General features: G+C 42.7%; 2 protein-coding genes across 3 annotated transcripts; both read right to left on the bottom strand.

Moving 5' to 3' along the window:
• Positions 1–116,163: 116,163 nt before the first annotated feature.
• fam110b (family with sequence similarity 110 member B) lies at positions 116,164–255,083 on the bottom strand. 2 transcript variants are annotated; one of them, XM_078217076.1, is made up of 3 exons: positions 254,913–255,083; positions 191,477–191,563; positions 116,164–118,415 (listed from the first exon to the last, which is right to left on the bottom strand). In XM_078217076.1, the coding sequence occupies exon 3, from the start codon at positions 118,109–118,111 to the stop codon at positions 116,999–117,001; it is 1,113 nt and encodes a 370-aa protein (XP_078073202.1). In that variant the 5' UTR covers positions 118,112–118,415; positions 191,477–191,563; positions 254,913–255,083; the 3' UTR covers positions 116,164–116,998. The 2 variants fall into 2 exon arrangements, with proteins under 2 accessions (XP_078073202.1, XP_078073203.1); XM_078217077.1 differs by lacking the exon at positions 254,913–255,083 and having other exon boundaries at positions 191,477–191,573.
• Positions 128,545–129,011, bottom strand: LOC144496107 (large ribosomal subunit protein eL36-like). The gene is made up of 2 exons (XM_078217075.1): positions 128,746–129,011; positions 128,545–128,575 (listed from the first exon to the last, which is right to left on the bottom strand). Exons 1-2 carry the CDS (start codon positions 129,009–129,011, stop codon positions 128,545–128,547), a joined length of 297 nt encoding a protein of 98 aa, XP_078073201.1.
• Positions 255,084–288,358: the final 33,275 nt, after the last annotated feature.

Here is a 288,358-nt window from a genome sequence, read left to right as displayed (position 1 = left end):
GGGGGACGACTTAGCAGGGGTAAGCCATGGTGTACAGGTCACTGGCTCAGAGTCTGTCCTTGTGGCTCAGAAGGGAAGGGGGGAGAGGAGTAGAGGATTAGTCATTGGGGACTCCATAGTTAAAGGGACGGATAGAAGATTCTGCGGGAACGAGAGAGACTCGCGGTTGGTGTGTTGCCTCCCAGGTGCCAGAGTCCATGATGTCTCGGATCGTGTTTTCGAAATCCTTAAGAGGGAGGGGGACCAGCCCCAAGTTGAGGTTCACATAGGCACTCAAGACATCGGTAGGAAAAGGGATGGGGATGTAAGGCAGAAATTCAGGGAGTTAGGGTGGAAGCTTAGGGCTAGAACGAACAAAGTTGTTATCTCAGGTTTGTTACCCGTGCCACGTGATAGTGAGGAGAGGAATAGGGAGAGAGAGCAGTTGAACACGTGGTTACAGGGATGGTGCAGAAGGGAGGGTTTCAGATACATGGGGCTCTTTCTGGGGTAGGTGGGACCTCTACAAACAGGATGGTCTGCACCTGAACCAGAGGGGTACCAATATCTTGGGGGGGAAATTTGCTAATGCTCTTCGGGAGGGTTTAAACTAATTCAGTAGGGGGGTGGGTACCTGAATTGTAGCTCCAGTGTACAGGAGGTTGAGAGTAGTGAGGTTATGGATGAGGTTTCAGGGTCGCAGGAGTGTACTGGCAGGCAGGAAGGTGGCTTGAAGTGTGTATACTTCAACGCCAGGAGCATCCGGAATAAGGTGGGTGAGCTTGCAGCATGGGTTGGTACCTGGGATTTCGATGTTGTGGCCATCTCGGAGACATGGATAGAGCAGAGACAGGAATGGCTGTTGCAGGTTCCGGGGTTTAGATGTTTCCGTAAGTGCAGGGAAGGTGGTAAAAGAGGGGGAGGTGTGGCATTGTTAGTCAAGGACAGTATTACGGTGGCAGAAAGGACATTTGATGAGGACTCGTCTACTGAGGTAGTTTGGGCTGAGGTTAGAAACAGGAAAGGAGAGGTCACCCTGTTGGGAGTTTTTTATAGACCTCCGAAAAGTTCCAGAGATGTAGAGGAAAAGATTGCAAAGATGATTTTGGATAGGAGCGAAAGTAACAGGGTAGTTGTTATGGGGGACTTTAACTTTACAAATATTGACTGGGAAAGCTATAGTTCGAGTACTTTAGAGGGGTCAGTTTTTGTCCAATGTGTGCAGGAAGGCTTCCTGACACAGTATGTAGATAGACCAACAAGAGGCGAGGCCACATTGGATTTGGTACTCGGTAATGAATCAGGCCAGGTGTTAGATTTGGAGGTAGGTGAGCACTTTGGTGACAGTGACTACAATTCGATTACGTTTAGCTTAGCAATGGAAAGGGATAGATATATACCAAAGGGCAAGAGTTATAGCTGGGGAAAGGAAATTATGATGCGATTAGGCGAGATTTAGGTGGCATAGGTTGGGGAAGGAAACTGCAGGGAATGGGCACAATTGTAATGTGGAACTTGTTCAAGGAACAGCTACTACGCTTCCTCGATAAATATGTACCTGTCAGGCAGGGAGGAAGCAGTCGTGTGAGGGAACCGTGGTTTATTAAGGAGGTTGAATCTCTTGTGAAGAGGAAGAAGGAGACTTATGTTAAGATGAGACATGAAGGCTCAGTTAGGGCACTTGAGAGTTACAAGTTAGCTAGGAAGGACCTAAAGAAAGAGTTAAGAAGAGCCAGGAGGGGACATGAGAAGTCTTTGGCAGGTCGGATCAAGGAAAACCCTAAAGCTTTCTATAGGTATGTCAGGAGTAAAAGAATGACTAGGGTAAGATTAGGGACAGTCAAGGACAGTAGTGGGAAGTTGTGTGTGGAGTCTCAAGAGGTAGGAGAGGCACTAAATGAATATTTTTCGTCAGTATGCACACAGGAGAGGGACAGTGTTGTCGAGGGGAGTACTGAGATGCAGGCTGTTGGACTGGATGGGATTAAGGTTCATAAGGAGGAGGTGTTAGCAATTCTGGAAAGGGTAAAAATAGATAGGTCCCCTGGGCCGGATGGGATTTATCCTAGGATTCTCTGGGAGGCTAGAGAAGAGATTGCAGAGCCTTTGGCTTTGATCCTTATGTCATCATTGTCTACAGGAATAGTGCCAGAAGACTGGAGGATAGCAAATGATAGGGACAACCCTGGTAACTATAGACCGGTGAGCCTTACTTCTGTTGTGGGCAAAGTTTTGGAAAGGATTATAAGAGATAGGATTTATAATCACCTAGAAAGGAATAATTTGATTAGGGATAGTCAGCACGGTTTTGTGAAGGGTAGGTCGTGCCTCACAAACCTTATTGAGTTCTTTGAGAAGGTGACCAAAGAGGTGGATGAGGGTAAAGCGGTTGATGTGGTGTATATGGATTTCAGCAAAGCGTTTGAATATTCGTTCCCCATGGTAAGCTTTTGCAGAAAATACGGACATGTGGGATTGAGGGTGATTTGGTGGTTTGGATCAGGAATTGGCTAGCTGTAAGAAAACAGAGGGTGGTGGTTGATGGGAAATATTCATCCTGGAGTTCAGTTACTAGTGGTGTACCGCAAGGATCTGTTTTGGGGCCACTGCTGTTTGTCATTTTTATCAATGACCTGGATGAAGGCGTAGAAGGATGGGTTAGTAAATTTGCGGATGTCACTAAAGTCGGTGGAGTTGTAGACAGTGCGGAGGGAAGTGGCGGGTTACAGAGGGACATAGATAAGCTGCAGAGCTGGGCTGAGGTGGCAAATGGAGTTTAATGCGGAAAAGTGTGAGGTGATTCACTTTGGAAGGAGTAACAGGAATACAGAGTACTGGGCTAATGGTAAGATACTTGATAGTGTGGATGAACAGAGGGATCTGGGTGTCCATGTGCATAGACCTCTGAAAGTTGGCACCCAGGTTGATAGGGTTGTTAAGAAGGCGTACGGTGTGTTAGCTTTTATTGGTAGAGGGACTGAGTTTCGGAGCCAGGAGGTCATGCTGCAACTGTACAAAACTCTGGTGCGGCCACATTTGGAGTATTGCGTACAGTTCTGGTCGCCGCATTATAGGAAAGATGTGGAAGTGTTGGAAAGGGTGCAGAGGAGATTTACCAGGATGTTGCCTGGTATGGTGGGAAAATCGTATGAGGAAAGGCTGAGGGACTTGAGGTTGTTTTCGTTAGAGAGAAGAAGGTTAAGAGGTGACTTAATAGAGGCATACAAGATAATCAGAGGATTAGATAAGGTGGATAGTGAGAGCCTTTTTCCTCGGATGGCTAACACGAGGGGACATAGCTTTAAATTGAGGGGTGAGAGATATAGGACAGGTGTTACAGGTAGGTTCTTTACTCAGAGAGTAGTAAGGGCGTGGAATGCCCTGCCTGCAGCAATGGTGGACTCGTCAACGTTGAGAGCATTCAAATGGTTATTGGATAAACATATGGATGATATTGGAATAGTATAGATTAGAGGGGCTTTAGATTGGTTTCACTGGTCGGCGCAACATCGAGGGCCGAAGGGCCTGTACTGCGCTGTAATGTTCTATGTTCTAGGAAGGGACAGAAAATTGGCTGCACCAACCAAGATGCCAACAATCATATCTTTAAGTATTGCAAAATTCCTGCTGACAGTTTTAGGCAACTGTCTACATTGGGTCTGGATCAGAAGAGACCCAGGTTCAGAACTGTGCCAATTTTCTGCCATATCATCCGTAGCCCTCACACAGTATTGGATCGGCCTCCAATTTGTCCCTATTTTCTTCCAGACCTAATGCACTGCTGACTTATGGGGATGGTGACATGGAGAGGCAAATATGGAAAATTCAGAAAATTACATGGTAAAGTTAAATAGCTCTTGCTGTTAGAAAGATTACTCAAAGATAAGAATACTATGTTTAAAAAGGAAAATTCCAAGTTATGAGCTTTATAAGTTGTGACCATTTTTGTTTTCCTCTGTGTTTCTGTAATTTTAACTTTCAATAAATGGATGTAATAAAAACTGAAATGATATCTAGTGTTGTGATGCTTTATTGCTTTTTGAAGATGTGAGGAATGCTCTGCAGGGGAAACAGATTCAATAGTTAAAATAATTTAAATGAAGATTTTCTGCTCATTTAACCAGAAATGTATTCCATTTTCAGAGCCAGTGAATGTACTCTCAACCGAGGTGAAAACATATTTCTGAGAGCAATCTAAAACACAGACGCTGAATAGAATGGCAGAAAAATGTTATAAACATAACAAATCCCCAACGGGACCTTCTTCCTTCATGTCGCTAGTGCTGGGAAATCCAATGAAAGCTTCAGTGACTTCTGATAATCTTTGTTTGATTTGCTTGATTGTGCTGCTATTGCCCTAGAATGTCACTGGGAGTTTATGTAGCTTAAGACTGCATTATCTGCAAGAAGAGTAAAATTAAAAATGCAAGAAACAGATCAAAATTCAGCTCACTTTCAGCGAGCAGTCAACCACCAGATCAAACACCACTTTCAAAGTGTGTGTGTACTGACAATTGAGAGAGCACTCAGTTTCATCAAGCATTTATAAGTTCCCTGAGAGAAATATATTTTCTCTGCCTGAAAATGGGTTACTGAGGAAAGGTACTTAGAGGGACCCATGATCTATTCATTGCTTCTCAACTATTTGGTGCATCAGAGAACTACTGATTATAAATATGACAGGGACGTAGATCCAAAGCCAAATTCACCATCACCACAAGGAAAATGTTGTTATTAAATAGCAAACAGCGTGTTTTCCTTGTGGTCTGAGCCTTTGCAAAATACATAAAGTACACCATCTGGTGAGGAAAGCTAATCGTTTTCAATAATTTTCAGCAAACTGTTATTCTTTCATATCGCTGATTTCCTCCCATTGTGAAGTGTTGAGATGTAATAACAAAAACACAGTAAGAAAACTTACTTTAACTCTTTGTTAATATTTGGAATATATCTGTTGATGTTACTTGGTTAGAAACAATTACACATCTCTCATATAAAAATAAAGTGATAATGGTAATATTATCCAGCTACTATTGCCATTAACTTTCAAACTTAGGGGAAGCTGACATCCAAGTCTCAGTAGGGTGCATTATCTAAAGCAGTGTGCATGTTTTTGTTGGTGACGATCTTGTCGTCATTTATAACTTGACTCTTTCTCTTTCCTCGACTCTCATCTATCTCCATTGTCAGACTTGATCCTCTTGGTGAATCTGAAACATTGCTCCTGTTGTTGGACTTCATCTGATCAAATTCAGCTTAATAGGATCAAGTTTACAAAGTCTGTGCTGCTATCAGTGTATATTGGAAATTCGGCTTTGCCATGATTTTCAAACCAAATTTACCAAATGTGCTATTGGTTGGATAGGATCCTACCAGTGGTATAAACTAGTAAAATTGATTCCATGAAGAAGTCTATGACACTTTATGTTATAGCACAGGATATGTGCGACAAAATTTAATTGTGAGAAGATGCTTTAAAATATTTGTTTGGGCAACTTATTTGATATTGTCTGCTTCCAGTATTGGAAGATATATGTCATGTATTGCCAGAAATTGACTTAGATGTAATGGCTCATCAAAACATGCACACACACACATACACACACACACACCACATAGTCAATTTGTCAACTCGTCCAGCAACAACACTTATGGTCTGTGCTGCCACATGAAGGTTGGCCATTTAAGAAAAGCGTAAGTTGGATTTTGCATTCAAACCTTACTGCATGAATAACAAGAAGATTGCAAATTTATAAAGTTTCAAAATGCTTAATTAATGCCATTCATATATGAAAGAATCATGATAATCTTAAATCGTTAAGATGTGTAATTGCTATAAGAATCTAACACTAGATGGCAGCCAAGAACCAAATAACATCCACATATCATTGCTGAACGAAGTAGGAATCTGACTGGAAACATGCTTCATAACCTGAGGCCAAATGCACTTCCAATCTATTTGTGAAATTGAAAACAGTTCATCAAAATGAAGTGATGTGAATCAGATCAGTTTCTCTCTTAATCGCCTACTAACTTTTGTATGAAACTTTCGTTTCTTGGTGTGTTTATAACAATAAGGAGATGCAGATGTTGTATTGTTGCATTTTCTTCGATATGTCCATTCCCTGATTCAGAAAAACTCTGCAAGAATATAGGCCGTGAAATTGGGAAGAATCCAGCGCAGATTGCAGTCCCCAAGCTAGCAGCCTGAAATGCTCCTGGGTATATAGGGGTGGGTAGGGTTGTCTGATCCTGTTCTGGGGTGGAAGGGCTGGGAAAGGGAAGGAAGTGTCTGACCAAAAACAATTTAATGGTGGTGGGTGGAGTAGGGCCTGAGAAATCTTGTAGAAGATGGTGGAAGAAGGCCAAGGTTAAATATGCAAATTGTTGGTTGCCTGTTCCCGAAACCGTTCTGTCTCTGTTAAACTTGCAAGTGGGTGTTGATATTTTGAGGGTTAAAAATGAGTTTGTGTTGCACCAATTGAATGCAGTGCCACATGGACAATGTAGTTTCCCTGGGGACAAACAGTGCCATGGCTATAAACTGTGCAACCGTAGTATTTTTCAATGATATCAATAACAAACACTACACAGATAACAGAACATAGCACTGTCTGTCCATAAGTATAAAAGTAAATTACTGTGGATGCTGGAATCTGAAACAAAAGCAGAAAATGCTGGAAAATCTTAGCAGGCATGACAGCCATGGTGGAGGGAGAATTGAGCTAACGCTTTGCGTTTGGTTGATCCTTCATCAGAGCTCTGACAAAGGGTCAACTGCCTGTCCATGTTGTTATGACTGCTTGACTTTATAAGATGGTTGTATTTAAAGGTTCTCTTTTAATTTAAGATAAAACAGAATGCCTGGAATGGAAGAATGGTATGAAGATGTGCTGTACTCTGCCTAGGGCTGAGCCCACATGATCTGGTTGCTATGGGACAAACAGGCTCAGGTGAAAAATTATTCAAACTCAGGTGTGAACTTTTAACATCTGAAGACAAAAGAAAAGGCAACCCTCTGCTGCAGACTCACAGACTTTCAGAGTCAGTCAGACCAAAGGATCTGGGGAAAGTTGATTAACAAAAGGTGCTGCAATGCCAAATAGAAGTTTTGGTTAATCAGGCAAAGAGCTGTTAAGGCAGCAACCCATGTTTGAGAAAACAAGGGTTGTGTAAAGTTAGAGACCACGGAATCACCAGACAGAATCTTACAACAGGGAATCCATTTGATTATGCTCAGAGTGAAGAGGACCTGGTTTAAAAGGACACTGAAAATTTCATTTTAATAAAGCAGGGAGAAGGGATTCTGTAAATGCCGGAATAATTGGACTTTAAACTTAGGACAACATGTCGATGGAGAGTGCAGTATAATGTATAGACTGGTGTAAACCTCATTTGCATCCCAATTATGGGAAGCAGATGAAGGCCTGACCACCTACACCCCCCCCATTCTCCGCGGTGGCAGTGGGAAAACACGCTAGCACAAATCATTTGGAACAATGAGGTGTGCAGATGTCAGGACTCATCAGAACAATGCCTGGGGCTGCCTCCAAAGTTTGAGATGCAGCAATCATGGACCCCAGGACACGACAACGGTGGGTGAGCGGAACATCTACGGGTGGATCTTCTAGATTTAGTGTCCTGGAGAGGGTCCATCTTCCATCCTCAGTGTTCCTGATGATCCATCTTCTTTCTCAGGAGGTCCATCTTCTGGCCTCATATTGCTCCCAGAGATCCACTTTAACTTTCAGGAGGTCCACCTTCTTCAATAGTGGGCTAGTGATGTTGGGCATCTTTTCAATATGACACCTGCATGGATTGGTTGACTACACACCATCACACCTGCCTCATCACAGAATATGGTGCAAAATACCCAGTTGCATAAATAATGAGGTTGGTCCCATAAGATTTTGTGTGCTTTCCCATTGGCAGTGGGAAATACTCCACATTCTTGCACCCACCTTGGGACTTTTAACATAAAACATCCCATGGAACTTTACAAGTGTTATCAAACAAAATTTGATACTGAACCACACGAGGAGATAGGAAACTGTACATCTGGAGTACTGTGAGAAGTCTTGGTCTCCTTATTTAAGGAAAAATATTATTTCATTGGAGGCAGTTCAGAGGAGGTTCACTAGGATGATCCCCAGTATGGAGGGATTGTCTTATGAGGAAAGGTTAAACAGGTTGGGACTCTACTCACTGGAATTTAGAAAAATGAGAGATGATCTCATTGAAACATACAGAATTCTTAAGAGGTTTTACAGGGTAAATGTTGGGAGGATGTTTCCCCTCATGGGTGAGTCTATGAACAGAGGATATTGTATCAGAATAAAGGGTCATCAATTTAAGACTGAGAAGAGGGGTAATTTCTTCTGTCAGAGGGTTGTGAGTTTTTGGAACTGTGGGGCAGAGTCCTTGTGTATACTTAAGGCTGAGATGGATTTTTGATCAGTAAAGATACAGGATAGGAGCAGGTAAGTGGATGTGAGGAATGTTGGATCAGCCATGATCCTATTGAATGGTGGAGCAGGCTCGAGGAGCCAAATGGCCTACTCCTGTTCCTATTCCTTATGGTCTTATGGAGACCAGATGGCCAAAAGTTTGGTCAAAGAATTAAGTATTTAGGGGGATCTTAAAGGAGCAAAGAAAGGTAGAGAGGCGGTGAGGTTTAGGGAGGTATTCCAGAGCTTAGGGCCTTTCTGGCTGGAGGCACAGGCATCAATGGTGAAATGCTAAATATTGAGAATGTTCAAGAGGTGAAAACTGATGGAGCACAGAGATCTCAGGGTACTGTGAGGCTTGGAGAGATTACAGAGATAGGGAGGCATGAAGAAATTTGTAAACAATGATGAAAAATTTGAAGTTGAGATCTTGCTTAACGTGGAGCTATTGTCGGCCAATACCTTGGGGGAACATAGTGTGCATTGGGATATGGACAGCAGAATTTTGAATGGCCTCAGATTTGCACAGAGTAGAATTAGGAGGCTGGCCAGGAGATTGTTAGAATAGTCAAGACCAGAGGTAACAAGGGTATGGGTGAGGGTTTCAGTAGCAGCTGAGTTGAGAAAGGAGCAGAGTCAGAGATGGCAATTTAGTGATGGAGTGGCTATGTAGTTCTCAAGGTCAAATATAATACTAAGATTGTGATCAGTCTGGCTTAGACTTAAACAGTTGCCAGAGAGAGGGATGGAGTTGGTGGCTAGGGAGTGGAGTTTGTGAAGGAGACCGAAGACTATTGACTTGAAAGTAAACCTTTCAGTATTAGACCCGTAAAAGACTGGGCAGAAAGCGGTTGAGAAATATACATAATGCAAGCAGGCTTCAGTATAGAGGAAGAGCAAAAACAAGGTTGATTTTACCTGTCAGTGGCAGAGGAAAGTTCTGGATTGGCCGTACATGTTATAGCCCACCTGGTTCCCTTTTCCATTGACATTTAAACTCCAGTTGGGCATCTCTCTGCCAACAATGGCACACCACAAGTGAGGGAATGTTTGGCTCTCCAGGAGATTCCTCCCTTTATGCTTTTGAAAGGACTCCACAGAACTCACAACAGCTACGTGCACGAGGATTCCCTAGTTGGAGTGGCTCAATGGAAGCTGATGGTTTTAATACAATTTTATCTTCAACCCTAGAAGACATTTGGTGATGAAGTGGAAATGGTCGAGCGCTTCAAGTTTTTAGGAGTCCAGGTCACCAACAATCTGTCTTGATTCCCCCCGACACAATAGTTAAGAAAGTCCAGCAAAGCCTCTGCTATCTAAGGAAATTCGGCATGTCCGCCACAACTCTCACTAATTTTTAGAGATGAACCATAGAAAGCATTCTTTCTGATTGTATCACAGCTTGGTATAGCTCTGTTCTGACCAAGACCGCAAGGAACTACAAAGGGTTGTGAACATAGCCCAGTCCATCATGCAAACCAGCCTTCCATCCATTGACTCCATCTACACTTCCCGCTGCCTCGGCAAAGCAGCCAGCATAATCAAGGACTCCATGCACCGTGGACATACTCTCTTCCACCTTCTTCCGTCAGAAAAAAGATACAAAAGTCTGAGATCTTATACCAACTGACTCAAGAACAGCTTCTTCCCTTCTGCCATCAAACTTTTGAATGGACCTACTTTATATTGAGTTGATTTTTCTCTACACCCCAGCTATGACTGGAACACTGTATTCTGTATCCTCTCCTTTCCTTCTCCCCTATGTACTCAAAGAACGGTTTTTTTTTGTATAGCGCACAGAAACAATACTTTTCACTGTATGCTGTTACATGTGACAATAAATTAAATAAAATCGAATCAAAACACTTCACTGTCAGGAACCTCTGCAGGCTGTTCAGCTTCTCAATGACATAGTGGGGTGGACTTGCTGGTGAGTCCTTATAGGTGCAGATGGCTTATCCTCCCCATGTAAATAACAGCATCTGCAGCCTTCCATTTGAATAGATATGTAGCCTCATAGACCTCATGTGAGGACAGAGCAGGTCTAGGATATTTTCAGCCCAAATAAAACTGTTCATGCGTTTCACTCATGTTGCAAGTGATTTTCCTCTTTGACTAAAGTTGTGGCATAATATTTATAATTTAGTGTTTACTCTCAGGCATCTTTCTCTGGTCTAATTCTTTGTTTCTTGTTCTTTTCTACCACCTATGTTTCTCTGCAGCCATTGTTGGCCTTTACTTCCTCTCTAAACTTTTCTATCATCTCACTCCATCTCCCTCGTTTGTAGCTAATGCCACATGCCTCAGCAGTTGCCGCTCATATATTGACCTGGTTTGTGTGGTCTAGGAGTGAAGGAATGATGCTTGCTGTTCATCACATTTGCAACAGCCCAAAAAATTTCCACTCGCTTTTCGAGGGCCACCCTGTGGTTCCTAAAGATAATTCCCAGTGCAGCACCGTGTCTCTGGGATCGGAGGTATGTGTGAGCAGGGCAAGTGATAGTGTGGTTCTTCAACCAAATGGATTGAAGATTCCTCACCAAGATTTACTAAATTGGATGTCTTTTTTTAAATTGACATAGAATACAGCATCATTAGATCTTTAAAATGTTTGATGTCGAAGCAACTAGGAGAAAGAGATTACAGGGTGCCAAAGCAAAATTAACTAGCTTCAAGTGAGAGTAGAGGTTAGAATAATTATTTCACTCAAAGTAAGTTAGAAAGACATTCAGTAAAATAAAACATTAATGCTATGTCACTTAAATCCTTCAAAAGGGAGATGGGTAAATATTTGACTCAGAACATTATTTTAAAGTTTATTTATTACTCACAAGTAAAGCTTACATTAACATTGCAATGGAGTTACTGTGAAATTCCCCCAGTCACCTCAGTCCGGCGCCTGTTCGGGTCAATGCACCTAACCTGCACGTCTATCAGAATGTGTGAGGAAACCGGAGGAAACCCACGCAGACATGGGGAGAACGTGCAAACTCCACACAGACTGTGATCCAAGACAGGAATTGAACCCCGGGTTCCTGGCGCTGTGAAGCAGCAGTGCTAACCGCTGTGCTGATTATAAGACAACATATCGACAGAGATGGCCCTGCTTCTCCAATATGCAAATTGCATTAGCTTACCATCAGTCCTCTGGCAGTAAACCTTTTCCTAACACATTGTGAAATAAGTATGTGTAATAATGTACTTTGGCTATCTGTTCCCTAGGTAACCACAAACTGCATGGACCCAGTCCAACTGGACCAAGGTTTTTATTCTCTGAGTTTGATTAGTTTATTCAATACTTCCTTTTTTAATATTAAATGAACTTATCTCATTACTCAGCTCATCATTCAACATTGTGTCTCGCTGTTCTATCAGTCTGGTAAATACTGAAGCAAATATTTATTTAATATTTCTGACATCTCTCTTTCATTACCTGTGGCACTTTCCTGTCTATCACATAATGGCCCTTTTCCCATCCTTGCCTTCCATTTTTTAATTAATGTACCAGTAAATAATCCAGTAGCTACATGGTTATCATTAATGATAATAGTTTTTTAGTCCAGACTTTTTGTTTAATTAACTAAATTTTTAAAAATACTTTTCCAATTCAATCAAATCAAGTCCAATTCAGAGTCTCAACAAGTTGAGACGTTTCCGATCCAGGCTGACGAGACAGGGTATGCAATCCTCGACCCTGTCTTGGGCCTGATCTACATGAGCTAAGCTGATTGGAGTAGGCAGACGTCTCCGCCCCCCCAGGCTTGATCTCATTTGCATCTTAGCCAAAAGGCCGAGATACCGCTTTTAAAAATTGCTTCATATGAAGCATATGAAGCTTAAATGCAACCCAATGGCCATTACCAAGTGCAGCATCTGCAGACCACACTTGATCTTAAGATTTACAGCTACCATGGTTGTGTTTGGACTCATGTCTGACTATCGTTCATTCATGCTCCAGTAACTAGCCACACAACTCCTATCAGACATTATGGGGGCGATTCTCCCAAAAAAATTCTAAGGGGATGATTTTACCATTTTCTTCCTAAGTGCTGGGCGGACTTGAAACTGGAAGAGTTTCAGATCCATCTTTTGGGCGTATTTTCAGGCCCCCCCATAGGCACTCTGCCTGCAAAAATATCAGTAATTTGCTCGCTGCAGAAGCTTGTGGGCAGGGCTTAACGCGCCCAAACCCTGCAGAGGGAGGTAGTGTGCATGTGCCAGCCTCTGATGCTGTACATGCGCATTAGCAGCCCTCCCCCCTGCAATCAAGGGGGCCTGCGGCCCAAGATACAGACTCCGCCGACCCCCCCCACCGCCCAGACTGATCGTGGACCCCTCTCCCCCACCGATCATGGACCTGCTGCCATCCCCCACCAATCGCTATAGAGTGGCAGCAGGCCCCCTCTCCCTCCTTCCTCACCCACCGATCCCTGCAGAGTGGCAGCGGGCCCCCTCTCCCCATTAGCCCCTCCCCCATTAGCCCCGGCTCCACGAGCCTTATCCCAACTAGCCCCTCCCCATTAGCCCCACCCAACACTGCCCCCAATGCCCAGCAGGCATTGCCCAGGTGCCAGACTGCTATTGCCCAGGTGCAGGGTGGCACTGCCAGTCTGGCACTGCCCAAGAGGCACCACCCCCTTTCCCTCGGCCTCCCCTGGGGTGCCCAATGGCCTCTGGTTCCACCAGCGAGGCCAAATCGACTGCTCCCCGTTCATGGGGAGGATGTCTATTCCTCTCCGGTGAGAATCTTTCTCGGCGAGGTCATAAAAGGGGGTTGAGTCCGGATGGTTGAGGGCCGGGCTTGCTAAGCAGATGTTAAATAAACATTAAAATAAATTTAAATACATTAACCTGCCTCTCACCCATCTGCTTAGAGAGAGACTGACCGCACTGGAAATCTGGTGCTTGTAAATCATGCTAAGCACTTTACACCCCACTTTAACGCTGCATCTCACCCAGAAATGGCCACAACGTGACGGCAAAATCACCCCCTAAGTGTGGAATTCGCAGGAGAACTGACATAATTCACGCTGGTTTTTTCAGTGGGAGTTCAGAGTAAAATCTCCCACATTCTGTGCGATGCCGAGGTCACCAGCGTGAATATTATTAGATTTCAGGTGGAGGGCCTATTTCTGCTGTTAAGCTGAAATCAGCGGACCTCTGCGCATGCGCAGTGGCCCCAACTGTCAGCCTCCTGTTTGCTGGCTAGCTCGATCGTTGGCCAGCCCGGGACCCCCGCAGTGCTGCCCCTCCAAACTCCCATGGCCTGATCGTGCCCCCCCACCTGAGCAATGCAGGGGTCACCAACATGAATATCATTAAATTTCAGGGGAGGGGCCTATTCACACTGGAGGGACTGAAATCAGTGGGCCTCTGCGCATGCGCAGTGACCTTGAACTGTCAACCACTGTTTTGCTGGCCAGCTTGGGACCCCCACACTGCTGACCCCCAGCCCCTCCACAGCCCGATCATGGCCTCTGCCCATTCGCAGGCCAGCCGCCCACCCACCCGCCCCTGGCAGACCGCCCGCCCCAATCGCTGGCCTCCCTCCAGCCCCCATCGATCCCCATGCAGAGTAGCAGCAGGACCCCCCCCAATCATCAGCAGCAGGCCCCGCCCCCTAAGCCCCACCCACCAATAGGCCCCGCCACCATGGCACTCCCCCATCCCTGGTGGGCAGTGCCATGGTGCCACCTGGGACGGGCACTTTGCCCCTTGGGCAGTGCCAGGGGCACAGGCTGGCACTGCCAGGGTGCCCAAGCCCGAGGGCACCCCCACCACCTGACCCCCTTGGGGGCTCCATTTGTCCCCCCCTTCACTCCAACGGGGTCAGGCCGCAAGCTCCCCTGAAGTGGGGAGCTAATGTATTCCTCACTGGAGTGAAACACTCTGGCAAGTGGGAGATGCTAGAGAGGCTGGAGAATTAAGTCTCAGGCCCGCTAACAGCACTTAAATGGTACGTAAAATAATAAAGCTAGCCCCACTTCCCAGCCGATTTCCAACGCTGCTCAGATGTCGCCGGAAATTCGGGCCTGGGAGACGCAAGCGCGGCACGAATGCTTGTGGGAATCTCGCAAATTAGTCGACATTCGATTCTCCCAGCCCGCTGCACTAAAAAATTAGCGCAGCAGGATGGGAGAACCGCCCCCTATGTGCAGCAAGAGGGAGAGAAAGTAACAGAGGCATGCAGGATAAGGTTACATTAATGGAGAACTACCACTAGATGGTATCCTTCCACCTAAAACCACAGAAATCAACCCAGCCTCAATTATGTCTCAGAGGAAGTTCACTTAAGCAGAATAAGGACACTTAGACAGAACTCTACCTCGCACTACAAACTGCAAAACAAATTCAAAAACACACAAAAACAATCAACAGGCTTATTTTCGACTTTGTATCACAAAGTGATTTTACTGTACACAAACTTCTTATTATCAGTGTGTCACCCCGGTGTCTCTCTCTCTCCTGTTTTTAGACCTAGCATTGTGTTCAACTAATGCCTAAGATTCAGAGGTGCAGAGACTCTTGGCTGCGGTGTCATTGTGAGCCTCTGATACAAAGGTGGGCTCCCGGCTTCCAACCTTAAACATATTGTCCCTCCTGTTCTGTATCTCCATTGTAAGGCCATGCAACATGCTATGGGAATTTCTCGAATCCTCGTTGTCTGCTTGGCAGCTTTCCCATTTTTAATCAGAAGCAACTGTTCTGTCCTGTTATTGAACTAGGTCCTTGTTTCTTCTCTAGTTATTTTTTAGTTTCCACCTGCCATCCTCTTGACATGCTGCCCTTCTTCCCATTCCCTCCTTTTTCTCTGTATCCAGCTCCCCCCCGCCCCCAACCTTTATCCAGGGTATTTTTCAGACCCTGCTTTTTGTGACCATTCATTACCCCTTACATCCAAACCCTGGTTTTTGTTCATCTTTCCATTTTCCCGTCCTTGACGAGAAACTCAATTCCAACTTGGTTACAACAACACCATAGCATCATTAGAATCTTAGGCCCCAAGTATATTTAGTATATAAGGTGACCATTATCTTGTTATCAAACATGTCTATATGGGAGAAGTATTTATACATCAGATAAATTATGCTGTTAGAGGTGGCATTCTACATTTATACATAGGCTGTATCCATCTAAATTGGGAAATGAATAAATACTAGCTTGCCTGTCACTATCACTGTTGTGTTCTTTGATTTGACTTTCTTGGTTATGGTGGACTTGAGTTTATCCATCAACAGACATAGGAGATGTTGGTTGGCAGTCTTCCATTTCATGAATTGTAACTATACAATCGAACAGAGTATGAAAGAAGAGGTAATGGGAGCTTGTCAAAAAGGTATGATGATATTCAGGGGTGATTTTAACCTACATGTAGATTGGATAAATCAGATGGGCAAAGGTAGTGTAGCTGAGGAGTTCATTGAGTGCTTTCAGGATAGTTTCTTAGAACAATACATTCTGGAGCCAACCAGAGGTCAGGCTATGTTAGACCTGGTATTGTGCAATGAGATAGGATTAATTGACAATGTCATAGTGATGGCACTCCTCGGTAGCAGCGATCATAATATGATTGTATTTTACATTCATTTTGGGGGAGAAAATAGTGTTTGGAACTCTCCAGTTACTCATGCCAGCGGGATCTTTTGGTCCTACTGACAGCGCACCCCCACCGTGAGTTTGCTGTCAGCATGGGGTGAAGTCAATGGGAAATCCCATGGATAGCAGCGGGACCAGAAGAACAGCGCGCTGCCTCCTGCGGCAAAAAACATGCTGCAGGGAGGCCAAAGAATCCCCGCAGTGTGTTCCAGACTAGTATTTTAAACTTAAATAAGGCATATTATAATGCATGAAAGCGGAGTTAGCTGGCAAATGTACTTAAGGGATAGCTCAATCGAGATTCAGTGGCAGACAGTTAAAGGGATATTTCAGAATACACAGAATAGAACATTCTAATGAGAAAGAAAAATTCCAAGGGAAGGCCTGTCATCCTTAGTTAACTAAGTTTAAGTTTTAAGTTTATTAGTGTCACAAGTAGGCTTACATTAACACAGCAATGAAGTTACTGTGAAAATCCCCTCGTCGCCACACTCCAGCACCTGTTCAGTACACTGAGGGAGAATTTAGTATGGTCAATGCACCTAACCAGCACAGACTGTGGGAGGAAATCAGAGCACCCAGAGAAAACCCACACAGACACGGGGAGAACAGACACAGGCAGATTCCGCAGTCAGTGACCCGAGCTAGGAATCAAACCTGGGCCCGCTGTGAGGCAGCAATGCTAACCAAGTTACAGACAGTATTAAACTTAAAGAAAAAAACATATATTTGTGCAAAGATAGGTGGCAGGCCAGAAAATTGTAAAGATTATAAAGAACACCAAAGAATGACAAAGAGATTGATAAGGAGGGAAAAAAAACTGGAGTATGAGAGAAAACTAGTTGGTAATATAAAGATGGATAGTAAGAGTTTCTATGGGTATTTAAGTAAGAAGAGGGTTAACAAAGTGAGCATCGGTCCTTTAGAAAGTGCATCTGGGGAATTGATAATGGAAAGCAAGGCTATGGCAGAAGAATTAAACAGGTATTTTGTGTATATAGAGGACATTCCCAGAAATAATTGTAAATCAGGAAATAGAAAGGAGCGAGGCAACTCAGCAAAATTACAATCACCAGGGAAGTGGTACTGAGCAAATTGTTGGGGCTGCGGGCTGACAAATCCCTAGATCTGTATGGACTTCACCCTAACTGTGAATTCTTGTGGTTGTAGGTAACATGTCATTAAACTGGAAAGGGTGCAAAAAAGATTTACAAGGATGTTACTGGGACTGGAAGGTTTGAAGAGGCTGGGTAGACTGGGACCTTTTCTCTGGAGCATAGGAGGATGAGGGGTGACCTTATAGAAGTTTATAAAATCATGAGGGGCATAGATAAGGTGAACAGCAAAGGTCTTTTCCCCAGGGTAGGGGAGTCCAGAACCCGACGGCATAAGTTTAAGGTGAGAGGGGAAAGATTTAAAAGGGACCTGAGGATAATGCTTTTGTGGAATGAGCTGCCAGAGGAGGTGGTATATGGGATACAATTACAACATTTAAAAGACATTTGGACAGGTACATGGATGGATAAGGTTTAGTAGAGAGATATTGTCCAAACACAGGCAAATGAGACTAGTTCAGTTTAGGAAACCTGGTCAGCATGGACGAGTTGGGCTGAAGGGCCTGTTTCTGTACTGTGTAACTCTATGACTCTAATGCCTTGAAAGAAGTGGCCAATAAGATTGCTGATGCATTGGTTTTGGTTTTCCAAAATTCCCTAGATTTGGGGAAGGTTCCATTAGATTGCAAGATAGCAAATATAACTCCTTTATTTAAAAAGGGAAGGATACAGAAAGCAGGAAACTACAAGCCAGTTAGCCTAACATTTGTCATAGGGAAAATGCTAGAAGTCATTATTAAAAATGTTATAGCAGGACACTTGGAAAATTCAAGGCAATCAGGCAGAGTTAACACGTTTTTTTGAAAGGGAAATCATGTTTAACCAATTTATTGAAGTTGTTTGAGATGTCACATGTGATGTGGATAAAGGAGAGCCTTTGGATGTACTGTACTTTGATTTCCAGAAGACATTTGATAAGGTATCAGTTAGCAGTCACTCTTAAGCACTCCACCCCAACCCCGGCATTTGGAATGAAAATCAGACAATCCGGGTCACTTTCTCGTGAGTGAGATTTGCAGAGTTGGGCACTCTTCTGACTGCGCTCCCGATATGTGAAGGAAAATCTGCCCATGGTCTTTGAGTTTATGGCTGTCATCCTTCAAGTAAATATGGCTGATCCAGCAGAGACTTTGTCTGGCCAGTGCTGCTGTTGAACCTCAAAGCATACAAACTAAAGTTAAACAAAATTCTAAACTATATAGCTTCAGGCATGCAGGAATCAGTACCTTGTGTATGATGTAAACTGCGTTTTCACTGTCAGTATATTTTCTCTTTTGCTTCACCCTTTCATCTCCTTCTCCCCAATGGGCTGACCTGTGCAGTGATATAGCTACTTTGGTTCTTAGCCACTGTCAGGTAATCAGGTTTACACATTGGACAGGGGAGAGATGTAAAGGCAGACAATCTTAAATCACCTATTTTACACTGTCACAAAATGTTACAATTTCCCCATTGTGTCAGCTTAGACGTGGGTGTTGGCAGGCTTTGCATCTATGTGAGGCATTATTTAAGAGCCTGATCCTGCTGTTAGGTAATAAATATTTATTTACTATATTCCAGCAAGATCACTGGGTAACAATCAGGAATAGGACCTCTGATCTTTTCCTTCTCTGATCTAAGGGTGCCAAGATCAAATCTAATGCTTTGACTGCTATCCCAGTTGACGTTGGCTTATTTCATTGATCAGAATGGAAGAGGAAGGAATAAATGGAGGGAGGGTAGAATGAAGGAAGGAATTGCTTTCTAACTCAGAGGCAGACGTGATATAACTAATTCGAGTTGACACTTACAAGGCTTATTTATTCACTGCCTTTACCAGTCGAGTCACTGGGGAAGTTCTCAGTACATTTCCAAGAGAGCTCAGGAAAGTAAGTGAACCGCACCACAATGGGAAGGAAGGTGGGTCACATCTGGGTCACTGACAGACTGGAAATGTTTGGACAGATTTCTTCTAAGGAGGATAGAAACTTGATAGTCAGTGTAAGGGCAACTACATACTCCTTGTATAGTTATATAACACCAGTGGGACTAATGCCAAAGACTGTAACAATAGTATGCCATTCTTCACTAGTTCAAGTTACTCACACATATTGCACAAAACAATTTTAAACTATTTATAATGCTCTGTTTTAATGGCAGTGTATTGAAATAAAGCAGTATTAGTGTCTGTTTGCAAATGTCATTTTTTTTCATACAATGAATCAGCAATAAAATTAAAACGTTTGGCTGGAAACAGGATCCTGTCAGATTAGAGAATTGAATCATTGCCATTACATTGCAGGCCCAGTCCAGCCGACTCATAAGTAGCATACAATAAGAATCTGGCTGACACAGATTCCTTTGCGCTACTACATTAGGGCCGGATTCTCTAACCTCGCCCGCGGCTGGGTTTCTCCAGTCCCGCTGTTGTGAATGGAGATTTGGCTGAGTGTCAAATTCCCCGTTCTCACCGACAGCAGTGGCGGGATGTACAAGGCCAGAGAATTCCAGCCCTAGATCTGTGCACAAAGCCTGGTACTCCATTCTAACCATCTATTTAAAGCTTACATCAATCACACTTGTCCTATACCCCGTTCATCACACAAAAAATGTCTTGGTGGTCTGCAGACAGCAACAGGCTCATCTTCATGCAAAGAGGAGAAGTGGATAAATACGAAAGCGTTCCTTGATTCTAAATTAGTCTCCTTGCAAAACATAGATCGGTACTAATCTTATTGTCAGCAGGAACATGTGTGATCCTTGAATTAATGTAGAATTTTCTAATGCAGCTGAGCACATTGTCCAATACCCAGGGGTTTAATTACACAGCTGAAATTTGAAACTCCATACAACTGGCTAATTTAAAAAAGCCTGCAGCATTCTATGAACCAATACTTTGGTCTTCGTGGTTGTGTATATATTAGTACAATTTCATGTACAATAACCAAGAGGTAATTTGAATAGGTCTACTGATAGCTCTGCAGAAGCACTGCTTGAGGAGGTGTGACAGGCACCCAGACACTTTTCACCTTGATAACCTGTGCTGTATAGACCAAGGTGAAATTGCTCACCAGTGAAAACAGAGGAAAGTAGAAACATAGAATAATACAGCAGAGGAGGCTGTTATGCCCATCATGCTTCTGCTAGCCTTTTCCTCTCAGCTCTGTGTTTTTTTTATCCCAGTCAAATACTTAACTAATTCCTTTCTGAAAGTTTTGGAAGTTGAATCTGCTTCCATCATTCTTTCAGGCAGTGCATTCCAAATCATATCAAGCCACTATGTTACAAAAAAAAGCTTCCTCATGTCACCTCTAACACCTTTGCCAATTACCTTAACTCTGTGTCCTCTAGCTATCAACTCTTTTCCAATTGGAATTCTCTGCTTGAAGGTGAACAACCCCGGTTTCTTTAGTGTCTCACCATAATTCAAGTTCCTCATTCCAAGCATTACCCCATTAATCCTTTCAGCAACCTCTCTGGATGCTTCAGTGTGGTGCCCAAAACACAATACCCTAGCAGAGGCCCAATTAGTGTTTTATAAAGTTTTAGTATTTCTTCCTTGCTTTTGTACTTTATGCCTTCATTGATAAAGCCAAGGATCCTATGTGCTTCTTGGACAGCCTCCTCAACTTGTCCTGCTAATTTCATAAGATTTGTACTGTAGGGCACTCACTTCCTGGATCCCCTTTAAAGTTTTACCATTCAATTGCCTCTTCTCACTCTTCCTAACAAAATATATAGTTTCACGCTTCCCTGAAATAAATTTTACTTTCCATGGCCAGAATTGTACCACCCTGCCCACCACAGGAATCGGACAATGGGAAGGTCTGTTGACCTCGGGTGGGATTTTACAGTTTTGGGACAAGCAAGGCTGCAAATTTCTGCTCCATGTGTCTAGCATTTTCACCAGTCTAGTCTATGACTGCCTGATGTCCACTACAAATGTCTACATTGTTTACTACAGGCTGAGTTATACGAGATCCAACTCCCATGGCTAAAGGTGGAGGAGGATGTATATTGTTGGGATAAAAACTTGGGGGAAAAGTAGAGTAAAGGGTTAACATCAGGACCATCTGATACTGATGACACTATGATGCAATATCACATGACTAAGTGACAGTTGTTGTAAACAGAAGTATAATCTCATGTAGAGCACTGATAGATGCATATAGATCTGTAAATAAACAATAGTGTTTTTTTTACAACTAACTGTCAATGGGTAACATTCTTAAGATAACAAGCGTACCCTAAAGAAACCCCATGTAGACCCCAAACCCAAGATGAAACATGGTCTTACAGACCGCCAAGACTCAGAAAAATTCCAAGAGAAGACTGCAGACCAGATTGACATGTAAACCCTTGGTAAAAGAAAAGGAAGAAACAACATTGAAGACTCACCTGAGAACGGAACATCATGGGTACTGCAGATGCAGGCAGACACACAGACCCAAAGTCCAGACACCAATGAGTACAGATCACAATCCACAAGTCGAACTACTGAGGCAGAAACAGATCCAAAGCATAGGGTAACCGCAGTGCCTACATCGCCAATAAGAGGTGGCAAAAATCTGTTGAATCCAAGGTTTAGTTTGTAAATGACCTGTAGAGACGAGCAGAGAACTGCGACTATGAGATCCTCACAAATGAATTAATACATGATCATATAATAGTTTGGATCGGTTATGAAACCCTTTCAGACCGTTTGCAAATGAGGGAAGATTTATCTCTAACAAAGCCAATGTAAATAATGCGACAGACAAAGTTTAGGAAGCAAAACATAGTAGTTGTTGCTGAGGAAAGTGATGTCCTTTGGAAAAAGAATGAGTGGAGCCATTCAACGTGTTGGACAAAATGAGGAAGTGCAGTCAAGTAAAAGCCCAGGAAATTTGGAAAAAATGTGTCAACTGCCATCTTGAGATGTTCTCAATGTAGCAGGAACCGTGGGAAGAATGCTCAGCAGGGGGAGCAGAGTGCTACAACTGGGAAAAATTAGGACACTTTAAATATGCCTGCAGATTCAAAGTCCTTATAGCTCAAGAGAAAAAAAAATAACAACAAAACCAAGTAAAATCCAAGAAGTGGAAGAGCCACAGAGAAAAACAAATAGCCTTCTTAGCAGAAGTTAAAGAAACAAAGCAATTATTGGAGAATTAAATTGTATGTTGTTGGTCTCCCAACAGAATTCAAGATAGATACTGACATAAGTGTTTCAGTATTACCTGATGAAATTTAATCAAGCACGGTTTTCCTTTGTGTTGGTTCTCTGACCACCTGGTGCTGACCCACTCTGCTAGGTACATCCTTCAGGTCTAGGTCCAGCTCTTTAAAAACTGCAAAAGAGATCCTAAAATTAAGCAGGATATATAAAACTGTAAATGACGGAATATGGGAACAGGCATTCCAATATTGGGGTCATCAACATTGACTCCAGAACTCATGAAGCCTCATGGCATCAGTTCAAACGTGACCAGAAAGTCAGTGGTGCCACTGTTAGTAACAATCATTGAAGATCCTGGTCCAGAATATGTTCTGTGCCCTGGCTACTGTCAGTGCTTCTTGCTGTTTGGGAGGTCAGTAAATGGTAATCAGCAGAAGATTTTCTGGTTCTGTTTGAACTGATGCCATGAGGCTTCATGAGTTCTGGAGTCAATGTTGATGACGCCAATATTGGAATGCCTGTTCCCATATTCTGTCATTTGCAGTTTTATATATTCTGCTTGATTTTAGGATCTCTTTTGCAGTTTTTAAATTGCACCAAGGGTAGGTAGAGGCTTTTATTCATCATTCTCATTGACACCATGCTGTGTCAGACATGAATATAAAGAATAAGCTACTGAAGCAGAGAATTTAGAAAAGCTGGTTGTGCGCTATCACATAGCATATAAAGACAGAGGGCAGCCTCTATCTCAGTAAACTCTCACTGAGACCCAACAGTCAGCTATCTTGCTTGTGGCAGTCAAAGGGATAGATAGCATACCAGATTAGGAACTGGAGTGTGTAAAAGGTATGCTACTACCAAGAGGAAGTACCAAAGTAAAACAGTGCAGAAGAAATTCCATCAATCCCTGTGCCTGAATGGGTAGTCCTGAGCTGGACCGGATATTGGGCCTTAGGCCACATTTCAACGACACCAACAAGCTGTGGCTACCTACATCTTCAGACAGCTCACCAGTAAATAAGTTTACAGTGCTTAAAAGGCAGGACATTGTGAGTGGGGGCCTGGGAGAGAAGGGTGAGTTGGGAGGAAGTATTAATGCAATGGAGAGATGTGAGGGGGCGAGTGGGGGTCAAGATCACGATCGTGGGTCAAGTTCACGATCGTGGTGGGGGGATGACGAGATGGCATGCTGCCTGTAGTTTGAATTCCAAGCCAAGATGAGCAATCATACTTAGATAGAGGTGGCCTGCAACAATCCCTTTAAGCTGCATGTTGACCTGATTTTCTTGAACGCAGTGGCTGGAATTCGCCAGTCTCATATGCCCCACTACCACTGCCAGTGAAACGAGAGAATTCAGCCAGTTCAGAAAGGGCTGCGTTTAGAATTTTGGTAGGGGTCCTCAAACAGCAGGAGGAATTTCCTAAGAGTATCTTTTGTTCCACTGCCATAATTTTGGTGGAAGCTTGCCACATATTTTAATACATTTTTCATAGAACCCCTACAGTGCAGAAGGAGGCCATTTAGCCCATTGAGCCTGCTCTGACAACAATCCCACCCAGACCTTATCCTCAAAACCCCATGTCTTTATCCCACTAACCCCCGTGACACTATGGGGTAATCCACCTAACCCACACATCTTTGGACTGTAGGAGGAAACCGGAGCACCCGGAGGAAACCCATGCAGACAGGGGGAGAACATGCCAACTCCACACAGTTACCCAAGGCTGAAATTGAACACGGGCCCCTGGCGGTGTGAGGTAGCAGTGCAAACTATTGAATCTATTGTTCTGCCACCATGCCGTCCTGTAAGGTACTCCTTGAGTAAAGTCAAGTATCCACTTTAACTTTGTTGCTGAGATAAATATGTGCAATTACATGCCAATTTTGAAGAGAATACCCATGTATCTTTCTAAGCTGTGAAAGTCCCTGGCTACACTTCATTCACTGTATTAACCAAAAGGCTCTGTATTTATGCATGCTTTAGTGTACTATGCAATTATGCATCAGGCAATTTGGCAGCAAATCATAGGACACGTAAGGGGAAATATTTGACTTGTTGCCAAAATGAGCGGCAAGTTGCAGAACAATAGATGCTCATGCTGGTTAATGTCTGCTTGAGGCTTGAACCAAATTTGGCAATGTGCCTTCTTTGAATCACAATGGCACGTAGGTGTCAAATAGGTCTCACCATTTGATATCAGGGAAAAGGTCAGGACTAGCAGTGGACTGCACTGTTTTTGTAGAGTCAGGAGGAACGTTCATGCTTCCTCTGAAAATGTAACTTTGATAATGTTTTGTGACCATTTTTTTGAGCAGTGTTCAGTGGTTTTTTTTTAAAGGACCATAGATTAGAATGCTCAACACCTTGTACAACTAGGTAGAGCTTACCTTTGTTAAGCTCTGTCCATTTGCACCTGAACTTTAGTTTGGTGTCCTACAACTGGCATAGGTTGCACAGTTTATCAACCTTCACGTCTGCTGTCGGCATGCAGGCTGCTCTGAAGGTGGACTTTGGTTGTTATTAGCTGAGGAACTTAGAATCATAAAATCCCTACAGTGCAGAAGGACCATCAAGCCTGCACCGACAACAATCCCACCCAGGCCTTATCCCCATAACCCCACATATTTACCCTGCTAATTCCCCTGACAGTAAGGGGAAATTTAGCATGGCTAATTAACCTAACCAGCACATCTTTGGATTGTGGGAGGAAACTGTAACACCCGGAGGAAAGCTATGCAGACACAGAGAGAATGTACAAACTCCACGCAGACAGTGACTTGAGGCTGGAATTGAACCTGGGTCCCTGGTGCTGTGAGGCAGTAGTGCCAACCATCTTTAATAAGCAACTTGTGGCTGCCCAAAATGGACAACCTTAAATTGAATATATTACCCTGCTGTTCATTTTTATCATCTAATACTATAAAGATTACTAAATACGCTTTATAATTCACTCTTATAAGGATTTACCACAGAGATCTTTGCCTTCCTAGAAGCTTTATTTCTGCCGAGGGCAAATGGCTAAATATCTGGTGGAAAGTACTTGAATTGTTAAATGACTCCTAATTCATTTTTAGCCCAAAGCAATCGAACACAGACATCAGCAAATGGCACAGTTGTTTTCAATGTAGCATCTCACGTTGCACAAGTAATTCAGTATTTAAGCATATTTTGAAAGAAATGTAGGAATACACTTAAGGCTCTGATGAATTTGAGATTTTTTGTGTTCCAGAGCAATGCATATTTTTTTTCAACAGAAACATTGCTGTATACAACCATTTTAAGACAAGCGTTCTACTAGTTTCGATTCTATTATCCATTTTGTGTTTTCAGGTCAATTATACTGCATGACTGCCTGCCCTACATTCTGGGTCAGTGAGGAAGATCTGGTTGTTATTGCACATGAATGATTTCATATATCTGGTGGTTTATTCTGCCAAGCAGTTACAGTATGGGTTATATGGAGGGAATTTTCTCTTCCACATACTGCTTCCAGTTCCATTATATTAATTTAATATTGCCAGGGAAATATTTCCATCTTATGTCCAATAGTTATTTGCCTTTGTTTACTTCCTTATTGTCCTGTCATCATGTTTGTGCTAAAAGCATTTTCTAGTATATTCCTGTTTTGGGAATATCAAGACTATATTAGAGATGCTGTTTCTTTTACACATTATACCATTCTGAAATCTAGCATGTCTTGTTGGAACTTGTGAAGAGTTCAAAGTAAGAATGCCATTCTTCCACATGTTAAAAATGTGTGGGTTAGGTTATTTGGCCATGCTAAATTGATCCTAGTATCAGGGGGATTGGCAGGGTAAATATGTGGAGTTACGGGAATAGGAACTGGGTGGGATTGTGGTTGGTGCAGACCCGATGGGCCAAATGGCCTCCTTCTGCACTGTAGGGATTTTATGATTATATTGGTGTACAGTACAGAAACAGGCCATTCAGCCCCATCAGCTGGTGGAAGAAGGCATCCAGTGTCTCTCTGTTTCTCTCTCTCCAGTGGACTTTTGTAAGTCCAATGAGTGGAGCCTCGGAGATTTGGACCAACATTCAATGGACAAAGTCGCATAGGTGTTAAAAGCTGCAAATCCAGCATCGTGTGCCCCCCAACTGTTCACATTATATATTAATGATTTGGAAGAGGGAACTAAATGTAAGCCTGCTATTCAAAAAGGGAGGTAGAGAGAAAAAAGGGAACAATAGACTAGTGAGCCCTACTCTACAAGTTACATCTCAAGATTCATCTAGCATGATTGCCCCTTTGTAAATCCATGCTGACTTTGTCTGATTATACCACTACTTTCCAAATGTCGAGTTATGAAATCCTTGATAATGGACTCTAGCAACTTCCCCAGTACTGACGTTAGGCTCACTGGTCTATTGTTCCCTGTTTTCTTTCTACCTCCTTTTTTGAATAGCGGGCTTACATTAGCTACCCTCCAATCTGTAGGAACCAGTCCACAGTCCAAAGAATTTTGGAAAATAACCACCAATGGATCTACTATTTCCAGGACCACTTCCTTAAGTACTCTGGGATGAAGATTATCAGGTCCGAGAGATTTGTTCACCTTCAATCCCATCAATTTCCCCAAAACCAAATAGTGAAAACTCCACCTCGGGATGGTCCCGAATCACCAATCTTCCAGTTTACAGCTGAACGTGCTAACCAATTGCGCCACGGACACTGATTACACATATACTGCCACCACCAAGGGGAACCAGTGGATGTGGTTTATTTAGACTTTCAGAAGGCTTTCAACAAAGTGTCACATAACAAACTATTATGTAAATTAAAGCACATGGAATTGCAGGTAATGCCTTGAGACAGATAGAAAGCTGGTTAGCAGATAGGAAGCAAGGAGTTGGCATAAATGGGTCTTTTTCTGATTGGTAGGCAGTGACTAGTGGGGTACCGCAGAGATCCATGCTAGGACCCCAACTGTTCACGTATATTAATGATTTGGAAGAGGGGACTGAATGTATTATCTCCAAATTTGCAGATAATACAAAGTTGGGTGGGAGGGTGAGCTGTGAGGAGGATGCAGAGATGCTTCAGTGTGATTTTGACAGGCTGTGTGTGTGGGCATCTGCATGGCAGATGCAGTATAATGTGGATAAACGCGAAGTTATCCAATTTGGTAGCAATAATATGAAGACAGATTATTACTTGAATGGGTGTAAATTGAGGGAGGTGGATACTCAGCGAGCCCATGGTGTCCTTGTGCATCAGTCGCTGAAAGTAAGCGTGCAGGTACAGCAGGCATTACAGAAGGCAAATGATATGTTGGCCTTCATGGTGAGAGGATGACATTATAGGAATAGGGATGTGTTACTGTAATTTTATAGGGCATTGGTGAAGCCACACCTGGAATATTGTGTGCAGTTTTGGTGTACTTATTGGGGAAGGATGTCCTTGCTATAGAGGGAGTACAACAAAGGTTTACCAGTCTGATTCCTGGGATGGCAGATCTATCATATGAGGAGAGACTAAATTGGTTCGGATTATATTCACTGGAGATTAGAAGAGCGAGAGGGGATCTCATAGAAACTTATAAAATTCAAACAGGGTTAGACAGGGTAGATTCAAAAAGAATGTTCCCGATGGTGGGAGAGTCCAGAACTAGGGGTCATAGTTTGATGATAAGGGGAAACCTTTTAGAACTGAGGTGAGGAGAAATTTCTTCAACCAGAGAGTGGTGAATGTATGGAATTCACCACCACAAAAAGCTGTCGGATTTCAAGAAGAAATTAGATATAGCTCTTGGGGCTAAAAGGATCAAGGGGTATGGAGGAAAGGGGGGGATCAGGATATTGAATTTGATGATCAGCCATGATCAAAATGAATGACACAGCAGCCTCGAAGGGCCAAATGGCCTATTCCTGCTTCTAGCTTCTATGGCCGGAATTTTACCACCACGCCTGCCCTGGAACCGGGGCAGGCGCTGCTCGCAGAACAGAGTTCTCTGTTGGCCTTGGGCGGGATTTTACGAGCTTCGCCCGAATAAGGTTGTAAAATACCTGCCTATGTTTCTGTGTTAAGGTGCTGGATGGAGTGCTGATTGAGCAGACTCTTTTGTTCTGGGTTTCTTGAGCATTGTTGGAGCTGCACTTATCCTGGCAAGTGGAGAATATTCAATTGCATTTCTGGCTTGTGCCTTGTAGATGGTGGACGGGCTTTGAGGTGTCATGAGGTGAGTTATTTGCTATAGAATTCCCAGCTTCTGAGCTGCTCTTGTAACCTCAGTATTTATACAGATAGTCCAGTTCAGTTTCTGGTCAATAGTAACCCCCAGGATGTTGAATATGGGGAATTCAGTAATAATATTGTTGAATATCAAGGAGAGGCTGTTAGATTTTCTCTTGTTGGAGATTGTCATTGAATGGCACTTATTGTGTCTTTCATTATCTCAGGATGTTCCAAAGCACTTTACACCCAATTGAATACTTTTCAAGTGTCGTTATTGTTGTAATGTAGCAAAAAAAGCAGTCAATTTTTAATTAAAAAACAGCAGTGATTAGACTTCAAAAAGCACTTAATTGGCTGAAAAGCATTTTAGAGTGTCGAGTGATGATGAAAGGACCGATATAAATATGACTGTTTGTTCAGTTTGCCCACAGCAAGATCCCGCAAAAAGGAACAAGATGATGGCCAGGAAATCTTCTTTAATGATGTTAGCTTAGTGATCTAGTGTTGCCAAGGATACTGGGGAGAATTCACCAGTAAAGTCGTACCATGGGATAAACCATTGAGAGCAACAAGTCTTTAGTTTAATGCCTCACCCTAAAGACACTGGTTGGTTTTTAATCTCTTCTCTACCACCAGGTTTCAGATTCTAGAAAATTGAAGATTAATCTGTTGTACACTCCTGTGATCAAATGAGAATAAAGCTTTAAATAATGTCATATTACATTCTTTGACCATTTTCATTTATTAGTTCTAAAAATGTTAGAGATAGGGGAAAGGCTGCTTGACTGGGCATGATAATTGGTGATGGGAAGTCATGTGCTCATATTGAATGGCTTATATTTTTTAGAAATTAACTTCTGGTTTTAGGAATTAAAACATCTACAATTGAAGTTTTAACTGCAGCTAAATGGGGTCATCTGACTGAGAAACTGATAAGCATTTCTGATGTAAATTTGACTCAAACAAGCCTGGACTGATTACACTTAAAAGCTAACCTATGTTTGTCATGTCATGAGTTGCTAGTGAAAAGAACGATGAATGACCCACCTCTACACTTGTAGTAGAGCCAGGGAGTCTGGAGGGAGGGCAATTGCACCCAACAGATGTAACTTATTCATATGGGTTACATTATCAAAGAGTTGTGCTGAAGATAAAACATTTTGGGTCCGATTTTACCATTGCGTCACGCCCGTTTTCGGGCGTGAACACATGGTAAAGTCGGGCGTGAGGCCAGTAAAGCGATCCGCGCCCACGTCCGTGCAGATGCCCACTTTACCAAGGCCCAAAAATGGCCGTGATTCGATTCGCACCTGAAACGGGTGCAATGACGATTTAAATGCATTTGCATGCATTTAAATTGAATTAATGAACTGCCCGCCCCATTTTATCAGCAGTTCCCCATTTACCATCGCGTTCGCGCGTCCACATTCGGCGCAAAACAGACATGCTCGAAAAAAGGTCTGTTTCGGGCGCTCCAGCTGCTGAAGAGAGCTTCCAACGGCTCTCTGACTCAGATCAGTGATGGTGGGGGGAGGAGGAGGCGGGTCAGATGTATCTCTGGCGGACGGGGGGAGGGGGGGGGGGCGGGGGGGGAGGGAAGACAGATCGCTCTCTGGTTGGGGGAGGGGAGACAGGCCTGATCATTCTCCGGTGGGGGGGAGGGAGGAGGAGGTGGATCAGATCGTTGTCTGGTGAGGAGGGGGGGGCGGGGGGAGGTGGGTCAGATCATTCTCTGGTGAGGGGAGGGGGCGGGAGAGGGGAGGCCCGATCATTTTCTGGTGGGGTTGGGAGGTGGGTCAGATGTATCTCTGGTGGATGGGGGTGAGGGAGGAGGGAGGCCCGATCATTCTCTGGAGTGGGGGGGGGGGGCAGCCCGAACTTTCTCTGGGGGGGACAGTGGGGGAGGCCCAATCAATCTCTAGGGTGGCGGGGAAGTCTGAACTTTCTCTGGTGAGGGGGGGGGGGTGGAGAAGCCCGATCACTCTCTGGGGGTGGGGGGAAGGCCCGATCATTCTCTGGGGGGACCCTGATCATTCTTTGGGGAGGGGGTTGGGGGGACAGGGGGGTCCGCTGCCACTCTGCGGGCGATCGGTCTGGGTAGCCGAGCTGGGTGGGTGGATAAGGGGGACAGTTATGTTGTGGGGGTGAGGCAATATCTGTGGGGACCATCGCTCCCGGGCCAGATTATTGGCTTTTTGCGGCCTGGGAGCGATGTGACAGTGGCGCGATTTTCAATTTTTTTTGTCTAACTGCGGATGCGCAGTTCAGAGCTCCGATCATTTCAGGTGCACTAAGCCCCGCCCACAGCACGATTCAGACCCACGATTCTTTTTTCAGGCTAAGTGCATATCGGGGCAACTGAAAGCAGATTTCCAAGTCGAATCTGAATTGCGCCCAGATTCAGCACTTAGAATGAAAATGGTAAAATCGGGCCCTTCGTTTGTACTTTTGTTCAAATTATCCAAAAATATGCAATGTTACTACAGAAACAGTGATTCAGCGTGGTGCCTTGGTTACAGGTTCTTTTGTTTCATGTGGTTTGCTGACATAGGCAAGGAGTACAGTTCGGGTTTCATGATAGAAAAGCAGTTGGAAGATTTGCTCAAGCTTGCAGTGGAACAAATCTGCAGTGATCCTCACAGACACTTGTGGCAGAAAACAGTTAGCTGTGAAAGAGCTGTATAGAAGCTATAAGAGTAGGCTAAGAAACAGCAGTCTATGTCCAAAGCCATAATGAGAAACTGAAGAGGCCTCATTCATGGGGTCTTTAAAGAAAATTGGAAGATTGCTTAGTCAAAAGCTAATGGAAGGATCTCTATGAAATTTGCACCTCAAGGAATGGATGAAATATTAAAAAGAATTAAAATAGATGGCAAAAGACACTGGCATACCTTTGGTTTAGTCCTGGAAAAGTGAATGAACCTTCAAAATTTCATAAGGTAAGAGAACTCTTGGGGGATGTAAAAAGAGGGACTGAGGTTATAGCTTAAGTCTCTATAAGCTCTAATGTTGTTAATAGTGCTGATTTGCTTTGTCTGGAGAGCATGCAAGGAACAATACTTTTCACTGTATACATGTGACAATAATAAATCAGATCTTTTTAAAAATTCTTTTTGATACACAATGAAGTGTATTTCTGCTTAAAAATTGAAATTTTGTGGTGTAGTTCGGTTAATTGCTTGTGTGTTTGGATTTCTTCTTTTATCATTAACACTGCCTATCAGGATCATAACAGCTGAAAACTCTAGGAATACATCCAACCACAGTTGGCAATCCTATAATGAGGCCTGGCTGCTGCCACTGCTGGACAAGCCAACCATTCATTATGTTGTATTCTGACCTGGATCTTAAACAAGGCTCCCATCTACACTGCATTGTATTGTTCCCTATGTGTAAATGCCTCATATAAATGACTGCTGCTGTTCTTAATGTGTCATCTCTCAGGTGCTCCCGTCTCTGAAGATTTTATGCAACAAAGGCATATTGAGAGATTGTTACATGTACAGAGGAAGTAATCTCTGAATGTGCGGTAAACTTCAGCTAATGCAGAACATTTGGGGCGAGGAAAAGAGCAGAACGATATTATTTTTCCAGGTTCAGAGCGGGGCTTTGGCTGAGTGGTTTCAGCTTTAAACAGAGTGAGCTGGAATGTCATTAATCACGGGAAGAGGAAGTTTCCCACAAAATAAAAGCATACTTGGCAGATTTGTGACTACCATATGTGATTAGCAAAAGGTTTGTGTCCTGGAGAAATTAGTTGTAAGTATCCAAACATCTGTGTTTTTGCAGATGCCATTTTGACAGGTTTATTCAGTTAGGTTTAACAGGAACCAGGTCCATCAGTTTTGCAACATGTCTTTGTAATAAAATTTTTTGGCGCTTGTGAAAATGAACTGATTAATCTGAGTTAGCATGGATCAGCGTTATGACAGAAGTTAACTCGAATGATTGACTGAGTGATGTGATATATTAATATCCTAACTTGCAACTTCAGAGGGAGCTTGAGTTCAGCTGTGAGCTGGCATTTCTCCACAGAATGAAACTATTCTGACACAGCTCTGTCAATGAAATGGAGCCGACGGTGGCAGGCAAATATGATGGGATTGATTTCAACTGCTACTACATAGCTGGAATGGGGTGGTAGTGCTCTGAAAGTTGCAGTGATTTAGGGTGGGATTTTCTTGGATTCTGGAAAATTGCAGTGATTTTATGTGGGAACCAGAGGATCCTTCCAGCGGGAACAGCCGGAAAATCCCGTCCATATTTTATGTCCCAATTACACTCATCCTGCCCATCAGCGTTTTCGTTGGGAGCTCTGAATGGACTGCAAGGTTCAGTTGGGAGCCAATTTTAGTGATGCTACTTAGGGCTGTATGACATATTAGGAGTCAAGTATAATTTTGAAGTACCAATAGGCAGAGTATGCTACACATTGGTACCAGGCACTGAATAACCCAAGCAACAGTCCTTAAAAGGACTGCTGTAGGTCACTTCAGGAAAAGTTAAGTTTTTTGTTTTTCTAAATCAGTACGAATGAATTTCTTGGCCCCACAAAAAACTTTTGGCCACTTGCTGGTCTATCTACAACTCATCACCTGAAGTAGCCTCACTCCCACTGAGGATGTTTCCAGCTTGGCTTGGTGTCAGAATGTCTACCTTCCCCCGTGACAAGCTTCTCAACAGCAGCAGAACATTAGTTGCCTGCTCCCTGGGCAGTGTTGACACATGGCCCAGCTCAGCCTGGTCTCCACAAACACTTGCATCAAGGACTTCAGGAGTTGAGAACAAATCACCCAGGATTCATGCTTCCTATTATCTCTTCTTAAAAGTGTCAGAACAAGAGGCAGAAGGATACACATTGCCTGCCATTGGTAGAGTTGGAGGTTAGGGCGAGGTGAAAGGGAAGGGCATGAAGAGCAGAAATAACTAAAAATAGTTCTAATGGGCTAATTTGCACTGCCTGTGACCTTTTGAGAATGTCTCTGACCTTAAAGCTCAGGCAGAAAACCTCAGCCTGATACGCAGGACTTACCTGGATACTTACCCTGGAAAATACTGTGGACTCAAGGGTTAGCTCCAATAAAAGCTACTGAGCATGTGTGTAAGGAGCTCAGTCACAGTGATGTCTTTCACTGAAAGGACATATGTGTGAAGCATCTCAGAGATTAGCTCCAACTATTTCTTGGCCTTTTTAACCTTTGTAAACAACATACAAATAAATGTTTTTGAACAAAAGATTATTGTCTTCAGCAAGATCTTTCTACAGTAAGAAGCCAATGAATCTTGAAATAAAAACAAGATAAGAAAAGGTGGCAACTTTGAGTACACCCTCAAAGAAATCATAGAAAACTTTGTGAGAAGCCTCAACTGAAACCCAGCAACAGTGCAGCTCTGTGGGTGAAGAACTTTGAGGCCAACTCAGCAACCATACCGAGCTAGCAAATAATGAGTGCAGTCCAGTGGCTGACAAGCAGCATGGGAGAAGACAATCTCGAATCAAGGTTAGAAATGGCTACTGCTATGTTCCTACTAGACTCATTTCAAAATATAGAGAGTTTTCAGACAGGCTGAGCAATGGTAACATTGGCAAAGACATTTTACCTGATGCTGCAGCGTTGTAGATCCTGCGATCAAAGAGAACAAAGAACAAGTCAGCACTTTGTTATACGCTGTTGGGAGCATAACAGATGATGCACTGGCCAGATGGGGTGAATGGAGAGATGGCCTCTTGAGAGGATGTCATCAGAGCTTTTGAATTATTCTTTGGTCTTCGTTAAAATATTGTCATTGAGGGGTGAAATTTAATCAACACAGTCAAAAACAGGGTGAAGGGATTGACTCATTCATCAATGAATTGTACTGCTTAGCTGAAAACTGAAACAATGGAGCACCAAAAGATGACCTGATCAGAGATAGAATAATGATTGATGTTTTAGCTGAGAATCTCTGATTTATAATCTGGGGAAGATTTAAATTTAAGTAAAGTTGCATAACTGGCCAGACAGGCTGAAGAGCAGAGGCAGAACAAAGTTTTTGTTAGCCCAATGATGTTGTTCAATTTGTGGATTTTAAAACTGAAAGTACAGCAAGGCAGCAACTAGGGAAACACCCTGAAAAGGTGCCAACCACCATTTTCCAATGTCCTCACTGTGACAGGAAGAAGGTCCACAGGTAGGATGAATGTCACACCAGAATTGTGCAATGGCAGTGGTGTGTCAAGAAAGGCCATTTTACAATCATAGAAATCATAGAAACCCTACAGTGCAGAAGGAGGCCATTCGGCCCATCGAGTCTGCACCGACCACAATCCCACCCAGGCCCTACCCCCACATATTTTACCCACTAACCCCTCTAACCTACGCATCCCAGGACTCTAAGGGGCAATTTTTTTTTAACCTGGCCAATCAACCTAACCCGCACATCTTTGGACTGTGGGAGGAAACTGGAGCACCCGGAGGAAACCCACGCAGACACGAGGAGAATGTGCAAACTCCACACAGACAGTGACCCGAGCCGGGAATCGAACCCGGGACCCTGGAGCTGTGAAGCAGCAGTGCTAACCACTGTGCTACCGTGCCGCCCAGTTGTCTACTGTTGTCTACTGTTGCAGGTAATCTCTGTTTACCAGACAAAAGGAGAAATCTGTTGAAGGAACGTCCATTGAAGAAATTTAACCCCTCGACAGCCAGCAAAACACCTTCCAAGGAGAAATAAAGTAAAGTAAAAGCCAGTATTGAACTGCTGACATTGACCAAATGGTACTCCGATTGAATTCAAGCTGGACAAAAGAGCTGGTGTCTCAGTGTTACCTGACAAAACTCTTAACATGAACCAACTGTCCTCAGTTCAGTTCAGAAGTCCATGAGGATACAAACTAACTGTCAAAAGTCAGCTTGAATAACACTAAAGTATAAAGTTAGAGACATTTCTGACACATACATTTTCAAGAATCAAGAGTGCTCTTTGCTGAGCAGAAAGGCCTGAATAGCTCTGAACCTCCACATAAAAGTCAATGAAATCAAAGTACAATAAGAAAAAAACGGCATTGACGAAGTCAAAACTAAGAATCATCAAGCAAATTCAGTCAGCAAATAGGAATCTGAAGACTTTCCTCAAAACACGAAGAAGAGGAAGAGTCAAAAAGGTGATCAGCCTCAGAAAAATGAAGGCAAAGCGGAGAATGTCAGAGATTCCAGATTCAAACCAGAAGCAGCTGCACAAAAAACAGAAAAAAAAGAAATGGATTACTCTGAGCAACACAATAAGGGAAAGTGCAGGAAGCTAAATCTCAGAAAGCTGAAACTGAACTTGTTGCAAAAAAAATCCAAGAGAACAGATGTTACTCCATCTGGTGGAGTTCGGGCAAAAATTCTACAGCATGAACGGTGAAGAAAATGATGGAGAGAAACAGAAAAAAAGGGAAGGAAGCGCGACGCATAGAGCTATAGTAAAAGCTATACAAGAAGCACTTGTAAGATTGAACAAAAAGGAAGAAACCTACCGGCCAAGCCAAGCCTGTATTTTTAAACAGATACATGGGACTCACAGCCTTCCAGCTCCTGAAGGATGAGTGAGGGTTTGGATCAGAGATCAGACCCAAGGAAGTACCGTAATTGAGAAGCTAAAGCAACCGAGATTTATCTGGCCAAGGCAGTCAAGCATTCTTTCAAAGGAACAGAGCTGCCCTAATTTCAATTGATGGAAAACCATCACTGCTGCGACAGTGAGTAAATTTAAGGAGGAGTTAGACAGATTTTAAATTGGTAATAGGTTGAAGGGTTATGGGGAGAAGGCAGGAAAATGGGGATGAAGAGCATATCAGCCATGATCGAATGGCGGAGCAGACCCAATGGGCCGAACCGGCCCAATTCTGCTCTTATATATTATGAAACTAGGAGTGACGACTCTCAGGAACCAACCTTGGAGCAAACAAAGTCCCAACTACCTCAGGAGAAGCTCTGCACTCACTCAGAGACTGGTGAACCCACTAATGGGACTCCCTTTTGAAAGAAGAAACTTTGAGGGGAGATGTAGGAGGAGGTGTATATAATCATATGGGGATAAAGATTCGGCTGGAGGAAAGATGGGGGATATACAGTAAAGGGTTAACTCTAATGACAGCTACTGAGCATGTGCATGAGCAGTTATTGTCACAGTCATGAAGAGGAGATGAGTGTGAAGCATCTCAGAGAGTGGCTCCAGCTATGTCTTGGCCTTTGTAAGTGGTTAGCATGCAAATAAATGTATTTGAACAAAAGACAATTGCCTCCAGCAAGATCTCTTCCAGAGTAAGTAGCCAACAATTTCCGAGAGAAACCCACAATAACAGAAATGCATGGTCTAACCCAGAGATTAGTCAACATAACTCGACTGACATACAACAGATCCCACCCCGTCACTCCACCACCTTACTATCCCCCTCACCCACTCATTCATTACCTCATTCACTTACTGATAGACTTGGACCTTTAAAAATCTACCTGAATACAGCAGCTACTGTCGTGAAAAGGGGCACGGGTTCTCCCTTTTTGTGTCTCTCCTTGTGCGTGACACTCTTTTGCTGGAGAGGCTGTGCCGACCCTTCGATACTTCTGCCAGTGTCGGAAGGTATGTCTGTGAAGTGACAAGAGATTCGGGTCGCATAAAACATTGTTCAGCATCGATGTGCTCAGCATGAACCCTGACTGGGAGATTTGGGCCAGTGTGTAGGAGAAAGTATGTTGCTTTCGAGCTAAATTATTTTAACCAGCTGGTGCTGAGGAAGAACTGATAGAGTCGCACACTTCACAGTATCATAATAGAAAGTTAAAATGAGTTTGATCACATAAGTTCATGAGAATTAAAATAAATGAACTGATTTAACATGACTTGTCACTAAGATTGCATCCATTCATCAGTTACCTCCATTACGCCTTCCCCCTTTCCCTAGCCTACTGGACCAAACTTCCTCTGAAGCTACTTCTTGGCATAACCCTGAACTCACAATTTTCTCCAGTTTCTCTGCCAAACGTTGGCCCCAGGGTGGGTGTGGAGATGTTGACTGAGATGACCCAGCTCCAGCAAGGTGGCCCGGAGGTGGGAAAGGATTGGACTGCTAACCTAATGTCCTCACATCTAAACTTCTTTCCAGTCCCACAGTTCTACAGGCTGCAGGGAATACAGTGAAGCGATAGTGCAATGTGTTTGATGTGTTAACTCCCACACTCAGAAGAAGTGGAAGTGGGGGTAGAGAGGACACCAGCTGCACTGATTTTTGTCAACAAACTTGGACACATTCTCTCAGTTCCCCCAAACACTGACTGTCAGTGTAAAACACAGACAGTAATAGTATTGAAGTACTAATGCATGCTTCAGTGTCAGTAAGTACATGCTTCAGTGGGATTGATAATATGCTCAACATTGAGTGGTGCTGGTGATTGCTCTGTATAGGAAGGTACCTAAGCAATAACTGAACTTTACTGCATTACATAATGTGAAGTCCACTCACGAGACTATTTTTCAGGCACCCAGTGCAAGCCATGCCCAAACTAAACAAGGGTGCTGTGCCAGCACTAAATTTGACTCTTAGAATAAACAACTTCATTGGCCTGTATTTATCGAGTCCTGACTTGGTATTCATTCTGACATGAAACCTACCCCCAGAGGGTTGTAGTAATAGTGAATCCAAAGTCAGTCATTCCAGCAGCAATTACACGGGGGTTTGCACTAATATGTGTCAGTCGCCTTTGTTGCATAATTTTACAAGCATGAGTTCTGCTCTAACAGTTGGTAATGTAAAAGCTTCCCCTGATGTAAAGGACTATCATAAAACTCCTGGTAGACTCGGTGAATGTCATGCGGCTTTCATCACAGTCTGATGTCTTTGTTCAAATGACAAGACTGGAAAATAAGTATGTGGCCAGCTTTTCTGTTGTCATGGTGCACAGATGCTTGTGTGGAGATGGTGGCACTGATCGCCATTCTTTGTAGGTGTCTATTAGTCTCATTAGGCAGGTTTAAATTAAATGTAAATCTCTTCATCCAGGCAATTTTTATGATCATTCTAAATAAGGAAAACAGTGATGTGGCAGCAGTCTGAGTTAGACAGTTGCCTTTATTGTGATGATACCTAGAGTGACGATGCATTAGACTCACATTAATGTTATAGTATATATAGGGTCTTAATTTAGCTGAGTTTTGTTAATATTTTTGTTTTTGTTTGAAAGGCCCATAGTTCATGCAAACACACATTACGGATTAAAACAAATTACAAAATCTAATCTTCTTTACGGAATTTATCCTATAATGCAGCATTGTGCTGTGGTTATTTTTGGTTTAGCTTACAATTGTTAATTAGCTAAAAAAAATTAAGTGACTAGGACTTTGATTCATATTTTATCATAGAATCCCTACAGTACAGAAGGAGGCCATTTGGCCCATCGAGCCTGCACCGACCACAATCCTACCCAGGCCCTATTCTCATAACCTCACATATTTATCCTGCTAATCTCCCTGACATTAGGGTCAATTTAGCATGGCCAATCAACCTAACCTACACATCTTTGGACTGTGGGAGAAAACTGGAGCACCCGGAGGAAACCCACGCAGACATGGGGAGAATGTGCAAACTCCACACAGACAGTAACCCGAGGCCGGAATTGAACCTGGGCCCCTGGCTCTGTGAGGTAGCAGTGCTAACCACTGTGCCACTGTACCTGATGGTCCCTATTTAGTAGTCAGTATTGATGACTCCCACAGTGATCAAGCCTTGATCTCCTTTTTATATTTGTTTAGCACTAAGCAGAGCACTAAGTTGCAAGGATTTAAACATTTATAGCAGATATTGTGGTGAACCATAGATGGTTACCACTATGGGTACTTGTACATATGTTACTCTTGTTACTGTTGGGGTTAGGGTTTGGGTGTTCCACCTGTTATTATTGTTTATGTGGTACACTCCGTTCGGCTCCGCCTTCTTACAGGGGTATAAAGGTCACTGCTACTTCCTAGCAGTTTTTAGTCTGGGATAATATTGTTAAGTAGTGTGCTCCTATTTGTCGTGAATAAAAGCCTTTATTCCCGGGTACGTCCTAGCCTCCTGTGTGAATCAATCGCGCATCAATTTTATTCACAACAAAATACTGAAAATTTTGTTCGAAACAAAAATGGAGCAGATGCTAAAGCCTGATCGGCTAACCTTGGATCCGCATGCCACTGGGGCGTCGAATACTTTCGACCATTGGTTGAAGTGCTTCGAGGATTACGTTGAGGCCTCGACAGCAGTCCAGTCCGACACCGACAGATTGTGGGTCCTCCACGCCAGGGTGAGCGACACTGTGTATGCAACAATTCGCGATTCCCAAAATTATAAAGATGCCATCGAATTACTCAAGAAGCTGTATAATAAACAGTCGAACGAAATTCATGCTCGTCACCTATTAGCCACTCGATGGCGGCAGCCCGGCGAAACTACGGGACAGTACCTGCGCGAACCTCAACAGCTAGCCAGAGCCTGCAACTGCAAGGAGGTGTCGGCTACTCAATACACCAACGACCTTATTCGGGACGCGTTCGTGGCGGGAATCGGCTCATCCTATATTCGCCTGCGGCTGCTAGGGCAGGGTAACCTGGACCTGGCTAAGACAGTAGAATTGGCCGATGTAATGGAAACGGCCTCCAGAAGTCTCGAAACCTACCCCACCGACCACGTGGGAACAGCGTGGCAAGCACAGCCGCTGCCTCAACTGTACTCGGCGGCTCCTCGGAACTGCGCGATAATGCTCCCAACTTCAGACCTGACGGCTGCGGCAGCTCCTGGAGGCCCACGGTGCTATTTCTGCGGTTTGGCGAAGCATCCTTGCCAAAGATGTCCGGCCAGGACGGTGTTTTGCTCCGCCTGTGGAAAGAAAGGGCACTATGCAAAGGTGTGCCGAGCAAAGACCCCTTCCAAGATCAGCAGTGCTGCGTGCGACTCCCCAGGATCCATCTCCTCGTCTCCGGCCTCGTCGATGTCTTCAGCCACGTGCGATCCACGGGCGCCGCCATTTCCTATGATGACGACGCAAGCCACGGCTAAGTGGTTAGCCGTTTTCAACATCATCGACCGCGTGCGATTCATGGGCGCAGCCACTTTGGTCGACACTGGCCGCAGAAGACCAGCAGGGGTCCTCGTCGTCGGCTATCTCAACTGCCTGCAGTTACGCTCGGGATCCAACAGTGGCGTCAATCATCCTGGACCAGGCCAAGCCTCACAGACTCGACAAGTCCATGATGGACATAGAGGTAAACGGGCGCCTGGCGCATTGCCTGTTTGACAGCGGGAGCACGGAGAGCTTCATCCATCCGGATACAGTAAAACGGTGCGCTCTCCGTGTGCAAACTGTCAGGCAGACAATCTCCATGGCGTCGAGGTCCCGATCTGTCCTTATTCTTGGGAGCTGTGTGGTAACCTTAATGATGCGGGGCACAGTCTACGAGAACTTCAGGCTCCTCGTGTTACCGCACCTTTGCGCTCCGGTACTCCTGGGGCTAGACTTTATGGTCCACCTGAAGAGTGTGACCCTGCAGTACGATGGGCCACTCCCTCCACTTTCAGTGGGAGAACTGCAGCCTCCAAATTGTCCAGCGTGCTCCACATGCGGCCTCTCAACACTCAAAATTACCCCGCCTTCCCTATTCAAAAATCTCGTGCCAGGCTGCAAGCCCATCGCGACTAAGAGCAGGCGTTACAGCGCTGAGGATCGGATCTTTATTAGATCTGAGGTTCAGCGGCTCCTCAGGGAAGGGGTCATTCAACCTAGCACTAGCCCATGGAGAGCACAAGTCGTGGTGGTCAAGACTGGAGACAAGCCCCGGATGGTCATAGACTATAGTCAGACCATTAATAGGTACACGCAGCTGGACGCGTACCCTCTCCCGCGCATATCTGACATGGTCAACCAGATTGCGCAGTACCGGGTGTTCTCCACCATCGACTTGAAGTCAGCCTACCACCAGCTCCCCATTTGCCCAGAGGACCGCAAATACACGGCCTTTGAGGCGGATGGCCGTCTCTACCACTTTTTAAGAGTCCCTTTCGGCGTCACTAATGGGGTCTCGGTCTTCCAGCGTGAGATGGACCGAATGGTGGACCTGGACAACGTCACTATCTGCGGCCATGACCAGCAGGACCACGACGCCAACCTCCAGAGGTTCTTACGCACTGCGTCTCTCCTGAACCTGACCTATAACAAGGAGAAGTGCGTATTCAGCAAACACCGCCTAGCAATCCTCGGATACGTGGTGGAAAAGGGGGTCATCTGCCCCGATCCAGACCGTATGTATCCCCTCCTTGAACTTCCCCTACCCACTAGCATCAAAGCACTGAGAAGATGCTTAGGCTTCTTCTCGTACTATGCACAGTGGGTCCCCAATTACGCGGACAAAGCCCGTCCGCTTATAAAATCTACCTCTTTTCCCCTGACAGCAGAGGCTCGCCTAGCCTTTGCAGGGATAAAAGCCGACATCGCGAAAGCCACGATGCACGCTGTCGATGAGTCCATCCCTTTTCAAGTGGAGAGTGATGCATCTGATTTTGCCCTGGCCGCCACACTTAACCAGGCGGGCAGGCCCGTCGCCTTTTTCTCTCGCACCCTCCAAGGCCCTGAAATTCGGCACTCCTCTGTGGAGAAAGAGGCTCAGGCCATTGTGGAGGCCATACGGCATTGGCGCCATTATTTGGCTGGCAAACGGTTTACCCTGCTCATGGACCAGAGGTCCGTGGCCTTTATGTTCAACAACACGTTAAAGGGAAAAATTAAGAATGATAAAATCTTGAGGTGGAGAATCGAACTCTCCACCTACAACTATGATATCATGTACCGTCCGGGGAAGCTCAATGAGCCCTCAGATGCCCTGTCGCGTGGAACATGTGCCAGTGTGCAGGAGGACAGGCTACAGGCCCTCCACAATGATCTCTGCCATCCGGGGATCACTCGGTTTTTCTATTTTGTAAAGGCTCGGGATCTGCCCTATTCCATAGAGGATGTCAGGTCGATAACTCGAAGCTGCCAGGTTTGTGCAGAGTGCAAGCCGCACTTCTACCGGCCTGACAGGGCACACCTCATTAAGGCCACTCTCCCTTTTGAACGACTGAGTGTCGACTTCAAGGGGCCCCTTCCTTCGACAGATCGGAACATGTATTTCCTCAACATGGTTGACAAATACTCCCGATTCCCCTTTGCCATCCCCTGTTCTGACATGTCCTCTGCCACGGTCATCAAAGCCCTGCGGAGTCTTTTTACCCTGTTCGGCTACCCCAGTTATATCCACAGTGATAGGGGTTCGTCGTTTATGAGCGACGACTTGAGGCAATACCTGCTCTCTAAGGGAATTGCCTCAAGTAGGACTACAAGTTACAACCCCAGGGATAACGGACAGGTCGAGAGAGAAAACGCTACAGTCTGGAAGGCTGTTTTACTGGCACTAAGATCTAGGGGTCTTCCAGTCACCCATTGGCAAGAGGTACTTTCTGATGCGCTCCATTCGATCCGGTCCCTCCTGTGTACGGCAACCAACACTACCCCACATGAGCAGATGTTTACCTTCCCTAGGACGTCTTCCTCTGGGACCTCACTGCCGTCTTGGTTGATGTACTCAGGACCTGTCCTCCTGCGGCAGCATGTTAGGGCCCGCAAGTCCGACCCTTTGGTTGAACAGGTCCATCTCCTCCACGCCAACCCTCAATATGCCTATGTGGCATATCCTGACGGGCGAGAGGACGCGGTCTCTATCAGAGATCTGGCGCCTGCAGGGGACCTGGAAACCCCCGTCACTCCCGCACCCCTGCTTAAGATTCCTTTGCCCATTCTCTCCCCTCCTGACACGGCGCGGGCAGCATCGGGACCTCCACTTAATCCTCTTACTCCCGTGTGCAGCTTGCCTGAGTCCAGGAAATTGTCACCATCTCGAGGTCGACAGGCGGGAGAGGAACTGGAGGAGTCAGTGGACACCACCTCGGAGAGAGGGTCATCACCACGGTCACCAGAACCGGCACTGGAGCCAGTGCTGCGGAGGTCGCAGAGACGGTGCGGACCTCTGATACGGCTGAACTTGTGAACATGTGGACAGTTCGCATTGTCTCCTTACCCCACCGGCTTTTGTTTTTAAAGGAGGGGTGAATGTGGTGAACCATAGATGGTTACCACTATGGGTACTTGTACATATGTTACTCTTGTTACTGTTGAGGTTAGGGTTTGGGTGTTCCACCTGTTATTATTGTTTATGTGGTACACTCCGTTCGGCTCCGCCTTCTTACAGGAGTATAAAGGTCACTGCTACTTCCTAGTAGCCCTTAGTCTGGGATAGTATTGTTAAGTAGTGTGCTCCTATCTTGTTGTGAATAAAAGCCTTTATTCCCGGGTACGTCCTAGCCTCCCGTGTGAATCAATCGCGCATCAGATATTTTAAAAAGTATATATATTCTATTTACGTTTTCCCCTTTGCTCCTGCAATACATTCTGCACCAGTTCCTGCCGGAGGAGATTGGTTGTTGACTTGTTCCCAAGGCTCTATCAGTACTTTTTCTAGCCATATATATATAAAAGAAGAATTTATGTTGAGTATCATTTGAGTCTTTCTCATCAGTGAATTGTTTTGTAAAAGTTTTTCCTGGCTTCTGCCCACGATCAAGGACTTGGTGTGTGGCATCTTAGTCACCCCTCCGGACCATTTCACACAAATTATTTACAACCATTCTATTCAATCTTGAGCCAGGCTGAAATTAGCCTCATCAAAGAGACAGTCCATCTACTTCCATAACATCCCCGTCTCTGCTCTTACCTCACCTCATGTCCTGCTCAAACCCTCATTCTTGCTTTTAACACCTGCATTCTGAAATGTTCCGATACTATCTTGGCTAATCTCTCATCTTCCACCTACTCTAACCTTCAGCCCTGCCTCTCATTTTGCACTAAGTCTCTCTTGCCAATAAATCTTGGCATTGTAAACTTACCCCAGTTCATTAATGCCTCAAATTTAAAATGATCATCCTTCTGTTTGAATCCATTCCTTGTCTTGCCATCTCCTAGCTCTCACCTCCTACAGCCCTGCACATCTGAACTCTCTATTCCTTTGATTCTGGTATCCCATCTGTTTTGACTCCACCAGTGGTGGTCATGCCTTCACAGTCTTTTAGACCCTGTCACTCCCTAAATCCTCTGCCACTCCAACTCCTTCTCCTTTATAACCATGCTTAACACTCACATCATTGATCCAGCTTCTTGTCTCAATCCTAATCTCTCTTTTCTGTTAGGTATCATTTGTTTTAATTAGAGAGAGAACTGCTTGCATTTATATAGCATCTTTAATGGACTGAAACATCCTGAGATGTTTCCCAAGATTGTTATCAAATGTAACTTGATGTCACGCCACATAAGAAGCTGTAGTAAGTAGTCTCACAACACCAGGTTAAAGTCCAACAGGTTTATTTGGTAGCACGAGCTTTCAGAGTGTTGTCTCTTCACCAGGCAAGTGAAGAGTTCATTCACAAACAGGGCATATATAGACACAAACTCAATTACAAGATAATAGTTGGAATGTGAGTCTTAACAGGTAATCAAGTCTTTACAGGTGCAGACAATGTGAGCGGACAGAGGGTTAAGCACAGGTTAAAGAGGTGTGAATTGTCTCCAGCCAGGACAGTTAGTGAGATTTTGCAAGCCCACGCGAGTCATGGGGGTTACAAATAGTGTGACATGAACCCAAGATCCCGGCTGAGACCGTCCTCATGTGCGGAACTTGACCTTCAACTGACGCTATACACTAGATACATTGATGACATTTTCTCCCTTTGGACCTATGGTGAACAATCACTGAAACAACGACATTATGACATCAACAAGTTCCATTCCACCATCAGACTCACCATGGACTACTCTCCAGAATCGGTTGCATTCTTGGACACACGCATCTCCATCAAGGACAGTCACCTCAGCACTTCACTGTACCGCAAGCCCACGGATAACCTCACGATGCTCCACTTCTCCAGCTTCCACCCTAAACACATTGAAGAGGCCATCCCCTATGGACAAGCCCTCCGTATACACAGGATCTGCTCAGATGAGGAGGATCGCAACAGACACCTCCAGATGCGGAAAGACGCCCTTGTAAGAACAGGATATGGCACTCAACTCATCTGAGCGACAGTTCCGATGTGCCACAGCAAAAAACCGCACTGACCTCCTCAGAAGACAAACACAGGACACGGCAGACAGAGTACCCTTCGTCGTCCAGTACTTCCCCAGAGCGGAGGAGCTGTGACATCTTCTCCGGAGCCTTCAATATGTCATTGATGAAGACGAACATCTCACCAAAGCCATCCCCACACCTCCATTACTTGCCTTCAAACAACCGCACAACCTCAAACAGACTATTGTACGCAGCGGTACGCAGGCGAGTCACCTGATGAAGGAGCAGCGCTCTGAAAGCTTGTGGCTTGTGCTACCAAATAAACCTGTTGGACTTTAAACTGGTGTTGTGAGACTTCTTACTGTATCTGAGTTTTGACATTGGCTCTTCAGTAAAATTTGGCAGCCAAATGCTATATCAACAATAGAACAAATTCCTTCATCGCGGTTTCGAAATTTTGGGGCTGAATTTTCTAACCTTGCCAACTGGCAGGATATTCCTTTTGGGTGGTGGGATTTGTTTCACTGAGGTTAGAAAATCCTGGTTTTGGTTTCCAATCTTCTCCCCTGCTCTTCATATAAATAACAGTCTACGCTGAGTTTTGATACCATGGGTACGAGCCATCAAATGTTTCAGATGAAGACTCATCTTTTGGGGAGGCTGCCCAGCAAACCCTGTCAAATTTGCCAACCGTATTCCGAGGAGGAAAGTCTCCAATATGTATCCAATTGTGGGGCCTGGCCTCAATCAGAAAAATGCGGGCCAGCTAAAAGCCACCCCTATGCCCTTGCTTCCAATGCCCCTCATCCCTATCCCTCACCAATGACTTTCTCTTTGCAACTCATCATCCCACCCATACTCACCTCTATCTAGTGATTCACCACTGATCCCTCCTGTAAGCTGGAGTGTAATGTCCACAGTGGTGGTGCTGCCGGTACTCAAGGGCAGGATTTCCACCCTACTGGAGGCTTAACCAAATAAGACCAGATTGCTGTCCAAGTAAGTCCCTGCTTACCTTGTAATTGTGTTGGGCCTTCTGGAGTGAAGTAGAGGGGTTTCCCACCAGTTCTCCAACTGATTAGCAAGACCTCTGTCACAGTCATTGAATTCCACCAAATGCCCTCATATAGGTATTTTTCACAAGTTGTCACTGTGTAATGTTCAAAAACTCAGAACTTGGCTCATTTTCTTCCTCACTCAAGGCCAAATAATTTGTTCAAACACAGGGATGAATCTGGCAATATCTTGGCTTATATGGCTCAGATCCACAAAACATGGTGTTTTTATCAGTTCAATCATTTCATTTGTATTTCCCATATGAAACTATGATGTAAATTTTAATGCCATATCTGGATACTAGTGGACTAGAAGATGTTAGAAGTGAGTGCTTTGTTAGGCTGAGAGGGAAAGTGAAAGAAATGTTAATGGAGAAACGTGAATTAGAATCACTACACAAGCGTACTACTGCAATAAGAAAGAAAACAAGAGGTGAAAGGGTTCAGGAAGGTGAATTGTAGATTGATATATAATTAAGTTTGTAAAAAATTTTACTTGTTTACTTGTTGATGCCTAATTACACAATTTTCATCCATTATCCACTAGTTAGGCATTCATTTTCCAAAGTCTTTGCAAACTATAATTCAATCAGTTGAAAAAAAAACTTCTTTGTAAGCACATTGCAGAATTACCGACAATGCAACTTACAGCAGAGAGGTAGGGGAAATTCATCTCGTTGGCATCTCCCACTGGTATTAATTAATTCGAACAGGGTGAAGTTCATCACAATTTGACATTAACTTAGTTATTTCCAGGGTCAAAAGTGATTGATCACGTTCTTTCATAAGACTGGGGGTAGATAAGAAAAGACACAGCTAAACCCAATGTCAGATCTGCACATCACGGTCAATAAGTGCATTAATAAAATACGATGCTTAAGATGAAGAAGACTTTTCTCAACTTGCTAATGTCAGCAATGTCATGCATTCTGCATTAGCCAGTCAATAATCCTCTCGTATATGTACTGTTTCACAAGTATAGTTATCATTGACCTAAGCACAATAATTAAATAATGATGTTGAACAGAAGACATTATAAAGCTAGACTGTTTTCAGGTTTTTATGAGTAGACTTCAATGAAGCCAATAAACAGAACAGTGATGCTTCGCTATCTTGTTTGTTCTCTAATCAGGAGGAAGCCATCAATATTAAAGTCATTTCACACATCAGTTCGATCATTTTCATAACATCCAATGTTACTTTTGTTGAGAAAACCAATATATTTCAAAATCATTGTTTTCTTCTTATTTCATTCTTAATATAAGCAACTGATGAGAGTGAAGATTGTTCACGGTATCTGAATGTCGAAAATCTGAAAACTAGCTGAAACTAATTTATCTTCAAAAAGCTGGAGAACATTGCAGCCACACTGCTATGAATACACTGCGGTTTCAGTGATTCATTGAGGTGAGATTAAAACTTTGTGCATTCCCTGCATTCGTTTCCTGTTCCCAGGCTCCAGCAGACACATAAAGCTGAGTTTTTAGTGTTGGAAAGCAGAAGGATGGCTGTAACTGGCTTATTGCAGCAGACAAACATTGAATCCAGATGGTTTAACTGATCACCAGGAATCTTTCTCACTGACAGTCCTGGCATTAAACAAACCCAGGGAGAGCAAAAAGTAGCCCCAAGCACATTTTACTTTTGGCCATTGTCAACAGGATATATGCTGAGACAATGATCTGATTCATTGGTGTAGAAGAAAATGTCATTGTCTTTTTGCTTCCTACAAGTAAGCTTAAACTGTCCGATAATTACTTTGGTTTTAATCTTACAACTGCATTCTACTCAGGAAAATACTTCTACAGATTTGAAGCTTTCAGTGGTATTTTGTTACATTGCCAATATGTTCTAGTTTGATTCTCTTTGGGATTGCAAGAGAAATTTCAGCTTTGATTTCTGAGAAGTTTGACCTGCGGTTGTTAAATCCCTCAAGAGATTGAATAAATTCGGCAGTGTACATAATGGGGCAAGTTGTATGGGCCTTTAGAATGAAGAGTCCTTCATGAGCTAAATGGAATTTTCTCATTCTATATATTCTTATAGATCACAAACAAGTCTGGAAATTAATTTAAGCAATGGTATTATATGACTATTTAATTTGTTTTTATCAATTTTGTTTCAATGAGAGCATTTACTGTTTATTTTAAATGGGATTATTACCAATTAATTTGATAGAAACAATTCCCCGGTGTTTTTAGGTAGTACATTGATGTAATGTGAAAATGAATATACAGGGTTCAAAAAGATTCATGTGTGAATTATCGTCTCTCAGTAGATATGGATTAGTAATTGATTCAAAGCTAAAAATGGTTCAAATGTGGATACTTCAGGCTCCATTGGCACTGACTTAAAATAAATAATTATTTCTGGTTAGAAAAAGAGAGTCATAGATGTGTGTAAAACACCAAAGAGAGTGAATATCTGTAGCATCAACAATGCACTCTAATGTCTCTAATATAATAAAACATTCCAAAATGCTCTGTGGTGGCAAACAAAACTGGATACTAAACAAGGTGGGAGAAGAGTTAGTGTCAGCGACTGAAGAAATAATCAAAGAGATTTTGAAAGGTTTTTGCAGAAGGGGAGAGAGGTAACAAGGTGGAGGGATTTAGTGAGAACACTCCAGACTGTTGGGGCCCAAATTTCCCTATGGGATTCAGGACTGCGCCATCTGGCTCAAACGGGAGATAGAAGACTGCACTGTGCGGGAACAGTCATTTGGCAGAAACAGCACAATATGGAGAATGAGCAACTAAAGTTGTGAAACATGAGATACTGGATCTGTTTGCACTGGAGAAAAGAAGCAAAAATATTTGAGGCCTTTAAAATGGTGATGTGTTTTGATTGGATGAATAGGAAAGGATTTGGGGGAAGGGTCGGTGATGAGGAGTCATCAGCCATGACGGGTCAGTAATTTAAAACAGCCAATGAGAGGGAAGGTTAGTGGTGCGTAATGAGAAATTTCTTAATGCAATAAGTTGTTAATGCATGAAATACTACAGCATGGAAGAGTTGAGACAGGGATCATTGCTTCTACAGGAAGGATAAATAAACATTTAAAGCAAATCCTAATACCGAGCAGAAGAATTCAATTAGTTATGCATTGCTTTAGCAAAGATTTGCACAGAAATGCAGGGTCGAATGGCCTTCTCCTATACTGTAAACCTCCATGACCTTTGACGCATAATCAGCAACACAACAGCCTCCTTTAGCCAAACCTTCAAACACATATATTTAAGATGTGTCTAGATATGATATTAATACCAATTACAAGATGCTAAGGTCACATCCAACATTTTCAAGTATAGACTTGTTTCTTAATATACTGTGTTCACTTGGCACAATAGAAGACAGGCATTAACTGTTAAGAAACCATTCTCTTGCTTTCTCAGTAAGTTGATCTGTTGCCATGGCTGCTAGAATAGAAAATGAAAAGGAAAACAAGAGAATCCTTGAGAAGATATAATAGTATGCAGCAAAGGTATGGAAAAGCTCAGATATTTCTTTGTGGGAAAAAAAATTGAATTTGTTCAGCATTTAAGCTGTGTGATGTCTAGATACAAATCACTGGATTTCTAATTTCCATACATGTGGAATGAAAGGGTTTACAAAAAGAAGACAAACTCACGTTAAAGAATTATTAAAGCAGATACAAAAAAAATAATAAAAAGCTTAGATGCTAATGACCCCTTTGAGTGATCTGAAAAATTGCCTATCAGGAACCCTTTTCAGTTGCAAGGAAGCTAAAAGAAAATGAGGACTAAATTGAATAGACCCGTACAAACAGCTGCAAAGATTCATGATTAACCTTGCCATGTCTATGAAATGCAAGCATTCCATCTTCACATTACCTGCTCATTATCATGATTTCTGCGGGCTGCCTGTGTTAACAGAGTTGTCGATTGCCTGCATGCACTAGCAGAGGTCCAATATCATCGCTTGCCTGCAGTACTTTAAGCTAAGGTGTACCCCTTGAGGAGGAGGTGCATTGTGGCTGGAACTAGTGCTGGGGATCCTTTGGAGGTGAATCTGTCCTGGGAGAGAAGAACAGCTGAATGTGGGAGACTGAGAGCACTGAGGTTCTCTGATGCTGTACTGGGGGCCTTGTTGAAAGAGATTGAAAAGAGAGATGTCCTGTATCTCTGGGATGGGCGAGTTTGGGGGAATTGTGGAGGGCGTCCCCAAACATACAGTAAGAAGGCAGTAGGAGATGATAGTCATGAGTTTAGCCCTAAGAATTGAATACAATGCCACAGGAAGTGCAATGATCTTACCTGAGTGGTCAAGGCCAGTGAATGCATCTTCAAGTTATCAACTGCACCATTCGCCTGAACACTGCTGAATTCATCACATTCCAATCATTCACCTACCAGCAATCCCTATCAGTCAGGACTCAAACCTATCATTCAGATCACTCACAGACTTAACAGTGTTGCAAGCTTCACATTCACAGCTTGCAAACACTGCCAGCTATTCAACATAACCTGATTACTTTCGATGACACTCACAAATACACTTAACCCTTTCACTTGTAGGAGAAAATGGCAACAAACAGTGGCAGCTAGAGGCCCATACCTTTCTGGCTCCCCAGCATCAGATTTGGGGGATACACCAAAGGTGTGCTAGGAAATCCCTCTTGGCAGTTTCCAGGTAAGGTTTTAACCGGCAATTCTCCAGAAACGCTAACTTCCCCTGGACAATTGTGCTGCCACAAAGCAATTCAAATCATTAATTTGGGTTAGTTCTGTCAGGGTTAGAATCATAGAATCACAACAGTGTGGAAGGAGGTCATTTGGCCCATCAATCTGCACCGACCACAATCTCACCCAGACCCTATCCCTGTAACCCCAGACCTATTCCCCATAACCCCAAGTATTTACTCTGCTAATCCCCCTAACCTACACATCTTGGGACACTAAAGGGCAATTTAGCATGGCGAATCTACCTGACCTGCACATCTTTGGAGTGTGGGAGGAAACCAGAGCACCCAGAGAAAACCTACGCAGACGCGGGGAGAATGTTCAAACTCCATACAGACAGTGACCGAGGCCGAAGTTGAACCCGGGTCCTTGGCACTGTGAGGCAGCAGAGCTAACCACTGTGACATCAAAGGGATGGGGATTCAAACATCAGGGGAAGGAGGACCGGACATCTGGGGAGATGGGGTAGGTCGGGCTGGATCAGTTCTGAGGTGTGGTCAGGTTAGGTCGGATGCAGGGTCCAGCCTGGCCGTGTTACGGTAATAGTTACTCGGAAAACGTGAGCAGAAATAAAACCTCTACTAACTTCAGTGTACCTAACACCCAGCCTGAGCCCCACATGGGACACACCCCCTCCACATTCCAGGCCTCACAGGGGACGCCCCCGACTGCCCCCACCCCACCCCCCTGCCATCACGGTGTTCCCTATCCCAACCTCCACCCACATGGGATTTCTCCAAACCTCCACCCACATGGGATTTCTCCAAACCCCCCCCCCCCCGCACTTCCTGACCCACTGAAACAACCCCCTGACCTGACCTGACCGAATGGACTAATCCCCCACCCGACCTGTCCCAGTTGGAATCCCCCGGACCTGACACCCCCTCCACCTGACGGCACCTCCAACCCAACCTGACTCCCACCCAGCCTGGCACACATGGATCACCCATCTGACCCAACACGACCCGGCTGGACCCATCTCCTGACCCGACCTGATTTCCCCCCCACTGCCAGCCAGACCCCCCCACCCCAACCTGACCGATGTAAGCTGTTACCTTCTCAACCCGGCCAGCACTCGACCTAACCTGATCACACCCCAGAACTGATCCAGCCCAACCTACCCCACCTCCCCCAGATGTCCGGTCCTCCTCCCCTGATGTTTGAACCTCCACCCCTTTGATGTCTGACCCCTCTTCCCAATGTCCAAACCCCCAACCCCTAATGTCCAAACTCCCCATCCTTCAAATTCTGATCCCCACATCCCCGATGTCCAATCCCCTCACCCCTCCGACGCCCTACCCTGCATCTATCCTGATGTCTGACCACCCCCACCTTCCAAATTCCATACATTTACCTTTGACACTTACCTTCTTCCTGGTCTATTATTTGCACTGGGACATTTAAACTCACCTGCTTCATGGCAGCTAGTGCCCTGAAAAAAGGGATTGTGTCATCCTTCACTCCGTTTCTTTTCGATTCTGATGCTGGACCCCGGGACCCGCTGCACTGCCCAAATTTTACCTGGCCTGAGTCAGGAAGGTCGGGTGAGACAGGCACTGAAACATTTAGCACAGGTAAGTGGGTATGGAGTAGCAGACCGCACTGATTTCTACTCCAAGGAAGTTATGGTCCGAACATATATGTAAGAGGATAGAATATAGCTGGGGTCTGCACATGGTGAACGCAAGGCAAGAACAGGTGCCAGCTTGTCGGTGGGCAAAGGCATGCACAAATTCTACGGCAAGGGACTCAGAAGATGGCGCAATCTGCAGGAGAAGACTGACAAAATGCTTGCTATGCTGGCAGTCCTACCCGAATGTCTGCATTCAATGAAGGAGCAGCGCTCCGAAAGCTAATGGCATTTGCTACCAAATAAACCTGTTGGACTTTAACCTGGTGTTGTTAAAACTCTTACTGTATTTACCCCAGTCCAATGCCGGCATCTCCACTTCAATGTTAAGGAGCATGGAGGAACCTGGCACCAAGTTAACTCTGGACTTTAAGCAGAGTTGTTATCCACTCTTTCCAGCATGGAGGTTGTGGCCAACTCGATTAAAATATATCAACATGGTGCAGTGCCTGATGGGCATTTTCTCAGTTTCCTTTGAAACATGAGCAGCTCACAACAAAAATAAACTGAGTGCTGCTGTGATGGCATGTTAGCAAAAATGACTAAAAGATTAATGAGAGAGAAATTAAGAGTACAAAAGTTTCTGCATGGATTTAAAGAGGAAAAGAGTAGTAAAGTGAGGGTCGGTCCTTTGGAAAGTAGCAATGAAAATTAACAAGAATGGAAAATAAGAAAATGATGGATACACGTAACATCCCAGGACTAGTTGAGCATCAGGAAGTGAAAGGGAGAGATGAACTTAAAACAATTACAATCACTGGGGCAAGGGTACTGAGGAGATTATTAGTTTATTTATTAGTCACAAGTAAGGCTTACATTAACACTGCAATGAAGTTACCGTGAAATTCCCCTAGTCGCCACACGCCGGTGCCTATTCGGGTTAATACACCTAGCCAGCACGTCTTCCAGACTGTGGGAGGAAACCAGAGCACCTGGAGTAAACCCACGCAGACATGGGGAGGATGTGCAAACTCCACACAGACAGTGACCCAAGCTGGGAATCAAACCTGTGTCTCTGGCGCTATGAGGCAGCAGTGCTAACCACTATGCCACCGTATCGCCCAGCTGACAAGTCTTCAGGTCCTGATGGACTTCACCATGGATCTTAAAACAGGTGACTGCTCAGAAAGTAGATGCACAGGTGTTAATTTTCTAAATTTCCCTGGCTTCTAGAAAGGTTCATTCAGAATGGAAAATAACAAATGTGACTCCTCTATTCATGATAGGAGGGAGGTAGAAAGCAGGCGACTTCAGAATGATTAGCTCAATATCTGTCATAGGGAAATTGCTGGAATCTATTATTGAGGAGGTTATAGTAGGGCACTTAGAAAATCCTAATGGAAAAAGAGGAACCTGTGGATGTGATGTATTTAGATTTTCAGAATGCATTTGACAGGCACAATCGTGACTTTTAAGGGGCGTCTTAACAAATACATAAATAGGAGGGAATAGAGGGATACAGTCCCCAGAAGGGTAGGGATTTTAGTTCAGTAGGGCAGCATGGTCGGTGCAGGTTTGGAGGGTCAAAAGGCCACTTCCTGTGCTGAAATTTTCTTTGTTCTTTGTTCTTTGTGCCATGATGCCACATCAAAGGTTGCCACACAAAATAAGATCTTATGGTGTAGGGGATAACATGTAAACAAAATTATTAGTTAGCTAACAGGAAACAGATGGTAGACATTAATGGATTATTTTTGAGTTAGCAAGTGATTACAAGTGGAGAGCCATAGGAATCAGTACTGGAAACTATTTACAATTTATATCAATAACTTGGTTAAAGGGACCAAATGTATGTTAGCTAAACTTGCTGTGCAAAGGGATATAAATAGATTAAGGAATGGACAAAAAATTGGCAGATGGAATATAGAGTAGAATTTTATAGAGTGGACAATTCACTCGCAGGCCTTAGCAGTTCTTCACTGCTGTGAAACTTTAGCTTTCAAGGGGTCTGCTGGCTGGTGCGCAGGCATTGTTTCCTGTGTCCTCCTTGTTGGGCTTGTGGCGATATCACAGCTGAAGGATTGCCGTTCCTGAGTGGCATCTGGAAGTGGGTAAGAGAAGGTGAATCCACAGGGTCAGCACAGAGGGTGGGGTCCTGTAAAATTACATGGATGCAGGGACAGAGTGGGAAGCTCTGGCAAGGGAAGTTTAACAATGACATGAGGGCAGAAGACCCTCACACAGGACAAGTGCAGTCAGAATGAATCCCACCCTCAGGTTGCCATGGGCATTGTCAGGGCATGAGCCGCCTGGAAGGGCAAAGCCATTGGTTATGAAGGCCAGGCTATTAGGGAATAAAGTATGGGTGACTGGCTATTCGAGCTGGGTGGCTCATTTAATTCTCAGCCCATGAGAGCTGGGGGAAAGGGGGAACTATCTAAGGATGAAGGTGAATGTTAATTGCTGTTTTTACATGAATTATGTAGTTGACTCATCAGCTCCCTGACCCTTCCTTGATGAATCGATTGTGTCAATTTAGTCAGTATCGTAACGTATGTTTTTGCCACTGATTGTCGTTCAATAGTTAACACTGGGAGCTGAGCCCTCCAAGGCTAATAGTCTCATCTCCATAACAGAGTGGTGCCATAGATATTGCCCTGAATAAAAATAACTTTCTCTAGTACCAACTCCAACTGAAACAAAGGAACCTTCAGTGAAGCACCAGAGCAGCACAAATCCAGGCCCAGACAAAGTTTCAGAAAGTCAAATGTATGGAACAAGATGGATTCCACAATGGAGCATACAACTCAGGGATATTGCTGTGTCACTCATAATAAATACCCTTATTTTTAGAAAGGGATGCCTCAGCATATAATTATTTTCAAAACAGTTCATATTGACAAATTGCTTCTATTTTGAAAAGCATAGTTGATCCTTTTGATGTCCACATCTATACTTCTTTCAAACAAGTATAATTCCTCATTATTCACATGTCCTCTTTGGATGGGACTGACAGGAAAGTTGAGTCTGGATTCTATCCAGTGACAATGCTGCAGGCTACATTGTATTATGTGCTAGTTGAACAATAAATACCGCGTCAATATTACTAAAGGGCATTATCTTCTATTGTTTCTTAACAGAACAGCAGTTCAAAGATTATCTTTGACCAATAAGGAACATTGTTTTTCTACATCACATGTACCTGTATATGGATTATACACTGTTAACCTGAGAGAGGTTCATTTCCGTGGCAACATTCCTTGCATTCCAGTCTGGGGCATCTTCACAGCTTTTAAAAAATAAGTGCAGATTGTTTTATATGTCACCACCTGAATGGAGGGAAAATTGGTATTTTCTATCAACCATTGGACAAAATAGAGAAACAGGAATAAATGATTTACTCCATCAAACCAGCAAACATTTATTATGTTTAAAATTTGTTCTTGAATTCTGCAGATATGATTGCTTCTTCTAACACAAAGGTACTTGCTCTGTCTCAAGAGTGCCTTTCCGAGATGCACTTCTGATGTCATATTCATACCATCACTAAGACCGCCCACTTCCTATTCCACATTCACTGACAAAGATGTGCAGGTTAGGTTGATTGGCTATGCTAAATTACCCCTTAGGGTAATTAGCAGGGTAAATACGTAGGGTTACGGAGATAGGGCCTGGCTGGGTTTGTTGTCGGTGCAGGCTTGATGGGCCAAATGGCCTCCTTCTGCACTGTAGGGATTCTATGATTCTAGGACTTTGCCACTGTCGTAGCTTATCTGTCGGGGATATCCTAATTGAGTGTCTTTGTTACATTTAAGCTTGACTATTTCAACACGTCCCAGGGCTACTCTTCCACATTTTGTCCTCTGTAAACTTAAGGTCATCCAAGACTCTGCTGCCCATGCCTTAATTCTCAGCAAACCTCATTCCCCTGTCATCCCTGCACTCACTGACTTACATTGGCTCATGGTCAAGCAATGGTGGCACAGTGGTTGGCACTACTGCTTCACAGCGCCTGGGACCTTGGTTTGATTTTGAATTTGGGTAACTGTATGGAGTTTGTACGTTCTCCATGTGTCTGTGTGGGTTTGCTCCGGGTGCTGCAGTTTCCTCACACAGTCCAAAGATATGCAGGTTAGGTGGATCAGGACATGGTGGAGAGGAGGCCTCTTTTTTGCGCTGTAGGGATTCTGTGATTCTATGAGTATATATGATCCGTGTTTTCAAATCCCACCATGGCCTAATCCCACTCTATTTCTATAATCTCCTCCAGCCCCAAAACTCAGATATCTGCGCTCATCTATTTCTGGCTTTTGAGCATCTCTGATTTTGATTGATCGCTCCACATTGCGGTGCTTTCAGCTGCCTCGGCCCTATCCCCCTTACACCTTTCCTCCTCTGAAACTCGCTTTCCTCTTTAAAGAGACTCCTTAAAACCTACCCCTTTGAACAAGCTTTCGGGTCATACAAAGAACAAAGAACAGTACAGCACAGGAAACAGGCCCTTTGGCCCTCCAAGCCTGTGCCGCTCCATGGTGCAACTAGACCAATCGTTTGTATCCCTCCATTCCCAGGCTGCTCATGTGACTATTCAGGTAAGTCTTAAACAATGTCAGTGTGTCTGCCTCCACCACCCTACTTGGCAGCGCATTCCAGGCCTCCACCACCCTCTGTGTAAAAAACATCCCTCTAATATCTGAGTTCTACTTCGTCCCTCTCACCTTGAGCCCGTGACCCCTCGTGATCGTCACTTCTGATCTGGGAAAAAGCTTCCCACCGTTCACCCTATCTATCCCCTTCATAATCTTGTACACCCCTATTAGATCTCCCCTCATTCTCCGTCTTTCCAGGGAGAACAACCCCAGTTTACCCAATCTCTCCTCATAGCTAAGACCCTCCATACCAGGCAACATCCTGGTAAACCTTCTCTGCACTCTCTCTAATGCCTCCACGTCCTTCTGGTGGTGCGGCGACCAGAACTGGACGCAGTACTCCAAATGTGGCCTAACCAGTGTTCTATACAGCTGCATCATCAGACTCCAGCTTTTATACTCTATGCCCCGTCCTTTAAAGGCAAGCATATCATATGCCTTCTTCACCACGTTCTCCACATGCGTTGCCACCTTCCAGGATTTGTGGACTTGCACACCTAGGCCCCTCTGTGTTTCTATACTCTTGATGACTCTGCCATTTATTGTATAACTCCTCCCTACATTATTTCTTCCAAAATGCATCACTTTGCATTTATCCGGATTAAATTCCATCTGCCACCTCTCCGCCCAATTTTCCAGTCTATCTATATCCTGCTGTATTGCCCGACAATGCTCATCGCTATCCGCAAGTCCAGCCATCTTCGTGTCATCCGCAAACTTGCTGATAACACCAGTCATCTGACCTATATCTCCTTTTAGGAGACATGATGGGCCAAATAGCCTCCTTCTGTGCGATAATGACTCTGTGATGTGGCTCAGTGTTATACTTGGTTTATAATGCTCCTGTGAAACATCTTGGGAACTTTATCATGTTAAAGGCAATATATAAATAAAAGTTGTTGTTTATTCAACTGATGCCGAGACACCATAGTCTTGTTTGCGGGGATACTTTTGTTTGTGCTTAGACAATATTTTCTCCTAATACTCCAGTAACATTTCATTGAATTTAATTTTGTTTACTTTTAAAATGCAAATCATCGTGATAGACTAAATGTACTTTGGATTCTATTAATAAATAATATGGTTTGCAAACCTGTATTTGGGATGGAAATGGCTGATTCTCCAATCGCGATGCGCAACTTTTCTGGCGGGAGGTGTATGCGCCGGCCATTTTGCGGGTTCCCCACAGGTTTTACGACCCGCGCGCATCTCCGAACCCGAAGAAAATGGCGCCGCCGGAAACGCGCAGAAAACCGGCGGGAAGTAAGGTAAGTAATTTGAATATGTTTTACATATATTTTAAATGTGTGTTAAATGTGATTATCGGGCCTAACACAGAACTTGCCCGATAGCATCTCCCACTCTGCCAGGAATACTTCATTCTGGCAGGGTTTAGAGTAGCCCCCCACGTTTGGGGAACCAGCGGGGGGGCAATCAGGACCCCCCCAGGGGGTCGGACGGTGAGGGGTGGTGCCCTTGGGCATGGGCATCCTGGCAGTGCCAGCCTGTGCTCCCTGGCACTGCCCAAGGAGCAAAGTGCCCCTGCCCAGGGGGTACCTTGACACTGCCCATTGGGCATCGGGCAGTGCAAAGGGGGTGGGGCCTATTGTGGTCAGGGACGAGGGGGTGATTGGTGGGGATGAGGGGTCCCCCTGCCACTCTGCATTGGGATTGGTCTGGGCTGGAGGGAGGCAGTGATCGGGGCGGGCTGGAGGGGGTGGTCTGCCGGGGGGTCCTGCCTTCCAGGCAGGGGTCTGACCCCAGGAGGGGTCAGCGGTGGGGATTGGACATCAGGGAGTTCTGGGGTGGTGGGGGGGGGGGGGGGGGGGTCAGGTCGGGCCCAGGAATTGTTGTGGGGGCTGCGATCGGGTCTGGGGGGACTGGAGGGGCAGCAATGCAGTGGTCCCAGGCTGGCCAGAAATTGAGCTGTTTGGCAAATGGGGAGACTGACAGATTGGGGCCACTGCGCATGTGCAGAGTTCAGGAGCTGTCAGACTCCGTGTGAATAGGCCCCACCCCCCCAGGTTTTTAATGAGATTCACGATTGGGACCTCTGCATTGCACAGAATGGGGAGATTCAGCTTTGAAGTTGCACTGAAAAAACAGTCGTGATCGAGAACAGTTTTCCCACCAATTCAGCACTTTTGAGAGAATTGCCCGCACAAATTGCTTTGTCGTACTTGGCTTTTAATGATGCTGACCAGTGGCACATGTGGCTGAAAGTCCACGGAGATCCTGAGATGCACTTACCCAGGGACAAAGAACAAAGAAAATTACAGCACAGGAATAGGCTCTTCGGCCCTCCAAACTTGCACCGACCATGCTGCTATTAATCTCCTGCTAATGACCTGACCAACATTTATGGGTTCTCTGGAGTTGTTTAAATTCCAAGCCAGTTATAGGGAAGGCCTCAAAATCATTTTGAAAATAGAATATTCAAGTCTAGGTCTGGGGCTCCAGATGACCCTTTGTGTCAGCTATTTGGCAGTTGAATTTATATTACCAACCTCTGTTGGGTACTCTGAACTTGTGAGTTCCACTTCTGGCCCCCCTCTTCTCTGAGGTCAATAGTCTGGTTGGAATGGACAGAGTCCTCATCCAGGCCTATACTTTAGCCCTTCCAGCACATTCCCATCATTGAGAAAGCTGTAGAGTTTTGGCCCCAAAGACTTATTCTTCTGCTTCAATTTGTAAAGATTTACTGTTACCATATTACAGTGACTTGATTAGTGAGATGGGGCTGTTTTAATTTTTAGACACAGACTCACCTTGCAGTGCAGAAAGGACATTAGAGATACCACCTGCTGACATTCTTGTTGAGGTGCTACGTTACAATTCTGGGCAAAAGCAACACATTTGTGAGTTCCACCTGCTCTTAACACAGGGATCATGAATTGATTATTTTATTTCTTGTATTTTTTTTATTGTGCATTTGGACACTGAACATTTCAAAATATTATTCAGATAACTGTGTTACATATAAAAGAAAAGAAAATTCTGCAGATGTTGGAGGTATGAATTAAAAATCTTAACTACTGGAAATCCACAGCAAGAAAGGTAGCATCAGTGGAGAGAGAAACACCATTAATGTTTCAGGTCAGTTACTTCCGTCAAAACTTATTTTGTTATACTATTGAATTGCGTTATATGTAATTAGAGATACACACATTCCTGAATACAAGGCACTATTACCCATACCTGATTTTGATGACCTCCAATGGACAGTCAGTGTGGTATCAGGTTGAAAATTGCAGGTAGCCACTCGCCACCTTGTTTCCAACTTCTGTAAATGTTATTTTTGTTGGGTCCCTCAAGTGGATGTCCCAGTTGTGCAATTATTATGGGAGGCTATGTTCAATTGCTAATTGTGATCTTATGACTACACAGGACTCTAATGCCATTTTTAGGTGCCAGTGAACAGAGATGCACCATTTACACTAAAAGGTAGTTGGTCAAGTTCCATTTGATCTAGTTTAATGGACCATTGAACAACACTTGGGAAAAGCAAGTGCAAGTTTTGATTTTTTAAAGAGATTTTAAGGTTTTTGAATGCTCCTCCTTGTCCCACGAAACAGGCGACATGGTGGCAAAGTGCTTAGCACTGCTGCCTCATAATGCTAGGGACCCAGATTCAATTCCAGCCTCGGGTGACTGTGTGGAGTTTGCACTGCAAGGTTCTCCCCATGTCTGCATGGGTTTCCTCTGGGTGCTCCCAGTCAAAGGTGTGCAGGTTAGTGGATTGGCCATGTTAAATTGCCCCGTAGTGTCCCAGGATGTGAAGGTTAGAGGAATTATCGGGGTAAATATATGAGATTACAGGGATAGGGTCCGGGTAAAGGTGCTCTGTCAGAGAGTCGGTGCAAACTCAATAGTCCTTCTTCACTGTAGGAATTCTATGATATTCTATGAAATCTTCTGGCCTGTCCCTGAATTTGAAGTTGTCTAGTAGGCTGGCATTGCAGCTCCCTGCGAGTCCTGGTTCACAGTTTGATAGCTGACTAAAAAGCACTGCAAGATCCAAGATGGACCCAAAATTTTATCCTTATACCACTGTGGATTACATGTGAAAATCGAGATTGTTTATGGATGTGAGTGAGGTCCTCACCTCTTGGGGGGATTTCCCAGTCTGTGCCTGATCACACTACATCACCTGGGCTTGATGAATATCAGCTTCTTGGAGCACACACCTGTGAAACAAAAAGCTTCCATTAACTTAGCAATATGTTTTGCATTTTAAAATATACCTCAAGTATATGTTGGAAACTGCAGTGCTATTTGAAACCAATTCTGCTACAAGTAAGCCATTCAAGATACAGATAGTGCACCTTAAACTTGGCAACCTCAAGATCAGGTCTGTGCCAGATTTGGGAACTTGCTGTTTCTGGAAGTCCTTAATTCAGGGAAAATAGGACACTGGAAAACCAAACGATATGATTGCAAAGCACTTTAGGTTAATTGCAATGTCACTACAGATGTTAATTCACTTCACACCCATAGATTTAATAACCCTTTCATGCCTCCCCTATTTCCCTACATCAGTGCACACTGTTTAAAAAAAGAAAAAAATCAATTAAATGGAAATGATGTTAAAAAGACCCTGTAGATAACTAAACGTCAGGCACGCAATGCTGATTTGTAGTCAACACACCACCATGTTGATGCAAAGACTGCCTGACCTGTATCAGGTAGAATTAAGGCTCACTAAACCACTCAAGAGTGGGAAAGAAAATTGTCCTGTTTTTGGGCACAACCAGTTTCGGGGTAGCTGGATCTGGGGTCTTCTACTTGTACTAGAGTGTGCAAAGTGCTATAGGCCTTTCTGACATTTGTAGAGATGACAGTATTCCTGTTTTGTGTAATAATCATTGCCACTGCAGCAATAATTTTCACATTTATCAGATTTGAGTCAGTAGTTGTACTCTGCGGAGAAGAAAATCCAACAGCAACAATATGCTTTACATTGGCCATGTGTTCCTTTTATGAATTCTCTATTCTTCAGAAAGGCCTGTGGGAGACAGCTGCAACTGTGGGACGGCACGCACACCTCAACACTTGGCACCATGTGCATGATATGTAACTGGCACCGACACAAACCCGCACACTAGTAGTCAACAGAAAATGAGTCACTGATGTGCAAGAGAAATGGAAAGCTGTGGTGAGTGAAGAAAAGTTGTCTGTGGCTGTGAAGAGATCCATCATGACTCCTGCGGTATTGTTTCATGATTCATGCATCACTGAAATAAATGATCCATAACACTGGTAGCTTTTATACAGAACCTATAAAATAGGAAAAAAGGCATCCCAAGGCATTTGGGAAACAAACTGGTGAGCAACTCACTGACAGTCAACAAAATCTTTTACTGAGGAAACATAATTTTTATTCTGTTGTATTTCTGCTGTGAACATGCATTATTGTGTGGACCACTGGTTCCCACTCTTTTCCTTTGTGTGCACCACCAGATCATCATCAAAAGCTTTTGTGGACCACAACGTATACAAACGATTTTAAACATCTTTGTTACATAGCCTATGGCTGATGGGAATCAAGCTTATATATCAACTGTTATTAAAAACACAGCTCTTTCTAATAGTTTATGATGCACACTCACAAATACATTACACTGCTCACAGCACCTTTACCTGCAGTAGGCCTAGCAGTGGAAACAGATAATGCTTACCTAATGCAAAGACTGATGTTGTTTTGTAGATGTCAGATTCCAGGGATGCCCGTCTCTTTCAGAGGTCTGGTTCAAAGTTAAGTTTATTCTGATATTTGCTCTTTAATGTGACAAGCCCTGAAAATCCAGTTTCGCAAAGGTAGATTGTAGGCAAAGGCATCATAAACTTTACTGAAACCAAAAGAGAAAACGCTGCAAAATCCCCGCAGGTCTGGCAGCATCTGTAAGGAGAGAAAAGAGCTGATGTTTCGAGTCCAGATGACCCATTGTTGCTTTGACAAAGGGTCGTCTGGACTAGAAACATCAGCTTTTTTCTCTCCTACAGATGCTGCCAAACCTGCTGAGATTTTCCAACGTTTTCACTTTTGGTTTCAGATTCCAGCATCTGCAGTAATTTGCTTTTATAAACTTTCCTGCCTTGTCGGACAGTTCTGGGTTTTCCAAAGCAACTTTAAGCCAAAAATCGGTCAGGTAGTTCTGAGAAAAATCCAGCTTTAAAGCACGGTCACGGGACAGTTCCACATGGCTGTCTTGCTCTCTCGAGGTCAGGCTGGCAAGGATGTCATCAAGGCTTGCAAAGGGATTTTGTATCCAGTTGAACTTGGTGTTGGGAACAGGGAAGTACTTGTGTAGCTGAGTTTTCAGATTTTGCAAGTGCTCTCTGATGTCGCATTTCACACTGTTTGGAAGCTGCAATTTTGCCATGGCCAAAAAATCTGACAGCAAACAAGTCGTAATTTGACTTATCAAATCGTTTGGCCCACATCTCTATTTTCTTGATCATTACTTCTATTTTGTCCTGTATGTGTTGTCACTGATTCTGCAATAAAATCATTGCTTAAGGTTAACTGCAGATTGGGAATCATTGTTTGACTGCCAGGGTTGATGGATTGATGCTGAACTCTGTTGGCTTCTTTCATCACCATCTGCAAACTTTGAACAATGATGAGTCAATTGACCAGATTTAGTTTCTGTTGGAGGTGGAATTTGTTGACCAAAACTCTTGGAAATTGTGGCTCCTGAGGACAGTTCTGGACCTACTTTCAGCTTGGTTTCGATCTTTCAAGCAGATTTTGCCATTCAATCTGTGTCGCTAAGAAATCGAGCAAAGGGTCTGCGTTGGGTGGTTTGTCATAAACTTCATCTGTGTATTTATTTGAGGTGACTTCCTCCAGCTGAAAGTTGGAAAACAATCAGGCATTTAACCCAACATTTCTGTTCCCCTCAGTGATCTCCATTACTGTAGGTACCTCATGCCAATATGCAATCTCCACACTTTGATCAGATGAGTGATCAACAGTGCTGAGCAAGTTGAACTGTGTTGACTCATTGTTTACCTGTATGTGCTCATTGGAGCTAATAGATAGAAAGTCTATCTGCCTCTGAGACTTGGTGGCCACTGATGCATCTTCAACCATGCTTATTCCTTTATTATCAAGTGAGCTTTGCAGCTTTTGTTTCTATTCTCCAACCGTATTGCCAATTTCAGGAACAATTTCTTCAATCAGGTCACATCTCTTTGTAGTTACATCCTCTGTGCTTGCAAGATTCCATCAGCAGCACAACTCAAATCACATAATTGGTTGTCTGGCACTGCAGTGAATCTCTACACACCTCCCATCCATTTATCATTCATCCCCTTTGAATCAGATAGTGTGGTTTCAGTTTATTTGTGTCCTTTAGACTCTGAAAGACAGAAGCAGTGGCGCTAAAGGCCGGCTCAGCGCTGCAGCCAAAGGAACCACCTCCATTGTGAGAACACAACAGCAGGGATGTGTAGTTTCTTCTGCAGAACCAGGTGAGGTGTATGGATAAGCAACATTACGAGATCTGGGCACGATGGCACTGCAGCACTTGTCATGGGAGAGCTCATTCTGGTATCTTTTATAATAATTATTGTATTTCCTAAGTCTGCAGTAGTAGGCCCTTCTATCTGTCCTACTTAATTTCTTCAGAGAGTGAATCTTTGCGACTCTCTCCTTGTCACACAGCACTGAGTACGCTGAATATGTTTGCAATTTTATATTTCACTTCACTTTCGTATCACTTTATGTCTTCAAAAAAGTGTCTGTCTATACGAGATGTGCGTAATTGTATTTTTTTCCCCCACGGATCACCAGTAGAATCCTTGAGGACCTCAGGTTGGGAACCACTGGTGTATAGACATTTTGTTGCAGAGCCTGGTTTTCCACTGAAGTGTCATCAGCCTTGTTATTTCTCCCAGAAGCCACCCTTGTATTCTGTATTTCCCCTCGAGTGGGGAGTGGGTGAGGGAGACTTTCAGGAAGTTTCAGATGGGTGGGTGACATCAATTTGAAGCCAAGGCAATTGCAACTCATTTACAATCCAACAGTCACCTACCCATCCTAATGGAAGGGATGGAAAGAAGCAACTAGTTGGCTGTCAATAGTGGAAAATATCAGCATGTGGATAAGCTGCAGTGGGAATACTTCTGTCTCACTCTCAACAGATGGGGGAGCCTGAGGCAGTGGAGGCCCAGAGTCCATTTGTTGCCTAGTCCTGCTCTTGCTCCACTAAGATAAGATTACAATTTTCTTTTAGAGCCTTTGTTTCTTTCAACCATTTACTAAGAATGGAGACCATGAAAGGTGGCTTGCTCAGTTAGCAGATAAAATGCCATTGTGGCCCTAATAACAGTGTAAGACTTTGATCTGATGTACCAATGAGGTTCATATTTGAGTTAGAGAGCTGGCTCGGTCACCTAAACAAAAGCTCCTGTTAAAGCAGAAACCAAGGTGCAAATAGAGTTAAGTTCACGTGAAGTGTTAGTGGAGCAGATTCCCAGATTTACAGCTGTTTGACCATATTTCCAGTTGACTGTGACTCTTCCACAGATGTCCTGGGTACAGAGAAACTAATATTTCTAATGCATGTTAATACATAGACCCAAGATCTCTCCTTGTTCATCTCCTATTTCTCATCCACATGCTGCCCCTTGATGACTTCATCTGAAAACACAGCTTTAGTTTTCACATGTACACGAATGACACACAGCTTCACCTCACTAGCACATCTCTCGACTCCTGCACTGTTGCTAAACTATCCAGTACTGAAGAAGCAGAAATTTTCTTCAATTTAACATCAGGAAGATTTAGGCCATTGTTCTGGTCCCCCGTTCAAACTCTGCTCCATAGCAAGTGACACCATTCATCTCCCTGGCAACTTTCTGAGGCTGAATCAGATAGTTTGCATGCTTATTGTCATATTTGACCCCCGAGTTGAGCTTCCGCCCGTACACCACGCCATTAAGAGGACTCCTATTTCCACCTCGCAGAATAGAAGTCATAGAATCCCTACAGTACAGAAGGAGGCCATTTGGCCCATTGAATCTGTACTGACCACAATCCCACCCAGGCCCTATTCCTGCAACCCCACACATTTACCCTGCTAATCCCCCAAACACTCGGGTCAATTTAGCATGGCCAATCAACCTAACCTAACATATCTTTGGACTGTGGGAGGAAACCGGAGCACCCGAAGGAAACCCTCGCAGACATGGGGAGAATGTGCAAACTCCACACAGACAGTGACCCAAGGCTGGAATTGAACCTGGGACACTGGCGCTGTGAGGCAGCAGTGCTAACCACTGTGCCACCGTACCACCCATGTATCTCTGTAACATTGCCTGACTCCACTCCTGCCTCAGCTTATCTGTTGCTGAAACTGTCATCCAAGTCTTTGCTGCCTTGAGTTTGACTATTCCAATGTACTCCTTACCTCCCTCATTCTACTATCCTTAAGCTTGAGGTATCTCAAAACTCTGCTACCTGTTTACAATTTACACCTGTTATAATTCAGGTCAGAACTACAAAGTGTTTTATGAAGCTCGCCTCGATCATAGGTTTTACACTTTGAATTTGGCTAGGTAAGCATGATATTTTTCACATCAGGTATGATTCAAATGACCCACTATGGGGCTTTTATCAACAAAGTTTCTTTAAGAATATAGTTAACATGAAGGAAAAAACATTAACAATAACTTTCATCAATTACAAACAAAAAGAAAACAACCTCAATAATGTATAACTCTTAACAAATATATCTAAAATGATCCAATCAAACAAAACTTCCCATAGACAAAAGCCCTTTCCACAGGTTTAACACAGTAAAGACTAATGCTCACGTGATACTGGGACTGAGTCCTTTGGATGAATGCTGGAGTTCTCTTGAGGCACACACAGACAGGCTTGGCGTGAGAACAGCTTCCCAGAACACCAGGGAGAGATTCTGGTTGATCTGATGTACCAATGATGTTCATATCTGAGTTAGAGAGCTTTACTCCAGGAAGGCAAGAAGCCTGGCTTTCAGCTAACCAGCAGAGTTTCCAAAAAAACACTTCTTTTCAGCTTGATGACCCTTCTAAACTAAATTGCTGCCAGCCAAAACAGAAAATGAAACCTTAAATTCACTAGAAAGGAAAAACAATTGTCCAAAACACATGACTTCATCCAAACAATGCAGGTCATAAAAAATCCCAGAGTAAAAATAAACAAGGGTGGCATAGTGGTTAGCACTGCTGCCTCACAGCACCAGGGCCCAGATTCAATTCCAGCCTCGGGTCACTGAATGCGTGGAGTTTGCACTTTCTCCCCGTGTGTGTGTGGGTTTCCTCCGGGTGCTCCGGTTTCCTCCCACAGTCCAAAGATGTACAGGTTAGGTTGATTGGCCATGCTAAATTGACCCTAGTGTCAGGGGGATTAGCAGGGTAAATATGTGGGGTTACGGGAATAGGGCCTGCGTGGGATTGTGGTCAGTACAGGCTTGATGGGCCAAATGGCCTCCTACTGTACTGTAGGGATTCTATGATTCTAAACCCCACTTAAACCACTGAAGGAGCAATAAAAGGACTTGTAGCAGCCAGCCCGGCAGCATGAAACCAAAACTTCTTATAGCTGCAGAGAACATGATTTAACAAAAAACATTTCTTAAAGGTACACTAATGTCACACACTCAGTCCCCATTCACACATCACCTCTGAGTTCGCTGATCTATATTGGCACCCAGTCAAGCAACATCTTGATTTAAAAATTCTCATCCTTGATTTCAAATCCCCTTCCTGGCCTTGCCCAACTCTATCATTATGATCTCCTCCAGTCCCACAACCTCTAAGGAATCTACATACAGCTAATTCTGGCCTTTCGAGCATCCCCAATTTTAAGTGCTCCACCATTAATGGTTGTGTTTACAGCTGCTTAGGACCTAAACTCTGAAATTCCCTCCCTGACCCTTTCCTTCTCTTCCTCTCTTTTCTCTTCTATGATGGTTCTTAAAACGAGTGGCACGGTGGCACAGTGGTTAGCACTGTTGCCTCACAGCACCAGGGACTTGGGTTCAATTCCAGCCTTGGGTCACTGTCTCTGTGGAGTTTGCACGTTCTCCCCGTGTCTGCATGGGTTGCCTCCAGGAGATTGGGTTTTCTCCCACAGTGCAAAGATGTGCGGCTTAGGTGCATTGGCTATGCTAATAAATGGATAAATTGGTCTTTCTGGTGACAGTGCAAAGCTTGCCAATGCTTGTGGAAACCTGTCTTCTCCCTGCATCCCGAAGTGGACACATGAACAACCAATCTTGTGTGTAATCCCCTCCATGGGAAAAGAGGCAGTAGATTGTCAGAGGAAAACACCATTTGTGCCCAGGAAGAATGGCTACAAAGAGCAATTATGCACTTCACAATTTATTGCTTGCCAATTAAGGACAGAGGAAGAAATGACAGCTAACTGTTGTTTCCTCCATCATAATTGGGGTGACTTTCTGGTCTCGCTATGCCTGGCACAGATCGTGCCGAAACCGTAAAATAGCGTGCAGCCTAAAAAATAGTTTTGTGCCAAATGTTTCACAATCATCCTGGTCCCTTTCTATTGGTGCAAACCGGATCAGACCCAGGAAGGACCCAAGGCCGATTAGCATATTTAAAGTAGTATTTAAATATGCAGAGCCCATTCAATGCCAGATTCTCCAAACTCCCGGGATCTTCTGATTCTCAAACATGGCGCGAGGTCTCCACTAACAGAAACCAGGCATGATGGTCATGCTGGGGGTGGGGGCTCCTGGATGATCAGGGACATGGCTGGGCAGTGCCCATCTGGCAGTGCCCAACTGGCACACTGGCAGTATGTCAGGGGCTGTACCAAATGGGCGGGGTTGAGCAGGGGCTATGACAGTGGGGTCGTGAAGGGGTGGCCATGCAGGGAGGGGGTTAATGCAAGGAGTCATGCAGGGGGACCCATTTTGGAGGGCCCCATGCCCCAATGCTGGTGATCCATGTCGGGAAGAGGAGTGGGGAAACATGCCACCAATGAGGGGAGGGTGGTGGGTGTCCCGATGCCCGTGAAATCAGGGCGCCTTTCCAAAATGGCACTCAATCGCTTTGCAGCTGGGCTCATGGCATATTTAGGCCACGCCCCTCCCAGAACTGGTGCGCAACTCACCACTCTTCCAAAATATGGCTGAATGCGGGACGATTGCGCTCCAGTCCATGGCGGTCGGACTGGCGCAGATCACTCCAATTTTCTCACCGTTATGCAACCTAGTCATTTTTTGGGAAATTCGTAGCCAATTCTAAACTCTTCTAAACAATCAGAAGGAACAGTGCACGTGAACATCAGAAATCTTTCACTTGCATCTAAAAGCTAATTGCAATACTAAGAGCTAGATATTTGTCCTGTAGGCACGGGGTTGTAATTTTTAGCCTGCGTGTACCCATTGAGGTGGAAGTAGGTGACATGCAAATTTGATAATTTGGAAATATATTGACATTCCTTCACTGTTGCTGGGTCAAAATCCTAGAACTTCCTCTCTAACAGCATGATGGATGGAACTACACCACAAAGACTGCAGGATTCAGGAAGGCAACTCACTGCCTTCTTTTCACAAGTAATTAGGAAAGGGCAATGAATGCTGGCCTCGTCAGCAACACCCACACACTCAGGAATGAATAAAAAAGAATCAAATCCAATTATCCTAAGCTCACACATTTTTAGGCTTCATTCCTCATTGGCAATGATTCTTTCACCATTTCACAAATGCCGAAAACTTCTCTTTTCTGCAGGTTTCACTTTGTGGATATCATATTTATGTTCCCCTTGAGTTTCCACTCAGCTATATCTTCACACTTAATGCAAAGTAGATGCCAAGCCTGGTCTTGAAGTCACTAGACACTGACAGCTGAGAATGTGTGATGTTCATAATATAATTGATAACCCTAACAGTGCCCCTACCAGCAGCAGAAGTGGAGCATGAGGGTGTTATGACGTTACCCAAACATGACACAGCCTCATATATCAAAAAAATATTTCATCTCACATCTGAAATTCACTGAAACAGAAAAGATCATGGGGCTGATATAGTACAGCACACTACATTGACATTAAAATGTTACAACAAAAACGTACCTTTGTACAAGATTATTGATTTTACAGGCAGGAGCTTGTCGAAGGTGGCAGGGAGGTGCGCAGTCATTCAAACACTGCTGGGAAATTTAAAGTGATGGAACCAACTGAATTTTGTAGATACCAATCTTTCCAATGGCTCACAGGAACAAAAAATGCATCAGGCAAAAAAAAATTGCGGACCCTAAAATATAGTTTGTCAGAACTAGAGAGGTGAATTTGATGAAGGTGGGGGACAAATTGGGCCTCCAGCCCCCATCCTTTCCTGCCCCCATTCTGTTACAAGTGTCAAATCAACCGACTGAAAAAGAAACTGTCCTGTAGCACTAGCACACTGCTGGCAGCCTAGACAAGCACAGTAAGGAGTCTCACAACACCAGGTTAAAGTCCAACAGGTTTATTTGGAATCATAAGCTTTCGAAGTGCTGCTCCTTCCTCAGGTAAAGGAGCAGTGCTCTGAAAGCTCATGATTCCAAATAAACCTTTTGGACTTTAACCCGGTGTTGTGAGACTTCTGAGTGTACCCACCCCTGTCTAATGCCGGCATCTCCACATCATAGACATGTACAGCAATGGATCCCAGACTACAGTAAGTCTTGAGTTTTTAGGGCAGGAAAGAATTGGATGCCCGGAGGGGAGGGATTGGGAAATGGTGAGGTGGGTAGGGGCATGGGTTTTGGTGGTTATGTGGGAAGGCACAAAGCGAGGGGTGTTCTCTTGGGAGTGGTGCCCTCATACCTTCTCCCACCCCCTTAACAAGTTCGATTTTTAAAAGTGGCCGTATTCAGGTCAATTGGCTTTTTGATAAGCTTAATTGCTTGTTAATTATTTTTTGGAGCTGCTGTAAAATCCAACTCAGAATCTGTCAGCAAGTGACAACTAAGGCACATTCCCCAACTCCTGGTTGATGACTGGAGAAATGGGAAGGGTGCTGTCCAGGGTGAGTACGAGATAAGATGCCCTTTTTGGCATGACCCTGAGAAGGAAGGTGTTCCATGGGAGGAGGAGGTGATGGATAAATTCAAAGTTCTGTAAGAATACTTGCAAGAACAAAAAGCAGACATGGGAGTAGATGATGGCAAAATAATTGAAAAGTAAAAGCACTCAACTGAAAGGGCACGGAGAAAGATGAAGCAGAGGATCTCCCTCAAGTCTCGTACCACTTTGTTCAGCTCTTTTCCCCCTTGGTACTCACTGTCCACAGATATCACATACAATTTTTGTAAAATCAACTCCATTTGAAGTTAGCAAACAACCACAATTGTTAGAAACCTAAAACAGGAACTGGATGAGCAAGAAATTTGCAACGATCCATCAGCTTCTGTTGAGAAAACAGGAACATAGGAATTAAGAGCAGATGTAGGCAAATTCAGCCCTTCGAGCCTGCTCCGCCACTCAATCAGATCATGGCTGATCTCTTCCTGGCCTCAGATCCACTCCCTATCTGATCTATGTACCCCCCTTTCCCTTTTTTTATTAGAAATATGTCTAGCTCCTTCTTGAAACCATTCAATAGTTCAGACTCCACCACGCTATTGGGCTGCAAGTTCCACAAATTCACCACCCTATGCGAGAAGTAGTTCCTCCTCATCTCAGTGTTAAATCTACTGCCTCTCAACCTATACCTGTGACTTCTTGTTCTAGATTGTCCCGTAAGTGGAAACATTTGGTCGACATTTGCTTTGTTATTCCCTTTTAAAATTTTATATACCTCGTTAAGATCCCCTCTCATCTTTTAAACTCCAGCGAGTACAAGCTCAAACTGTTTAATCTCTCCTCATACATCAACCCCTTCATCCTCAGAATCAATCTGGTGAACCTCCCCTGAATTGCCTCCAACGCCACCACATCCTTTCTCAAATAAGGAGATCAAAACAAGACACGGTATTCCAGATGTGGTCTCACCACACCCTATACATTTGCAACAATACTTCTCAACCTTTATACTCCAGTCCTTTTGCAATAAATGCCAATTTGCCCTTTTAATTATGTGCTGCACCTGCATATTGACTTTATGTGATTCATGAACATAGACACTCAGATCCCTCTGCCCTGCTGCTGCTTTCTTTTTAGGTAAAATTTATCTTTCTATTTTTTCTGCCAAAATGGATAACCTCTCAGTTATCCACATTAAACTCCATCTGCCAAATTTTGGCCCATTCTCCTAACCTATCTATATCCATCTGTCGAATATTTATATGCTCTTCACTGCCTGCTTTCCTACCTATTTTAGTATCATCCGCAAACAAATCAGTATCTGATATAGACTTTAAGGTTGGGCAAACAGCTTGTTAGATTTTCAGTGATTCAGAGAAAGGCAGCACCTCTCAACAACATGTAAGCACCAATATGTTTATAGATATTCTGATGGTCTCTCCTCAATAGTGAATTTGAGGAGGTAAACTGGGCGGAAGGCCAGTTTTATAGTCCTTCTTGTTTCTTGATCTTATTCCAGATACTTTGGCAGGGTCAGGAACACGGGTCAGCTGCTCCATCTCTGCTGCACTTCTAGCGATGGGACATGCCCAAGAACGTTTGATCCAACTATCATTTAAATTAGCATTGTATCAACTATATCCGTGAAGGTGCAGGTGGAATGTTAAATTTTTATATTAATAGCTTCAACTTTATCAAACTCATTCAAGATATGAACAGATTTCCCATATTGCTCATAACTTATTTCTCATAACATTATTTTGGCCACTGATTTACAGTGACTGTGTAAATTCAATAGCATTTTTATTACTTAATACTAAGGGAAAGTGGAGGGTTTGTGACATTTTGGGTTCATTTCCATGATGAGGAGCACATTCGTATGGAAAGTGTAAGTGGGTGACCTTTTCTATTATGAGCTGGATTTTTATAAGATTGTTGGGTTAGTGGTTTGTGATTTAACCACCAACGTATTCCGAGAATAGCCTACAATGTGACTGGTTGAGCTGTCTCTATTATAGCAGCCGCAACATTCAGGAGAAACCTCTTTTCATCCAAGATTACTCACAAAGAAAGAAGTGTGCTGTTTGTGGACTCTTCTCTACATAGATGAAGGATGAAAACAGAAGTAGATGTAACTGTCTGGAGGTAGTTCTGAATTGCAGTAAATTGAAATACACACCTTCCCCCAATCTCATGATTTGCCGTTGTTGCCACTACTTCCTCATCATGGGTGGTCCTGTTGCCTCATTAGCTTCCTCATGCTGGGGTTTCTTGCTGATCTCTCTTTGAATTACAAAACAGTACAGCATGCAATATAATTGTGCAAACCTTTGGCAATAGACAGCAGTAAGAAGTCTCACAACACCAGGTTAAAGTCCAACAGGTATATTTGGGAAGCAATGGGATTTCCCATTGATTGTTCCCTACACCACTGGGAAACCAGTGGCGGAGGTGCGCTGTCGGAAGGCGGGACAAGAGGATCCCACCAACGTGAACAGCAGCACACTGGCCAAATGCCTCGGGCAGCCCATTTCTCTCAATAGCCATTTTCTCAGTACTAGATGTTGTGAGTTGCATCACTTCCTTATTTTCACACTCCCTGCTGGCCCCATGGATTCCATTTATAATATACCACACTCTTGAGAAGTCTGCCAAATAGCAAATATCTCCTTTCCATTTGGAAACTGATAAATCTAGTCTTCCTTTCCAACAGGGCTTCAGTCACTTCATTGCTTAATGCACAAATGAACTGCCAGATTGCCTTACCTGGCAAACATTCACTGCGGCCTGCCAGTGTCCCATTGCCTAGAAGGTTAGCACTGTAGTGACCTTGATAGAAAAGACAGAGCTGTGTCCCAGTCCGTTAGATTGTCTGCAAGTCAGACTGCATTAGATGGCATAGTTCAGTCACTAATATGCAATGAAAAAGAGGTGCCAAAGACAGACCCTGCCTGAATGGATAGAATTGCGATATCTGCTGCATTTACAGCAAAGTTATGACAGCAGTGGGAAAACTCCAAGGCAATTCCCTGCCTAGATTTTACTGAATCAAATTTCTCGATAACATGACAGCTCTCAAGTTGCGAGTCCAGTGGCATAATCACAAGGCAACTGTGCCGTATATTGTCTCGTACATCAGCACATTTCTGTTCAAGAGAAAAACAAATAGATATCATAAAGCCCTTTGTAGCTTTGCTCTGCTGGTCTAAATCACTCCAAGAATGTTGAAGTCTCAAATGGCTGATATAGCTGTGTCCTATTGCTACATCCTAACAAAAACCCTCCTTCACATTTTGTCTGGGACTATGATTGCAACTCTAAAGGAACAATGCAATTATTGCATTTCTGTTTCAGTGATTATACACTACCAGAGCAATGTGGAGTTTAAAAGACTGATACATCAACTTGGTGGAGGAAATATTACACAGCCATTATTCATTAAGTTTACAATCCTTAGGAAATGATATTTTCAAATGAGAATTCTGGAAGAGTATGGACACATTTCATATTTGCTGGATTAGGGCTGAGAATGTATTTTGTAGTTCTATTGATTAATGTCCTTTATTCCGCTTTAATCAATTCTCTTTTGGTGGGTATGACATGGTCAAAAGCATCAGTTACATTACAGCCAGCAACCACACACACAGGCCCATTTTGCTCAGCCAGTTTTCTGAGCTGGAATCTATTAAATCCATGTGGTTGCAATTTAAAATTGCAGAGTGGCACAATTTATAATGGAGAAAGCTTTCATAGACATTCAAGTTCTCTACAAAGTTGGGAAACACCCATAATCAAACACACACTACCTCCACATATATAAGTGAATTTCAGTTAGGGGGAAGATTCTTGTAAAATTACTTTTGTCAAATATCCAGATCTCTGTGTTTCATTTTATTGGAGTACATCCTACGACTGTAGAAAAAAAGGATACAAGAAAACTGGAAACGTTCATAAATATCACAAAAAAAAATCTGGAAAAAAACCCAAAAGGCATATTTTCTTAAGCACATAGCTCCTGCCTAAGAGAACTCCTCCCCCTGCGGTGATTCCCTCACTCTGAGTCCAGATTGGTCACCCAGGCTCTTAAAGGGACAATCACCACAACAGGAACTCCTGCATTATTCTACCATTGCTGTGACTCAGTGGGTGGACTCTTGTTTCTGAGTCAGAAGATTGTAGGTTTAAGTCCTGCTTCAAAGACTTGAATACAAAAAATTAGGCAGACAATCCAGTGTAGCACTGAGGGCATGCTGCATTGGCAATTGTCTTACTGCAATTATATAAAGCCTTGGTGAGACCTCACCTGGAGTATTGTGTGCAGTTTTGATCCACTTACCTAAGGAAAGGTATACTTACCATTGATAGAGTGCAATGAAAGTTCACTAAATTAATTGCTGGGATGGAGGAATTATCTTATGAGAAGCAATTAAATAGACTGAACTTCTATTTTCTGGAGTTGAGAAGAATGAGAGTGATTCAAACATACAACTTTCTTAAAGGATCAACAAAGTAGATGCAGGATGAATGTTTCCCCTGGCTGGGGTGTCTAGAACCAGAGGACACACTCTCAGAATAAGGGCAGGTCACTTAAGACTGAGATGAAGAGGAATTTCTTCACTCAGTGGGTGATGATTCTTTGGAATTCTCTGCCCCAGAGGGCTGTGAAGGCTCAGTCACTGAGTATGTTCTAGACTGAGGTCAATGTGTTTTTTACATGTTAAAACATCAAGGGATATAGGGATAGTGCAAGAGAATGGTATTGAAGTAAAAGATCAGCCATGATCTCATTGAATGCTGGAATGGTCCAAAGGGCTGAATGGCCTGCTCCTGCTCCTACTTCTTGAGTTCTTATTTTTTACGAGATATTAAATCAAGGTTCCATTTGCCCTCTCAGGTGGATATAGGGGAGATTCTCTGGCCTCCCTGCAGAGTGTTTCTCGCAGTGGGAGGCAGTGCACCATTCACTGGCGGGTTCTTCTGATCCCACCGCTGTCAATGGGATTTCCTATTGATTCTACCCTACACCGTTGTGAACCAATGGCGGAGGTGCGCTGTCGGAAGGTGGGACAAGAGGATCCTGCCAATGTGAACAGCTGGAGAATTCGACAAAGAGTTATCCATGGTGTCCCAACCAATATTTATCCCTCAAGTAACATTACTAAAAGCAGATTATTGGTCATTATCATGTTGCCTGTTCTGGGAGCTTACTGTTGCATTTCCCACATGTACAACAGTAACTACTCATCAAAAATATTTCATTGGTTGTAAAATACTCTTGGATGACCTGAGGTCATGAAAGGCACTATTTATTTGCTAGTTTTTCTATTTTACAAATGACCAGCAACAATCTGCTTTTCATCTGCCATCAATCTGTTATGTAGGAAGTGGAGCCAAACACAAAGCAAAGTTGTTTGTTCAGTAATACAATATTCAAGAGAAAGCACTAAAGAGAATTGAATTAGTTATACTCTAGGTACTAAAAAAGAAAAGAAACATATGGGCTGGAATGCTACGATTTTCCCATCCCACTGCAGAGAATGGAGATTTGGCTGGGCCTTCGCTGCAGTGGGACCGTGGCGTGAATGGCTGATAAGATTGCGCCCATGATATTATGAAATTATAACCAATGAAATAAGGGCCTTTGACAAGAATATAGACTTGATGTAGGCTGCCCTCAGTCAATCCTGTTAGTCATACGCCAAAGACAATGAACCAACGCTTGCAGAAAAGAATGTGCTTGACTACTTTGCCAATCTATTTTGCAAACAACGATTCATCAACAATGATTAACTCCAGGTGAAGTAACCCTGGCAGAGCAGGAACAGCCCTGTGGAAGCATCTGGTCTATACTTCCAAATTTACAACACCATTGTTGGCTGACTCCCCCATTCCTAGACATAAATAAGACTAGGCTGCTACTCAGCTTGCACATTAGATGGTTTTATACATGGAATCAATAGGGTAAATTCCCGTACAAAGGCAAAGTACTATGAATGCTGAAAATATGAAACATAAACTGAAAATACTCACCAGGTCAAGAAGCATCTTTGGATGCCAAGTTAATTACCGTGCCAAGGGGCGGCACAGTAGCACAGTGGTTAGCACTGCTGCTTCACAGCTCCAGGGTCCCGGGTTCGATTCCCGGCTCGGGTCACTGTCTGTGTGGAGTTTGCACATTCTCCTCGTGTTTGCGTGGGTTTCCTCCGGGTGCTCCGGTTTCCTCCCACAGTCCAAAGATGTGCGGGTTAGGTTGATTGGCCAGGTTAAAATTGCCCCTGAGATGCGTAGGTTAGAGGGATTAGCGGGTAAATATGTGGGGGTAGGGCCTGGGTGGGATTGTGGTCGGTGCAGACTCGATGGGCCAAATGGCCTCCTTCTGCACTGTAGGGTTTCTATGATTTCTATGATTCTATAATTGGCAAAATGTAATGCTCCCCACTCCACAGGGGTGAGTTTGGACATTTAACCAGATAGAAGAGTGCAGGTGGGGTGCTATTACTTTTCAATTATTTACAAATATAAAAGCAAGTTGTTCAGCCCAACTAATTATCTTGGTTTTTATTCTTCACATGGGTAATAATTCTACTCCTGTACTATCTGCACTGTTCCATGAGTGGTAACTGATGACAAATCTCCACTTTGGACTTAAAAAGGATAGAACAGAGCATTTCCCATCCGATGACAAAGAACAAAGAAAGAACAAAGAACAATACAGCACAGGAACAGGCCCTTCGGCCCTCCAAGCCTGCGCCGCTCATGTGCCCACTAGACCATTCTTTTGTATCCATCTATTTCCAGTCTGTTCATGTGGCTATCTAGATAAGTCTTAAATGGTCCCAGCGTGTCCGCCTCAATCACCTTGCTTGGTAGTGTATTCCAGGCCCCCACCACCCTCTGTGTAAAATACGTCCCCCTGACATCTGTGTTGAACCTTGCCCCCCTCACCTTGAACCCGTGACCCCTTGTGTTCGTCACCTCCGACCTGGGAAAAAGCTTCCCATTGTTCACCCTATCTATGCCCTTCATAATTTTATACACCTCTATTAGGTCACCCCTCATCCTCCGTCTTTCCAGGGAGAACAACCCCAGTTTACCCAATTTCTCCTCATAGCTAAGACCCTCCATACCAGGCAACATCCTGGTAAACCTTTTCTGTACTCTCTCCAAAGCCTCCACGTCCTTCTGGTAGTGTGGCGACCAGAACTGGACGCAGTATTCCAAATGTGGCCTAACCATCGTTCTATACAGCTGCAACATCATATGCCAACTTTTATATTCTATGCCCCATCCAATAAAGGCAAGCATGCTATATGCCTTTTTCACCACCCTCTCCACCTGTGCTGCCACCTTTAAGGATCTGTGGACTTGTACACCCAGGTCCCTCTGTGTGTCGATACTCCTGATGGTTCTGCCATTTATTGTATAGCTCCCCCTTACATTAGATCTGCCAAAATGCATCACTGCTACCCTCTGTCTTCTATGGCCAAGCCAGTTCTCCACCCATCTAGCTAGCTCACCTTTTATCCCGTGAGATTTAACCTTTTGCACCAGCCTGCCATGAGGGACCTTGTCAAACGCTTTACTAAAATCCATATAGACGACATCCACGGCCCTCCCCTCATCAATCGTTTTTGTCACCTCCTCAAAAAACTCAACCAAATTTGTGAGGCATGACCTCCCTCGTACAAAACCATGCTGTCTATCGCTAATGAGATTATTCAGTTCTAAATGCGCATATATCCTATCTCTAAGAATCTTCTCCAACAACTTCCCTACCACGCACGTCAAGCTCACCAGCCTATAATTACCCAGGTTATCCTTGCTACCCTTCTTAAAGAACGGGACCACATTTGCTATCCTCCAATCCTCTGGGACCTCACCTGTGTCCAGTGAAGAGACATAGATTTCTGTTAGAGGCCCAGCAATTGCATCTCTTGCCTCCCTGAAGAGTCTAGGATAGATGCCATCCAGCCCTGGGGATTTGTCTGTCTTAATGTTTCCTAAAAAACCTAACACTTCCTCCCTTGTAATTGAGATTTTTTCTAACGGGTCAACACATCTCTCTGAGACAATACCAGTCAACATGTCCCTCTCCTTTGTGAATACTGATGCAAAGTATTTGTTTAGGATCTCACCTACTTTCTTTGGTTCTAAGCATAATTCCCCTCCTTTGTCTCTGAGAGGTCCAATTCTTTCCCTAACAACCCTCTTGTTCCTAACGTATGTATAAAATGCCTTAGGATTCTCCTTAATCCTGTCTGCCAAGGACATTTCGTGACCCCTTTTTGCCCTTCTAAGTCCCTGTTTGAGTTTTTTCCTACTTTCTCTGTATTCCTCCAGTGCTCCATCGGTTTTAGCTGCCTGGACCTCATGTATGCCTCTTTTTTCTTTTTGATTAGACCCACAATTTCACAGGTTATCCACGGCTCTCGAATCCTACCTTTCCTATCCTTCCTCTTTACAGCCTGTCCTGCAGTCCTATCAACTGCTCCTTAAAAGACTCCCACATGCCAGATGTGGATTTACCCTCGAACAGCCTCTCCCAATCAACAGTCACCAAATCCTGCCTAATCTAGCTGTAGTTAGCCTTCCCCCAATTCAGTACCTTAGCCATGACCAGGTAGAAGCTCTGGAAGTCCAAAGAAGACTTGCAGGGTCCAGGCGTATAGATCGTTAAATTGTTGTGAGGTACAGAAAATAATCAGAATTGCTAATGGAATGCTGGTATTTATTTCTAGAGGACTAGAATAAAAGTGAGTAGAGGTTATTCTGTACAAAGTCCTGTTTATTACACATGTGGATACAGTCAGCAGTTCCGGGTGACCTCATATTTGCTGGTATTGATATCTGCTTGCTGCTGTTTTGTGAATTCACTCAATCTATTAATATCTCTTTGTAAATTTATGCTTTCATCTACATCTCTTTAAATGCTACCTATTTTTGTGTCATTAACAAACTTGGTATGTGGCTTTCTCTCCCATCATCCAAGTTATTAATAAACAAGGCAAATAATTGAGGACTCAAAACAGATCCTTTCAGGTCAACATGAGTCACATCCTGCCAATTAGAGTACCAATCCATTATCCTTACTCTCTGTCACCTGCCAATTAGCCATGCTCCTCCCCAGGTCAATTGGTCTTGGAGGGAGTGCAGCATGATATAATGCACGATACAAGAACAGTTGATATCTAGAATGCGTGTGACATGCTTTCTGCCTTTATGTGCTAGTTTGCTTCTCATTTTTGGCCACACCGCTTGAGGCTTAGAGTCTTTGCTCAACAAATGGATGGAATATATCCCACCAAGCAAACAAATGAAAAGAAGGCAGATCAGCAAGTTGGAACATCAGGACCTTGCGCAAGGGATTGACAGATGACTGGCAGGTGGTCAACAATGTGGGCAGGACAGCTATGATTGATATGGAGCTTGATAGGCTGAATATTGACATAATTGCCCGACAAGAGATTAAGCTTGCTGAGACTGTATCACTGCAAGAAAAACACCACCCACTCAACTGGCAGGGGGTGAGTAAGGTATAGACTTTGCTGCAAGAAACTCGTACTCTCGATGGTAGAACTCCCAATTCTCTACATCCCCCTTTCAACTCAAACAGGGCCAGTTAATCTTATGTGTATCTAAGCTCTAACATTGTGCTCCAGTACAGCAGTGATAGACACTTTTATGATGAGCTTGTCGCTGCTGTCAGCAGAATCCCCAGTCAGAACACCTTCACCTATTGAAGAATTTCTATATAAGAATGGGTACAGATCATGAAGAATGGCTCTCTTACCTCGGACATCAGGGCCTGGGAAAGATACATTTCTCTATCTGGGACAGAGACTACTTGAGCTTTGCTGCTACTATGAGTTTTGTGAAACTAATCCCTACAAGATGTCCTAGAGACATCCAAGATCAGAGTATTGGCACCAGCCAGATCTGATCATCAGCAGACATGACATTTTGAACAGAATTCTCAGCATACATAGCTACCACAGCTCTGGTCATTCCCTGGTATGGTTGCAGCATAGGGGAGCTTTTTCATTTGGAGCTGAAAGGCCGTCCAAGTATCAACATCAGCTACCCAGCCTACCCATATAAAAACCAACAGGTCCATGACTCAAATGAACAGGTGCTCTCCAGCATTCCCACAAAGAGCGCAGAAGCAAAATAGAAAATACATCGAAACCGTGTTTATAATATCTCACTCTCAATGTATGGGAAGCTGGAGAGAAAAATGCTGACTAGTTTGAGTCTAACATCATTGTAATGAAACCTGTAATTGAAGCCAAGTGGTTCACTTTCATTAATTACAAGAGAGATCTGAACGAGCAGACTCTAAATGCATTAAGAGCTGTTCAAAGTACAGCAGACTGCTTGGCAGTGTGCCAAAGAGTAATGGTTTACTCTTTGATACAACTTTGATAGAATATCCAGAGGTCCTTCAACATAGGATTTGGCAGGGATATGTATGAAGGAATCAAAAATACAACAGGGATGTCAGCAAAAAACAGTTCCATCGAAAACCAGGGAAGGGGAATTCACCGACTGAATAAGCAGTTGGAGATCTGGATGGAACATTAACTTGAATTGTACTCTTGGGAGAACACTGTCACTGAGGAATTTTTATACACCATAGAAAATCTGCCTGCCTGTCTAGACAAAGCTGGATTGTCAATCCACAATGGAGGAGCTTAGCAAAGCTATTGATTCGCTGGCCATGGGCTAAGCTTGAGGCAATGATGCTGAACCCAGCACTCCTACAGACCTGCATGAACTTCTCTGTCTCTGCTGGGAGGAGGAGGCAGTGTTCCAGGAAATGTGTGATACAATGATTGTGACCCTGTACAAGAATAAGGGCAACTGCAGCCTCATCGTGCTGCAATAAAAGGAGGAACTATCGAGGAATCTCGCTGCTGGGCATCATTGGTAAAGTATTTGCCCTTGTTGCCCTTGTCAGACTGCAGACGCTGGTTGAACACATCCACCTCAAATTCCAATGTGGTTTCAAAATTGGAAGATCCACAAATGATCTACTCAGTCCAGCGGCTGCAAGAGGAGTACTGTGAACAAAGGAGACCACCATATATTGCCTTCATTGATCTCACCAACGCTATCAACCATATGAGCAGAGACAATCAATAAAGCTGCTGCAGAAAATTGTCTGCCTCCTGAAGCTTCTCAGTGTGATCTCCTCTTTCCATGACACCAAGATGGGTAAGGTCAGTTATGATGTGGCACCATTGGAACTGGGACACCATTGGAACTCTTTGAGATCTGCAGTGGAGTCAGTATGTTCTGGCACCAACAATCTTTGGAATATTCTTCTCTTTGCTGCTGTCTTCAGGTCATCTAGAGAGGATGTCTACTTATTTACCAGATGTGGCTGAAAGCTGTTCAGCTTTGCTTGCCAGGGATCCAAGCTGAAAGTATGTCAAGTCCTCATCAGAGAGTCACTGTACGTTAAAGACACTGCGCCAGCATACTGAGGAATACCTCAGCAGCAGATGGATAGACACTCGCACATCTGTAAAGAATTTGGTTTAACCATTATCATCGGGAAGACAAATGTTGTCATACTTCCGTCAATAAACATCAACAATGTGGTACTGCTGCTTGTTGATAGCTTCACACCTCTCGACTCTACAATCATTAACAAGCTGTCACTTGATGCTGAAGTCAACACATGCGACGCAGAAGCTGCAGCTGTTATGTCCAATCTGAGTAAGAGAGTGTGGAACAACAGCAACCTAACTGACAATACGAAACTGCAAGTCTATCAACCTGTATCCTCAGTCAATTCCTCTGCAGTTATGGCAGCTGGACAACAGATACTAGGCAGGAGAAAAGGCTGAACAGTTTCCACCTTCATTGTCTCAGACATATCCTCGGCATCTTGTGGCAGGACAAGGCCACCAACAAAGGTCCTGGAGTGTGCTAATTCCATCAGCATGCACTCATTGCTAAGCCAATAGCATTGGCACTGGCTTGGACATGTTATTCAGATGGATGACAGGGTTATGACCACCTGGACATCCATACATCAGCCAGGCAGACGTCTGAAAGGAAATAATGAAGATGGCGGACATTACACTGACAACTAGGACACAGTCACTGACAGCCATAATCTTTTGAGGTTGAATGTTTGGAACGGCATTGGAAGAAGCCAGCAGAAACAAAAGATTCAGCTGGCTGAAAAGAGGGCCCAGAGAAAACACATGCCAATGAATCATACATCTTCTCAATCCACTGTCTTCCTCTGCAGCAAATGTGGTAAAGACTGACCAGAGCTGACCAAAATTTCTGCTGGTTAGAAAGTCTAGGATAAAGGTTTTAAAAATGATGTCAGACCTTTGAGGAATGAAACTAGGAAATACTTCTACAAAAAGAGTGGTAGACATTTAGAAATCTCTTCCACAGAGATAAGATAGATTTTTGTTAACTAAAGATATTAAGGGTTATGGGGCAAAGGCAAGTATGTTGAGTTAGGTCAGTGAGTCATCAGCCATGATCTTATTGCAGGTACAGGCTCAAGAGACTATTCCTGCTTCCATATTCACAACTTTCTGTCCTCAAAGAGCAAGACAATTATGGTCCCACCAGCCTACTTTCAATCAATAGCAAAGTGATGGAAGGTGCCATTGACAGCACAATCAAATGGCACTTACTCAATAATAACCTGTTCACTGATGCTCAGTTTGTGTTCTGCCCTGACCACCCAGCTCCACACCACATTATAACTTTGGTCCAAACATGGACAAGGGATTGAATTCTAGAAGTGACATGAGAGTGACTGCCTTTGACATCAAGGTAGCATTTAACAGAATGTGGCTTCCCCAAAAAGCTCTAGTAAGATTGAAGTTAATAGGAATCAAATAAAAATTCTCTACTGGCTGGAGTCATATCTGGCACAATGGAAGATGGTCATGGTTGTTGGAGACCAATCATCTCAGGGAATTCCTGCATGAGTTCTTCTGGACTGTCTCCTAGGCCTAACCATCTTCTGTTTCATCAATGACCTTCTTTACATTGGAAGATCAGAAGTGGGGATGTTTGCTGAAGGACAGTATTTGGTTAACTCATCAGGTGATGAAGCAATCCATGCCTGCAGGCTTGGATAAATAAGTGATGAATAACATTCACGCTACTCAAGTGTCAGGCAATGATCATCTCCAGTAAGAGAGTACCTAATTACCTCCTCTTGACATTCAACAGTATTACCATCTCTGAGAGTATGAGAAGGGACGGGGAGAGAAGGGGCTGGGGAAAAATAAAGTATGAGAAGAGACCAGAGCAAAGAGAGAATATAAGAAGAAATTAGTAGCTAACATAAAAGGAAATCAATGTCTTCCATAAGCATAAAAATATTGAAAGGATAGCGAGGTGAGGCTGATTCACAACTGAAAAATGGATCTAAAGAGCTGGAAAGTTCTTCCCAATGGGTATAATCCTGTTATGTATAATAATAAAAGAGAATTCTACAAACATTTCATTTCGGTCTTTTCCTTAAAGTCAGAAATTTTAACTGACCTGCCTCAGGGACAAACTCGAAAGCATTAAGTGCTGCTGAATTAACCAACTCATAATCTGAGGATTGTTCTTCTGAAAGATGAGAATGTATATCCACAACCTTCTCCCCCAAAAGAAACTTTCCAGGTGAGAGTTTGTGTCCTTTGGCCATTTTAGCTTTGTAGTCACCTTTTTAAATGAGACACAATATCTCTCAATTCCATCTAAAGTGAATTTTGTTACATCAAAGTTCAGAATGACTCTCGATTCCTTATCTGAACTACTAGACTCTTTTTCATTCTGTAACCTAAGCTTTCCTCTAACTAGTTCATGCTGTCTGATTTCTTTCTCTCTGTGAAACTCATGCTCAAGCTTTTGTATTTCCATTTCTTTAACTCTTTCTTTTTCTGCCTTTTCATTTCCATTTGTGGGGGATAAGGTTAGTAAGTTTGTGGATGACACAAAAGCTTGACCGAATGGTTAACAGTGAGTCTGAGTGTCCTGGGCTACAAGAAGATATAGATGGGATGGTCAAATGGGCAGATAAGTGCAGATGGAATTTAACCCTGAAAAGTCTGAGGTGATACACTTTGGAAGATGTAATTTGACAAAGAAGTATTCAAGGAACAACATGGCACTAGGAGGTTCTGTGAAACAAGGGGACCTTGACATGTTTGTCCCCAGACCTCTAAAGGCGGAAGGGCACATTAGTAGGGTGGTGAAAAAGGTATATGGGACACTTTCTTTTATCAATCAAGGCATAGATTACAAAAGCAAGGAAGTCATGCTGGAGTTCCATAGAACTTTGATGAGGCCACAGCTAAGAATCCTGTGCAGTTCTAGTTGCCACATTATAGGAAAGATGTGATTGCACTGGACGGGGTGCAGAGGAGATTCACCAGGATGCTGCATGGGATGGAACCTTTAACTTATGAAGAGAAGTTGGATTGGCTGGAGTTGTTTTCATTGGACCAGAGAAGACGGAGGAGTGACCTGATCAAGAGTGCAAGATTATGAGGGGCATGGACAGAGTGGATAAGGAGTAGCTGTTCCCCTTAGTTGAAGGTTCAGTCATGAGGGGACAAAGGTTCAAGGTAAGGGGCAGGAGGTTTAGGGTGATGTGAGGAAAATCATTTTTACCCAGAGGGTGGTGACGGTCTGGAATGCACTGCTTGGGAGGAAGATAGAGGCAAGTTGTATCACATCCTTTAAAAAGTGTCTGGATGTGCACTTGGCATGTCATAACACTCAAGGCTTTGGACCAAGTGCTAGTAAATGGGATTAGATGGGAGGTCAGGTATTTTTCACGTGTTGGTGCAGACTCGATGGATTGAAGGGTCTCTTCTGTACTGTATGATTCTATGATTCTATTTCATGAATTGGAATTTTATTTCATTATAAAGTTTGCATAAGTGAGAGTTGTATAGATTGTTTAAAATGTATTTTATTTCATCCCCACATAGCTGCTGAGATCTGCTCCTGGTAGTTACGAGGTGGGTGGCTAGGAAGATGGCATAGGGGCTGTGGGAAAACAAATATTGCAGAGAAGGTCTCAAATGAGCAATTGACAATTTTCATACGTAAATAAAGGGTTTAATATTTATTCACACATGGATCTTGAATCAATTTTGTTTATATTAGACAGCGCTCTACTGGATTGTAACTAATGTGTGCTTCCTGTCTGTTAAACTGGATGCTTAGTCGTCTGTTTAGCATCTGTAAAATGATCACAGCCATCAAAATTCTGGGCCCATGTGTATCAATCTTAACAACAACAGAACAAGGTTTTGTCTGAATGCTATTTGAAGTCTCCTTTCTCTATTGAGACTCAAACTGTCAGCTATCATGAGGCCTTTCTGTGAGTCCCAGTAATGTCTAGGAAAGTCTTTGACACAGTAAACTTTAACCATGTGAATGTTTATACTGTTGCAATGTTTGGATTTTCTTGACTTGACAAGAGGCTCAACAGAAATGTGTTAATGTCACATGCATTAACATCGCTTATTGCCTGGGGTAAGCTGCACAGACTAAAAGCATTACGGGGATGTTTCTACTTGTACTGACTCACAGGTTGATGCTCAGTGCAAAAGTGGTGTGTTTCTGTAAGGCTGAGGCTCAAGAATGAGGGATTTCCACTACATTCAATCGTAGGAAATCCATACCTGTCATTTTGCAATTAAATTCATTAAAACTTGACCTTTTATGATGATGTTGATAATGCACGTGGTCAGGATATCAGTTTGTTTACAGGTCACCAGAGTGTCTTTAGGTTACTTGCTATCAGAAATGGTGTGAGTGCTGAATTATTTTCCTCTCTCCATTGTTCCCATTACTGATCAAACTGCTGTTTGTAAACTCAAAATACAGTGTCCAACATTAGGTGATTCCACGAATGGACAGCATTTACTAAATAATCCTCAGTGTGCTAAGAATTATACTGATGTCCAATTTAAGATTGTCATTTGAACTCATAGTGTGACATATTTGTGCATACAAGTAGCTGTAAAATTATTAATATACAGGGCCTTGTTCTTTGCAGACAGAAAGAACATGTACACACATTGCACCTATTTCAGTTAAACAAAATAGATGACAGTCATTGGCTGGTCCATTCCTCAGGGCAATGCCTTGACCAGTCAGAGTCAAACTGCCTGGTTTAGATTTCGAACAAAGTTTAAAGTTTAAAAGTTTAAAGTTTATTTATCACAAGTAAGGCTCACATTAACACTGCAATGAAGTTACTGTGAAATTCCCATAGTCGCCACACTCCAGCACCTGTTCGGGTCAATGCACCTAACCAGCATGTCTTTCAGATTGTGGGAGGAAACCGGAGCACCTGGAAGAAACCCACATAGACACGGGGAGAATGTGCAAACTCCACACAGACAGTGACCCAAGCTGGGAATCAAACCCAGGTCCCTAGCACTGTGAGACAGCAGTACTAACCGCTGTGCCACCATGTCGCCTCAAGTTTGGCAGTTAACTGTCAGTCACCATCAACTGGTGCATTCTACATGGCATGTTCCTACCAATCAGAGTCCACTTGACAACCTATCAGCACTCTCTTCTCATGTACTTTTTTTCCCCAGTAAATTCAATTTGATTTTGATTTGATTATTGTCACATGTATTAGTATACAGTGAAAAGTATTGTTTCTCGTGCGCTTACAGACAAAGCATACCGTTCATAGAGAAAGAAACAAGAGAGTGCAGAATGTGGTGTTACAGTCATAGCTAGGATGTAGAGAAAGATCAACTTAATGCGAGGTAAGTCCATTCAAAAGTCTGATGGCAGCAGGGAAGACGCTGTTCTTGAGTCGGTTGGTACGTGACTTTTGTATCTTCTTCATGACGGAAAAAGATGGAAGAGAGAATGTCTGGAGTGCGTGGGGTCCTTAATTATGCTGACTGCTTTGCCGCGGCAGCGGGAAGTGTAGATAGAGTCAATGGATGTGAGGCTGGTTTGCGTGATGGACTGGGCTACGTTCACGATCTTTTGTAGTTCCCTGCGGTCTTGGGCAGAGCAGGAGCCATACCAAGCTGTGATACAACCAGAAAGAATGCTTTCTATGGTGCATTTGTAAAAGTACATTGGTATTCTTGCAAATTGTCCTGCTGACTGAAAGACAAAACGTTTCGACAAAATGTTTCTTTATTTTACTATACTCGGTTTGGTCCGACCAAACTACTATTAGTAAACACTCCAGCAGAAATAACTGTAGAATGCCACTTCTTATTATTCTTGCCACTACAAATTTAATAAGAACAGTTAATTAGAAAGAAATGACAATCTTCATGGCCTGCACAGTAATGTTCAGATCCTCCCCCACCTAATGGAGTCTCAGCATTTTGTTTTTCCTCAGACTGCTATTAATCTTGCAGTTCAATCTGTGTAACAAAAAAACAATACATTTTCCTGTTTTATGTCATTTATTTTCAAGTACTCCTAGAAGATTCTCCATGGCATTGCTCAAGGGTAGCTTGGGGTACGGAGCACAATATTCCATATAGGTTACTGTACTGAGCTAATGCTGCCACATTCTTTCTCTTTGAAGTGTTGCAGCTGTCCCTGGAGGGGCTTCTTGCAGCATACGTGGAAAGTGAGTGCACTCTGGAGTAAGCTTCAAATCTAAGTGGCTATATCAGGTCTGAATCCGCTGGTGCTGCCTTGTTCTTTCAACATTATGAATGCTGAGGGAAGTCTTTATTGCTGTAATGGCTTATGTGCATCTTGGTGAAGCTCGTCCATGGAACTCTAACAAGCTTTTGACATTCCTTTTGGATGAGACAGCCAATGATCTGGCAAGTCCGTGCTAACTTTGCTTTCTTACTCTGTTACATTTGGCCTTTCTCTCTATGCTTCTCTGCTCTTTATTCTGTATCTGTTATTTTGTCTTTTTATGTCTCTTTGTTATTATCTTGGTCTTTTTCCTATGTCTCAGTAACTGTCACTCTGTGTTTTCGGCTATGCTGCTTGCAGTATTTCTGTTTTCTTGTCTCCAATAGACCATAGAAATGAAAGAAAATGAGTAGAATAGCAGACAAAGCTGAAGTATTTGCAACCATTTTTAGTCGGAAGTGCCAAGTAGCTTGGCCTCCTCCTGAGATTCCCATCACATATGCCAACGTTTAGCTCATTCTAAGCACTGCAACTAAAATGAAGAAATGTCTGAGTGCACTGAATACAGTTAAAGCTATGGGTCTCAAAAACATCCCAAACGCAGTTCTGAAGACTCTAGAACTAGCTATGCTGCTGGCCAAGCTGTTTCAGTACAACTACAACATCAGCATCTACCTAACAAATTGGAAAATTGCCTAAGTATGTCATGTCCACAAAATGTAGGAAAAATCCAATCCACTCAGCTACAGCATCGTAAGCCTACCCTTAATCATCAGAAAATGATGGAATATATCATCAATGTTTTCACCAATAAATGAAAACAGAAAGTGCTTGGAATACTCAGCAGGTCGGGCAGAAAATGCAGAGAAACAGAGTTAGCAAATAGAAACACTGTATAAATCTGCAAATATTAGTGGCACGTCAGAAGATTGGACACATCTTAAGAACCAGCAATGAATGACCAAAAAGAGGGACAAAGTAAAGTATAATTGAAAGCTCGCTAGTAACATAAAAGCAGATTGTAAGAATATGGGCGAGACGATGGCACAGTGGTTAGCACTGCTACCTCACAGCGCCAGGGACCCGGGTTTGATTCGCGGATTGGGTCATTGTGCAGACTCTGCACAGGCATTCCCCCCGTGTCTGCCTGGGTTTCTTCCAGGTGCTCCGGTTTCCTCCCACAGTCCGAAAGACGTGCTGGTTAGGTTCATTGGATATGCTAAATTCTCCCTCAGTGTACCCGAACAGGTGCCGGAGTGTGGCGACAGTAACTTCATTGCAGTATTAATGTAAGCCTACTGTGACACTAATAAGTAAACTTAAAACTTTCTACAAGTATATAGAACATAGAACATAGAAAGCCACAGCACAAACAGGCCCTTCGGCCCACAAGTTGCGCCGATCACATCCCCACCTCTAGGCCTATCTATAGCCCTCAATCCCATTAAATCCCATGTACTCATCCAGAAGTCTCTTAAAAGACCCCAACGAGTGTGCCTCCACCACCACCGACGTCAGCCGATTCCACTCACCCACCACCCTCTGAGTGAAAAACTTACCCCTGACATCTCCTCTGTACCTACCCCCCAGCACCTTAAACCTGTGTCCTCTCGTAGCAACCATTTCAGCCCTTGGAAATAGCCTCTGGGAGTCTACCCTATCCAGACCTCTCAACATCTTGTAAACCTCTATCAGGTCACCTCTCATCCTTCGTCTCTCCAGGGAGAAGAGACCAAGCTCCCTCAACCTATCCTATAACTAGGAAAATATAGTTAGTTCTCTAGAGAGAATGCCTTGGAAATTGATAATAGAAAACAAGGGAATGGCAGAGATGTTGAACAGGTATTTTATGTCTGTCTTCACTCTAGACAACTTAGAAAATTTCCCAAAGATACCTGAAAGTCGAGAAGGAAAAGGGAGGGAGAAACTGAAAAAAATCCCCATCAACAGGGAAAAGGTTCTGGAAAAACTCTGGGACCTAAAGCCTGATAAGTTCCCGGCCTTCATCCACAGTCTTAAAAGAAGTGGCTGCAGAAATAATGGAGGCACCTTCCAAAATTCATTAGAATCTGGAAGGTTCCTAAAAATGTAACAGCTTTTATCCAGAAAGGAAGGAAACAGAAAATAGGACACTATCGGTCAGTTAGCCTAAAATCTGTCACAAGGAAATTGCTACAATTCATTTATAAGGAGGTTATAGCAGGATAATTAGAAAATCATAATGGGATCCGGGAGAGTCAACGTGGTTTTGTGATAGGGAAATCTTGTTTAACTAATTTATTAGAGTTTTTGAGGAAATGACAAGCAAGGTGGATGAAGAGGAGCCTGTAGATGTGGTGCGCTTGAATTTCCAAAAGGCAGTTGAAAAGGTTACTAACACGATATAAGTACATGGCATATGAGGCAACATATTAACATATATAAAAGATTGGCTAGCCAACAGCAAGCAGAGGGTAGGGATAAATGGGTCATCAAGCTGTAAATAGTGGAGTGTCATATGGATCAGATAGGTTAAGTGAGCGGGCAAATGATTGGCAGAAGAAAAGGGCAGCACGGTGGCACAGTGGTTAGCATTGCTGCCTCACAGTGCCAGGGACCCGGGTTCAATTCTGGTATTGGGTGACTGTCTGTGTGGATTTTGCTAGTTTGGGTTCGTGGTGGGAGATATAGGAAGGATATCAGAGGTAGGTTCTTTACGCAGAGAGTGTTGGGGTGTGGAATGGAATGCCTGCAGTGATAGTGGAGTCAGACACTTTAGGAACATTTAAGCGGTTATTGGATAAGCACATGGAGCACACCAGGATGATAGGGAGTGGGATAGCTTGATCTTGGTTTCAGATAAAGCTCGGCACAACATTGTGGGCCGAAGGGCCTGTTCTGTGCCGTACTGTTCTATGTTCTCCCCGTGTCTGTGTGGGTTTCCTCTGGGCGTTCTGGTATCCACCCATGGTTGAAAGATGTGCAGGTTAGGTGGATTGGCCATGCTGAATTGCCCCTAAGTGTCTTAAGATGTGTAGGTTGGGGGATTAGTGAGATAAATATGTGGGGTTATGGAGTTAGGGCAGGGGGTGGGCCCATATATTTACCCTGCTGGTCCTCCTGACACTAAGGGATAATTTAGCATGGGCAATCAACTCAACCTGCACATTTTTGGAGTGTGGGAGGAAACCGGAGCACCCCAGAGGAAACCCATGCAGATACGGGGAGAATGTGCAAACTCCACGCCGACAGTTACCCTTGGCCAGAATTGAACCCGGGACACTGGCGCTGTGAGGCAGCAATGCGAACCACTGTGCCACCCTTAGAGCTCAGAGGAAGTTTAACCCAGTAGACCAGAGGAAGAGAGGGAAGTGGCAGAGGCAATTGATTGTGAACTGACATTGAGGCCATCCAAAGAAGTTGATGAGCTTGACGCACATTTGTTGAAGCTAAGGATGGAGGTGACCAATTTCAGAAGACAAAAATGCAGTAGAGAAAAGAAGATGGAGTGATCTTTGCATTCTAGGACAAGCCTGGGACAGTGATCAGTTTTGGCAGCCTGGAGCCTGACATCATAGTTTTTAAACAGACAAAAAATTCTGGAAATACTCAGCAGGTCAGGCTACCTGTGTAGAGAAATAGAGTTAAGGGCTGGCTCTTGTGGTCCCGCCAAAGTCAATGGAAATCTGAATGGCTTGCTGCATCTGTGGTGGGGGGGAACCTATCACAGTGGGGCCGGAACATCCCAGCCCCAGTGTTTCAGGAGAGGACCTGAAATGTGAACTCGGCTTCTCTCTCTACTGATGCTGCTTGACCTGCTGATTATTCCCAGCTACTTTTGGTTTTTTTTCCAGACTTCCTGCATCTGCAGTATTTTGCGTTTGGGTTACAATAGTTGTTTATGTTATTCAGCCAGATCTGGAAGGTGTGATGTTAGTGTACCTTTTAAGATATATATATTTAAAATCATGTTCTCTACGGCTCTCAGTGTTGCCGAGTTGTCTGTTGAAGTCCTTTTATTGCTACTTAAATGGGGTTTGTTTATTTTTACTCCGGGGTCTGTTATGACCCTGCATTGTTAGGAGGAAGGTCATGTGTTTTGGACAGTTTTTTCTTTCCTTCCAAGTGAATTTAAGGTGTCATTTTCTGTTTTGGCTGGCAGCAGTTTAGTTTGGAGGGCACATCAAGCTGAAAAGAGATACTTTTCTCTCTCTCCCTGGTTTTGGAAATTCTGCTGGTTAGCTGAAAGCAAAGCTTCTTCCCTTTCTGGAGAAGAAAATCTGCTGTTGGTAGCTTGACCAGCGTCATTCCCTGGTGTTCTGACTTCAAACTGTTCTGGGTGTATCCAGAGGGCCGCTAGCAGTTACAAAGCTGAGAAGTCAGGGTTTCAATTCTCCAACCAAAGGACTTAGTTCCAGTATCACATGAGCATTCGTCTTTGCTGTGTTAAACCTGTGGAAAGGATTTTTGTCAATGGGAAGTTTTTGTTTGATTGGAACATTTTAGATATATTTGTTAAGGGTTATACATTATCTTGGTTGTTTTGTTTTTAATTGATAAAAGTTATTGCTAATTTTCTATCCATACATGTTAACTATATTCTTAAATAAACTTTGTTTGATAAAAGCTCCCTAGCGGCTCATTTGAATCATACCTGAAGTGCTTATCCTAGCCAAATTCAAAGTGTAAAACTTATGATCCAAATGGGCTCCATAAAACACTTAGGAGTTTCTAACCTGAATCATAACAAAGGGAGTGGTGAAATCAGTGATCTGCCATGCCTCTTTGTAGATATTACTAAGCGGAGTGCTGGTCAAGACGTTATAAACATTTTTTGTGAGTTATCATTTTAATTTGCCCAGGGATAATCTAGTGCTGGGAGATGTCTATAAATTTTATTTCCTCTGTTATTCAATTTAGCATCAATGTGATCTAATGCAATGCTGATGAAATGTAAAAGTGATTCCTGTCCCCTGTCAATCTATACCGTTTTTTTCTTCATATGACATGAGGTAGCATTGTTGATACAATGCCTTTCGATCCAAGATCTTTCAAAATGCTGACCTGGAACTTTTGATGCAAGCTTGAACCTGAAAATTCCTAATGTGGCAAATTTCCAATGTTGTCCATGCTTTCACTAAAGAAATGCTCTCATGAGGAACGAAAGCATTTTAGAAAAAAACCCTTTATCCTTTCTTGCACTTCTTAACAGCTGATTCAGACATGCTTGAGAAAAACGACAAAAAAGAAGAGAATTCTAGAGGAATTAAAAACATACTGATGTTTAATTTATGCACAATTGCAGTATCCGGATTCGGAGGTAGGGATTTTATTTTGCTTTGCAAGAATCCCAGAGCATATTAGCTTTGATAACCACAATGTTTCCTCTGCAGCTTGTACGAATCTTGGGAAATTCCTACTTCAGCTTTTCTTGCTAATTAACGAACACCAACCAAAATGCTATCTGTGCATTTATTTTTGATTTTTGTCATATTTGTCCTATTTTTGTTCCCTGTTGTGATTATGCTCTGGATAATAATGGGTGACAGGTGACAAGATAGGAAATAGTTATGTAAACCTTCAATGGCCAAATGCTTCATCAACCCAGGAGGTGTAAAAGATGTCAAATGGTCAGAATGCAAGGACAAAAACATTTCAGCAGAAATCACATGGAGCGCGCAAAAACACAGCTTGCTGTGTGGGAGCAGGAAGATAAAACACATCGCAAGAGGCACAGAAAGCTGAAGTGAGACAAACTAACTTAGCACCAAGACAAACATTTAGTCAGACACTATTCCTGGAATATTTACAGGCCAATTGGTGTCAAAAAGTGGGAAACCAAAGGTCTTGGGAGCTTGCCCTAGTCTAGGTGGAGAAATCATACTTGACTTTTGTAATTGGTCCATTCAGCTGATAGCAAAGCAAAGATTGGGTTAAATAAGGTCTTCAAAGGTATCCAGTCAGAGGTAGTTCGAGACCATCCCGCAGATGTAAGTGTCTTACAAGACGATGAGGCCGACAGAGGCCACATGTGCTGTATTGACTGGTGAAACCAGGGAGTAATCTTATGGAGACAAGGCTTCTGTCCAGTGGGTAATGGTAATGCTACTTTTCAAACATCAGCATGTATCAAGTTCTACTTACACTGAACAAAATGTAGGAACTGTGATCAATAAGGATTATCACTGAATAATTTTGCAACTGCGAAGAGATTAGAGGGTGAATTCAGTCCTGGAACCTCAATGTTGTGACAAGTATGAAGAGGCTAGACATAGTATAGCAAAGCCAGCACAAGCTTAAGTAATCAAGTACAGTAACTTAGATTAGGGAACAGAATAGCCCAATCAAATAGCAATCAATCAAACCATTGAACACTTGCTATGAAGTGCTTTTTTTGGCCTGTGCCCCTGTATACTAAGTTAGCAGACTAGAGAGACTGTAAAATTTAAGGTACAGGATGTTCCACGTCATTTTACATTTGTTCTTGCTTCAGCAAAGGGTGGGACCCTGGAGTGTTGTGATAGGTCACCAGATCAGTTTAAAGGTCAGAGAACTGCAATTCTTGGGGAGTCACTTTTTAGTCAGTCAGTGAGTCAGTTTTAATCCAAGGAAAGTGCCTCAAAGAGAGATGGACAAGGGAAGGGGACAGGGTGATATCTCAAGAAGTTCCAGGTAAGGGACAATGACAAGGAATAGAAACAGGTCCCAGTTAACAGCCACCACATTAGAGAAAGGACCTCAGGAAGCAGACTTTAAATAAAGATGCCCATTGGAGCAAAGGTACCTGTTTGGAGCAGTCGTGTTCTACTTGGCACGACTGAAGATCGGAAATTTGCTTGCAAGCTGATACTTGAGTGTACTGGGGAATCCAGAGAAATTGAATCTCAGAAGGCCGAGATGGGCCATCACTGAAGCTATTCGAGGTGGGGTGAGCTTTGGAGAGAATTCCAAGGCAAGATCTTTGTAGGTGAAGATCAAGAACCCTCATGAGAAAGATGGATTTTCAGCGAGATTGGTTGACTCAGTGTGATTAAGGTCTATGGGGGCTTTGGTCACTTCTGTCACTTATTGTGTAGTGTATTCAAGTTCTGCTTAAGAGTCATCCAGACTTGAAATGTTAGCTTTGTTCTCACTCCACAGATGCTGTCAGGCCTGCTGAGATTTTATTTTTTTTGTTTCAGATTTCAGCATCTGCAGTAATTTGCTTTTATTTTAAGAACAATAGCTAAGATGGCTACACACAAAAAATTGAAACAAGGCTAATTTAAGTATACAATCTAATTCCCTAAACTTTGGGAATATAGATCTCCTGAAACAACATCCCATAGATTTTAACACCATAAGCCAAATCCAGCAATAATTACCACATACAGTCCGTATCCTTCTTTTTCTTGTGGTTCAGAGGAGCTCGCCTGGAGTTTAAAACAGAAGCCTTCTGGCAAAAAGCTTGTTTACGGGAGAGCTTGGCTTCTGACTGGGCATAGCTATGATCTTGGTCGCTAGTCAACTGTTCTCCTCCAGTGCAGAAATAATCCTGCCATTGATCTATTTATTCCTTTTGATTTTGACTCTTCTGAACAACTAGTCTTAGAAGTCATTCTTTTAGCATGTAAGTGTGACATCCATTCTTATTTCCCTTTTAACTCCTACCCTCTGTATCTTTAACTCCTGCAATTCTGCGCCCAATTGCTCTCCGCCTCTTCAGTAAAATCTATTCACCCTGCTACTAGGCTAATCTGCATATCAAAAGCCCTCAGTGATGCAGAATTCTTATCAGTTTCCTTTTATCCAATTCTTTAATCTTATTTTAACCCAACATCTTGACAGCTACATGAATGATTCTACAACCTATCATTAATCACAGTGGGGTGCCTGTCAGTTTACAGTTTGGGGCTACGAATACAAGTTTTTGTAATTAAACATTTGAATTAAACATTTGTTTTTATGAGGGATTAAATAGTTGAAGGAATTAAAATGTAGAAAATGGTTTCTAGAAATGACCACATTTTGAAAAGAGAATGCAGCAGACACTGGAGGTCTGCCCATGGTGGATGCTGAGTGAGTTGGTATGGAGGGTGTAAAGTTTGGTGGGTGGGAGCATAGATTGGCATGGCAGGTATGCAGGATGATGGGGACATGGAGGTAAGAGCAGGATGTATAATGGGGTGAGGGCTTTTTTTTTTTACAGCTGCCATTCTCTCAGCCCACTTTGTCCTCTGGCTGTCCCATGACCAGCTCTCTCACTGTTTCCAGAGGTGGCAGGCCCAACTTCTGTTGACATCCCAACACCTCCTTCCTGCTCCCTAGCTCATATCCCTCCTACCACCCCCAAACCCCTCCCAGAGCCAGTTTTGTGAAGTCAGGACTTTCCTAGACACTGCGCTCGCAACTTCGGAGTAGAAATCTAGGCCCAGGATACCATACAGACTATGATACATACAGACTATGTAGCATAGACATAGATCAGGTGTCACAGTGCCTACCTTAGGTTGTTATCCAGCAGCCTATGAAGGCTGGGGTTTTGCACGTTTGTCATGAAGGGCTCTCTCGAATCTACATTGATCTGTTAAGCCTTTCTCACCTGACAAATGGACTTTAAAATTGTATCCTTGCAAAAGAAAATGAGTAGATTTAATCATTTTAGAACTTTACGATCTTATGTCATCACCATAGCCACCCCAACGCTATTCCTTTTAAGCTATTATACGAGGATTCCAAGGGCCTTCATGTTGACATTCCATCTTCCACAAATTCAAACATGTCCAAAATACTGCGACCTATATTGTGTCTGCCACTAAATTTTACTCATTCATCATCCAACCTCAATGACTCACATTGGTTCCCCATTTCTAAAAGCATTAAGATTAATGTGTCTTTAAAAAACTTCCACAATCTAACCTCATTCTATCTTTGCACCCTTCTTCAACCTTGTAGCCTTTCCAGCGCCCTATAATTATTTAACTTTAGTCTCTTATGCTATCAAGTAAAATATTAACCAATTTAAAAAAAAACTGGTCTCAGATATTTATCCAGAAATCTAATGCCGATTTGAAATAAGGCACTCAATAGACCAGAAAGAAAAAAAAAATGAAAGGATTAAAAGGAAAAGGACAAAAAAGATCAAGAAAATGTTATCCTCAAATTTGCATAACTATCTTTCTGGGTCATAGAGAAACAACTGACAGAAACCAAAGCCTCACTTCTGATGAAGGTTTACAGCTGAATTTTAATATAGCTTTTTCTTTCAGATTTGGCCAACCTGCTGTACATTTATAGAATTTTCTTCTCATTTCGAATGATGATTTTTTTTGTGTATTTGTTTTTCTTCTTTCAAAACTTATTTATTCACATTGGTTTTTCTTGATTTGTTGATTTTTTTTTTCATTTACTGCATCTGCAGTTCTTAAAACTATTTTTGTGTCCATGTGGGCAGGAATGCTACAAGAGGAAAAAAGATACACGAGTTTAATAAGAAATCACAACGTTCTCTTGCTGATTTCTGTCTTAGGTGTGGTTTCTAAACCATTAATTAGGATAATAAGGCAGAACTTAATTGCAAACACATTGGCCCAGAACTTTGCCGGGGAAGTGTTAGCAAGTTCAACACACACGGCATCATTAGTGTGCAAATCATCTAGCAATTTGTGTCAAGGAAGATATACCCCGAGAGTTGTGAATCGCCACAAATTGCTGGATGATTTGCACTGCTCCGCCATTAGAGCTTCATAGGAATGGCAACTTGTCCTCAAACCACCCACAGGTTTTTTAAAAAATGCTGGATTTGTAAAGTAAATATAAATTAAACTCATCATAGAAAGTTATAGCTGGTAATTAACAGCGTAAAGATCTTTTCAATGAAACTTATACTTCTGCAATACCGTCTCCTGCCCACTGGAGTTTAATTTCTACAAGTATGAGAGCCTTGATTTTTCCAATTTAACTTTTTTAAAAAATCTTTTCATTTTTACCCCTCACACAATTCTCTCTAATTTTCCTCCCTCCTGTGACCAATTTGCCTCCAAGTCACTATTTCCTTCTCCGCTTCTTCTTTCTCTGGCCTTAAATCTTATTTCCATTTAGATACAGACTGTTAAGTCTTGCCATTTCCAAACAGAGACATTGCAGTTCTTTATTCCCATGAATGACATTGTTGGAGGCTTTGTAAAAGATTGTAAATCAAGATTCAAAAAACATTGAAAAGATTATAGCCCATGGCCATGCTAAGCTGGCAGTTACCGTCCAAAGTAATTGGCTTGCAATCTCAAAATACATGATGCTACAACTATTTATAGTGCACTATATTAGTACCCATCCAATAATGTTTATAAACTTGTCTATATTAAAACATATGATATGCAAAAACCTCAAAAATTCAGCTTTATAGCAGGATATCTGAAAACCATTAAAGTCACTCGCTGACATATCTAGCAATGAGAACTAAATAATTTTGTATCTTTTCCATTATATCTTATGAGACAACACTCAGTTCTCATAGCATCAACATGATCCCAAATTTACTACAACTAGTAAAAAAGATTTTTCCAACAAGGGAACAGAAATTATGTGGAAAAAAAATCAATATGAGTATTAATATAATGAAATGACTCACAAAAACAGCAGAGAAAACTGATCCATAAGAACAATAGAAGGACTAAAAACAATTGTTATAATTAGATTTCCAATCAAATATAAATGCCAGATAAGGGTGAAAAGTAAAAGTAAGTGTCGAGCAATGCTCAATCTGTGCTCCTCCTCAAAGACAGGTCTCCTCAAGCTTCATCAAAGCCATTTGTTGGTTAACTTTCATTGGGCACGCCATGTGGTTGGGGAAAGAATCATTCCTGAACAAGACTGGGGGTTGAATTCAGTCTCTTTCAATCAAGCAAAACATAGTTTAAGAAGCCCTGCTGAAATTGTTTGTGCCTTTAATTATAGGTTATGAAAATAAATTATTTCAGTTTCAGCCACATTTCCCCTAAATAACAAGTTTTGTAATTTTTTCCTTTTGCCAGCATCTATATTATCATATCCCACTTTATATTGAACTACTTCTGCAAACTGGTGATAAGTAGCTCAAAATCTTGCATTTATATAGACAATGCCATGATCTCCAAAAATGCTTAACAATGAGGTACTTTAAGTGCAGTCACTGTTATGCTGTTGGATTTGCAGTAGCCAATTTGCTTTCAACAAACCTCCCTCAAACAGCAATGAGACAATGGCCAGTCTATCTTTATGATGTTGGTTGACGGATTAATATTAGCTACGGCACCAGGGTGTAACATCTCACTGCCCTTTGAAATAGTCATGATGTGGAGATGCTGGCGTTGGACTGGGGTAAGCACAGTAAGAAGTCTCACAACACCAGGTTAAAGTCCAACAGGTTTATTTGGCAGCACTAGCTTTCGGAGTCTCAAGCTCCTTCTTCAGGTGAGTGAGGACTTGTGTTCACAAACAGGGCATATAAAGACACAAACTCAATTTACAAGATAATGGTTGGAATGCAAGTCTTTACAGGTAATCAAGTCTTAAAGATACAGACCTTGACACACGACAACGCAGAATCGCTGAGCAGCAACTGATATCCAAGTTCCGCACACATGAGGACGGCCTCAACCAGGATCTTGGATTCATGTTACATTATCTGTAACCCCCACGACTTGCAAAATCGCACTAACTGTCCTGGCTGGAGACAATACACATCTCTTTAACCTGTGCTTAACCCTCTCTCCACTCACATTGTCTGTACCTTTAAGACTTGGTTGCCTGTAAAGACTCGCATTCCAACCATTATCTTGTAAATTGAGTTTGTGTCTTTATATGCCCTGTTTGTGAACACAAGTCCTCACTCACCTGAGGAAGGAGCTTTGAGACTCCGAAAGCTAGTGCTGCCAAATAAACCTGTTGGACTTTAACCTGGTGTTGTGAGACTTCTTACTGCGCTTTGAAATAGTGCCATGGAATCTTTTACATCTAGTGAAAGATAACATCTCTAACACAGCTGCACACCATCAGTACTGCACTGAAGTGTCAGCATAGATTTTTTCTTAGGATCCCTGGAGTGGGAATCCTCTGAATCAGAAAACAGTGCTATCATTGAACCACAGCTGATACCTAGTTAGCTTAAAAATTATACTTGTGTTTTGAAAATTGAAGAGGAAATGTAAAAATGTGCAGGTGCTCCTGCTTGGCACTCCTCTTACAGTTTACGATGCATGTTAAACTAAAAGGTCGCAGAAGAAAAAAGTAACCAGAAAGCATTTGGAGCAATCTGTGGAAACTCTGTCCACAATATGTAATGGGGAATATACACTCATGAAGGAGGTAATATTTATCACAGTTAATACTTAGCCAGAATCTTCTGCCCCTGCTAGAGGCAAAGGATGCAACAGGCGGACCTGAGAATTTGATTGGGAATGATACCCAATGCCTTCTAGCCTCCACCAGAAAGAAGTTCTGGGCAGGTGGGCCCATGGTTGACCTTTCAACCCTACCCCCACTGGAGTCCCTTAAGTGACCAATTAATGACCAATTCATGGGCTTCTTCACACCTCCGCTGCAGTCTTATTAGCTTCAGGCTGGCCCACCGACATGTGGCCTGCACCATTGGTAAAACTCTGCAGTCTGCATGCCAACTGGGGGGTGGGGGACTTTTGATCTGCACTAATCTCTGCATGACTGAGGGCATGGAGTGAGGTGTGTGGCTGCTGACAACTACCCCCCACCCTTGCTGCTGACCCCCACTGCTCCCCTCGTGACCCCCACCCCCAACAACACTTACCTTTTTTCTGGGTTGCTCCATGATCCCAGGACACCAGGGGGTGTTGTTCCAGCAGCAGCCATGGTCTCCTCCATGGCAATATTGAGTACCTTCCAAGGTTCTCAGTCTGGAGAAAGGCTGTCCAGTTCACTGACTGCTGGGCAATAGGCATGGCGGTCCTTCCTTCTCAGAGTCAATGCAGGATGTCTTCTGATATATCGTACTATCACAGATAAGAAGAAGAGGTACTTCAAGTGGCATCTTTAATTAGTTTTGAATCAAACGTTTCCTCCACATACTGAATTTAAAACATAACTAGTGGGGTGCCTTCATGGGTCCTTTTCAAATTGGCAGGCAGTAACTAGTGGGGCGCCACAGGGATTGGTGCTGGGACCCCAGCTATTCACAATATATATTAATGATTTGGATGAGGGAACAAAATGTAACATCTCAAAGTTTGCAGATGATATCAAGTTGGGTGGGAGGATGCAGACAAGGATGCAGAGATCCTTCAGCATGATCTGTACAGGTTGGGTGAGTGGGCAAATCAATGGCAGATGCAGTATAATTTGGATAAATATGAGGTTATTCACTTTAGAAGCAAAAACAAGAAGGCAGATTACTACCTGAATGGCTGTAAATGGGGAGAGGGGAGTGTGTAGCAGGACCTGGGTGTCCTTGTGCACCAGTCACTAAAGATAAGCATGCAGGTGCAGCAGGAGGTAAAGAAGGCAAATGATATGTTGGCCTTCATCGCGAGAGGTTTCAAGTACAGGAGCAGGGATGTATTGTTGCAATTATACAGGGCCTTGGTGAGGCCACACCTAGAACTTTTCCTAGCAGTTTTGGTCTCCTTTTCTGAGGAAGAATGTTCTTGCTTTTGAGGGAGTGCAGCGAAGGTTTACCAGGCTGATTCTGGGGATGGCGAGACTGATGTATGAGGAGAGATTGACTCAATTGGGATTATTTTCACTGGAGTTCAGATGAATGAGGGAGGATCTCATAGAGACTTATAGAATTCTAACAGGGCTAGACAGGATAGATGCAGGGAGGATATTCCCAATGGTGGGGGAGTCTAGGACCAGAGGTCACAGTCTGAGGATTCAGGGTAGACCACTTAGGACGGAGGTGAGGAGACATTTCTTTACCCAAAGAGTGGTGAGCCTGTGGTATTCATTACCACAGGAAGTAGTTGATGTCAAAATATTGAATGTATTCAAGAGATGACTGGATATAGCACTTGGGGCAAATGGGATCAAAGCAGAATTAGGTTATTGAGTTGGACAATCAGCCATGATCGTGATGAATAGTGGAGCAGGCCCGAAAGGTCAAATGGCCTCCACCTGTTCCTATCTTCTATGTTTCTAGTTCATCTCCTGTAGAATGTTACAAGGGGAGCTAATATTAAAAGTGGTCTTTAATACAAATAAGCCAAGAGAACAGGGGTAGAATTGGAGCGATACAGGGAAGGGGGAAGGGAAGGAGAGAGGGGCAGGTGCTTGTCAGGTGAGAGAAGACATGAGGAATTTGAAAGGGCAATGATGGAGGCACAAAATGGAAAGAGAGCAGTGAAAAGAGATATGGAAGGGAAGGGAGAAAATTGGAAGGATTGTAGGCAGGTGAAAAGTAATGAAACAGGAGGGAACAAGAGATGAGGAGAAATTGGAAAGTAAGAGAAAGGATAAATGAAGGCTGAAGAGGAAGAAGGAAAGGGAAATAGACAAAGAGGAAGGGGGAAAGCGATTGGGAAAAGGGGTTATGCAAGGCAGAGCGGAGAAGAGGAGAAGGATGCAAAGCAAAGGAGAGCGAAAGCATAGAGTGAGGAAGAGAAGAGAAGAGAAGAGAAGAAGGGGAAAGAGAAAGTAAAGGAAAATGCAAGAGAAGTAGTGACAGCATAGGACAGGGATGAGGAATGGGTCTGGGTAGGAAGTGAATTACAAAGAAAACAAAGGTAAATTGCCTCAGAATGGAGGGCAGTTCATATGGTTTGAAGGATGTGAAATTCTTGAAGGGGGCTTGCTGGAAAGGAGAGTCTTCCCCATCAAGTTCAGAAATCCTTCTCGTGTTTGCTGATGCCGGTGAATAAACAAAGATTATAACTGTTTTACTGTAACTTGTCACAATAGAGAATGAAATGTGGGGTTAGACCTTACAAGTACAATTGCCAAAGCTGTGCGAGATACCAGTGTTGGTTGGTATGATTAACTGGATGTGACATTCTTGACATTGAAAATTTCTATCAGAGCACCACCTACAGGCATAACTGTTACTACTGGCAGTGTAATGGCTTTGCCCCTGGGGCAAGATTACCCTAAAAGCTTTCAATGAAGCACTCACTCTATGTTCCAAGGTTAACCTAAATGAGTGAGAAGAGAAGGTCGATCATACCAAGTCTTGCAATCATTTGGACAGCACGTGCTATAAATAGCTCCATTCTCTAACAGTTATTTGGATACTTTACAAAATAACAATGCTTCCCAATAATTGAAAATCTATACAAGTTATTGCATTATCTAAAACATCAACAAAATAATTTTTTTTAAAAATGTGTAGCTGGTTTTAGATTGATAGAATTCCAAACAGCTTTAGGTGAAAATTATTTCAAAAAAATGAGACAATTTCCTGGAAGTGCAGCCGGAGTCAAATTGATTTGTTTCTTTCCAAGATGCATCAGACAACAGCTAAAGGCATATCTAGGAAACCTACTCTCCAAGTCAAGCGAATCAGTTTAGAGAAATGTTATGTAGTGGCTACAAAGGAGCAGTTTCTTTTCCAGTTGTTCATCACAGTGACACTCTTGACAGATGAAAAATGGTGAATCGCCAAGGTAGTTCACCCCAAAGTACTGATGAAACCATATGTTTACTTCACTCATCCATCATATACAAGTAAACATACTAGTTTCTTTACGTTAACATGAAGCCAAGTAACAAGTCATTATTTGGCCACTGTTGTTTACGTATGATTTCACTTAGAACTGTAAATATCCCACTGAAGAGAAAATGAATGACAAAATGTTTCTAAATACTCCAGTCTCTCCCAACCCCCAGACCCACTCTCCTGACCCCTGTTTACTTAAGAAAAAGAGTGACCACTTAAGGTTCAGGCCATGGAACCACCAGGGTTTGATTCACAATCTGAACGTTTCAATGAAGAGTTCAGGAGGGCATGCCAAAAGCAAGACCAGGCATACCTAAAAAATGAGGTGCAACCTGGTGAAGCTATAACACAGGACTATTTACATGTCAAACAGCAGAAGCAGCATGTGACAGAAAGAACTAAATGATTCCACAACCAATGGATCAGTTCCAAGCTCTGTAGTCCTGCCGCATCCAGTTGCGAGTTGTGGTGGACAATTGAAGAACTGGAGGAGGAGGCTTCACAAATGTCCCCATCCACAATAGGAGAGCCAAGCACATCAGTGCAAAAAATAAGGCTGAAGGATTTGCAACTATTTTAATCTAGAAATGCCAGGAGGAAGATCCATCTTGTCTGCCTCCTGAGGTCCCCAGCGGTATAGATGCCAGTCTTCAGCCAATTTGATTCGCTACATGTGAAAACAGCTAAAGCCATTGGATTCTGCAAAGGCTAAGCGCTCTGGAAATGTTGTGGCAATTGCCCTGAGCCAAGCTATTCCTATACAGCTACAACACTGGCATCTACCTGGCAATGTTGAAAATTTCACAGCTATGTCCTGTGCACAAAAAGCAGGGCAATTCTACCCGATCAATCAGTCCACTCTCTATCATCAGCAAAGACGTGTCGTCGACAATGCAATCATGTAGCACTTGCTTAACAATAACCAGCTCACAGCCACTCAGTTTAGGTTTCGCCAGAGCCAATGAGCTCCTGACCTTATTACAACCTTGGCTTAAACATGGACAAAAGAGCTAAACTCAAGAGGTGAAGAGAGAGTGACTGCTCTTGTTATCAGGGTAGCATTTGACTGAGTATAGCATCAAGGAGTTCCAGCAAATTTAGAATCAATGGAAATCAGGAGGAAACTCTAGTTGGAGTCATACCTGGCACAAAGGAAGATGGTTGTTGTTCTTGGCGGTCTCAATCCCGGGACATCCTTGTAGGAGTTCTTCAAGGTAGTGTCCTAGGCCCAACCATCTTCAGCTGCTTCATCAGTGACCTTCCCTCCGTCAAAAGGTCAAAAGTGGGGATGTTCACGGATGACTGCACAATGTTCAGCACCATTTGGGACTCCTCAAATACTGAAACAGTCCATGCCCAAATGCAGCAAGACCTGGACAATATCCGGGCTTAGGCTGATAAATGGTAAGTAACATTTGTGCCACACAAGTGCTAGACATTGACCATCTCCAACAGAGTAGAGTCTAACAATCACCCCTTGACATTCAATGGCATTACCATCACTGGGTTCCCCACTATCAACATCCTGGGGGTTACCATTGACCAGAAATTGAACTGGTCCTCTTACTCACTAGCTTTGGGAGGAATTCTGGAATTACTGTCTTTGAAGTCCTGCTTTTTAATCTCTTTCCCATCTCCCTAATATCTGCTTTCAAGACCTCATCATTCTTCCCACTCATGGCTTTGGTATTGATGTGACTGAGCACTGCTGGGTATTCATCCTCCCCCATGAGAATGCACTGCAGCCACTCGGTATCATCCTTAACCTTGGCACCAGGGAGGCAACAAATCATCCCAGAGTCACGTCTACAGCCGCAGAAACACCCATGTGTTCCCCTAACTATTGAATCCTCTAGCACTATTTCTCTTCCACTTTCCTTCCTCCGTAAGAGCTGGTGGCTGCATTTGCCAATGTTTCATCTTTAGAGAAAATAAACAAGGACTATGAAGGGTATCATCATCATTTGAGATGATTGTAGAGATATACATTTCCAAAATCACACACTGGCACCATTGGGAGACAGTAGCCAGGGTTTAAATCTCTGCTCCTTCAACATTGAGACACACCTTCCTTTCCAAATTCTGCAAGATTCCAAAGTTTAAACCAATCAATGCTATCTCTCTGCTAACTTCAGCAGTTTCCAGTCCTCCACCCCCTTCACCATTATGTTGTAGGTGAGAGCTATACGCTCTTTGAATCTCACCACCCCAGGGCCGTCCTTCACCTTTGCCTTGCATAATGGTATAACCCCACTGGTTGGCAAACAGCTCCAATACCTCCTCCACCAGAGGGCTGAAAATGGCATGTTTGGTTGACCATCTTCAGTGTGGTCCCGTCTCAAGCACCATATGCCCTTTTCTCCTGCAAATAAAAAGGGACATTAATAAACCGATGTGGAAACATCATACTTTCCAATCCATGCCCAACATGTCTACTGTCAGCATAGAATAATTCTCAATGATCCTTGCTAACTGACAGGTGCTGTTCATAAACCATGCCCCCTCCATACCCCCCAAGAATACCCTGTTACCATGCTAAGTGGCAAGTCTGCTTCATGCTGCCTTGTGCACTTGGCTAGGGCACTAGGCGATCTCACACTTGAGCCCATCAAAACCTCTCACCCTTCCATATAGATCCATTTGCAAAATGTTTACACATTTATCCTGGCAGAATTTAAGAACTCATAGAACCTCTTACCGTACTGCAGCCATGTTCTTTTAGATGACCCCCCCAGACTACCAGTACAACCTCCATTCAGGCTTCTTTGGTCAGGCTGGAAGGTCAGATCTTCCCACCAGCAGGCAGGAGGATGATTCACAGGGAGTCATCATCGAACTGTGGGCCACCCTTGGTTTGGGCCCTTCAGCCTCTGTTGTGAAACAGAATCAAAGGGTAGAGGGAAAATGGGACATGAGTGTTCAAAAGTACTTTTCTCCCTGGCATGGGTCCTGAATAATACATTGAGGAGTGCTTTTATTTCCCCCCCCCCCCCCCCCCCGCCGCCGCCGCCAAAAAGATAGTTTCTTATTTTTATTTTTCTGGCTGGACTTTGAAAAAGCTTGCAACTCTGAAAAGACAATGGAGACTGTCCAGACAGCAACAATATACAGCTTGCACTCGACCAAGTGGAATAGAAAAAGACGACAAACCCCTGGGGAGTGTAAAGGACTCCATCTCCTGTTAGCTTTACATTTTCCTGAAACTTTGCAAATGTTTCAGATGAGACATCAAAATGCAATTACCTGTTCTAATGCAACAACTGCAGCCGACTGCATTATGTTTTATTCACAAAAATAGCATGAGTGGCAATGTTTGTGGACTAGAGATGGATACAAGTAAAACTCACTGCAGAAAAAGAATGTGTTCTGAAAGATATTAGAACTCAAGTGGACAAATTGCCGGAGGTCTGGATGTTATGTAGCCTACATGTCAGAGGAAAGGAAGTCAGAGGAGGTTTGGAGACAATGTTTTGAGAGAAAAACTCGGATATAGTAGCACAATTTTAAATAAAGGGTTCCCCCATTTAAGATGGGTTGTTAATCTTTGGAATTCTTTTCCACAGAGAGCAGTGGAGGCTGGTTCATTGACTATATTCAAGGTTGAGTTAGACAGATTGTTGACGGACAAGGGACTGCTGGGTTATAAAGGGCAGGCAGGAGAGTGGATTTAAGACCACCAAAAGCCATGATCTTATCGAATGATGGAGGGCCCACTCCTGCTCCTGTTTCATTATGTTCTTATGCAGAGGCCCTACAATTAACTTGCAATCTTCTGTAATTATATAAAGTTGACACTAGACAAAAGCGGAGGCAATGCAGGTATATAAAAGGACACAGACATTTAGGAGCTATAAATAGGGTGTGGAGCACATAAGTTAGGTCATAGAATATTATGTGTGTCTAGATTCAGTACGATAATGACAGAAATGCGATATCAGATATTGGAACTATTTTCATTAGAGCAGAGGAAGCTGAGATTAAACAGGGCTTTTTATATTTTAGCAGAACATTTATAGTGTGAATAGGGCAATATTATTTACTCTAGAGAGTCAGTGATGAGAGGTCTTTCAATTTAAAATGAGCACTAAAAGAGGGAGAAGATCAGTGAGCAGATATATCGTTAAGCATTGTTGGAACATGGAATGCTTTTCCACAGGGAGGGATTGAGGCACAGAGCATTGCATTTTTAAAGCCAAATTGAATTAATATTTGAAAGTGGGGAGAATACAAGATGACAATGATAGCCAAGGATAATTGGATTAGTTTTGAACAGTTCTCGAAAAGAACTAGTATAAAGAAAGGTTTACTTGGCACCTTTAGAACCTCAATGTCCTAAAGCATTTTGCAGTTAATGAAGGACTTTTGAGTGTAGTCTCTGTTGTAATATATGTACAGTAAGAAGTCTCACAACACCAAGTTAAAGTCCAACAGGTTTATTTGGGGTAGCACAAGCTTTCGGAGCGCTGCCCCTTCATCAGGTGAGTGAGGAGCTGTGTTCACAAACAGGGCATATATAGATACAGACTCAATTTACAAGATAGTGGTTGGAATGCAAGTCTTTACAGACAATCAAGTCTTAAAGCTACAGACAATGTGAGTGGAGGTAGGGTTAAGCACAGGTTAAAGAGATGTGTATTGTCTCCAGCCAGGACAGTTAGTGAGATTTTGCAAGCCCAGGCAAGTCGTGGGGGTTACAGATAGTGTGACATGAACCCAAGATCCCGGTTGAGGCCGTCCTCATGTGTGCGGAACTTGGCTATCAGTTTTTGCTCGGCGATTCTGCGTTGTCGTGTGTCGTAATATAGTAAACAGGGCAGCCAGTTTCACACATTCAAAGTCCCACAAATAACAATAAGACAATGGGAGGAATGTTACCAATCTCCGGGAGGCAGGATCACGGTGGGGAGGCTGATAAAGAAGTTGGATTGGCTCCCACAGCAATTCCACCATCGGGCACTTTATCAATGGCAGGACCAGCTTCCAGCACACAGGAAACAAAATTAAAGATAGAACTTATCCATCACTGGCCACTGTATCAGGTCATCAGCATTTTGCTGATGGTGTGTCAACCCAGTAGTGGGATGGGAGACCCACGAACTGAATACAGGGCCTCCCAGAGCAGCCTAGTGGCCAGGGGAGGGGGTGAAATATTTCTTCATTCTAAGAGGGGGGTTTGTGAGCAGGAAAAGCAGGCAGTTAGGTCAAGCTTTCCCTCCATCAACCTCTTTTTGATTTTTGTAATGTTTCTTCATGTGGAACAGATTTCAGGGCCTCTGCAGATCTCAGTAGTGGCCACTGCTCCTGGTGGCACTGTTGAGCTGCTGGCCCTCTGATTGGGCTAGTAGATCCAGGGGTGTGGGCAGAGATCCAACACAAGACAGATAACCCTATGACAGCTTATTCATGGGCTGCCACCAGTAAAATTGAGGTAGAAATCCTCTAGCCGTCCTGGAGACTCGGATTCATGCTCAACATCAGTTCCCTGCCTCAGAAATCCTGCCCAATGCTCATATAATCCGTATTACATTTTACAAACGGAGAATCATGCTTGATAAATCTACTGGAATTCTTTAAGGACGTAATTAGTAGAGTTGATGATGGGGAGCCAACGGATGTGTTTTATTTGGACTTTCAGAAAGCTTTCGATGAAGTCCCATATAAGAAATGAGCTTTTAAAGTTAAAGCGATTGGAATTGGGGGCAGTGTATTGCGATGGATAGAAAATTGTTTGGCAGACAGGAAAAAAGTAGGAATAAACGGGACTTTTTCCGAATAGCAGGCAGTAACTAATGGGATCAGTGCTAGGACCCCAGCTTTTCACAAGATATGTCAATGATTCAGATGAAGGAACTAAATATTTCTCCAAATTTGCAGATGACACAAAGCTGGGTGGAAGGGCGAGCTGTGAGGAGGATGCAGAGATGCATCAGTGTGATTTGGACAAGCTAAGTGGGCAAATGCAGCTGAATGTGGATAAATGTTAAGTTATCCACTTTAGTAGCAAAAACAGGAAGGGCAATTATTATCTGAATTACTATAAATCGAGAGAGGGGAATATGCAATGAGACCTGGGGATCTTCATACACCAGTCACTGAAAGTAAGCATGCAGGTGCAGCAAGACTACAGGAGCAAGGGTGTCTTTCTGCAATTATACAGGGCCTTGGTGGGGCCACACCTGGAATAATGTGCGCAGTTTTGGGCTTCTTATGAGGAAGGATGTTTTGCTACAGAGGGAGTATAAAGTTTTACCAGACTGATTACTGGGATGGCAGGACGATGTACAAGGAGAGATTGAGTCAGTTAGGATTATAGTTGCTGCAGTTCAGAAGAATGATGGGGAATTTCATAAAAACCTGTAAGATTCTAACAGGACTAGACAGGGTAGATACAAGAAGGATGCTCCCAATGGGTGGGGGTGTCTAGAAGCAGGGATCATAGTCTGAGGATACGGGGCAGATCCTCTAGGATTGAGATTAGGAGAAATTCTTTCACCCAGAAAATGGTAAGCCTGTAGAATTTACTATCGCAGGAAGAAATTGAGGCCAAAACATTTTGTTCTCAAGAAGGAGTTAGATATAACTCTTGGGGTAAAAGGGATCAAAGGATATAGGAGAGAAGGTGGGAACAGTCGGCTGAGTTGGATGATCAGCCATGATCAAAATGAATGGCGGAACATGCTCAAGAGGCCAAATGGCCTCCTCCTACTTTCTACGTTTCTATCCTCAGTTTAATGTCTCATCAAAAGATGGCACCTCCAACAGTGCCTCAGTGCTGTATTGCTATGTCAACCTACAATCATGGGTTCATGTTTCCAGGATGGGGCTTGAACCAAACTTGACGATTTAAGAGGTGGGTGTACTATCAAATAAGCTGTAATACACAACAGGCTGGATGTTACAGTGTGCTGTGATCCCCAGCTGCCTGGTTAAATAATTGGATCCCTCAGCAATTTAATGCAGGAGCAACATCAATTGATGTATGGTGAGATAGTTTCCCCTGCCATCCCAGTAATCAGTCTGGTAAAACTTTATACTCCCTCTGTAGCAAAACATCCTTCCTCAGATATGATAGCTGCCCCATAGGAAGTCTTAGGAAGTCCCACCTTCAGCCAATTGGATGGCCGGAAGCTTTATAGTCCCAGCAGCCACCAGGCTGGAACTATGGCCGCTGCTGGGATTACAGCATTCATGACAAGGAGGAACCTGGATAGCCTGGGATATCGCCGGGCCTGCCTGGAAGGCCCTGGCGAAGGGGATGGGGACAGTAGGAAGTCTCACAACACCAGGTTAAAGTCCAACAGGTTTATTTGGTAGCACAAGCCACAAGCTTTCAGAGCGCTGCTCCTTCATCAGGTGAATGGGAGTTCTGTTCACAAGGGGATGGGGTCCAGGTTTTGAGAGGCTGGTGGGGGAAGGGTAAAGGATGATCTATGAGGCAGGGGGAGGTACCTCCGACAGACACAGGGGACCCAAAAAGAGTCTTGACACCACACCACACAGCTAAAGCTGCCGGGCTATCCACATGGCGTGGGCCTTACCTGCCGCAGGTAATGCAGCCCCCAAGGCTGACACCTCCAGTGACCCATACAAAATTTGAGATAGGACATGGACAGTTGGGGGGTTAGGGGAGGAGGCACTGTTTTATGAGCTCCACAGCCTTTAAATCTATTGGTGGGGAGGGTAAAATCCAGTCCAATAGGTCAAATGGCCTCTTTACACACTGTAGGAATCTATGGCAAGTGTTAAGCACTTGCATAGGGATAGTGGCAGTTAAAAATACAGCTACATATTCTAGTAAGAGTGGTCACTTTGAAAACCTGCACAGCATTATCACTATTAAATTAAGTGAGAGAAAGAGTTGATCCAGTCCTGTGGAGATTGAAAAATAGTTCAAAAATATTAAAAGATTCTGAAATTCTTCAATTGCACACATCTTGTTACTTTAATACCGTGACAGTTAGATACCAGTTCTGTCTCTGCTATACAGTCACACCAGATGGCCTCCCTTTTTTCCAATTCTCGGAGCCAGGCATGGCTTGTTTTATTTTTGACAATACTCTTACAGTCATTTATCATTGATCCACCAACCTCCATCAGGCTTATAGCACAAATGTTTTTAAATGCTTGACTACATGGTGTTGTTTGCTCTTCTTCAAAGGCAATATTTGATCAGATATTCGCTCCTTGAATATTTCTCTGGAACTTCCCAACAACCTAAAATATGAAAGCCAGCAAACATCAATTGCGAGTTATTTCTTATCACATTTGTCTTCGAAAAGTTATTCCACCACCAAATATGATTACAGTTTACATTAGCAGCATTTTCACTGTCACCCAATCTCATTTTCTGTGTTTCTCCAAGGTGAAAAATTTAAGGTCAGTTATGCAGAGCATCAATTTATTGAACAAGAATAAACAGCTTTTTAAGATAAAGTGCAAGTCATAAAACAAAGGTGCATGACGTCAAGGTTACACATGTCAGAAATAGCGCATGCATTTGGGTATCCGATAACTCCCAGTCAAAGATGTCCATTATTTATACATCAGAACATAAATATCAAGTCTCCCAAGTATAACTGGAGGCAAACTGGAAATTACTGCGTGACTTGCATTTAAACTTGGCACATATTACCTTTCCCAGACACGGGGTAATGAGCCACTTCAGTTAGAAAGCATCAACCAAAATACTCCTGCTGTTTTAATAGATCCTGGTACTAATTTGCAGGACATACTTGTTTCCAGGTCTATTTCTTTATGAGCTGTGAGGTGCAGCCTATTGCCTTTCCCCACTGTGCTTTCAGCCAATCCAAAGGCGGTGCAGAAATTAGACTCGTTTCTGAAAATGCAATTTAAAATAATGAGGCACTTTACAAATCTAAAACTGAAAAGGGAAACAAACAATCTCAGCACAAGGCCATTATACCTGATTAAAGAGAAAAAATTAATACCAATGTGACTGAACAATCATCTCATTTCAGTTGCTTGCAGTAAAAGGAGAACATTTGCCAGCAAGGACAGAACCATGGTAAGGGGGTTAGCTGCTACTTCACTAGAAAATGGAAGTAACTTCTGAAAAATGTGGCAACATCAAATAAAAGACTAACCTTTTTCTCTACATCATCATAACTGTACTAAAATCAGATACTTTCAGCCTAGAGTGCAGAAACATATTATTTTTTTATTATTAAAACTAGTAAAAGAAACACCAAGAGCTTACAATTGTTTAGTCATTAACTTGTGATTCCATAGTTTTTAAAGAGTTGTGTAGCATTAGTTCCAAATTCTCCAAACTCAATTGTGCTTTTAGTACAAGATAATACATAAAGAGGGTGCAATACAAATACAGAAAAATAGTGCACAGGTAAATATCTACTAAGTTTTGGTTGAATTCAGTGTTGAAACATGAAGCGAAAAGTGTTTGAATGCTAATGTGAACATATACAGAGGCCAAAAGGTTACAAGGCCCATCAACCAAAAGAAAAACATTGGCAATCTAATCATACACTCTTACACTGAACAATGGCACAATGAAAACAGAAAATGTACAATGAGTGGCCAGTCAGCAGTTGAAAGAGAAAGTTGGGTTAGCATTTCCGCAGAACTGTTCTCAACTGAAATATTAATGTCCAAATCAAAAATATACGACAGGAATTTGGGTCTTGGGTCAGAGCCCCTAAGTCAGGGTCAAATAGAGATCCTGATCATGCACTGTCTGGGAAATATTCACCTGGCAATAATTTTTCCTGAATTGTGAGTGGGTAGCCAGTTTGCCCCTGATCCCACCTCCAAAAAATAGCTAGGGAGTGGGATAAAAACACAAGTAGGAGAAGCAGGAGTAGACCATCTCACTAATTGAACTTGCTGCACCATTCAATACGACCATGGCTGATGTTGGGCTTCAACTTCATATCTGTTAATTCTGAGACCCCAAATATCTGTCTGATCCAACCACAAATATATTCAGTGTTAGAGGATCCACATTCCTCTGGACTAGCGAATTCCTAAGATTCACAACTCTGAGTGAAAAGATTTCTCCTCATCTCAGTCCTAAATGATTGGCCCTTTATCCAGAAACTGTGTCCCCTTGTTTTAGGTTCCCCGATCAATGGAAACAATCTCTTCACATCCACCATATCAAGTCCCTTCAGAACTTTGTAGGTTTCAAGAAGATCTCCTCTCATTCTTCTAAACTCCTGACAATGTAAGCCCAATTTACTCAGCCTCGCATCATAGGACAAACCCATCATCCCAGGGATCAATTTGTTGAACATTCACTGTACTGCCTCTGATGCCAGTATATCCTTCCTTAAATGTGGAGACCAAAACTACACACACTATTCCGCATATGGTCACACCAAAACCGTGTCCAAATGTAGCAAGATGTCTGTATTCTTGTACTCCAATCCCCTTACTGTAAAGGCCATTTGCCTTCCTAATTGTTGGCTGTAGCATACCAGGTGATGGCACAAATTCTATGTGCCCATCTGCCTCTATATGGGGGCTAAGAATGTGTCCATAATGAATGCTTCACGCGAGACCATTTATCAGTTAGAGAATGTTCAGTCTCTTTCCTTCAACTGTTGCCAAACCACCTTCTGCAAATTTCCTGTAATATTGGTTTTCTCTTCAGATTAGTGGTATTCGCCATTTAATTCATGTTTATACCTTGGACAAGAGTCATGTTGATTCCTTCAGTCTCAGTATGATTCCTATAATCCTGTTTTATAATTTATTGCAGCTTGCATGTAGATTTTAAAATGGTTTATTAGAGTTTAGTTGATTGCAAGTATGGCAAGATGTACATGGGAGATAACCCGCCCCATGGAAAGGATGTGTGAAGCCTATAACCTTTAAGAGTGTAAAGTATATCAAGCTTTTAACCTTCAAGATTGTAAGGTAAGTTATTATTTCCAAAAATACAAATAAAAAACAAAGGGATTATTTCCTATGCTTATACAACCCGAACACGAGGAGCATGGCTTCAAATTGCCATCGAGTCTTTGCTGCAGCTTTGAAGTATTACAGTGCAACACCTTATGGATCCCACTAACAGCTTTAAAAGGGATAGAGCCCAATATAATTCTAGGGTTTGAATACCAAGTAATCAATGTGGAGTGTTGTGAACTAAGGCCATCATTGCACATTGCCTGAAGTGTACTGTCACTTCATGAAACCACAATAAGAGTAGAAACAATAAGAGTCACAATATTGCAAACCTGTTTGAAATGTTCACTTTAAAACCAAAGCAATATTGGCATCATGATTGAAAAAAAAGCTAAAATCAAGAAAGGTGACAAATGGACTGGAAACTATTTATTAGTATAACAGATTCTTCTTTACAGATCTGATAACAGCTTTAAAGTATTTACAAACTCTTACAGCATTTATACAATACAAAAAAAAAAGTTCTGGTTTCCCCTATCAGCTTAGGCACCAGTCATTTAATGAAATGAAGTGCAGCGCTGGAGTATATTAAAAAGCAGCAATGAACAATTTAATGAGATCACCCGCTGTACTTTTCACTTCTCGGCACCACATTACAGCAGACAGTTAGACTGGCAGTTGAAGCAGATTTGGAAGACATGGATTGTCAGAGCTGTACCGTGCTGATGCATTAAACTGGACAGCTTCAGGAGAAACATTATAGACAACTTACTACTATTAGAGGTTACATGGGACTATTGAAGGTTACATGGGCCGTACCATGCGTTGCAAGACCGAGGTGAGCTACACGTGACTGCCGCCGCAATGTTGCAGACAGATGATTTATTTTTTGCCCTGATTACATTTATTATTTCGGCCACAATAAAGGTCATTTGCCCTCACAGATAGTTGTTTCAAAATGTACAATAAAATGTGGACATAGTACCCCGTGCTCTTGTTGATCAATACATATGTATATAGGTATATATCTTAATACAGTTGAAATGTCCATGTCTTCGTGTGTTCTGAAGTATAGGCCAGTTCTGAGTTCAAGTCAATAAGCATGCAATGAGAGAACATACAGCTAGCAACACAGTGGAATTGAGATCTGCAGAAATATCCCAGTAGACTTCACAACTCTTCACAACTAAAAGATTCACAGACAAAAATAAAAATACAAAAAAAAAAGTTGACTCAACCAGAATTGTGTCCCTTCCTTAAACATGAGATATTTTCTGGGATTCCTTAGCTTGTTTGCAACTATATAACCATTTAATCACTCTAGCATTCCTTTCCACTGCTGAAATACCATACGGCACTCGATCATTGGTTTCCTCGTCATCAGTCAGGTCATCATTGCTCCGTCGTGACTGCTCACAGTCTGAACTGATCATGCTCGCGCTGCGAAAGTTCAGGGAGATTATGTCCGAATTTGCCCTCGTGAAATTTTCCATTCCGATGTTTTCGAGTTCTTCAGGATCTAGTCCGCAGTAGTTAAAGAATCGCTCTACATCTGCATTGGCACGAGCATAGCGGTCACTGAGATCAGATTTGGAGCGGTGCAGCGAAGGCCGTCTGCTTGGGTTGGTCGGCAAGTCTGGGGTGGTTTGTGCCGGTGACTTGGGTGCATTACAGGTTGAAATATTAGGTTTGGGTAGAACAGGAGGGGCAGAACTGCTGCTGGGTATTGGTTTTAGAGGCTTCCCTTCAACAACCCTCCTCACATCTGCTGAACTGTGAGAAATGTGCAGGGCTGAATCACTGACTTGGTCTTCAAACAATCGTTTGGTTACGTTCAGGTTGCTTCCCTGCAGACTACTATGGCCTTGATTACTGTACACCTGAATAGATTCTGCAAACGTGCGCCTGTTGATTTCTGTGGAGGCCGGTCTGTGCTGGGGCCAGTTCCGTGCACTGTGTTTGTGTACTGATCCTGAGGTGGAACTTTCTGAGCTATTAATGATATTCTTCAAAATTTCCAGATTCAAGTTCTCTCTTTTTGCAGTGCTGTCTGCCTTATGATTGTTAGATAGCTTTTGTGACGGGGTACCTGCTGCCCGCCTGACTGCTGGACAGACTGGCGGCTTTGCCAGCACAGCTGGTTTTACCGGCTCCTGTTTGGCGTTGATCACTTCTTGACTCTTTACATATTTTGCTTTATCAGCTTCAAGCCGTTCCACTGCACTGAGTCTTTTAGGGTTAGGCTCTGCCTGCCTTCGAAAATAGTCTGGCCCTTTGTTCAGGATGCGGAGAGGAACGGCTGACGTGAAGGTGGTTGCCGAACCAACAGGTTTGACCATGCTATCTGCTTGTAGCATTTCTGTAGGCATGCTCGAAGGCCTGTCCCCAGCAGCCGTCTTGGAATCGGTGTTGAGTAACTCCAAATATACTGTGTTGAATCATGTATATCAAGCAGTCAGAAAAGGGGAAGAGTCTTATGCTGCAAATCTCACCAGCAGGGCCTCATCTCATAGCTCATTAAATACCACTATGTTCTCTTTAAAGCCAGCCTTTGTACAACAGGGCCACGAGACACAAGTCTGTATTAATCTGCTCTGCTGATTCTTTTTTTTAAGCTGACTAAGAGATGTGGGGGACTTGTCTGTTCCTTTATGTTCAACTCCAGGCAGTGATCTGAAACACAGAATAACCAACTATGTGTTAGTATTATCACAGCTAGTCTACAGCAACAAAACAGAAAAAGCGCAGAGTTTGCAGTAGTTGGCTAGTATGGAATGCAGCAAATAATCTCGAGATATGCATATTAAAAACTGCATTATTAATGGTGTGCTATCCTAAATCAAATGCGTCACCAGTGACTTTTAAAAATAACCTCTCTGTCAAACCAGCTAATGTAGCATCAACATTTTATATCAACTCTTAATATTAATAGCTCTTTCTCCTGGAAACTTGGATCCACTCAACCAAGGTGCGGTGACCCTTTGGCAGGGAGAGAGAAAACAAACCAGCTATCCACTTCTTGTCACGGACCAGTGAGGTTTGGTGAAAGTGGTATGTTTCAAGTTCAGATAAGGATAGGGTCAACCTGCTTTAGTTTGTTTTATAGATTTGAATCCTACATGACTATATCACTTCCTGGATTACTGATTCTTTTGTTACTTGGACAGGTAAAGTGGCTACTTAGTTCTTAAGAAGCATGAAAGTGTCATAATTATATCTGTGTCACACTATGGGCCTGATTTTACCATTTTCATTGTAAGTGCTGAATCTGGGCGTAATCCAGATCCGACTGAGAAACCTGTTTTCAGGCGCCCCCATACGCACTCAGCTGTCCCCCTTATCCACACCCATCACTGTCCCGCTTATCCACCCCCCCAACTACCCACACACATCACTGTCCCCCTTATCCACCCCCCCACTACCCACACCCATCACTGTCCCGCTTATCCACCCCCCCAACTACCCACACACATCACTGTCCCCCTTATCCACCCCCCCACTACCCACACACATCACTGTCCCCCTTATCCACCCCCCCACTACCCACACACATCACTGTCCCCCTTATCCACCCCCCCACTACCCACACACATCACTGTCCCCCTTATCCAACCCCCCCGCTACCCACACACATCACTGTCCCCCTTATCCACCCCCCCACTACCCACACACATCACTGTCCCGCTTATCCACCCCCCCCGACTACCCACACACATCACTGTCCGCCTTATCCACCCCCCCACTACCCACACACATCACTGTCCCGCTTATCCACCCCCCCGACTACCCACACACATCACTGTCCCCCTTATCCACCCCCCCACTACCCACACACATCACTGTCCCCCTTATCCAACCCCCCCGCTACCCACACACATCACTGTCCCCCTTATCCACCCCCCCACTACCCACACACATCACTGTCCCCCTTATCCAACCCCCCCGCTACCCACACACATCACTGTCCCCCTTATCCACTCCCCCACTACCCACACACATCACTGTCCCCCTTATCCACCCCCCCACTACCCACACACATCACTGTCCCCCTTATCCACCCCCCCCACTACCCACACACATCACTGTCCCCCTTATCCACCCCCCCACTACCCACACACATCACTGTCCCTCTTATCCACCCCCCCCCTCACTACCCACACACATCACTGTCCCTCTTATCCACCCTCCCCCCCCCACTACCCAGACCGATCGCCACTCCTGCCCCCTCCCCCCCCCCCCCCCCCCACCGATCGCCCGCAGAGTGCCAGCGGACCCCCCCACCAGAGATCCATCTGCTCCCCCCCCCCTCACCAGTGAGCAATCGGGCCTACCCCCTCCCACCCCACCAGAGATACATCTTACCCGCCTCCCTCCTCCCCAGGCAACGATCTGGCCTCACTCCTCCCCCCCAGAGATTGTCTGGCCTCACGTACCCCCCCCCCCCAAACAACGATCTGGCCCCACTTATCCCCCCCACCCCCAGAGAATGGTCTGGCCTCACTCACCTCCCACCTCCCCCCCCAAAGGAACATCTGACCCGCTTCCTCCTCCCTCCCCACCAGACAACGATCAGCCCTCCCCCCCACCACCAGACAACGATCGGCACCCCTCCCACCAGAGATACATCTGACCCGCCTCCCCCCCCCCCACCCACCATCCAACCAGACAACGATCTGGCCTCACTTCCCTCCCCCCAACCAGAGAATGATCTGACCCACCTCCCCCGACCACCGATCTGAGCCAGAGAGCCGTTGGAAGCACTGAACTCGCCTCTTCAGCAGCTGGAGCGCCCGATTCAGACTTTTATTCAGCAGGTCCAGTACGGCGCGGATCCGGATTGGCAAACGCGGTGGTAAAGGGGGAAATGCTGATTAAGTTGGGCGGACAGTTCATTAATTCAATTTAAATACATGCAAATGCTTTTAAATCGCTGTTGCGCCCGTTTTGGGCACGAATCGAATCGCCGCCATTCTCGGGTTTCAGTAAAGTGGCAATCTGCGCGGACGCGGGCGTGGATCGCGTTAATGGCCTCACACCTGACTTTACCACGTTTTCGCGCCCGCAATGGTAAAATCGGGCCCTATATGTGCCAATACAATAAATTGGTCATATAAAAGTGTGCTCAAGTATCAATAAAAATCAGTAATAAAAATGCAAAAAATAACTTTTTTTCTCCAAAATGTACAGAATATATGCATGATTTTATAGTTCAATATTTAATTTGGCACTACAATACTACCACACCTTTTACGCAGGTAAAATTTACACTCCGACCCTTGATATCACCTTGACTAACATGTTTTGTTCTTTTTATTCCTTCTGGAAGTTTGGACATCTCTGGCAAAGCCAGTGTTCATTGTCCATCCTTAACTGCATTTGAAAAGGTGATGGTGAGCTGCCCTCTTTAATTTCCGCAGTCCCCGTGGTCTAAGTACTCCCACAATGCCTTTCAGTGTGGAGTTCTAGGGATGAAGAAACAAACAATTTCCAAGTCAGGATGTGTGTGACTTGAAAGTGGTAGCGCCCCTCTGCGCTTGTTGCCCTTGTCCTTCTGGGTGGCAGATGACGGGTTTGGGACCTGACATCACAGAGAACCTGGCAAGTTGCTACAATGTAGCCATGATGCACTGGTGGTAGAGGGAATGAATGCTTAGGGTGGCAAATATAGTGCCAAACAAATGAACTGGTTGAAACTCTGCAGTGTTCTTAATAATGTGGAGCCAAGGGTCCAGAAAGAATGAGGAACTTAAAGAAATAAATACAAGAAATGGTAAAGGAGAAATTAATAGGACTGAGTAATGACAAAACCCCTGGACTAGATGACCTGTGTCCTAGGGTTTAAAAAAATAATAGCAGCAGAGACAGTAGAGGCATTGATTTTCATTTTCTAAAATTCTTTTGATTCCACAACAGCTCCTAAGGACTGGAAGGTAGTAAACATAACCCTCACTTTTGAGAAAGAGAGAAAACAGGGAACTATAGGTCAGTTAGCCTGACATCAGTGGGCAAAATGCTAGAATCTATTATTAGGGAGATAACAGGATACTTAGAAAATCATAATATAAATAATCACGAGTCAACATGGGATTTATGAAAGGGAAATCATGTTTGACAATGCGTAGAGATTTTTGAGGATGTAACCAGTAGGATGGATATGGGGGAAACCAGGGGAAGTAGCCTATTTGGATTTTCAAAAAGCATTCAATAAGTGTGCCACAGAAGAGGTTATTACACAAAATTAGGAAATGGGAGTGTTACATTAGCATGGACTGAGGAATGGCAATGGACAGAAACAAGAGTGGAAATGAATAAATGGGACATTTTGCAACTATTCGGATGTAACAGGGTGGGTACTATGAGGGGACAGCACTTGAGTGTCAACTATTAACAATCTGTATTAATGATTTAGATGAGGGGACCAAGTGTAACATAATTTGCAACAAACTATAATATAGTTTGCTGGTGATACAAAGTTAGGTGGAAAGTAAACAGTGAGGAAAATGAAAAGAATGCAGAGTGATAGAGGGCAAGAACACAGCAAATGGAATAGTGTGGCAAAATTTGAAGTGATTTACTGTGGTAGGAAAAATAAAAAAACAGAATTTTTGAATGGTGAGAGACTGGGTAGACCTGGGTGTCCTTGTACATGAATCACAGGAAGTTAACATACAGGTACAGCTAGCAAATGGTACACTAATCTTTTGTAATTCAAGTTTGGAGTAAAGAAGTCTTCCTATAATTGTATAGGGCATTGGTCAGGCCACAATTGTGTGCTAATTCAGTTTCCTTACCTGAGGAAGGCTTGATGTACTTGCTGTAAAGGGAGTGCAACAAAAGTTCACTTGACTGCCTCCTGGGATGAGAGAACTATCCAATGAGGGGAAGATTTGAGTAGACTAGGCCTTCATTCCCTGGCATTTAGAAGAATGGGAAGTGATCCAATTGAAGCAAAATAGAGGCTTAACAGAGTGCCAAGAAACTATTCCCCTGACTGGGGAATCTGGGACATGGTCATGTTCTGAGGAAGTGGGTCAGTCATTTACAACAGAGATGAGGAGAAATTTCTTCACTCAAAAGAATTGTGAATCTTTGGGATTCCCTCCCTCCGAGAGCTGTGGATGTTAAGTCATTGACATATTCAATATAGAGACTGACAGAACTTTAGGTATTAATGGAATGAAGGGATATGGGGATTGTACAGGAAAGTGGAGTTGAGGCAATCATCCATAATCTTACAGAATGTTAGAGCAGGTTCTAAGTGCCAAATGGCAGATTCTTCTCTCTGTTTATCATGTGATACTGGAGATGAATCAATATTTACTCCTGACTTCTGCCATGTAGATGGTGTAAAGGCTTTGAGGGGTTAGGGGGAGGGGTTGTTACTTGCAGTAGAGTAATCACCCTAACTTGTTCCTGTGATCACATTTATGTGGTTAAGATTCTGGTCAGTGGTGATCACTTGAATGTGATGGGAGATTTGGTGATGGTAATTTCATTGAATTTCAACAGAAGGTGGCGTAACTCATGTGGAGATGGTCATTGCCTGGCACTTGTATGGAAAGAATATTGCTTGCCACTTATCAGCCCCATTTTAAATGTGGTCCAAACCTTGCTACATGCAGACAGAGATTACTTCATACCCGAGGAGTTGTGAATGGTATTGAGCACTCTGCAATCATCCGTGAATATCCCCATTTCTGATCTTATGTTATCGGGAATGTCAGATAATTGAGTCACACTTTTCACAACTGGATGTGGCAAGACTGCAGGGAATTGATCTGACCAGTTTGCTGTGGGTTTGCTTAGGTCTTAACTGTAGCCTTCCATCACTTAGCATGCATGTATTGCAGCTATACCAATTGACACCTCATTCTTAAGTAAGCTTAGTGCTATTCCCATGTTGCTTCTCTACACTCCTCGTTAAATCATGGTTGAATGGGGTTCTATATCCACAAGGCAGTTTAACAGTGAAGACACCAAGAGCTCAGCATGAGCGTACACTCTACATGATTTGCTTGTGAGCTCCATTCAAATGCTTTACCCATCATATATTAAATTCAGGGATTGAGCAGCAAAATGAAGCTCTGCTCTTCCGCTACAACCCAAATAAATTCCAATGTGCAAGTTTAAAATGATTATTTGAGCTCGCAACATTTCCATAGCGGCAGTGACTGCTGCTCAGCTAACATCCCTGAACAGCTGGTCGAAGCAGCAAGGTGCAAAAATGCCAATCTCTTTAAAGAGCAGCAGCAACAGCAGCGTGCCACTGTCAGCCAAGGGAGTTATTGCTTGATGCGCGATATAACTCACGAGGCTAGAGGTACTCGGGGAAATAAAGGCTTTTATTGACTACAACAATAGAGCTACCATATATAATACACGATCCCAGACTAAAGGGTCCCAGACAGAGCAGTGACCTTTATACCTCTCCCAGGAGGCAGAACCCGACTGGGATGTACCATAAGAACTATATTACAGGTAGAACAGCCCAACCCTAACCCCAACAGTAACATGTTGAACAGCCCAACCCTAACCCCAACAGTAACATATATACAGACTCATAGTACTGGCCAGACCCTGGCTCAGCACTACCTGGTGGGAACCAACAATGGTTCACCACATTGCTCACTTGCTGCAAAACACTGGTTCTGTAAAGGGCCAGGTTCAAACATCTTTCTGAGAAAGTTCCCAAAATTTCCCTTTCATTTTCACAGCACAACACCATATTGTATGCACAAACCCCCAAATAATTGTAACCGTATTATTTTGAAAAAAAAAAATCAATCACCTTGGTGGAATGTATTGAACAAAATGGACTGAAAAAAAATGGGACATAGCATTTCTGGATAAAACAAAATTCATGCATGCTAAATGGCCACCAAAGTGGCACAGTGGTTAGCACTGCTCCCTCACAGTGCCAGGGACCCGGGTTCGATTCCCGGCTTGGGTCACTGTCTATGCAGAGTCTGCATGTTCTCCCGTGTCTGCGTGGGTTTCCTCTGGGTAGTCCGGTTTCCTCCCACAGTCTGAAAGATGTGCTGGTTAGATGCTTTGGCCATGCTAAATTCTCCCTCAGTGTACCCGAACAGGTGCCAGAGTGCGATGACTCGTGGATTTTCACAGTAACTTAATTGCAGTGTTAATGTAAGCCTATTTGTGACACTAATAAATCAATCTCTAACAGACAGTCAGCCCTTTTACCTGACATTTTACAATCAGAATATCCTTTAATTTTTTTCCTGTGTGTTGATGTGTGTCTCATGCCACTTGGCAGTTCTTCTAATAATGTCTAGAATGTTGACTTTTCTGTGCATCTGCATGCCAGAGCTTATGCCTGGGTTGCAATCCAAGTAGTCACAAATCCTAAAATTTGTTGGACAATGATGATGTAGTTGTTTGCATTCAGAACTTGTACGGGGGAAAGTGTTGAATTTGGCAGACACTTAGATGATATTTTCAGCAGTAAACAAGCTGCTACCTGGATGCATCATGTGGATTCCAAAGTGGCTTTTCAAGTAAGGACTCATGAGATTAGTAGGTTCCTGCTATTTTGAATATCCAAGTTATAAAGAAATGCTTCTCATATGCAGTATGTTGGAGATCTCCTCATACCTTAACCTTACATCCATTGGAATTTGTCCTGTTGGCTGATGAAAGCTAAATTTCTTTATTTTATAGGCATGGATAGAAATTTTAAAAAAGCCCAAATGGAGAAAATAGAGGTATCAACAAAAACAGAAATACTGTCAGCAGCCAGATTTCAGTCTACTCCTTCACCCAAAGAGTGGTCAGCCTGTGGAACTCGCTACCACAGAAAGTAGTTGAGGCCAAACATTGTATGTTTTCAAGAAGCAATAGCACATGGGGCAAGATGATCAAAGGATATGGTGGGGTGGGGGGAGGCAGGATCAGGCTATTGGGGTGGCACGGTAGCATAGTGGTTAGCACTGCTGTTTCACAGCTCCAGGGACCTGGGTTCGATTCCCGGCTTGGGTCACTGTCTGTGTGGAGTTTGCACATTCTCCTTGTGTCTGCGTGGGTTTCCTCCCACAGTCCAAAGATGTGCGGGTTAGGTTGATTGGCTATGCTAAAATTGCCCTTAGTGTCCTGAGATGCGTAGCTTACAGGGATTAGTGGGTAAATATGTAGGGATATGGGGGTCGGGCCTGGGTGGGATTGTAGTTGGTGCAGACTCGATGGGCCGAATGGCCTCTTTCTGTGCTGTAGGGTTTCTATGAGTTCAATGATCAGCCATGATTATAATGAATGGCGCAGCAGTCTTGAAGGGGGTGAATGGCCACCTCCTATTTTCTATGTTTTTTATACTGTGACAACACTGCTAAGGCTGTTCTGTCTGGCTACTGCCCTGTCAGCCGAGGGAAGGTGGCACTCACTTAATGCAAATTGTTACTTCTTTAGGTTTAAATATTTTTCTTTGGGAGATTTTCCAAAAACTTATTTTGCAATACAACACATTATTCATGAATATTGCAGAAATATCATTTGTACATGCACATAACTTGTACACATCACAGCATCCCAAATCAGGTGGTTTTCCTTGCTGCTTGTGATGAAATAAGATCCAATGGTGTCCCAAATTTTGAAGCTCTCAGGGAGAAGTTATACTTCAGAGATTGATCATATCAATTGCACTTGAGAGTCTAAGTGAGATAAAAATATATCAAAGAGGGATATGCAGCAGGGACTAACGTGTAGAGAGAGGTGACATATCAATCACGAGCAATTGATTGCTGTTTTAGGTGGTTTGGGGACGGAATGGTAATGATCGTGGGAGCTATTTTTTTTTAGCTGCCTTCAGTTTCTGCTCAAGGTAATGTACTCTGTTTCAGAGTCCAAGTATAGTTTCCACTCACAAAATTAGAGATCTTATTGAGTCCAAATGCTATGACGAATCAAGTTGTCACAACTTGCATACCCGATGCTCTGGAAATAAGCAGAAACTGAAAGGCTAGGTCCCACTTTCAAAAAACATCTCTGATATTTCAAAGGCAACTAGAGATGGGCAATAAATACTGGCCTAGCCAGTGACATCCACAACCCGTATAGGTTGTGGCCAAATCTTGGACTTTATCCATAATTTTTCCCATCCAAGCTTCCATGATGGAAAACATGTGTGTGCTTTTGCCCTTAATAATTTGACAGTGGAAGATTCTCTATTCTCAGTCCAATTATTTTTTTCTCAACATAGCATAAGTAAAGTTATTGGCTTTCGGAAACAAACCAAATTTCAGAACGCAATGTCGTTCTACCAATTGTATTTTAGTCACTTTAAAAACATCTAAGTGAACTTCTCCATGTAGGATTATATATTTTTTTGAGTTATTGGATTTTTGAAACTCTTTGTTGACTGTTTCAAGATTGTGAGTCTGCATGCATGAGAATGTTGGTAGAATTGAACCATGCCAAGTACAAATTGCTGGGCATGTCCCATGAGAACAGGGGGTCCAAACAGTTTATAACTTCTCCCACTTCAGGTGATGCAAATGCATTTTTCTGCTCCAATTTTGAGACAGTTTAGGAGAATCTTCTTAATAATCTCAAATCTCATTCCACTTTAATACTGAGCAACAATCCTTTTAAAGTATTTATTCTCTCTCTAAAGGTGTTAATTCTTTGCTGTTGTCATCTACTTATACAACCATGCTAGACTGTGTTGGCAAGCTGTTCCACCTCAAGTATTTCAGCAAGGTCTGATCTCATCTTCACCAAACACCCACACAGATTTCCTTCTCTTTTTAAGCAGGAGTGCCAAGTAATCGTACAGTCTTTACTGTCACTTCAGTTGGGTTGTGCTAACTGTCATTGTTTGCTGTCAGTAAATCCCCTCCTCGCCACCAATTACTGAAATGTCAAAGCAACATGTATGATGGCAAAGGATCAAAGAGAATTTCATACAAGGCGATGTCTGGGCTACCATTATGAGTACTGGCTGCAGTTTTGGGCTGCAGTTATAGAACTTTTCCAGCTGGCGGGATCTTCTGTTCCTGCGAACAGCAACCCCCTGCCAAGGGTTCCCTGGCAGTGGAGGGTGCAAACAATGGGAAAACCCATTGACAGCCACGGGACCTGAAATTCTGCCCAAGGTATTAAAGCCTTGGTTGGAGGAAATTACAGAAATAGGGAGGGGCAAGGCCAAGGGAGCATTTGAGAATAAGGATGAGAATTTTAAAACTGAGGACAAAGTCACTGAGTGTAGGGTACTAGAAAGCGATGAGAGAAGCTTAGACTTTTTTTTAATGAAAGGGATGTCTGGAATATGGAATGCATTGTCAAACTCCAAACTCCAAGGATCACTTGAGAAGCATTCTGATAAATATTCCAAGACAAGAAAGTTATGGTTTTCTAAGGAGAGAATAGGATCATAGGATTAGCATTGGACAGCTCCAGCAATGAATGACTCAAGCATAATGGGCCAAGAATATTTTTGCTAGTGTAACTTTAAAGAACAGCTTTGCAATTTCCTATTTTCAACTCTATTTCAAGAATTGAGCTTCCATGATTATTACAGCCAAAATCACACTTCTGATAGTAATGGTCACCCTTGTACTAAATATGTTCATCTTTTGGTTAATGACAAAGATCCCTAATAGCTGAAGCAGGTGAAGAATAAGAACCATGACAGTCAAACAAATGATATTAGTATACACTTTTCTTTTGTCAATTTTGAATTGGAATCAGAACATGAAACATGAAAATTTGTTGATTTATACCAGAATATAAATTGTTCCTAAAGAAATGACAAACACATTGCTGCAGAAACTGGACGTTTTGTTAAAGCTTTTCATCTTGCGCTCATCAGGATATTTGCAAGAGTAAAATGCAAGGGAAATCAACAAATTTACACTGTATGAGAAGAGAGTGCTGATTGGTTTGCAAATGGACTCTGAATGGTAGAGTTTTTCTTAAACTTTGAAATAACTTTAATGCTAGCAACTTTATACAGATTAATCTTTCTTTATAGCTGACTTTCAGAATGCTATATTCTTCTCTCTTCCTCTTTGCATGGATGTTAATGCCAACTCTCTTTTTGATGAATTTGAATGCACACTTGTCTTTAGAAACCTTCAATGATTCCATTGCATGTCTTTCATATTGAGCAAAGCCACAGGCCTCAAGGATCAGATCTCTGACAAACGTGGTGTGCTTGTTTAGGTGCCCTCTTCTATGGCACTGCCTTAGGCCAGTTTCTGTCTTGGTTACGGGGTGACCTTTGCGCAGGCCAACTACTAATGGATACCTGATCCCCATTTCCACTTCTTTGTTATGGTGCTGGGAATGGTAGAGTTTCTGCCATGGAGAATGCCCCAGTTGATGGTGACTGACAGTTAACTGCCAAGCATTGTTTGAAATTATAAACCAGGCAGCTTGACTCTGATTGGTCACTGCCCGAAGGAATTAATTAGAGAATGGTTGTCACTAATGTGTATATATGTTACTTTAATCTGCAAAGAACAGGGTCCTGCGTATGAAAATGTGGCTTCTAGTACATGAAAATGTGGCACACTCCAACGCAGAATGAATTTTAACTTGTTGGCAGCATAATTCTTAGCACACTGTTTAGCAAATGTTGTCCAATTGCAGAATATCATCTAATGCTGGACACTGTTTAGTAAGCAGGGGTTGGTTGGGTATGGCTTGCAGCTTGCCCGTTTCACCTGCAGAAGGGATATGGTGTTTGATGTGATCTGCCAGTCTTTGGGATGTACAGCCTGCATACCCAACATTACACTGCACTGAAATTCATATAAGACAATATGTATTTGTGTGAAAGGCAGAATATCTTTTTGGCTTGACGGTTTGCATTCTGTTAGTGTCCAATACCACTTGCGTTGCTACTGCATAGCAGCAGCAGGAAACAGCTAGCTTCACTTGTTGCTCAAAGTTTTGATACATTGCCCTTCCAGGGCAAATTGAGGTAGACTGGGCACTTTTCAGGGCTGAAAGCACTGGCCTTTGGTCCAATTATGAGTTTGCATGATGTGCAGCTCAAAATGATCTGATCAGGGTAGTCATTTTCCCACAGGATGCCTTTGATGTCCTCTATTTCAGCATCCAGCTTACATGGTCAGAAAATGGCTTGGACTAATGTAGGGAGGAGTTATACAATAAATGGCAGAGTCATCAGGAGTATAGAAACACAGAGGGACCTAGGTGTGCAAGTCCACAAATCCTTGAAGGTGGCAACACAGGTGGAGAAGGTGGTGAAGAAGGCATATGGTATGCTTGCCTTTATAGGACGGGGTATAGAGTATAAAAGCTGGAGTCTAATGATGCAGCTGTATAGAACGCTGGTTAGGCCACATTTGGAGTACTGCATCCAGTTCTGGTCGCCGCACTACCAGAAGGACGTGGAGGCGTTAGAGAGAGTGCAGAGAAGGTTTACCAGGATGTTGCCTGGTATGGAGGGTCTTAGCTATGAGGAGAGATTGGGTAGACTGGGGTTGTTCTCCTTGGAAAGACGGAGAATGAGGGGAGATCTAATAGAGGTGTACAAGATTATGAAGGGTATAGATAGGGTGAACAGTGGGAAGCTTTTTCCCAGGTCGGAGGTGACGATCACGAGGGGTCACGGGCTCAAGCTGAGAGGGGCGAAGTATAACTCAGATATCAGAGGGACGTTTTTTACACAGAGGGTGGTGGAGGCCTGGAATGCGCTGCCAAGTAGGGTGGTGGAGGCAGGCACGCTGACATCGTTTAAGACTTACCTGGATAGTCACATGAGCAGCCTGGGAATGGAGGGATACAAACGATTGGTCTAGTTGGACCAAGGAGCGGCACAGGCTTGGAGGGCCGAAGGGCCTGTTTCCTGTGCTGTACTGTTCTTTGTTCTTTGACTCCATTTACAAGATTGCGAATAAGGCCAATCTTACAGCATGTGGAAATGTAAGAATCCCAACATATATATTGACCAGTGAAGGTAGGCCTGCATAGACCATGGTAATAAATGTCCTGGTAGATATCTCAACTAGTACTTATTTTACTGCTGCATATCAAAGGTGAATTTGAGTATAGGATGAAGTCCAGTAAGATACAAGGAAATTATTACAGGCGGCTGCAGATTTAAGTATAGCAAACATATCATCCATGTATCAGAAATATGCAAGGTGTAGGAAGGTTAGGTGTCATTCCACCAGAAACATTTCTCATGGACACCAAAAAATATTTTGCCAGAGCTGGACTTAGAGGGGATCCATGGCAACATCTTGATCAGACTCAAGCTGCCCGATTTAAATTTCAAACAATGCTTGGCAGTTTGTTGTCAGTCACCATCAACTGGTGCATTCTACATTGCAATCCTCTACCAATCAGAGCCCACTTGCCAACCAATCAATACGTTCGTCATGAAGTATAAATGCGTTAATTTCCCTTGCATTGTATTCTTGTGAATGTCCTGATGAGTGCAAGATTAAAAGTTTTGACAGAAGCCTTTTTTCAGCAATACTCAACAATTATTACTACAACAATGTAGTAGATACTCAAACAATAATTCTTAAAGCACTAAAGAACAGCCTACAAAATAAAGTCAAACATTAAAGGAAAAACAACATGTTCGATCGAGAAAACAGAATAAAACTGCTGTTTACAGGAGAAAACATTAAATCTACACAAATCTGTGCAATTCTTTCAAATGGAAGAGGGAAGGTTGGGATTGGAGGACATTGGCTCCCACCACTGAATGAGGCTTGCATAGCAATTATTAATCTTTCATATATTTCTTCAGACCATTCATATTTTTAATGGCACTTCTTTAAAATCAATGCTTAGCAACTTTTCACTCCAAATGCAATTAAATATTATTGCAAGTGTGAATCTGCTGAGTCCTGCGCATGTGCAGTGACAATTTGTGTATAGGTATGGAATTCTGTGGTTTGGCAGCACTGTTGTGCAAATGAAGATGCAACAATATGTAGGTCCTCCTGTGCTGGCTTTGTGCCTGTAGACTAGAAAGGATTTGTGTATGCTGGGGCCTTATTTGTGAAAGGGGTTGCAAACTTGCAAATCAGTCACAGAGAATCTGCTCATTTTTGTTAAGTTTGACCCACTTGCACATCATATTGTTAAAATATAAACAGGATGGGTGGAAGCTTTTGAGTTGAAGCCTCAACCCTCAAAAGACTTAATCATTTGCAATTTCCTCATCTTCTCCCACAGGGAGGCACAGCTCCTCTTCAAGGCATGTTCACCTCTTTCTTTATGGCAAATACACTGAAAAATTGGCTTTTTCCTGCTCGATTTAAAGATCTATCCATTGAAAACAAATGAGTCTTGTTGGAATTTGGGTTCCAAGAGCATTAGGGCTACTCTGTTTAATTTTTAATAAAAGTGAAAATAAATTTTAGGGAAGCATCAGCTGAAACCACCCTTCCCACCTTTCCCGGAAAGGCTTCAACATTTGGATTTATTCCAGCCTTTCATGTTCTTATGGACTTTTCTTCCCGATGCCAGTAAAGGAACATTGGACCTGCAACTTGCTGGACTAACGGAAATGCCAATATCTGGGTAGGTGTGTTGAATTTAGGACAGGGAGCCAGTTATGTCTGTATATGTACACCTATTTTCATTCATCAAAAATTTCTAAAGAGATGGAGGCAAAAATTATTTGGAGAAGCTTATTGTGCCACACGACCCATTGCCACGTTGTAAAGCTGGCCACAAGAGTGCACAGGCAGATGCACTGTTTTGCAGCAATCTGATCGGGAAGAATTCAAATTTTAAATGATGTTTCCCAGCTAACAATCCATTGCAGAGCATTTAATCTGAATTTCACTGGGAATTTGGTCGAATGGGAAAGCAACAGCACTTAAGAATTAAAAAAATATAGAGCCAGTAGTGCGAAACCACATAACGCTGTTCGAAGGCACAATCTCTCCCCTGCCGACTAGTCCTGTCAATGGTGCGCATATTGTACCTAGTAGTCAATGGTGTGCATATTGTACCTAGTACTGTCAACGGTGTGCATATTGTACCTAGTCCTGTCAATGGTGTGCATATTGTACCTAGCACTGTCAATGGTGCGCGTATTGTACCTAGCCCTGTCAATGGTGTGCATATTGTACCTAGTACTGTCAATGGTGTGCATATTGTACCTAGTCCTGTCAATGGCGCGCATATTGTACCGGGTCCTGTCAATGGTGTGCATATTGTACCTAGCACTGTCAGTGGTGTGCATATTGTACCTAGTCCTGTCAATGGTGTGCATATTGTACCTAGTACTGTCAATGGTGTGCATATTGTACCTAGTACTGTCAATGGTGCGCATATTGTACCTAGTACTGTCAATGGTGCGCATATTGTACCTAGTCCTGTCAATGGTGCGCATATTGTACCTAGTACTGTCAATGGTGCGCATATTGTACCTAGTACTGTCAATGGTGTGCATATTGTACCTAGTACTGTCAATGGTGTGTATATTGTACCTAATACTGTCAATGGTGTGCATATTGTACCTAGTACTGTCAATGGTGCACATATTGTACCTAGTACTGTCAATGGTGTGCATATTATACCTAGTACTGTCAATGGTGCGCATATTGTACCTAGTCCTGTCAATGGTGCGCATATAGTACCTAGTCCTGTCAATGGTGTGCATATAGTACCTAGTACTGTCAATGGTGCGCATATTGTACCTAGTACTGTCAATGGTGCGCATATTGTACCTAGTACTGTCAATGGTGCGCATATTGTACCAAGTACTGTCAATGGTGTGCATATTGTACCTAGTCCTGTCAATGGTGTGCATATTGTACCTAGTCCTATAAATGGTGTGCATATTGTACCTAGTCCTGTCAATAGTGTGCATATTGTACCTAGTACTGTCAATGGTGTGCATATAGTACCTAGTACTGTCAATGGTGTGCATATTGTACCTAGTCCTGTCAATGGTGTGCATATTGTACCTAGTCCTATAAATGGTGTGCATATTGTACCTAGTCCTGTCAATAGTGTGCATATTGTACCTAGTACTGTCAATGGTGTGCATATAGTACCTAGTACTGTCAATGGTGTGCATATTGTACCTAGTCCTGTCAATGGTGCGCATATTGTACCTAGTCCTGTCAATGGTGCGCATATTGTACCTAGTACTGTCAATGGTGTGCATATTGTACCTAGTACTGTCAATGGTGTGCATATTGTACCTAGTCCTGTCAATGGTGTGCATATTATAACCTAGCATTGTCAATAGTGTGCATATTGTATCTAATGCTGTCAAGGGTGTGCCTACTGCACCTAGTGCTGCATGTAAATAGTCCTGATCCTGCGATTGAAATCAGATCACAGCTATGGGTGGAGAAAAAATGCACATGTGGAGATCGACTCCAAAAGGCCTCCCTGGAATTTCTGGGCTGCTGTGTTTTCCTACAGTTTAATTTACAAAGTCTGGGCAATTACTTGTTTTCAAATGTCTTGGGTTGTCAGCTTTTTCAGAATCTGTGTCAGCATTTTTCTTCCCCAAAGCTATCGATCAGCTTTTGCTCGTTTACAAGCTTAGCACATATGAAGATAGAGCTATTAAAAGGAAGTGTTCCTGGGTGGATGGCAGGCAATACTGTGCTTAATATACAAACTGAACCACAAATAGTTCAATTTAAAAGAAAAACAATTGTTATCTGGTAATTTGAAGTTACATTAATTAACAGACTAGGTTTTAAAGTTTCAACTATTCAAGTAAAATGGCTTTTCCAACACAAGCATGTAAAATAAATACAACTGTTTGAAGTGGTTCATCCGAGAATGATTATAGCTTTGGCAAGCACTCTGAGGAAATACTTTTACATCAATTGGGTTTTAGACCAGTTGCACTTCAACTACAATGGAGTGGGGTTATCTTTTTTAACTTTACTTTGTGACTAGCATTTTTAAAGATGAAGGATTGTTCATCATTCTGTACATTTCAAGTTACCTTCATTGAAGTTTATAACCTTAGATTTTTTGTACACGGATTGAGTGCTTCACCAGTTTAACGAACAATGTTGCTGTTAAACCAGATATAAAAGTGTACAATAAATACAGAGATAAGTAGTATCACTTAAAGCTTCCACACAGCCTGCCTGGCCAGCTTTCCAGAAATTAAATGTCTCATTTATTGTCACTGCACAGTGTTGAAATGTGCAACTCCCAAGCGCAATTTACCCAACCCTAAACATTTTTCCATGGGTGGATTTCTACAAGGTTTCTTGTTCTCAATGTAGAAACACTGAGCAAATGACCACTTTCAGTACTTTCTGCAGCTTATGGCACATGTGTGAGTACCAATAGAAAATCACCCCAATATTTTTAGAATACATAATACATCTATAACCCTATTGTATTCACAACTTCTTGTGACAATTTGTGTACGCATCTATAGTCAAACCAGAACAAACTAGTTTTCAGTTATTACCTTTGAACTCCACATGCTACCACTACCTTTTCAGTTCTGCAAAGATATCAGAGTTGGGCAACAAAGTGGGATTGTGAATGTCCCTAGCTGAACAAATTTAGATTGACAAATTCTCCAGCAAACCAGGCATTGAGAGGTTTGTTTTTGCTGAGATACAGTTTTAAAATCAGTCTTAATGAAAAGGCCGTTTGTACGCATGGCTGAACTGATCTTCAAGGATGGCTGCATCAACAGATATTATTCAGTGACTTGGAAAGTATAATTGTGAGCAAGATTCTTTTGTTGTGTATGTGCGTGGAAATGAGTTGGGGCCTGGGTAGGATGCTGTGTTCATGCAGACTCGATGGGCCAGCGGAATCTGCACTGTAGGGATTCTATGAAATAGAAAAATTGGAAATACTTTACAGTTTGTTTGCTGCTTATGCTTCCCAGAGGAAATTGTTTCTGAAAAAGGATGTCAGTTTTATTCAGAAGAGTTTTCAAATTTCTTCTGAATGAACAGGATAGAACTCCATCATCAAATGGAGTAGCAGAGCGAACAGTACAAATTGTTAAGTGTGATTTTGCTACGAAAATTCTAGATACAAATTGGAAGCACTGTCAATTGCCATTCAATCACAAACTGGCAAATGTTTTATCATAACACATCTCACATTACCACTGACAAGACACCAGCTAAATTGCTTCTTAGAAGAAAGTCTGGGACAAGGTTTTCATTGTTGTAGCATGGTCAGTAGAAGGGAAACATCAAGGAAGAAAGAAAGAGAATTGTGATATGGGTGGCGTGAAGGAAAGAAGTCCAAAGTTGAAGCAAAAGGTAAGGTGAAAGAATACCATCATAAGTAGCTGAAGTAGTTACCAGGAAGAGTCCTGAAGATATTGGGCCCTATTTTACCATTTTGATTCTAAGTGTTGAGCGGACTTGAAACTGGGAGTGTTCCAGATCCAACTTTTAGACCCGTTCTCCAGCGCCCCCATACACACTCTGCTTACAAGAATATCAGCGAGTCTGAATCGCGCTGCACAAGCCTCTGGGTGGGGCATAACATGTCCGAAACCCTGCAGCTCCTATTGGCACCTCCAACTACACATGCGCAAAAAAAAAGATAGAATGCTGCTCTCCCAGGCCATATAATGCCTCCCCCTGGCTCCCACAGACATTGCCCCACCACCACAACATTATTGACCCGCTTATCCCCACCACACCCCCACCACCCAGACCAATTGCGTGCCTCTCCCCCCACCGATCCAAGGTAGAGTGGCAGCAGACCCCCCATCCCCCCCCCCCCCCCGCCACTGATCACAGGCAGAGTGGCAGCAGATCCCCCTTCCCCCCCACTGATCACAGGCAGTGTGGCAGCAGACCCTTTCACCCTCTCCCCCCCACCAATCTCAAGCATATTGGAAGTGGACCCACCTTCCCCCCCTCAGCCACCGATTTCAAGCAAAGAGCCATAGGACACTTGGCACTTAGCTCCGCACTAACCCTCACTGATGGAACGCCCAAATCGGACTTATATGGAGCATGTCTGTTTCATGCCGATTCCAGATGGGTGAATGCAGTGGTAGAGAGGGAAGTACCAGTAAAGTTGGGCATGCAGCACATTAAGTCAACTTAAATGCATGCAAATGCATTTAAATGGACATCATGCCCATTTTGGGCACGGTACAAATCGTGGCCATTTTCGGGCCTCGGTAAAGGGGGAACCGGCGCGGAGGTGGGTGCAGATCGTGCTACTTGCCACATGCCCGACTTTGCCAAGTTTTCGGGCACACCGCGATGGTAAAATCGGGCCATTGTGTCAGAGTCAGACAGACATGTCTGAAGTGGAAAATTCAATTGAAGGTTAGGAGAAATGTTTCTGTTATAAGACATCTCCCCAGACCCAGACCAAGATGGGTCAAGATCCATTTCCTAGTTATGGAAGCTTAGGCCAAGGAAGGAGATATGTTCCTTCCAGTGGTTCCAGTCTTCTGGAAATCAGTGGCTAAATTGTATTTGTAAATAAGAACAAGTTGCGTGGAATTTGAACTTTTGTATAATATTTTAATCAAGAAGAGAGAAGAATAATGTACCCACTTATGGCCAATTGTGTATGTGTATATATAATCAATAGGAATAAACTAGTTGGGCACTTTGAACTCTATATGCTGTGCATTCTCTTTTTGGTCCTGTAAAGATGTCACACCTAGAAGTTTAAAAATGAAAACTTAAATTAAATGCGGTCTTATAAAACAGAAGGACTTCGAGAAAAAGCTGAAACATTTCTGGATTGTATACGATAAATTACTTTGAAATGCATTGATTCTTTAATATGTTATTGTTGTTGTAGGCAACATAGCAGCTTTTCACTCAGCAAGACCTCACAAACAGCAATGACGTGAACATTTATCCATAGAAATCTATTTAAATTGCTATACAGAAACAGGTCATTGGCCCAACTAGTTTAAAATTAATTTTAGTACTTTTCCTCTACGGATATTAAATAATAAACCTTTGATTTTATTTTACTCTGACCTAAAGAATACCCACAAATTTAAGTGGACTACGTTTTATTTAAATGACCTTGCAAGAATCAATTTGTCTCAACAAGAATGCAATCAATAAAAGAAAAATGTTGGCAACGAAGAGACATCAGGATAGATGAGCAAAAATTTGTTTAAAGAGGTAGGATTTAAGGAGCATCTTAAAGAATGAGGGGAGAAATTGAGAGGTTAAGAGAGGGATCAGGGCCAAGGCAGCTGAAAGCATGACCATCAATGTAGACTGATTAAAGCTGGAGATTTACACAATACCAGAATTGGACAAACACTGAAGTAGGTTACAGAGATAGAAAAGTGGCAAGGTTATAGAATGAGAATTTTAAAATAGAGGCATTGTTGGTTTGGGAGTTAGTACACATGAGCAATCTCAGGAATAACGGCGGAATAAGCCTTGCTGCAAGTTGAAATTGGTGGATAGATGTGTGGAGATGTTGTCAAGATGGCTGAAGATTCTCACACCAACAATGAGGTGCATGGAGGAAGAGATGGACAAAAGGTTAGAGCTGGACAATCATAGGCTGTGGCAGGTGATGATGTATGGCTGGAAGTTGCTTCTGATAAGGCAAGAATGAGAATGGGCAATCTTATGTAGGTGGAAAGGTTATATGGTGTCAGACATTCACTGACAAACCAATTATGATGCCAAAGTTCTACAAGATTAAGATACTTTATAATTCAAGCATTATATATGGTCACAAATTAATGATTTCCTGCCTGAAGTGGAAACAATTCAGATAGTGTTTGTGTTGGTAGATCCACAATACAATTTGTGTATGTTGGAATTCCATTTGGGCTTTTTATGAGGAGGAAATTGGTATGGATGCTATCAATTCATTATGATGAAACTGGGTAACATGAGTAAAAGCTGCAACTTCTTTCTATTTATGCATGGATCTCACTATCACAATTGATTATCTATCTGTAAGTTATGTTCTAAACTGGTATACAGCCAACGAAATACTTTTGAAGTGTATATACCATTGTATTGTGCAACAGTCAATTTGCACATAACAAGGTCCCATAAACAGCGCTTAATAACTGGCCAAATAATTGTTTTTGGTGATGTTGATTAAGGCATGAATATTGTTGAGGACATTTCTGCTCTTCAATGAGTAGTTTTTCAATTAGGGACAGCGCGGTGGCACAGTGGTTAGCACTGCTGCCTCACAGTGCCTGGGATTTGGGTTCGATTCCCAGCTTGGGTCACTGTCTGTGCAGAGTCTGCACGTTCTCCCCATGTCTGCATGGGTTTCCACCGGGTGCTCCGGTTTCCTCCCACACTCTGAAAGACGTGTTGGTTAGGGGGATTGACCATGCAAAATTCTCTCTTCAGTGTACCCGAACAGGCGCTGGAGTGTGGCAACTAGGGGATTTTCACAGTACCTTCGTTACAGTGTTAATGTAATCCTACTTGTGACACTAATAAATAAACTTTAAACTTTATTAGCTGGAATCCCTTCATCACAAAAGAGGGCAGCACAGAAAAAGCCACATTTAAAACGTTTTGCTTGATTTATTTGAATAATTAAAAAGCTTGCTCCATCATTTTTGCATTAGCAAAAATTAAAATGTCACAGTAGCTTACTTTGATGAAATGCCTACAGGCATCTCTAGTCTGTTTTAGCTTGTCATCAGAATTTTAATACATCACTAGCGCAACTTTTTATAATCTGCCAGTTATCTTCTCATTAACGATCCCAATAAGCAGTTACCTTTTGCTCTCCAAACTCAAAGATCTTGCTGCAGAGACACAGATGAAACACCAAGAACTTTACAGACCAGAGACATCTGGAAGAATTATAAATCAGTGAATATTCTCTCATATGTTACGAGGTTTTGTTCTCCCCAACAAAGACTTCTGGAACGTTTTCTTGCTATGAAGCCATTAACTTCAGTACATATTCTTCAAGAACATTTTTTCAAGTGTCAACCTTATTGTGATGGTCGCATTTTCACCTGAGACAGAAGAGGTGGCACAGTGGTTAGCACTGCTGCCCCACAGCACCAGGGATCCGGGTTCAATTCCGGTCTCAGGTCATTGTCTGTGTGGAGTTTGCATGTTCTCCCCATGTCTGCACTAGTTCCTCTGGGTGCTCCGGTTTCCTCCTACAGTCCAAAGATGTGCGGGTTAGGTTGATTAGGGGATTAGCAGGGTAAATACGTGGGGTTATGGGGATAGGGCCTGGGTGGGATTGTGGTCGGTGCAGGCTTGATGGACCGACTGACCTCCTTCTGCACTGTAGGGATTCTATGTTTCTAGGTTTTGGGTTCAAGTCCCACCTCAGAAATTTCAGTACACAATCTATGCTGACACAACAGTGAATTACTCAAGAAGTGCTGCACTTAAGAGGTGTCATTGTTCAGATAAGACATTAAACAAGGTTCAGTCTTCAGCCTCAATGCAAGTAAGACACTAATTGAAGAGCAGAAGTATCCTCAACAGTATTCATGCCTTAATTAACATCACCAAAAACAATTATTTGGCCAGTTATTAAATTGCTGTTTATGGGGCCTTGCAATGTGCAAATTGACCATCGCACATTACAATGGTGTATACACTTCAAAAATATTTCTTTGGTTGTATAGCACTTTGGAAAATAATTTACAGATAGTTTACAGCATTGGGTTGCACTCGTGGTATAGCACTTTGGAACTGAGATTATAGAAGGTGCTAATACAGATGTGAATCCATTCTCTTTTCCTTTGGTCCAACTGAAACCAAACAAAGTAACAGAAGAAACAAAGATTTCCTTTAATCTATGGTAGAATCTCATTAAAGAGTTATTGTATGGATTGACAACTGCCAACAAGGCACCGACAGCCTCAATGCCCTAAATCAGGATATAAACTACAGTCACATGTGGCCCTTAATCTGGAAACAATCCAATCCTACAACTCCCACACAGCTATTTGTGCAGTGGGCTCTTGGCAATTAGCATAATTTCAGATAAGCAATGTTTAAAATACAAGGCTCAAGTCAAAAGGGTCGTCACCTATTTAGCTAGATTGGCAGTGTAAATTCAGCAGTAAAATTTTGCTAATGTTTTAAACAATTATTAAAAAGTGAGTATGGTATTTCCTCTTGGTGATGATTAGAGAACAAGGTTACTGACACTTTATATACAGGTGCCTTATTCTTACAGGAATTCAGTGCCCTTTAGATATGAACTGCAAAATAAAAACAAATTCATCATAATTAGGACATGAGTTTTTTTAAAACATAGCATTCAGGCTGAAAGTGTCATCAGTTTTCACCTTTGAGAATGAGTTATTTGAAATTTGACAGCTGGAATACACAAATTTGGAAAAAAAAAATCAAAAACAAAGCCTGAAAATCACTCAAAAACATGAATAATTCAATGTTGCATTAGGAAATAGGACAAAATTGCTTGTTCTGGTTGATGTAATGGAAAGATCTTGGGTCATTTTTTCTAATCATAGATACAATCAATGCACAAATATATTAACCCACAGCAACAATAAACTTTCAAATTGTCAAAGGAACACCATCACACTATTCAGAGAATCCCGTATGAGACTTATTCCCTTTATTGTACTAAAAAAGGCTGGACGAAGGCAAGGATAATGCCTTTAATATCTGAACTCCAGGTTTCTTTGAAAGAGGTAGGGTGCACTTCAGGGAAGTACTTTTCCTTTTTAAGCTGCACATGTAATTTACTAATCATACCACAAAGAGGAGATCATTTACAGCAGTGGGCTGCACCCATGGTACGGGTGGCCTGATTCATCTGGAGCTGATGCCAAATCTGGGTGCAGTGAATGAACATCTGCACTGACTAATGCTGAATAACATCCTGCTCATTTCTGGCTGTCATTGATTTTACACTTTTTAAAAAGTAGACTTCAAATCAAGATACCCTCGGCATGTTTTGATCTGTTTTTGGGGAAGGATGTCAGTACCTTACAATGCAGCATTGTAAATTGATTCTGAAATATTGTAACCTCACTGAATCCATCCCTCAAGATTACATGGCCTGGTTACAGTTACTTAGAAGCAATGTATTATAGTACCTTATTGCAGCCTCGATTTATCCCAAAGTGCTTTTCAAACAATGAATTACTTTTGAAGTGTAGTCACGGTTGTCATACAACAGTAACCAATATGGGTAAAGTTAGGACCCACAAATGCAAATTAACACACAACCACTTAATGGCACTGAAGGAGAGGTATTGTTCAGGAGAATTATTCTTTATTGAATGGTAACATGATCTCTCACACAGACCTGAACATGCATAATTTCTCATTGCAAAGACAGCACTGCCTCAGTACTACCCCGAAGCTCAATGTCGGCAAATAATAGATAGTTTGTGATATAATAGGGAATATTACAAATTTGAGTATGACGGCAGCTTTTGCTAAATACTCAGTAGATAGCTGTGATACCCATAGCCCAATAAATCCTGCTCTCTTGCAGAGACTTGGATAGAGGATATATGAAGCAAACAGCAGTTATCATTTGAATGACACAGTGTATTTGTTTCTCTCATAGAGGGAAAAGTGCCACACTAACTGTGGGCCTGGTATGTATAACCTAATTGATTGTTCAATTCCTAAGAATACTTGAAGAATTTTAGATTAAAGCCCCTGAGAATTACACACTGCACACAACATAGTTAGCATGCAGGTACAGCATGTAATTAGGAAGGTAAGTGGAATGCTGGCCCTTATTGCAAGAGGGATGGGGTATAAAAGTAGAGGGATCTTGCTGCAACTGTACAGGGTATTGGTGAGACCACATCTCAAGTACTGTGTACTGTTTTAGTCACCTTACTTCGAGATATATTTTCATTGGAAGCAGTTCAGAAAGTTCACCAAGCTAATTCCCAGAGTGAACTGGTTGACTTTAAGGTTCAGCAGGAGTAGCCAATTGGAGTTTGGGAGAATGAAGGATGATCTTACCGAAACATACAAGATTCTGAGTGGAATTGACAGAATGGACGCAAGAGCAGGTTTTCCCTCGTGGTGAATCTAGAACTATAGCGCACAACTTTAAAACAAGGGGTCTCCTATTTATGTCTGGAGATACGAACATAAGAAGTGGGAGCAGGAGTAGGCCACTTGGCTTCTCGAGTCTGCTCCACCATTCAATAAGACTACGGCTGATCTAATTTTAACGTCGATTTCACATTTCTGTCTACCCCTCACCCCCTTGCTTATCAAGAATCGATTTTAAGGACATTCAAAGACTAACCCAACCACCTAGTAAGGAAGAGAATTTCAAAGCCTTGCAGCCCTCAGAAATAATTTACCTCATTCAGTTTTAAAATAAGGGGTTGTTCATTTAAAACTAGTTCTAGATCCTCCCAAAGGAGAAAACATTTCCATATCCACCCTGTCATGAAGTTTAGTTCAGCATTTCCTCATGTGCCCATTCCAGGTATGAATGTAGCAAATCTTCTCTGAACTGCTTCCAATGCATTTACATCTTTCCTTAAATAAGGAGACCAGTACTGTACAGATACTCCAGATGTGGTCTCACCAATGCCTTGTGTAACTGAAGCCTAATCTCCCGACTCTTGTATTCAGTTCCCCTTGGAATTAGCTTTCCTAATTACTTGCTGCACTTGCATGCTAATCTTTTGCGATGCATGCACTCGGACACACGGGTCTATCTGCATCTCAGAGCTCTGCAATCTCTCACCATTTATACATTTTTTTTATTCGTCTTTCCAAAACATTCAACCTCGTATTTCCCCACATTATGCTTCATTTTTCAGATCTTTGCCCACTCACCTAATCTATTTATATTCTTTTTGTAGCCTCATGTACTTAAAAGAACAAAGAAGAATAAAGAAAATTGCAGCACAGGAACAGCCCTTCGGCCCGCCAAGCCTGCACCGACCCTGCTGCCCATCTGAACTAAAACCCCCTACCCTTCTGGGGATCATATCCCTTCTATTCCCATCCAATTCATGCATTTGTCCAAAAGTCCCTTAAATGTCACTATTGTATCTGCTTCCGCTATCTCCCCCGACAGCAGGTTCCAGGCACCCACCACCCTCTGGGAAAAAAAACTTGTCTCATACATCTCTTTTAAACCTTGCCCCTCGCACCTTAAAATAAGAAAATTGTCTTCTTCACAACTTACTTTCCTACCTATCTTTGTGTCATCAGCAAATTTAGCAACCAAACCATCGGTTACTTCATCCAAATCATTTATATGAATTGTACACAGTTGAGGCTCCAGCACTGATCCCTGTGCCGCACCACTCGTCACATCCTGCCAACTAGAAAATGACCCATTTATGTCTACTCCATAAGAAGGTTGTTAGTCTTTGGTATTCTTTTCCATGGAGAGCAATAGAAGCTGCATCATTGAACATATTCAAAGCTGAGTTAAACAGATTTTTGATTAAATGAGAGTCAAGGGTTATGGGGTTACAATCAGATCAGCAATGATCTTACCGAATATCAGAGCAGGCGCCAGGGGTCAAATGCACTGCTGTTGTTCCTGTTTCTTCTAAGACAGCGTGCAAAAAGTCCCATTTTCATGGCTTGGATCATTCAAGATTCAACTTCCAATGTTAAAAATATTTACAATGGCATGTTAAATTCTTGAAAACATAATGACAATAACATACATTTGCTAGTACCATTAAGAATACATCAAGGTAATTAGCATGACTATTTAAGTATAACCAACGGCAAAAAGATTTCATGCTGCTGTGCCTGCTGCCCACTGCGTCGAAGATAACCTAAATTGACTGTTTTGCCATTTGAAAACAAATTCACTTGTCTCCTGCATTGCATTTATCATTTAAAAAAAGACACATTCACAGAATTATAGTCTTGGATATGGACCATAAATCATTGTTTTCCCCACAATGTGAAACACATTCCAAATAACTAGATTATTCAATTGTTCTTCATAACTACTGTTTCACACCAACAGGGTTAAATACTCAAGTGTACCATCAACAAATGTAATGCTGTCCTTGTGTTTTGCAAGATTGGAAGAACTAAATTGTACTTAATATCACTGCAGTGACGTTTAGTTCTCTTAATGGTATGCATGCTGCACATATTTCCTATAAGTTTGGATCATTCTCTGTAGATATGAGAGGCTGACAAAGTGAGAAAATATACGTATATTTTAGTAAATTTAGCAATTAAATAGTAGCGAATGGACAGCGAATGGATTACTTGATTTTAATTTTATAATTATAGATTAAAAGCTGTATTCAGGACAGTGAGAGAAGGCTGGAAAATGGGGATTAGGATGTACCTTGGAGGGTTGAATGTCTGCATTAATTTTCCAAAGAACAGTTACAAGTCATGAGTCTGACAAGAAGCTGAAAAGAAACACTAGCTTGCTTGTTGGAGATCAATTATCTCAGCCCCAGGACATCACTGTAGGAGTTCCTCAGGAGCTGTGTCCTAGGCCCATCCATCTGCAGCTGCTTCATTTATGACCTTTTTAAACCATCGTAAGGTCACAAGTGGGGATGGTTGCTGATGATCGCACAGTGTTAGAACATAAGAAATAGGAGTAGGTCATTCGTCCCTTGAGCCTGCTCTGTCATTTAGTAAGATCATGGCTGATCTGACCGTGGTCTTAATTCCACTTTCCTACCTGCCCCCCCATAACTCTTGACTCCCTTGTCAATCAAACATTTGTCTTAACTCGGTATCATTCCCAACTCTGTCTATAGACAGCAAGAACTGGACGACATTCAAGCTTGGGATGATAAGTGGCAAGTAACAATTGTGGTGCCAGGCAATGATTACCATCAAGATTGAATCTAACCATCATCCCTTGATATTCAATGGCATTGCCATCACAATTCCCCCACTATCAACATGCTTGGGAATTACCATTGACCAGAACCGGACAAGACATATAAATACTGTGGCTGCAAGAGCAGATTAGGGGCTAGGAATTCTGTGGTGGGTAATTCACCTTCTGACTCCGCAAAGCCTGGCTTCCATCTAAAAGGGACAAGTCAGGAGTGTGATGGAATATTTTCCACTTGCCAGGATGACAGCACTCAAAGAAGCTTGACACCATCCAGGACAAAACAACGCACTTGATCAACACCCCATTCACCACCTCAAACATTCATCCCTCCACCCCCAATACATAGTGGCAGCAGTGAATACCATACACAAAATACAATGGACTTGCAAAGCCTCCTTCAACAGCACTTTCCAAACCTGTGACCTCTATCTTCTAGAAGGACAAAGGCAGCAGACTCATAGGAGCACCACCTGCTGCAAGTTCCCTCTCCAAGCCACACACTTGGAACTATAATCGCTGTACCTTCACTGTTGCTGGGTCAAAAATCTGGAATGCTCTTCCTAACAGCACAGTGGGTGTATCGTACACCAGATGAAGTGTAGTGATTTAGGTTGGCGGTTCACCAACACCTTCTCAAGGACAATTAGCAATGGGCAACAGATGCTGGCCTTGCCAGTCTTGCCCAAATCCCCTGAACATTAACATATACAGCAGCAATTTGCTGAGTAAGAAAGACAATGATGACCTTGTCTTGCATTTTATTAGGACTCAAATAATAGTTTCCATAACTAACTGGGTTATTTCAGGCAAAATGTTCATGAACCAGTCATCATTGCAGTTGTCATTGCAACCCATTAAGTCTGTGAAATAGTCAATGCAAAACAGTTTGGATTGTTCACTTCATATTGCTCAGTCCAAAGATGTGCGGGTTAGGTGGATTGGCCTTCTAAATTAACCCTAGTGTCAGGGGGATTAGCGGGGTAAATATGAGGGGTTGCAGGAATAGGGTCTGGGTGGGATTGTGTTCGGTGCAGACTTGATGGGCCAAATGATCTCCTTCTGCACTGTAGGGATTCTATTCTATATGATTATAGGACACTGAGCTCACATACCCATTGCTAACCACTGGCTATGTGATCGGGCAAAATAACTATAGCTGTACATTTTAGTACAGACTGTTTTTGGTAATCCTTCCAACGAATAAGCAAATATCTTGTACAAATTTCTCAGGACCAACAACGGTATTGTTGGAGAAATGGGGGATGGCACAGAATTGAATACACTATGCCCTTCCACAAAAAAAAACAACACACCTGGGACTTCAGCTAAGGGACACAGATCAGAAACCAGATAACCTTGTCAGCTGGTGAGACTACTAGTTGCATTGATGCAGTTAAATCATTACAAAAGACAAAAGAACAAAGAACAATACAGCACAGGAACAGGCCCTTCGGCCCTCCAAGCCCGTGCCGCTCCCTGGTCCAAACTAGACCATTCTTTTGTATCCCTCCATTCCCACTCCGTTCATATGGCTATCTAGATAAGTCTTAAACGTTCCCAGTGCCCCCCCCTCCACCACCTTGCCTGGCAGCGCATTCCAGGTCCCCACCACCCTCTGTGTAAAATATGTCCTTCTGATATCTGTGTTAAAGCTCCCCCCCTTCACCTTGAACCTATGACCCCTCGTGAACGTCACCACCGACCTGGGGAAAAGCTTCCCACCGTTCACCCTATCTATGCCTTTCATAATTTTATACACCTCTATTAAGTCTCCCCTCATCCTCCGTCTTTCCAGGGAGAACAACCCCAGTTTACCCAATCTCCCCTCATAACTAAGCCCCTCCATACCAGGCAACATCCTGGTAAACCTCCTCTGTACTTTCTGGTAGCGTGGCGACCAGAACTGGATGCAGTATTCCAAATGCGGCCGAACCAACGTTCTATACATCTCCAACATCAGACCTCAACTTTTATACTCTATGCCCCGTCCTATAAAGGCAAGCATGCCATATGCCTTCTTCACCACCTTCTTCACCTGTGACGTCACCTTCAAGGATCTGTGGACTTGCACACCCAGGTCCCTCTGCGTATCTACACCCTTTATGGTTCTGCCATTTATCGTATAGCTCCTCCCTACATTATTTCTACCAAAATGCATCACTTCGCATTTATCAGGATTGAACTCCATCTGCCATTTCTTTGCCCAAATTTCCAGCCTATCTATATCCTTCTGTAGCTTCTGACAATACTCCTCACTATCTGCAAGTCCTGCCAATTTTGTGTCGTCTGCAAACTTACTGATCACCCCAGTTACACCTTTTTCCAGATCGTTTATATAAATCACAAACAGCAGAGGTCCCAATACAGAGCCCTGCGGAACACCACTAGTCACAGGCCTCCAGCCGGAAAAAGACCCTTCCACTACGACCCTCTGTCTTCTGTGACCAAGCCAGTTCTCCACCCATCTAGCCACCTCCCCCTTTATCCCATGAGATCCAACCTTTTTCACCAGCCTACCATGAGGGACTTTGTCAAACGCTTTACTAAAGTCCATATAGATGACACCCACGGCCCTTCCCTCGTCAACCATTCTGGTCACTTCTTCAAAAAACTCCACCAGGTTAGTGAGGCATGACCTCCCTCTCACAAAACCATGCTGACTATCGTTAATGAGTTTATTCCTTTCTAAATGCGCATACATCCTATCTCTAAGAATCTTCTCCAACAACTTCCCCACCACGGACGTCAAGCTCACCGGTCTATAATTACCCGGGTTATCCTTCCTACCCTTCTTAAATAACGGGACCACATTAGCTATCCTCCAATCCTCTGGGACCTCACCTGCGTCCAGTGACGAGACAAAGATTTGCGTCAGAGGCCCAGCGATTTCATCTCTCGTCTCCCTGAGCAGCCTTGGATAGATTCCATCAGGCCCTGGGGATTTGTCAGTCTTTATATTCTTTAACAAACCTAGCACTTCCTCCCTTGTAATGGAGATTTTCTCCAACGGTTCAACACTCCCCTCTGAGACACTCCCAGTCAACACATCCCTCTCCTTTGTGAATACCGATGCAAAGTATTCATTTAGGATCTCCCCTACTTCTTTGGGCTCCAAGCATAATTCCCCACTTTTGTCCCTGAGAGGTCCGATTTTTTCCCTGACAACCCTTTTGTTCCTAACGTATGAATAAAATGCCTTGGGATTCTCCTTAATCCTGTCTGCCAAGGACATTTCGTGACCCCTTTTTGCCCTTCTAATTTCCCGTTTGAGTTCTTCTAATTCCCCGTTTGAGACAACTGCAGAAAACAAAGGTATTTGGCACAAGCCTACCTGTTCAACTCAACCCTACAGAATAATCATGTAACAAGTGTACTAAGGATATTAAAAACATAAAGTTTAAAAGTTTATTTATTAGTCACAAGTAGGCTTACATTCACACTGCAATGAAGTTACTGTGAAAATCCCCTCGTCACCACATTCTGGCGCCTGTTCGAGTACACTTGGAGAACTTAGCATGGCCAATTCACCTAACCAGTACATCTTTGGACTGTGGGAGGAAACCGGAGCACGGGGAGGAAACCCACGCAGACACGGGGAGAATGTGCAAACTCCGCACAGATAGTGACCCAAGCTGGGAATCGAACCCAGGCCCCCTGGTGCTGTGAGGCAGGAGTGCTACCACTGTGCCGCCCAACAAAACTAAACTTTAAGTGGTGCTGTGGAGACATAAAGGGCTTCAAATTAAATATTAGCATATGATCGTGTAATCTGTTTTGTGAAATTCTTTGGCATTTCAATACAAGTGCTTTCTTTTTGATATGAATTAATTTAGTCTAATTACAAGGCTGAGCTGTTAGAAATGCATTTCTGCCATTTTAAAATCTACTTTGCTGTTAAGATTCATTCTTATAGCGCAATTCAATGAAATAAAATTTGTAATTAAAGCCACCAGAGATCTTTGTAATGCAAAACATCGGCAATGCCTTGTCAGATCATCTCCATCAAATGAATAAATGGCTAGGGGAAACCAAGTAAAAATTGAAATGCTTTGTGATGGTTCACCCAGAGAAAGACCATCAAACTAGTGACTGACTTCTATAGAAAAAGACTTTTAAATGAATATTCCAGTAATGCATGTGGGAAGAATTGGAGACACAGCTACATGGATTCATAGCAAAGTCATCGATCTCCTGTGGTACTGCTCACAGGATCTCTCAGACCCTGAGAGCAGTTTCCGATGGTTATCCTGCTGCAAACAACCAACAATTCGACAAATCTATTAGAGCAATATATCACACAGCTGACACAAAGCTAGCAGTTTTAACTACAACGTTAATTGGCTTTCCACTACAAGGCGAGTATCTTTTATTTGAAGCCCTTGGGGCTGATTGTATTCAGATATTTTCAGTTTTCGGATCTAGCATCTGTAGGCCTAGGTCGACTTATATTACAATAGCCTAAATCTAGGCTAGCTTGACTCTACAAATACTCAGTTGTTTCTCCATTTATCAACTCACACTTCCTACTTCTCGCCCGTTAACACTAATTACACATGCAACATATTACATTGCTTTATTAACATGCAAATTAAATTCAAAGTCGTTAGGAGGAAATCTACTCCATGCAGCATTTGCCACAGCTGATGTTAACAAACACTTTCTTGGCAGGGCTGATCGGCATGCCACCAAAACCAGCAGCCAGCCAGACAACTATGGGCTGCTACTGCAAGCTTGATGGCAATGATAATGATCAGTTCATATTGTGCACATTTCACACAAATGGAAGTAAATAAAATGGCTTGAAAGGGAAGATGCAGGTGTTCAGTTTTTGGGTGTACGACAGATGTCGCCTTATTTTCTTCCATTGCAGCAGTGAATGTATTTTATTGGCAATAAATGTTTTGGCACACACCAAGGACATGAAAGGTACTGTATAAAATGCACACTTTTCTTTAGTAAACAAATCAAAATTTAAATACTGTCTGTACTTTGCTGTTGAAGTGCTTCAAGTTGCATTGTGAATTAAGAGAATCCAACAGAATAAATAGCTTTTGTTTCATAAATTTGGGCAGGAAATACAAACACACAAAATGCCAAATTAAACAAACCCATAAAATAAATACACAATATCTGAGCAAATAGCATGCCTGTGTTTTTGCATTGTTCCCCACTGCACAGAAACAGAACACACTTTAGGAAGCTATATATGGCACTGATCTGAAAAACTCCCTGAATAACAGATCACAATCAATACCTAAAGCATGGACTGTCAAGTTTCAGCCAGAGCAAAGACGAATAATTGATGTCAGCATTTCCTGGTGTTAACTCTGCTTATGTCATGTGTATACAGCATGGAAGATGTAAAACAAATAAGCATTTAGTATTTTGTTTTTGTGCAGATATACTGATGAAAAAACAGATCGTGTCCCTGTAAATCCGGCACTAAAATGAGGAAGTCTATTGAGAATCATCACAAGTGAAATAGTGTTTCCCTGGGGTCAAACCAGAACACTCTGATCACATGTATGGTACAAAGACTAATCTGGACAGACTTCAAAATGAAAACAAATGCTACCTTTATCTTGCAATGTTACTTCCATGCTAAAATATCTCATTGGCATGAAGTCTGTTCAACTGAACAGAACTGCATGATTCGTGTCGGACTGAACGATGAATGCTTATCACTTCCTATTACAAATCTGATTTAAATCAGAGAAAGCATCTCTTTCTAGCTAGTGGTTAGTGCGATCAAGGCTATGACACAAACAGGAGCAACATCAAACATCTGCTACCAAGAGCTGTTCATCCGTGTCATGTGGCTCACAGTGAACTATGCATTCGTAAACCATCCATATTAAATGCATTTTTCATGAATGTTGAAGAGGTGTTCAGTGGAGCATCTCATTTATATTCCTGATATCTGGATGTTCCTGTCTGAGAAGGGTGGATAACAATTAGACTGCTTGGAATGCATTGTCAAAGAGTAGTGAAATAACATGCGAAGGTAACATTTCAGTGGCACAGGTACAAGTATCAGGAGTTTGAAGCATCTATTTTACAATCTGATACTTTCACGTAATTGTCATCAAACCACTGACACAAAAACTGTATCAGTTAAATTGGATACAATCTAATGAAACACTCCGCTGATGGAGGTTACCGGCACTCTAGCAAGTCATGTACATTTACATTTGCTGCAGAATGTGACATGGATCTCCACGAGGATCAGGCCAAAAAATTAAATTTAGCCCAAAAAAGGTTGGAATCCTTTTTTTTAATGCAGGTAATACTCATGATGAGTACACCAAGTTTCTAATTAAATAATTAGATATTACAAATACAACACTTTGTAATTATTCCATGATGAAAGGAAGATGAACCATCCACAACCAAATTAAGGAAGTTAAAGATTGGATCAAACTGAAAGAAAAGGTATACAATTATGCAAAGATTATTGATAGGGCTGAAGTTTGGGAAAATATTAGAAACCATCAATGGCTGATTAAAACAAAGGCAGAAAATACTCCAATGAATAAAGTCGCAAAGCATATAAAAATAGAAAGTAAGAATTTTCACAAATATATAAAAAGGGAGAGTAGCTAAAGTAAACATTGATCTCTTACAGGGCAAGTTTGGGAAGTTAATAATAGGAAACAAAGAAGTAGCAGAGGATTGGAACAGTATTTTGTATCATCATCATGACTCTAAAAGCATCCCAAATAATAGGTGGGAATCATGGAACAAAAGGGAAAATCTTAAAGCAATCATTGTTACAAGAGAAAAATGTACTCGACAAAATAATGGGACCCAAAAGCCTAAATTATAGGATCTCAAAAAAATAGGTTACAGAGATAATGAACGTATTGGCTACAATCTTCTAAAGGTTGCTAGGTGGCAGTTTGGAATACTGCTGTAACATTCTGATTACAGAAAGTAAGGAGACAGAAAGCTTGAAACTAAAAGCCAGTTAAGAAAAATGCTGGAATCCATTATTGGTAGTAAGATTTACTGATGATGCAAAAATAGGTGGGAAAGCAAGTTCTGAGGAGGACTCATAGGCTGGAATTTTCTGCCCTCCCCAGAGGCAGTGAGCTTTTGGCCACCGACAGGATCTTCTGGTCCCACTGAAGTCAATGGCAATTTGTACGGCTCACTGGAGCGGGGGAGGGGTGGTTCCAATTCAGCATGACCACAAGATCCCACTGGCGGGAATAGCCAGAAAAATCCATCTAAAGAGTCTACACGGGGATACAGATAGGTTAAGTGATTTGACAGATGAAGTATAACACGGGTAAATGTGAGGTTATCAACTTTGATACGAAAAATCTTAACAGAGAGAGACCGTAGTACAGAGGGATCTGGGTGTCCTCCTACTTGAGACACAGAAATTTAGCATGCAGGCAAACTAATTGGGTGGGCAATAAAATATTGCCTTGAAGGTTCACTAGATTGATTCTATAGATGAGGGGTTTGTCTTATGAAATGAAATTGGCCTAAAGAACGAGGCAAGATCTAATTGAGGTGTATAAGACGATAAGGGGGATTAACAAAGTACATGTGGAGAGGATGTTTCCTCTTGTAGGGCAATCTAGAACAAGAGGTCATAGTTTTAGGATAATGGGTGGCAGATTTAAACATAGATGAGGAGAAATTACTTGTCTAAAAGGGTCGTGAATCTGTGGAATTCACTACCCAGAGCATGGCGGATGCCGGGACTTTGAGTAAATTTAAGGAAGAAGTGGACAGATTTTTAATTAGTAAGGCTATGGATAGGAAAGTGGAGTTGAGGCCAAAACCCGATGAGTCCTGATCTTGCTGAATGGTGAAGCAGGATCAAAGGGCCGTGTGACTTACTCCTCCTGCTATTTCTCAAGTTCTGTTTTCATAAATGTCCATATTAAAATAACTGAGGTTACAGGTGAATACAAGATGATCAAAACTTGTGAAGTGCTATGGTAGTAAAGTGCTACAGTGTTAAATGTAGTCTGAATGAAGATTGAACATCTGCTGACACTATCCAGAAAATGTGAAAAACAATTTAGTGCATGAGAAGCTATTAGAAAGTAAGTTTTGAAAAGTAAAAAAAAGTTATTTTCATCAATAAGAGCCACTGCAGACTTTGGGATCTTACTAAAACCAATGGAAAGATTACGTCAGTTTGATATATCTAACACTGCCAAAATCAAGTCTCCCAAGAAATGCATCTTGGAAATATGTAATTTTGTTTTGCAGCCACATTTCTACGTGCAAAGCTGAAGCAGTCACAGCAGCAAATTCAATAATATTGGAAGCCTTTGCCAATGTTAGCAGGAGACTTTGGCAGGAAACCTCTTGCTATATATTTTTTCAAAGCTTTAAATAGATTATTTTCCGTAAACTAAGGAAAACTACTCGCACACAAGCAAGTGCTAAGTAAACGTTAACTTAGTATTGACAGTGACCTTGTTGAAATACAGATTCCACCTATTGTGTTGTTATATTTACCCTTATTTTATCAAAGACAATGAAATATAACAACAGTAAAATGAAACAACATTCCTGAGCGTTAAATAAAGTAAAGAGCATTGTTGATTGAAGCATATTGGACCACAGTTTTATAAACAAACTGTGCAGATCATAATCATGCCAACTCAAAATAAACTCCTCGCAAAGGTTAATACCAAAGTGATTACAGCTGGGGTGACCTTGTCCCAATGATCAAGATAATATAAATGTAAGCAGTATTCCCAAACATCAAATTGCACCTTATGGTGATAATGCTGCTGATAAATAAGCCCAATAATATTATTTGACCTTTATTTCTTACTTCACTGTATTCTTAGCCAGGCAAGTGTAATGTCAGAGGCTTCTGTGAAAAACCTAGGTTTTAATTTAGCTTTTAGGTTCAGATATAAAACGGTAACTCATTTAAGAAAGAGGCTAAAATGGTGCAATGAGGATGAGAAAAAGACAGATCTGATGAAAATTATTTAATTTAAAGACTTTTTTGATCCAGAGCTTACTGCACACACTATACATGACATACTACTGCAATTTGCACTGCTGTGCAAAAGAAAGCATGCTTTAAGCATGTGCCAAACTCACCTGCAGGCTTTGAACGTTCTGAAAACTTGAAACAGATAATCCACTTTCACAAACAAACAGGTTTTCTTAAAGTCTCTAGGGAGATTCAAATGGCACCAAGCACTTTACAAATCCAGCTCGACACACCACTGGAGTTATACTCCTCGTGATGTTAAACCAGAGAAGTGTGGTCAAATCCAAAACTCCCTCCCTAAAAGCACTGTGGGTGTTTCATCACATGGGCTAGACTGCAGCGGTTCAAGATGGCAACTCACCACCACCACCATCTTAGAGGGAAATTGGGGATTGGAAATAAATGCTGGCCTTGACACTGATGCTCGTACCCATAAATGAAAAGAAAGAAATACCTCTTAAAACGTGTCACTGTGCCTCAGGGTTCTGACTGCAGTTATACTATCCTTTTGTGAAACAGAAACCACTTTGCAGTCAGGCCATAAAATACAAATAGGAACGACAAGTATAAAGCTATTTGAACCTTACTAATGGAGCAAACACAGCTTCATTGGAGAATTGATTTGAGGGATGGTTGCCAAGGTCTGTTCAAGCTTCAAAGAAATACTGTACATAAATTGTAAGAGTTACTGTTTGCTTGGAAACCTTCCTGCAGCAATAAGGATTCTACTTGTACATTTTCACCAAAAAAAAAATCCCAGTTTACATAGAGCTACAGGAATGCAAAAAGAAAAAACTGTCTGATTAATGGACACTATCCAGCTGGCCGTGGATCAGATCTGTAATGTATAGTTGATCTTTCTGCTTCTTTACATGCAAAGCAAGTGCCAATAAATGATGTTAGCAATTGTAGTCTTTTCCTATAGGGTCCAGTGTTATCTTTTCACATATTTAACTGACGGGTCTCCTGGGAAATCAATGTAAATTCAGTGTGCAATGTTACTGCAAAATAACAACTGTTATGCAACGTAAAACATTCACTCTGGGATCTGAATCCTGGTCATTCGTGTGAGGCCTTAATTTCCCTTTAGTAGCAAAAACATGTTATTAGAAGCTATTATGGTTAGGTTCTTTTGTAATTGCAACTGTCCCATGAATACTGCTGAAATAAAAAATGACATGCTGTTGAAACATCTTGTCTTGCACTCATCAAGACAGATTCAAGAATGCCAAATTTCAAAGGAGCAACAATTCATATTGCATGAGAAAGGGTGCGGATTGCTGAGGTATTATGGAGAATGCACCAGGGAACTAAAGTCTCACACTCTTAATTCAAAAACATGCGCAATGCCTGAATATGTTCATTTTGCCTACAGAGGACAGGACCCTCTGTGTGAATACATGTAGCTTCCAGTGAGTGTAAGTGAGCCACATTGTGAACCTGACTGATAATTCTAAATTTGTTAGTGTAATTCCTAGCACACTCAGGATTGTTCAGAAAGTGTTTCCAATCATGGAATCACATCTAATGTCAGATTGGTCTACAGTCAGTATTCTGGTGATTCATGCTGCTGCTGTGCATTTTTCACTAACATGATGCTACCATCAGGCCATATGGACGTTTTGTGTACCTCACAAATGAGTAATGTGGCATATGAATTTCAATGCTGCTGTGATGCCAGTATATAGGCCCTACATCCCCAATAATCCAATGGGTCATATCAAACAGCATGTCCCTTTGGTTGTTTGCAATAGCTGAACCTACTGGCCATACTCATACTCTACCAGCACTTGCAAAGCCCAGAACGTCTCACATTAGATGTAGTTCCATGATTGGGGAGTAGTTTACTTCTGGCCTGAAGTCATTAAATTGAGACACCTTTGAATTTGGCAAAAACCAATACTTCACCAACCAGCGTAAATACATTTAAGATTTATGTCAGAAGGTTATAAAAATCCATTGGAATCACTTTAATTTTTAAAGATTTCTTTTTAAATAACGCTGATAAATGTCAGTAAAACAACAACAGCACCTGAGTGCACACACTTTGCTCAAGTACATGTTGGTTCAGAGGCACTGCTATACAGAAGGAGCTGAGTAAACTCTGGGACAGGCAATGTAAAGGCACCTTTGATTTTGCCACCCAAAAAAGTGTACACCGTGTTCATTATTGAAAATAGCTAAAACCAAACAGCTCAGGTAAAGTGAGCAAGCTGCAAATTGGAAGCTGCCCTCAACTCAGAGCATACAACTTGAGGGCATTTAGACTGTTGATGAAAACTAGTAAATTAATATAAATGAGGTCTATTTGAGTAAGGGTATGATGTACTTCAAGAGTTAAATGGAATAAAAATGAGAGAGAAGTGTATTTTTGCTTCAGATCAGTTTGGTTTTTAGCACCCGACTTACATTAGACGATAGGTCCAGTGCTGACATCAAACTGTTTCTACACCTAGGTTTCAAGAGAGTAACATTAGTGAAATGACTCCTCACATTTCTACTGATGAATTTGCCTTCCTCATTCTGCTGATCAGACTTGGACATCATGAAAGTCCATATATAAACTGTACTGCTAGGATAAGGCCAGGACTTAGTTGTGTAAACTCTGGAATTATGGTCTCCCAAAACCTGAATTAAAACAGTGCCAACAAAAAAGCAACTTTATTTAATAACTCAAAAGTACAGTACTAGAAGTAAGGGAAAAATGCACTGTGCAGGAGAAACTCGTAATACTAGGATGAGGATACAAAAGCTGAAAAGATCATACATCATCACTGAAAATAGATTATGTAGAAACATGAGGAACATGAAGCAGAAAAACACGATGGAAACAATTGCCACCTCAAATGTGTACTGAAATATTGAGATTCTAGTTTCTCGTTATTCTCTCTACAGTAAATATCCCAAATTTCAACTCTTACCTGTAAGTATTTCTGGAAGAATGATTATGTGACCATCATGATTTTGTGCCACCAGCTATTGGAGAAGATCCAAGAATGAACCGAGGGCAGAAGAGGAGAAAGCAATGTTGGGGGAGGGATTTGCTGGACAAACCAGATGTGGGAGGAACATTAATTCCCCGAATAATGAATAGTAACTTGCTGAAATTACACCAATAACTAAAGGTATATCACAGAAACACAGTGCGCTGGTCTATGCCAATGCTTTATGCTTCACAAACCTCTCACCCTATCAACACACCCTTCTACTCTTCTTCATGCACTTATCCAGCTGCCCCTTGAAGGCATCTACACTAATTTTCTCAACCACTCAATGCATTGGTGAGTTTTCACTCTCACCACTAAATAGACAAGTTTTTCCCGGCTTTATTTGTTGAATTTATTCCTGACATCAACTAGCCAAGTGCCAGGTATGATTGTGCCCACCAGCACATGCGCGGTTTCTCCTACCACTGATATCATTGGCGCGTGCCTGTCAGCTGGTTTGTCCTAGCTGGCCCTTTCCCGCGTTCTTCCCCATCTCTGGCCGTTGCAAAGTGGGGTTTATCTGATAGGGATGATGATCAGTTCTTTCAGGGTGCCAAAATAATATTGCATCTCATTGCATATGTAGCAATCTTGATATCTGTCACACCAAGATCAGTTTTTGCAAAATTCGAATGCAGGAAATTAAATAGCGTCAGCACAGGTGAACATGTTCACAGTATGGGAAATAATGTACAACAAGGAGTAATCTTGTGAGCAAGTAGAGTTTACAGACTGCCATTTAGGTTGTTTTTATTGGGGTTAACGTGGCACTCCGTAGAAAATTTCCATAGTGCAGATTGAGTCTGCACCGACTCTTTGAAAGAGTATCTTACCCAGGCCCAGGCCGACCTAATCCAAACGTAGGAATGACACAAAGATCATATCTTCCTTAACTCATTTCTAAACTGCTCAGCTTGAACTCAGTGGAGTATTCATCGAGTGATAGAAATCACAGAACAAGAGGTGGCCATTCACCTTCCATAGCATCTGCGCTGGCACCCTCTTCTGTATCCCCAATCCTGCCAGATCCATTTATATTCCTCTTTTACAAATTACCCATTTTATTCAAAATCTCATCTTAACCCAACAGCCATTTGTAGTGTGCTATCCAATGGTCTCATAATCCTCAGCCCTGCTCATTTCTTCCAGTGAGAATCCTCCATTTGTCAATCAGAGGAAATGATATTTCACCATTCATCCACAGTAACGTTCCCAGGTTTCATGTATCTGCGAGAGTGTGTTAGGAACAGAGACAATCAATGATTTCAGAAAGAAATTGCATGGGTATCTCAGGGAAATAAACCTACAAGACTACGGGAATTAGAGAGTGGGGAATTGGAACTGACTGAAAAGAACAGGCCAAATTGGTCTGCTTCTGTGTCATTAAAGCTCTATGATGCTATCCCTTTATTGACTACTCTTGCTGCCACTCTCATTGACCATATTGTTGCGATTGCTCTAGGAATCACTGGCCTCTAGCTCACCCTATGCCTCAAGTCGCTTCTCTTTCCTCATCTGCCCAAGCCTAAATCTCCCTCCCACCCATCATTCCCTTAGTTTTCCCTCTCTCTGATCGCAATTCCCCTGTCCTTCTCACTTTCCAACCTGTATTCCTATTCCCCAAAACTCAGCCCACTGTTACTTTCTTCCTTTCCTTTCTTTTCCAGCTTCCAGCCTCATGATCCCAAATCCTGCTCCCACATCCTCCCTTGACCTAAAATCCTTTCCCTCATCACCGCCAATTTCTCCTCCGCTGCAGTCTCTCAGCATCCTGCTGGTCCTGTTTCCAGGCACTCTTCAGCAGGATAATTTCACTGAACCAAAGGTTTTGCTGGGATGAGGGTGGGGAGGGTGGCATGGTGGTGGTGGCAAAACATTTAAGGCTTGAGGTTTTCTGGGGCAACGTAGGAGGCCTGGCAATCCTATGAGACTCGTGCAAGCCGTAGTATTTGAATAGTTAGGCCAACACAATTAAAGTGGACAAACTTTAAGCTATTCACTCAATTAGTGCTAACTATCTCATTTCACTATTTGCTCCATCAAACAAGTTGCTTATTTTATGACTGACATGTCAAATGACTTTGCTCCAGCTAGCTTATCTGCCCATGAATTGTTGATTTCCTGTCAGTCTGGAGTATGTGGAGAAAGGCTGAAAATTTGTGAACATAAGCCAATATAAAAGAACCAACAAGCAGTCCACGTGAGAACGGCTAATTTAAAGCCAATCAATCGCACTGTATAAATGTAACCAAACCAACAAGCGTAACGTAAGCATGGGTTTGAAGGAGCAGAAGGCTTGTGAAATCCAACAGGCAATCTGGCCAATCCAGCTGAAATGTTATGGGAGGTGCAGGAGACATCTGGTGTGCTGCCCAACCCGAGCTCAGTGAGGCATTTGGCCTCATTCTGTCATGGGGGGAGGGGGGGGGAGGTCCACATCATGTGGGAAACCTGGCAGGCTGAGCTGTGTGGGTTCATGTCAGAAAAGGAGAGGGGACCTCCTTTGAAGCTTCCTTGGGTGCATCAGAGGCATCCCTTAACAAGATCATCTCTACTCTCCCCCTGTCTCTTGAACCTGGACACCTGCTACCACTGAGACCCCAACCCCAAATTTAGCTGGGCTCCTCTGTGCAGTGGAACTGCCTATAGCCCCAGCAGTGGGCACCACACCCACCTGGCACTGCTTGGACCCACAGAGCATCATAGCACCCGTCACCCTGTCAAATTCAGCCCCATGGCGCAGACACATACGAGCTCTGTTTTTTCATACATACTTTGGACAGAGTTCAACATTCTCAATTTTTTTTTACAATAATCAAACACTTAAAGGCTCCTTTATGTTTTGAAATGTGACACCAACTTTGCAAACAGGTTGGCTTAATCTCAGGTTTGCCAGGGAGATAGATGGAGCTGATAGCTGGTAACAGAATTTGGAACAGGGATTGAAAACAATGAAGTCAAAATAATCTAACTCAACCGGTATCTCTGATCCTTCTGGTGTGTAGAGTGTTTACCACACATTAGATAAACTCCTCGACCCAGCAGAGCAGTTACGGGAGCTGGTTAAGTCTGAAATTTCTTTTCACCCCTGTGCACATTGCATTTTTTATTCTGTTTTTTGATTCATTCCATTCTCATTCTTTCGAGGCCAAACATTCAGACTGGGATAGAATTTCAAAAGCAGCAGTTGCCTTTCAATATGTTGCCCGAGTGATTATTCTGCATTTGTAAGCCGAGAATTGGCTGTTTTAATTATTGGTTGGATCTTCCAGCTTATCTAACACAAGATTTACAAATATCCTCCCTTTGGGGAGAAAACTATAATTCAGGGGACAGATTTTGCCCGTGGTATAGGTTCAAGTCTGAACAATTATTTATTAAAGTTATTCGGCATTAAGGCAGGCTTCTGTAGGTTTTGAGGGGGGAAGGGTGGAATGGAAATGGAAACATTTCACAGACTAGAATTTCAACACTGAAGGCTGGGAATGCAATCTAGTGTTAGTTTAAGATACTTGGCCTTGAAGCAATTTATTTGACCAGCAAACTTGGTGTAACAGATGCATAAAAACATTTCCAAAGAATCTTGTTTTACACTAAGTTTGATGAATATTTTTTGCCCATTATCTCATTGTGCAGAAATAAGATGAGACTGAATAATCTGAAATCAAATGTACCTTCCTTTAATGATCACTTGTATTGAGCAACATTGCAAACAAAAGTCATGTAACACAGCACTGAATACAATGGAATGGAATAAATGGAACTAGAACTACACAAGAGATTTTTAATAATACTTCTGTACTAAAAAGGCATGATGCCACCACCATATCCTGTACCCAAACTAAATAGATCACAAGAAATAGAAGCTGCAGTAGGCCATTCGGCCCCTTGTGTTCGCTCTGCCATTTGATAAGATCATGGCTGGTCCGATTATGACCTTGACTCCATTTTCCTGCCTGCCTCCATAACCCTGGACTCATTTGGTAATCAAAAACCTGTCTAACTCAGCCTTGAATATATTAAATGATCCGGCCTTGATTGCTCTCTAGGGAAATGAATTCAAAAAATTGACAACCTTCAATAGAGAAGAAATTTCTCCTCATCTCTACCTGAAATGCAAGATCTCTTATTTTGAAACAACACCCACTAATAATGGATTTCCTCATGAGGGGAAACATCTATCCTGCCCAGCTTCCTCAGAGTCTTATGTTTCAATAAAATCATCTCTCATTCTTCTGAACTCCAATGGCCCAACCTGCTTAACATTTCCTCATACAACAAGCCCCCTCAACCCCATGGATCAGCTTAGTGAAGCTTCTCTGAACTGCTTCCAATGCAAGTACATTGCTTCTTAAGCAGGGAAACCAAAACTGTGCCCAGTACTTCAGCTGCGATCTCAACAATGCCCTGTACAGCTGCAGAAAGAATTTCCTACTTTTATACTTCATCCTCCTTAGAATAAAGGCCAACATTCTATTTTCCATCAGAATTACTTGTTGTACCTGCATGCTAACATTTTGTACGTACAAGGACTTCCAGATCCCCCTTCACAGCCACATTATGGCAGGAAGAATAGAAAAATAGTATAGTGCAAAGTGAATAACCTCATTTTCCCACAAAGTACTAGCTGCCACTCACCTAACCTACCTTTATCCCTTTGCAGATTTGGTTTCCTCCCCTTCCCATCTTTGTATTGTCAGCAAAGTTTACTGTCCCTTCATCCATGTCATTAATATAGATTGTAAATTGTGGAGGCCCCAGCATTGATCATCGTGGCACTGCACCAGTTACAGTTTGCCAACCTGAAAATGACTCATTTATCCTGAATCTATATCCTGCTAGTTAGCCAATCCTCTTATGATAATGTATCACACCCAACACCAAAAGCTGTTCTGTTGTGCAGCAAACTTGTGTGGTAGCTTATTGACTGCCTTTTGGAAATCCAAATACATCACATCTGTTGACTCCCTTTTATCCACACTGCTTGTTCATCCTCAAAAGAATTTATCCTCAAAATAATTTATTCAATATGATTTATCTTTCAAAAAACCATGTTGACTCTGCCTGATTCCATTACGATTTTCTAAATGTCCTACTACTACCAATCCTCCTTGATATCGAATTTTATCATTTTCTCCATGACAGATGCTAGACTGATTGGTCTACAGTTTGTCACCTTCCTTTTCTGTGCAGTGGTGTTACTTATACAGCTTTCCAATCGGCTGGGATCTTTCCAGAATGCGAAGATGCCGGCGGTGGACTGGGGTAAACACAGTAAGAAGTCTCACAACACCAGGTTAAAGTCCAACAGATTTATATGGTAGCAAAAGCCACTAGCTTTCGGAGTGCTGCTCCTTCACCAAGTGATTGGGATTTCAGTTCACAAACAGGGCATATAAAGACACAAACTCAATTTACAAAATAATGGTTGGAATGCAAGTCTTCATTCCAACCATTATTTTGTAAATTGAGTTTGTGTCTTTATATGCCCTGTTTGTGAACTGAAATCCCACTCAACTGATGAAGGAGCAGCGCTCCGAAAGCTAGTGTCTTTTGCTATCAAATAAGCCTAATAGAAATCATAGACTTTTAACCTGGTGTTGTGAGACTTCTTACGATCTTTCCAGAATCCAGGGCATTTTGGTAGATTACAACCAAATCGCCCACTTTCTTTTCAGCCACTTCTTCAAAACCCTAGGTTTAGGTTATCAGGCCCAGGGGGTGCCTAGTTCTTTTTGTTGTAGCGATCATGATATTCCCTTCCTCTTGCGTTTCTACTTCTTGGGATGCTTTCTTCTACTGTGAAGACAGATACAAAGTACTTGTTCAAAGTCTCTGCCATTTCCTTGTTTCTCATTAATTCCCCATTCTTGCTCTCTAAGGGACCAAAGCTTATTTTATTCACTCTCTTCCTTTTATATACTTGTGAAAGCTTGCACTGTCTGTTTTTATATTTCTTGTTAATCTGCCCTCATTCTTTGCTGGTTTCTACAATGTTCCCAATCTTTTGGGCTACCATTACCACTTTGCAGCATCATGCTTCTTTTCTTTTAATTTGATACCATCCTTTATTTTATTAGTTAGCCTTAGATGGTGCAGCTTTCTCATATCATGTCACCTTTTTTTGATATTTATAAAAAATCTTCCTTAAATGTCTGCCATTGCTTCGCTACCATCTTACCTTTTAACCTATTTACCCATTCCACTTTAGCCAACGGTCTTCATATCCTATGACTGCCTTAATTTAAAACACTAGTTTCAGACCCAAATTTCTCACCCTCAAACTGAATGTGAACTCATTTTATGACCACTCTTACCTAGAGGATCGTTTTAAATCATTAATTAATCCTGTTTTATTGCACAATACCAAATCTAAAACAGTCTGTTCCCCTGCTGTTCCAAGAGACTGTTCCAAATACAGGCAATGAACTCATCCTCCAGGCTATTTTTGCCAATTTGTTTTGTCCAAACAAAATGAAAATTAAAATATCCCATTATCATTTCTTACAAGCTTCCATTGTTTCTTGATTCACACTTTGTCCGATAGTGTAGCTAATGTCAAGGGACTTATAAACCACTCCCACCAGTGACTTCTTTTCTATTTCTTATCACCATCCAAACTGATTGATTGTCCGGACCAAGAATATTTCTCACTATTGTACTAATCGCATCCTTTATTAACAGAGACACCACATCTCCTTTCCCTTTCTTCCTGTCCCTCTGAAATGTCAAATATCCTTGAATAATCATGTTCCAACCATGGCTACTTTGCACCATACCTCTGTAATAGCCATGGTTGGAATATTGTTCTATTTGTGCTATCAATTCATATATCCTGTTGTGAATGCTATGTACATTCAGATAAAAGGTCATTAATTCGACTTTTAAAAAAAAGAAACAATTTCCCCTATTCTGACCTTATTTGTATGCATTTGTCCCCTTCCTGTCACACCCTGGTTATCATTACCACCCATTGCTGCCCTGTACTACTGTCTTGTCCTTTCTCTTAGATTTCCAAATCTATCCTCATATGAACCATCCCCTGTAATATTAAGTACTCTCTCAAGCCCTACCGATACGATTCACCAGTAAACTGTTTCCAGCATGTTTCAGGCAAGACCTTCCCAGAGGTACAGCTTCCTCTTTCTCCAGTACTGGTGTCAGTGTCCCATTTATCAAAACCCATTCCTCCCACAACAATCATTGAACCATGTGTTCAACTCTTATTGACCCTGTGACAATTTGCTTATAGCTCAGGGAGTAATCCAGACATTACCACTTTTGATGTTTGCTTTTTCATTTCGCCCTGAGCTGCACATACTCAGCAGAATCTCTTCCTTAGTCCAACTTGTGTCTTGGTACCCACGTGCAGCATGACAACTGATTTATTCCTCTCCCACACCAACAAGTGATGTCCTTAACCCTAGCACTGGCAGGCAATTCAGACTTCAGGACTCTTGGTCTTGGCTCCAGAGAACAGTATCCATCCCCTTAACTATACTGCCTCCTACTGTAACCGTGTTCATTTTTACTGCCCCCACTTTAATGGTTTCCTGCATCATGACCTGTCAGTTTACTCATCATCCCTGCAGTCCCTGCTCTCACCCAGACATGTTGCAAGATATTCAAACCTGTTGGATGAGTGCCACAGGCTGAGGCACCTCAATTGCTACCCGATGAATCCCCATACCTGCCTCACTCCTGGTCACACATGCCTATCTCTAGCCTAAGGGGTGTGACTGCCTCCTGGAACAAAGTGTCCAGGTGACTTTCCCCTCCCTGATGCATCGCAGTGTTCAGAACATCAGCTCAACTCGGAACTGAAGTACCTTGAGCTACAGACATTTACTGCAGATGGGGTTGTCATGATTCACACAGGTATCCACCAGCAACCGAATGCTACAGTTGTAACACAGAGCCTGTCCCTAATTCAGCTAATTAGATTTAAAATTGAGAAATATCATTTAAGCTGTTGTCTGTAGTTATATCATCTCGTTTGACTAGCTAAGCTATAAATGTAATACAATACTTGTATCTCCCCATTGGCTTAAACTACTTCCAGCATTTGAGGAATAAAATCTTAAAAACTCACCATGCAATCTCTCCATACAATTGTGGTCGGTGCAGACTCGATGGGCCAGATGGCCTCTTTCTGCACTGTAGGGTTTCTATGATTTCAATCACCTACCCGTTTAACTAATTAAAGCCTTGAAACTCACCAGTTTCTGCAGTATGAAAGAGCTATAAAAGCAGCACCTTCTCCCCCCTCTGCACCAAATTCCCAAGTTAACAGTCATACATCATCACACTTAGGCCGTCACACTCCTGTGCTCCCACATTTGTGAGATAGCAAAACCTGTCTACTTTTATAGAAGACTGATGACTTGCACCCAAGTTGCAAATGCCAAGTCAGCTTCCTGTACTCTGATTAACACCAACTCACTTTCTATTGATTGACAGATAACTGCCATTGCCAGCAGTTGTTATTAACCAGGCTCCTTAATTAGCTTGCAGCAAGTCAGAGTCTTGGCTGCTAATCTACATTATAGCTCGAGAGAAAAACTTAAATGCATCAAATTCCTAAGTTCGCACTCGTACTTTGTCTAGGTGCCACTGGTGCTACATTTTCTCTATCAACTCAGACGACAGTCAGTCTATGTTAGAGGTCGCTGTCACATTACTGTCAATAATGTGTAATCGGCTGAAACCCAGCTCAGTGGGACATCATTTCCAGATTCCTTTCCAATCATCTCACAGTTAAGAAGCAGTTAAATGTTCCCCATACAGCGAAATCAAAACCAAGCTTCAACCTATAACCTTCTGGTTAACAAATTCAACGTTTGATTTGGTTCTAAAAAGAACCATGCTCCTGAGCCACAGTGGAATAGGACCTGTCAATGTTTCAGGTTCGTTGAATTATTTTGAGAATAAAATGCTACTCATCCTCAGAAGGTTAACTTGCTTTACCTTTCCTTCACACCGTTGAAAATCCCAAGACTGATGCAATTTATAATGAAGAAAATTCTGCACAGGAAGTGATCCTGTTATCCCTCTTCCATTTTAGTATTCAAATGGATTTAATGGATAGGGAGTGGGATAGCTTGATCTTGGTTTCAGATAAAGCTCGGCACAACATCGTGGGCCGAAGGGCCTGTTCTGTGCTGTACTGTTCTATGTTCTAATGCTTTGGTCTCTATTGTCTCTGGCATCATTTCACATTTTCATCATTGAGGAAAGTTCATACATTGAAAATTTACTTCTCACTCATTTAAAGTTTTGACTCACTAGCCGCTGTGCATTGTTCCTTACCATTTATTAAGTTTAAAATTTTAAAGTTTATTTATTAGGGTCACAAGTAGGCTTACATTAAGATTGCAATGAAGTTACTGTGAAAATCCTCTAGTTGCCACACTACGGTGCCTGTTCGGGTACACTGAGGGAGAGATTAGCATGGCCAATGCACCTAACCAGCACGTCTTTCAGAGTGAGAGGAAACCGGAGCATCCAGAGAAAACCCACGCAGACACGGGGAGAACATGCAGACTCCGCACAGACAGTGATCTAAGCCGGGATTCGAACGTGGGTCCCTGGCACTGCCACAGCCTCGAATGTTATAACATTTCAAGCACTCATCCATGTACTTTTAAAGGTTGTGAGGTTTCCTCAAACATTGAAGGGTGAATTGATAATGTTTAAAATGATATGTTAGCCAATTACTCTATTTAGGAGATAGGCTTGTGAATGTCTGGCGAGGGATTTCATGTTTGCCTGAAATGTCCCTCACAGAAGCTTGCTAACACTCGAGCCTCAATTTTCGACTATTTTCTCAGTGTAAATCAGGTGGTAGATGATGGAAAACAGGTAGGGAGTTTCATCCCACAACATGATTTCCCCGGAGTGGAGACCAGCAGCACAGGAAGTTTCCATTTCAAACAGGTAAACATTTAAAATTTCATTTCTAAGCAATTTCCCATTCCCGCTATGAGTGCGCTACGGGCACCTGTCTAAACATGGACTCAAGGCTATGTAAATAAACCAACCTCAGGGAAACTGGGTACAAAGGACACATTTTCCTTTGAGTCTGTCAGTAGCCATTTGGGTCTTAATGATGTCCATATTTGAAAATCTTGGCTCACGGTCTAGGGTCCAATATAAAGAATGGCTGCTTGGATGAAGTCTATGGAATTACTGTCAGAATGAGCCTTCAGAGGATCAAATCAATTGTACGGGAACGAGAAGGAGAATACGGGTAAAGTAAGACCTAGGTAGGCTACACTAATAATATATTTCACTGCAGGGACTTTAATTTTACTTTAACAAAGGTGCTGCTAGTATTAATCCAAGATCAAAGACAACAAAAATGAGCTGAGTATTTATGCCACACTTGCATTTAATTAATATTTCAGCACTATGCTACTTGCAGCTAAAATGAATTTTGATAGATCTTATCTTTTAATTAAAAAACACACAAAGAGGTAACTTTAACTGGTTTGATCTGTGACTGCACCAAGTCTAATCCCACATTTGTAACAGTGTGATGAAACTCATTTGATAGTTATTCAACACACATGTGGTATAAAGCAATACATACAATCGCTCCATTCAGGGCAATGCTCACTGCTGGAATACTTCTCCATTTAATAAAGCTACTTTTGTTTACGAGCTCATGCCTGAGAGACGTAATTCACCATTTGCACGTTTCAGCAAACTAAGCTAGCATTTGTTTTTATTAGACAGAGGCTAATGTTTTCAAAAAAATAAGCTGTGTGATTTCTCACTTAAAATGCAGCGTTTGTATGTTATTGTACATCAACTCTTTAGCTGTAACAAGGCTACTTCTGTTGCTGAAAGGCATCTTCCACATCCAATTCTCTCCGCTGCTGATTCAGTGATTCATGGTCAGCTCCAGTTCCACACAAAACAGCAAGACATCTGGTATCTTATCCAAGTGGCTATTGCTTCAGGTCTGTGCCTGGACAAATGTTGATGGGTTCTTCAAGGGAAGGGTATTACAGATTAGCCCAATCCTGACCGTGAATGTCCATTTTCAAATAAAGGTCTTCATATAGCAATTAGGAATGGAAACCTTAATTGATTTTTATTATGCCAGATCAACACTGTAATTTTGTCCTAACAGAAAATAACTTGCACTTATCTAGTGCTTTTCTTTCACATCGTCAAGGCATTCCAAAGTGCTCAACGACCAATAAAATACATCAATTAAGTGGCATCTGCCATTTGGTTTCAGAGTGGGTGTTATCCTTAAAGTCTGCGTACATCTGTGAAGGTAAGGGGAGTGGAGGAATATTGTATTATTGTAAAACCTCTAATAAAATGTGTTTTTCCTTGTTGCAAAATACTTGGCAGTCCTGAGACTCGGTTCCTACACATTTTATATAAGGCAAAAACTACAATCTTCTAAGCCAGGGTGATATTCTGGAATCTTCCCGTCAAATATTAACACCAATGGGACTGTAACGTAAGTGGGGGCTCTTGCAGGGTACCAAAGTGTGGAGAAAGGGTTATTGGATGCTGATTAGTAATAATCCGTTAGGCCATTTTGAAACATAGAAAGCAAGCTACTGAATGCTGAATAGTTAAACTTGGTCTGGTATTTATTGTCAAAGGTGAATCGTAGAGTATCTAGTGTGCAGAAACAGGCTATTGGCCCATTGAGTCTGCACCAACTCTCCAACAGAGCATTCCTCCCAGACCTTATCCCTGTAACCCCACATATTTACCTGCTAATTGCCCGAACCTAAACATCTTGGGACACTAAGGGGCAATTTAGTATGGCCAATCCATCTAACCTGCACATCTTTGGACTCTGGGAGGAAACTGGAGCATCTGGAAAAATCCCACACAGACATGGGGAGAATGTGTAAACTCCACAAAGACAGTCACCCAAGGTCAGAATCGAATCCAGTCTCTGTCGCTGTGAGGCAGCAGTGCTAACCACTGTGCCACTGGATCTGCAAATCCTTAAAAAGGAGTAAGTGGGATACGGAGGTACTGTTCAGAGGAACTGGAGTTACCGTGAAGAATCTTGTACGGCTAGAATCCAAAGCAGCATTGGAAATTGCTAAAACCTCCCTACAATTGAAGATTTAGCTCCAACCAAGAGCCAGTTAACTGAATTGGCAGATAAATTGGAATTAGGATTAACTGCTGGGGAAGGGAAACAGAGGTAATTGAAAGAATTGCAAAGCATTTAAATGTACAAGACTTGTCAGATAGACCAACTTCTTCAGAAAGTAAGGCTTGATTGAATTGGCTAAAATTCAATTACAAATGAAACAATTAGAAATGCAGGGAAAAGAGAGAAAGGAATAGAAATGAAGAAACTTGAATTGGAGGCAAAGGGAAAAAAATAGAAATGAGGAACCTTGAAGCAGGAAAAGTGGAAAGAGTGCTTTTCAAAAGGAAGTTGAAATGAGGAAACTTGAAATGGAAAGATGAGCAAGGGAAGACAAGGAAGAGAGAGAGAGAATTTCAGCTTGAAATGCTGGCAATTAAAAAAAAAGAGACACTAGAATAGGTTGAGGGAGAGTGTAGTTCTAGACAAGAACCTAGTGGGGAAATGTTTAAATTTATATGAGCACTCAAAATTTGAGGGATAGGATGTGGAAACATTCTTTATTTATTTCGAAAAAGGTAGCTAAAAAAATGAAATGGTCAAAATAAATTTGGACCTTACTTTAACAAAGTAGACTAGAGCATGACAAATGCGTGTGTCATTGTCGGAAGAGGTATTTGTAGATGATGATGTAGTAAAGAAGGCTATCCTGAGTGCATACGAGTTGGTTCCTGAGGCATACAGAGAGAAATTTCAAAATGTAAGAAAACAGCCTGGACAATCTCGAGAGAGTAAAGCAAATTAACTTTGACTGTTAGATACAAGCATTCAAGATAGAGAGAATATATGAAGCCCCGAGAGAGATAATTTTTAGAGGAATTTAAAGATTGACTTCAGTTATTAGGATGCATATTGTGGAACAAAAGGTTAAAATTACTAGACAGACAGCAGAGTTAGCTGGTGATTATGAACTGGCCCATAGAACCAAACCTTTTTTTGTAATTCTTTCAAATATGAGAAGGATAGAAAGTGGGAAGGAGAATAGAAAACAAAGAGTCATGAAAGAGATGGAATAATTCAGAATGTTCAGGGAATTTCACCTTAGATCAAAAGGGAAGGTGCTGAGGGTGGAAGAAATCATCATCATAGAAACCCTACAGTACAGAAAGAGGCCATTCGGCCCATCGAGTCTGCACCGACCACAATCCCACCCAGGCCCTACCCCCATATCCCTACAGATTTACCCACTAATCCCTCTAACCTACGCATCTCAGGACACTAAGGGCAATTTTTTTTTTAGCATGGCCAATCAACCTAACCCGCACATCTTTGGACTGTGGGAAGAAACCGGAGCACCCGGAGGAAACCCACACAGACACGAGGAGAATGGGCAAACTCCACACAGACAGTGACCCAAGCCAGGAATCAAAGCAGTGGTGGATTAACCATTAGGATGAGTAGGCTTAAGCCTAGGGGCCCGGAAGGGAGGGGGGCCCCCGAGAGCAAAAGAAAATTGGTTTAACCCTTTTAAGGGTGAATAAATTTTCATAACTATACCCCGTGGGTGAATTAATATAACAAATACCTATAAATAGAGGAGCTTCACCCCTGGACTTGTACTACATGCAAATAAGTACAAAATAAATGCAACAAAGAGTTTATTGTCATGCTATAACATGTATACATACTTATTTTAGTGCATACTTAGTTACATATAGTACTTTTTTCAACATTCACCCTTACATAGTATTGGTCCCACACCACAGCACGATGACTGTCACCACTGCCTCCAGTGCTATCAATGTATCATCAAATTCATGATCATCATCTGACAATTCACCAATATCACCATCAAAATCCTTGGCATCTAAATCACTCTCACTATCATCGGCAGGGGGCAAGGTCAGGGGGCCTTACTAAAGCTCAGTCTAGGGGTCCGGGTGGTAGTTAATCCGCCACTGGGCGGAAGTGACATTCGGAGGGCTAAATGTTTCCATTGTAACAAAGTGAGATATATCCAACATAGATTGTTGGAAATTAAATGAAGACCAGTTGTAGTCGAAGGAAAGAAAGTACCTAAAAAGGAAATGGCTGTTAAAACTGTCGCAGTGGTACAGGTGAAACATGCTCTTTCACAATCTATGAGAAAGAGGAATAGATCTGAAGATAATTCAGAGCATATAGTACTGGTGAAGGAAGTCAGGCTATTGGAGGTTCTGGATGTTTTATTTCAAAGGGAGAAGTATTGCCTCACTTGTCTAACAAAATAAGTAAACAAATTCAAACTGAGAGATATACAGGAGCAGATCAATTATCGATAGTAGCTGATGGGATTGTGTTCCTGGGAAGTTTTATGAAGGAAAGTTAAAGGAAGGGATGAACCTGTTTCTTTGTGCAAAGTTAATTGAAGTAATTTTGTAAATGGAATTACTACGGTGGGAATTATTCCTAAATTATCCATTGAAGGAACAGATTTCATTTTATGGAACGATTTGGCTTGTGCTGACTATTGCAATAAGTCGTTGATCACAGTGATCTTAAATTTTTGAAAACTATTGTGGATAGAAATTAGACACTTATTGCAGATAACAAGCAATAAGTAATGTAGAAAATCAATGTTTCAGTCTTTCCAACTATCCTGTCAAACAAAGCTTCCTCTCCACTGTTTTAATAAGGAATCCAGCACCAGGTTTTGGAACTCTTCCAGGTTTCTTTTGTCTCAAATGCTGTGACACAAACTCTGCAATTTCCACAATTATTTAAAATTACATTTTGCAAACTGTGGTAAGATCTCACAAATGTTGGAATGACTTCAGATAATTTTCTGGCCTTGTGTGGCAACTTCTTTTCAGCTTTATCTGTGGCTTTATTAAACAATACCTTGCTCTTGTTCCAGTTTCCACTGTTCCTTTACTTCAGACTTCTTTGGAAATTCTCTTCATTTCCTCTAGTTTCCCTAACTAGCTGTTTAAGTTTCCGGCACTGGTGTTCTTAACCATTACTCTATGGCATTGCTTCTCTTCTAGCAAAGCTGAGAGAGATGTTCCCTATCTAGCTTCCTATAACCAATAGATATGAATTCAATTAAAGCACACAAAAAGCCTTACTATCCTAAAGGTGCCCCTGGTTGCCAAGCAATCTTTATTTTAACTTCTGCCAGCTTGTTTACTTTTCACACTGTAACCCTCTAAGCACAATAGAAGTACTATTTGAATTGACCAACAGCTATAAGCACACAAACACCTTTGTCTAACATGAATCCAACTAGCGTTTTACACTTCCTACATAGATCCATCTTAAATCTGTACCTCATTTCTCATTCAACAATACAAATATAAATCCCTTAAAACTACCTGTTTTCCTGACACAAAATATACCTCAACAGCTCTCAACAGCTGACAAAGGCTCTTTCAACAGCATCTTCCAAACCTGTGTCCTCTACCACCTACAAGGACAAGGTAGCAGATGGATAAGAGACACCACCACCTGCAAGTTGCTCTTCAAGCCACGCATTACCCAGACTTGGAACAATAGCACTGTTCCTTCACTGTTACTCGGTGGGTATATCTATTCTAGATGAACTGGTGCAGTTCAAGGTGGCAGCTCAACATCACCTTCCCAAGGACAATTTGGGGTGGACAACTAATGCTGGCCTAGCCCATGATGCCCACATCCCATTAAAGCACAAAGAAAACTTTTGTATGATCTCTAATGGGAAAGAGAAATACAAGAAATTTGAAGAGGAGCAAACTCTCTACGGTGTAGAGAGGAAGGGAAATCATAGGGCCAGCCAGGATGTTGCTTTTTATAGGATCAATATTATTTGGTTTCTTTCCTCATGCATTACATTATTTCATTCACGCATGAAGGTGCATCAATGAGAACCAATTGGTATTCCCTTCAGATATTCAAAGAATCCACTCTGGCCTTTTATTAAGGAATATCAAGATCATTAAAAATAATTTTAAAGAAGTAATCTGAATCAAAGGCTGAAGTATCCCAGATTGAAAGCACAATGCTCGTTTGGGTTATAACCACCATCTGATCTTGGAGATCAAAGACAGCCTTTTTTAAATAATTGTACCATATATATTTGGCAGAAGTGGTTTTATTCATCTTTCCATGCCAACAGAAGCTTTATCCAGAATAACATCTATCTAAAAGAGAATCATAATTTTTTTTTCCAAGCCATCTCCTGTTACATCTGAGCCATTATTTATATGAGCCATGAAGAAATTGAGTTATCAGGTTTCCAATTTTAAAATAAATTGTTTTTATTTCTTCATTTAGAATTTTGGCTGGTCCAAATTTGTACAATTGAAATGGAATCTGTTAATTGCTGAATCTGAGAAGGATTAATGTGTTAATTTATTCTGATCATCCTACAAAAAATAGGCAATACAGGACCTATGAGGAGTATCTAATACTAAGATAGGAACAAGATTAGGCCACTTATCTGCCATTCAATGAAATCATGGGCCGATTTGTGATCTAACTCCATATATCCACTTTGCCTCATCCTTTAATGAAAAAATCCATCAATCTCCAATTTAAAATTGATCATTAATGCATCATCAATTGCCATTTCCAGAGTTCCAAACTTCCACTTGTGTTTTTTCATTTCACTGCTGAATGGTCTGGCTTGGATTTTTAGGCTACGAGTTCTAGTCCTAGACTCTCCAACCAATGGAAATAGTTTCTCTAAATCTACCCCATCAGTTTCCCTTAGTGTCTTGTAAACTTCAATCAAATCACCCCTTAATATTAGGGATAATAGAGACTACAACCCTAGTTTATACAACCTCTCCTTGTAATCAGTATCATCTGGAAAATCAATGCTGCATCATCAAGATCAACATAACCTTCCTAAGATCAGGTGCCTGGAAGTGTTCACAGTAGTTCAGACGTGATCAAACCAGGGCTTTGTGCAACTTTAACCCTTACATTGTAGTTCTCTATATATAAAGGACAAGATTCCATTAGCTTTTTGATTAATTTCCATACCTGGTCATCTCATTTTAATGATGCAAGTACATGGGGCCCCAAGTCTCTGTTTCTAACTTTTCACCAGTAGAACATATTCTGTTCTATTCCTTTTAGGTCCAAAATGGGTGCTCTAAATATTTGCCAACAAGGAAATCCATTTGTCATAGTTTTGTCCATTCACTTAATCAATTAATACCTCTGCATTTTTGTGTTTCCATCTACATGGCTTAGAATGCCATTTATTTTTGTGTCATTAGCGAACTTGGATATGTGACTTTCTATCTCAAAGTCCGTTATAAATACAGTTTATCCTTGGGGCTGCAGCACAGTGCATCTTTGTAGAACATCAATAATCATCTCCCTGCCTATTATCCCTATCGTCTGTCTCCTGCTGCACAGCTGATTCCTTAAGCAAGTCAATGGGGGGAATTTTACCATTCAGACTCTAAGGGCGGGGTCCAGGCGTAATGCAGATCCGAGCCCAGAATCCTCTTCGCAGCGCGCCCATACACTTTTTGCCGGCTCCAGTCCGATCTGCGCTGTGGGCAGGGCTTAGCGCTGCCGGACCGATCGGAGCTCTGAACTGCGCATGCGCAGTTCGAAAAAAAATCCGAAGCAGCGCGCCCGGGCGCGAAAGAAAAAACAGCAGAGAGAGCAGAGGGGGGGGGGGGGGGGGGGAGGATGGACTTGGGAGAATCTTGCAAACTGAAAATAATGTAGCATCTTCTTTGTGCTGCCTAATTATCTATGGGAAAGGTAATTAAACTACAGTGTCCTAGTGAGCAATTAGTGAGCTGTATAATACATTTGTGATCTGTAACTGGATTGTTGAGGCTCAAATGTTCAGAGTCCTGTGGTGAACTTGGAAGAATTGTCCCTGTGGTGGAACTTGGTTGGAAATAAGATTCAAGGAGATTACTAAACCTTGTTTTCATCTGAACATTGCACAGAATTAGAGGAATTCCCTTTGGAAGATAATTATAATCGCAGGAACTAAAAACCTGACAGTCAAAAATTTAGGAAAATATTTCAAAATATGGATGGGGGGATATATATTTTGAAATATTTTCCCAAATTTTTGACTGTGCAATGCTCAGATCAAAACAAGATTTAGTAATCTCCTTGAATCTTATTTCCAACCAAGTTCCACCACGGGGACAATTCTTCCAAGTTCACCACAGGACTCTGAACATTTGAGCATCAACAATCCAGTTACAGATTTAAATGACCTATCTGATTCACTACTTTACTTTATTTATTTTTTATTGGTGTCACAAGTAGGCTTACACTAACACTGCAATGAAGTTACTGTGGAATTCCCCTAGTCACCACACTCTGGCGCCTGTTCAGGTACACTGAGAGAGAATTTAGCATGGCCAATGCACCTAACCAGCACATCTCTTGGACTGTGGGAGGAAACCGGAGGAAACCCACGCAGACACGGGGAGAATGTGCAACCTCCGCACGTGGTTAACTCTTATGCACTCAGTTCAAAAGCAATTAAAGATGGGCAATAAATGCTATCCCAGCAAGCGACGTCCATATTCTGTAAATAAAAATAGAAAAACACTGCCTAGAAATTTTACACACATACATGCATTCTATGATACCTTAGACAGAAATCTGCATTTATAGTTCTTCTATCTGCACACACTTGACAGCTACTTTGTGCAGAGACCTTGTTTTAGGTCGATCTAAGATCATGGATCTTCAGCAACCAAACTTGCCGACTATCTCCCGGTCAAGCATTTTACACTGTCTCCAGTACAACATACTGCTAAGAGGGAATGTTGAGCCCTGTATCATATTATCCTACTTACTGTATTTGTGCAAAACAGGCTAAGAGTTGGGAGAAATCTGATTCCATTTTGAATTACATACATCTCTGCCATGGCTCAGTTGATGATTTTCTCCCCTCTGAAACACACGATTGAGGATTCAAGTCCCATTCTGGGTTTTGGGCACACAAAAAATCGTAGAATCCCTAGAGTGCAGAAGAGGCCATTCGGCCCATCACGTCTACACTGACTGTCAACAGAGTATCTTACCCAGGCCCCCTCCCCTACACTATCCCCCTAAGCCTACACATTTGCCATGGCCAATCCACACACCCCACACACACTTGGACTGTGGGAGGAAACCAACGCGGGGAGAACGTGCAAACTCCACACAGTCGCCCAAGGCTGGAATTGAACCCGGGTCCCTGGAACTGAGATGCAACAGTGCTTACCATTGTGCCACCATGCCACCTCTCAGGTTGGCACGGCAGCTCTCCAATGCAGCACTAAAGTCTTTTGGATGAGATGCTAAACCAAGACCCTATCTGCTTCCTCAGGTGAATGGAAAGTATGTCACTATTTTGAAAAGTAAGGAGTGGAATTGCCAGTGTCCTGGCCAATAATGTCATCAGACAAATCACTAAAGCAGATTATTTGGTCATTATCACATTGCTGTTTGTGGGAGCTTGCTATGTGTAAATTGGCTGCCAAATTTCCCATACCAGCACATCCCATTGCAGAGCCTTTGACTTTGATCTTTGTGTCGTCATTGTCTACAGGAACAGTGCCAGAAGACTGGAGGATAGCAAATGTTGTCCCCTTGTTCAAGAAGGGGAGTAGGGACAACCCTGGTCATTATAGACCGGTGAGCCTTACTTCTGTTGTGGGCAATGTGTTGGAAAGGATTATAAGAGATAGGATTTATAATCACCGAGAAAGGAATAATTTGATTAGGGATAGTCAACACGGTTTTGTGAAGGGTAGGTCGTGCCTCACAAACCTTATTGAGTTCTTTGAGAAGGTGACCAAAGAGGTGGATGAGGGTAAAGCGGTTGATGTGGTGTATATGGATTTCAGCAAAGCGTTTGATAAGGTTCCCCATGGTAAGCTTTTGCAGAAAATACGGACACATGGGATTGAGGGTGATTTAGTGGTTTGGATCAGGAATTGGCTAGCTGTAAGAAAACAAAGGGTGGTGGTTGATGGGAAATATTCATCCTGGAGTTCAGTTACTAGTGGTGTACCACAAGGATCTGTTTTGGGGCCACTGCTGTTTGTCATTTTTATCAATGACCTGGATGAGGGCGTGGAAGGATGGATTAGTAAATTTGCGGATGACACTAAAGTTGGTGAAGTTGTAGACAGTGCGGAGGGAAGTGGCAGGTTACAGAGGGACATAGATAAGCTGCAGAGCTGGGCTGAGAGGTGGCAAATGGAGTTTAATGCAGAAAAGTGTGAGGTGATTCACTTTGGAAGGAGTAACAGGAATACAGAGTACTGGGCTAATGGTAAGATACTTGGTAGTGTGGATGAACAGAGGGATCAGGGTGTCCATGTGCATAGATCCCTGAAAGTTGGCACCCAGGTTGATAGGGTTGTTAAGAAGGCGTACGGTGTGTTAGCTTTTATTGGTAGAGGGATTGAGTTTCGGAGCCAGGAGGTCATGCTGCAACTGTACAAAACTCTGGTTGGGCCGCATTTGGAGTATTGCGTACAGTTCTGGTCGCCGTATTATAGGAAAGATGTGGAAGTGTTGGAAAGGGTGCAGAGGAGATTTACCAGAATGTTGCCTGGTATGGTGGGAAAATCGTATGAGGAAAGGCTGAGGGGCTTGAGGTTGTTTTCCTTAGAGAGAAGAAGGTTAAGAGGTGACTTAATAGAGGCATACAAGATGATCAGAGGATTAGGTAGGGTGGATAGTGAAAGCCTTTTTCCTCGGATGGTGTTGGCAAGCACGAGGGGACATAGCTTTAAATTGAGGGGTGAGAGATATAGGACAGATGTCAGAGGTAGGTCCTTTACTCAGAGAGTAGTAAGGGCGTGGAATGCCCTGACTGCAGCAGTAGTGGACTCGTCAACATTAAGAGCATTCAAATGGTTATTGGATAAACATATGGATGATATTGGAATAGTGTAGATTAGAGGGACTTTAGATTGGTACCACTGGTCGGTGCAACATCGAGGGCCGAAGGGCCTGTACTGCGCTGTAATGTTCTATGTTCTAGATCACAAATGTATTATACAGGTCACTAATTGCTCACTAGGACACTGTAGTTTAATTACCTTTCCCATCGATAATTAGGCAGCACAAAGAAGATGCTACATTATTTTCAGTTTGCAAGATTCTTCCACATCCACCCTCCCCCCCCCCGCCCAAAAAAACAGAGATCCATCTGAGCCTGCCCCTCTCCTCCGGCGGATGCCAGCGGAAGGCCAGGAAGGTGCTGCAGAGTCTCGAAGGACTGCAGGTCGGAAGGATGGTGGAGGGAGATCAGCAATCGAGGTAGGTTGGGGGTGTGTCTGCCGAAGGGGGCCTGCCTCCCAGGGGGGTCTGATCCGGTGGGGGGGGGGTCTGCCAGGGTGGTTAGCGGGGGGGGGGGGGGGGGGGTCAGGGAAGGATGGTCGGGGAGGATGGTGACTTCACAAGGGCAGAGAGGGTTTCGGAAGTTCCCCTGCAGAATAGAAATCTGCTTCGGACTTTTATTCTGTAGGTCGCTAAAAGCGCGGATGCGGAACGGGCCAGAAGACGGTAATGTGGGATTTGGCGGTAGAGTTGGGCACGGTTCATTAAGTCAATTTAAATGCATGCAAATGCATTTAAATCGTCGGGCCGCCCGATTCAGGCGCGGACCGGACCTGCGCCCGAATCGGGTGTCGGTAAAGTCGCGATCTGCTTGGAGTCGGGTGCAGATCGTGTTAAAAGCCCGACGCCCGACTTTACCGCGATTTCGCGCCCGTTTGGTAAAAATCGGGCCCAATAATTTGCTTTCATCTCCTATGAGCTTCAGCTTCAGCTAACACGAACTTTATCAACTACTGGAAGTCAAATGAAATAAAAATGAGACTTTGCCACATTCCCCTGCTTTTAAGTCACCTCTTCAAAGATATTTAATCAGGTTTGACCTTTAAAAATCCATGCTGGCTCTCTCTGATCAGCTGAAAAGTTAAGGTGTTAAATCACTCTATTCTTAAACATAGACTCTCGTAAATTCCCAACAAGATGCTGGGCTAACTCGTTGACAACTCCCTGGTTTCCCTTTCTTCAAATGCAATTATTCAATCCAAAAATCAACATTTTCCAAATCTACAGAACTGTGGAGTACCTGCAATATTCTCACCTATTCTCTTTAGTGCCATTACTTTTACTACAATTATCTTAGACCCTGTCTTTGATTTGATATTACTTTTCTTGGAATATCTGGCACGCTGTCCTCTATCTTTACGATAAATATTGATACAAAGTAATTATTCAACATCTGTTCCTTTATTTTCATTATCACCATTATCAGCCTTCAAGGTGCTCCTGACCACTCGCTTTGTTAAATCATAGAACCATAGAATCCCTACAGTACAGAAGGAGGCCATTCAGCCCATCGAGTCTGCACCGACCACAATCCCCCCATGCCCTATAACCATAACCTCATGCATTTACCCTAGCTAGTCCCTGTAACACTTGGGGGCAATTTAACATGGCCAAATCCACCTAACCTGCACATCTTTGGACTAAAATGGCCTTTCCCTCTGTTAGTTCCAGAGCATGTTCCATATCCTTTCCTGTAGATCTTATAAACTGATGTATTTAGTTCCAGGCCCAGATTGTCTTGCAGCCATATCACACAATGGCTACCATATCATACGTTCCAAGTTGAATTGTCTTGATAATAATCACATGATGACATAACTGCATCTGGTTTGATTATCTGATCAGATTGCTTCCTTGCTTGTCTTTGCAAGAAAGATAATGTTATCTGTCCTTGTGTTCCATCAGAAAGCATCTTTCCCACATTGATTTGGAAACTGTGCCCATTCGTTTACCATGATTTAGCTGCTGTGCCAGACCAGCCCATTACTGATTTCCTTGTTGCTCTCCTGTTTTTTTTCTTCTTTATTCCTCCTAGACTGTTCTCGCCTGTCAACTGTGCCTCCTTTCACTTCTCTTCTGTTATGTTTTCCCAAATTCCTCTAGCACTCATCAACCTCCAAACTCTGCTGCTGCCCCAGGCTTGACCGCCTCTTATCTAAGTCTATAGCTTCTCTTTGTGTCTTTTTTAGTATCCCCCAGTGACATACTTGTTGTTGCCTCCTTATGTGCAGCGGCCTCAACTGTCCCATCCTCCATTCACCAACCTTCCCACTCAGTGCACATCTGGAGGGCTGGTCTTGCCAATCTGCTTCCTGTCCCATTCACTTTCTTATCGATGACCCCATGCCCATGGGTATTGACAGTATATCAATTATCTTCACTTCTCATTGCATAGCGATGTTCACTAACTTAATTGCAGTGTTAATGTGAGCCTACTTGTGACACTAATAAATAAACTTAATCTCATATCAGAATGAGATTCAGCTTTCCTTTTCCACTTCATACCTTCTTTACATCCTCTCCACCCTCACTTCCAACAGTACGTATAAGGAGCTCATGGCCTTATTTGTCAGAAAGATTGAGATCATCCCTTTAACTGCCTCTACTGCATCCCTTCAGTATACTGTCAACCTTACCCCTAACTCTAGCATTGAACTCACATTTTTCATTAGTTTCTCTTCAATCTCTCCCTTCATGCCATCTTCAAGCTCATCTTGGCTATAGGGCCCACCTCTTTCTCCATCAACCCTATTCCCATCAAACTAATGATCACCTAACCTCTCTTCCAATCCAAATGGTGGCTGATGTTGTTAGAGGTTTCCTCTCCTCAGGTATTGCACCTTTCTCCTTTAAGTCTACCATCATCATCCTGCTCCTAAGATAACACCTTTGACCAGTCTGTCCTTGCAAACCACTGCCCCCCCAATCCCCCGCCCCACCATGTCCAATATTCTTGAACTCCGAACATCTATGCCCACCTTTCCTTCAATGCCATGTTTGAATCAGTTCAATTGGGTTTCTACTCTGCCATAGTACCAAATCAGCTTCCAAACTAAAAAAGACAGTTGGAAATCCATATACAAGTCACTGTGACAAGAGAGTCATGTGATAACAAGAGCTCAAACTTTGCACCATTTGAAACTCTGAAAAGGACTTAATATTCCAACACAGTTACATTGATCAGATTATCTACTTTTAAAAGAAATGAAATAAGTAGTTCAATCTGAAACATGCAGCCTGCCAGCATGGTGTTCTTCCACCTATCGGTCAGATCAGAAACAGATGGTATTTTATCCAGTACAGTTCAGTGGCAAAAGGTTAGACCATTTGTCCTCAGGCATTTTACACTCCATTAACTACAGTTCAGGTTTGGGTGACAGGTTTGGGACTGTCTGTTGTAGCTATTTGGGAACAAGCCCAGATTTTAACACTAACACCATTAAGGCTGTTTCTTCTAATGCAAATTTTTTAAATCTTCCCTAACTATCCTTCCAAGAAAAAGTATTTCTAAATCTCCACTTAAAGTCATTCTTGAGCAAACAATTAGTATTTGTTCAAGATGGATTGGACCCCAGAGTTATTATAAACTGTTATTAAAACATTTATGGAATTTAGGATAATTGAAAACCTCGAACATTGGCATTCAGGAGGAAAGGGAAATAAAATTGTTTCCCATATTTCTTTTGCAAGAAAATAAAGATTTTATAAAGGGGTTCTGTACAACTAGTAATTTATTTTAAATGCATACAATATAAACATTCCAGTATCAACATTCCACTGCATGACATTAAAGTTTGCAAATTACTTGTTCGTTTTTTTCTAATAATTCACCAATGCTTCCTCTAATATTTTCTTCTTGTCTGTGGCCCGTTCATTTTAACGTTTAAGTTTTTTGTACATACATAGCACAGTATATTGCATCTGGTGAGCAACTAGTGCGCTACCCCCTGAGATACTGCTTGTTTGCACACATACATAGCTTTGGAGCCAATCGCATAGTATGGAACAGAAGTCACGTTAAGGCTTGAGCAGGTCAAGGTCCCAGGTTTCTTTCCCGATAAACATTAGTCAACTGGCTGGGTTTAATGACAAGTTAACAGCATTTGTTTAGTAGCCATCTTACAAATGTTCAGATTCATTGAATAAGATTTTCCATTTTACTGCAGTGGGATTTTATTCTAAACCTCAGGGTCACTCGCCTAGCAGTACCACTGTAAAATGATTCGCTGTACCCCATAAAAGGACAGGTTTGGTATTTGTAATTTTGGAGCAGGTGTAAGTTTGCTTTTGGTGCTGCTTTTATTTGCAAATACAGAAAAGCTGATGCATCAGAAATTAGGCCCGTTTACAGTTAATGAAGTGGATAATGAGGACTATTCCTGGTTTAAGTTTGCAAGGAGTTCCCAGAAAATCTCTTTGCTCAGCATTTATGTGCTTATCAGAATGAATGGTGATTTGTGCTGTGTGGGCATTCCCATATTTTGTTCCAGCGTAAAGCTCCCTCTCCTCCTCCTCAGCCACAGCCTGAAATAGGTACACTCTACTGCATTAGTATGACATTTTTTCATTCCATACACCAGCCATTTGTCCATTCCATGCACCAATCACTATGTGGGTTAAGTGTGGCTGTTAACTTGTGCCAATGATTTTATTGCCCATTAATTAATCCACTCAGATAATTCAAAGATATATTATTGGAGAGTGTCACACACACACTCAACAACTCCAAATAAGCACAGCCTGCACAGATACCATTTTACCTATATGCTATCAACTGTAGAACAATAGCTCTAAAATTTAGTTTATATTAATTTTTCCACACTGGAGTTCCATAGTTTGAATACATTTGCAGTCTTCCCAAGGTAAGTTAACACATGTTCCAAAATCTTTAGGAACGTGCATCAACTGAAATGTGTATAAAAATCAGCAAAACACCTTTGTCATCTCATACTCTCTCTCTCCCCCTCCATTCGGTCTCATCAGTCTGAACAGTATGGTAACTCAGATGCAGAATGGAACTGACAGTGAGTTAAGTGTTAATAAGATTCAAACCAGTTGAGAAAGCTAAAACCAAGACAGGGATTTTCATTGACTTTATCAGCTTTTCTCTCGCTCAAACCAGTCTCCCAGCAGTTTGCTTAAATAAAACAAAATGATCAATTTTTAAAAAAACTAATGAACAGTGGAGACAGACCCTGGTGGGCACTGTAACAAAAATTGTAAAAGGAATGTGCTCAAAGCAAATTAAAACCCATTACCTGTTTCTCTTTACCTTTAGCTGTGTAACTGACATGATATTCATAAGACTGAGCAAGAAATTGATAAGATATTAACAAAGAGGGCATTCCATATATCCCAACCATTGTTTACAGAATGAACTGTCTGTCCCATCTACACCAGTGAGTAATACAGGCCCCAACAAGCTCAGAGGAGGAATTCAAGAAAATAGGATTAAGAAAAATGGATATAAATTCCTCCCAACCACAGCAGTTAAATTCAAGTGGTGTGCTACTATAATACAAACTATAGAACATTTTTATAACTATAAACAGCTGTTTAATTTGTATGTAAATTCAGGCAAATTAGACAATTAGCTCTCTTATCTTTCCACTAAATCATAACTTTTATACTACAGACACAATTTAGGAGGAGAAAAGTAAATGAATTTTTCCGCTGTATCCTGCCCACAGTAAGAAAACATGGGATTTACATGTGGAGTTCACGTGCCAGCTCACCCTGCCTCGACTCCACATGCCTCTGACGACTCTGGACTGAAGCCAACATTGTGGGGAGTTACATCACACTAGCCAGTAATTTCAAAAAGCTTGCTGCTTGCGCACACAGAACAAACGAGCGGGATGATTTTTGGGTTGCAAGTTTGGAACCTTGCCAATCAGCAGGGCAAAAATCAATAACATGGATTCTGTGTTCAACATTTTCAAGGTGCAGAGAGTTATACGGTTACCTCTCAGTTCCCAATTACTTTGCATGTAAATCAGATGCTCATTTTGCATCATAAGCAAGCTATCAGATGTTGTAAGATTAATAAGCTATCACAGAAACTGTAATTTTAAAAGAAACGAAGTTTTTAGATTTTACAGGATCAAAATTTTAAAAAACTACCTAGTCTCGAACTGGAGACAACCCTACAATTCTACAACTATTTTAGATTTCAGAGGTTATCATCTCCTGAACTGGATTTTCTGTGAAAATGAAAAATGATTCCCACCTAGCAAACAATATATAAACTTTTCAAAAAGAGTCCCCCAACATGAGTCAACTTGCAAGAAATACAGTTGTCTGTGGAATATTACAAAACAAAGCTCATTTCCCTTTGCATACAGCAGACAACCAGGATCTTCTACGGTCACTAAGTTCAAGAACAATACTTCATTGTCTTTGAGCAAGTTAGTTTGAATCCTATAAGAAGAAATAAATACTTATACAGAACAACACCCTAAACACTAAAGAACAAAAACAAATCAAACAGGTTGTTACTCCTACATTCTGGATCATTGAGTACATCATCAAAGGGCCCAATATCCTCATTCATGATACATTAAGTATCAGGACATGATGGTTGTCCCATCAATGAAAACTGGTTTAAATATAGATTATGCGGGATGGCACAGCGGTTACCACTGCTGCCTCAGTGCCAGGGACCTGGGTTCGATTCTTGACTTGGGTCGCTGTCTGTGCGGCATCTGCACATTCTCCCTGTGTCTGCAGGGGTTTCCTCCAGGTTCTCCGGTTTCTTCCCACAGTCCGAATGACATGCTGGTTAGGTGCATTGGCCATGCTAAATTCTCCCTCAGTGTACCCGAACAGGTGCCGGAGTGTGGCGACTAAGGAATTTTCACAATAACTTCTTTGCAGTTTTAATGTAAGCCTACTTCTGACACTAAGAAATAAACTTTTAAACTAGACCAGGGTGGAATACAAGAAAGCAATGGAAAATTATCAATTGCTAAAAAAGGTATAACCAGGGCAAAACATCTGGTTACACAAAAATTCACATTAATATCAGACTTCAAATTACCAGAATAAAGTAGTGCTTCTGACAATGGTTTATTTTAATCACACTGGGGTAATATATAGAACAGAAGATGTTTCTTCCAACACATCAAGAAGGTTTTCAGTTTACTATTTGTAGAAAAATATCCTTCCTTCATTTATCTTTTTGCTACAAATAATGAGCTTCCCTTTACTGGGAAGTCTACAGCTATACGCTCCCAACACCATTCAAAATGTTTTGCTTTTGTTGGTCATTCTTGTTCAACTAAATACTTTGAGTCGTCTTTGAATATACAGCATTTGTACTGGCAATTCATGTTTATTAAATGCTAAACATCTAAACACAAAACCGTTCACATATTTACAGCATCTCCTTATTGTTTCTTAACAGTCCACTGTCCTCCTCTTAGCTAATTATAGGGTCTCCGAGAATTAGAGGTTAAAATAACTGACAATGACATTAAGTACTGGGGAAATGGAGACCGTTTGGTGAATCTGCATATCAAAAGTGTTAAAAAGAAATTCACTGTTTTTAATTAATAATTTCCTGGTTCTGCGGAAGCAGAATCCATCATTGCTATTTTATTATAGTTTCAGCTACTGCTGGAGGCCAGATTGGAATTACAGAAAGAAGACAAAAAAAGCTCCAACTTGGAGTTTATGAAATGGAACAGCAGAGGCTTTTCTCATTTCTCTTCAATGACAACAAAGTCCCAAAGTAGCTTAAACTTGTGGTGCATGTCTGAGCAGTGATCCTTCATAGCGTACAGCTCCAGGCATGCAACAGAAAGCCAATACAAGGCTTTGAGAATAATTTGCAGCAAGTAGATGACACTGGTTGCAAGGGGAGAGCAACCCAGCTTACACTCAGAACCATGGAGGCGTGTTAGCCTTGCTCTCTGTGCTGACCGATATTAGATAACACTTAAATGGAGTGGACTCTCATAGTCTCCAGCATGCACTGTGTTAAATGAATGCGGAATACGATTTTATTAACAATCATGTCTTAACTGAAAGCTTACCACCACATGTACTAAAGTTTGAAAACTTTGAATGATAATTTTTGTGAGAGAAAAAAAATCACTGATGAGAAGTAGTCAAACCTTCACAACCTCAATCACATTTAAGGTTAATTTTCTGCATACATAATTCGTTTCTAGCTCTGCAAACAGCTGTTGTTACTGCTTTTTTTTTAATTTTAAAAAGTGGTAGTGACATACTGGTGCCTGGAGTGATTATAGGAAACAAAAACCTAAATCATTCCTGGCATGATTCGTTTATATGCTGTTAATGTCCACACATTCATTAGCATTCAAAAGTCCCTTTGGCCAATATGGCATAATGTAATTAATTGTTTAAAAGTTTTCACCGTGCAGAATTTCTGGAATGGTGCTATGGTCTATGTCTCCCAAAGTTACCGAATGCGCGAGAATAATTCACTTTAATTTGCCCGTTTATTGCTCTGTGCTTGGGCTTTACAAAAGACATGTTAACAACCAACCTTCGTTCCTTTTTTGTTCACTGCAGAAAAATTTTGTAACAGATTTCTGGAATGTGCATTTGATTACATTTTTTTGTAGATACTAAAAAAGGAACATATTAATTTTTGACCCGGCATCCCTTCCTAAAATGGGCTTTTTCATATCTCATTGTTTTTCAGTCTACATTTTTCTTCAATTTTCCCAATTGTATCTCTCATTACTCATGTTACTTCCATCACTCATTATACATTAACACATTTTGTAAAGATTGTTGGACTAAAAAAAAAAGAAAAATCCATTCATCATCTTGTTCCTCAATTGCCCCATCAGAAGCTTTTGCAAATCATAAAACACAATTTCAAAAATTCAAGCTCTGCTCTTTGCCAAGTAAAAGACACTTTTTCATGACTGCAGATTATACTCAAAGCAGAGAAGCAAAAAAAGGCAAGTTTTATTTTTAGCACCTTTTGGTCATGACAGAAAAGAACAAATTAACAGATAGAGGAAAAATAATTTCTCCTTTCCCAGGCACTCTTGTCTGATGTGTCCCAAGTGAGTAGAACAATTGGATGAAAAAAATAGAGGAGACTAGAAAGGCAATATTCTGGGGCGGGCTTCTGTTTGGGCAGAAGCATGAAAATAGATCTTGATTAAAGAGTAGTAAAAAGCTGCAGGTTCTCCGCCTTCTAACTGCATAGCATAAATGTGGGCTAATAGCAAATCTTGCCACAGCTATTATTAGATATTATTCAGCAAGCACACAACTTCCTCTTTGAAACTGTTGTCTCTTCAGCGAGAATGTGTTTGCTGACCTGCCAAATGCAAACTGAAACAAAGGGCGCAGCAAAGCTGTACCATTAAAACATATTGATTAAAATATATACGGCAATTAGGCACAAACCTAGAAAATGTAAAACCAACCCTGTAGCAAACATGGAAGTGAGTTAATGTGCTGGAAAATAGTCCAATGGGTTTCAAAATCAAAGTTGTGTTGCTGCTGACAGCTGCCTTGAACATAAGATTGTTCTACATGTTTCGTGCAGCCCAGGCAATGTATAAAATCCACTTTGTGTGTCTGCAAATCAAAATTTCCCAAGATAATGTTAAATGTTTGGACTGTGATGAATATTGAATATAGGAGGGTATCCAAGATTTCCTGAGAGAGGTTGCTAACCATAAGCAAACTTCAAAGCTGATAAAACATCTGTTATTCTTCACCAAACGAGGAGTCACATCATATTCTTTGCAAATATTTCAATGAAATTGATATTCATTGCAGTGTCATCACTGGTGGGAGAGGTATAATTATCATGTTTGCTTAAACAGTTTCCATTATAAATATGGAGCAATGACTTTACAGTGTAAATATAGACAGAATGAGTTTAAAATAGGGGTTGGGTTACTTTTGCATGTCTTATCCAATTATGCCAAGTCTGACTCAACTCTACCTGAAGCATTCAATTTTGATTTGCACGTGCCATGCCAAAGAAGATCAACAAGTTAAAATTGAATGGATTGAAAATCATGTGCTGCACATGTCCAATTTTCCAATGTCCACTCCAGCCAACAGCACGTGGAAAATTTAGCCTTAAGCCACCTATATGTTTTGGCTAAGAACCTCTGCTTTTGAACCTTGGCTTTCTCGATAGAGAGAAATGGAGGAGGATAGTGATGCCTATGGCACTTCCTATTATGAACTCTGATGTCCCGAGACGCAGAAGCATCATGTGGATCACTTTCTGATATTTCCTGTTACTGGGACTCCCTCAGCATGACGAAAAGAGATATGGGAACAGATTACTGGGTAGCTGCAAGATTGCCGAAGGCCTTCATTAGCTGATCCCAGCATGGTGAATGTTAAAGAGTACAAACTGAATTACTCAGAGCTGCAGGTCTTTAAAGACCCAGCCACAGCATTCATTAAGAAAATAAAGTAAAAAGCACCTTTCACAACATCATGCTGAAAATAATATGGTTTAAAGGATGCAGTCGCGTAACACACCAACCTACCAAAATCACAGTATTGCCTTATAGGTGGTGATTAGATGCAAAGGGCCCACCTGTATGATCCACATGGTTCAACTCAATTTTAAAATTTGCATCTTATTAAGAATCTAATCAGAGCCCAATTCTCTATCCCTCGATCTGTAACCTCTTCCAGCCCTTGGGCACATAGAATTAAAATGGTAAATTCCAGCCCTAAGTGCTGAATCTGGATATAATTCAGATCCGACTTGGAAACCTGTTCTCAGTTGCCCCCATATACACTTAGCCTGAAAATAAAATCGCGAGTCTGAATCGCACTGTGGGTGCAGCTTATCGCGCCCGAAACGCCGCAGCTCCGATTGGAGCCTTCAACTGCGCATGCGCAGTGAAAAAAAAATTGAAAAAAGCTCCCATGCCACATCGCTCCCGGGCCGCAAAAAGCGGATAAGGTGGCCCGAGAGCGATGGCCCCCACAGACATCGCCCCATCCCACAACGTAACTGTCCCCCTTATCCACACACCCCCACCTCGCAACCCAGACCGTGACCCCCTGCCCCACTTCCCCCCCCACCGATCGCCCGCAGAGTGGCAGCGGATTCCCCCCCTGCACCCCCACCAGAGAATGATCAGGCCTCCCCCCACCCTCCCTCCCACCCACCCACCAGAGAATGATCGGGCCTCCCTCCTTCCCCCCACCAAAGATACATCTGGCCCTTCTCCTCTTCCTCCCCCCTCCTCCAATCAGAGAACAATCTGGCCCGCCTCCCTCCCCCCTCCACCACCAATCTGAATCAGAGAGCTGTTGGAAGCACTGAACCTACCTCTTCAGGAGGTGGAGCATCCGAAACAGACCTTTGCCGAGCATGTCTGTTTCGTGCCGAAACTGGATGGGCAAATGCGATGCTAAAGGGGGAAATGCAGGTAAGTTTGGGCGTCCAGCTCATTAAGTCAATTTAAATGCATGCAAAGGTTCGGATCACGGCCATTTTCGGGCCTTGGTAAAGTGGGCACCTGCGCGGATGCGGGCGTGACTCACACTAATTGCCTCACGCCCGAATTTACCAAGTTTTCGCACCCAAAAATGGGTGCGACGCAATGGTAAAATCGGGCCTATAGTTCCTTTACCAGCGATGCCTTTCAGTCACCAAGTCCTGAAGGAAATTCTCTCATATATCCCTCCAAATCTGTCCCTTACAACATTTCTTAAAATCTTCCACTTTGACCAAGCTGTTGGTCACCTCTACTAACATCTTTCATCTTTGTCTTGGTGTCAATTTTGATTGATTATGCTCCTGTGAAGCAGCTTGGGATGTTTGACTTCATTAAATGTACAACATCAATACAAGTTGTTGCTCTATCCCACTGAATTAATGAGATTCTTAGAAAAGCTGGATGCAAATGATCTCAAGGTCCCAAAGAACAGCTAATGTGAGTGCTTAAAAATGAACTGCAGTCACTGCTGTAATGTGAAAGATGCAGCAACTTCCACACAGCAAATGCCACAAATGCTACCAAATATATAATCTGTTCTGGTTGTGCTGGTTATGCAATAAATGCTGGCCCGGCTACCAGGAGAACTTTGCTTTCCTATATGATCTTTTATGGCCAGCTGTGAAGACATCTCATCTTGAAGAAAAAAGTACCAATTTTAATTAAATTGACATAGCTACTTCCAAACCCACCCATGTGCAATACAGCCAATTAAAAGTTAACAGTCAATGATGTTTCGTCGTTATGCTTGCAATAATTATTTAATTTTGTAGCATCCCTACAGTGCAGAAAGAGCCATTTGCCCCATCATGCCTACACTGACAATCCCACCCAGGGCCTATCCCCGTAACCCAACGTATTTTACCCTACTAATCTCCCTGACACTAAGGGGCAATAGAGCATAGCCAATCAACCTAACCCGTACATCTTTGGAGAGTGGGAGGAAACCGGAGCACCCGGAGAAAACCCACGCTGACACGGGAAGAATGTGCAAACTCCACAAAAGACAGTGAACTGAGTCAGGAATTGAACCCGAGTCCCTGGCGCCGTGGCCAGCTATCCACTGTGCCGGTGAATACAATTTGAGTACAAATAAAGAAAAGTAAGCCTACTGAACTTCATAAAGTTTCTACTCCAGCACATTACTGTATCACATGCTTCAGTTGTATTTATTTTCACACATGCTTACATACAGATTTGTTATACTTTACCTACAAGGGCTGGAATTACAAGGCCCTGGTGCTGGTTTCCAGCCTTGTTGGCTGCACACGGAGTCAAATAATTAGGTCTGCAATGCTGTGGCTCGATTTCTGATTGTGTCTGGGACTAGTGAGGCTCTAAGCCGTGGTTGAACACTACTATTTCAACAAAACTTCGAAGCATTTCAAAGCATTCTAGATGGCAATTACTGATGGCACACAGAAAGGGAAACACGCTAAACAGTTAAACAATAATTTGAGAACCACTCATTGATGTTACCTCCTAACTGGTGTCAGGTGCGCACAGAAGGCAGACAGATGGGAAGAGAAAATTTCAGGAGAAAATTCTTACAATACCAGGCCGAGACAGGTGTGCCCGCAAGTCTCTGCTAATTCAGCTGGCAGACGACACAAATAGCTTTAGGCCTAAAATAACAGTTTGAAAAATGTAGTTCAATGATACCAACTCACCGTTAGCACAGGAACAGGCAGGTGGTGGGTAGGAATACTTTGCTTTTTCAATCCACTGCAATTGACTAGATCCTTAAAAACGATGACCTAAAAAAAAACACAGCCATAAAAATATTGTTGTCCCTTATTTGCATAACAATTGTATTTACATGAGCTTTTACACAGTAAGAGTTCCAAGCACTTCACAAGAACATAGACAAAGCTTCATGCTAAGCCACATAAGACAGGTAGGACAGGTGGAGCTCGCTTTTAAAGAAGACCAGTTAGAGAGGCTGAAAGTGTTAGAGGGGAAATTCCAGAGTGTAGGGGTTACACAGCTGAAAACATAGCTGTCGATATTAAAGCAGTTAAAATGGAAGACATAGAATAGATCACAGCAAGGGTTGGAGCAGGTTACAGAGATAGGGTGGCCCATGTCAAGAAAAGGTTTAAAAACAAGGATGGCAATTTTAAAATGAATACATTGCCTGGTTGGGGGCCAAGGAGGTCTGCAAGGATAGGGTATTGAGTGAACAAGACTTGGCATGAGCTAGGGTACAGGCAGCAGAGTTTAGGATGTGTTCGAGTTTAGAGCGGGTGGGAGGCCAGGCAGGGGAGCACCAATTGGCTAACAGTAACAAGGATCATCGTTTCAATAGCAGATGAGCAGAGGCAGAGCAGCAGATGTTCATGCTGCAGAGGAGGAAGTAGGCAGTGCAAAGAGTAAGAACTCAGCTGTAGACAAAAGGTTATTAATAGTTTGGTTCAGCCTCAGAATTTGACAGGGGGGAGGGGGGGGGGGGGGGTGATGACCTGGGAACCAAATTTGTGCTGGAGATCAAAAACCAAGGGTTCCCAAATTATGCAGGGGTCTGTGTGTGTGTGTGTGTGTGTGGGGCGGGGGGGTGAAAGAGCTGAGATTTTGGGACATGAACTCTGAGACAGCAATGGTGGCTTTGAGCTTGTACTGTGTTTTGCCAGCTGTGGGACCCCTTTAGAAGTCAGTGTTATTTTTCTATCAGTGGGCATGGTTTAACGGACTGTTCTCCGAGGCCAATTACAACCACCTGTAAAAGCCAGGTCTCTGTTTCTTTCAGCGGTTTTAAGATCCCCCCTCACTCACTCAACAACTTATCACCACCCACCCCACCCACCCCACTCGACAGTCTTAATACCGCTCCCTTCCACCCACCAAATTTCACTCGAGGGTGATAAAAGTCTGAGGAATTAAAATGGGGTCACATTGGAAGAGAGTTTGGGAAGCGCTGCCAAAGACAGCAGCATCAGTTTTATTAATTACAGGAAACATCTGTTCATCTAATACTGGGAGTCTGACAAGCATCATGACAAATCAGAGGCTGTCAAGGGCTAGGGGGAGGTGGGAATTAGGGACAGTCGGGTGCTATTAGCATGCATGTGGAACCTGGCGTTCAATTATTGGGTGGTGCTGCTGAACAGCAGCAAGATGGTGTTGGGGGGGGAGAGGGAGTGGTTTCAAGATGGAACCTGGGGATGGGGGGGCTCCTGAGGGCAGTCTCACTCTGCTACATAACAGAGGAAAGGAAAGGATGGGAGTGTGGAACATAAATGTTGCACACAGCTGAGGGAGGAGGAACAGGTTGCCACTGACACATAGGATGTAATTCAAGATGTTGATGAGAGCCATTTCAGTACTGTGGTAGAGAAGGAACCGAATAGGAAGGGGTTTAAATATGCAGTTTCTAAAAAAAATATTCATTCATGGGATATGGGCATCGTTGGCCAGGCTGCATTTATTGCCCATCCCTAGTTGCCCAAGGGTTGAGAGTCAATCACATTGCTGTGGCTCTAGAGTCACATGTAGGCCAGACCAGGTAAACTTTCAAGTCTGTTCCTTGGATTTAAAGGACCAACAGGAAAGGGAGTTTTTAAGTCTGCAAATGGTCACTTCTATATTGTGATGACCCATTTTCTTAAAGAAGTATGTGTTTTCTTTCTGCCCCTTCAATGTCCCTTCAAGAGCAAAGTTTAAAGGCTATTGAAGAAGTTGTAAAACAGCCTGAAGTAAAAATGCAGAGAAAGCAAGGTTTGCAAAGCAGGTAGAGATAGTATACACAGTGAACAATGAGAGAAAGGAAATACATACTTGGATGGAAAATGGAAATGCTGAGTACAACAGTAGCATTGTAGAGCTGCAAGAAGAAATATGTACTCATGAATGCAAGTTAGAACTTCAAAAAGAGGAAGAGACGTTTTTCAACATGGAACTGGACAAAGTTTGAGTTCAGGAGAAACAGGAGGAGGATTAGGAAAAATTGTGAACTGAATAAAAAAGGTTAATAAAACACTCAGCTGAATATCAAAACAACCTGAAAGACCAAAGAGGACTTTAATTGGAAGAAAAGTGATCCTGCATTTAGACAGGATAGTGAATTCAATTGGCCTTTCCAATAATTTAGAAATTTGGTTGGCTGACCTTTTTTTTCAGAAACTTAGACACTTAAAAACCTGAAATTATTTTAAAAATTGAAATGATAAGCTTGATTTTACAGGCAGGAGTTTCCAACAGGCTTGGGTCACCGTTCAGCAATAACATGGTTCAGGCAGCTGTAACAAGCAGAGGGTCAGACTTTCTCTTTCATAGGAGGATGTCCTGCCCAAGAGCTGTCAGCTGAATCTGATTAGTCGACACGTCTAGCAGAACTCTGAAGTGGGCAATGCTGAGATTGCAAAGTGACCCATGGGGATTGAAGATGGACACTGGGCCCAAAGTCCCGTGACTTTAAAGCAGGGTGGCTTCGGCATTCTGGAGAGTGGCAGGTTTTGGATGCACATGTACCCCTTCCTTCTCACCATTCCACCGAAGTAGTTAAACAAAATAGCCTCCCACTCTCACCCACCCGCCACTGCCCATTGTGATAACATAATATGACACTGAAGGCAGATTCAGGGCCTTAATGTAGACAGTAATTGCAAATGTTAAATCCAGCCCCAGGTGTAAAAACCTAAGCAGAATTGTTCAGAGCCTGCTTTAAAAGCTTTGAAACTAGACTGAAAACATCCCAAGGGTAAAATCTGATGTCCGCTTTAAAGAAAAGAGGAGTAAATTGTTTAATACAGAGTGTAAAAAGCAGAATGAGAGGGAATGTCTTCTCAAGTTTCAATTCGCGATAGCCAGCCCTCAAAAGCCAGATGGGTTGCAATAATTAACAATGTTGTTCATGACAAGGTTAACCAGACTAAACAAGTTGTAAAACCATTCAATCCATCATTAATGTTATCCCAGGGTCCAGGATATACACAATCCTATGCAGATTTTACAAAAACTTGAGGAGTGCAAAGTTAACAATATACAACGTATTCACTAAGAAAATGGAAAAACTAGAAAGAATATAGAGAATGGATAAGGAGATTGCTTGAGAATATTGAAAGAAAATGAATCAACCAGTAGGAAAATAAACGTTTGATTGCAAGAGCATTAGGACTCAAGAACTCATGCAAGCTAAACTTTTAATGTGACAGCTAGGGTTACATAAACCTTATGGTGTTGCCAAAGCAAAATATTTAATTGTAAAATGCAACAAAGGAAAATCATAATCTTTATAAACATTATAGCATTTTAACGGCAGTTGTTAATGTTAAAGCGTGCTGCATTCCAAAAGGGTTGTTGAAAAATCCTGGCTTTTGAAGGAGGAATGTTCGTGACCCATGTGCTTTTGAAAGCATATGTTTTCTTTAGTCTCTTTAAGACCAAAATGGACCGGGGAATATTCTGAAAGGTCAATTGGTATCCTGATTGTGACCTAGATTCCAAGAAATGCCCCTGTTACCATGGGAATGATGTGGAGCTGCCGGCGTTGGACTGGGGTAAACACAGCAAGAGTTTTAACAACACCAGGTTAAAGTCCAACAGGTTTATTTGGTAGCAAATGCCATTAGCTTTCGGAGCGCTGCTCCTTTGTCAGATGGAGTGGATATCTGCTCTCAAACAGGGCATACACAATCCTATGCAGATTTTCGAGTCCTTATGAGTTCTTGAGTCCTAATGCTCTTGCAATCAAACGTTTATTTTCCTACTGGTTGATTCACTTTCTTTCAATATTCTCAAGCAATCTCCTTATCCATTCCCTATATTCTTTCTAGTTTTTCCATGGGAATGAACAGCTAAGAAGCAAAGAGTAAATTAAAACCTAATTGCAGAGGGTTTGGTTCAGCCAGTATTTTCTGCTTGGTAGTTCAGAACACATTGAGAATTCATGTAAAGAGGAAACAAGCAAAACTCTCTCCAAATGGATTGGTATTCTGTTTGTTAGTCTTCGAACAGATCCTAGTATTGAAGCAAGTCTCTGAATCGAGCAGAGACTACAGTCTGAATTTTCATAAAGTCAGAAAGGCTCCATGCCTTAACCAAAATGGCCTTGAATCTGGAAGCTTCACCCCCGAACCTGGGGGTGGGAGTTATTTCACACATCTGCAGCTCAGGGACGAAGCAGCACATTTTGCAGCTGCCCTTTAAACAGAAGCAATTTTGGTCATTAAAGTTTCAGAAATGCAACTCAAAGGTTTTGACTTTTGAGGAAAAGGTCTAAACCTAGCAGAGTTCTTTGTAAAGGTAAAGTATACTTTTGGAGAGGACAGGTACTCCTTTGGGAATGTTATGAGTAAACACAGATATGTCTTGAGATCCCCTACAAAATGAAGACATTGGCGGAAATATTGTGATTGCACGTGGTCGCACATTTGTACACGAAGTAAGGTGAGCGCTTGTAACTTCATGAGGCCCATCTTTGCTATATTGACTATTTGAAGTGAAATTCACCTACTTATTTGAAATATCCTCTATCTGTCAGTTAATATTTGAATTGTGTTGGTTTTAGTTGGTTTTGTTACAGTAAAAAAAGTTTTCAAATGTGAAATCCTGTCCATCGATTTTCTTTCCATTGGGTTTGTGCGCATTCCTTTCTTTTGTTATTGATCTCTATGGAGATCATAATAATCTCCATTTACAACCTGTTCCGTCAGCATGATTATTGTCTTTTCTTTATACAAAAGGCCCTTGATCAATTCATAGCTTCTTTAGCATTCAGCTTTTTTTGAAGTAAATCTAACTTGAAAAAATTGGTTTTCCTAACAAAAAGCTGATATTGCAGACCGATTGACTTTAATAAGTCTAAGTTAATAAATAAGTCTACTAATCTATTCGAGGGTTCCAGATAGCAATAAGATTTGGTATAGACTGTTAGCAACTTTCTTGGTCACACCACAATGACATCTTATCTGGACTAGCGTGGCCATGGTTTGCTTGCAACCACGTGGGGTTCGCATCAGAGCAAGTGAACTGGGATCCTCTCAGAAAATCCAAGGCAAAATGTTAAGTTATTATTTATTCTCATACACGTTTCACATTCTTTTCCATTTTTAAAAAAACTTTGGAAGTTTATCCAATTTAAAAAAAACAATAATTATGGATTTTTCCACCATGACTGTTCCTCGTCAGAAAAGAGAAGCAAGAGGCTCAGAATTTTGCAGTCAATAACTGATCTCTGACTGCTCAAACTCTTGTCTACCATCTACAAGACAGAGGTTAAGAAGGTAATGGAATACCCTCCAATTACTCGAATGAATGCAACTCCAATCATATTCAAGAATCTCAACATCATCCAGGATAAAGCAACCCACTTCGATCAGCACCACATCCACCACCTTAAACACTCATACCTCCCAACTCTGCAACGTCCACTAACAGTGACTTCCAAATCCCAACCTCTATCACCTAGAAAGACAACGGCAGCAGGCACATGACCACAAATTAGAAAAATAAAATGTCATATCCTAATAACTTATGTAAAAAAAATTTCCAACTCTCCCTTCATTCTTCTGATAAGCTTAAATTTATCACTGCCAACCAGCAAGTAGCTTTTCAAAACCCTTTATGAACTTCTAACGCCTCAATAAATATTTCTTCTGCTCTCATGAATTAGTCCTTTAACTAAAGCCTCTTCTTTAGAATTATTTTGGTCTATCTCTTCTGCATCTACACCATTGCCGAGATATGGTCCCCAATAGTAATTGCAGTCGAAAATAAATGAACATAGGAACATGATAGATAATTTAATCCTTCATGCTGTCCCACAAGTTAGAGATAGAAATCAGACTGATCTGTGATCTAACTCTACATGCGCCCCCCCCCCCCACCCCCCCCAACAATGTCCCTTTAATACATTCGATTAACAAAATCCATCAAACTCGATTTTGTGGATGATTTCTAACTTCATCCATGAAGATCACTATGTGCCCTAGTCCGAGAATCTCCAACCTGCAGAAATAGTTTCTCTCCATCCACACGATCAACTCCTTGGAAGATTTTGAAAACTTCCATCAAGTCACTCCTCAACCTTCTAAATGCCAGGAGACACAACCCTAGTTTGTGTAATCTCTCCTCAGAATGGTGCAACAGTGGTTAGCACTCCTGCCTCACAGCGCCAGGGACCCGGGTCAATTCCTGGCTTGGGTCACTGCGCGGAGTCTGCACTTTCTCCCCGTGTCTGCGTGGGTTTTCCCACACGCTGGTTAGGTGCCTTGGCCATGTTAAATTCTCCCTCAGTGTACCCGAACAGGCGCCCGAGTGTGGCGACTATGACATTTTCACAGTAACTTCATTGCGGTGTTAATGTAAGCCTACCTGTGACACTAATAAATAAACTTCATAAACTTTAAAATTAATCCAGATATCATTCTCATTAATCTACACCTCACTCCCTCCAAGGTCAATATATCATTCCCAAGGTATTGTATGTAGAACTGTCCACATTACTCCAGATGTGCTCTTACCAAGGCTTCATATAGCTCCAGCAGGACTTCTAACCCAGAACGTCCAGCATTCTATTGGCCTTTTTGATTATTTTCCATTCCTGTTCATTACAATTTAATGTTCTATTTTCCTGAATCCCCTAATTTTTCTGGACGTCTACTGTTTCTATCTTTTCACCCTTTAGAAGGTACTAGATTCTATCCCTATTTGGTCCAAATGGATGACCTCACATTTGCCTATAGTGAAAATCACTTGCGACAGTTTTGCCCATTTAATCTGCTGATATCTTTATGCTTCCGTCATTTACACTTTGGTTTGGTATTACTTCTAAGTTTTTTCTCGTTGCATCCTTCTGTAATTTTGCCCTCCCACTTCTAAAGATCTTTTCTGCTTGTTTCATGGTCTTTTTTTGGCAAATCAGTAAAACTAAATCAACAGATTAGGGAGAAATGAAAAGGCAACTTCTTAAAGGAATACTGCAACAATTTTTAAAGTTTTTATGATAAACTGCTACAATTTACCTCATTCAAGAAATACCCATTTATGATATTTGGGATCATAAAAAGGTTGGCTTACTGGCTTTGAACTTGTTCAAACTTTTCAAATGAAGAGAACTGCCACTATATAGATTAAAATCATAGTAACTGGTTAGGTGCATTGACACGAACAGGCGCCAGACTGTGGCGACTAGGGGAATTTCACAGTAACTTCATTGCAGTGTTAATGTAAGTCTTATTTGTGACTAATAAATAAAACTTTTTTAAAACTTTTAGATCACCAAAGGCTGGTTGTCAGTTCTGTTTTCTGAAGGGAAGCAGATGCTTCACAAAACATGAAAAGTTTAAAACGTCTACAAGTACATAAAACAAAAAAAGAGTGGCGAAAGTAAACATTGGTCCTTTAGAGGACGAGACAGGGGATGTAATAACTGGAAATGAGAAAATGGCTGAGGCATTGAACAGGTATTTTGTGTCGGTCTTCACAGTGGAAGACACATGCCAAAAATTGATGACAGGAAGGCTATCATCATCACGAAAGAGGTAGTGTTAGGCAAGTTAATGGGGCTAAAGGTAGACAAGTCTCCTGGTCCTGATGGAATGCATCCCAGGGTACTAAAAGAGATGGCGGGAGAAATAGCAAATGCACTGCTGGTAATTTACCAAAGTTCGCTGGACTCTAGGGTGGTTCCCCAGATTGGAAAACAGCAAATGTGACGCCACTGTTTAAAAAAGGAGGTAGACAAAAGGCAGGTAACTATAGGCCGGTTAACTTAACTTCTGTAGTAGGGAAAATGCTTGAATCTATCATCAAGGAAGAAATAGCAAGGCATCTGGATATAAATTGTCCCATTGGTAAGACGCAGCATGGGTTCATGAAGGGCAGGTCATGTTTGACTAATTTGGTGGAATTCTTTGAGAACATCACATGTTGCAGTGGACAATGGGGAACCTATGGATGTGGTGTATCTGGATTTCCAGAAGGCATTTGACAAGGTGCCGCACTAAAGACTGCTACATAAGATAAAGGGGCACAGTGTTACGGGTAATGTATTAGCATGGATAGAGGATTGGTTAACTAACAGAAAGCAAAGAGTGGGGGTAAATGGGTGTTTTTCTGGTTGGCAATCAGTGACTAGTGGTGTGCCTCAGGGATCAGTGTTGGGACTGCAATTGTTTACGATTTACATAGATGATTTGGAGTTGGAGACCAAGTGTAGTGTGTCAAAATTCGCAGATGACACTAAGATGGGTGGAAGAGCAAAGTGTGCAGAGGATGCTGAAAGTCTGCAAAGGGATATAGATAGTCTAAGTGAGTGGGCGAGGGTCTGGCAGATGGAGTACAATGTTGGTAAATGTGAGGTCATCCATTTTGGTAGGAATAACAGCAAAATGGACTATTATTTAAATGGTAAAAAACAGCAGCATGCTGCTGTGCAGAGGGACCTGGGTGTCCTTGTGAAGGAATCTCAAGGAGTTGGTTTGCAGATGCAGCAGGTAATTAAGAAGGCAAATGGAATTTTGTCCTTCATTGCTAGAGGGATGGAGTTTAAAAACAGCGAGATTATGTTGCAGCTGTATAAGGTGCTGGTGAGGCCACACCTGGAGTACTGTGTACAGTTTTGGTCTCCTTACTTGAGAAAGGATATACTGGCACTGGGGGAGTGCAGAGGAGATTCACCAGGTTGATTCTGGAGTTGAGAGGGCTGGCTTATGAGGAGAGACTGACAGACTGGAATTCAGAAGAATGAGGGGAGATCTTATAGAAACATCTAAGATTATGAAGGGAATAGATAAGATAGAAGCAGGGAAGTTGTTTCCACTGGCAGGTGAAACTAGAACTAGGGGGCATAGCCTCAAAATAAGGGGAAGCAGATTTAGGACTGAGTTGAGGAAGAACTTCTTCACACAAAGGGTTGTGAATCTGTGGAATTCCCTGCCCAGTGAAGCAGTTGAGGCTACATCATTGAATGTTTTTAAGGCAAGGATAGATAAATTTTTGAACAGTAAAGGAATTAAGGGTTATGGTGAGTGGGCGGATAAGTGGAGCTGAGTCCACAAAAAGATCAGCCATGATCTTATTGAATGGCGGAGCAGGCTAGAGGGGCCAGATGGCCTACTCCTACTCCTAGTTCTTATGTTTCCCTCATCTCCAAGTCATATTCAACAACATTTCAAATGCAATAACTTGAGAGTGAACAATGTTGATATCTTGCTACAGTGGCAAAACTTTATGGTTTATATACTCAGGCACATCTTCTGGTAACTAAACTATTGAGAAGCGTTCAGTTCAGCAAAATAAACGAAGGCTGTGATTTTCCAAACCCCCCCCCCTGTCACAGGTTTGCTTGTGGCAGAAGATCTTCCGGTCCTGCTGAAGTCTGTGACGCTCTATATGGCTTGCCTGCCCCACCAGCTGGGAATCTGGCGAAGGTGGAGGGAGGGCGGTGGTGGTGGTGAAGATCCTGCTGGCTGGAAGGGCCAGATAATCTTGCCCCAAGCCTAAAGTGACCATTTTTTAGTTATGGTCTTCTAAAAAGGTATTTTTGTATTGTACAGTGTGGACAATTGGATCAAATATGTAGCTGGTTGTGGTTAGCTATATGCAACACTTAATGAGTAGGTTCAATTTATTTTTATTTGACTCGAGTAATAATGCGAAACCGAGCAACTTATTTCTCAGGTAAACCTCGAAGATTCTGAAGTTCATAATTGCAATATACAGTACCACTTTCTCCAATTGTCTCCCCTGAAGGCAATGATCCATCCTAAGGTATATGTTTCACAGACCTTAGTAGCTTCCAGATATATGCACAAGTGGCCAAATTTCCTAATGTGAATGAGGACAAAGTGAGTTAAGCAGCAGACTTCCCACGACTGCGGACAGTGCATAACCCATTAAAATATATATTGCACTTCTCCAAAGGAGGATACCAATTATTTCCCTGGGGAATCACTTAGAAATCCAAGTTAAAAAGGTTAGAATACTCCAGCACTGAAATGCAAGAACTGTCTCAGTGCCCATCACATGGTTCAAAATAGGGCAACAAGTCCACTGTTCTGCATTTGAATTTTGTCCAGGTAAATTTAATTCAAATAGTTCAGACAGCTCCTGGACTGGTAGCTTCCAACTGAATTGGAATTCAATCCAGAAGTATATTATAAATCTTTGCCTTTCCATTCCCATTTCATCCTTCCACATACTAGTTAAGACTTGGCTCACAACAAGAAACATGGTCAAGCTCAATCCCCAATTGCAGCTGCAAGTTAAAAGCTATCTATACAGAACACATTTCTAGTCTCTTTCCTTGACCATATTTTGTTCTGTATTTTTTACCTGTACTCTGACAGTTAGGACTCTGAATCATACGCCTTCCTGGACCCTGTTACTGGACTTTAACCGGCAAATGCAAACCTTAAGTATTGTGACTCTGTTATCTCATTCTAGATTTTCAAATTTTAAGCTATATATTAGTCACCTCACTTGCTGAGTTTAACACTATCCTCAAGCATTGCTGGCTTCTCTGATGTTGCTGCATTTGGGTCCTGCATTGAATTTTTTTTTTCAGGTAATTTTTCTGTTGCTATGTGAACTTTACCATGATTTCCACCTTTGCTACCACTCTGTCTACCATGACCACATTCTTCGTTGAACTGGCTCTACTCAGCTTTCTTATCTGGGCATGTGGGCCAGTTTCCACTCCACTGCTCAGCTAACCCATTCCATCTGGTCCCCATCCTGGTCAGATATTGTTGCTCATTTCTGCATTTTCTTGATTTCCATGTTCATTGACTTTGCTGTACTTCACTTGTCCACCCAAACTCTTTTATCATCCTTCATTGGGCTGGGTTTGATCAGCTCTCATTCTTCCTGCACCGTGCAATAGCTAGCTATTCCCTGGATTAGCACAGTCATCTTTTGATTTGATTTGTCACATTTATTAGTATACAGTGAGAAATATTGTTTCTTGCGCGCTATACAGACAAAACATACCGTTCATAGGGAAGGAAACGAGAGAGTGCAGAATGTCATAGGTAGGCTGTAGAGAAAGATCAATTTAATGCAAGGTAGGTCCATTCAAAAGTGTGATGTTAGCAGGGAAGAACCTGTTCTCGAGTCAGTTGGTATGTGACCACAGAATTTTATATCTTTTTCCCGACTAAAGAAGATGGAAGAGAGAATGTCCGGGGTGCGTGACGTCCTTAATTATGCTGGCTGCTTTGCCGAGGCAGCAGGAAGTGTAGACAGAGTCAATGGATGGGAAGCTTGTTTGCATGATGGATTGGGCTACATTCACGATCTTTTGTAGTCCCTTGCAATCTTGGGCAGAGCAGGGGCCATACCAAGCTGTGATACAACCAGAAAGAATGCTTTCTATGGTCATCTGTAAACGTTGGTGCGAGTTGTAGCTGACATGCCAAATTTCCTTAGTCTTCTGAGAAAGTAGAGGCGTTGGTGGGCTTTCTTAACTATAGTGTCTGCATGGGGGCCCAGGACAGATTGTTGGTGATCTGGACACCTAAAAACTTGAAGCTCTCGACCCTTTCTACCTCGTCCCCGTTGATGTAGACAAGGGCATGTTCTCCACTACGCTTTCTGAAGTCAATGACAAATCTCCTTTGTTTTGTTGACTCCATGATTCCATAGATATTCCCTTCATCGTCCCCTGGCTGCATGGTCTTTACTGCTCTTAATGCTTAGAGTTCCCTTCTTGAGCAGTGGTTGGTACACATTGCTCTGATAACTCTGCTGGCTCATAGATAACTCGCTGTTCCTATTCTACCCTCCAACTGGACTGGTCAACATCCACCATTGCTTCATTGATGCTCTGCCCCTTGAATGGCTCCTGGATCCACTCCCTCTCTACAATTGACTCAGAGCCTGGAGACTGATTTGTTGATATTGCAAGCTGATACCACACTGTCTACAAGCTTACTTCATTCCATCATGACTTTCACTTTGGGCTGTTTAATATCACTTTTTAAGCCAGTTTGACTTGGGCCAAAGCACCACCACCATTCCTCTCCCTCCACCTTCCTTAAGTTTTCTGAAGGTCCAATTAAGCTGTTTGCACTGCACCAATTTAAAATAAATTGTCAAAACGTTAGGCGAGATCCATGATCATCTTCTACTCGTTTGATTTTTTTTTGCCCTCGAGAAGGTGGTGGTGAGCTGCCTTCTGGACCTACTGCAGTGCTGTTAGGGAGATTTTCCAGGTTTGTGACCCAGTGAAAGCGAAGGAACAATAGTTCCAAGTTCGGATGTTGGAAGGGATCGTGCAAGTAATGGCATTCCTATTTATCTGTTATGTTTTAAAACATTTTTGGCAGCTGCTCTGAGCAAATGCCTCGTCAGTCATCTGAAAGCATGTCTGCACCCTGGACAAATGGATCTCCTGCCCTTTAACATCACGAGGTAACAGTTGTGCCCAACTCCCTACATGCAATGCTGTGAAAAGTTGACTTGCAATTTATGAAACAAATGTATCATTTTTATTATCATAAAATACATATTTGCACTGTGGAGGGGGGATGGGTGATACTGTCTGATATTAAAAGACCCATATGAAAAGGTGCAAGTGGGACTGGAACAAAAATGAAAATATGCATCTACAATTACTCATTTGCATATCTGGAGATGAGGAGTAAAGCAATAGTGTCAATGACCTATCAGAGTACCAAGGATGTTACGGCAGGATATCCCGATGAGTAAACTTGTGCAGGCCATTAGATTTCAAAAAAAGCAGTAAAGTTCACATAAAAGTGGCACACATTATGTTTGCTACAATGCGGAATGTTAAACACAACTGAAGATTTTCTGCTTGCATCTCATTTAGATATGCTGGTGACGAGAAATATATACGTAAACTTTCTTTTGCTTTAGGGGAATGATATCAAAACAATTTTTCCTCTTGAATTGAACACAGTTCTATGGATCACTGATCTGGAATGAGTGGAAGCTTGCGCATGGATTCAAAAGACCAAATTCAAACAAAGTTGGATAATTTGCCTAGCCATAAGACCACAAGACCATAAGACGTAGGAGCAGAAATAGACCATTCAGTCCATTGAGTCTGCTCCACCATTCAATGAGATCATGACTGATCTGCTAATCTTCAACTCTGCTTTCGCACCTTATCCCCATATCTCTTGATTTCCTTGCTGATTAAAAATCTGTCTATTTCAGCCTTGAACATACTAAATGACCCAGTCTCCACATGCCTCTGTGGTAAAGAATTCCACAGATTCACTACCCTCAGAAGAAATTCCTCCTCATTGCGATCTTAAATAGGTGACCCTTTACTCTGAGATTATGCCCTCTGCTTCTAGACTCTCCCACAAAGGGAAACAATTTCTCAGCATCTGTCCTGTCAATCCCCCTGAGAATATACCTATGAAGTGTGTTTCTTTTCAGTTTCAGCTAAAAATAAGGGTTGGGGAGATGGGGTATTCCTTCTGTAGTTTAATGTACAACTTGCCTAGAAAGATGGTGCATTTAGTCTTACCTTACAGTTGAAATGTTTTAAAAATCGTCCTGTTATGCTTTCAGTTATTAACTGGAAGTATTTTTTTAAAGACAGTCCTTATCGAGATTGCAAAGTCCATTTTTATTTAAATATTCACTTTGTTTTCTTTGGAGCTGAATGTCATTGCAGAAAATTGTTAAGCACCCCCAGCTTTAGTGAAAATTCCTCTCCAGTGGCATCATCAGGCTCTATCAGTTATTAAACCCGATGTTTTAACAACAATTCTGTCATGACGTGTTTAAAAAAGAAAATCACTAATTTGTTTGAATTACGTTGATGACTATCTTTTATTTTTCAATCCACAGAATTAATAATTTAACATTGAAAATCAAACGGCAAAAAACAGTATTAGAAATGATTGCTGAATTAAGACAACTAAAGTAATTGTAGTTCTGATTGTTATGTTATTAATTAGAAGTTGTTTTCGTTAGTACAAGCCAGTGTCAACATCAAGCATTCCTATTGTACTTAATGTAGAGTTAAACTGAGAAACAGTGGAGGAAGTTAACAGAGCTTCATTACTGCACCAGTGACAATTTTCTATTCCTAACACCAATGACTTTCAGAGTAAGGTCGGTAATATAGTGTTGATTTACAAGTGCTGTGTGTTGTGGGCCTAAGCCCATGGGGAGCCAGGTTACGACTGTGAAAATCTATTTCATACAGGCCCAAACCAGCAGATGGATTAGATTTTCATTCCATCAATCTGGATTTCTATTTGAACCCAGGTCCCATGTTATTTGTCCAAATAACTCCGTCACCCAATCCCATTTTGTGATGAACTGTGTATCTAGCGATTACCCAACACGTCATAAGTCATATGAAGTACAAAGTCACCAAACATTGCCATGAGGCAAACGGAATAATTAATGAATGGAGCTTCCCTCATTAAAGTCAAATAGACACTTCCATGTAGACAAGAGGAGAAAGGATGTGTATTATCTTTAATCACAATTATTAAAAATTAAAACTATCAAACTAAAATTTACAAAAAGACACATTGCCCGAATGTGTTTTAATAAAGTAAATACATGATGTGATATGCAAAATTGACATAATTCCAACAATACATGTAGTCATTAAATGCTGATTATTTTCCAATTCAGCACCTAGATATTCAAGGACCTAAATAGTCTTAAGGACGTGATCCTAACCCAGGCTTGTGAAAGGGTGCTGTGCTTTTACTGAATTGAATTTGTAAAATTGTTCAAGCAGAATGTTGCTTCAAAAAAAAAAGCAATCCAACAACAAGTTGCCATTTTTACTCTGAATAACACATACACAAGACAAACATCATCTCAAAACAAAACAATGCTGATTGATTCAAAGCCAAACCTGAGGCCTCATGTAATCAAATAATCCTGGAATATACTTGGAAAATGCACACAGGCTTTGCCATCCGGAAACAGGTTTATAAAAAGAGCAAAATAAACAGAATAAAGAAAGATATCCACAAAGCATTACATGCACACTGATGTATAAGTGGTGAACACCAATAGATCTCTTGTGCCCGAGCCGTCAAAATAAGCCAACAATAAGCTAATTCCTGCCACAATAATAATGGGTCACATCTGCTGCTGTGTCCCACTGGAGTACAAATTATATTACATCCAGCAATATTAAATTCAATAGCATGATCAACAGTATTCGCTTCTATGCGCAAATGTGTTTTGTGAAACATACAAAAAGGTTAAAAAAAGGTACTCACTTGTCTGGTCTGGAGAGTCCTTTGCTGGATATCGCCAGTAGGTGCATTAACCTCACTCCAGAAACACAATATTGAAAGAACACTACTTATCGTGCTTTGACCACAGACGCTTATTTTCATGTCAACTGTAAGCATGTCCCTGATTATTCTCTCCAATGCAGCAAGAAGATTACAGCTGCTATGTAAAGCTTATAACTTGTCCAGTGCTGATGTCAGCCTCTCAGTGAAGATAGACACTTGCACTATCCTGCACATGCTCATTATCATGCTGGCACCTTCATCTAGTAAATGATGACCGTTCATTTAATTATATTTACAATTCACTGTGATACAAAGTACATATCGCCAAGTTATTGTGGATAAGCTAATTCAATTTGATGCGCAATATTTTCCTCAAAGTTTGTGAAAACAAGATAAACGCAGACAACACTTCATTACAATTTTGCTTTGCACACACAGAGCTGTGATGCAAAATGACTCAGCTTCTATCATTTGTTGCACGTGAAGGAGAGTGTGAATCAGCCGAATTACAAAACACTTGCTTCATGCCCAGTAATACTCAAAAATATTCTGCTTTCTTAAATTAGCAAATGATCAGTTAACATTAAGTTAGATCCTGTCACTGGATTGCCTGGGCAGGGTGGGGGGGGGGGGTGGGGTCACCCTAGGAGCCCAAGGGGACGACGAGTAGACAAAATAGGGCTTTGAGCAAGTACATTTGGCTTTTCCCATAAACTGCCCATATTCCCCAGCCTGCACCCCCCAAAGTGACCCAGGAAAGGAACAAGATCATTTTCATATATGTAAATGCTCTGATGTTACACAAATATGCAATTGTATTGCCAGAGTTAATGTAACCATTCCAGAATATTTCAGTTTCAAACATGGAAGCTGACACAAAACACCCTTACGGAGCATTTATCTTTCTTCCCCCACCTTTGTGGTTTAACCAACAAAATTTAGAATCAGAGTTTCATTTACTTCTCACTGTTACACCAACACAACAATAATAAGCAAAGCATTTTTCCTGTACTTATGATTTGGGATGTTTTGCTTTATGAAAAAGGAACAGAAACCAGTCAAAATCATGTGCACCTCTGTCAATAAATGCAACATGCTTTTGTAGAAAAATATACTAATAGAGCAACAGTATACCCCATGGATTAATCAGGCATAAAGCATTCAATTCTTCCTTTTGAAGCAACTTGAAAAGAGACTTGTCATTTAATTGACAGAAATTCGATATTAAAAGAATGCAATTAAACAAGTTAACAATAGTATCTTTTTAAAAGTTAGTCAAATTTTAATTATCCCCTTTGACCACTATTCAATGAAGAGAGGATTGGGTTGTGATGTCTCTCATATGATCACAACTTCCTTCCACCCTTTGGATTTCTCACACAAAAAGTTATAATTTAGACGCCAGTGCAAATGGAACTAAACTTTAGTTGGAGCAAGGGTCTTCAGGAAAAGAGCAGAGAAACTCACTGGGAAATGTGCTGCTATCACATGGACTGGCTGAAGCGAACATCATTGATGCATTTAATGAGAAGTTAGGCAAGTACACAAGGGAGTAAAGAATACAAGGCTTTATAGGTAGGGCGAGATGAAGTGAGGAAGGATAGATTCCTCCTGAGAATAAACACCAATTGGACAGAACGGCCTGTTTGTGTTCTGCCAAACTACATGTAGCAGTACGACACAAATAGTGCCAATTAGTAGATATTAATTTGAATAAATCCCTTCAACTGGCTCCTCTGATTAAACCATTTAATGCTCACTGTAAGTATGTAAATATTTAATAGTTTTGAGGAGGCAGGGATGGTAAGACTGTCATTTGTCGTACAAGAAAAAAAGGAACATGATTAGATTAGGGAGCAAACATGAACAATGTTAGCATTATGGAAGTACAGTAGCTGACCACATAGCTAATGCATACCAAGAGGAAGAGGGTTAAGATTACAGATGATGCCACAATACTGCTAAAACATTTTGTAAGCAGGTTCATGGTGCAAGTATTTGACAATATCCAACTTTAAATTGACAGAAGCAAGGCACAGAAAGCAATTTAGAGTAATGCAAGACTAGATTATAAAGTATCTAAACAGCTTTGTTCCAATTTACATATGAAAATGAATGCAATAAAAAGCATACATGAATGCTTTTACTAAAGCATATTACAATATACTTTCATTAAGGATACATGGAACAATATATATTCATATAGCGATATAGGAATAACATATGGAATTATAAACTAGGAGTAACCAAAAGTGATGGCTTAATTAAACTAAAGCAGAAGATGAACAGGAAAATATGTGTACATATTGGCATGTCAAAAGCATTTTTTTCTATTTGAGAATTTAAATTCGCCATGGTAGTAAGAAAGCACCAGACCAGAAAGACCACTAACTGTAAAAACAATCCTGCCTTGAAGGCAACTCAGCCACAGGAGGCAAGAGAAGCTGTAACATGGGTATAAACAGACTCTGCATGCATATGAATTGGTTCCAGTCAGAATCAATCCCTTCTAATTTTTGAGTTATAGCGTCATAGAGTGAGAGGTTTACAGCATGGAAAAAGACCCTTCGGCCCAACTTGTCCATGCTGCCCTTTTTTTTAAAAAAAACCCTAAACTAATCCCAATTGCCCACATTTGGCCCATATCCCTCTATACCCATCTTATCCATGTAACTATCTAAATACTTTTTAAAAGACAACATTGTACCCGCCTCTACTACTACCTCTGGCAGCTTGTTCCAGACACTCACCACCCTGTGTGTGAAAAAATTGCCCCTCTGGACATTTTTGTATCTCTCCCCTCTCACCTTAAACCTATGCCCTCTAGTTTTAGACTCCCCTACTTTTGGGAAAAGATATTGACTATCTAGCTGATCTGTGCCCCTCATTATTTTATAGACCTCTATAAGATCACGCCTCAGCCTCCTACGCTTCAGAGAAAAAAGTCCCAGTCTATCCAGCCTCTCCTTATAACCCAAACCATCAAGTCCTGGTAACATCCTAGTAAATCTTTTCTGCACTCTTTCTAGTTTAACAACATCCTTTCTATAATAGGGTGACCAGAACTGCACACAGTATTGCAAGTGTGGCCTTACAATGTCTTGTACAATTTCAACAAGACGTCCGAACTCCTGTATTCAATGTTCTGACCGATGAAACCAAGCATGCTGAATGCCTTCTTCACCACTCTGTCCACCTGGGACTCCACTTTCAAGGAGTTATGAACATGTTCCCCTAGATCTCTTTGTTCTGTAACTCTCTCCAACGCCTTACCATTAACTGAGTAAGTGCTGCCCTGGTTCAATCAACCAAAATGCATCACTTCGCATTTGTCTAAATTAAACTCCATCTGCCATTCGTCAGCCCACTGGCCCAATTGATCAAGATCCCATTGTAATCGGAGATAACTTTCTTCACTGTCCACTATGCCACCAATCTTGGTGTCATCTGCAAACTTACTAGCCATGTTAGTTAGTTATTGAGCCACACAATTCAGAATTTCAAAATGGGGAGAGGAAAGGGAGGTATGTGGTGAAGAGGCACTAAAAGTGGCACCAGAGACTATCTGTTGTTTATTCATTTGTGAAGTAAACAAGGGATCTATAGGAACAGTGAAGGGAGAGGATGAGAGGTGGAAACAGAACAAGGTACATGGATAATTGTCATGGAAAGAGAGCAAGGTGCGTGGATAATTGCCATTTTCTCTGGTGGTTACATAATCTTGGCCTAGAGGTTTCAAAACGTACTGTAAATTGGGTAGTTGAATGGGTTAGACACTGGACTTTACCTGTGGGGCCTGATTTCAAATATAGCCCTGGCCAATAGGTCAAAAGTAAAAACAGAAAATGTTGAAAATATGCAGCAGGTCAGGCGACATCTGTGGACAGAAACAGAATTAATGTTTTGGATCGTGATGACCCCTTTTTCCAGAACCGCAGAAAAACCTAAATGTACAAATAGGTTTAGAGCAAGTGAAAGGTGTAGGAGCAGAATAAAAAGGGAAGGAAGGGTGGAAGGCAGGAGAGATTCAATGACAAAAAGAATCATGGTAATGGATAAAGTAGGCTCAGTATCCTTTAAAACACGCGTGAAAGCAATACTTGTGGAAATTCAACTAAGACTGAATCAACGTTTTCAATAGGCTGGTTACTTCTGCCACTGAATTATTTGTTCAGCTTATAAAACAAGTAAACACACCCAAAATAAATTTAAACCTTGTTTTTCTTAGCAGAAAAATGCTAGAAAAGGGACATTATATATAGTTGGTTTATGTACCATCTTTCATTTATATGTATGAACCTTAATAGTTGGCCACCCATCTGGTGTACAAGACCACCGTGCAAGATTGTTCATGTACGAAATAGAAACAGACTAAAATGTCGCAGCATATTATTCTCCATAAAATGTCATTACTCCACACAGCCCCTTCCAAATTAGAGTATTTCACAGCCCAATGAACACAATGCTCAGTTTCAAGGGAAAAAAACAATTTGATGCTGGGAAATGTAAAGATGGTTATTGACAAATTTCAGAATGCTTGCTTTCCTTTGAAGACAATAAGTAGTTCCATCAAGCAAGAGTACCTATTGTCAGCTTTTCCTAAATCTTTGAATTGCGGCATTCTTCGCTTTTGACGCTTTTCTTTTAAATTTGACTGGTTTTAAGGAAATCATGTCATTTTGAGTTGGACATTTTGACCATCTTGTTTGTGAACTTGTCACTGCAGTTTTAGAAAAGGATATAGGGCTTGCCGTTCCTTCTGACCAAAGACTGGTTCAGGTACAACTGGGTGAGGAGGGGCTGAATAGCTCCCCTCTATTTCCACTCCCCACTTTTTGATTGTAACTGGGTTTTATTTTTAACTACACATTTTAAAAGGATGCACTTGCCAATCCTATAAATGTTTAATTGTTTACATGCTGAAATGATGGAAGAACCAATCGGACAGGTTTTTTAAGTTTAACAAAGAAGTTACCAACAAAGTACTCACCAACTTCCACATACATACACAGATTATTATACAGAGTGAAACAGGATAGATTGCTCAGATTAGATTGATTGAATTGGAGACCATAATTAAAAGGAATATATAGTCAGTGACTCTGCTGGTCAGGTGCTCCTTCAGTGGTTCTGATGTTTCGATTCAAAGTTGCGGCAGTTAATTTGGTCATTCCGCTGGATATAGTGGTGTTGAGTGGGATTTTGGTTTTGAAAGATCTCTGTTTGCAGAAGGTATGCCTCTGGTTGGTCTCGATCAGCCAACAGGGTTTGAAGCTTACCAGGAATGGTGAAGGGATACGGAGGCTCAACAGCTTCAGCTACTTGTCCTTGGTTCATCAGCAACTCTGCAAAATTGTCTTTTTTTAAACACACAAAAAGGGGACTTACTGGTCGTAGGACTTGCTCCCTCCACTGTTGGAAGAGGGAAAACAAATAAGGCTGCGCATTTCTAAAGGTAGCCTGATCAGCTGGTGTCTGCAAACTTACCTTAGTCATTGACCTATGGCCCAAATCATTTACATTTAATGTCCCATCTCCAACAGGTGAATTCCAGGTGTTTGTCTAATGTCTTGTTAATGGGTCAAGAAAGAAGGTCTTTCACATTCCTGAGGGATTTGTTGTCTCTGGTGGGGTCTTCACAGACCCTGCATCTCCATCCCAATAAAGTAGAATATAAAATGTATAGTGATGCAAATTGGGGCAGCCAGTAATGCTAAAAGTAGATCAATTTGACTTCTGATGTCAGGAGTCGTTGATAAAGGGCACTTCCTGATTCCACAGGGCCGCAGGCTGACCTCCATGCCATCTATAGCCCCCTGAACCTGTGGCATGCCAATGATGGCAGCGAAGCCTTCAGCCCTGGCTCCTTACTGCACCGGGCTCTGGTCAAAATGTATCTAGTGCTCTGCTCGGGCATTCAGGGCATCTGTCACCTCCCGAATGCACCTGTGGGCAGATGACTGTGAAATGCCATAAAAGCATCACTGGGAGGATCACAGAGTTCATGCAGTGTGCAGAGCTGCTCCCTTATTGGGGCATCAGTTGCCAGGTGCTTCCTGACTATTATTGGGGCCTGATATGGGATGCCCACGATAAACCACTAAGCCCTCCTGGCTGACAAGTGGCAGGGTGGAGGGAGTGATAATTAGTGGGATTTGACCTCGACCTCGGGGGGCTTTCAGCAGGCAGGGAGAATGCTCACCAGACAGCCACAACGCAACGGCGATCCTCAACCTGAGGACTCCTGGCCCAGCCTGGTTCCCCCCAAGCCCCTGTGCCCATGGGGGCCCCCCAATCCATCCTATACCATGGCAGTGACTGAACCACCCTTTGCACTCGGGAGGTTGGCGCACAGCGGGAACTCACTTCCTCACTCTCCCTCACAACTGCTGTGCTGGAACCACACTAAGGAGCAGTAGTGCTTTGCGCCGATGTGACATCATGCTGAAGAGATGGGTGCATTTGGCGGGGGTGGGGGTGTCATATGCCAATTTCGCTAATGAGATTGAAAAGCAGTCAATCTTATGCTAATCACCCTCGCGCCCTGTCTGGATAAGAATAGGTATGGAATGGTTTGTGCCATTAAAAAGAGGTAGGGAGAATTGCAAACAGTTTCGCGCTGGGTGTGAAATGGATTTTTAGCTTTGCACACTAATCTCCGGGACCAGCGCAATACAATAACGGCGCAACAAGGTCGGAGAATCCCACCCGCCGCCCCCAAATACTGAAAGTCTTGATATACTAACAAAATAGCAGAAATATACAGGTCAATTTGTATCTGCAAGTAATAATGCTTCAGGTGTGTACTCCTTCATCAGATGCTGACTGATGTGTTGTTCCAGCATTTTGTTTTTAATTACTATATTTAGCATGTTATTTATCCATCATTGCACAAAACGCTTTTTCTCAAAGTCCTCTTTCCAGTTTTATGTAAAAAAACTATATCCCCATTGTGGATCATAGAACGGTTGCAACACAGGAGGCCATTTGGCCCATTGTGTCTGTGCCAGGTCTCTGTTAAAGCAAAGCTAACCCCACTCTCCTGCCTTTTCCCTGTAGCCTTGCTTGTGTTTTTCCTCTACAGAATTATCCTCTTTCCTTTTGAAAGCCATGAATGAATCTTTGCTCCACTCTCCTGGCCATGCTTTCCAGATCTTAACCAGTCTTCTGTATGAAAAAGGGGGTTTTCCCCATGTTGTCTTTGGTTCTTTTTCCAATCATCTTAAATCGGTGACTCCTGATTCTCATCTTTCCATCATAGGAACAGTTTCTTCTTATCGATTCTATCTGGATCCCGTGTGATTTGAGCACCTCTACCTAATCGCCTCTCTGTCTTCTCTCCAAGAACAGTTCCAGTTTCACCAGTTTATCCATATAACTGAAGCACGGTAGCACAGTGGTTAGCATTGCTGCTTCACAGCTCCAGGGACCCGGATTCGATTCCCGGCTTGGGTCACTGTCTGTGTGGAGTTTGCAGGTTCTCCCCATGTCTTCGTGGATTTCCTCCTGATGCTCCGGTTTCCCCCCACATTCTGAAATACGTACTGGTTAGGTGCATTGACCCGAATAGGCGCCGGACTAGGGGATATTCACAGTAACTTCATTGCAGTGTTAATGCAAGCCTTGCTTGAGACTAATAAATAAACTTTACTTTTCTTATAAAGCCTTTCTCCACCTTCTCAGAAGCCTTCACATCCTTCCTAAAATGACGCCCAGAACTGGATACAAGACTCCAGTTAAGGCCCAACCAGCATTTTAAAGTTTACCATAATTTCCTTGCTTTTATATTCCAATAAATAAACAATTTTGAGAATAGATTTACTAATTTCTTTTCCAGACTTTTGTGTACTTATCTAACATTTTACAAAGTCCAGGATCTTGCAGGCATTATTAATCACTTTCACTATCTGTGCTGCCCCTTTCTTCCTGCTCCCCTTTAGAAATACATCCTTTATATTATATTGTCTCTCCTTGTTCTTCCCCAGGTCCTTACTTTTCCCCAGTTATTTATACAATTCTAACAGATCTGTTTTTCTCTTTCTCTTATATCCCATGTGGATTTGTAATCCTTGCCAAATTGGTTGCTCATGATATACGACTGTTCAGAGCGGCTTTTTCAACTGTCAAAGCTTCAGCTAACTAGAAAACTCATCTCTGATCTCAGTACAAACATGAATCCTCCTTGAACAAGTCATACTTGTATTAAATGGAAACCTTATTTTTCCTGCCACATGCACATCATAGTCGTTAGGTACCCATGTTCTAGTTGGATAATGGAACAATTTGGATACTCAAGTTCCAGAGACACAAAAATAAAACTCTAGCTCTTTATTGAATGCAGAATCTGTCTTCAGAGCTCAATTCCCCAGAACTTTTCTCACTGGTTGGGCTATGTGAAGGTGCACTCTGGTATTATAGTTTCCAAAACAGGGTGAAAACTCCCAACTCCCATGTTGCACACAGAATTTATCTACCCAATACCCAAGGTCAGGGAAAATTTCTAACTCAGATCCTAATTTTACAACCAAACTGAAAGGGCTGCCTGAAGGAACTTTGTTAACGTATTTCTAATGTTAAATAATCAATTTAGTGACTGTTTTTCCAGACTTTCGTGCGTGCGATTTCTAGCTATTTGCAACAACCACTTATTTTTTCCATAGCATTCATTACTTCAGGGGAGAAATCTTCATTCACCTTACAGGACAGTGGACAGTACACTACACTTCATTGGTTGTAGCACTCCGTGACATCCAGTAATCACGAAAAGCTGCAGCAAATTAAAAGGAGACAAAATGCACAGGAAAAAATGGAACCTTTATGGAGGTTTTTGAAGGCAAAGGTGTGAGGGAGAGAATGTTAGAGAAAGGTGGCTAAAGGAGTAGCAAGAAAGAGATAGGAGTCTGTATTGGAGAACCAGATGGCTTGTGTAGAGGGACATCTAGCTGGCAGGAATCAGTGAGATGGCCAAAAGACAATGGAGGGATTTAAAGGAAATGACAACCTTAACAGAGGGAAAGAGTTTGCACTTGTATGGCACCTTATCACATCCTTAGATTTCCCAAGTGCTTTTTTAAAGGATTTCTTTTGAAGTGTAATCACTAATCTTTTATAACCAAACACCACAGCCATTTTGCACATATCATGGGCACATAGACAACCAGTGAATAAATGACCAGATATGATTTTAGTAGAGTTCACTGAGGCAGGAATGGTAGCTACAACATGGGAGAACTTCCAACCTTGCCTGGAACAGCCGATGTGCTATTGTTAAATATCTACCTGTGCATGCTTTAATATTTCACCTGATACAGCATTTTCAACTCACTTCATGATGGTGTCAGTGTATAGTTTAAGTACCTGTCCTTTGAAGGGTAATTGCAATCATTACCTGATTTAAAAGCAAGAGTGCTACCAATTGGAGCCCAGGTAGCAGAACGCTGATTCTCCAGCAGTGCGATTTAGTCAGGAGGGATGAGGGGATGCCAGTCAGATACATGCAGGAACACAGGGCACGGCACCTGGGATAACATGTAGTTTGTGGATGGTAGGAGGTTGAAAGGCTGATGCAGCAAATAAAATCCAGACGGGTAATAATAAAAGCCTGGATTATTGGTTTGGTTTGGGATAGGTTATTAGCACGCATTACTCTGCGGGGAAACGATAAACAACAATCAGGAGTGACAGATTACTTGAAGAACTTGATTCGTTAAGTTTGGAAAAAAAGATGGATTATGTTGTTCAGTTTCTCTTGTTAGGCATTCTTTATTGACTAAACCTAAATGAAGCACAAAGTAACAATCACCAGCTGATTATCTACATGAGCCACTCTGAATTGATCAAACCCACATTCCACTTAGCTTCAGAATCCTCAGTCTTGTTCCTCATCACATAACCATGAAACCACTTTTTAGGTGTTATGTGGGTTAGATTTCCAGTTAACTGCAACCCTCCATGAGACAGCTGGAGCAGTGGTGATAAATCACTTACTTCATCTCATAGCTAAAGGCACTAGGGTTGTGAATAGCAAATAAAGTTTATTTTAGAACATTGAAGCACTTGCACATAAAAATAAGATACTAGGCCAAAGTTTTCCTGTTACTAAAAGAACAAAATCTTACTGTTACATGTGGCACAGTGGTTAACAGTGCTGCCTCACAGCACCAGGGACTCGGGTTTGATTCCTGGCTTGAGTCCCAGTTTGTGCGGAGTCTGCACATTCTCCCCGTGTCTGCGTGGGTTTCCTCCAGTGCTCTGGTTTCCTCCCACAGTCTGAAAGACGTGCTGGTTAAGTGCATTGGTCATGCAAAATTCTCCCTCAGTGTACCTGAACAGGCGCCAGAGTGTGGAGACTAGGGGATTTTCACAGCCACTTCATTGCAATGTTAATGTAAGCCTACTTGTGATACTAATAAATAAACTAAAACAAAAAACTTAAAAGCCTTTCATGTATTTCCCTTGTTCATAGCCTCCTTTCCCAAATGTATTTTATATACAACAGTCTAGTGTTATTGGAAATATTGAAGTACAAGTGTAGACAAAGGAAATTTCTTGTCATTTAATCTGTAGGAAATATCTTCATTCGCTCTTAGATGTACAACAAGACCATAATGCATTCTTTAAAATAAAAATGTGTTCACAAAATACAACACGTGATGTATAGAGTTCCTTTTTCTGCAAAGCAGTGAAATACAGAACCGCAGTATTTTAAAATTATGTTCATCTATTCTAAATAAACCAAAGGAACCTTGATCATAAAATATTGTTGACGACAAAATAGACTTGATTTGAAGTTAAGGTTGTAAAATAATTGATGAGGTACTTACTATAAAATCTCTATACCACAATGAATCTTCCAGATGTTGTGTTTGGTGCCCTTGAGGATTTTTAGGCATGTAAATTATGAAATTCCTCAATGATTTTCTAAATTTACAAGAGGCTAAATAGTTTTTAAACATCAACAAATCCAGCCAAGGCTCACTTTATGATTACCATCAACCCAGATAACTGTAAACAGCTTTAATTACAGATGTGTCTATATTTTCACAATGAGAAACAGTCTGGGATAAACAATTTTAATACACATACAGACAAGAAGGTCAGAACTTCTAAAAGCAACCTGATAAAAGACAGGGACATGCACCGGAAAGGTCCAGATTTCCTGTTATGAAGATTTATTTTTCTGGATTTATCATCAAAGCTCTTTGTGTTGTACATGCAGTGGGTATACTGGCAGCCAAATATCTTCTGCCGTTTTCTAGTGCAGGTTCAGTTTGGCTGAGAACCTGTATAAAACAAGCATTGGGAGGCAGGCAAACAGTTTCGTAATTGCTGTTACAAGACTCGATACCAAGTATAATCCAAGGTGACATTGTGGCACAGTGGTTAGCACTGCTGCCTCACAGCTCCTGGGACTCGACCATTGGTGACTGTCTGTGTGGAGTTTGCACATTCTCCTTGTGTCTGTGTGTTTCTCCCCTGGGTGCTCCGGTTTCTTCCCACAGTCCAAAGATGTGCAGGTTAGGTGAATTGGCCATGCTAAGTTGCCTCTTGGTGTCCAAAAACATATAGGTTAGATGGATTAGCCATGGTAAATGTGTGGGGTTATGGGGATAGAGTGGGGGAGATCGCTTGGGTAAGATTCTCTGTCAGAGAGTCGATGCAGACTTGATGAGTTGAATGGCCTCTTTTGCACTGTAGGGATTCTATGATTCTTTGATAAATGGCCATATTTATAGGACCTGCATTCTTTCTGCTACTTTTTTTTTACAAAAATGGATAAAGCGGGCATTTGTATACCTACTGCCAAGCAGCTGCAGGTGGTTCTGACCCCGAACATCCCATCATTCCAGCTAATGGCTGTCCTGTGTGGCTTTGAAAGAGAAATTGCCTCAGACGGAAGGAGAGGCGGCTGCACTGGCGCAGCTCCTGTCTGCCACATATCTACCAACAGCTCAACAATTACATCACTTGACCGAGACACGTCAAAAAAAAACTGCCTTCACAATTTACAATTCAGGAGGGAGACAATCATTAAGTTATACCACCGACTGGAAACTAAGTCTTCAGAAATGGCATCAATCATAATAGGTGACACTGCAGCCCAGACACATGCCAGTTTAATAAGTCAAACAGCACATTGCAGTCAGGTTTTCCAATGTCACCATGCTTCCCATTATTCCAATAGAAAGGAAGAGATCAATTAGAGAGAGCCCAATAAGGAACTGGTTCCCTAAATTGATGACACTGTTGTTGCTATCAGGTCACCAAACAATCCTGTGACATATGCTGATTCCTGGGATGACGCAACTGATGTACGAGGACAGACTGAGCCGGTTAGAATTATATTCACTGGGAGTTCAGAAGAATGAAAGGGCATCTCATAGGAACCTATTAAAACTCTTAAAAGGACTAGACAGGGTAGATGCAGGAAGGATATTCCCGATGGCGGGAGAGTTGAGAACCAGTGGTCAGAATCTGACACGGGGTAGACCGCTTCGGACAGAGATGAGGAGAAATTTCTTCACAGAGTGGTAAACCTGTGGAATTCTCTACCACTGAAAGCAGTTGAGGCCAAAACATTGTGGGGACAATTCTCCCAGCCCGCTGTACTGCTTTAGCAGCGCAATGGGCCAGTAGACATGAGCGGAGGCTGTTTAGTGGGCTCCCGGCTGGGCGCCATGGCCTCTGCGCGTCTTCGGCTCCAAGTTTTTTAGAATAATCAGCTCCGTGCCAGAAATTGGCACGCAGCTGATTTAAATATTTAAATCCAGATTTGCGTATCATTAATGGGCCCGGAACAGAAGTCTCCAGGCCCAATAGTGTCTCCCCGCACTCCCACCAGGAGTGGTTCACTCAAGCGGGATTTACAACAGCTCCCCATTAAAGGGGAACTGGCAGCCGACCCCGCTGAAGTGAACAGAGGTTATGGAGGAGATTCATTCTGAAAATCCTGCTAAACAAATCAGCGAGAGTTATTCCCGATTTCATGCGAATTCGGCACTTAGAATTTTTTTGGGAGAATCGCCCCCTCGTATGCTTTCAAAGAAGGAGTTAGATACAGTGCTTGGGGCTAAAGGGTTCAAAGGATATGGAGGGAAAGTGGGAACTGGTTACGGAGGTGGATGATTAGCCATGATCAGAATGAATGGCAGAGCGGGCTCGAGCAAATGACCTACTCATGCTTCTAATTTGGATGTTTCGATAAATCATGCTCATCTCAATTAAGGTGCAGATTGTTTCAGGGCAACCAATTGTTTGCAAAATACTCCAGCAACAGCCACGCTTTTTATCACATTGAGTGCCATGACTATTTGAAGATGGAAGCCAAATGGATGATGGCTGCTGGGGAACCAGAAGAATAGCACTACCTTCCATGGCTATTTGGCACTCTGCAACCCCACCAAAAATATCTCCAACTAAATTCTGGGGAACATGCCATAGAGATATCAAGCAGCATTCCTGATGTTAAGAGAAGCAAGGTGTGCTCCTTTGTGAGTGTTTCAGAGAGCATTTGCAGCTGTTGTGCTCTGTCGAACTGTACCATGAGATAAAAGACTTCCAGGTAGAAGTAGAAAATGACACGAGACACACATCTCTCCAGCCACGTTACACATCTGCTGGTATCGAACTACATTAATATCTGTCAGACCTGGGATAACAATTGGGAAATCCAAAAAAGAAGAAAGTGATACCATGAAAAGAAGTAGTCTTCAACATATTATTTTGTGTACTGACAAAATTGAATATTGCACAGCACAATGAGAATTGTATTCACATTAAACTGAAACATTATTAGCTTAGCTTTATATTAGTGTTAGATTATTACACCACCAAGTTCTCAGTAATACATCTGGCTTTTGATGACTGCACTGCACATGTAGTAAACTTCATGTTTGTTTCAGAGCTAATTTTATCTCTTTAGCATTTTAAGAAATCGCTACATTGAAGGAGTGCCAAATGTTATTTTCCAAATCAGGCGCCAACATTTTGTCTTTTGAACATTTTCTTAATTTGGCACAGATGAAGTTCCAATTGAGTAATTCTGCAGGAAAGCTGATCAGAGTTACCCTGTTGTCTCCTGGTCTTTCCTCTAGATATGAATATCTATTCATGTTCACTTCACACCAATGGGAAGAAACCCAAAAATCACCCTCCACTGCAAAGACAAAGAATTGGGAATACTTACACAGGAGGAAGCATAAGGAGGAAACACACATTAAATTGTAAAACTAAAAAGCAGTAGTAAAGCAAGAAACCCTGGGGACTCTGATGCACAAACTTTTGAATGTTCTAAAATTAAAAGCATACTGGATACTAGATTCCATAGAATACAAATTCAAACAGGCAATGTCAAACATATACAAATCACAATTCCCTGGATAATATTGCGTCCAGTATCAGACATCTTACTTTAGGAAAGATATCAACATCGTGGAGGGTTCACTAAGACAATGCTAGAGTTCAGAGACTTTAGATTTGAGGATTAGAGCAATTGTGGCTCTTCTTTTGAACAGGAAAGTTAAGAGGAGATCGATTTTAAATTGTAACCTTTCCACCTTAAAAATTCTACATTGGGTGAACTTTCTGAAGACTTCCTCTTCGCTATTAAGGAGAAGTTATAAAGTTGTGTACAAATGGAAGAGCTGTTTCAACCTGCTGGTAAATTCATTGCAAAAGGTTAATGTGACAAAAAGAATGATGGGTAGAGCTTAGGAGAATTTCTATAACGAAGGTGGTTGCACATGGAGCATGGTGAAAACAGAAGTAATGGTAGCTATTAAGTAGAGAATTAATTGAAAAATAAAAAATGTGAACTGTCATGGGTAGGGAATAGGAGAGTCAACAGCTTTTGAGTAACATGTAATGAGCTGAAAGGCTTGCTTGATGCTATAAAAATCCACAATTCTCTGAATTCCCATATCAGAGGGAATTATAGATCATTAAATAGTAGAAAATTGACTGAATTAATAAATTAGTAGAAGTCTCCAGTATACTATGTGTGGCCTGAGGCAAACAAAGTCTAAATAGGAAGGGGATCTTAGGATATCACAGAATCCCTATAGAAAGAGGCTACTCGGCCCATCCAGTCTGCACTGACTCTTACCCAGGCCCTATCCCCATAACCACACATTTTATCCTGCTAATCCCCCTATACTTATTTATATATAATATACATATATGTATATATATGGGACACTAAGGAGCAATTTAGCATGGCCAATCCCTGCACATCTTTGGGCTGCATACCCAGAAACCAGAATGGTTCCTTAACCTTGCATGTCCAATAAATGAGAGGCAATGGTACATCTATTTCTAGGTAAAGTCGCAGAACAAATAGGGAGAATACTTGCGAAAGTGAATATCTATTTTTGGTGCGAATCTATTAAAGAAAATGGGCTGTCAAGTTTCCGAGGTACTGGACTAGAAAATTGCTAATTTCAGTTAGATGAATGGGAAACTAAATCTGATTAACTCATTGAAAAAAATAATGTCAGGTCAAAATGTAGGCTAGGATTGGCAGATATTTAATTGCAAAGGTGGACTTAAAAGTACTTCTTGACTGGGGTTAAAAGTGCTGCATTTCCATGAATAAAGAGGAATGAGTAAAAGAAAAAGCGGATTAAGTATGAGACAAATAAAGTACAGAAGGAAACCATGATAAATATTAAAAATGTATCGAAAGGAAACAAAGAAAACTGATGAAAACTTACAGACTAGCAATCAATTAAGCAACATAAGTGCTTTTAAAAACACAAGTAAAAAAGCGTAATCAAAAAGGGAACAAAAAAAATGGCTTTGTAACTTAGAAGGAAGAGAGGTATTGCTCACCAAGTTGGACTATAGTAGTTCCAGAGGAAGATGTGAAAAAGTCACAACTAGAGATACATATTCAGAACGGTACTGAACAAGGCAGATGCAGGTTACAAATAACCCAGAATACCTGATGGTTATGGAACAGGTAATGGTGGCACTAATGACAGCTTTTGAAAGATTTTAATCATTCAAGGGTGACAAATATTTCACTTCCATTTAGAGATGGAGAGATGAAGAAATGGATAAAAAGAGAAAAATTGTTAAAACTTAAGATTGTATATAAAAGCTGCTATAATCTGGAACGCAGGAAGAGAGTAGAGAGCGTTTAGGAAAACATCAGCTAATCAGCGCATTCTGCATGGTTTTGTTGAAGGACAGGTTTTCATGACTAATGTAATTTGAGGAAATCACATTTCAAAGCAAAAGCAGCAGATGTCGTAAAACTGAAGAAGGTGCCACATAAAATTGATCTGAATTTGCTGCCTGACTGACCATTTACTGAACTTGCAATTAAAAATTCTGCATTCATGCTCAGAGTTTTCTCTACTGCTTAAAACACTTACTGGCAATAAAGAGAAAGTAGTCATATGGGCCAGAATTCTCCAGCCATTCCCCCAAGATTCGCTGGTCTTGCTGGTGGCGACCCCCACCATGTGTTTCCCAGCACCAGGGTTGAGGGGGTGGGAGGGGCTGGGTTCAATGGGAATTTCCTTTGGCAGCAGCAGGCCAAGATCTCCCGCCGCTGAGAAAAACACTGAGGGGAGGCAAAGAATCTTGTTCATAGTGAACGGAAAGCAAAATGGTATTTTTCAGATTGGCCAAATGTGGTAAGCACGTGTCCAAAAGTCTGTCATGAAATCTTGTTCATTTTCCCTTCATATAAAAATGATTAGTGAATAAGTTGAAAAGGAACTATATTGAAATCTTGAAGACAGCAAATTAAGTGGTAGAGAAAACCGTGAGCATAAATGCAGAACTCTCAATTGCAAGTTTAGTGAATGGTCAGTCAGGCCAAATTCAGATCATTTGAAGAGAAATTATGACATTTTTTTGCCCAAGCTGACCAGATTATGCAACTCCTAAAGAGCAAGATTCTTACCAGAGTGAAGGAACATAAACATTTAGGAATAAAGTTATGCAGACCTTCAGAGATACAAGTTTAAGAGGGAAGAGTAACAAGAGTTTTGGGTTTTATATACAGAGGAAATGAATATAAAAATCAAGAATATGTACAAATTCATCAAGACATTGTTTTGGTGACAGTTGGAGTCCAGCATATAGTGCTGGACACCCCATTACAGGAAAACAGTAAATGGCATGGAACAGATATAATAAAAGTTCATTGAAATGATACCAGGAAGTTTTCAAAAGTATGAAATAAAAGGCTAGCTGCCAAATTAATAACATTTCTGATAATACAGTTCACAGATGGTCTCATAATGAATGCTTGGCTGAGGCTCCAATACTCACTGATGGATTATTTCAGCAGAGGTTTGTCTTTACAGGTGGGAATGTTTATTTCAAAGTTATTCTTTTATTGAACACTTTCCTTCAATCTGTTTATTTGAAGATTAAGAAGGCTGGAGTAAAGCTTCAGTTATTAATTCACTCTTTTATGGGGGTAAAGAACAGCATTTTCCCTACTGTTCCCCCCCAGCCCCCGCCCCGCAGATGTCTAAATCAGTGTTAATCTTTTAAGAGCATTGTCAACTGCTATTGTATGGCTCATTGGTTCTACAGTGCATACAGGGCGAGTGAGCATGGAGGTGGCAAGTGGAATAAAGGGTATGAGGGCCTAATAGCCTTTAACACAACTGGGTTGAAGTCCCAGAGAGGTGGGCCTTCCAATCAGCCTGACTCACCACTTGCTCACCTCCCGATATGGCAATCCTGACTCCATCGCCTCAGAGCAAAAATAGGGCCGGTAGAGGACCTTAAAGAGGAAGTAATTCCCAACTCTTAGTGAAAAGCCAGCCCTGTGTATTAGGGGGGGATACTACAATAGAGAAATTCCAAAGCTTATACCAACTCTTTTGGATAAACCAATTAAGCCAAATAAAACAAACTGGGGGACAAAGTAAAAAGGGGCAGCCCTTTAAAAGGATACTGCCTTCAACAAAAACAAATCACAAATGAAACTAAAAATAGTAAATCAAAATGTGATTAAGAGGGTCGATGATGCACCCCAGACCCTGTGGTGCCCAATGGGCACAGAAGCCCTCAATGTGCCCAAGGACACCGCATGCTCGCTCTCCAGGGACACCCAGCCATGAATATAGCCACAGTAGCGGGGCAGACATGGAAGACCCCTTTGATCACCTGTTGCCTGGGGCGATTAATGGCAAATCTGGCCAGGCCAAGGGCAAGTTCTATTCCTATTCCCAGGAGGAGGTCCTTCCCCACTCCTCTCCGCACCAGGTGACCATAGATCAGGAATGTAGGGCTGAAGTGAAAACAGATTTGTAACAAAAGGTTTTATTAAGAAACGTCTTCATAAACTTGATCCACAGACTTCACAAGACCACAATGCCTTGAACCAACATCAAACCCACTTAGAAGTCAATTATGACAGCAGCACTGAATTTAATTGGGAATATACATTAAGTATATCTTAATGAGGAAAACAGGGACAATAAAATGAGCAATTACAAGTGTACAACAATGACAGATCTGGTCCATTCTGCTTGTGCCAAATAACTACACTGCCTTATTCATCACAATATAGATGAAAAAGGTCATGTCCAACACAGATGGTTGAAAATTCAGGTCAATTAAAAAGGGGAAAATTCCTCTCAGACACCATTAGGTATTCAAAACTAGTCCAGAAAACCACATTGGTTCTGACTCATGTGCTAGACTCATTACATTTTGTAAGAAGTGATCTCCACCCTGCCCAGAGTTTGAGGTCCAATTCTTGCCTGAAGAAATTCAGTGACACAACATGCAGCCTGTTTCACAGCTGATACATTCACCAGGCAAGCTTAACTTCTAACCTAGTTCAAGCTTGTACTGAGACACATAGCCCTCCTTAATCTACTCAGTTCTTGCAAATGGTCTACGTAAACACAAGCTATTCATCTTATAAACTTTGATTGAACAATTATCCCAGGTCCCTGGCCAAAATATATCCAGTAAGAAGTTTAACAACACCAGGTTAAAGTCCAACAGGTTTATTTGGTAGCAAAAGCCACACAAGCTTTCGGAGCTGCAAGCCCCTTCTTCAGGTGAGTGGGAATTCTGTTCACAAACAGAGCATATAAAGACACAAACTCCAAGGCGGCCTTTGCGACACACGACGGCGCAGAGTCGCTGAGCAGAAACTGATAGCCAAGCTCCGCACACACGAGGACGGCCTCAACCGGGATACTGGGTTCATGTCCCACTATTTGTAACCCCCACAGAGTTTCACTGGCTGTCTTGTCTGGAGACAATACACATCTTTTTAGCCTGTCTTGATGCTCTCTCCACTCATGTTGTTTTGTTTCTTAAAGACTTGATTAGTTGTAAGTATTCGCATTCCAACCATTATTCATGTAAATTGAGTTTGTGTCTTTATATGCTCTGTTTGTGAACAGAATTCCCACTCACCTGAAGAAGGGGCTTGCAGCTCCGAAAGCTTGTGTGGCTTTTGCTACCAAATAAACCTGTTGGACTTTAACCTGGTGTTGTTAAACTTCTTACTGTGTTTACCCCAGTCCAACGCTGGCATCTCCACATCAAAATATATCCCTCAGTCATGAGTGAAACAGATTATCTGGTCATGATCTCATTGCTGTTTGTGGCATCTGGCTGTGTGCAAATTGGCATTTTCCTTTGTTCGTGACTACACTTCATTGGCACATCCCAAGTTCATGAAAGACACTGCGTAAATTCACGACTTTCTTTCCTTTATACTTCTCCAAGCATGAGTCCCAAATCTTTGAGCCTATTTTGGCAACTTAAGATGCTTTAAATTGCATATTAATCTTCCCCTCCCCGCTTTCCAAAGCCACAAAATCATCCAGCATGAGAGACAATCAAAACTGGACACATCAATCTGATCTAATGAGGCCTGTCAAAGTTTTTTCCTCAAGAGGCTTCAGATACCAAAATCACTTAATCTGGAAACAAATCTTCAATTAAGTTTCATGTGCCTACACTTAGCAGTGAGCAACTCAAGGCTGGTGCCTGCCATTTCTATTGAGCCGTCAACAGGCTGCAATTATATTAGAGCGACCTTGGTCTGACCCACAATGAAGAGCAGTGACAATGAAGTTCTGTGTTTACATGCTTTGACAAGTGCAGAATTCCACTCTACAAAAGCTTGATCATTTATATTATGAAAATGCAAGAGGAACATGTAATTCTCCCAAGGACAAAACATTCCACTCAGGACCTTAAAAAGTTTTGAATTGCAGCATCACCCCAGGTTGAAGTTATACAGCAGTTGGCATAAATCTAAAAACGTCTTCCTGGAAGGAATCTTAACAGTTAGCATTAATACACTCTACTGTCAGTTATATTGCGTGAATAAGCATCCAGAACTGCCTCACGTCAGCCTGAAGTAACAGTATAACCGCAGCATTAAAGTGACAATATAAGCGGCTAAGACATGGTACTCAGAGTTTAAGGCGGTACTCATAAAACTATAGGAATTGTTAGATGAAAAAGGACTATGGTACATTGTTTTTGTCTTCCACCATCTTAGTAGTTGCATGATAAAATGATAATGGAGTTGACTTAGTGGCAAATCAATTTCTATCAATTAGTCAATGACAGGCCCAGACATGAGGTAAGGAAACTCCCTGTGGTGGGAAGTTTGGTGAACTATGTGGGCAAAGCTAATTAAACATGAATTTAAAGCAACATCTCATTAGTGAAATCATAATATAAACTCAGTTAATCCTTTGCTCAACAGATACTTGCAAAGAGCAAGTACAACTTCAAATTTAACACCAAACGTCCGACAGGAGGAGAACTAAAGCACAGTGAAACATTGCAGTGCAAGTAGATGCAGGAGCTTCAAGCTATTGGTTAAAGCACTGAACAAAGACCATCATGGAAGAAATAATCCAAGAGCATTAAGTGTGCCAGAAATACACCTCTGCAAGGGGTTCTAACAGAGACCTAAAACATTTGTGATTTTCAGAGGGTTATACTGCTGGGGAACAGGACCTTTCCATTTAGAGACATCCAGCTTCAAGCACACCCTCCATTTTCCCCCATCAATGCTCTCTCCTAAAGTCTCAATTGAACAACCCAATATGGCACTAGTTGACTAGTAGCCTGTGACAGATCAATTTAATGACACAAACTGGGACAGTTCTGTGCTAAGGTCCATTTCCATTAGGAAGTTGGCTGAAAGTGACCAACTTCAAATAGACTCCTACAACCAGTGTGACCAGTTTTGAACCTGGTTCCAGGATCTAAGCTACTGCACTACTCAGTATAAAAGAAAAGATTTGCATTCATATACCCATTTCACAACTTCCAGATACCACAAACAGCTTTCCAGCCAATGAGGTACTTTTGAGGTGTAAATCACTATTGTAGTGGAGGAAATTCAGCAGTCAGTTTGCATAAGCAGGTTCCAACAAACAGCAATATAACCATGACCATGAAACCAATGTCGGTTGTCAGGAAAACCCATCTGGTTCACTAATGTCCTTTAGGGAAGGAAATCTGCCGGCCTCACCTGGTCTGGCCTACATATGACTCCAGAGTCACAGCAATATGGTTGACTCTTAACTGCCCTCCAAAATGGCCTCGCAAGCCACTCAGTTGTATCAATCACTCTCAACAAAGAAATTAAACCGGACAGACCACCTGGCATCAACCTAGGCACAGGAAAAGACAACGAAACAGCCTGCAAAGTCCTCTTCACTAACATCTGGGAGCTAGTGCCAAGATTGGGAGAGCTGTCTCAACGACTAGTCAGACAATAGCATGACATACTCATTCTCACGGAATCATACCTGACAGACAATGCTCCAGACACCACCATTACCATCCCTGGATATGTCCTGACCCACCAGCAGGACAGACCCAGCAGAGGTGGCAGCACAGTGGTATACAGTCAGGAGGGAGTTGTCCTGGGAATCCTTAACATTGACTCCGGACCCCATGAAGTCTCATGGCTTCAGGTTAAACATGGGCAAGGAAACCTCTTACTGGTTACCACGTACCGTCCTCCTTCAGCTGATGAATCAGTATTCCTCCATGTTGAACAACACTTGGAGGAAGCATTGAGGACGGCAAAGCTGCAAAATGTACTCTGGGTGGGGGATTTTAATGTCCACCACCAAGAGTGGCTCGGCAGCAGCACTACTGATCGAACTGGTTGGCTCCTAAAGGATATAACTGCTAGACTGGGTCTGCAGCAGGTGGTGAAGGAACCAACAAGAGGAAATAACACACTTGACCTCATCCTTACCAATCTGCCGGCTGCTGATGCATCTGTCCATGACAGTATCGGTAAGAGGGACCACTGCACAGTCCTTGTGGAGATGAAGTCCCGCCTTTACACTGAGAATAACTTCCATCATGTTGTGTGGCACTATCACCGTGCTAAATGGTACAGACTTCGAACCGATCTAGCAGCTCAAGAATGGGCAGCCATGAGGCACAGTGATGTCAACAGCAGGGAACTGTACTCCAGCACTATCTGCAACCTCGTGGCCCAGCATATCCCCCCCTCAACCATTACCATCAAGCCAGGAGATCAATCCTGGTTCAATGGAGAGTGCAGGAGGGCATGCCAGGAGCAGCACCAGGCATACCTAAAAAAAAGGTATCAGCCTGGTGAAGCTACCAAACAGGACTACTTGCATACCAAATGGCAAAAACAGCAAGCGATAGACAGAGCTAAGCGATCCCACAACCAACGGATCAGACCTAAGCTCTGCAGTCCTTCCACATCCAGTCGTGAATGGTGGTGGACAATTAAACAACTCACTGGAGGAGGAGGCTCCACAAATATCCCCATCCTCAATGATGGAGGAGTCCAGCACATCAGTGCAAAAGAGAAGGCTGAAGTATTCGCAGCAATCTTCAGCCAGAAGTGCCAAGTGGATGATCCATCTCGGCCTCCTCCAGCGGTTCCCACCATCTCAGATGCCAGTCTCCAGTCAATTCGATTCACTCCACATGGCATCAAGAAACAGTTGGAGGCACTGAATACTGAAGACTTGTGCTCCAGAACTTACTGCTCCCCTAGCCAAGCTCTTCCAGTACAGTTACAACACTGGCATCTACCCAACAATGTGGAAAATTGCCCAGGTATGTCCTGTACACAAAAAGCAGGACAAATCCAACCCGGCCAATTACCACCCAATCAGTCTACTCTCGATCATCAGTAAAGTGATGGAAGGGGTCATCAACAGTGCTATCAAGCAGCACCTGCTCAGCAATAACCTGCTCAGTGATGCCCAGTTTGGGTTTTGCCAGGGTCACTCAGCTCCTGACCTCATTACAGCCTTGGTTCAAACATGGACAAAAGAGCTGAATTCCAGAGGTGAGGTGAGAGTAACAGCCCTTGACATCAAGGCTGCATTCGACCGAGTGTGGCATCAAGGAGCCCTAGCGAAACTAGAATCAATGGGTATCAGGGGGCAAACTCTCCACTGGTTGGAGTCATACCGGGTACATAGAAAGATGGTTGTGGTTGTGGAGGATCAGTCATCTCAACTCCAGGACATCTCTGCAGGAATCCCTCAGGATAGTGTCCTAGGCCCAACAATCTTCAGCTGCTTCATCAATGACCTTCCCTCCATCATAATGTCAGAAGTGGGGATGTTCCCCGATAATTGCACAATGTTCAGCACCATTCGCGACTCCTCAGATACTGAAGCAGTCCATGTTCAAATGCAATAAGATCTGGACAATATCCAGGCTTGGGCTGACAAGGGCAAGTAACATTCGCGCCACACAAATGCCAGGCAATGACCATTACCAATAAGAGACACCCCAACCACCGCCCCTTGACATTCAATGGTGTAACCATCACTGAATCCTCCACTGTCAACATTCTTGGAGTTACCATTGACCAGAAACTCAACTGGACTCACCACATAAACACAGTGGCTACGAGAGTAGGTCAGAGGCTAGGAATACTGTGGCGAGTAACTCACCTCCTGACTCCCCAGAGCCTATCCACCATCCACAAGGCACAAGTCAGGAGTGTGATGGAATACTCCCCACTTGCCTGGATGGGTGCAGCTCCAACAACACTCAAGAAGCTTGACACCATCCAGGACAAAGCAGCCCGCTTGATTGGCACCACATCTACAAACAGTCAATCCCTCCACCACCGACGCTCAGTAGCAGCACTGTGTACTATCTACAAGATGCACTGCAGCAATTCACCCAAAGGTCCTTAGACAGCACCTTCCAAACCCAGGACCATTTCCATCTAGAAGGACAAGGGTGGCAGATAAATGGGAACACCACCCCTGCAAGTTCTCCTCCAAGCCACTCACCATCCTGACTTGGAAATATATCGCCTTTCCTTCACAATCGCTGGGTCAAAATCCTGGAATTCCCTCCCTAACGGCATTGTGGGTCAATCCACAGAACATGGATTGCAGCGATTCAAGAAGGCAGCTCCCCACCACCTTCTCAAGGGCAACTAGGGATGGGCAATAAATGCTGGCCAGCCAACAATGCCCATGTCCCATGGATGAATAAATTAAAAAAAACAAGACATTAGGTTTTTTGTGGTTGAGACAAATATTGGACAGGACGTCTAGGACAACTCTCTTTGTTCAAAATATTGCTGTGGAATCTTTTACAACAGCAAAATTGTTGGAAGGTATTTTGAGAGACAGGATCTACAGGCATTTAGAGACGCAAGTACTGATTAGGGACAGTCAGCATGGCTTTGTGAATGGAAAATCATGTCTCACAAATTTGATTGAGTTTTTTGAAGGGGTAACCAAGAAGGTAGACGAGGGCAGTGCAGTTGATGTTGTCCACATGGACTTTAGCAAGGCCTTTGACAAGGTACCGCATGGTAGGTTGTTGCATAAAGTTAAATCTCACGGGATCCAGGGTGAGGTAGCTAAATGGATACAAAATTGGCTTGATGACAGAAGCCAGAGGGTGGTTGTACAGGGCTGTTTTTCAACCTGGAGGCCTGTGACCTGCGGTGTGCCTCAGGGATCAGTGCTGGGCCCACTGTTATTTGTCATTAATATTAATGATTTGGATGAGAATATAGGAGGCATGGTTAGTAAGTTTGCAGATGACACCAAGATTGGTGGCATAGTGGACAGTGAAAATGGTTATCTCAGATTGCACCAGGATCTTGATCAATTGGGCCAGTGGGCTGATGAATGGCAGATGGAGTTTAATTTAGATAAAAGCGAGGTGATGCATTTTGGTAGATTGAACCAGGGCAGCACTTACTCAGTTAATGATAGGGCATTGGGGAAAGTTATAGAACAAAGAGATCGAGGGGTACATGTTCATAGCTCCTTGAAAGTGGAGTCACAGGTGGACAGAGTGGTGAAGAAGGCATTCGGCATGCTTGGTTTCATTGGTCAGAACATTGAATACAGGAGTTGGAATGTCTTGTCGAAGTTGTACAAGACATTGGTAAGGCCACACTTGGAATACAGTGTACAGTTCTGGTCACCCTATTATAAAAAGGATATTATTAAACTAGAAAGAGTGCAGAAAAAATTTACTAGGATGCTACCTGGACTTGATGGATTGAGTTATAAGGAGAGGCTGGATAGACTGGGACTTTTTTCTCTGGAGCGTAGGAGGCTGAGGGGTGATCTTATAGAAGTCTATAAAATAATGAGGGGCACAGATCAGCTAGATAGTCAATATCTTTTCCCAAAGGTAGGGGAGTCTAAAACTAGAGGGCATAGGTTTAAGGTGAGAGGGGAGAGATACAAAAGTGTCCAGAGGGGCAATTTTTTCACACAGAGGGTGGTGAGTGTCTGGAACAAGCTGCCAGAGGTAGTAGTACAGGCAGGTACAATTTTGTCTTTTAAAAAGCATTTGGATAGTTACATGGGTACGATGGGTATAGAGGGTTATAGGCCAAATGTGGGCAATTGGGATTAGCTTAGGGGTGTAAAGAAAAGGGCGGCATGGACAAGTTGGGCCGAAGGGCCTGTTTCCATGCTGTAAACCTCTATGACTCTAACTACACGAGGGCAGACGGGGGCCTCAGTTTACTACCTTTTCTAAAAGATAGTACCTCTGATAGTACAGCACTCCCTCAGTACTGTACAGGAATGTCAGCCAAGATTTTTGTGCTTGAACCAACAACCTGTTGATTCAGCAGCAAGACTGCTACTCGCTGAGCTGTGATTTGACACTGGAAAATAGTCACCTTGAATGGCGCATTTTGCAGCTGTTGGGAGATGAGTTCCAACCATAAAATGTCTGCACAAGCAACATGGGTGGCACAGTGGTTAGCACTGCTGCCTCACAGCGCCAGGGACCCGGGTTCAATGCCAGCTTCGGGTCACTGTCTGTGTGGAGTTTGCACATTCCCCCAGTGCCTGCGTGGGTTTCCTCCGGGTGTTCCAGTTTCCTCCTATATTCCAAAGATATGCAAGTTAGGTTGACTGGCCATGCTAAATTGACCCTAGTGTCAGGAGGGATTAGCAGGGTAAATGAGGGTTACGGGAATAGGGCCTGGATGGGATTGTGGTCGGTACAGACTCAATGGGCCAAATGGCCTCCTTCTATACAGTAAGGATTCTATGGATCAGCAACTTTGGAGGTGTTGAGCAGAGTCCTAATACAAGTTGCCACGGCAGAGAAAGGCATCATATTTGCCCGACAAATGATATGGAACAGGAGAAGATGCAAGATAAAACTTTACAAGACACAATTTATATCAAAAAGTCACTATAGGAGGAAGAGGTTATTTCGAGCTCTTGCCAGATAATAAGGTTCGCCGGATGCAAGAATTCAGAAAATACACACCTCTGGTGATATAGCTCTGTAAAACGTATTGAATGACAATATTTAAATCTACAGTAATAGCATAAACGTTTGATTACACAATGATCAAAATTTGACAGTTTTATGGCCTGAATTGTAAAGTATTCTGGGGAGTTCATTAATCTTTACTGTGAAACTTCTCCAGTACGTTTGAACAGTCTGTGGTTTTAAAGACTGTTTTTAAATTACTTTTCAGCCAGCTACCTTTTCCATTAATAATATTTAATCCAGGATCAGAGGGACTCCTCATGCGATAAAATGTTTGGTAAAATCCGTAAGTGGTTTTACAACTTTAAATGTTGATCATATGATCCTAAAATTCAGAAAACACATACTTCTCATTGGGGTTGATGAAGTGAGTTAGAAATAAAGAATAGCAGCCATTGCCTTTTTCTCAACCTTTCATTCCTTTTTACAACACATTTTCACAGAGCAGGGATATTCTGATTTTTTTTTATAAAAGGGTCCTTCAGAGCTGCATGCCTTCAGACCTGTGAATATTACCTTCAACCACTTTGTTCTACCCTCATCCCAATCAGTTTTAATTCTGGTAGTGTCAGTGATAACTTACCAATTGTTACAACAGTCTGAACTTTCAGGATGGTGAGCACTCTGTGTCCTTCATCTGGAGAGCCTCCCCCCACCTATGTCTGGCCTGCTGCCATTTCACGCTCTATTGAGTGTTGATTGGCAGCAGGCAGTATTTACGTCCACACTTGGAAGTCCCGCCAAATCAGATTGGCCGACAGCTCCCCAGTTCATTCATGGCCAGAAGAGGTACTGCAGCGCCATGCCAGCGACCAAGTCCCTGGAACTGCAGTGCTGGCAAGTAGCAGGGGTCCCAGGGAGGGCCGGAGGTCTTCGGTCCATGAGGGGAGAATGCCCCAAGTCTGAAGGACTCTTCGCACTAGAGATCGAGGTGTCTGCTTCCCACCCTCAGACACCCATCAGCCTAAAATTTGAGACTGGACAGGAAAAGGCCATTAAGTGACCACTTAGTTCTGGCCAATGTTTATTTTCTGTTCAACATAGCCGGTCAAAGTAAAAAAAAAACATATTTTAAAACCATTGTGCAATTTCACATGAAACTAGCCAAGCAGGGTGTAAGGAAGAGAATGCATACACCCTTTCCTGCTCTCCAGCTCCCCTCCAAAAATTAACTTGAACAATAGTTAACACTACAACTTGCATTTATTTAGCATTATATATAGTTAATATAGTAAAATTTCCCAATGGACTTCACTGTTTGACACTAAGCCCAAAAGGAATATTAGACCAAGGGATCAAAAGACAAAGGTAGATTTGTTTTTAAGTATTTGAGGAGGAATTTGAATGGCAGACATTTTGGGGGCATAATATTAGGGCTTAGACAGCTGGACCTTGTGCAAATATGTTGCCCAAAAACAGGCAAGAATCTGTATTTGGGCAATTTTAACATGGGTTAAAATTTATTTAAAATAAGATATGTAAGGAAGTCCCCCTCAACCTCCATCAATCAAGCTGCACTGAACAAAATAAAGCATGGCAACAATTGTAGGTTCTGACATGACTAAACATTTCATCCTCTTTCAGTGCCTCTCCTCTCCTGGCCAATTCTTCGTGAGGCAGTTCTTGCTTGAATTACTTTTGCCTATTGGTTCCCAAATGTTAACAATCACCCTTAAGCTTGGAAAGATCAGAAACTTTTCTGCACATCACATCAGTCTTTAATGCAGCTGTGAAATGTAGCCCTTGGAACACTTGCATCTAACATTAGTTCTGGGGTAAATAGTTCCTAGCTATTTATCCCTCTTTCCTTAAAGCATAATGGCCTATGTGTTCCAGCAGAAAATAGATACAAGATGCAAAATAGAAGCAAAGCAGATGATATTCAGATATACAGTGCGGATGAAAAAGATCATGACTTCCATCCAGATAAAGCCATGGAGAGATACAGGAAAATTAGGATCAAGCTAAATACAGAAAAATACATTGTGAAAGTGACAGAATGTCAGTTCTCAGAAGGATGTATACACATGGTTCTTTCAGGGATGGAAGAGATAAGAGGGAGTTGAGAAGTTTTCTTGGTGTGATCTAATATGAACTCCTTCATAAGGCAAATCAAACCTGCAGGAGCTGATGGAAGAAGGTGTGGAGTACCAGTGTTGAGAGTCACACAACAGGGCTTCCAACAAACTCAAAAACAAATGCTGAAAGACCCAAATCTTGTCTCATTGTCACTCCAATTCACACCTCAAAGCTGAGATGAAATCTCCTGCACAGCTGCTGCATGGAAAAAAAAGCTACTCTGTCAAGCATAATACATTCCCCAAGTGTCCAGGAGACATCATTGAAGGAAAGAGGTCAGAAATTCAACAAACAAGCTAAATACCTACCAGAACTGCTGAAAGGACAAAATATACACGTGCAGGATCAGATCATGAAAACCTGGAGTCCAGCAAAAGCTGTTGCCGAAACCGAGATACCAAGGTCATACATAATGGAGATCAAAACCGGTAAACAAATAAGTCCATGTTCAACCTGCACCAGAGCTTTGAGACAACATTCACAACATCACCAACAGCAAGTCCAACTCCTGCAACACAATGGACAACACGCACATTGCCTGTGCTGCATGGTGTGCCAACTCACCACAAAGAGCAGCGAATGCCAATTCTAGAAGATGGAGGCACAGCATCTTATAACCCACGTGACGGAGTGATTAATATTTTAAGAATAGATGCTATAAAAGTGGGGTTCAGTTTATTTCCAAAAGTCGATTGATAACTTTAAGTTTATAGAAGTTAAATGACTGGAACACATCCTGGCTCACTTTGTACCATCCAGATTGCATGTTGAATGTTGTCAAGAGTAAAGATTCCACATCTAGTTTCACATTCCAGTAGCCATTTCTGGCATCAAGCTCGCTTTAGGCTCCAGGCAAATTCTTTTGGATTCTCCTCACCACATGGAAATTTACCCAAATCTACGGGCTCTGATTCTGGTGATTGACTTCTTTTCTTCCATCTCTAAGTATTTACTTTTCAAACTTTCCCTTTAGTTTTATTGGCAGTTTACCTGGCAGATGAAAACTGGGTCAATGGTGATGTAATACTCAAAATCTTCAAAGCTTCCAACCATCAAAACACTCTGGTACATTTGCACCAGAATTTTATCAAATTCAAATTTCACGATCTGCTGTGGTGGGATTTGAACCCAGGTCCCCAGATTGTGCCCTGGGTCTCTAGATTACTAATCCAGTGACAATACCGTTATGTCACTGCCTTTCTTTCTTTTTTTTTTGAGAGGGCGCTTTTCAACTCTACACACAGTATCACCTCCTTTACCTCATGGTTTACTGCAGCTCTTCACAACTGCACAACCCCATGATAACTGACCATCTGATTCAGTGACAAACAAAATCCAGTTAATATCTTTTTCTTTGCATCCCTCCAATTTGGGTTGTTCCTAGCTGTTGAATCTCAGTCCCCAAGTATGCAGTTATGATGGCACCGTATGCTTCTGTGATGATACTGTGCTATTTCGCTATCTTTTGTGTTTAAGGTAGGGTTGCTTCAAGAGGCAGTGTTTTGTTACAAGAGTCTCTTAAACATCCAGCAGATGCTAAGAAAGCAGGCTAATAATGGATTTTAGCTAGGAATGTGCTACTTTGTAGAGTTAATGGACCTTTTGCTTATTTAGGTTCTCCTAGAATTTTTGACCAGGTAGGCTTGTTTAGGTTGATTGACAGAGACAGAGTCATGTTGTGAATGGGAGGAACTAAGCTTAAAAAAAGAAATTTGCAGTTTCATTTTTTACAAGCAGTTGCTGCCTGGGCTGCTGGAAGAAACAGGTGTCTCTGTCTCTCAAAAAGTGTTCTGAAAGCTCCAGGACTGTTAAGCGAAGACAAGGAATTATGCCTTAAAGAGGAGGTTAAGTCTATAAAGGGAAATGTTGCTTGATTGGAACTCGTAGGATAGGTTAGCAGTTAAGAATTGTATTTAGTATTACAGTTTAGTATTGTTCAATTGTTAAAGGTTATGCTAATTCATTTGTTAGAATTATACTGTGCTGTTAAATAAAGTTAGTTTTGATAAAAGCTTCCCAGTGTGTGTCAGTAGGGTCACGCCTAAAGTGAAATATCTTATCCTCACACCAATGCCAAAATAGAAAATTGTTGAGGTCTGGTCGAACTTCATAAGATACCAGAAAAGGTTTCATAACACCTTTCTTTGAATAACTAACTATTTTCTTCTAAATTTTCAGGTTTTTAGGAAGGATTTTCTGGTATTGCCTGAAAAGGATAACGTTGCTCTGCACTCTGATATCAGTCTTCACTTTAAGATTTATCATTGGGGTCTTTTATCACCTTCTCCCTGTTCTGAATGGTTCGTTCTCTGTGAATTTATTTTCTCTTTGGGACTATTGCATACAATAACATACAGTAGCATGGTTCCTGTGTGTTCTGAAATTCACCATCATCTTCCAATGTATGGATATTTTTTGGTTTATTTTCTTGTTCGTTCGCCCAGTTGCTCAGGCTCTGGTGCCTCATCTACCAGCTTCTACGTTTGTTCTCAGAATGATTGGCCTTTCCACATGCTCTGCAGATTGATCTGTACTCACGTGTCTGTGGATTCACGAGGTCATCCATGTCTTCCTCTTTTGGGTATGATCATTTGTTGCTGCTACACTGCATCAACCTTGCTGCCTTTCTCTGGACTTAACTGGAGGTGGTTAGCCAGTATCTTCATCTGTCCTCTGACAGTATCTACAGATATCGTCAGCTAGTCTTTCCCGATTAGCACTTTCTAAACTTTACACTGTGCAGAATCCCAAATTAGTTAATAAATCAGCCTTTCATCTGTGTCCTTAAATTTCCATTTTCTAGCTGCATTTTTAAAAATGTTGTCATAACAATATCAATAGGCTCACCTAATTCCTGTCAAACCTTGAAATTCATATCAGTAGACCCAATTATTTGATTCTGGCTGGAGATGGGTGCAGGGGGTGGCACGGTGGCACAGTGGTTAGCACTGTTGCCTCACAGCGCCAGGAACGCGGGTTTGATTTCTGGCTTGGATCACTGTCTGTGCGGAGTCTGCACGTTCTCCCCGTGTCTGCGTGGGTTTCCTCTGGGTGCTCCGGTTTCCTCCCACAGTCCGAAAGATGTGCTGGTTAGGTGCATTGGCCAGGCTAAATTCTCCCTCTGTGTACCCGAACAGGTGCCGGAGTGTGGCGACTCGGCGATTTTCACAGTAACTTCATTGCAGTGTTAATGTAAGCCTACTTGTGACAATAAATAAACGAAACTAAACTATATTTTTCAAAAATTTTGTCTGGTCTTTCCTGTCCCCTTCAGTAAGCTCCAAGCTGTTAATTTAATTCTATATCTCCTATCGACAGAAGCATAAAGCTGACCCTCTCTTCATTAATAGCGTCTTTTAGGAAACGGAATATCAATCTGCACTTTTAAGTCAATGATCTGTGGAAGTATCCCAAGGAGATCATCAGCTTCCCAATTCACTATCGGCTGTAGATGGACGATTCACTTTTCATTTTCAGTTTCTCTTCTGGCACGAATGTGGGTCGATTTTCCAAGTCTGCACTAAATTAGTTTAAAATATTTTTGGTTTGCTCAGACACTTGCTGTCACCATGTTGTGTTTTCTTGTCGCCTTTCGGTTTCCAGATTAATAAATCACATTTTAAGCTTGGAAAGATTAGAAACTCTGGGCAGAATTCTCCCAAGCCCCCACAAGCAGGGGGAGGGGGGAGCGGTTGGGGGGGGGGGGGGGGGGGGGGGTGGGGGGGGGGAGTGGGGGTGGAGGATGTCCAGAAATTGGTTTCACGTTGGTGTGAATTTATAGTGTGACCTTCTGCTGGAGCCCGCCATGATGGGGTCAGAAAACTCGCCAGAGGCCAGCGCGAACCACATTTGCATCCTGTTATTAAGATGAAGGCTCCATGTCAGATTTTCCAAACCGATGGGGGAATACTTGAGGAACACGTTCAGAGCAATGGGCCGTGTAGATGTCAGGGTTCATCCGAACAATGCTTGGGGCTACCTCCGGAAATCAGGATGGCGGCCGCCTGCAAACCTGGAACACCATGACAGTGGGTGTGGGGTGCATCTGTAGAATCACTACAGTGCAGAAGGAGGTCATTTGGCCCATCGAGTCTGCACCAACTCTTCAACAGAGCATCTTACCCAAGCCCATCCACGTAACCCCACATATTTACCCATCTTATTCCCTTAACCTACACATCTTTGGACACTAAGGGGAATTCCATCTAACTTGCCCACCTTTGGACTGTGGCAGGAAGCCGGAGTATGCAGAGAAAACCCATGCAGACACAGGGAGATCTCCACACAGTCACCCAAGATCGAACCCGGGTCTTTGGCACTGAGGCACCAGTGTTAACCACTGTGCCACCATGCCATTCGTAATGCCACCGTGCTGCAGGTGGACCTTCCAGATTAGGTGTCCTGGAGCAGCACATCTTCCAGTATTAGAATATACCTGGAGCTTCATCTTCATTTTCAGGTGGTCCATCTTCTTTCTTCAATAGTGTTGAGCACCTTTCCAAGATGGCACCTGGACACTATGGTAGACTACATACCATTCAGGCCTGCCACGCCACTGAATGCCATGTGAAACACCAGGTGCATAATGAGGTCAGGGCCAGAAAATTTGGTGCGTTATCGTGCTGGCATATTCCCACCTTGGCACTCACTAAAATGGGAACATTCCACCTGCTGTCCAGTACAAGGGAGTGGATTGAACTGGCTCTGTACAGATCACATTGGTCTCTGGTGCAGCTATGAAATGTGGCCCCCCTGGAACACTTGCACAACATACGGTTTCCTAGAAAAGTATGTGCTAACTATCTAGAGACGATATAACACTATAAAATTCAGAACATTCCTCGCAATGGCTTCTCTTTCCATCCATACACTGGCCCTTGGTGACATCATTTGCATACTCAAGGTCATCATTGCTCTTGATCTCCCAAACTTTACAGATGATAGAAAAATGTATATAAAAGAGAAAAATGTAATGATTTTACTGGAGCTCGTTTGATTTTTGAACAATGTCAAAAGCGAGGTGCTTTCTCAGTCATTATAATCTCCCACTACAAATCTTCAATATCACTTTATTGCACTGAACAGGATTTTCTAAAGGGTTCAGTTGTTTTTATTTTTTTTTAAAACTGAAGACATTGCAGAGTCAGCATGAAAAGCAGAATGAAGCTTTTAGCAAATGTGTTTAAAAAGCAGAAACATTAATTCTCATTTCATATCAAGTTACATGAAGAATGCCATGCAGAAAAGCCTGACTCAGATATTTTCACAAAACTAATCCCAATGATATCCTATACCAAGGACTGGAAAATGTTACGATGGATCGGAACCATCTTACACACAAGACTGGGGCAGATTTTTCTCTGGTGTCAGGACAACTCCTCAATGCAAGTCCAGGTGACTGGGAGCAAAATAGAGTAAGTAGCTATACCACCAGCTCTTTCTCCCCCCCCACAGGCTGCCATTTCAGAGATTCTGTACTGGAAATAACACTTGAGCACTGTAGACCAGGTCATGACCTGACTACATGATGGCAGGGTCATGTGGAGTGTCACAGAGGTGGAGCTTGGCAGATTTACCCAGGGCCCTCGGGCAAAGTAGGTGCATTAATGAGAGTTTGCATGCTAAGTTAATAAATCTCCTGTTTGTTGAGAATCCCTTGTGCAGTTTTGATTAACAGGCCACGCAGAACTACAAGGTGTTGGGGCTGGCAGTGTGGTACAGGGACTTTGAAGCATTACCCCACTTGTCTTCGATGATAGCATGGTGGACAATTGGGACAGATTCTATGGTGCAGCATTGTCTGGGGGGAAAAAAACAAAAAAGGTACAAGCCTATACTCTGCTGAACCTAGCAAGTTCCTCAGTGATCATGAAGTTTAGATTGATTCAGAAGAACATGAGGACCCCACAATTATCCTACAGATATTTGAAGAAATATGCTCACTTAAACAACTTTAGACTGTCACATATTCCATTCTATTCATTGAACCATTCAAATCAATCCAGTCCTACATGGACACACTCAAGGTCTTAACGGAAAAATGTGCATTTGGAGCATTAAAATTTGATCGGTTGGTAGGGGGCATAGAAAACGATGCATTCCGTAAACAGCTACTGAAATAGAAGCACCTGACTCTACAGTCTGCTTTCAAAATGTGCATTTTTAAATTAGTCTGAGATCGAACAGAGAATTCAGATGGGGAAACAGTATGGTTTAGGAGGGAAGCAGAGATATGTGCAGTGTAGGGAGTGCTCTGGATCAATTGCAGCAGCCAGTGTGTGCAATCGATGAACAATTTGAAGCACTGCGTAAAGATTTGCGGTGGGAGATCACACCATTTTGGTGTGACATGTTGAATATTTTCAGTTCAGGGGGCACCCTGTACCAACTGCAGCGGCCAGCACCCTCCAAACACAATGTTTCACCTTGGGGAAAAAAGTGCAATCGTTGTGCAGATCTAAATGGCTGCAGTTTCTTACCTATGCCAGCAGTACCCCACCACCCCTTCCAGTCACTTTGCCAGGGACAGGCATGTAACTAGGATCAGTGACTTGCAATGTCATCTGAATGACACAACCAAGGCACCATCAATGCAATCATCCATACTAATCAGCCACTTAAATTCACTACACTACCACAGATAATCACAGCCAATGCCAAGTTAAAAGTAAAAATCAACAGGGGGCAAAGCACAATATCCTATCCCGAAACAGACTGCAAGGAATCAACCCAGAGACAACACTAGAGCCCAACTAGCAGTCCGACCTTGTGGTTTATAGTGCACAACAAATCACCACCAAGGGCGTGGCCATTCTCCGCTGCATACAGGGAAACTTCAACTTCCACATGTGGCCCAAAATCTCAAGCTGCTACTAGGACTCAGGACTACATCTAGTCAGGGGATCATTCACCTTGGACCAGTCCATACCCCAGAGATGACAACGTACATTTTCAGACAATCAGCAAGTTATCTGTTATATGCCATAGGAGATTAGATGACTCAATCGCACCAACAGTGTGCGCCAAGATGGATACCAGTTGCGATGAAGCAGAAAGGAATCATCAAATGACAGAAATGTGCATAATTTCTGCAGTGGAAGAGTCATCCCATGAAGACAGAAGAACAGATCACCTCAGACATGCTACAAACAAGAGTGTTTAGTGTGTTAGATGCAAAAATGTGGATTTTGGCAAATCCCATTGGATCTGGCAGCCTCAAGATTGACCACATTCATGTCCCTGGTTTTAAAGAAGGCCATTCAGCCTATCGAGTCTGTACCAACCTCAATCCCACCCAGGTCATATCCCCATAACCCCATTAATTTACCCTAGCTAATCCCCCTATCACTAAGGGGCAATTTAGCATGGTAAATCCACCTAACCTGCACATCTTTGGACTGTGGGAGGAAACCGGAGCACCCAGAGGAAACCCACGCAAACACGGGGAGAACGTGCGAACTCCGCACAGATAGTGATCCAAACCGGGAATCGAACCTGGGTCCCTGGCGCTGTGAGGCAGCGGTGCTAATCACTGTGCCACCGTGTTTCCCCTTGTGGCATCTCCACTGGCAGTGAGGTTTTTCAGTGCTATGAAACAGCTCTTTGCAGATCAACCATGTGAAATCATAGTTGATGACATCCTGGTCTGAAGTTGTAGCTGAACATGCTAGGCATCTTCATCATGTCCTAAAGAAAGTCAGGCTCAGCCCTATAAAGTGTCCATTCAGGGTCAATCAGGTGCAGTATGTGGACCAGCTGCTGACAGATGGTGATGTAAATCCTGATCCAGAGAGACGACTCTGGCCATCCACCACCTGGACATTCTGGTCGATAAGCAGCTTTGCAGCATTTCCTGGGTTATGACAAAATACTTCAATTATGAAACTCCACGCTTGGCATACCGCAAAACTCATTACTGACAATGCCTGCCAGCTTGTCTGCCGAATTCTATACCTTTTCCTCCACTTGGGATTTTCATCACTAACAAGCAGCCCTTTATATCCACAGTCCAATGGGCTCAGAGAGCTTTATCTCTGCCAAACATCTTCTGGAAAAGTGTGCACAGGACAACACCAATTTCTATGCTGCATTTCCAAGCCTGAGTAACCTTCCCCAACAGGACCCGCCCTTGTCAACTCAACGGCTCTTTAGATGCACCAAAATCATGATCCCAAACACCAGGCCATGTTGCAGCCAGAACTTGTACCCAACGTACATCAAAGCGCTGCTATAATGCATATTAAATAACAAGGTGCACAATGACAAACACACCCACACTCTAGGTTTTCTAGCATTGGGCCAAACAATCCATGTGAAGACCGCAGGAGGCTACGACCAGTTAGCAGTGGTCAGCAACAAGGCCCTACAGCCTAACTACTAGCCTGGTGACCGGTATATAGGCAATTGCCATCACCTGTTGCCAGTAGCCGAGCCGCCACCAGCAGCCGATTACTCAGATCGACTACTTTTCCTGGACCTCAAGTCCCACATGTCCCCCCATCCTGAACTCCATTGGGAGGCCTGCGTGGCCAGTGCAAGGCCTTTACACTGCACAAATGATGTGCTTTGCATCCCCACCCCAATGCGCACTGCCAACAGGACTGTCCCACCTGCAGGTGTCTATACACGTTCCAGATACTTGAGCAGGCCTAACATGCAGTGGGTCATGTATTAAACTGTCTGGATTGATCAAAACTATTCTTGTCTGTTTTACTTTTGCTTTTCTCCCAACCTATTCTGAAAGAAGGGGCAAGGAATGTACACAATGGATGATACAACGGGCTATGCACTAATCAAGAGCCAAGTTGGAGTTCTATTGTTCAAGGCACACAGATTATGCACCAACTGCACGAGTCAACTTGGTGTTCCATCTGTTGGTACATGCTTAGTTGGACAGTTGTGTGTACACTGTTACATTTCACCGCCAGAGCACAAACTAAATGGGGAGAATGTAGACCAGGCCATCACATGGCTATGCAGTCGTGTGGAGTGTCATGGGATGGAGCTTGGCAGAATTATCTGGGATATCAGGCAGAGGTGGCGAGATAATGACAGTTTGTATGTTTAGTTAATAAATCTCCTGTTTGTTAAAAGTCCCTTGTGCAGTCATTGATTAAACGGACCACGCAGAACTACAGGTACTCGAAGTTTGTCCAAATGACTGAGCTAACAGAGATAACATGGGAAACAATGGGAATAAATCCTACAACCATTTCCCACCACAGCAATGTCAGGAATATCAGGCGTTCCAGTCATTGACCTTTGCTGTGTCATGCAGTGAACTTGAAATTTAATTTAACCCCAGCAGCTTGTGCAATTGATCACATGGCTGACTTCAATATTTTTTAAATTAAAAATTATATTTTCTTTGGCTGGCCCACGAATAGATAGTAGGATATGCTACTGCAGGCTGAAAAGGCGATCTCCATTCATTGTCGAAAATGGGGGCTGGGGAGGGAGGTGGGAAAATGAGGAGAACAGCTGATACAAGTATGAATCACGCTGAATTTATTGAAATGAGTGACAGTGAGAAATCAGTCTGAAAAGAATTTTAGGCCCACGGAAGTTGCGCCAGTGTGACAGCCTGAAGGAACTCAGCCTCGGAGATCAGGGATTGATTCTGAACAGCATTCAGCAGCAAGGTGCACATTCAAACCTTGCACTGGATGAATCATTTGATGTCGAGGTGAAGCTCAAATGATTTTTTTGTGTGTTATTTGTCCAATGATTGTGAGAAACTTACTTATTGATAATGGATAAATAAAATAGGGCATGGTTATCAAGGAAGAAGAGATGTTAGAAAGTCAAGTTACTTACTAGTCCAGATGTTAGTGTGCTCAGTATGACTTCCTGTAATAATAAAAATGTTGTCAATATGGAAGGTATATCAATGTAACTTGGAATGTGCTTTAATTTAGTTTGGGAAAATCCAGCCGTCATATTTTTAATAATGAAATCATAGAATCTCTACAATGCAGAGGCAGGCCATTCGGTCCAATGAGTCTGCACCAACTCTCTGACAGAGCATCTTACTCAGACCCTATCCCCGTACCGCCACATATTTATCCCACTAATTCCCCTAACCCACACATCTTGAGACACCAAGGGGCAATTCAGCATGGCTAATCCACTGAACCGAAACATCTTTGAACTGTGGGAAGAAACCGGAGCACCCGGAGGAAACCCGAGCAGGCACGGGGAGAACGTGCAAGCTCCATACAGACAGGTTCACCCATGGTCTGAATCGAACCCAGGCCCCTGGCACTGTGAGGCCATGATGTGGAGATGCCGGCGTTGGACTGGGGTAAGTACAGTAAGCAGTCTCACAATACCAGGTTAAAGTCCAATCAGGTTGAAGTCCAAGGTTGGACTTTAACCTGGCGCTGTGAGACTTCTTACTGTGAGGCAGCAGTACTAACCACTGTGCTACCATGTTGTTTAGTTTCCAAACAGAAATGATTTCATTTCATTTCTTACTCAAAATCAATAACCTTGATTTGCTGAAATTTTATTGCTACATTTTTATTCATGAATTTAGTAAGAATATATTAAAATACTTGCATCTGTTTTTTTACAACCTCAGGATGCCCATGTAAATGAAGTAATTTTGAAACACAGTATGATGTAATGTTAACAACACAGCCTCTAATTTATGCACAGCAAACTCCTATAAACAGCAAATGAAATAAATGACCAGAAGTCTGCTTCAATTATTTTGGTTTGAGGGATAAATATTGTCCAGGGTACGCAGGATAACTATCCTCCTCTTCCTTGATAAATGACTAGGTATCTTGCATGTCATCCAGGGACGGCAATAGGGGCCTCGGCTTAACGTCCCATTCAAAAAATACAGCTCTGACATAGTCTGCAGACTACATTGAAAATATCCACAGTAACATTTTAATTAAGACGCTTTCACCACAATGGAATACCTGGTTCTACTGGAATTAACCTGAGCTTTGAAATGATAGCCACTGCTTAAGTACTATAAATAAATCATTGTGGCATTCTTGAATTACAGCTGCTGCGGAATAGATAATCTCAAGGGATCAAATCCAATGACAAATCTTTAAATTTTAAACTAGCAGATATGACTTTTAAAAATAGAAGTCATGGTGTAAATCGCAGTTTGTCGATAACTTCACCTTCACAAAAAACCCAAATGCTAGTTTATGGAAATATGATTTTGAAAGATAAATAAATAGAATACAGGAACAGATGTGTATGAACGCTCAGCTAGCCTGCTCCAAAGTCCCATTCCTTAACGTACAGAAGATGCATGTAGAGAAGATACAAACTTGCATGAAGAAAATACAAATGCCTGGAATTTGAAAGCGAAATGAGAACTAATTTAATTCTAATTGTGAATGGTAGAAGGCAAAAGGGTCTCGAAAATCAGATGCTACAGAGATGACTCCAGTCATAATTGACCAGAATCCCACACGAGAACCTTAAATCTGGCATCTCAGTTTTATCATATAATCTGGTAAACATAATGCAGATAGATATAGCTCTATATCTTTCTCTCCAATTACAACCAGTGGGACTTGGATTGGACAGGACTAAAACTGCCAGCATCCACTGGAACAAAAATGTCTCATGCATAATTGAGAAGCACACACAAGAAAACCTCAGTTTTCCAGAATGGCCTTTGTAAATAAAGAGTAAGAGGGCATCTAAATGTTTCTTTGCCGGTAGCACAGGGGTGGGACAGGGGACAAAGATGAACTTTAGTATCGCTTCAACTTTTCGAATGGAGTTTACAATCAGTTTCGTGAAGTGAGCTTGCTCGAAATGTATCCTTAAGCCAGCCAAATGCATATAAATTATGATTTTCATACTCATAAAAAAGTATTAATTTTATGGCGAGGTCCCGGCGTCTTCCAATAGTCGGTGGCAATAGTTCAAAGCCATACTTACCATACTTACAGCCAGAAAGAGTGCCTCACAATTTAAGGCCCAGATTTTTTGAAAGCCATTAGTTAAATTCGCAATCTCATTGGGTGCATAAAATGGTTTACTGGATTAATTTTCAGTTTAATAGCACCTTGTAAACCTGAAGATTTATATAATTCATTTATTAGAAGCTAGAAGGCAACATTAGGAACGTAAGTGAATTATAAAAGAGCAGCAGTTTTCTCTACACTCACCCATTATACCCAGAATTCTGCCCTCCACCAATTTGCATCTATTTGTGCATTCCCAATTTCCTTTGCTCCTCTTCAGGTTTTCTGCTTTACTCTGGAATTCTCGAGTATCTTTATTCCTTTAAAATTCTTCTTAAAAATCTCTCTCTGAGACTTGTCATTTTTTGCCTGATTATATTCCTGTGAAGCGCTATGGGAAAGGTGGTTTACTACAAGCTATATAAATGCAAGCTATAGGGAAGAGGACTTTCACCTGCAGAAGAACTGAAGATTTTTTTCCCCCAAGTGTTCCAAAAGGTGGGTCTACCCCATACCAAAGCTATATTCCAATCAACACCTCCAAGATGAAAACACACCAATCCAAAATGCTTCCTTGTTTGCTTAATGAGCATTTGCACAAATACACAGATCTTTCTATAATTTTCCCAAGTACTTCAAGTAAACCAAATTAATCAAGTAAACTGGAGGTTGCAAGCCAAACATTGCATCTATATTTCGGAAACAAAAGTAAAAACAGCAACATGGGGTGTGCGACGTTCTAATGATACTGGGCTAGCAATCTAAAGGTCAAGAGATCCAACACTACCGTGGCAAGCTGAGAGACTAAATTCAAGGGAAAGAGAAGAAATCATGAAAGTTGCAGAAATACTTCAGAAAATGAACACTGCCAGTTCAAGCTGGAATACTCAGATATTGGTTAATGCTTAATGCCTGCTATTTAGAACAACAATTTGCACTTTTACTCCACAAATTGCATCCCTATTGTAGAAAATATCCTGACATCTCTTACAGAAGGGAGGACAAAAAGATAAAGGAAGAGAGAACAAAAAGGACAAAGGAATGGATCATTGTATTAATCAAGAGAGGATATATATGTACAAAAAGGTAAATGTCAGAACATGACAACTTATTATTGGTCTTCTTGCAGGTGATTGAGATATTAATAGATCAAAAGTGACAGCAAAGCACTTCCACAATTATAAACAAGGCAGAAAAATGATCGCACTCATGATTTACGATGTTGCGCACTTTTAGCGTTTATTTGCTGCAGCAGATCGGAGTCCAAAAAACACTCCTGCAATAAATCAGAAGACTCATACAGGTACAGTACGCTTATGCCAGACAGCAGCTAAACTACACAACACAGAATCAAAAGTCTCACTTACTGTTATTGCCAGTTCTTCTTTCTGCAGCTGGATCAGATTTCTGATTCTACACAGGATTAGGAAGCAGTAAAACAAAATGCCAGTTCTGTAAAAGCTGTGGCCATTTATCAACAGATGACTGACCAGGGTACCATTTTCCTGCTGTTCTCTGAAATGGCTTCCCTCCCGCCAGAAACATTTCAGACGACCAAGCACTCCAGCCAGTGGTTACACAAACAGATGTCTGACAAAGTAACCAGAGGACGATATATTTGGTTTATCACAGTGATCTCACCTTACAGGTTGTAATACATGATGCAAGATAATCAAGTCAATCTGTTGATACACAATCCTGCTGAGACTTGCATATTACAGTAAACATATACTCTCCCATTATTCAGATCCACAGACCATTACAAAAATTATATTTTACATCATGTATTAAAGTTTTGCGAATATTTTGTATGGGGCTGGGGGTGGGGGGTGGAATTACTACATTTTGGCAGAAAAGATTAGTAAGCTTCTGATTCTAAACATCACAACAGAATTCAATTGATCATGGGTCACTATAATGTGCAACTATAATTAAGTATAAATCTGCACTGGCATAAAAATTAAAAGGCAAATGATAAAAAGGGGGCTTTTCTACATTCATGCAATTTTGTTAATATAGAAGTTTCAGCAAAATAAATGCATTCTCCCAAAGTGTGCGCCAGCAATGAAGCATTCTGTAGTTAACTTAAAGTAATTGTAGCCCACCATATTCATAAACTACCCACCCTACCCAAAAGTTAAAAATGTGGTTTGGGCTCCCTCCCACTCGTAGGCCAAGGCGGCACGGTAGCACAGTGGTTAGCACTGCTGCTTCACAGCTCCAGGGTCCCGGGTTCGATTCCCGGCTCGGGTCACTGTCTGTGTGGAGTTTGCACATTCTCCTCGTGTCTGCGTGGGTTTCCTCCGGGTGCTCCGGTTTCCTCCCACAGTCCAAAGATGTGCAGGTTAGGTTGATTGGCCAGGTTAAAAATTGTCCCTTAGAGTCCTGGGATGCGTAGGTTAGAGGGATTAGCGGGTAAAATGTGTGGGGGTAGGGCCTGGGTGGAATTGTGGTCGGTGCAGACTCGATGGGCCGAATGGCCTTCTTCTGCACTGTAGGGTTTCTATGTATAGTTACATATACTTTTCTTTTACAATTATAGATTTGGGCAACTCTGGAAAGACCACATACGTTTCCCATTACTAGCTGCCCTGATAATGCTGTGGTGGGCCTTCTCCACAAAACTTCACAGTGCCTTCTCATGATGCTGTTTCGAGAATTCCATGATGTTCCCCCAGGCACAGAGACAACAAACACACATGTCCAAGTCAGAGCAGTGCGCAATTTGGAGTTGATGGCTTTCTCACAATATGTCTACACTTGTCCATCACAGTAGCCCCATTCCTGATCTTTTAATGGGTGGGTTAGTCAAGTAGTTGAAGATCATTCCATTAAAAAATACTTGCAATTGTATCCTTGAGCTGCAATGGCAGGTCTTACGGAAAAGAATGGACCCGGTCCATCAGCCTATTCTGCCATTCAGTTAGATCATGGTCGATTTGTACCATAACACCATCTACTATCTTGGTTGTGTCTTTTACTACCCTTGCCTAACAAAAATCTACTCTTTTTTTATTTACAACTACTTTAGCCCAAAGCTCTTAAACTCCTCTCTCTCTCCTCCTCTATTCCAAACTACCAAACCAGAGGAACTTGTTTCTATCTATCCGATATTCATCTTAAATACCTCAATTAGATTGCCTGTTAATCTTCTATACACAAGGGAATACAGGACTAATCTATGCAAACCTGGCCTCAATTTAATCCCTTTCACTCTGTACTGCGTTCACACCAAGGCTAATATATCTGTTCAGGATTGCTATGCCCAAAATCAAATCCAATTTTATAAAATCGGGTCTAACCAGAGCTTTACGTCACATAACTTACCTCGTTTTGTTCTAGCACCTGAAGATAAAGAGCAACATTCCACTAGTCCTTTATAATCATTTTGGTTTTGTCCAGCAGTGATTCTATACTATAACCCCACAAATCATTTAGCTCATCCACAGTTCTGAGCTCCTCATGTCTCAGAATATGCTCCAAGCTAACATTTTGCATCCAAAGTGGATCACCTCATACTTCCGTACATTGAACTCAATCTGCTCATTTTGCCCAACCTTGTCTCTTAATCTATCAATGTCCTTTCTGCTCCCATCTACACTACCACCTAACTGTCATCAGAAAACTTGGCAACATGACTTTCATCCAATTAACTTGAGCAACTTATTAATAGTGAAATGCTAAAACTGTACTGATTATTTGGCAACACCACAAGCCATATGTTGCCAATTGGAGTAAGTTTTTCTCCAACCTTGAAACCAATTCCTTACCATGTCAATAGGGTGCCGCCATTTCCTTAAACTAGCACAACTACTTCCTGCGTAGCAGGTATGACTCCAGCCACTGGAGGATTTTCTCTTTGATTTCAATCCACTTATCCCTTCTCTTCATTGACCTCAGTTTTGCTAGGGCTCCTTGGTGCCAAACTAGTCAAATGTAGATTTGTTGTCAAGGGCAGCTATTTTCACTTTTACCTCTACAATATAGCGATTGCATCCATAAATGAATCAAGGTCATGTTGATGTAGCTAGATGGCAAGTCCTTATGCCTGGTAAGAGGCCGATGGGGTTTTTAAAAATGTATTTGATTTTTTGTGGATAGGATATACCTGGTCAATCTTCCATATTATTGGGCTGAGATCAATGTCTTATTTAGTTGTGTTGGGCAAGCTCAGTATGAGAGCACCAAGCTCTGTTGTACAGGTATTCAGAACTAGTCAGGATTTTGTCAAGGCCTATCGTCTTTGTTGCTCCAGTACATTCAGCTACCTCCTGTATACGCTTTGTAAAGATAGACAAACGTTAAGTATTACATATTTAACAGGACAGCAATATAAAAACTGCAGAGCATTTTATTCAGCTATCACTAGTTGGTTTAAAGAACAAACAATTGTCATAAATACAAGAACATCTCATTCTGAAACCCAACTGCAACAGTGCTCAGTAAATCCTTAGCTTTAACTGCAATTTAACCCAACTAGTCACCATAAATGATAGTAATGTAACCAAATATCTCCATTTTTCAGGGACAGACCCTAGATGAGGTCCTCTGTGGACAAGCAATGTTCCCAGAGGAGCAGACCTCGTTTCATGAATGTCATCCTGACTTTTAAATACTTGGTCTCGATTATGACTAATGTACAAGTGAGTTGCAGCACAATTGCCTTGGATAAAGATGCCTGCTAAACATCTAAATAATTATCAGTGAGAAAATTCAGAATGTTTCTTTTATTATGATTATTAGCCAAAACATAGATGGTACAACACCATTGCCGTTGCCATAGTTACAATTCTGACTGAATGGTGTATGACATAGAAAACACACAGGATTTGAGATCCTGTGTAAAGTGAAAATGGTGTTGTTAAAGTGTAATGTTGCTTTACCAGACAACCTCAAAGGGATTTTCCATATTTACTACCAATTAGAAATAAACATTTGTATCATGTTCAGTATGCCAGTCAATATTTTTCATTTGGAATGGAGGCAAGGATATCTATAAAGGAAAGTGGGGATACCACAAAACAGAAAGCTGTTCTTACAGAATGTGCTCATCAAGTTCTGTATCCGATTGTTTTTTGCAAGCCAAGCCAACACAGATTAGCCTATAAACAAAGGATAAAAAAACACTAACATTCCTGAGCCATATTATTGTATTATTTCTAAAGGGCATCTGAATGTTCTTCAATAGTGTGATGTCTCATCTGTGATAATTATATGCATACGTTGTCAACTGTAGTGTATTATCTGCACCTCTTAAAATATAGGCTGCTTAAAAAATGTTTTCCCTGATACACTAGGCAACCTACATTTTCCTTCTTGGTTACTTGACTGAACTCCCACCCAGTCTTCTCAGATTCGGTTTAGAAAACATGACTAGCATCTGCAGTCAAATTTCATTATTACAGAAGAAAAGATATAGACGAGGTCTTCAAGTCAGAGGTAGTTTACCAACTATTGAAACTTATCTTCGCCCAGTTGCAATGCAAGACTCCTACACCAACTGAAGGTGACCTTTCCACAAATACTGGAGGCTAGCCGCCCCTCACTGCATGCTGCACAAAGCATTCAATGTCCCACAAGACGTTTCAAGGCGGATGCACATTTTCATCCATTCTCTCTCCTTGTCCACCCAAGTCAGATCACTATCCCGGCATTAAAATCATGGGAGTCTCTGGCAGAGGCAAACGTATAGAGAGAGGCCCCTCCTCTCACCCACACATTTGGATGACTTCCACTTTAATTTTACAACGCGTCATGAGCTAAATTACTCCACTTTAAGGTGACATATAAGAGGAAGTGCAGGTCTTTCCACTACTCTTTACATATGACCCAATGTTCTAGTCCACACATCCTACCATAATCAGAGCCTGGAGCCCCAAAGTGCTCTGGTTGCTTGACCCTAATGCTGGTATTATCAAACCTTGTATTTTATCTAGGTTGATTTTAAATGTCACGTTTCCAACAATGGAGTCTTCATGGTTCCTCTATATTCGAGGATTATCAAAAATGATTCAAGGTTCTGACAATCAAGGATTCCTGGCACTAAAATCTATTCTACCTCTTTCATACCAACCCTAGATTTCTGAAGCAATTGTTTGCGATGTTGTGACAAGAGATACAATTTCAAAAATCATGAGCGGTCTGAGCAGGGTCGATAGGGAGAAACTGTTGCCTCATTCAAGCACCAAGAGTGAGAGGGCACAGATTAAAAGCAATTGGCAAAAACGACATGAGAAAAAAACTTTTTCACACAGTGAGTGATGAGGGTGTGGAATGCACAGGCTGAGTGTGTGGTGGCGAGATGTTGAATGGGGACATTCTAGAGGAAATTGGACGAGTATTTGGAAAGAAACAAGGTGCAGGGTTACTGGGGAGAATGGCACCAGGTGAAACGCACATTCCGAGGGAAGACACGATGGGCCGGATGGCCTCCTCCTGCGCTGTAACTGATTATAATTGTAAAACCACTGCCAGCTTCAATTTAAAACAAAATGATGAGCTGTTGCGTTACTTCAGTTGGGATATTCTGCCTAGCCACGTCCCGAAGTTCATGTTTAGAGGTCGGTTTACATCCACTGGAATTTCTTACAGCTTATAGCTGCCCCCCTGCCCAGCCGAGCCCTTTAACCCTTTTCTGAGCCACTTTTACTCCTTGGAAGTAATATCGCTGACTATTTTTTTAAAATAGCCTCATGTAAATGTGCTTTAAATCCATGAACAATATGTAACGGCGGCTCCCCCCACTCGCCTTTTTTCTTCCTCCAAAGAGCTTGCAGTGGCACCTAGAGTTAAACATTTTCCTAAACAAATGCTGGCTGGAACTTCCTTTTTCTTGCTCCACTCATGACCTTTCCACTTCATTCAAAAAAAACACACACACACAAAGAGCGACAGGCGGCAAGAAGCAAAGACCTTCTCCCAGCTCTTAGCAACTTGAAAATAATACAAAATGCCAAGAAGCTTCTGAAACGTTCAGAGGCTTTTCTGCCCATCTCTCCCCCTCCCCGCCCCAGGACAGAGACAATTCCAGGGGACGGGGAAGCGGAGCCTCAGCTGGGATCCACCGACTGTGGAAATGCAGCCAACCCGCAATTGCAAGGGGTTGCCCATCTTTTAGAAAAAAAACATAAACAAGTCTCACTTACCAACAAAAAAAGGGAATGTAGGTTGCGATCTGATTCTTGGGTCCGGGGGTGCAAGTTGGAGGCCGGATCAGGTTGAGCTGGAGACAATGTAACCCGGCATTGTAACCCAGAGCAACATTGTAAGGCAGCTCCAGCAGCGATACTGTGAGACAGAGAGAGCTGCTTCCACACTCAGGCAGACTCCCTCCCAGCAGCACAACCACCTCCAACCACACACACTCACACAGGGGATCAACCTTCCAACATCAACCCCTTCCTTCACCTCAACAGCTCCACTCCCATTGCCCACTGCAAACCCCTCCTGCCCAGCTTGTGCCAATAATGCCCGCTGCCACCATCCTCCCGAGAAATCGAGCACAAGCTTAACGTGGACCGACACTCTTGTTGGTCTACACCCCTTATTCAATGGTTCAGTCGCTTAAATCAGGCAAAGTGCTCTCTCCTTTTGCGAAGGAAAATTGGAGGCGTATTGCAGTGGGTGATCATTTACTGAAAAGACCCAAGATTCAGAAGATAGTGGGCGTTAAAGCAACACACGAATGAACCTTTGTGCTTCGTTAAAAATACCGAAAAAGCGGCGACCATTTTTTTACTCAGTCCTTTATACATCTTAGTTTAGATTTTAATGCAGGTAAATATATGTATTACTGCAAAATTAGGGTCATTTCCATCCCATGTATGGTCCAAATATTCTACTGTAAAGACAAACGGTATACGTTTTATTTATCAAGTTAATGTCCATGGGTAGATGAGAGAATGTTCAAATAATTTATACTCCGCTTATTTAAAATCAGGCAACATTATTTATTTATATTATAGTTTATCACATTTTAGCAGTAAATTACAATTCAACAAATATGCAATTGCCCATTTCTTTGTAATTGCTTCAACAATGTCCTGGGAATGGTGACATTCTGCCCTGCTGTGATAACGATAACATTGCATTTACATAGCACCTTTTAGCAGGAGAGTAATCAGGAAAAAAAGAGGGAGGTTTTAAGAAGCATCTTAGAAAAGAAGATGTGGAGAAGTTTAGCAAGGGAATTTCAGAGCTCAGGGTAGAGATGGCTGAAGGTATTGGTGCCAATGATGGAGTGTGCATCCAGAAATGGCTGGAGTTAAGAGAGGTCTCAAGAGGGTTGTAGAATTGGGGAAGGTTCTGGAAATAGGGAGGGATATGGCCATGGAGGGATTTGAAAGATGAGAATTTTCAAATTGAGACATCAGTGGACCTGGAGCCAGTGTAGATCAGGAAGCACAGAGTTAATGATGGAACAAGGCTTGATGCCAGTTAAGATATAGGGAGCAAATATTTTGATTAGCTGAAATGTTTGGAGGATGGAAGATGGAAGGCTGGCTTGGGAGATCATTGGAACAGTTAAGACTGGAGGTAACACAAGCATAATTAAGGATCACATAGTTTATCATATGCTTTGCTAAATGCATAGCAAAGCAGAACTAATTGTTCATAGAATAGAAATTGGCCTTAAAAGATCAAACCACCAAAATTTTCATTTGTGTTGTACAAAACAACAGGTATTTTGCATTATTATATTCAAACTAAAGTGATATAAACAAGGCTGAAGAAAAGGATTACTGAAAAGTGAGAATGAGAAGAGCCATGACAAGAAGTCTACTTTGATACTTGACATTCCAGTGTCGGGAAGGAAGGAGGGAATTTCTACCAAATTTCAAGAAGGCGTTCCACAACATCCCATTTATTAATCAATGAATTTATTAGTCAAATCAGAACAACCCAGTTTTGTTGACCAAACTAGGGCGCAAAAGGGTAGCAGCAAGGACCACCACACTGAAACGGATGCACATGAGGATCCTGCCAAATTGCTCTCCTCCATCACCAGTGTACTGGGAACATTTGTTGTGCCCCAAGAAGTTGAAGTTTGCTCATCAAGGGTACCTACACTGAGGATAGTTTGTGTAGGAGGCACTGCGAGATTGATGCTTACTGTCGCTGGCAGTGGAGCACCATTTCAATGAGTATGCAGTAGGGACATTTTTTCTGCATTCTTTCTAAATGAAGATAACCAAAGTAAGGTCAGTGATTTTGATATAAATAAAATGGAAAGCCCTAGAAGGGCTCAAAACACTCAAAAATGAGGAATGGATTTTTTTAATCCCAGCTTTTAAAACAAATACTAGCCAGAAGATTTGAAAAATGCTGACAGCCTTGCTGGATATTGGGGAGGTACTTGTAGAATATTTTTATATATTATAAGTGCAATATTAATTCAAGTTGTTGTTTTTGTTGGCTTGATTCTATTTAAATCATCCCACGCTGCAGCCAACTTGCATCCAGTCCTGCACATTCCAAAATACAACATAAACTAGTAGAACCATTTCAACTCCTAGTATGGTGTGAATTAGGAATTACCTTCCTCCCTTCAATCGTGTTACCTACTAATTTGAAAGTTTCATGAAGGACTGTAATTACACTTGGGCAAAGTTTAATTTACTCATGATATGTAATCTTTATTCCCCTTTAGCATTTCATGTAATCACGCAGAAGTGTAATGGTTATGCCTGCAAGGAAATCATATTCCCGAACATATTCTCAACTTTAAAGACACAAATTTCAGTTAGTGCCCACTGAGGGTCAGCTGACCTTCTGCGATTTCAGCACAGACAAAGGATTGATTCATGTCTGAACCTGCTTCTGGAAAGTCCTTAAAATGTACATGACTGTGGGTGGACATTCACAATGTGAAACCACTTGTGAATTTATACCTCCCAATGAATATATATTTACCAAACCTTTAAATCAATTTCCATCCCAGATGTAGTGTCTGCAAACTTGACCTTTAACAAAGAAATGTGCAGAGAAACCAATTAATCACAAATGGGTGTGAACAGCCATCATTAAAACCCCATTGTACTGCAGTGGCTTTTAACCTCAAATCCATTTTGTGGACGATGGAGGTTTTGATGATGGGGCCACATGACCAAAACTGACCTCTGATGGATGGGGCCACATGACTGAAACTGACCTCTGATTACCAATTATTTTACTCTTAAGAATCAGGGAAGGACAGATAATCAGAAAAGCAGCAGGACAAGATGGACCATTCGTCCAGCAAGGAGAACAGAATCTGTTGAACAACTACATCAACCCAGGCAGTGAGAGCAGGACTAATTTTGCTTCTACAAATCTTGGCCACAACATCGGAGACCCAGAGGCTCCCAACTTCCATTCATCCAAAGAGCGAGAAACCACCCAGGGCTGAAACATGTACAATTTTAAAGGGTTGGAATTTGAATGAGATTTACTTCTTGTATTTTCTTTTGCTAATAACCCAAATACTTTTTATCTCCAGAATTAATTTCTACATTTGTGCCTGAGGGAGTTGAGAGTTGTGTGAATAAATATTATCCTTTTTGTTTTGATTTAAACGTGCCCAAAAGCCTGATTTGTGTATATTGTTGAACATCACATTCACGTAATTCAAAATGTTTAAAACACTCCCTCTAAAACACATCTTGTTGCGGACAACTAAGAGTTGAAGAGCAAGTGGGAGTTATTCCACTGCCTTTCCCTTATCCGTAACAAGAAGATTCTTCCCGGAGTATCAAAGTCACTCAAAAATGGATTCACCAAGCTACACACGTTACATAGCACTCACAATTTTAAAAATCACACATTTTCAGCTGAATCAGGAATGAGAGTAGATTTAAATCTGAATGGAACAACTCCATAAAGTTTGTTATTAAAAATAATGGATATTCTGGCATAACTTCCAGGCAGCAATTTAATCTTGCCGTTCAGATGTCAGTGTTCAAGCTTTGCTCTTGTGGTTTATCACAACTGAACTGCCTAATTAGATTACTGCCTTGTAATCATTTCCAAGTTTCCATTATTCCCTGTCACTAGATTATTTGGGAAAACTAAGCTTGCCAATGACCCTTGGTGGGTAAATTATAGTAGGTCTTTCGCTCTATAGTGCTGCTGCTCATCAACATTAGGAACATCGATGCTGGAAAATGGAATGCTTTCCAAATTCAAGGAACCCATTTTCTGTATAAGTACTCTGCAGATGAGTACTGACACCTAACTAAGCAGTAAAGGTACCAAAAACAACGGAATTGAATCTCCAATCTCGGAAGAACAGCTTCAGTGTGACAGTTCCAGTTTCTATACCAGTTACTGTTGACTCTCAGAGGGAGAGTACCAATTTCTGTACTGTCAACAATACAAAAATCATGAGACGATGCTGAGAAAAATCAAAAAGTCAAGGTAACAAATCACATTTTTTGAGCTATGACTTAATCTTTGCAGAAAGCTTTTGCAATTTATTGTTAACTGTTGAAAGTTCCCATGAGTAACACTTCAAAAGGATCATTATAGTTCATTACAGCAGATAACCAGTAAATTGAATAAACATTACTATATCATTTATATTAGTACAATATTATGTCACGTAGGAGATTTACCCCTAGTTATCAAGGACACGATTGTAACTTGCACCATAGCATTTTTATTCCAAAGATCAATCAGCTTATTTAATTCATATTTAGAACACCATTTTAACCAGAACTTTTCTTGCTATGTAGAGGCAGCAGCCAAATTCTCTCTTTGTCATTCTAAGATATCAGCATAGTTGAAAAAAACTTTATTTATAATATCAGTTTCTTGGTGGTAGCCATATACAGAGAATCATAGAGGAGACCTCGAGGGGTTAAATGAGATAACCCCTGAAAACAGGTGCAGGGATCACTATGCATGATTACCCCGTGCCTGTTCAGTGTATCAAAGACATCACACCAACTTTGTGCTGCCTGCTCATTATGATTTCTACATCCAGCCAACATTAACTGTTGCATTCATCAACAGGGAGCTCAATAGCGTTTCACACCTGTACTTCTTAAAGCCAGCTTGCACTGTTTAAAGTTAAGCCTGCACCTCTTAAAAAGGTAAATGGCTACTAGTCTCACACGTTCCTCAATTCCCCACACCATCACTCATCTACCAACAATTTGTATCTATCAGGATCATGTCCAACATTTGTATGCTTCACCTCTCATAACTATTAACTATTCAACCATAACAGCCAAATTATTCAAAAATCTAACAAGCAACACTCATGGACAGACCTCCCCCTCTCCTGCATGATGACATCATGCAAAACCAAGAGCAGTAGGAACTAACTGGTAAGGAAGAGGTATGCCTGCATGTTCGAACTCCCATGGAGGAGACAGTACTGGTAATTGTGGCAAGGGTAATTAATGAGACCATGGTCACTGGGGGTGCTAATTCCATTGACAAAATTGGTATCCTCATATCTAATCTTCCTTTTCACATCCCTCTGTATCACAGCTTGGTATGGCTCCTGCTCTGACCAAGACCACAAGAAACGACAAAGGGTCGTGAACTAAGTCCAGTCCGTCACGTAAACCAGTCCCCCCATCCATTGACTTTGTCTACACTTCCCACTGCCTCGGAAAAGCAGCCGGCATAATCAAGGACTCCATGCACCCCAGATATTTTCTCTTTCACCTTCTTCTGTCGGGAGAAAGATGCAAAAGTCTGAGGTCACGTACCAATCAACTCAAGAACAGCTTCTTTCCTGTTGCCATCAGATCTTTGAATGTATTAAGTTGATCTTTCTCTACACCCGAGCTGTGACTGCAACATTACATTCTGCACCCTCTCCTTTCCTTCTCTGTGACGGTATGCTTTGTCTGTATAGCGCGCAAGAAACAATACTTTTCACTGTATACTAATACATGTGATAATAATAAATCAAATCAATCTCATCCAACTTCTGATTTATAAGCTTCAGATGGTTTAAACATGCACTTCTTACTTTTTTCCCGACAAGCTTTTCTCTTTTTCCTTTCAGATTCCCAAGAAGTGCCCAGTAGGTGGAGGAAGAACAGGAAGACAATGATGATGAAAACTCGCCATCACTTGATTTCACACCTACAACCACCAACACAGACACTGACACTGCACAAACCTTAAAAGATCAGTTAGGGGTGGGTTCGGCAGCTGGTGAGGCACCAGGCATAAGTGCCCTGCAGCCATAGTAGGAAGCAAGGTTAGCACAGGTATCAGCGAGGCGCCACATGAATTCTGCTGCTGGGGACTCAGATGAGGCTACAGAGAAAGGTCGATGGGTGTCTACAACAAAATGTTGGGTCTATTGGAAAGCCTGCCAGGAAGCCTGAGTTCAATATCAAGGAGCATAGAAGAATCCAGACCAACTTTGCACAGAGATCGCAGGCTACCTTTCCAGCATGGAACAATTGCATTAACACACATGTGGAACCAGTGCAGTGTCTGCTGACTGATGTCTCAATTTCCATTGCAACCCAAACAGCTTCCACTAAAAGTGTGTTACAGTGGAAGCTCAGACTGCTGTGATAAAGACTAAGCTTGCTGCCACGGAAGCTCAGATGGTGGCCATAGGGTTCATAGGGTTACAAGGTGTGGTAAACCACTGTTAAGCTTATTGCCTGTGTGTGTGTGACATGCCTGGGCATGCCCCTGCCGGCCCTGCCTGAGACTCCTCCCCCCCCGGTCCAGGTTTAAAGGTGACTGCACCCCACCCCCCTGCCTCAGTCTCTGGACCAGTTCATCAGCATGGGTGTGCTCCAAGTCTTTTGCGAATAAAAGCCTATTTGTTCTAGCATACAAACTAGTCTTTGCTTGATTAATAGTGCATCAATTTTATTCGCAAAAGAGTTTTGGGATGGAGCAGATACTAAAACCCGATAGATTAGAATTGGATCCTCAAGCCATAGGAGCCTCTAACAGCTTTGATCACTGGCTGCGATGTTTCAAAACTTTCCTCACCGCCTCTGCCTCCGTCGTCCGGACTGAAACCGACAAGCTACACGTGCTCCATGGCCGGGTAAGCGATCAAGTATTCTCGATGAATAGAGACGCTGAAACTTACGAGGATGCGATCGAACTTTTAAAAGGCCAGTAAAACAAACAGACTAAGGTAATCTACGCCAGACATCTTCTGGCTACTCGCAGACAACAGCCAGGAGAATCGGGCGACCAATTCCTGCGTGCGTTGCGAGCACTTGGTAGGGCCTGCAACTGCAAGGCCGTAACAGCTGCCCAAAACACTGAGGACTTAATCAGAGATGCCTATGTCATGGGTATCAGGTCAAACTATATCCGACAACGACTGATGGAACAGGATGGGCTGGACCTACAAAAGACTGTAGCGCTTGCCGACTCGTTAGAAGTGGCCTTCTGTAATCTCGAGGCCTACACCTCCGACCACAGGGGCGCATCGTGGATGCCGCAGTCGCCGCCACCTCTGTACTCGGGAGGGCCGCAGGCCTACGCCACGCCACGTCCCACCAATGACCCGACCGCTGTGGCAGTCTCTGGAGGCCCGAAGTGCTACTTCTGCGGCCTGGGGAAGCACCTCCGACAACGCTGCCCAGCGAAGGATGCGATCTGCTCCGGGTGTGGAAAGAAGGGCCATTACGCGAAGGTATGCAGGGCGAAATCGACCTCCAAGCCCAGTAGTGCCGCGTACGACCCGCGGGGCCCGCCATCTTGGGCACCGGTAGCCGCGTGTGAGCCGTGCGGGCCGTCATCTTGGACGCCTTCAGCCGCATATGAGCTGTGCGGGCCGCCATCTTGGACGCCCTCAGCCACGTGTGAACGGTGCGGGCCGCCATCTTGGACGCCGTCAGCCGTGTCGCAAAATCCAACGGTGGCTTCAGTTACGCTGGACCAATCCAGACCTCACCAACTCGCCAGGTCCATGATGGGCATCGAGGTAAACGGTCGAACTACAAACTGTTTATTTGACTGTGGGAGTACGGAGAGCTTCATTCACCCTAACACAGTGAATCGCTATGCCCTTTCAGTACTGCTAGTGAAGCAAACAATCTCCATGGCTTCAAAGTCCCACTCGGTGGATGTCCTTGGGTACTGCGTGGCGACCCTGACTGTATAGGGCACAGTGTACAAACACTTCAGGCTCCTCGTGCTGCCACAACTCTGTGCTGCCGTACTCCTGGGGCTAGATTTCCTGTGTCACCTTAAGAGCATCACCATGGAGTATAATGGGCCTTTTCCCATGCTCTCTGTTTGCAATCACCAGTTCTTAGATCGCCCACCGCGCACCACCTGCAGCCTCTCGACCCTTAAAGTCGCCCCTCCCTCACTGTTTGAAAATCTCACCCCCGACTGCAAGCCCATCACCACCAAGAGCAGACGGTACAGTGCTGGAGACAGGGCTTTTATCAGGTCCGAAGTACAACGGCTCCTAGGGGAGGGGATCATCGAGGCCCCAGCCCCTGGAGAGCCCAACTAGTAGTTGTTAAGACTGGGGAGAAACATCGCATGGTCATTGACTACAGTCAGACCATTAACCGCTACACGCAGTTGGACACGTACCCCCTTCCCCGCATATCTGACATGGTTAATCAGATTGCGCAATATCGGGTGTTCTCCACTATCGACTTAAAATCTGCATACCACCAGCTCCCTATCCGCCCGGAAGACCATCAATATACTGACTTCGAGGCGGATAGCCACCTCTATCACTTCCTTAGGGTCCCCTTTGGCGTCACCAATGGGGTCTCGGTTTTCCAGCGTGAGATGGATCGAATGGTGGACCAGAACGGGCTGCGAGCCACCTTCCCGTACCTGGATAACGCCACCATCTGCGGCCATGATCAGCAGGACCACGATGCCAACCTCCACAAATTCTTCCACAGCGCCACACTCCTAAATCAGACCTATAATAAAGAGAAGTGCGACCCAAAGGCATAGCCTCGAGTAGGACCACCAGCTACAACCCCAGGGGGAACGGACAGGCAGAGAGGGAGAACGCGACAGTCTGGAAGGCCGTTTTACTAGCTCTGAGGTCTAAAGGTCTTCCAGTCACCCGCTGGCAAGAGGTCCTCCCTGGTGCACTACACTCGATTAGATCACTCCTTTGCACAGCTACCAATGCTACCCCTCACGAAAGAATGTTTGTTTTCCCCAGGAAGTCCTCCTCAGGGACCTCACTACCATCGTGGCTGACGTCCCCAGGCCCTGTCCTGCTCCGGAAGCACGTGAGGACCCATAAGTCGGACCCCCTGGTTGAAAGAGTCCAGCTCCTCCACGCCAACCCCCAATACGCCTATGTGGCGTACCCCGATGGGCAGGAGGACACGGTCTCCATTCGAGACCTGGCACCCGCAGGTGCCCCAGGGACCACGACGACCCACAACCCCACACCCCCAACCCCCGTATACAGCACGCCTGAGCTCCAGGAGCCGCCACCACGAACCCGACAATCGGAAGGGACTACAGACAACTCGAGCGACTGCGGCCTGGCGCCTGAACCAACACCGCGGCCACCGGAACCGACACCACAACCGGCACTACGGCGGTCGCAGCAGCAGATCAAGCCCCCAGAGAGACTGAATTTGTAAATTTGTAAATCTGTAAATATCGTTCCACCCACCTCACCCCCGCCGGACTCTTTTTTAAAAGCAGGGGGTGTATGTGGTAAACCACTGTTAAGCTTATTGCCTGTGTGTGTGTGACATGCCTGGACATGCCCCTGCTGGCCCTGCCTGAGACTCCTCCCCCCTGGTCCAGGTATAAAGGTGACTGCTCCCCACCCCCGTGCCTCAGTCTCTGGACCAGTTCATCAGCATGGGTGTGCTTCAAGTCTTTTGTGAATAAAAGCCTATTAGTTCTTACATACAAACTAGTCTTTGCTTGATTAATAGTGCATCACAAGGGTCTCACAGCAGTCCAGAAATCTGTTCTCTGCAGATTATTAGGAGTGCTGAGGTGCTGCTGAGAGTGCAAACCTGTTGGCCTCTCTCAGGATGATAGAATTCACTCTGTCTGTATCCTTACTGTTGTCTATCAGGCAAACCGCTGCCAGCCATGCCCAAAATGGTGCATAGAATCATAAAATCCTTACAGTGCAGGAACAGGCCATTTGGCCCATCGAGTCTGCACTGACACTGGTAAGTATTTAATAATTTTATCACTTGTTGCCTCAGAGGCAATTTCTGTGGTTTATAGTTTGTAAAGATTATATTCAGTGGTAACAAGGAGCAGGAAAGTAGGGCCCTGGAGATTTGGATATAATCTGAAAGAAAACATCTTTCAAAAGTTTAATTTAAAGGGGTAAGTCACGATAGAAGAGCTCCTAGCCGTGGTCTGTTCTCCGTGCTCCATGTGGGAGGCCGGGAATGTTTCCAGAGCACGGGGCCAGCACGTGTGCAGGAATTGTCTCCAGCTGCAGTTCCTGGAAGCCCACGTTTCAGAGCTGGAGTGGGGGCTGGGGACACTGTGGAGCCTACGCGAGGTTGGATAGCACGTATAGGGAGGTGGTCACACTGCAGACTCAGAATCCACAAGCAGGAAGGGAATGGGTGACCACCAGGCAGAGCAAGAGAACAAGGAAGGCAGTGCAGGAATCTCTTGTGGCTATTCCCCTGCAAAATAGATATACACTTTGGATACTGTTGAGGGGAGAATGACCTTTCAGGAGAAAGCAGCAAGAGCCAAATCCGTTGCACCACAGTTGGTTCTGTTGCAGAGGGGAGGAGTAAAAAGTGTGGGATGCAATAGTTATAGGGGATTCAATTGTAAGGGGAATTGATAAGCGTTTCTGTGGCTGCAAACAAGACTCTAGGATGGTATGTCGCCTCCCTGGTGCTTGGGTCAAGGATGTCTCGAAGCGGCTGCAGGACATTCTGAGTGGAGAGGGCGAACAGCCAGTAGTCATAGTACACGTTGGTACAAGCGACATAGGTAAAGAAGGGATGAGGTCCTAAAAGTAGAATATAGGGAGTGAGGAAGCAAGCTGAAAAGTAGGACCTCAAAGGGAGCGATCTCAGGGTTATTACCTGTGCCACGTGCTAGTCAGAGTAGTAGTCAGGGTACATAGGATGAATACGTGGCTGAAAAGATGGTGTGAGGGGGAGAGTTTCCTAGGGCATTGGGATTGGTTTTGGGGGAGGTAGGACCAGTACAAACTGGACGCATTACTCCTGGGCAGGATCAGGACAATATCTTTGAGGGGGTGTACTTGCTAGAGTTGTTGGGGAGGGTTTAAACTAATATGGCAGGGGGATGGGAACCTTTGCAAGGATTCAGAACAGAGGAATTAAGAACAAGAGGAAAAGACAGTAAGGAGAATAAGGAAAGTGATAGGCAGAGAAATCAAGGGCCAGAGTCAGATAAGGACCGAGTAAAAAATAGTAGCAAAGGGAAAAGAAGTGTTAAAAGTGCCCACCTTAAGGTTTTGTACCTGACTGCTTGAAACATTTGAAACAAAATGGATGAATTAGTTCACAGATAGATGTAAAGGGGTATGATATGGTTGGCATTACAGAGACTTGACTCCAAGTTGAGCAAGGATGGGAACTAAACATTGAGGACTATTCAGTATTTAGGAAGGACAGACAGAAAGGAAAAGGTGGTGGAGTTGCATTGTTGATTAAAGATGATATTGATACGATATTGAGGAAAGATTGAGAGAGTCAAATTAGTCACATTACAATAGTGGAAGAATTTCTGGAGTGCATATGGGATAGTTTTCTGGAGCAATACTTTGAGGAACCAATAAGGGAGCAGGTCATCTTGGACTGGGTGCTGTGCAATGAGAAAGGGTTAGTTGGCAATCTAGTTGTGAGAGAACCCTTGGGGTTAGTGGCCATAATATGGTAGAATTTTTTGTCAAGGTGGATAATGATGTAGTTGATTCTGAGACCAGGGTCCTGAATCTCAATAAAGATAACTATGATGGTATGAGGCATGAGTCATGGCTGCAAGGGATAGCTGTATGCCATGAGCAGTGTGGATGGGCACTGCTAATGGTTTGGGAGGCCAGGCCTTCAGGAATGTTACCATAGATAACTGGGTGTACAAAATGGAAGGCTCGTATGATCTGCTACCCATGAGAGCTGGGGGAATGCAGGTTAAAGTTGAATGTAATCTGGATTCTTGAAATGAACTAGGTAAGCCTTGCCTTGCTGTCTGAGGAGGGATGCTGTCATTCCATCCTGGTATTCCTGATTCTGCCTTTGTAAGTCCAGCAGCTGTGGGACAACCGAGTCTGAGAGCACATCGTCTGACCAAGGCTCAGCAAGAAAACCTGAGAACTGGCATCCCTCCGAGTACTGGATCCCTGGGTTGTTCCTGTCTCTGTCTACTGTGTGTCATCAGCAATGAGGTGCTTACCAGTGAGTGACCCAGAAGCCTGCCTACTTGTTGTTCCCACCGAGGTGCGAGTATCTGCACTGGTGGAGGCTGCGGGTGATAGCTGTGACGCCTCTGCGATGCTATTTTCCAAGATATTTCCCTCAGAACTGCTCAGGTCCATTGTGTGCAGAAGATGCAAGGATGGGTCGAGTTGGTGGACCCATTGACCTGCAAGGGAAGTGAGATGGCATTAGTGCATGACAGGGACATAAGAATAACAGAAACTGAACTCACGTGAGGATGGCACCATGGCTGGATTGGTTGAGGGTTCTCACTTTTGTCTCTTGCCCCCTCCTCACCCTCAGCATGGATGCGGTGCTGCTCCTCCCTGGCCAGCTCAGGGGCTCAGTCCTCAAATGGCATGAGGGTCATCAACTCAGGCATCACTCCGCTGCCTGTGCCCGCTCATGCCAGCTGTGCTCGGGTTTGTCCTGTAATGAAACAGATGGGGAGAGGGTAAGCAGGACTCATGCCAGGTCAGATGGAAATGATGTTTGACATGTGTAGTAGATGAGTGGGAGGGGTATCTGACGGGGAGAAGGTCCACTGTGGGGGATAAGGGTAGGAAGAGAGACAGGGAGTGAACGGCAGGGAGAGTGTTGTAAGCCAGGTGAGGTGACAGTGACCGTGACTTACCCTGGCTGCACAAAGAAGGTCATTCATCTTCTTCCAGCACTCCCCATCCTACTGTGTAGCAAGCTGGCACTCACTGGCACGGTCATCACCTCCCAGACAGGATTGGTGACCTTGCTGACTGACCATCTACCCGGGTGAGGGTAGAGGATGTCATGCCACCGCTCCACTCATCCAGTATCTTAGTCAGGGCTCCCTCCAAGAATTGTGGGGCTGCCTTCCTGGCTGCGCTCCCCACCCCCACCCCCCCACACACAATTGGGCTTGGAACAAGTGCTGGGGAGGTGTTTAAACATGTGCCCCAACCATGTCCCAACCCCTGCCCCCGTGCCCCTGACTACTGAGATCAAGTGATGCCAGGTCAAGCGAATCGAGGCAGACCACCACAAGCGCAGCGTGAAACTCATGAATCTTTTTAGAAGTGGCTGAAGATACGGCGACTTTTCTCACTTACAACACCAGCGGAATGCTCTCCGGTTTTCTTGCTGAAACCAGCGCATGAAAAAGTTTCAGAAGATTACGCCAAATAAGTCTGAGAAGAACAAGGGAGTAACATTCGGTTTATTAACGAGTAATGAGCCAGATTTAGTTAACAACCCAACAGTGCATTTTTATCTAATAATGATTACAACATTATCAAGTTCAAACAGAAAATGCTGGAAAGCGTTAACTCTGTTTCTCTCTCAAACCTGCTGAGTTTTTCCAGCATTTTCTGTTTTTGTTTCAAATTTCCAGTATCTGCAGTATTTTGTTTTTTTGATCAAGTTCAATGTAGTTTAAAAGGGAGTAACAAAAAACAACGACTAATTTTCCAGATGTTGGCATGTTTGACCCCAATGTGCCGAGATAGAAAATGTGCACAGTGAACTGAGCAAAATTGTTAATGGGTAAAATGACAGATAATCAGTTTCAAAAAAAGAATGTGACATGATACAAAACTGATTTATACCTGTTAAGGTGCAAGAGTTTTACTTGCCAAAAAACAGCCACACATGACTTTTCGAGTCATTTGTGACATAGAAGGAGGCCATTCAGCCCAGCGAGCACTTGCCAGCTCCCTGTGGAGCAATCCAGTCAGTCACATTGCCCCCCTCCTTCAAACACCCTGGCCCTGTAAGTTTTTTTCATTCAAATACCCATCCAATTTCCCTTTGAAATCATTGATCATTTCCACTTCCATCACCCTCATGGGCAGTGAGTTCCAGCTCATGACCACTTGCTGCATAAAATGGTCTTCCTCACATCTCCCCTGCATCTCTTGCCCAAATCTTAAATTGGTGACCTCTTGTCCTTGTATCATCATCTAATGGGAAAAGTTTTCCTGGCCTATCTCATCTAAGTCATGATGTGGAGATGCCGGCGTTGGACTGGGGTAAACACAGCAAGAAGTTTAACAACACCAGGTTAAAGTCCAACAGGTTTATTTGGTAGCAAAAGCCACACAAGCTTTCGGAGCTCCAAGCCCCTTCACTAACATCTCGCCAAGGCCATTCCCACACCCCCACTTATTGCCTTCGAACAATTGCACAACCTCAAACAGACCATTGTCCGCAGCAAACTACCCAGCCTTCAGGAGAACAGTGACCATGACACCACACAACCCTGCCACAGCAACCTCTGCAAGACGTGCCGGATCATCGACACAGATGCCATCATCTCACGTGAGAACACCATCCACCAGGTACACGGTACATACTCTTGCAACTCGGCCAACGTTGTCTACCTGATACGCTGCAAGAAAGGGTGTCCCGAGGCATGGTACATTGGGGAAACTATGCAGACGCTGCGACAACGGATGAATGAACACCGCTCGACAATCACCAGGCAAGACTGTTCTCTTCCTGTTGGGGAGCATTTCAGCGGTCACAGGCATTCGGCCTCTGATATTCGGGTAAGCGTTCTCCAAGGCGGCCTTCGCGACACACGACGGCGCAGAGTCGCTGAGCAGAAACTGATAGCCAAGTTCCGCACACACGAGGACGGTCTCAACCGGGATATTGGGTTCATGTCACACTATTTGTAACCCCCACAGTTGCCTGGACCTGCAGAGTTTCACTGGCTGTCTTGTCTGGAGACAATACACATCTTTTTAGCCTGTCTTGATGCTCTCTCCATTCACATTGTTTTGTTTCTTAAAGACTTGATTAGTTGTAAGTATTCGCATTCCAACCATTATTCATGTAAATTGAGTTTGTGTCTTTATATGCTCTGTTTGTGAACAGAATTCCCACTCACCTGAAGAAGGGGCTTGGAGCTCCGAAAGCTTGTGTGGCTTTTGCTACCAAATAAACCTGTTGGACTTTAACCTGGTGTTGTTAAACTTCTTACTATCTCATCTAAACCTGTCGTAATCTTATACATCTCTCTCAAATCTCGCCTTAATATCCTTTACTCCAAGGAGAACAATCCCAGCCTTTCCAACCTAACCTTGTAAACTAGTACCTCAATTGCTGGAACCATTTTGGCAAATCTTCTCTGCATCCTCTCAAGGACCATCACATTTTTGATAAAGTGTGGTGACCAGAACTCTAGGTTTGGCCTAACCTGAGCTTTATAAAGGCTCAGCATAACTTCCGTGCTTGTGTACTCAAAGCCTCTGTTTATGAATCTAAAGATCTCACATGTTTTGTCAACCCCCACTTTTTCAATATGTCTTGCCACTTCAAAGATGCACAGACAACCCCAGATTTCTCTGTTCCTGCACACTCTTTAGGATTGCGCTATTATGTCCATATTGCCTCTCACATCCCTTCTGCCGTAATGCAGCACCTCACACTTCTCCATATTAAATTCCATCTGCTATTTGTTTGGTAAAAGACAACATAAAAAGAAAAAGAAAATACACAAAAATGAATAAACCAGCACAGATCCTGGTGAATAAGAAAGAGACAAAGATGAACAAAAGGTGGCAAAACAGATTTTTAAGAACTACAAAAAGGGTGTATAAAAAGAAACCAAGATGGGATATCAAAATTAACACAAAAGAATTTAGAAACATTAGAAAAAAGGAGGGTGGTCAGAAGCAACGTGGGCCTCTTCCAAACTTACAATGGTGACATTGACAATGAAGGTAAGGAAATGACGGACATGTTGAAAAATAATTTACCATCAGTATTTACAGTGGTGGAATGGACCTGCTTACCAGAACTAATTCAAAATGGGGGGTGTGGACTCAACAAATGAATGGAAACAAAATAACAATAATGAAGAATACAATGGCAAGAAAGTACCTTTACAATTCGGAATCTATATCAGTAACTACAAGCACATTCATGCCCATTAAATTAAAAACAACTCTACAAAATTGCCTCAAAAACCAATATACAACTTTACCTGAGAGCAACAGAGAATCGCTTCAAATAGCATTTGGAATGCTTCTTCATCGGTTTACTAGTTGTAACTAGTGATCAGGAGCAGGAAGTTTCATTTGTCAGGTGGTTACAGACAAATGTTATTAAAAGTATAATGATGCCACCAGACTCCAATTTGATTTTATGCACAAACCTGTTTTGGACTCTCGTTTCAGAATTATTGCCCCTGGAAAATCTGGGTCCACTTGTAAAAGCAGTGACCTGTGGGCAGGACAAACAGCTGTTTTATTTATCATCCTGTTTTTGTGTGCAAACACAGCAGAAAAGAAAGTTGTCCACTTAGAGTTCCCACTATTAAACGCTAACCAATGATTCTAATTGTAAAATATGTATTATTTGAAAGTAAGAGCATGCTTGGTTGTCACATCACATTTCAATCAATCTATGGGCAGAATTTTACGGGCTCCCACTGATGATTTTGCAGGTGGGGGAGCCTGTAAAATTTCCTGGGTGGCTTTCCTGCCACCTTTTTGCCTGTCCCCAACCTGTCAGCAACTGTAAGTGGGGCAGATGAGGCCTTCAGCAGCACACCCACCCTTGACCCCATTGATACCTTAAGTAGCCAATTACTGGCCACTTAAGGAAAGGCTGCTTCTGGCCCCAGCCTCAATTTTGAGGCTTGCAGGAGGAGTTCAGGAGCGGCAGCACGTCATCTTGCTCAGGCCTTGTGCAGAAAGGAGATCACCTCCCCTAAAGGGCCCCTTTCCATATCGGACAATCGTGTCCTCCCCCTCCAGGTTTGTCCACCGTGGAAGCTCCCTATACCTCTGGTCTCTGCACCCAAGACACTCCCTACAGTGTTCTGGGTCTTAATTTCCCTCCCTGCCTTGAGACCTTGCACTTATCTCTTGTTGTGGATAAGGGGATTTAGTAAAAGCAAATTACTGCGGATGCTGGAATGTGAAACCAAAAGAGAAAATGCTGGAAAATCTCAACAGGTCTGGCAGTATCTGTAAGGAGAGAAAAAAGAGCTGAAGTTTTGAGTCCAGATGACCCTTACAAAGGGTCTGAAAAATCTGAAAAATCCTGCCCAATGTTTTGCCTTGAAGAGAATATAAAGCATGTCCAATAGAATGTTTGCTTGAACTTTGGAAAAGGATAATCACTGAAGAGGAAGGAGGATTCCTTACCATTGAAGCAGAGATTTATATAACACAGAGGGAACTATCATACCTGTAATGACTCTTTGAAAGAGTTATCCAATTAGTCTCACTCCCCTGCTTGTTCCCCTGCCAATTTTTCCTATTCAATTTGTTCAATTCCCCTTTGAAAGTTATTACTGAATCTGCACCCACCACCTTTTCAAGCAGTGCATTCCAGAAGAGTGAGTCCATGCTCCCCCCCCCCCCCCCCCCGCGCCCCCCCCACACACACACACCCCGCCTCAACCCGCCAGCAGTGATTCAGAATTAGTTACTCCTGAATTTGCAGCAGTTTGATAAATTTCCTTTGCAACCTCCCCAGACCTTTGGTAAGGTACATGTTAAAACTCAAATAGCCTCACCCCAGTTACCTTTACAAATGTTGACTTTTGCAACAGAATGTTCCTCAATTTGAAAATGTTATGCTGCCATAAGATTTATTGTTCAATATAAAGCAGCATGAATGTTATTAATTTACATTCTAACAAAAAAAGCCCTGTTATACAAGGAACAAACCCCAGTGGTTAGGTCAATCACTTTGTTACATTTTGTATTCAGTTCTCTCTCTGTTTAATTCCTGTGAATATTCATCAGCTATTCTGTATTCCACTCGACATCATACTTTTTTCCTTGTCATAATATCTCTTCTTCTTCTAAGAGTATTGCATCCAGTTCTGGTCAACACACTGTAGGAGAGATGGGAGAGACCTTGAGAGGGTGCAGAGGAGATTTCCCACAATGGTTCCAAGAATAAGGGACTTCAGGTACAAGGTTTGGTTGGAGAAGCCAATGTTATTCTCCTTGAAGCAAACGAGATTGAAGGGAGAGTCGATAAAGATCCATAAGATTATGACAGACTGAGATAAGGTGGACAACGAAAAGTTGTTCCCATTAGCTGAATCAATTAGTTCAAAAACAAATTGGGTGGGCACATGAAAGAAATAAACAGAGGAGGGGAATATAACACCACATACTGTTAGTTAAAGGGGTCTGGTTGTGAATTGAGAACAACTTCACCCAAAGATTTCAATTAAAATATTGAAAAGCAAAAGGCAACGGTCAGATGTGGAATTTACTAATTGAAGCAAACTGATGTTTAACATCAGGCATTTCCTTTAGTTGAACCATTTGTAACATGGGACACAGCTTACATTCAGGTGTTCAAGTACACAAAGAAGATTTCAATACCCATGGCTGAATTATCACTGCTTGTACGCTGAGGTGGTGATCTTGGAGAAAATTTGGAACAATGTGGCAATATTATCTTACCGATTCCAGAAGGAACACCACGTTTGTCATATCTACAGGTATCTTCCAGTTTCACCTTCTCCAGACTATTGTATCCTGCTTTGGAGGACATGCGCCCTATTTTCTTTATCCTGATTTTCAGGGTGCAAGGAAGTAAAGAGGGCCTGTAAGAGCAGGCTTCTGTTCTATTTGTGCATTACAGGTATTCCCTGTGAAAGGCCAAAGAAAGCTCCTGCTTGAAACAAGTGAGACTTCGATTCCACTATTTCACTTACACAGGACTTTCCCAATGTCATCATGTAACTGAGGTTGCTAGATGCTGGACAAAACCCTGTTCAATACTTTTAAAGAACAAAACAGAAACTTGCTTTTATATTTTTGAGGCAATTTCTGTTTTTCTTTCTCGTTCATTTTTATCCTGACACACATATTTTCATTTTAGCCTTTATATTATTATTTTTATTATCTCCAGAAATTACAGGTGGCAATGATTTTCCCCAATGGAAACATATTCTTTCTACTCTGTTCACACTGCACATGATTTTGAGCATCTCTATCAAATTTCCTCTGAAACTTTGCTTTTCGAAGAAGACCAATCCCAGCTTCTCTACCCTAACCACTTAACTGAACTTCTTCATTCCTAGAACCATTCTCATAATATGTTTCTGCACCAGTACTAACTAAAGCCTTCACATCATCGCCAAAGTGTGGTGCCCAGAATGGGATATAATATTCCTTCTGAGGTTGAAGCAATGTTTCATAAACTTTTATCATCACTTCCTTGCATTTCTACTCCATGCCTCTATTTATAAAGTCCAGGATCCTGCATGCTTGATAACCACTTCCTCAACTTGCTTTACCACCTTTTGTAATTCCTGTCCATACAACTCTGTTCCTGCACCTCTTTCAGAATTCCAAAATTTACTTAATGTTGTCTCTCCTCATCCAACCAAAATGTACCACTTCACAGCTCTCTGTATGAAAGCCTATCTAGCACATGTCTACAAATTCCACTAACCTATGTCCACTGAAGTTTATCATTAAGCTCTTCACAACTCATGTGGGGATGAGCTGTCTTCTTGAATCGCTGCAGACCATGCCATGTAGGTACGCCCACAGAGCTGTAAGGGAGGGAGTTCCAACATTTTGACCCAGCGAGGGGAACTTCAAGGTGGTGGTGTTCCCAAGCATGTATTGCCCTTGTCCTCCTAGATGGTATGCGGTCATGGGTTTGAAATGTGCTGTGTCAGGGGCGGCACGGTGGCATAGTGGTTAGCACTGCTGCCTCACAGCGCCAGGGACCCAGGTTCAATTCTGGCCTCGGGTCACTGTCTGTGTGGAGTTTGCACATTCTCCCCGTGTCTGCGTAGGTTTCCCCCAGGTACTCTGGTTTCCTCCCACAGTCCAAAAATGTGCGGGTTAGGTGGATTAACCATGCTGAATTGCCCCTTTGTGTCAGGGGGACTAGCTAGGCTAAATGTATGGTGTTATGGGGATAGGGCCTGGGTGGGATTGTGGTCGGTGCAGACTTGATGGGCCGAATGGCTTCCTTCCGCATTGTAGGATTCTATGATTCTAGGAGCATTGGTGAGTTCTTGCAGTGCATCATGTAGATGGGACACACTGCTGCCACTGTGTGCCGGTGGTGGAAGGTGTTAATGCTTGTGCATGTGATGCCCATCAAGCAAGCTGTTCTGTCCTGAATAGTGTCGAGCTTTTAAGTGTTGTTGGAGCTGCATTCATCCAGGCAAATGGAGAATATTCCGACACACTTCTGATTTGTACCTTGTAGATTGTAGAAAGGCTTGGGGGAGTCAGGAAGTGAGTTACTGGCCGCAGGATTGCTAGCCTCTGACCTTTGTAGCCACAGTGTTTACATGGCTACTCCAGTTCAGTTACTAGTCAATGGTAACCCCCAGGATGTTGATAGTGGGAGATTCAGTGATGTTAATATGGTTGAATGTCTAGGGGTGATGGTTAGACTCGCTCTTGTTGGAGATGTTTGTTGCCTGGCACTTGTGTGGTGTGAAAGTTACTTGACACTTGTCAGCCCAAGCCAAGATGTTATCCAGGTGTTGCTGCATTTGAATGCCTCAGTATCTAAGGAGTCATAAATGCTACTGAATATTGTGCAATTATCAGCAAACATCTCCACTTCTGACCTAATGATGGAAGGAAGGTCATTGATGAAGTAGATGAAGATGGTTGGGCTAAGGACGCTACTTTGATGAACTCCTGCAGTGATGCCCTGGAGCTGAGATAACTGAGATTTAACAACCACAGCCACCTTCCGTTTTGCCAGGTATGACTCCAACCAGATTTCCCTCGATTCCCATTGACTCCTGTTTTGCTTAGATTCCTTGATGCCATACCCAGTCATATGCTGCATTAATGTTCAGGACAGTCACCCTTACCACACCTCTGGAGTTCAGCTCTATTGTCCATAAGACCATAAGATGTAGGAGCAGAAATGGGCCATTTGGCTTATTGAGTCTGCTCTGCTATTCAATAAATCATGACTGATCTGATATGATAATTGTCCAACGCCGGCATCTCCACATCATGATAATCCTCAACAGCACTTTCTCGCCTTATCCCTATAAACCTTGATTCCCTCACTGATTAAAAATCTGTTTATCTCAGCCTTGAACATACTTAATGACCCAGCCTCTACAGTTCTCTGCGGTAAAGAATTCCACAGATTCATTACCCTCTGAGAGAAAGAATTCCTCCTCATTTCAGTTTTAAATGAGCAAGATTACTCTGAGATTATGCCCTTTCATCCTAGACTCTCCCACAAGGAGAAACAACCTCTCAGCATCTACCCTGTCAAGCCCCCTGAGAATCCTATACATCTCAATAAGATCGTCTCTCATTCTTCCAAACTCCAATGAGTACAGACCCAACCTACTCAACTTCTCCTCATCAGAAAATCACTCTATACCCGGAATCAATTTAGTGAACCTCCTCTGGACTGCCTCCAATGCCAGTATATCTTTCCATTTAAATAATATTCAGCTCCTTTATTCTTCCTACCAAAGTGCATAACCTCACATTTTCCTACATTGTATTCCATCTGCCAAGCTTTTGTCCACTCACTGAACCTGCTTATATCTCCCTGTAGACTCTTTGGTCGGAATTTTACCATCCTGCCCGCCACGAGAATTGGAGTGGGCAAGGGGCAGAGCATGGAAAGGTCCGTTGAGCTCAGGCGGGATTTTCCAGTTTCGGGATGGAAAATCCTGCCCTTTGTGTCATCCTCACCACTTGCCTTCCCAGCTATTTTTGTATCATTCACAAACATTCATTTTCCTCATCCAAGTCATTGATATATATTGTAAATAATTGTAGCCCCAGCACTGATCCCTGTTGCAGGCTGCCATCCTGAAAATGTTCCTCTTATCCCAACTTTCTGTCTTCTATTAATTAGTCATTCTTTTATCCATGCTAATATACTACCCCCAACACCATGGGGCTCTTATCTTTTAAGTAATCTTTTGTGTGGTACCTTATCAAACACTTTTGGAAATCCATGTTTGAACCAGGGCTCTAATGAGGTCAGAAACCGAGTGACCCTGGCTAAACCCAGACTGAGCATCAGTGAGCGGGTTATTGCTATGGGTGTGCTGCTTGATAGCACTGGTGATGACCCCTTCATCACTTTACTGATGATCGAGAGTAGACTGATGGGGCTGTAATTGACCAGGTTGGATTTGTCCTGATTACTGTGGCCGGGACATACTTGGGCAATTTTCCAACTTGCCAGGTCGATACCAGTGTTGTAGCTTTACTGGAACAGAATATAAAACATCTGCAGACCACAATGCCTTTGGAAAATTTATTGATGAGTTTGCTATCTTAGTTTCAGATGGAAACCTATCACCTGAATACATTCACACGCTGAAGAAATGAGTCTCCTTTGGTGGTACACCGATCGGAAAACACTAGCAATGGCCGAGGAAAGTGCACTAATGGGTGTTAAGGATGCCAGTTGACAGTCCTTGGTTGTGCCAATTTGGCTGGCACCCACAAATTTAAATAGGTTGTAATTGGGAAAAGCAAATGTCCGGGAGCGTCAAAGGTTTTCAGTCACTGCCTATTTACTATTAAGCCAATAAGAGAACCTGGGTAACCAGACTGTCTGGCTTGTACAGATCCCACCTTCCCCAGAACTGGTCCCAATGCCCCAGAAATCTGAAGCCTTCCTTCATATACTTTCTCTCCAGCCACACATTCCTCTGATATATTTTCCTATTTCTATACTCACTAACACTTGGCCTTGGGATTAATTCGGAAATTACTTCCTTTGATGTTCTGATTGCTAATCTCTTTCTCAATTCCTTAAACTCAGACTGCAGGAACTTTTTCTACCTATATCATTGATACCAGTATGAACCACGAACTCTGGCTGTGTAGCCACATCCTCCAGAATGCTCTGTTGCTGCTTGGTGATGTCATAGAATCATAGAATCCCTACAGTGCAGAAAGAGGCCATTCAGCCTATCGAATCTGCACCGACTCATCAAAAGAACATCCAACCCAGGCTCTCTTCTCTGCCCTATCTCTGTAACCCTGCGCAGTTACCATGGCTAATCCACCTAACCTACATATCATTGGACACTAAAGGATAATTTAGCTTGGCCAATCCACCAAACCTGCACATCTTTAGACTGTGGGAAGAAACCGGAGCACTCAGAGGAAACCCACACAGACACGAGGAGAATGTGCAAATTCCACACAGTCATCCAAGGCTGAAATCAAACTTGGGTTCTTGATGCTGTGAGGTAGAAGTGCTCACCACTGTATCATCATGCTGCCCATAACCCTTGTACCAGGGAGGCAACATACCATCCTGGAATCACATCTGTGACCACAGACATGCCTTTCTGTTCCCCTGACTATCGAATCCCGTACCACTCTCTCTCCTGTCTTTTCTCCTCACTTCCTGCACATCCGAGCCACCCATGGTGCTCTGGTCATGACTGTCATTGCTTTCTCCAGGGGAAACCTCTCCCCCATCGATACCCAGAACTGAGTGCCTGTTAGAAAGTGGGATGTCCTCAGGGAACTGCTGCAGCACCTGCCTTGCCTTTCTTGTCCGTTACTGGTGGCCACCCAGTCCTTCTCTGTCTGCACTTTCTTAAGCTGCGGGTGATCACTTTCAGCAATGTGCTCTCCACATGGCTCTCATCCTCAGAAATACACCACAATGACACCAGCTACTTTCCGAGTTCCAAGATACAGCACTTGAGATTTTGTGTTTGGTGGCACATGTAGTTGTCCAGGACATGGGTAGCATTCTGGAGACCCCACATGATACAGGATGAGCACTTGACAGGTGTGAGCAGTCCTACCATGCCTTCAATTATTTATTTACTGCACTGAAACTTAAAGTTAAGTAAACACAACAAAATATTAATTAACTCACACTCTGTTCTTGCCCTTGTTTAATTTTCAAAGTCCCACCTCTCCCTGGAACTGTCCTCTTGCATCTTACTTTTCCAGTCATTTTATTGACTTTAGACGAGTGAGTAGGCCTAGTCCTAGATTTAAATGGGGCCGACCTCACCAGGTTCTAGAGGCCAAACAAATTTCAGGCATCACAATGAGTTGGTTCTGGCATCTTTCAATGCCCTTTGATCTTGGCTATTTGCATCAGTTGCACAGAACAGCTCATCCGTGGCAGGGTGGAATTATAAACTGAATATCAGTTTTTAGTTTTCCTTCTCCCTCGAGGCTGCCAGAGAACTAGTTGGGAGGCACTCTTCTTACCCTCCACAGCTCACCAAGCCCTTTCACCTGCCATTTATCCCGGGCAGATCTGACCTTTCATTTTGGAGTTACGGCCTGGGGACCAACGGGTGCCAGGGGCTGGGTGGTCGAGGTGACGTTTGGTAATGTTCCCCTGCACCCTCAGAGTAACAATGCAGTTAGCAGGGGCATCAAAGCTTTCCAATGAATCAGGCCCCGTGACAGTCCAACGTGGAACTCAGGAGATATCATTCCTCACTCTTGAAACGCAACAAACTGAAATCCTTCCCCAAACACTACCTCCCTGATCAATCCTCACTTGCCCTCCCTCTTAGCTGCTATCCTCCTTCCCAGCTTGAACTTGGGATGACCACCAGTGCTGTGACATTGTGTGTGCCAGGATTGTTGTCCTTCTTCCGTCTCTCCCACACACGGGGACAACTTTACTCTCATTTGTCAACACCTCATTGATTTTTCACAGGCCTCTTGGGGATGAATCTGCCCACTGCCCCTGTGTAGTTTGAATCTAGAATGGGATTCAGGTTTTGATAATTTCCCAATTCCTGCAGGGTTAGTGCAAACACTCAGGTGATCTCATATCTCCCTTAATGAAGCTTAACTTCTAAAGGTTACTTCATTCCTGTAAAGTGATGAGTTTCCAAAAACATTCACTTTTTTGCCATTGGTCTCAAGTATCAGAACTTTCTCCCTTTGAGCCTCCTCTTTCAGACAGGCAACTGCTTTTCAATTTGTAATTGGGAGTCCATCAAGTTCCACATTCACGTCATTCATTCCTCTAGAAATGGTTCACTGAGGCTGTTGTTTGGCCGATAGATTTTTGGGTCCAAACTTTGTAGATGCATATTGAAATGTTCTCTGTGTAAATGAAAACCTATTCCAGTTTCAACCTTAAGATGGATAATCAACGCCCATTCATTTAGCTGCCATATATGTTCTTTAGTCTTGACTTTCAAACCAGTTCCATGGCTAATCCAACCTGGAAAACCGTGTACTGGGGGGTGTCAGCGATGTCATTCAATCTGATCTCTATCAGGACAGAAATTGGCGGTGCTGCAGTTTCTGGATCACTCAAACATTGTCTAAGTCTACAGAACACAAAGAAGCTGCTAAAAGAAGGGATGAATCATCAAAACATCCTAAAGTTGTTTCACCCATTTCAGCAATAGCACAAGAAAGGATTCCTGGAACCATCATCTGCGCTTCCTCACTCCATCTTTCCTCCTCAGTAGCCATGGCTTTTCCAAAGTGTGGCCTGTGCTGAATGCCGATTTTAGTCTGCTTTGTTTTTATACCTGTTGTGGTAAACCACTGTTAAGCTTATTGCCTGTGTGTGTGTGTGACATGCCTGGACATGCCCCTGCCGGCCCTGCCTGAGACTCCTCCCCACCTGGTCCAGGTATAAAGGTGACTGCTCCCCACCCCCTGCCTCAGTCTCTGGACCAGTTCATCAGCATGGGTGTGCTCCAAGTCTTTTGCGAATAAAAGCCTATTTGTTCTTGCAAACTAGTCTTTGCTTGATTGATAGTGCATCAATTTTATTCGCAAAAGAGTTTTGGGATGGAGCAGATACTATAACCCGATAGATTAGAATTGGATCCTCAAGCCGTAGGAGCCTCGAACAGCTTTGATCACTGGCTGTGATGTTTCAAAACTTTCCTCACCGCCTCCGCCTCCGTCGTCCAGACCGAAACTGACAAGTTACACGTGCTCCACGGCTGGGTAAGCGATCAAGTATTCTCGATGATTAGAGACACTGAAAATTACGAGGATGCGATCGAGCTTTTAAAAGGCCAGTACAACAAACAGACTAATGTAATCTACGTCAGACATCTTCTGGCTACTCGCAGGCAACAGCCAGGAGAATCGGGCGACCAATTCCTGCATGCGTTGCGAGCACTTGGCAGGGCCTGCAACTGCAAGGCTGTAACAGCCGCCCAAAACACTGAGGACTTAATCAGAGATGCCTATGTCACGGGTATCAGGTCAAACTATATCCAACAACGACTGCTGGAACAGGGTGGGCTGGACCTACAAAAGACTGAAGCGCTTGCCGACTCGTTAGAGGTGGCCTTCCGTAATCTCGAGGCCTACACCCCCAACCACGGGGGCGCATCATGGACGCCGCAGTCGCCGCCACCTCTGTACTCGGGAGGGCCGCAGGCCTACGCCACGCCACGTCCCACCAATGACCCTACCGCTGCGGCAGTCTCTGGAGGCCCGAAGTGCTACTTCTGCGGCCTGGGGAAGCACCCCTGACAATGCTGCCCGGCGAAGGATGCGATCTGCTCTGGGTGTGGAAAGAAGGGCCATTACGCGAAGGTATGCAGGGTGAAATCGACCTCCAAGCCCAGTAGTGCCGCGTGCGACCTGTGGGGGTGCCATCTTGTGCGCCGGTAGCCGCGTGTGAGCCATGTGGGCCGCCATTTTGGACGCCTTCAGCCGCATGTGAGCCGTGCGGGCCGCCATCTTGGATGCCTTCAGCCTCGTGTGAGCCGTGCGGGCCGCCATCTTGGATGCCGTCAGCCACGTCGCAAAATCCAACGGTGGCTTCGGTTACGCTGGACCAATCCAGGCCTCACCAACTCGCCAGGTCCATGATGGACATCGAGGTAAACGGTCGCACTACAAACTGTTTATTTGACTGTGGGAGTACGGAGAGCTTTATTCACCCTAACACAGTGAGTCGCTACGCCCTTTCAGTACTGCCAGTGAAGCAAACGATCTCCATGGCTTCAATGTCCCACTCGGTGGATGTCCTCGGGTACTGTGTGGTGACCCTGACTGTATGGGGCACAGTGTATAAAAATTTCAGGCTCCTCGTGCTGCCACAACTCTGCGCTGCCGTACTCCTGGGGCTAGATTTCCTGCGTCACCTTAAGAGCGTCACCATGGAGTATAATGGGCCTTTTCCCCCGCTCTCTGTTTGCAATCACCAGTTCTTAGATCGCCCATCGCGCACCACCTGCAGCCTCTCGACCCTTAAAGTCACCCCTCCCTCACTGTTTGAAAATCTCACCGCCGACTGCAAGCCCATTGCCACCAAGAGCAGATGGTACAGTGCTGGAGACAGGGCTTTTATCAGGTCCGAAGTACAACGGCTCCTCGGGGAGGGGATCATCGAGGCCAGTACCAGCCCCTGGAGAGCCCAAGTAGTAGTTGTTAAGACTGGGGAGGAACATCACATGGTCATTGACTACAGTCAGACCATTAACCGCTACACGCAGCTGGACGCGTACCCCCTTCCCCGCATATCTGACATGGTTAATCAGATTGTGCAATATCAGGTGTTCTCCACCATCGACTTAAAATCTGCATACCAGCAGCTCCCCATCCGCCCGGAAGGCCGCCAATATACTGCCTTCGAGGCGGATTGCCGCCTCTATCACTTCCTTAGGGTCCCCTTCCGTGTCACCAATGGGGTATCCGTTTTCCAGCATGAGATGGACCGAATGGTAGACCAGAACGGGCTGCGGGCCACCTTCCCGTACCTGGATAATGTCACCATCTGCGGCCATGATCAGCAGGACCACGACGCCAACCTCCACAAATTCCTCCACACCTCCACACTCCTAAATCTCACCGCCTCGCCATCCTTGGTTGTGTTGTGGAAAACGGGGTCATCGGTCCCGATCCCGACCGCATGCGTCCCCTCCTGGAACTTCCCCTCCCCACCAGCCTCAAAGCACTGAGGAGATGCCTGGGCTTCTTCTCATATTACGCCCAGTGGGTCCCCAATTATGCGGATAAAGCCCGTCCGCTCATCAAATCCACCTCTTTTCCCCTGAGGGCAGAGGCCCGCCTGGCCTTTGACCGCATCAAAGCAGACATCGCGAAGGCCACGATGCACGCTGTAGATGAATCCATCCCGTTCCAGGTGGAGAGCAATGCGTCTGACTTCGCCCTAGCCGCCACCCTTAACCAGGCGGGCAGACCCGTAGTCTTAAAGAACAAAGAACAATACAGCACAGGAACAGGCCCTTCGGCCCTCCTAGCCCGTGCCGCTCTCTGGTCCAAACTAGACCATTCTTTTGTATTCCTCCATTCCCACTCCGTTCATATGGCTATCTAGATAAGTCTCAAACGTTCCCAGTGTATCCGCCTCCACCACCTTGCCTGGCAGCGCATTCCAGGCCCCCACCACCCTCTGTGTAAACTATGTCCTTCTGATATCTATGTTAAACTTCCCCCCCTTCACCTTGAACCTATGACCCCTCGTGAACGTCACCACCGACCTGGGGAAAAGCTTCCCACCGTTCACCCTATCTATGCCTTTCATAATTTTATACACCTCTATTAAGTCTCCCCTCATCCTCCGTCTTTCCAGGGAGAACAACCCCAGTTTACCCAATCTCTCCTCATAACTAAGCCCCTCCATACCAGGCAACATCCTGGTAAACCTCCTCTGTACTTTCTCCAAAGCCTCCATGTCCTTCTGGTAGTGTGGCGACCAGAACTGGACGCAGTATTCCAAATGCGGCCGAACCAACGTTCTATACATCTGCAACATCAGACCTCAACTTTTATACTCTATGCCCCGTCCTATAAAGGCAAGCATGCCATATGCCTTCTTCACCACCTTCTTCACCTGTGACGTCACCTTCAAGGATCTGTGGACTTGCACACCCAGGTCCCTCTGCGTATCTACACCCTTTATGGTTCTGCCATTTATCGTATAGCTCCTCCCTACATTATTTCTACCAAAATGCATCACTTCGCATTTATCAGGATTGAACTCCATCTGCCATTTCTTTGCCCAAATTTCCAGCCTATCTATATCCTTCTGTAGCTTCTGACAATGCTCCTCACTATCTGCAAGTCCTGCCAATTTTGTGTCGTCCGCAAACTTACTGATCACCCCAGTTACACCTTCTTCCAGATCGTTTATATAAATCACAAACAGCAGAGGTCCCAATACAGAGCCCTGCGGAACACCACTAGTCACAGGCCTCCAGCCGGAAAAAGACCATTCCACTACCACCCTCTGTCTTCTGTGACCAAGCCAGTTCTCCACCCATCTAGCCACCTCCCCCTTTATCCCATGAGATCCAACCTTTTTCACCAGCCTACCATGAGGGACTTTGTCAAACGCTTTACTAAAGTCCATATCGATGACATCCACGGCCCTTCCCTCGTCAACCATTCTGGTCCCTTCTTCAAAAAACTCCACCAGGTTAGTAAGGCATGACCTCCCTCTCACAAAACCATGCTGACTATCGTTAATGAGTTTATTCCTTTCTAAATGCGCACGAACTTCTTCTCACGAACCCTCCAAGGCCCTGAAATTCGACACTCCTCTGTCGAGAAGGAGGCCCAAGCCATAGTGGAAGCTGTATGGCACTGGCGCCACTAAATAGCTGGTAAATGATTCACCCTACTCACGGACCAACGGTCAGTTGCATTCATGTTTAACAACATGCAGCAGGGCAAGATGAAAAATGATAAAATATTGAGGTGGAGAATCGAGCTTTCCACCTACAATTACGACATCTTATACCGGCCCGGGAAGCTCAATGAGCCCCCAGATGCCCTGCCAAGGGGAATATGTGCCAGCGCACAAATGGACCAATTGCAGACTCTCCACAATGACCTCTCTCACCCGGGGGTCACCAGGCTTTTTCACTTCATTAAAGCCCGTAACCTGCCCTACTCCATTGAGGAAGTCAGGTCTATAACCAGACACTGCCAGATCTGCGCAGAGTGCAAGCCGCACTTCCATCGGCCAGACAGAGCATAAAGGCCTCATAAAGGCCACCCGCCCTTTCGAACGCCTAAGCATCGACTTCAAAGGCCCCCTCCCTTCTTCTGACCGCAACATATACTTCCTCAACGTCATTGACAAATATTCACGTATCCCCTTCGCTATTCCCTGCCCGGATATGACCTCGGCCATGGTCGTCAGGGCCCGGCACAGCCTCTTCACCCTGTTCAGTTTCCCTAGCTATATCCATAGCGACCGGGGATCCTCCTTTATGAGTGATGAGCTGCAACAGTACCTGCTCTCCAAAGGCATAGCCTCGAGTAGGACCACCAGCTACAACCCCAGGGGGAACGGACTGGTAGAGAGAGAGAACGCGACAGTCTGGAAGGCCGTTTTATTAGCTCTGAGTTCTAAAGGTCTTCCAGTCACCCGCTGGCAAGAGGTCCTCCCTGATGCACTACACTCGATTAGATCACTCCTTTGCACAGCTACCAATGCTACCCCTCACGAAAGAATGTTTGTTTTCCCCAGGAAGTTCTCCTCGGGGACCTCACTACCGTCATGGCTGATGTCCCCAGGCCCTGTCCTGCTCTGGAAGCATGTGAGGACCCATAAGTCGGACCCCCTGGTCGAAAGGGTCCAGCTCCTCCATGCCAACCCCCAATACGCCTATGTGGCGTACCCCGACGGGCGGGAGGACATGGTCTCCATTCGAGACCTGGCACCCGCAGGTGCCCCAGGGACCACGACGACCCACAACCCCACACCCCCAACCCCCGTATACAGCACGCCTGAGCCCCAGGAGCCGCCACCACACTCCCGACAATCGGAAGGGACTACAGACGACTCGAGTGACTACGGCCTGGCGCCTGAACCAACACCGCGGCCACCGGAACCGACACCACAACCGGCACTACGGCGGTCGCAGCAGAAGATCAAGCCCCCAGAGAGACTGAATTTGCAAATTTGTAAATCTGTAAATATCGTTCCTCCCACCTCACCCCCGCCGGACTCTTTTTTAAAAGCAGGGGGTGAATGTGGTAAACCACTGTTAAGCTTATTGTCTGTGTGTGTGTGACATGCCTGGGCATGCCCCTGCCGGCCGTGTCTGAGACTCCTCCCCCCCTCGTCCAGGTATAAAGGTGACTGCTCCCCACCCCCCTGCCTGAGTCTCTGGACCAGTTCATCAGCATGGGTGTGCTCCAAATCTTTTGCGAATAAAAGCCTATTTGTTCTTGCATACAAACTAGTCTTTGCTTGATTGATAGTACATCACCTGTCTAGATACACAGTCAATTCATTGCTGTTTCACCAAAAGTCCACAACTGTGCTAAAAACTCTTCACTGTACTTTATCCTACTGATAGAAAAAAACATTGTTAGCCAGTTAAGGACGTCTCCGTATTAGTGGTATGGTAAGGGTTAATATCAGCCCCCAGAGACTCTAAATTAAAATGGTGGAATGCATATTGCAGCAGTCAGGTGTGGATAGTTTTAGAAACAACTGATACTTTTATCAGCAGCATCATAAGGTGGTTTAATCTTTGACATATCCTTGTTCAATTATAGGGAAGACTGTAACGCACCCTGGACATTGGGAGGGTGTAAAGGCTTTTTCTCCATCAACAGGCCCAATTGTCAAGCTCCAGTACTTGCTTCTGTCAGCAAGGTAAACAAAGCCAGCTGGTTTCCCACATAAAATCGGAAAGAATTTAAATCCCTCTGTCGCATTCCTACTAGGGGTCTCTGCAATTGCAAGAGAGGAAACTGACAGTCTGAGCTAATGAAAAACAATCCACAATCCTGGTCTACATCCTATTGTCTAGAGTCTGTTTAGTAACATCGCTATCCACCCCTCATACAGGAGAAGAAATGGACTACTTTGATTATCCATACTCAGCACTGCATGCTACATAACATTGTTTCCAAACAAGCCAAGATTGACAGGAATGTACTGTTCCAGCCTTAACAGTTCTATACTGTAACATTAATTGTACTGTGGAACTTTAAACAAGAACATTCTCAATAAAGGACATTGATCTCACTAACCATTAAGGGGAACTAATCTGGCTATACAACATGATCTAGTGCACCTAGAGAGTGAAAAGATCTTTGATTAAGTACTATATTAGAAATTTAGGTCAGTGGGTATAAAACATCCACGTAAATTAATAATTGGGTAAACAGAAGGATGCAGAGATCAGATAAAACAAGGGTTTGCATTAGGGATAGGTGGTGATTGGGTTGTTCCAGGGGCATGTGGCAAGACTCAAAGGTTTTGTTTGCATAAATAACATTGAATCACAGTTGCAACGTGATTGGATGGCACCAATTTCGAACTGTGGATTTCGAGCAGGAAGCTATGATTTTACAAAAAGAGCTAGCTAGCAAATTAAGTTTAAAACATAAATGCAACATAGTAAACAAAGAAAATTGAATTTCAATCATATTATCAGATCAGTTAAGTTCCAATCCACAAAGCTCTTACTAAGACGTTGGCGGCACAGTGGCACAGTGATTTGATTTTTTGATTTGATTTGATTTATTATTGTCACAGGTATTAACATACAGTGAAAAGTATTGTTTCTTGCGCACTTTACAGACAAATCATGCCATTCATAGAGAAGGAAAGGAGCGAGTGCAGAACGGAGTGCTACAATCATAGCTAGGGTGTAGAGAAAGATCAACTTAATGCTGGGTAGGTCCATTCAAAAGTCTGATGGGAGCAGGGAAGAAGCTGTTCTTGTGTCTGATGGTACGTGACCTCAGACTTTTGTATCTTTTTCTTGACGGAAGAAGGTAGAAGAGAGAATGTCCGGGGTGCGTGGGGTCCTTAATTATGCTGGCTGCTTTGCCGAGGCAGCGGGAAGTGTAGACAAAGTCAATGGATGGGAGGCTGGTTTGTGTGATGAATTGGGCTACATTCACGACTCTTTGTAGTTTCTTGCGGTCTTGGGCAGAGCAGGAGCCATACCAAGCTGAGATACAACCAAAAAGAATGCTTTCTATGGTGCATCTGTAAAAGTTGGTGAGAGTCGTAGCTGACATGCCAAATTTCCTTAGTCTTCTGAGAAAGTAGAGGCGTTGGTGGGCTTTCTTAACTATAGTGTCGGCATGGGGGGACCAGGGCAGGTTGTTGATGATCTGGACACCTAAAACTTGAAGCTCTCGATCCTTTCTACTTCATCCCTGCTGATGTGGACAGGGGCATATTCCTCTATGCTTCCTGAAGTTGACGACAATCTCCTTCGTTTTGTTGACATTGATTATTGTCACTGCAACAGTTCACCAGATTCTCTATCTCATTCCTGTACTCTGTCTCGTCATTGTTTGATATCCGACCTACTACAGTGGTGTCGTCAGCAAATTTGAAAATCG

The sequence above is a fragment of the Mustelus asterias genome, chromosome 7 (genome assembly GCF_964213995.1).
Source record: "Mustelus asterias chromosome 7, sMusAst1.hap1.1, whole genome shotgun sequence".
NCBI classification, from domain to species: domain Eukaryota; kingdom Metazoa; phylum Chordata; class Chondrichthyes; order Carcharhiniformes; family Triakidae; genus Mustelus; species Mustelus asterias.
This window is presented reverse-complemented; position numbering and strand designations above follow the sequence as displayed.

Bases quoted from the DNA above. Each gene is read 5' to 3' on its own strand.
- fam110b (XM_078217076.1), bottom strand. From the start codon at position 118,111: ATGCCTACAGAAATGCTACAAGCAGATAGCATGGTCAAACCTGTTGGT.
- LOC144496107 (XM_078217075.1), bottom strand. From the start codon at position 129,011: ATGGGGATCAGGTATCCATTAGTAGTTGGCCTGCGCAAAGGTCACCCC. The intron at 128,576-128,745 runs ATATAGCATTCT...CTTGCATTTTAC, and splicing joins GCAAAGAGGAAGAGAGAAGA to TCTTGCAAATATCCTGATGA.